Source organism: Cervus elaphus, chromosome 9 (genome assembly GCF_910594005.1).
Source record: "Cervus elaphus chromosome 9, mCerEla1.1, whole genome shotgun sequence".
NCBI classification, from domain to species: Eukaryota; Metazoa; Chordata; class Mammalia; order Artiodactyla; family Cervidae; genus Cervus; species Cervus elaphus.
In genome coordinates, this window is record NC_057823.1 from 29497251 (window position 1) to 29785608 (window position 288358).

Sequence of the window (288358 nt, forward strand, 5' to 3'; positions counted from 1 at the left end):
TAACTAATCTCCCATCTTTCTGAGGACACCTCCCTCACCTGCTTCTGGTTTTGAGGGTGCTGGTCTCATCTCCCATGTGGATGTCCTTCTCAGCCAACTCAGGCATCTTATACATAGCTGTCCCCAGATGGGGACAATCTTCTCCCTGCCTAATGGTGTTAGGACTGAACTGCTCTGGAAGAAATAAAGTAGACAGAGTAGATTTTAGCTCCTGTAACAGAGACTACAAAGAATGAAGGCTCAACAAGGTAGCGTCTCTGACTTTTCCTTAAATGTTGAATCCTGAGTCAGTGAAAATGATGCTGTCCCTAACCCTGCCTGCTTGTCTGGGAGCTGAGATGCTTGGGGCTTCAGCTAGATGTATAGGTGGTGCAGGTCTGGGAGGTGGAGCACCTGTGTCCTCAGCGCAGCTCTGCTTCTAAGAGGCTGAATGTTCTTAGAGGAGTAATCTGAACTTTCTGTGCCCTAGCTCTCTCATCTGTAAAATGAATAGGCTGGGCCATGTGTGACCATGGGCCAAAATTGGCTAAGTGCTTGATTTATACTTAGGTGTTAGCCTTCAGAAAAAAATTCGAGTTTAAATTTTTTTGGAAGGAGGCTGTGCATGCCAGTTAACCACAGGTGAGCCACAGCTCAGATGATCTTTCCAAGTTTCACACATTTCCTTCCAGGCCAAAGGTTCTGAGGCTTTATTCTTTGGGCTCTGGTGAATCATGCTTGCCCCAGTCTGACCCTTCTCAGCTAAAGGCAGTGTTTATACCGAGAAGAATGAAAACAGCTTCTAGACTTCTAGTCAAGGCCCATATTTAGGACGTGATTTTAGCTTCTCTTTCAGAGACTGCAGAGAATGAAAGCTTGACAAGATAATAATCTCTTTCCTACTTAGCAGTCCAGATGTAGGTAGTCCACGGTGGACTGTTGACCCCCTGGTGTCTGGGCCTGAAGCTTCTGATCATTCTGCTTGATGAAAGATGACTCATCACTACCACATACTTGGGTAAGGGAGGGCACTCTTCCACTTAAGGGTGTGACCAGGAAGTTGCACTTGTCAATTGCAACAAGTCACATCACATGGCAAAACTTAGTCACAAAGCATATACAGCTGAGTGGGAGGTTGAGAAACAAACCTTTGTTTTGGGGAGCTGTGTACTCCGACACAACTTGGGTGTTCTGTTGAGAGAGGACAAAATGATTAATGGGGGAAAATTAGCAACTTCTACCAGAGTATTTGTTAAAAATACTCCCTTCTGCCCACTCTGCAGAATGTCTTCTGTCACATGTCATTTTACTTCCTTAGGCTCTGATGATCAGCCAATGAAGAAATTCATTTAGATTCTGCTATCATTACTTAGGGCTATTCGTCATGACCCTTCATAAAAAATAGAAGTCATCAGCTTCCAAAAGCAGCCAGTCAGGGAAATTTCAGAGTTGGTTAGAACAGAATGGGAGGTGGAAGAGATGAGTTTCGACAAATGGGATAGTTGGAGGTAGAGTTGACAAAGACAGGAGATCCTGTAGAGAGCCAACAGCCAAGTGGAAAGTGGGTACCCGGAGAAGTCATTGCTGGTTAAAGAGAAGTGGGAAAAGGAAGAGAGGCTGAGAACCAGATGTGAACTGCATTTTCTGATGTGGCTCAGTGGATTTCTAATCTTTTGAATCAGGGCTGTCAGAAGGGCAGGATTCCACTTTCAACTCTGTGCCTCGTAACACCACATCTCTTCTGAGGAGAAGAGATGGAAAACCACATCTCTTCTGAGGCCTATGTCTTCCTCTGTAAAATGGGCATAATCTTCCTCCAATACTTTTCCCAGCACTATTGTAAAATACGAGTGTGATGTCAGATGTTAGAACTTTCTGGGTAAAGTGTAATAGACACATAGTGATACTGGAAGAAGCGGTGGAGCTCCCTGTATTCTGTGTGGAGCTGGTCTGGGCCAGCCCAGGGGCACTGATTTAGTTAAGAGAAGCTCAGAGATCTGGACTGATGGGGGTCACCTCTGACTCAAAGGTCATTCCTTTGACAAACAGGGTCTGAGAGAGACCGCACAGTGTGGCGGTTAGCCCCTGTTTGGCAGGTCTAGACCTAGGCTGTCAGCATAGCCCCGTATCTGGAAAGGAGTGGGGAGGATGGGCATAGTCTCGTGTGTGGTCAGAAAGATGCTCCTTAGACTGGGCTACTCCTGTTGTGGGATTGCCAGTGCTCTGATGAGCTCAGAGTCCCTTTAAGGAAGTCTTAACCTAGGACTCTTGAGAGGAACCCAAGAACCATGACTGGAGCTGGTTTGATCTTGGATTGCAGTGAGCCACATGCCAGACCACTGAATCTCTCCTTTTGAGCTGGTGAACTCATTCCAATTGGCTTTCAGCTGTGAAAAAGTCTTCTGAGTGAAAAGAGACATTTTCTCCAGTTTAGGGATTGAGTTTGCAATTAAAATGAGGACATTCAGCTGTGAGCCAGGAAATGCTCTTTGCTCATAATCTCAAACAGTCTGTGAGAGGAGTCCTCACGAGAGGACTATGAGACCGTCTTTTCCTGTGTTCTTTTTGGGGGAGGAGATGACACATGGCCTTGTCTTTTATGGGGATAACAGGAGGGGACAGTGTCTCAGGGATGCATCTTGTTTTCTTTTGAATTGCAACTTGTCAGTTTTATATTACTTCCCTCAGTTATTCATTTAAAAAATGTAACAAACTGTGGTAAGAATAACAAAGATGATTCACTGAAGGTTTTTCTTTCTTTTCTTGACTTAATGACCTGGCCTAACTTAAAAGAATTCTGCATAATCATTGCAGTGTTTCCTGGTGTTTTAAATCCAGATTCTAGCTATGCCAAAACAGAGTGATCAAATGATTTTAACCTCTTGAAATGGAAAAGAACCTCTGAGGAAAAAGTACCAGGAAATTTTGTACAGCTTCAGGCTGTAGACTCTGTAGGAATGACCCAGTGAATTTTTTATTCTCGTAGTTTGCCCTGCACAAGGAGCCTACCTCGGCAGTCTGCCTTAGCTGCCTAGTAAGTGGCAGATCATTCCAGCCTCTCGTATGAACACAGGTAAGCTGAGTCTGCGCTCCCCACTGTATTTTCTGACTTCTGCACATGTAACAAGGACTTTCTCATGACTACACTCCCTCCTTTCCTCCTTGAGGGATTTCATTTTATTCTTTCTCATGAAAGCAGAGAGCTGGCTGCTGCTGGTATCTCCCAGACTGCTCAGAGCCTCCGCACCACCAAGGGCCCCCTCCCTCCCAGGTCAAGATGCCGCAGTCTGCGTGCTGCTCTGGCTAAGTGGCTGAAGTCACGCCATCCCCCCAGTCCCGGATCTTTATAAAGAACCAAGTCAGTGGGCTGCCCTTGTTCTCCCCCAGTAGGATTCGTCTCCATAAAGTGCATCCTCTGAAAAAGGGGAAAGCCCAATTGTTCCCTCTGTGTTGCCCAAATGATTTGCAGGGCTTGGGTTTTTAGTAGCTTCCAGAAACAAAAGAGGCTTTTTTTTTTTAACTGGACAGCCGATTTCCTCCAGCGAAGTCTCCCTGGCTGACCTTTGTTTACCATTAAGCAGATTAGTGCTGGCTGTTCTATGGCTCCAAGTCAGTCACTACAGGAAATCACTTCAGGGCTGTGATTGAACTTACAAGATCTACTTCTGGTTTGTTATTTCTTTTTTTTTTTTTTTTTTAGTCTATTCCTTAAAAATAATAAGGAAGGTTAGGTTACAGAAAGTTTCATATGATCTTTCTCACCCCAGTGTTAGATCTCCTTGTTGCATCCCCACGGTTCTGATGCATTGGTAATTTTTTTTAAATTAATTAATTTATTTTTGGCTGTGCTGTGTCGTCATTGCTCTGAGGGCTCTTCTCTAGTTGTGGTGAGCAGGGGCTACTTTTTTTGTTGCAATGCATGGGCTTCTCATTGTGGTGGCTTCTCTTGTTAAGGAGCAGTGGCTCTAGGCTTACAGGCTTCAGTAGTTGAGGCTCGCAGGCTTAGTTGCTCCGGGGCATGTGGGATTTTCCCGGATCAGGGACTGAATCTGTGTCTCCGGCATGGGCAGAATTCTTTACCACTGAGCCACCAGGAAGCGCTGCACCAGTAATTGTTTAATGTCTGCTTCTCTCACTAAAGGAAAGCTCTGTGAGGGCAGGACCTTGCAGAGCTTAACCAAGTTTGTCTCTCCTCCCACATAGTATGGAATCAGTAAATGTTTGTTGAATAAAGAAATAAATGGATGCTCTGTGGAGGGTTTGACTTCTATTTGTATGTGTGGGGAAGGAAAAAAAATTCTTCCTCACTCTTATGTTCTTTCACTGAGCCCTGTGAATTAAACTGAGGAAAAGATTAACAGAAAAAAGAAATGCAAATTTTAATATTATTTTATGTACAGAGAGGGGACTTCCCCTGGTGGCTCAGAAGGATCTGCCTACAATGCAGGAGACCTGGGTTCAATCTCTGGGTTGGAAAGATCCCTTGGAGAAGGAAATGGCAACCCACTCCAGTATTCTTGCTTGGAGAATCACCATGGGCAGAGGAGCCTGGCAGGCTACAGTCCATACAGTCCGTGGGGTCCCAAAGAATTGGACATGACTGAGCAACTAAAATGCATGTACATAGAGGCCTTCTTACAAATGAAGTGGAAACCCAAGAAGTAGTTACTGTTGGGGACTTACGTTCCATTTTAACAAAGGGCAGTGAATGGTGGCGAATTGAAAAGATGAAGTTAAGGGGGCTTTAGTTGCTAGGGGTAGTAAATTTTGGGATGTTGAGTATATGGGGAAACATAATGGAAGAAAGGGTTATCTGTCAACAGTAAGGTTTAGTTTCTGCGGACTCGTCTGGGTGCTGTCTTAAGCTCTGGTGATAAAGGTGGTTCTTTCCTTCTGGGTGTGAGAGAGGAGGACATCTTCACAAGGCAAGTTAAGCTTTCAGGCTGATGGGAGATGAGCAGAGAGCTTTTCCTGTGTCTGCTTTTTGTCAATTGCCTTCCGCTCAAGGAGAATTCTTCTGCCAAAGTGGCATATTTGGGGGCGGCATGTTGTGATCCCTTTTATGTGTTTGGTAAGATTTGGATCTGGTAGAGACAGCTCATTTCCTACTCCAGCATCGATCCTCTCCCTTTTGTGGAGGGTGCGTGAGTGCCTGGATGAAGACAGACAGCACCTGCTAGTCTGTTACAGCAAAGGTGTGGCCATGTATTAGAATAGCTGGGGCTCCTGAGGACTTCTATGTGCAGACGAATCACCTCTGGACTGCAAACTCCTCGGCTCTTTTGAGATAGAGAGATGACCATCTATCTTGTTTATGCTGTTGCAGTCACAGTGTTTTGTTTATGACTTGCAACCAAACCTAAGTGTAACAGGTGTCTTGGCTTTTCTTTGCTTTTCTGAGAAGAGATTTGGATTAGAAATCTAAATCTAGTTGGGATGATCATAGAAAACCATGCCAGTTAGAGATGTTCTGAATCTTAGGACAGCCTCAGCTGAGGGTATTTTCTTTGGTGGTGGTGATTTAGTCGCCAAGTCGTGTCCGACTCAAGACTCCATGGGCTGTAGCCTGCCAGGCTTCTCTGTCCATGGGATTCTCCAGGCAAGAATATTGGAGTGGGTTGCCATGCTCTCCTCCATGGGATCTTCCTGACCCAGGGATTGAACCCGGGTCTCCTGCATTGCAGGCAGATTCTTTACTGACTGAGCTATGAGGGAAGCCCATTTTCTTTGGTAATTTATTTCATAAATATGCTCAGCAAAATGGAGCGTGTCCTCTCTTACCCTTTGGATTAGAAATGTAAATAACAAATCAGTACATTAAGTGTTGATCTATTGATTTGCTCTATGAGGCTGAAAGTAGCTACATATCTACACTGGCAGCAAAGCAAAAAGTCTGGTATACCCACCTTGGTATTATTTTGCTCTTAAGTATAAGGAGAGTGCAACCAGTCACTTGCTTGTTTTTTTTTTTCTTTTTTAAATTTTTTTCCCCTATTATGTTTATGTCATTGGAAGCAGTTTCAGTTTCCTGGTGTCCTTTGTAAGATTTGAATTTCTTTATTGCCTAGTCTAATTTAGCTCATATGAGTAAGAACTTCTTGACAATCACATGTTTCCTTATCTTTTAAACTAGTTCTTTCCTACATACACCTAGTTGTCTAAGCTGTGTTTCACTTACCTTAACCATAAAGGAAGAAGGAAATTCTGTCTCTTTTCAAGGAATGGTGACTGTGGTGACATGCAGGTGGGAGGGAGCAGTCTGTGACCTGTGCCTCTAATAACAGGTTTGTGAGACATGGCTGAATGAGAAAAGGCTATCCCTTCAGTGTTCAGTTTATAATACGTTTTTTCCCCTCTAGGAATTCCCATTAAGCTTAGATAGTCATGAAATTGAGAATTTTATCAATCTGATTGGAGTCATGGGACGTTAAAATAAGCACTTTTAGCTCTGCATGCCCCATGCCCTGAAAGCAGATTGGGTCCTCAGGTTGGCCTGGTGGAAATTTTTGTTCCTAATCTCTCTTTTGTCCGTTCAGTCCACAGGCTCCAGAGCCACAGAAGCTGAGAGGGTGGAGGAACAGCTTCTTCTCCAACAGGAAAGAAGTTGGCACATAGGGCAGACTTTCTAGGAGGAGCAGGGTGAGACTGGTGTGACCGGCCTGGAGTGGAGCAGGGGGTGTGTGCTGGGAACGTGGTGCACACTTTCATGAGACTAGGAAGACAGCTAGAATTCTGACCCACAGGGATATTAGTTATGTGTGTCGTTTTAAAAGCAAAAATGGAATAAGTCTATGTCCCTCATCGTTTGTAACGTACTCTTTTAAATTATCAATACCTATTGTTTGGGTCCAGAGTCTTCTTGCCACGCTAGGGTCCTTACCCAGGTAATCCTGCCGGTTTCTTGCTCTGTCACTGCCTTTGTAACCTAGGGAACTAGACTAGCTCTTCCTACCAATGTAACAGGAAAACTGCCCCTTTCCTGTATAAGGAGCTATGAAGGTAGTTCCCCTGGAACTGAGTAAAAATTCACAAGTGGGCATTTTCCTGAGAGGAAGAGATCCTTTTTTGTTATTGGTCTGTCTCCTGCCTTCTCTGAAGCCCAGAGGATAAAATTGAATTTGTACACAATGTTACTACTATTAGTTAAGTTGTCACACTTTGTATTGTCTATTGTCTACTTTTGTTTTCTTCAGAATGTCACGTAACATAACTTGATATTTAACCAGAGGAATACTCTGATTTCTCTGAGAAATTAATATGCCCCTCTGCCTTTCAGGTGGTGGATCAGTGGGGCATTTGGGGAGATAACTGTGTTTGCTTTGCATCACTATCCTCTTTGGGGTCATCATCACTGTTTTCAGTTGATAATCACCAAAAAGGATATAGGGACTGTGGCGTGTGCCCGTCTGACATGAGTTACTTTCAGAGTTTCAATGCTGAAAATCTTAGTATTGAGTCCTGACTAGTCAAGCTTCATAGTGAAAAACACAGTTTTTTAAGAGTCACATACAGCAAAAATGATTGGTGTATTCTGGGCGGTACTTGAAGGCAGGCTTACCCAAGACAAAAACAAACAAAAAGCCAAGGACATTTTTTTTTTTTACAGGTGGGCGATTTCCCAGGGTTTAACAGGGTATTAGAAAAGGGAGATTGTTTTCACGTTTGTCTGTGCATTGGAAAGCTTAGCTTGGTGGATGGTGAGGAAAGGACACCTCCACATTCTCACACACCCAGTCTGAGGGAAAAACCACCCACAGTCCCCACCCAGCTGAAATTTCCCACTTGATCCACTTTTTGGTGAAACCTAAGATCTGAGATGTGCCAGCTGCCTCCAGCTGTAGTCTCAGGAGCCCAGTGCATTCTGGGATTGGTGTGTTCGTGGGGGTGGATGGGGGGGTGGCCTCATACATTGCACATTCAGACCAGACTCAGATTTAGAGGATTTGGGACCATTATTCTTGGCAGTTATTTTCCTGAACTATCATAAGGAAAACAAATTAATACAAATAGGTTTTTGCTTTTAGTGGATTTTCTCTATATAAAAGCTAAAGTTCCTGCTTGTCTGTCACATGCAGAGGGAGTAAGACACTTGAAATGTATTTTATTAAGCAATCTGAGGCCCAGAAAGAGGACAAAAGACCTGCCATATGTATGATTCTGAGTCCAGGGACACTGTGATTCCCAAATGAGTGCCCCTGGGTGCAAAATTTGAATGGATAGTTGGATGGAAGCCAGAGCGTGGATGTTCTCCACTGAATGGCTTCCAGGAGACTTTACTTAGTTTCGGATAACTTTTCTCTGGCCCTCGAAATCTTGAACAATTTAATAGGTTTACTCTCAGGTGACTCTAAAGAAATGGGAAGTTTGGGCCCCTGGAGCCCCTGGGTGTGAGGCATGAATGAGGAGTGGCTTTGGTTCCTTATGTCTTTGCTTCCAGGGCACTGGGTGCTGGCTGCAGTCCTGGCCACAGAGGGGATTAGACGAGGGTCCCGGGCTGCTGTGGGGGCCAAGGGTGTCTGCACTGACCTCCAGAGCTGGAGCCAGACAGCAAGTGACAGATGGACTGGGTTCAGCCTGAGATGTAATGAAAGGCCCTGGAGAATCCCTTATGCAGCTTTTGTTTCCAGGGCTTTCAGTTCTGTAGTCCCTTTTCTGTAAAGATTTTTCTAGAAATGTTTACTTGTAGGAAAGAAACTTAGGATACTGAGACATGTTTCCAAGTCTACTAAGAAAATCTTCACCCAGTGATACAGGACTATTTACCTGGTTTCTCATTCAGAATTTGGCCTTGCTCGGTCCTAGAGAATGGAAACATACATCAGGTATTCTAAGATTTGAAGGACCTAATGAAATAGAGTTGACTGATATTGTGCTATTAAAAAGCATAGTGACCAGACAGAGAATGATTTGCGCTGTCAAGGGCAGGGGGGTGGGATGGAAATAAAACAAGAAATAGTGATCATTTCAATTATTCCACATCATGGGCTCAGGAGTCATTCTGGATGTGTGATTTTTATTTTATTTTTTTAGATTGCTCTGTAGTTATCTAGGCTTAGGAAATACTCTCCTAATTTTGGTAGTTTATGAATGTAGTAACTGTGCTTTGATGGGCATCTACTGAAACTATTGTAGATTGCCTTTTCTTGAATGCTGTATTCCCAGTGAAGCACATGAAGTTGTCTGTTACAGACAATGTTGTGAATTTTAAACAGTTTCTGAAGGTGTGAAAAATGTAGGCTTAGATAGGAGACAGCCTACAGCATAGTGCTCAGCAGCATGGCTTCTGAAACCAGAACATCAAAGCCTTGGTTCCTCTAACTAGCTCTGACTTTTCAGAAGTTACTTAACTTCTCTCTGACTCAGTTACACTACTTATCCAATGAGGTGGGGGACATGGTGGTCACTCAGATGTGCTTCGAAGACCTCTGGCTGCAGGAAGCATGACTGACCAAGGGCGCCAGCCGCTGTACTCTGACATCCATCACCGAGGTGCACTGAGGCCAGGCCCCCACAGCTGCTCGTAGCCCACTGTGCGTGGTAGAATGTGAAGACAGACCCAATGCTGGACCGCTTGGAGCGCCTTTGTTTGCCCCTTTGGTCTAAGGACTTCTTGACAGCTCCGCCTAACCCACCTTTCATGATGTTTTCAGCCAATCTTCTGTCTGTCTCCTCCCTGGACTTAGACTTACAGTAAGGTCTGAGGGCTCTCCTGGCCTGGTCTGGCTCCCAGCCTTCCCCCCAAGGTGACAGTGGGAACTGGTTGGCCTCAGGCTGTATTCTGGGTGCAGGGCACACCCTGCTCTGGTGTTGGCACTCACAGGGCTGAGTGACCCATTTAGAGAGGGGGACCCTCTTAGATGGGTGCCTCTGCTCTCTTTTTCACTAAGTGGATGCTGCCTGGCTCTCTGACCCATCCTCTTTTCTCCTTATCAACAGCTGTTTCTGTTTTCCTTTGCTCTTTTTCTCCAATCATCTTTTATTTCCCCATTGCTTTATGACCTTTATACAAAGGGCCAGGCCTGGTCATTAGAAAACCAGAATTTTGCCTTCTAACAACCTCCAGAAGTTGTATGTTCAGTTATTCTTTGGGCTGTTTCTCTTTTTAATCGTTTGGTTAACTTTTGCCTTTTTATTACTATTTCTTGCTTTCTTTTATTTTGAACTATCAGAGTATGAGATGCTTTGGTTGCTTGAGAATTCTGGAGGGTTGAAATCTGGATAAATGAGGTGATATAAGTTAATTCTGTAGGAGTAGAAACTAATGGAGCAAATGAGAAATTGCATGTTATCTGGGAGATGTAGAAATGTTTTTAAGCTCAAAAATTCCCTGGATGCTTGGAATAGAATCTGGGTGTTTAAATCTTATTGTGTTAGGACTAGATTCATATGAGATATTTGATACCAGTAATACATGAATTGATTTACATTTCTGTCAAGGCTGTATATTGTCACCCTGCTTGTTTAACTTATATGCAGAGTACTTCATGAGAAACACTGGGCTGGGTGAAGCACAAGCTGGAATCAAGATTGCCAGGAGAAATATCAATAACCTCAGATATGCAGATGACATCACCCTTATGGCAGAAAGTGAGGAAGAGCTAAAGAGCCTCTTGATGAAAGTGAAAGAGGAGAGTGAAAAGTTGGCTTAAAACTCAACATTCAGGAAATGAAGATCATGGCATCTGGTTCCATCATTTCATGGCAAATAGATGGGGAAACAATGGAAACAGTGAGAGACTTTATTTTGGGGGGCTACAAAATCACTGCAGATGGTGACTGCAGCCATGAAATGAAAAGATGCTTGCTCCTTGGAAGAAAAGCTATGACCAACCTAGATAACATATTAAAAAGCAGAGACAAGGTTGGTCTAGTCAAAGCTATGGTTTTTCCAGTAGTCATGTGTGGATGTCAGAATTGGACTATAAAGAAGGCTGAGCACTGAAGAATTGATGCTTTTGAACTGTGGTGTTGGAGAAGACTCTTGAGAGTCCCTTGGACTGCAAGGAGATCCAACCAGTCCATCCTAAAGGAAATCAGTCCTGAATATTCATTGGAAGGAGTGATGCTGAAGCTGAAACTCCAAAATTTTGGCCACCTGATATGAAGAGCTGACTCATTGGAAAAGACCCTAATGCTGGGAAAGATCGAAGTCAGGAGGAGAAGGGGATGACAGAGGATGAGATGGTTGGATAGCACCACTGACTTGATGGACATGAGTTTGAGTAAACTCTAGGAGTTGGTGATGGACAGGGAGGCCTGGTGTGTTGCAGTCCATGGGGTTGCAAAGAGTCAGACACGACTGAGCAACTGAACTGGAAGTCCAGAGAATAATAATTTCACATTTTATGTGGACTTCAATTAGTTCTTATCAAAGATACTTTTGTAATGAATTTGTTCCCCCCTTATTAGCAGCCTTGTATGGGCATTAAATTTCTTTATAATGATGTAAGTTACCATGGCAACACCATAGTCACAAATACTAGTCATACAATTGAACTTAAATTTCAGGTCTCAGTAAAATCATAGGATCATTGCACTAAATGGATTTTGAAAGGCTAATGGGCCCAACACTTTGCCCTTAAGCAAAGGAGAGTTGTTCCCACAAGATCCAAATCAAACTTATTTCAGAATTTCTGGGGAAAGTTTGCGTAACTTGAGGCAAAATGTAAATTCTTAAGCTACTGTTATATTTAACAAAAAATGCAAACTTAAATAATGCAAACTGAGTTATTTAAAGAATGGCTGTATTAATCTTGTCCATATAATAGCTGGTTTGTGACATGTGACAACTCATTATGGTTAATGAAATGTGATATAACATGAAGTCTACAATAATTTTAATTTCGAGAGTCTTTTGGGATTAGCTTTCTTTTTCCGCCCTACTGGTTAGGAGATTTTTCAAAGCACTGCAGTGTGGATTTAGGACAAGCTAATGAGGCAGAGTGTGTGGTAGGAAGAGGCTGGGAGTTTTGAATCAGAGCATCTGGGTTCAAGTGTGTTCCCCTGCCATTTAGTCCCTTAGTAAAGTCATTTAGTTTCTCAGAATTTAGCTTCCTCATCTGTAAAATTTTAATATGGGAATAAATTCTTTTTTGGCCAGATTTTTCTGTGGCTTGAAGGCGCATTTTATATAAGAAAAGAGCTTTGTAACAATTCCTGTTAGTACTTGTGTGAGAAAGACAATGTTCGTATAATTTGTGACTTATAAGGAGAAACCTCAGATATGTTCTTAATTGCATTCTATGATGAGATGCTCAATTCCAACACAAGTGACCCTTAATCAGGTAAAAATAATCATAAAGGGGGAATTTTGCATTTAATATCCCTGGAAGGTGCGGCTCAGATTCTCTTCCCATCCTGCCATCAACAACAGCAGTGTCGAGCACTAGGTGACCCTGTTACTGAATCATTGTGCCCTTTATTTCATTGAATGCTCCCAGTAAACATGCAGAATTGTGAGTCACTATCTCCACTGTAGGCAACGTGATGAATGCCACAAAGACAGGGAACTCTGCCAAACCTCAGGGTTAGTAAGTCACTGGAAAAAAAATTGAATGTAGCGATTTGGGTTCCAGAATCTATGCTCTCGACACTTGCTAACTACTTTTGAGCTCACAAGCCACTAGATTTAGAAATTGGTTTATCACTTCTTCCAGAACTCCTGGGAATATCAAGAATATCTATGTCCTTTGGCTGGGCCAGTTCTAATCTAAAAATACAAAATTCTTCTTTTTGTTGTTCTACTGGATGAATGTCACAAATTTCCATGGACTTTATTTGGCATTGTAGGGGAGGAAATGCTTTTCCTCTATCCTCTTATGTTCAGTCTGTGAGACCTACAATTTAAATTGATAAATGGCAGCTTCACAGAAGAAAATCTATACAGATTTTACTGATATAAATAATTTTACATGTATGAAGGACTTCACAGAAAAGAAGTGAAAATCCCAAAGAAGCAGTTACATAGTTGCAGTCTTATATATTAGCTGAATAGGAGAAAGGGAGGGAGAGAAAAGGCACTTGGGGAAAACAAATGAAGTTTTGGAAAGGTTAAATGGGCTCACTTAAGAGACTAAGTAGAAAAATGCTAGCCTTCCAACAATGTCTGTTTGGGTGTGATTAAATTAGAGTTCTTCTCAGGGAGTGGACTTATGACAATTGAGTTCTGTTGGGAGGCTCTGCTTTTTGGTAGATAAGAGATCTCATGGACTCAAAAGCCTTCAGCACAAAGTAATTCTTTGTCTAAATGGGATAGCATATTGTGATCCTTTTTAGTACGTTTGACTGAGAATGAAGTTCTCAAGTTACCTAATAAATGTGATATTTAGACTTACTGTCATCTGTTGCAAATGTAAAGGATCTCATGGTTCACAGCTCGCATGCATTTGGATTTAACCATTTTACTTTATTTTAAGTGAGAAGACTAGATTCTCAAACCCATCACCAGAAATTTCAATTCAGAAGATCTGACGGGGTTTCAGGATCTGCCTCCCTGGGATGCTGAGGTAGGCGTTGACCATGTAGTTTTGGTGGGAGGGCCAATGCCTTTAATTCCATTATGAGTTTATCCCTGAGAAATGCAGAGTTGCTAAATAGAATGGCCCAATAATCAAAGAATTCCTCCTCAGACTGGGCCTGTTGTCACAGAATCAGATTGAGAAAGAGAGGCAGTAAGAACACTTCTGTTGCAGCAGGCCTGCGCTTTTCCCAGTGCCAGAGTAAGTTAGGAGAGCTTGAAGGTAGATGAAACCTAAATACCTGGGAAAATGAGCTGCTTGAGTTGAGTGTTTCAAACTCAGGCAGCATTTGTGTCCCAGCTGTTCAAACTAGTCTCACCAGGGAATTGCAGTGTCTCTTTGTACTGTCTAGTATCAAGTTTCAATAAATAAGTAATACCATTAAACAGGAAATATAATGTTCATGGGATCCTAAATGCTTAATGAAAATCAAATTCATGAAAGAAAAAAACTAACTTCTATGCTTGCTTACTTCCTAAAACCAAGGTCTAGATAGTATTGTACAGTAGCTAAGTTGTGTCCAACTCTTTGCGACCCCATGGATGACAGGCTACTCTGTCCTTCATCATCTCCCAGAGTTTGCTCAAACTCGTGTCCACTGAGTTGTTGATGCCATTCAACCATCTCATCCTCTGTTGCCTCCTTCTCCTCTTGCCCTCAATCTTTCCCAGCATCAGGGTCTTTTCCAATGAGTCGGCTCTTTATATCAGGTGCCCAAAGTATTGGAGCTTCAGCTTCTGCATCAGTCCTTCCAGTGAATATTCAGAGTTGGTTTCTTTTAGGATTGATTGGTTTGAGCTCCTTGCTGTCCAAGGGATTCTCAAGAGTCTTCTCCAGCACCACAATTGAAAAGCATCAGTTCTTCGGCACTCAGCCTTCTTTATGGTCCAACTTTCACATCCGTACATGACTACTGGAAAAACTATGTGTGTGTGTGTGCCTGTTCGCTCAATCGTGTCCGACTCTTTGCGACCCCCTGGACTATACAGTCCATGGAATTCTCCAGGCCAGAATACAGGAGTGGAGAAAAAGGAATATCCTTTTCCTTCTCCAGGGGATCTTCCCAACCCAAGGATTGAGCCCAGGTCTCCTGCATTGCAGGTGGATTCTTTACCAGCTGAGCCACAAGGGAAGCTCTAGCTTTGAACCTTTGTTGGCAAAGTAATGTCTCTGTTTTTTTTTTTTCAGAACTGATTTTGTTTGGGTATCTGACTGAAGGAGTGTCGTTTGTAACCAAGATGAAATTCACAGTATGTTGTTACATTCACACTTAAAAAAATAAATCTCTATATATAGGAATTTGCAAATTGATATAAACATACATTACTTCCAAGTACAGTTTTCCCTTTCTCCCTGGAGGAAAAATATTAGCACCATCCAAGCAAGGCAGCCCCTTCAAAGTAACTTGAACACAAACGATGTAGGTTATCTCTGCTTTTTAATATGCTGTCTAGGTTTGTCATAGTTTTTCTTTCAAGCAGCAAGTATCTTTTAATTTCATGGCTTCAGTCACTGTCCACAGTGATTTTGGAGTCCAAGAAAATAAAAATCTGCTGTTGTTTCCACTTTTTCCCCATCATATAGGTGTGTTTTATTAAAAACGTCCACATGGCTAGCTCCCAGATTTGAAAGGAAACTGAATGGTCTAAAGCAAATCCCCTGGGTCAGTTCTAGGTGCTTGGCATCCAGAAAATTATTTAACCTCACTGGCTCAGGTAGTGTTTGTGAAATTGGAAGCAAAGAATGTGAGTGATTTATTTTGTTCTTTATAAACACCTGGGTTGATTTATTAACAATTTATCCAAAGGCCAGGAAGTCTTTCGTATGTAAAAACCTGATGGTACTGGAATGAAAGACTATAAAACTGTTGATTTAGAAATAGATACAGTCTCCTTTTTTTCCAGGAAGACCACGTTCTTATTTCTATACGTTGGGGCTTCCCTGGTGGCTCAGATGGTAAAGAGTCCGCCTGCAATGCAGGAGACCTGTATCAAACCAGGATTTGATCCCTGGGTTGAGAAAATCCCCTGGAGGAGGGCATGGCAACCCACTCCAGTATTCTTGCCTGGAGAATCCCCATAGACAGAGGAGCCTGGTGACCTACAGTCCATGGATTCCCAAAGAGTTGGACTCAACTGTGTGACTAAGCACACAGCACACCTCACTAGCAGGTGTGGTCATGGGGAATATTTACTTGGAGCAGAACCAGACAGAAAACTGGCGACCTTTCACACAGATCTATTCAGGCCATTGAGGTTACTCACCTCAGACAAGGCAGCCCTGTAAGTGCCATCATCTTACTACAGTTTTATGTCATTTTATAGCTTCAGGGGCTTTTCAGGTGTCCTTATTTCATATTCATCACCACTTCCCCAGATGACATTTAGCAAACTTTAAAAAAAAAAATTGAAGGATAATTGACCTACAATACTATGTTAGTTCCAGGTGCACAACACAGTGATTCAGTATTTCTATGCATTACAAAATGGTCACTGTGATAAGTCTAGTTACCACCTGTCACCCCACAAAGTTATTACAAAATGACTGTATACCTGTGCTGGGTGTTACATCTCCACGACTCATTTATTTTATAACTGGAAATTTATGCTTCACCTATTTCATTTTTCCCCATCTGCCTCCCCTCTGGAAACCACTCGTTTGTTCTTGTATCTATGTCTGTTACTGTTTTGCTGTGCTGCTCATTTATTTTGTTTTTAGATTCCACATATAAGTGAAATCATATGGTATTTCGCTTTCTCTGCCTGGCTTATTTCACTTAGCATAATACCCTCTAGGTCCATACATGTTGTTGCAAATGGCAAGGTTTCATTCTTTTTTTTTTTTTTTTAATGACAATATTCCAGTGTATCTGTGTGTATACCATCTTTTTTATCCATTTATCTATCAGTGGGCACTCAGGCTGCTTCCATATCTTGGCTAGTAAATAAAGCTGCAGTGGGGCGCATATTTCTTTTTTAGAGTTTTTGTTTTCTCTGGAAAAATACCTAGGAGTGGAATTGCTGGGTTGTGTGGTAGTTCTAATTTTTTCCCAGAAACTCCATATTGTTTTCTGTAGTGGCTACCCCAATTTACATTCCCACTAACAGGGTCACTATGGTGTCCCATGGCATGTGGAATCTTCCTGGACCGAGGATCGAACTTGTGTCCTCTGCACTGGCAGCTGGATTTTTCACAGCTATACCACCAGGGAAGTCCAAGTTACAGGGTTTTTTTTTTTTTCACTTTTTAAAAATCCTTTTTTAATTGAATTCTAGTTGATTTACAATATTGTATTAGTTTCAGATGTACAGCAAAGTGATTCAGTTATATACATACACATTTTTTTCAGGTTATTTTCCATTATAGGTTATTACAAGATATTGAATATTAAGCAAACTATGTTTACCCAAGGGGAGAGGCAGAGGGGATAAATTAGGAATATGGGATTAACAGACACAAACTACTATACATGTAATAGATACGTTACAATATTCTTAAACTCTATTTGGCTTTTCATTTTAGTTTCAAACTCTGTTAAACTTCTCACTGTATTCATTCTTTCTTCTCCCGAGTTTGTTGAGCATCTTTACGATCATTACCTTGATCTTTTCATTGTAATTGCTTTCCTTAGTTCTTTTTCTGGGACTTTTTCTTATTCCTTTGTTTGGAATATTCCTTTGTCATCTCATTTCGCCTAATCCTCTGTTTTTATTTCTCTGTGTTAGGTGGATCAGTTATGTTTCCTAACCCTAGAGAAGTGGCCTTACATAGATGATATCCTATGGGACCCAGGAGTGCACTCCCTTCTGCTTACCAGATTTATATGCTCTAGGGTTGCCCCATTCTAAATCCAGCTTGAACATCCGAAGTTCATGGTTCACATACTATTGAAGCCTGGCTTGGAGAATTTTCAGCATTACTTTGCTAGTGTGTGAGATGAGTGCAATTGTGTGGTAGTTTGAACATTCTTTGGCTTTGCTTTTCTTTGGGATTGGCCTTTTCCAAAAACTCAAAATTCAGAAAACTAAGATCATGGCATCTGACCCCATCACTTCATGGCAAATAAATGGGGAAACAATGGAAACAGTGAGAGACTTTATTTTGGGGGGCTCCAAAATCACTGCAGATGGTGACTGCAGCCATGAAATGAAAAGACGCTTGCTCCTTGGAAGAAAAGCTATGACCAACCTAGATAGCATATTCAAAAGCAGAGACATTACTTTGCCAACCAAGGTCCGTCTAGTCAAAGCTAAGGTTTTTCCAGTAGTCATGTGTGGATGTGAGAGTTGGACTATAAAGAAGGCTGAGCATTGAAGAATTGATGCTTTTGAACTGTGGTGTTGGAGAAGACTCTTGAGAGTCCCTTAGACTGCAAGGAGATCCAACCAGTCCATCCTAAAGGAAATCAGTCCTGAATATTCATTGAAAGGACCGATGCTGAAGCTGAAACTGCAGCATTTGGCCACCTGATGTGAAGAACTGACTCACTTAAAAAGACCCTGATTCTGGGAAAGATTGAAGGTGGGAGGTGAAGGGGACGACAGAGGATGAGATGATTGGATGGCATCACTGACTCAATGAACATGAATTAGAGCAAGCTCCAGCAGTTGGTGATAGACAGGGAAGCCTGGTGTGCTGCAGTCCGTGGGGTTACAAAGCGTTGGACACGACTGAGGAACTGAACTGAACTGAACTGAGGGCTGCCCGTGTGCAGGCTGTACGGGCCCATCTGCTGTGCTGTGGCTGACTGCTGTTGGCCCACAGGTAGATAGGGCTAGGCCCTGGTCAGGTTGGCTGCCAGGCCCTGTCTCACGCATAAGCTGCTGGCCTGCTGTTGGGCAGGGTAGGGTCATGGCATTGCTGGCTGCACATCCCAGGGAATCCTGGGGCTGGGGCTGGCCTATTGGTGGACAGGGCTGGGTTCAGAGGTAAGGGGGCTATGTAGTCTAGGGTTTCCAGGACTGGTTCTGACCCAGCTGGTGGGCAGGTAAGCCCTGGTGCTAACAGACTGGAGAGAGGACTCCAAAATGGCACTTTGCAGGACCAGTGTCCTTGTGGTAGAACAAGCTTCTCAAATGGCTGCTGTTAGTATTTATGTCCCCAAGGGGAATCCCATTTGCCTCCTCCCACTCTGGGAGGTTCTCCCAGTGGGTCTCATCAGGCTACTTTCAGATTACTGCCTCTGTGTTAGGTCTCTGAGTATATGAGATTTTCATGTGAGCCCTTAAGAGTGGAGCTTCTTTCCTACAACCCTCTTACTCTTCCCAAAACATCTGGCCTTCAAAGCCAGATGTTCTGGGGACTGGTCTTCCTATTGCAGGACTCTGAGCTGGAGGACCCAATGTGGGGCTCAAAACCCTCTTTTGAGAAAACCTCTGCCATTGGGATTACCCTCCTGTTTGTGGATTGCCTGGCTAGGGATGTGGACCTTGACTACACCTCGTCTCTACCTCTCCTGCCCATCTCATTGTGGTTCCTCCCTTATGTCTTTGGTTGCAGAGAATCTTTTCTGCTGGTCTTCAGGTTGTTTTCATCAGTAGTTGCTCTGTAAATAGTTGTAATTTTGCTGTGCGCAAGGGAGGAGGTGAGCCCAGGGTCTTCCCACTCTGCCATCTTCATCTGAAGCTAGCAAACTTTTAACCTTCATTTAGGCTCCATGCAGAAATGGAAGAGTCTAGTTCTGCTTGGAGCCAGGCGTGTCCTTTCCTTCCCTGACTATGTCCTTCTAGAGACTACAACTTGACACAGGTGGGTTCCCACCCAATTCAACTATCTGCCCCTCAAATGGAGAAATGAATCAATTGCTCAGAAAGGTTTACAGTTGCTTCTTAGGCCAAATTTTTGGATACCTGTTTTCATATTATTTGTTCTTTGAAACTAATATTGAAAGTACAAAGAAAAAGATCAGGAGTCTTGAGGAAGCTCAGTGCCCTCAAAAAGTCCATAGACTGTGTTATTTTTTATATATATAAAACTTTACTTAAAAATCCATTTGGGCAGTAGGACCATACAGTCACAAGCCTGCAAGACAGACTTGCCTGAAGTTGAATTTCATGTTCGCATTAAAGAAAACAGTGTTGTTGATGGGAATGCAAACTAGTACAGCCACTATGGAGAACAGTGTGGAGATTCCTTAAAAAACTGGAGATAGAACTGCCATATGACCCAGCAATCCCACTGCTGGGCATATACACCGAGGAAACCAGATCTGAAAGAGACACGTGCACCCCAATGTTCATCGCAGCACTGTTTATAATAGCCAGGACATGGAAGCAACCTAGATGCCCATCAGCAGATGAATGGATAAGGAAGCTGTGGTACATATACACAATGGAATATTACTCAGCCATTAAGAAGAATTCATTTGAATCAGTTCTAACGAGATGGATGAAACTGGAGCCCATTATACAGAGTGAAGTAAGCCAGAAAGATAAACAGCAATATAGTATACTAATGCATATATATGGAATTTTAAAAGATGGTAATGATAACCCTATATGCAAAACAGAAAAAGAGACACAGATGTACAGAACAGACTTTTGGACTCTGTGAGAGAAGGCGAGGGTGGGATGTTCTGAGAGAATAGCATTGAAACAAGTATACTATCAAGGGTGAAATAGACCATCAGCCCAGGTTGGATGCATGAGACAAGTGCACTGGGAAGACCCAGAGGGATGGGATGGGGAGGGAGGCGGGAGGGGGGATTGGAATGGGGAACACATGTAAATCCATGGCTGATTCATGTCAATGTATGGCAAAAATCACTACAATATTGTAAAGTAATTAGCCTCCAACTAATAAAAATAAAAGGGAAAAAAAAAACAGTGTTGGAGGAAAGCATAAATATCATATACCACTCATTGTTCATACAGAAGGATGTAAAATCCCCTTGAAAACCTCTCTTAAGGATTCCTAAGAGTTAAACAACAATAACAACAAAGGATGTGTTTGGTGACCCAGAGCTTATTTGCTTCTTTTATCAAGATTGCTAGTCAGATTCTGCTCATGGGGAAGAATTTGAGCCCAGATGGAGACCGATTGACTGTGTTTATTCCCCCTGTTTCTTATCAACAAAATTAGTCACTTTTATTTAAAAGAAACATTACAAATAAGTATGCAAAATTAAATTTCATGATTAAATACACAAAAAGTAACATGAAATCCACACACAAACTTACTTGGTTACATGACAGTAAAAGAACTGGCAAAACTGAGAACTTACTGATGCAGATTTTAAATGTTTGCAACCTAAAATCAAAACCATAGAATTAAGTTTTTAAAGGGAATTTAAGAAAATAAAATATATACCTTAAGTAGTACTAACAAAATAGAGCCCGTGCCTATTTTAGTTACCAAAGTTTAAAAAAATGTATGGAGAGATGCAAGTAGAAATCACCCAGTATTTCATTTCTAGTGAATATTTCTTTCTGCTTGTTATTTAGTTTTCTTTACTCCGGGGTGGCTTCAGGATTTACACAGCATTGTATTCTGTTCAGCAGCCACTCGGCTTTGATTGTACAATCAGTACTCTGCCTTCATTTTTCTTCTGTCAGTAAACTACCTCTCTGGAATAACGGTGTGGCAAACAAATTGGGTCACATATGCTTGTCTGTAAAGCCAACGGCATATCACATCCTCCATGCAACGTTATACAGATCAAGCATGTCAGAGCCCCAGCATTATCATGTAGCTGTTCTTATTTATTTGGTGAGCAAGAAATGGTTTAATTTCCCCACAATCAGCTTTAACCCTTGGATGGAAATTTGCCACAGCCTTGAAAATGAGGAGGTGTGCCATGGAAGAGATGCAGCTGGCCCACTCACCGCTCTTCTCTCCTGAAGTAGCCAGCAGAACCATGCAAAGCCAAGCAATCTGGAAAATTTTTTCATACCTCCCTGACAGCTGACCATCTCGGATTGACTGCCCAAGTAGGCATCCACTTAATAAATAGCGTTTTAACAAGTCCAGTGCTGATGGGGAGGCGGAAACTGTGATAATCTCTGTTTTTTGAAAGGGTGACCCTAAGGGCTAGAGTCCTTGTTTAATCTTAATCTTTAAATAGAGAGTGAATATTTTTTATCATGAAGTTTCATTCTAGATTCAACCACACAAACTTCTCTTCACCAGGGATGTTCCATCTGAGTGCCTAACCTGGCAACAACCTTTGATATGACGTAATTTCCCTGTGGAGCAGCCATCCACTTGGCGAGACTGTTGCTGGGACCTCTTCCAGCATGGAGGGGAAAGACTTCTCTTTGGAATAGGTACGTGTTCTCGACATGGATCTGCCTTCCTTGTCCATGTTTCTGCCTTACTCACCGTCATGGTAACTTCTCTCCATGCCACATTGCTTCTGATCAAGAACTCATTTCATGATACAGAATTTCAGCAGAGGGCTAGTGCCCACAGAATCCACTGTTGTTTTTTTTTTTTTTTTTCTTTTTTCTTTTGCCACCACTCAGAAGCTGCTTGTTTAATAAGATAGGGCATGACCTCGTAAAGGCCCTGTTAGACTACCAGTTAGGAGAGACACCCTGAAAGCGTAGGGTTCTATCTGACAGGATGAAGAAAGAAACCAACATATGCGTGCCTCTCCTATAGGCACAGGCCAAGAGTCAAGGTTGGAGTGAAGTGTATCTCCTTTCAATATTTTTCAAAACTGATTTTTTGTTTTTGGCTGCACTGAGCCTTCATTGTTGTGGACATTCCCTAGTTGTCGTGAGCTGTGGCCACTCTTTGTTGCAGTGCTCAGGCTCCTCACTGCAGTGGCTTCTCTTCTTGAGGAGAACAGGCTCTAGGGTGCATGGGCTCAGTAGTTGCCTGGCTTAGTTGCCATGCAGCATGTGGTTCCCGGACCAGGGATCGAACCTGTGTCCCCTGCACTGGCTGGTGGATTCCTAATCACTGGACCTCCAGGGAAGTCTTCCTTTCACTATTACTATTTAATAATAATCTACTTGTGGGATTCTTGCCCCCCAACCCTGCAATTTTGAACTCTGCTAGTTTGGAGCAGACAAATGTTTGCCCTAATGGACAAATGTTTCTATTGAATTGGAAGTGAAGATTGCCAAATATCTATTTTGGTTTGTTCATGCCATTGAGCTAATACACAACCACTGCCGCTACCAAAAAAAGGTGGTGGGGAGAAGAAGAAAGAGAGAGAAAGGCTCTGGGAATTCAGACCCTTCAGGAATAAAGATTTGAGTCACCTCGCCAGGTGAAGAATTCTGATCAGCTGAGGTTCTTTCTGAGGTCAAAAAAAAGATGTAAAGGATAGTGGAAGATGGAAGGAGATTATAAATTTATTTTTGTGATTAGTTAACAACAATGACAGCTATTGCAGTTACGCATATTTTCTTGTTTCCTGTGTGTATATGTGTGTATTTGTATGATTTGTATTAATACTTGTTTATAGTAACCATTTTTTTCTTTTTCCTATCCCTTTAACATTCTACACCGTTTTGTTGGAGGCTAACTTTACAATTTAGTCACTAGAGAGCAGAATATTCAGATGGCACTATGACCAAATTTGAGGGATAATGAAAAATAATTTTATTTGTTTTTAATTATTATTTTAAATTAAAACTCTTTGGGGAGCTTTGAATTCTTTATTTTTCTCATCCTTGGTCCAGTGACATACAGAAATGTCTCCTGGAGTTACAAGACTTGGGGACAGGGCCAGATACCAGGGAGAGAGAAGGAGGTGGCTGGTGGTGCTAGAGCCCTGGGGAAGGAGCCACTCCTTCCTGGGGTGGAGTTGGGAGGCAGGTGTGGGATTGCCTCCGCTGCTTCAGGTAGCCGACTGCCTTCTCCACACCCTCCCTGAGACCAGAGGCTGGGGCGCTGGGATCTCCCTGAAACAGCGTGTGCATGCCGTCCTGGTCACCCTGCAGAGCTTCAGGCTTGCCTTCTCCTCCCGCAGCCCTGGGTGAGAAGCTCTGACGCTCAGATCAGCAAGGGTGGGCCTTTCTTCCTTTTCCTCTCCCTGCCCTCCTGTTTCTCAAGACCCTGATTCAGCCTGTATGACTGTCCACATTGATGCCAACTCACTGATGCGGGTTGACATGATGCCTGCATCTTCTTCCTTGGAAAAGCGGTCCAAGAGGGCAAGTTCAGCCTCAGTGAGGGGGCCTTGGCAGGGGCACTGGATGCCCCCTCGGTGCTCCCATAGTTAAAGGTGGGCAGACCTAGATGGTGAGGGCATGGGGCGGGCGATGGTCCCTTGGCACTTCCAACACCTCAAGGCCCCTCCTTCTGCAGCCCTCTTCTCTGCGGGTTGCTTGTGCAACCAGGACTCAACAAGGACCGGAGCCCAGGCTCATCAACGGGATGGTGTGGGGATCAGAGAAGGTGGCAGGATGCACAGGTCCCTGGACACTTCAGAGGACTGTCACCTCCCCGCCCCAGAAGAACTCATTGAGTTGGGAGCTGCCATTGAGCACAGACACGTGTGAAGCATATCGAGTTCTTAGCCCCTTTCTGAGGCATCTCAACCACCGAGGCTTTGAACCCCCAAACACCTGTGCGTGGGGAGGGTCAGGGCTGGGAGTGGGGAAGTAAGGAACTCATGGAGGAGGTGGAGGAGGTTGGGCGGAGGAGGTAGTCTGGATCTCCAAGTAGCTTGTGGAAGTTGCTGTATCACAGAAGTGGATACAACCAGTGTTGGGATTTTGCATCTCATCATTTTCCGGTAAGGATGAGACTGCCTTACTTTGCATGAAGTAGAGTTGCGTCGTGTTAGAAGCAAAGTTGTGTTTCTTATGTGAGAGTTCAAGTGTCTGTAGAAGGGATGTGTATGGATGCTGTGTAGCCCAAGGGGTGCCTCATATTCTTATTAAGGGATTCTTTCTTAGCTTAAAGCCCTTCCTTCTCACTCTGCTTTGTGCTGCTAAAGTTGCAACTTTTCAAACCATATTTCTGTTTTGCCAGCTGCTCCCTGTTAGAGTCTGCTAACATAGGGCTCTAGGGAGAGCCTGTGAGGCTGGACAGGAAGAAGGGATTGCGCCTCGTTCCGGTTTCTTAACTTCTTCCTGTTGCAGTGAGTGTTTTCTTATTCTCATGGCTTCAGCTTGGCACTGACAATTTGTTCTGGAGCAGCAGGTGGATCTGGTTTGCAGTTTATCCAGCTTTTGCAGAACCAGCCTCACTACGCCCCCTCTGACACATTACTGCCCCCTGACGTGCCCCTTCTGCAGAAGGCTGAATTTCAGCTCCACCCAGCCTGTCCCCAGCTTCTAAGCTCGGATAGTTTCAGCCACCTGACTCTGTTCCCTCCAAACCTGGGTTTGCTATTTCCATGCTGTCTTTGTGTTCTGATTCCCTTTACTGCCACTGTTACTGAACCAAACCTGGGTCCACTTGCCTGCTGCAGTAAAGTCAGTCTACTGACGCAGCAGGTTGTGGCGAAGGAAAGTGCAGCTTTTATTGCAGGGCACCAGGCAAGGAGTCCAGGCAACTAATACTTAAAAGGCCCAAAGTCCCTAAAGGCTTTCAGGGCAAGGTTTTTAAAGACAGGGTGAAGGAGGGGGTCGTGAGGTGTGTAATCAGCTCACGGACATTCTTTTGATTGGCTGGTGGTGAGGTAATTGAGAGTCAACATCATCAACCTTCTGGTTCCAACGGGTTGAGATTCTACTGTGCTTGTGGGCAGCATACAGTTAACTTCTACTTGGTGGCGGTTTCAGGATCTGCAAAACAGCTTAAAGGCCATGACTCAGAATTTTATCCATAGCCCATGAGGAGGAACAAAAGGTCCTTGACTTTGTTTAATGGCTAAACTTTTATTTCGTCTTGCTTGACTGTTTTCCCTCCCTTCTGCATTTTCTCAGTTCTCTGATTAAATTTACTCTTTGGAACTCAGGGAACGCCTACCAGATTAAGGTTTTTCTACAGACAAGAGACAGGTGAGGACATGGGGAGGTTGGAGTTTGTCCTGAGAAGGCTTCATAGGACCCTGCTCGGTTACATCATCAAGCTAACAATTCTTTTGAAGTATAATGGGTGTATAATGTGTTAATTTCTGTTGTACAGCAAAGTGATTGTTATACATGTATATAATTCTTTTTTAAAATATTCTCTTCCATTATGGTTTATCACAGGATACTGAATATAACTCTCTGTGCTATACGGTAGCATCTTGTTTTTTATCCATCCCATACATAACAGCTTGCATCCATTAACCCCAACCTCCCACTCCATCCCTCCCCCTAACCTCCTCCCTCTTGGCAACCACTAGGCTCTTCTCAATATCTGTAATTCTGTTTTTGTTTCACAGATAAGTTCATCTTGTATCCTATTTTGTGATACTGTGATACCATGTGGTATTTGTCTTTCTTTTTGTGACTTCACTTAATATGATAATCTTTAGTTGCATCCTTGTTGCTGCAGATGGCATTATTTCATTCTTTTTTATGGCTCACTAGTAGTCCATTGTGTGTATGTACCCCATCTTCTTTATACATTCATCTGTTGATGGACATTTAACTTGTTTCCATGTTTTGACCATGAACATAGGAGTGCATGTATCATTTTGAATTACAGTCTTGTCTGGATATATGCCTAGGAGTGGGACTGCTGGATTGTATGGTAACTCTGTTTTACAGGAACCTCCATGCTGTTTTCCACAGTGGTTGTACCAACTTACATTCCCACCAACAGTGTTGAAGGGTTCCTTTTTCTCTACATCCTTTCCAGCATTTATTTGTAGAATTCTTAATGATGGCCATTCTGACTGGTATGAGGTGGTACCTCACTGTAGTTTTCATTTGCATTTCTCTAATAATCAGCAATATTGAGCATCTTTTCATGTACCTTATGACTGTTTTTATTTCTTTTTGGAGAAACGTCTGTTTAGATCTTCTGCCCATTTTTGGGTTGGGATTTTTGTTGTTGTTGTTGAGTTGTATAAGCTGTTTGTATATTTTGAAAATTAAGCCCTTGTCAGTCACATCATTTTCAAATATTTTCTCCTGTTCTGTAAGTTGTCTTTTCATTTTGTTTATAGTTTCCCTTGCTGTGCAAAAGCTTGAAAGTTTGATTAGGTCCCATTTGCTTATTGTTGTTTTTATTTCTATTGCCTTGGAGGCAACCTAAGAAAACATTGCTACGATTTATGTCACAGAACGTTTTGCTTATGATCTTTTCTAGGAGTTTTATGGTATTATATCTTATGTTCAAATCTTTAAGCCATTTTGAGTTTATTTTTGTATATGGTGTAGGGGTGTGTTCAAGTTAACAGTTCTTTCTACCTATTTCACAGTACTTGAGATCAAATTTCTCTGGTGTGGGAATTCCATTTCCACTCAAGATGGAGCACCATGGACTAGATTTGATGTCTCTGTGTGTCAAAAGTTCGGCAACAACGGAAGTAAAACCAGTGACTCACTGAAGTGGTAATTAGCAGAAGTTGACTGGGCACACACCAAAAAGACAGTCCATGAACTGGGAGAACTCAAAGCAAACATGGAATGAGGCTCATGCCATGAGGCTCAGGGGTATATTGTTATGGAGCAGCTTACATAGTGGAAAGGCAGTGACTGTTTAATTTTCACAGTTATTGGTTATCATATTAGGATTTTCCTCACCGATAGGGAGAATTGGTCAGGATATACCTCATATCAACCTTGGGAAACACTTTAAGTTTTGCTTATGATTTCCAGAAGCATGAAGAAGAAATGACCCAGGTCAACTGAGTCTTGTAAGATAAATACATTGAATTTCTCTTTTATGTCTAAACTGGTTTTGTCTGCTCAGGGAATTTTCAAAGAATCTCCATTTGACTTTGATTTTAACATCCAAAAGAAAAAAAATCCAGAAAAAAAATATAAACAATGGTTTTCAAGATGCTGGAGATTATGTACTGAAGGACAGTTATCCTGAGAGAAAAGAAACAGTGGAGTTGAGTTCTCTGATTGCTCCAGCTGACTTCCTGGAGAGAACGTTCAGGCTGCAGGAAGGGAAACCAGGCAGAATGAGGGTTGCAGAAATGGAGGTAGGAGAAAACCCAGGGGACTAGAGTTGGCAGAGCAGAGCACTGGAGAGGAGAGAACCTTTCTTTGAGAGACACAGAGAAAATGAAAAGACAAGCCACAGTCTGGGAGAAAATATTTGCAAATCACATGTGTGATGAAGGACTTTTATCTAGAATATATAATGAACCCTCAAAACTTAATAGTAAGTAAACATCCCAATTTAAAAAATGGATAAGAGACTTATCAAAGAAGGTATACAAATAATGTCAAATGGCACATGAAAAAATGCTCAGCATCAGTAATCATTAAAGAAATGCAAATTAGAGCTACAATGAAATGCCACAGCAGAGTAGAAAGTCTAAAATTTCTATAGTAGAAAGTCTAAAATTGAAGACTGATCATACCAAATGCTGTGGAAGATGTGGAGGAGCTGGTACTCTCATACCTTGCTGGTGCTGACGGTCAGTGGTACATTTGGGAAAAAGTTCGACACTTTCTCAACAAGTTAAACATATACCTGCCAAGTGAATGGGTATATCCACACAGAGGCTTTATAGAAATGTTCTTAGCAGCTTTGTTGTAATAAATAAAAATTAGAAACAACCTGCATGTTTATCCACAGACTGATGAGTAAACAATTTATGTTATATATATATTTCATTATATGTATATTATATATATATCTCAAAAATACATGTATATTATATATATATATCTCAAAGAGAGGTATATATATATATATATGTATTTCATTATATGCATAAATATATATATTCACACATACAGTGGAATACTATTAAGTAATAAGATATATATAGTATTTTACTGTATGTATATTTACTTATACATACAGTGAAATACTATTAAATAATAAAAGGAAATGAGTTATTGAAACATGCAAAAAGTAGATAAATCTCACAAGGATTACTTTGAATAAAAGAATCCAGACAAAAAAGTACAGACTCTATGGTTCCACTTATATAAAATTCTAGAAAATACAGTAATATATAGAGACAGAAAGCAGATGTGTGGTCGCCTGGCGAGGAGGCTGTGGAGAGGGGCATAGAGAGTGCTCCCAGAGAAATTACTTGTGGGGGTGATAGATACGTTTCTTGATTCTGTGATGGTTTCACAGGTATATACTTAAAACATGTACTTTAAACATGTATAGTTTACTGTATACATACATTATACCTCAATAAAGATGTTAAAAACTGGAAACACTATTTACAATAGCTAGGACATGGAAGCAATCTAGACGTCCATCGACAGATGAATGGATAAAGAAGCTGTGGTACATATACACAATGGAATGCTGTTCAGCCATAAAAAGGAACACATTTGAGTCAGTTCTAATGAGGTGGATGGACCTAGAGCCTTTTATACAGAGTGAAGTAAGTCAGAGGAAAACAAATATTGTGTATTAATGCATATCTATGAAATCTAGAAGGATGGTACTGATGAACCTGTTCGCAAAGCAGCAGCAGAGATGCAGACATAGAGAACAGATTTATGGACAAGGGTGGGGAAGAAGGGGGAGAGAGTGAGATGAACGGAGAGTAGCATGGAAGCATATACGCTAACATATGCAAATAGACAGCCAGTGAGAATTTGCCGTATGACTAATGGAACCCAAACTGGGGCTCTGTAAGAACCTAGAGTGGTGGGAATGGGCGGGAGGTGGGAGGAAGGTTCAAGAGGGAGGGGACATATGGACACCTATGGTTAATTCATGTTGCTGTATGACAGAAATCAAGCCAATATTATCAATCAATCACCAATCAATTAAAAATAAATATTAAAAACTGAAGTACTGTCAGGATGCTGCTGGTTAGACAAAACTGCACAAACATTCATTCGGCAGCCAGCAAAACTGTTGCTCTCTTACTTCTATTGCCTTGAAGGCATTCTGACTAAGGTCACTTTCATCCAGGGGCAAGCAAGCAAGCCCTAGTGCTAGGTCCTGGGGAAGATTTCTGTTAGTTCCTACTGTGGCCCATGGATGTGCAGACAAGAAGGAACAGAGTTCACAGTTATAATCTTTGAATGGAGAAAGGGTGAAGGGGCAATGGGATCATTGCCTGGACAGGACAAGAATGAGGGAGGGCAAGAGCCTATACTGCTTGGGTCCAGAGATTACTGGCTATTCACAGTTCCACCATTGTAATAAGGATTCTCATTGCTTTGTATTTCCTTCCAGGGATTTGTCCACAAAGCTGAATGTTTTTATGTAGAAATTGCCATATAATTTTGCACTCAGCTTTTCCCACTGAACGTTATAACATCAAATATATCTTGGAGGCTTTAAAAAATATTCTTTGAGGAAGAATTCTTCTCTATTCTTCTCTACAGGAGACAGAATTAAGACCTAGAACAGCCATTTAGGAGATTAAAAACAGACACTGAAAAAGAATTTTGCCTTAGCAAGAGTAGCTAAAACCAAAAATTTTTTCTTTTTTAAAAATTGAGGTATAATTGACATATCCCATATATTAGTTGAGGTATACGACATAGTGATTCAATACTTGTATATTTTGCTAAATGATCACCACAATAAGTCTAATTAACATCAGTCACCATACACAGTTGATGATTTTTTTCTTGTGATGAGAATTTAAGATCTACTCTAGCAACTTATAAATATGCAATACAGTATTATTAACTATAGTCACCATATTGTATGTACATTACACCCCCATGACTTATATCATAACTGAAAGTTTGTACCTTTTGATCTCCTTCACCCATTTCAACCACCACTTCCACCCCACCTGACTCTGGCAACCAGGAAACTGTTCTCTGTATCTATGAGCTTGGTTTTTATGTTTATTATTTTTTAGATTCTGCATATATATGAGATCATAGATATTTGTTTTTCTTTGATTTATGTAACTTAGCATAAGGCCCTCAAGATCCATCCATAATGTCATAAATGGCAAGATTTCATTCTTTCTGTGGGTGTGTGTGTGTACACATACCACATACACTACATTTTATCCATTTACCATATATGGACACTTAGGTTGGTTCCATATTTGGGCTATTGTAAATTATGCTGCAGTGAATATGGGGGTGTATACATCTTTTTGAGCTAGTGTTTTCATCTTCTTAATATAAATACCAAGAAGTGGTATTGTTGGATTCTATGGTAGTCCTATTTTTAAGTTTTTGAGGAACCTCCATACTGGTTGCATCAACTTACATTCCCAGCATCAGTACACAAGGGTTGGTTCCCTTTTCTCCAAACTCACCAGCATTTATTATTTCTCATCTTTTTGATACTAGACATTCTAACAGATATGAGGTGATATCTTATTATAGTTTTGATTTGCGTTTTCCTGTTTAGTGACATTCAACATCTTTTCATGTGCCTATTGGCCATCTGTATGTCTTCCTTAGAAAAATGTCAGTTTAGACAATAACTGTTTTGAATCCATTTTTGAGTGAATTTTTGTGTATAAGATAGAGGTGTAAAAAAAAAAAAAGATAGAGGTGTAATTTCACTCTTTTGCATATGGCTGTCTAGTTTTCCACTCACAATTTATTGAAGCTACTGTCCTTTTCCCGCTGAATATTCTTGACTCCTTTGTCATAATTGGCCATATATGTGTGAATTTATTTCTGGGCTCTCTATTCTGTTCCATTGATCTGTGTGTCTGTTTTTATGCCAGTATCATACTATTTTGATTATTATAACTTTGTAATTTAATCTGAAATCAGGGGGTGTGGTGCCTCCATTTTTGTTCCTCTCTCTTGGTTGCTTTGTTTGGCTATTTGGAGTCTTTTAGTTCCATACAAATTTTAGGATTGTTATTTTTGTGAAAAATGCTATTGGAATTTTGATAGGGATTGCATTGAATCTGTACATTGCTTTGAGTAAGGCTTAGCATCTGGAAAAAACAAAAGCGCTAGAAATATTAGTGGTCAAAGATGCTCCATTTAATGTCTTTGATTTTGTTTTGTAAAGTCAAGAACTGGTAATATCATTATTAGCAAGGACAGGCTTAAAAGAAGTGCATGAGAAGTATTATATCACTGAGCTCCTTTGTAAGAAGATCAGGTTATGGATCCCAAATGACAGTATTAACTGTTACAGATGAGTAGAATTCTGACTTTAAAACAATGCTTGAGAGCAAAATCTACTGGGCTGTCTATAACATGTTAGTGTCCATGTTATAGGTATCCATCCATCCTTTAGATCATCAGAAACAGATAAACAAGGAAAGTATCACCCGAATTGAAATTTTAGGATACATAAAACAGCATATAACACAATTAACAAATAGGTTGGAAAATTTTCAGTCTGACTCTATGAATTTGTGAATTAGGGTGAGTTGTGGAAGGCAAGGAAAAAGCATTAAATAATGTGTCTGGTAGGGAATTCTCTGGCAGTCCAGTGATTAGGACTCTGTGCTTCCACTGCAGGGGGCCTGGGTTCAATCCCTGGTTGGGGAACTAAGATCCCTTAAGCCTCATAGCACAGCCCCACCCCCCAAAAAAATGTGTCTGGTAGAAAACACATTTATGGTTACAAAGGGAAAAGGGAGTGGTGAGGAATAAATCAGGAGTTTGGGATTAGCATATATAAACTACTGTATATGAAACATAAACAACAGGGTCCTACTATATAGTACAGCGAACTATACTCAAGATCTTGTAATAACCTAGATTGGAAAAGAATATGAAATGGGTGTGTATATGTACACATATATATTTATATATATATCTGAATCACTTTGCTGTATACCAGAAATAAACACATTGTGAATCAGTTATACTTCAATTAAAAAAAGAGGACAGGAATGCATTTATTGTTTGAAAAGATTGCTCTTTCTGCATCTGTACATATGTGTATGAATAATTTTTATTTTCTAAATAAATTAGGCTTAATACATAAAAAATGTGTCAGGGATGGTTTTAAAGAACTACATAAATGAATACCTGGGAAATGCCTTGGAGTGTTGTGTATATTTATGAAAATATCTTCAATATTCACACAGCTTGAGAGATCAATAATCATGTCTACTTTCCATATGTAAGACTGGTAATTTCTCTCCACCTAAATAGTATATTTTAATCACAGATTCTCTATGTAAGTCTGTTTGAAGATAGGTTCATTTGTGTCATAGTTTAGATTCCACATGTAAGTGATATCATATGGTATTTTTCTTCTTCTGAGTTACTTCATTTAGTATGATAATCTTTAGTTGCATCCATGTTGCTGCAAATAGCATCATTTTTTTCATGGCTGAGTAGTATTCCATCGTATATATGGACCACACCTTTATCTATTCATCTGTAGATGGGTGTTTAGATTGTTTCCATGTCTTGGCTATTGTGAGTAGTGCTGCTACGAACATAGGGGTGCATGTATCTTTTTGGATTAGAGTTTTGTCTGGATATATGCCCAGGAGTCAGATTTCTGGATCATACGGTAGCTCTAGTGTTTTGAGGAATCTCCATACTGTTTTCCATAGTGACTGCACCAATCTTCATTCCCACCAACAGTGTAGGAGAGTTCTCTTATCTCCACATTATCTCCATAACGCTTACCTTTTTTAATGCTATTTTCTATGCCAATTTTTGACAATACCATTCTAAATAGTGACATAATTTAAGTGCTCTGCTACTGAATAGTCACTAATGTTCTGCCCTCAAGGCTTCAAAGAATATTCTTGTATGTAAATCTTTGAGGAAATCACTTATTGCTTTGGGATAAATTCCTGGATAGCCTTATTAATTCAGTGAAATAACTTTTAAAAGACTCCTCACACAGTTGCAAAATTTCTCTCCAGAGGTGGCTGACACTCTTGAATCTTTAATGGTTTTAACTATAAAGCATTGATGTAGAACTTTGATACACTGGACTGTCAGACATGCAAACATTTTAAGAAAAAATGAATACAGTTCCTATTAAAAGAGTATACTTCTTGCCCCACAAGGCCATCAGCTTTAGAAAGATTATCACATTTAATTCTCACAATGACACTTTCCCTTGGTACTTTTATCCTCATCAACAAAATGGGGGAAAATAACCAAATACCTTGCTTATAATCATAATAATTCAAAATGAGGACCCAGGAATCATGCATTGATGTTCTGACATCAAAGTTCATTTTTTTTCTCCTATATTGTTGTAACACAAGAACTTAAATTAGTTTTTTTGCAAGTGAATACTAGGGAGGAAAGAAGTATGGGTGAGTTGGAAGTAGTAGAGAGGGATGAGCAGCAGTTAAAAAGCAGTTAAAAAGTCTTAGTTACAAGAATTTACAGACTGACAAAAGACAGTGTTAGCAAGGTATTTAAACCAATGAGTATTTATTAAAAGCCAGGGGTGCACCAGGCACAGTTTCTGTCCAGTAGCTAACAAATACAAATGATGTAACCAATTCACTTATTAGCTTATCTGATTAAACAAAATACATTTCATAGAAATGATTATAAAATGCATTATAGATAAACAGAATATCTTTTATATTAACAAATCTTAGGGTATCTAAATAATTATTAATAAAAACCAGCCAACCCATATGGTAAATAGAAGTTAGCAAACCACCAGTTATATATTTTAGTCAGCAAAAGAGAAAAGCATGCTATCATCATGCTGATGGGTTTCAGCATGAATTATAGACATCCTGTTTCAAAACAAACACAGTCCACCTACAATCTTAAAAATGCAGTATCTTCCATCCAGTATCAAATCACTATTATACTTTTTGGTTTAAAGATTAGTTTTGGTTTCAAAGTCAGTTTAAACTTAGTACTTTAGTCTCATGTCTCACAGATTCTTGACCTGGGGTGGGTGAGACTCAATCCTATTAAGTATTAATGAGAATAACAAAACAAAACATAAAATGGGATAGTTTAATCAGCTTTGCCAAATTTTCTTGCCAATACTCGGCTGAGAAGTTAAGATACACACGTCACTTAAACCAGAAAATAACATCAGAAAGGGAAAAAAACCCCAAAATTCAAATGTCACTTGTTTGAAGTAAGTTTGTCCATCAGAGTTTTTTTTTTTTTTTTCCTTTTGGAAAGTCATGGCAAATTCTTTAAGGGACTGTATCGAGTTTGTTGGCACATGATATATCCCTTCCATTGAAGGCTGGTTAAGGCCGGGGTGGATACAGGAGAGAAAAGGCAGATGGGTAGGACTGAAAAGGCTGGAGTGGAATATGTTTGCTGACACAGTCACAATAACCTGCTGAACCACAATCATCCACGTGTCCGCCGGGCCCTTCCCGAGACCTCCAGAGATGGTTTGCTTCAGGCAGCAGAACTGAAAACTTCCTCAGAGAGTCAAGGTCAACTTTTATTGCACAGGAACCAGAACTATTCCCCATTCCCCCCTTTCCTGAGCCTGAGACCTCCAAGGGCAAGCGAGGCTGCCCGTCCGCTAGCTCCTCTGGCCAGCAGGGAGCGCTCCACCAGAACACCCCGGGAGCACCTTCTTCAAGGGAAGTGCGAGGTATTGCATGGCTTGAGCTTCAGTCACCATTCTCAAGCAGCTTTTGTAAGTTGCTTTGTATCTTGAAATAATAGAGAGAAAAGCTCCTGTTATTACATAGAGTGGAGTATACAGTAATGGCGTATTTGCTATGGTTCATATAATGCTTGAAATTAATCTCTTCTACCTTGAATAAAAAGCTACACATGGGTTAAATTTAGATCAGGCAAATAAATGCATTATCAATGGCACAAAACTGTTCTGACAGTCCACCTTAAAATGAAAAAAGGGCAAAAAATGAAAGAATGGCACAAAGATGACAGTGTCAGTAGAGACTAAGAGAAGAAGAACAAAAACCTTAGCAACGCCAGGTGTGACCCAAATGCATTCAGAGACAATGGGAAACTGTACTTGACAAAGCCCATGTGATGGTCTGAATCGGACAAACACCACAATACAACATGTCCCAGAAGACAGAATTTCACAGGACACTGCCTATCTGTGGATATCAAGACCACAGGATAGTGTTGGATGATGAAAATGGGTTTGGTAAATGTTTGGGTAAATGAATTTGAAAGAATCCAGAGCAGGGTGTTTTTAAGGACCAATACTGTGAAGGGAATAGGGAACCCTGTGGAACAAGAGAAAGAGAACATAGTCTTCTTTTGCAAGAATATCTGGTGATGTCCTACTGGTATCCACAGGGTAAATGGAGAGGAAGAGGTCTAATAAGTATGTCCCAGGAACTTCATGTATGCTCACCTTAACCACACACACGTTCACACAGAGGCAGGTTTTCTACGCGAAGGTAAGGACTAGAGACACTATGTAACAAGACTGGTCACACAGCAGGAGGCACAGTAGGGAAAAGAACGGATGTCTGACTCCATAAAAAAGTTTATGCTTTTTCTTCTGCACTGATAAGTCGCTTCAGTCGTGTCCGACTCTGTGCGACCCCACAGACGGCAGCCCACTAGGCTCCCCCGTCCCTGGGATTCTCCAGGCAAGAACACTGGAGTGGGTTGCCATTTCCTTCTCCAATGCATGCATGCATGCTAAGTCAGTTCAGTCACGTCTGACTCTGTGCGACCCCATGGACAGCAGCCCACCAGGCTCCTCTGTCCACGGGACTCTCCAGGCAAGAACACTGGAGTGGGTGCTGCTCCGACATTAATGCCACTTCCAGTACTAAGAAAATAAGTATTTACTTCTTTACCTGTAGAGGGCACTGGCTTCATTCCCCATATTCTTACTTCACATCTTCCCTACCTATCCCATAGGACCAAAGATAAATGGAAAAGCAGGAGTGGGAAGGGAGAAAAATAAATGATAAAAAAAAAAAAAATTGATATCCAAAATATTTAAAATGCCTACAAAGACAAAACTCCCAAAAGTAAAACAAAGGAGATAAATGGGCAGTTTACAAAAGGAAATCCATAAGGAGAATATATGTATACGAAATGATGTTCAACCACAGTATGAATCAGGAAAAGGTAAATATAAACCATGAGATCTGACTTCACACTCAGTCTAGGAGGTGGGAGGGGGCCAGAATGGCCTAAGATGGTGTCTACACTAGAGAATCTGAGGAGACATTTGAAGATAGACTAATTAGTGAACAAAGTCTTGTGCAGTGTATCAGTGGCAAGTAAAAAAAGAGGAAGGGGTTAAAAGTATTCTTCAATTTCCCACAAGAATGACTGAAAGGGCAGTGATGCCATGAACAGATATGGGTAAGATATAAGCGGGCAGATCAGGAGGCTGAGACGTGACCAGTCCCTGCAGGAGCATAAGAGAGCTGCTGGTATTGAGTAGCAACAGCTGAGACCTGGCTCCTACCTCCTCATAGCTGCTGCACCTCCGCCGTGCGCGGCTGGGTCATCACCAGCCTGCCTCTGGGGAGGGCGGGGCTGGGGCTACAGCCTTAGCAACAGCATATGGGTGTGCCCTGGTGACTGTTTTTATGCTAAGATTCCTATGAGCAATGTGTGCAACTTATGATTATTTACAACGTCAACACATGCATTTTGACCCTAAATCCCCTCTTTCCTGCTTCTGCTTTGGGACACAGGTTTAGGTTGGCACCCTAGCCGAGTGGCTGGGTTCTGCGCAGGACATGGCCAGCTGTCTCCTGTTTTCCTGTCCCTCATTACAGAAAGTGTTGTCCCTGCCCTGATCCACAGGAGAATGGTAAGAAATGCACAAGAGGGCGGCTGGGTTCTGCATGCTTCCCAGTCCAAAGAACATCACCATGTGCCAGCGTGAACAAAAGAGAAAATTATCACTCCATTTTCCAGGTCAGCATGGAAGCCAAACATGTCTAAAGTGAAAGTCACTCAGTTATGTCCAACTCTTTGCGGTATAGTCCATGGAATTCTCCAGGCCAGAATATTGGAGTGGGTAGCTTTTCCCTTGTCCAAGGGATCTTCCCAACCCAGGGATCGAATCCAGGTCTCCTGAACTGCAGGCAGATTCTTAACCAGCTGAGCCACAAGGGAAGCCCAAGAATACTGGAGTGGGTAGCCTATTCCTTCTCCAGCAGATCTTCCCGACCCAGGAATCGAACTGGGGTCTCTTGCATTGCAGGCAGATTCTTTACCAACTGAGCTATCAGGGAAGCTCTAAACATGTCTAAGCATTTCCCCAAAGAAATTTTATCTTCAATTCTAGCAACTAATGTTTTAGTTGTTACTCTATACCTTCCCTAGCTTGATTATGGATCGAAAAGAGAAAATGTCTGAGTCTGCCCACTGATACAGTAATTCAGTGGGGATTATCTATCATGCCTTGGTTTAGAAGAGAAACCTGTGGACTCCTTTGCTCTCCAAAGCAAAGTGGAGTTAAGTGCTAGATACCGTTTGGTATCACAGGACAAACTTAATTTGACTCATTTGTGTTTTATGTTTCTTCCCAAGTAAGCATAACTGTACTATTATGGAAATCCACCAAATACTAAGCATTTGTGGCAGCAATTACAATTGAATAATTCACTAAACCTTTCCTGAGATAAGGATCAATACAAAGCATCTGACGGGAAGGGATAGACATGCTGAAAGGAGAGATAAGAAATGTTAACAAGGTTTAACTTCAGGATATTTCTGGGTGCCTACCATCTTCTCCTGTTTGCCTCACTCTTCAATGACCTTATCCCCAAGCATAAGGTTGGATTTTTGAGAGCAGTAAAGCAGAGGGCTTCTCAGGATAAATGTGGGAGTCAGACCTGGCTCCAATTCTAGCTCTGTCAAATTTCTGGCTCTGCCTCCTTGAGTAAGTTAACTTGAAACTTTGATCATTTTGTCAGATGGAAACAATGACATCTACAGAGACTGAATGCAAATATTTTATGTATGGGGACAACCAGTCTGGGTGGAGCTGGGGCTGCCCTCTCTGGTCAGGACACTCCCTACAGTGTCCCTCCCTGGAGCTCCATGTCAGATATCACTTATCCTTGGGCCTAGGACAGGAGAATAATTTCTAACCAAGGAGGAAAACCACAAAATCTACTATTAATAACAAGGAAAATGAGCTGAAACCTATTTCTTTGTGGAAAATCCCCTGGCGAGGTTTAGTCATTTCAATGGCCTGTCACACACCCATGTGTGTGTAACCCCTGCCCTATGGTGGTAGGGGGCCTATAATACCAACATAAACCCGTGTCCCAAAGCAGAAGCAGGAAAGAGGATTTAGGGTCAAAATGCATGTGTAATAACGTCCCTAAATGCATGACGTTATAAATAGTCATAAGCTGCACACATTGCTCATAGGAATCTTAGCATAAAAACTGTCAACAGGCAGTACCAACCTAGACAGCATATTAAAAAGCAAAGACATTACTTTGCCAACTCAGGTCTGTCTAGTCAAGGCTATGGTTTTTCCAGTAGTCATGTATGGATGTGAGAGTTGGACTATAAAGAAAGCTGAACACCAAAGGATTGATGCTTTTGAACTGTGGTGTTGGAGAAGACTCTTGAGAGTCCCTTGGACTGCAAGGAGATCCAACCAGTCCATCCTAAAGGAGATCAGTCCTGGGTGTTCATTGGAAGGACTGATGTTGAAGCTGAAACTCCAATACTTTGTCCACCTGATGTGAAGAGCTGACTCATTGGAAAAGACCCTGATACTGGGAAAGATTGAGGGCAGGAGGAGAAGGGGATGACAGAGGATGAGATGGTTGGATGGCATCACCAACTCGGTGGACATGAGCTTGAGTAAGCTCTGGGAGTTGGCGATGGACAGGGAGGCCTGGCGTGCTGCAGCCCACGGGGTCGCAAAGCATCGGACACAACTGAGTGATTGAACTGACTGACTGACTGAGGCAGTAGGTACAGTGACTGACCCAACACAGGAAAGAAAGCACTCACCTTTTCTAATCTGATTATGTTAGCTGTAAGCTCTTGGCACAAGGCCTCCACATTTAACTGTACTTGTGACCCCAGGCCAGATGGTGCTGTCTGTCTGTAAGAACCAAGAGAAAAATTACTGTGGGCAGGAATGGCAAAGAAACAAGTGGAATGAACATATTTTAAATTTATTGGAACAGAAAACTAGGTTATAATAGAAGACAGTGTGCATTTAACCTACTAACATCAAAAAGGCCCTACAGTAATCCACAACTCCAGACTAGATGTTTAGGGGACTAATTCTACAAAGATCAGCTGGAAATCTCTTATTTTTGTCTAAGTGGTTGTGTTGTACCTCGGCTTCCAAACAAGAATCAATTATTCTCAAGCATGTGGTTTCTTAGACTCCTTTTATTAACCGCTGATACCTTCTCTCTGTCCATGATGGCATGCAATTTTAAGGAGTATTGCTTTTCTCAGTCATATTCGTACTGTTTATGGGAGAAGCAATCATTTACACTAGAACTTTCATAATGTTTGGGCTTCCCTAGTGGTTCAAATGGTAGAGAATCTGCCTGCAGTGGAAGAGACCCAGGTTCGATCCCTGGGTCGGGAAGATCCCCTGGAGAAGGGAATGGCAACCCACTCCAGTGTTTTTGCCTGAAGCATTCCATGGACAGAGAAGCCTGTCTTTCATCAAATTTCTGCTGATGTGTGTGACTTCTGTATTTCCTTCCTTGAGACCTGCCATATAAATGTAACTGCCCTTGTCTAGTAATATAATTGATATATTCACTATTAACCACTCGAGTGTTAAAGGCATGGGCTCTTACTCTGGGGTCCTCTGGGGTCCTATACCAGCCAAAACTGTAGGACATTTAGAGATATGCATACATTTTCCTGAAGAGCTGCTCAAAAACCATTGATCAGATTTTCATGTTAAGGTCAAGCACCATGGTTTGCATCTCCTCTGTTTCTTGATTGCAATTTAATTTAAGCTGTATTTTTTTTTTAAAGTATGGTTGCTTTACAGAATTTTGTTTTTTGTCAAACCTCAACATGAATCAGCCATAGGTATACATATATCCCCCTCCCTCCCCATCCCACCCCTCGAGGTTGATACAGAGCTCCTGTTTGAGTTTCCTGAGCGATAGAGCAAATTCCCGTTGGCTATCTATTTACATACGGGAATGTAAAAGTTTCCATGTTACTCTTTCCATACGTCTCACCCTCTCCTCCCTCACTCCCCATGTCCATAAGTCTATTCTCTATGTCTGTTTCTCTACTGCTGCCCTGTAAATAAATTCTTCAGTACCATTTTTCTAAATTCCGTATATATGTGTAGAATACGATATTTGTCTTTGTCTGACTTACTTCTTTGTATAATAGGATCTAGATTCATCCACCTCATTAGAACTGACTCAAATGTGTTCCTTTTTATGGCTGAATAACATTCCATTGTGTATATGTACCACAATTCTTTATCCATTCATCTGTCGATGGACATCTAGGTTGCTTCCATGTTCTAGCTATTGTAAATAGTGCTGCAATGAACAATGGGATACATGTGTCTTTTTCAATTTTGGTTTCCTCAGGGTATATGCCTAGGAGTGGGATTGCTGGGTCACATGGTGGTTTTATTCCTAGTTTTTTAAGGAATCTCCATACTGTCTTCCACAGTGGCTATATCAATTTACATTCGCACCAACAGTGAAACAGTGTTCCCTCTTCTCCACACCCTCTCCACCATTTATTGTTTGTAGACTTTTTGATGATGGCCATTCTGACTGGTGCGAGGTGATAGCTCATTGTAGTTCTGATTTGCATTTCTCTAACAATGTGTGATATTGAGCATCTTTTCATGTGCTTGTTATAAGCTGTGAAGTTTTTAGATGGCATTAACTGGTCTAATTTATTTTACATAGAGTCCATTTTTGAGCCATAGATACTTGGTAACTTATTGATGATTATCTAAATGTTAAGAAAGCAAACATGTTTTTCATTGAGCAGAGGTGAAACAGTTTTTTCTTTAACTTTGATCCATAGTATCAAAGTCTTATATCTCAGAAAGGAAACTGAGTTTAAATCTTAAAAAAAAAATGTCATTTATTTATTTGGCTGCACTGGTTCTTAGCTGCAGCATGTGGGATCTAGTTCCTTGACTAGGGACCAAATCCCGTCCCCTGCATTGGGAGTGTGGGATGTTAGCCACTGGACCACCAAGGAAGTACCTGGTGAAATCTTTCGGTTTCTAAACGAGGGATCTGAGACTCAAGGTACTGATTTATCCACATGAAATTCTGACAGTCCACAGGCTGTGAACCCACTAACAAAGCTAGTACAATGTATATATTAAAAAAATGGTTCTGTACCCACGAAAGCAGATTACAAGTGTGGATTTAGCTACCTGGGCAGCATGGATGGATGATCCTGGATGAAGTAAGATACAGAGGAAATTCAGGTTCTATTAAATTACTCTATTAACAGACTTTCCCATCATAGATGTTCCCTGACCTCATGTCATATGCGACTTCTGTGATTTTCCTTTTAAATGATTGTTTTTCAGATTGTTACCTCCTCTTGGGTTGACTACCTAAATAGTAGAGTAAACATTCCATTTGACTTTCATTAACAGAATTTCCCCCTCATTGTCACCAAGTTAATTAAATGATAACAGGACAGGAGGTACATTTCCCTAATAAAATCACTTATATCACTTATATGATAGTGAACTAATATTAACAGTTTACAGTAATGTAGAGCCACCTCCTAGCTCTAGGTGTATTATTAACATTCTGAACAACATGGGAGAGAGTAAGGGCAGGGTATAAATCTATCCCAAACCATTCATTAGACTTCTTATTATTGGTTCAAATGTATGTTCACGGTAAAAAAATAATCTGTGTAACAGCATACACATAAGCCATAGAACAAAACTTTTAGGTAACTATCAAGAAAGGCCCCAGAATGGTATAGCATAATAGTTCTTAAAGTGGGGTACTCTTTTGCCCCCTTCTGATGCCTATGTCAGAAGCTTTCTCTATCTCCTCTATACTTTAATAAAACTTTATAAAAAAAAAAAAATAGTTCTTAAAGTGTAGACCCCAGACCAGCACCAGAAGCTTGGAGAATGGGCCCTGCGGTCTATGTTGATAAGCTGTCCAGATGGTTCTGATACCCAATGAAAATACACTGACTCACTTCTCGGCTATTCCTTACATGCAAGGAACCACTGGTAGACTAAGTTTCTATGGTCATGTAGACCTGAATCCTGATTCTGTTATTTTTTTTTACAAACTATTTCTCTGAGTCTCAGTTTTCTCATCTGGAAAGGAGGGAATAACACCTATCTTATAGGGTTATGGTGAAGATAGAACGAGAGAACATTGTTGGTGTGTGAACCTATGTATTATAACAGTGTCTCTAGCACATGGTACATACGCTATAAAGAAATATCTCTACTTTTAAAACTGCAGCTAGCAGTATGCTTTATTTTACTTTTTAGGGAATGTGTCAAAATCCTCATGTAAATGGGTTTATAGGAAAGACCGCTGTGTCAACAGATTTAATTAGTTGGGGCCTATTAAAAATACCATGGTAGAAAATCTTTACAGACACATTCAGCTAATTATTGGTCACGTAGATCTTATAGTGGTCAAGAGTTTTGTAAATAAGTGAGTTCCTATAAAGAGCTATAAATGATGAAATGTGCTGAGCTTCTTGAATTGCTTCTTTTTTATGAATGACTTGACTCACTGCCATTTTATGAAGATAAACTTGAATATTTTAATAAATGGGCTAAGGTCACAACGGAACTTAGGATAAGAGAACAAGATAATGTAAAATTAGGCTTGTGTCTTGCCTTCTCACTGGCAACAGTATAGCAACTCGAAAACATGCAGCGTCAGGTCATTCATTTTTTTCTCCAGGGCCCACCTACCTCTTTATTTTCTACATGCATACTTAGCAAAACGTCTCATACAGAATGTATCCTCAATTAATGCTTGCCAGAAGGATGCCATGCTCAGGTCAAACATTATACTAATGTGAAAAGCAAGCAGAAGACAGCACTGGAGGGACTGTCTTACTCAGTCTGATGGGTGTCCACACTGGAGGTTAGTGACCCCAGCTGCTCCTCCAGAGTATTAATTCTGTATCTCATGTAGAAGGTCGAGATGATCAGTGCACAGACACTGGAAAGGCATAAAAGAGAAATTATCAATAGGTTGATGGCCAGGACCTGATTGATGTTCCTAAAGCAATAAATGTAAACCCTGTACATTTGAGGCAAGGTATTTACCAAAATAACTTGGCTACAGAGACTTTAAAAAGGTCATTCTTTTTTTCAACAGACTGATTCTTGCACCAAACTTTAGAACTAGGATATTAAACTTCTCTAGGTCCTCAATTTATAAATAATGGCCATTCAGGAGTCTTACTCAAAGCCAGCCAATGTAGATTGTCAAGCTGGGGCTCCTCCTCCCACCAGGTATTATCGGAAGTCCTGGCCAGTGAGTGTCTGGTCTTGTGACTCACAAATTCCCTGCTTTATCTAAAAACCAAACCAGGCACATCCTCCTCGGTTGTGAGGAACAGCCTAGAACTGGATCAGGCTATTTTCAGAAGAACAACTGGTTACAGAGTGGAAGCTGAGGGGGAAGTTAAAAAAGTCAACGCCTAAGTTTTTATTGAAGGGGATTACTTTTCTAAAAATTGAAATACAGTTGATTTACAGTGTTGTGCTAATTACTGCTATGCAGCAAAGTGACTGTTATACATATATTTATATTTTTAGAAACATTCTTCAATACTATTTTTTAAGATTCTTTTAAAATATTTTCCATTTTTTAAACATTCTTTTCTATTATCCTGTGGTTTATCATAGGATACTGAATATAGTTCTCTGTCCTATACAGTAGGACTTGGTTGTTTCTCCTATACATTATATTTTATAACTGTATATAATTTGCATCTGCTAACCCCAACCTCCCACTTCATCCCCCCACCCTCTCTCTCTTGGAAACTACCAGTCTCTTCTCTGTGTCCAGGAGTCTGTTTCTGTTTCACAGATAGGTTCATTTGTGTCATATTTTAGATTCTGCATATAAATGGTATCAGTATATTTGTCTTTCTCTGACTTACTTAGTATGATAATCTCTAGTTGCATCCATGTTGCTGCAAATGGCATTATTTCATTCTTTCTCATGGCTGAACAGTATTCCATTGTGTATATAAATATAACACCATATCTTTATCCATTCATCTGTTGATGGACATTTAGGTTGCTTCCATGTCCTGGCTACTTGGCACTGCATAGGAGTGCATGTGTCTTTTTGAATTATAGTTTTGTCTGGAGATATGCCCATGAATGGGATTGCTGGATCACACGGTAGCTCTATTTTCAGTTTTCTGAGGAGACTCCATACTGTTTTCCACAGTGGTTGCACCAGTTTACATTCCTGCCAACAGTGTAGCAGGGTTCCCTGTCTCCACACCCTCCGGCATTTCTGGGCTTTTTAACAATGGCCATCCTGACTGCTGTGAGGTGGTACCTCATTGTGGTTTTGATTTGCATTTTTCTAATAATTAACAATGTTGAACACCTTTTCAAGTGCCTTTTAGCCATCTGTATCTGTCCTTTGGAGAACTGTCTATTTAGGTCTTCTGCCTGTTTACCAACTGGGTTGTGTTTTTTTGTTGTTGGGTTGGATGAACTGTTTGTATATTTTGGAAATTAAGCCCTCATTGGTCACATCATTTGCAAATACTTTTGCCCAATCTGTGGGTTTTAATTTTGTTTACAGTTTCCTTTGTTATGCAAAAGTTTGTAAAACTTTGACTAGGTCCCATTTGTTTATTTTTGTTTTTATTTCTATTGCCTTGGGAGACTGACCTAAGAAAACATTGCCAAGGATGTTTTGCCCACGTTTTATTCTAGGAGTTTTATGGTGTCATGTCTTCTGTTTAAGTCTTTAAGCTATTTTGAGTTTAGTTTTGTGTATGGTGAGATGGTGTGTTCTAATTTCATTGATTTACTTGTAGCTGTCCAATTTTAAGGGGATGACATTTTAACGTTGTTTTGGTTTCTAACCGGAGGACATTGGATAGATGAAAAAATAAACAAGAACAAAGATGCGTCATATTTCAGGCAACAATTTCTCTACTAAGAGTAGCTACTCAGAACTTAGTCCTCTGCTGGATCTGGTCTGTTTTGCTCGTCTTTCTTCCCTTCTCCGCTATTTATTTATTTATTTTTCATTTTAACAGCTTTTAATGAAAGCTGTAGACAAGATGACTTTATTCCTGCATCTTCTCAATTGTTTCTTCCTTATATTTGCCCTTTTCCTTTCCTACTTGGCGAGATTTGGCTTTACGTTTGAGGATCTTTTTGCGATCTTTGTCCAGTTTTAGTCTGGTGATAACCATCTTGCTAGGGTGAATGCCCACATGGACAGTTGTGCCATTAGCCTTCTCCCGCTGCACTCGTTCAATGTAGATGACGTATTTCTTCCTTTAAACCTGGGCTACTTTGCCAATTTGCTGCCCTTTGTGGTGCCCTCGTACAACCTGAACTTCATCATCCTTTCGGATGGATCAAATGTTGTACTTCTGTCTTAGCTCTTTAGAAAGAGGAGAAGACATAATTTTCCTGCGAATGTGGGAAGGCGCATTGAAATGCCTTTTTCGATTCTTGCTTCAGTCAGAAGTCACAAAGGGATTGAACTTCATTTTGGCCGCTGGCCCTGCAGCGATGGCCACAGAAGGGAAGAGATCTGCAGGCTGTTTCTGGTTCTGTAAGTTTTCCTCCACTATTTATTTAAATAAAAAGGGATGAACATGAAAATGTGACCTAAGTTTAAGGAAAAAAAATGTTGAAGTAGGAGATGAAAATTGCCCCCCTCCCCAAAGATCTGGGTCACATTAGAGACATTAGAGATTCATGGCTCTTGACAACATGAAGAAATTTTTCCTTTAGTGAAATGAATCATTTTCTTTTTTTTTTTTTTTTCATTTTCTTAAGTCATTAACAGTAAAATACAAGTCTTAAGTCCATTCACAGTAAATACATTTACTTACACAATTGCATAGAATATAAGAATATGGTGGAGAGTTGGCCATTTCTCAGACTTTACTCTGGGTATGAGTCCAATGGTTTCTGACTGACCTGCTGAATGGAAAACAAAATATATGTTTTAAAGTGATAACATATCTCCTTCATGCAGCAGTATCCCTATAGGGAAGAAGTACTTGAGAGGCAGAATTATTTCCAGGCAATAGGAATCAGAGAATATACTATCTGAAGCCTTCCAGTTTTCATTTCAACCAGTGGTTACAATTCCTTCCCACATGTTTCATTCAATACATAATTGTTGAGAGCCTTCTCTATGCCAAGGCTTGGGATAGAGTGAGTGATTGGTGAACAATACAGACCCCAGCCTTGATCTCCTACCAGGACAACCGGTGACCAGTTATGATAATAATCAGTAAATAATAATTAAATAATTTAGTTTTATGGGTAATTTTCGAATCATAGTCTCAATGTATTCAGAATGATGAAAGGTCCTCTACAGAAGCTATTCATCTTTGTATCCCTTACAGTAAAGCACAGAACTGGGTACTGTCTGTTGAGTGAATAAATGAACTAATATGCAAAGACCTACAGCAGGAAGGGAGGACAGGGAACAGGAAAGGCAGTCATAAAGTGGAACATGAGGACCTTTTCAAGTTACAAGCAGATGCCCCACTACCCGCCTGCCATCATAATCCATTCCTTACCATGCCCAGGGAGACTCTTGGCTTTTCCCTCAGGTACTCTGTTCACGAGGGGATCTGCCCGAGTTGGTTTCGTTTCTCCCTTGGAGACATTCAGAACTGTCTGGGATTCTGTCACATGGAAATCTACCAAGATGAAACAGGGCTGGGTAAGTTTTCCCTCCAGTGTGTTTACACACATAGGATCAACCACAAAGCAAATCAATCCCTGAATATATACATAATGGTTGGGAACATAAATGGATCTTCTCACAAGCTGGTTGAGTGGCTTGGAGATGAAATTCAGTGTTTAAGCAAATAAGAAATAAAACAATACAAAGGCAGTTTGTCCTTATCCCACTGACTCATGGGGATCATTCGGCCATAATAATTAATAATATTATAAAGAAGAGGTAAGAAAATATTGCATGTTTCTGTCTTTCAACCACTCCAATATTATGTCTATTTAAGAGATTTTTTTCTTTCCCCCCTCACACCACGCAGCTTGTGGGATTTTAGTTCCCCAACCAGGGATTGAACCGGGGCCCTCTGCAGTGAAACTGTGGAGCCTTAACCACTGGACCATCAGGGCATTCTCAAAGAGACATTTGTTACATGCATATAAAGGGAAATGGGTTTTTACCACATAGGCAATTCGTTTCCCTTGAACTTTCAAACTACCCTTTGTTTAGAGTCCCGTTTTAACTGTAAGCTCAGAAGATGTGTTGTTTATTGGTTGGTTTTGTCTTCTTATTTTCGTTAAGGTAAGGATGTTTTGTGAAGAATTAAGTTTCAGTAAAGATACAAAAATCTTCCAGACCTCGAGAGTTCTCAGATTCAGGGGTCTGAGATCCAGAACTACTGTATCCTTCCATGTCTTGCCTTCTTTGCTGTACCACTCCATCCAGATCTGAGAATTCATCATTGAAATCCTGAAGGGAAATAATGAAATGCAAAGAGGCCCATTATCCTTTATTCAACATGCAGGCCTTTCACTTAGGCCTGACCTATAAAATACAAATAAGGAGGGATTACCCCACACTACTGGGTTTCCGCAACAGATCAGAGTATCTGGTTACTGATTTTCTGGGCAATCAGAATTCTGTTAACACACAGTGGCCAACTTGTTTGAAACAACAAATGTCTAGGGAAAAAAGTGGAATGCTGATGACAGAAGAGCTTCCAGGTAAAGCCGGAGAAGTCTCATTTGCATTTTGTAATGAGAAAAAGTGACTGAAATACATATACATAACAAAAAAGTAGCTAGAAAGTTCTAAATGTGTATTCTAAATGCAGAGTCCTTTGGACAGCAAGGAGATCAAACCAGCCAATCCTTAAGGAAATCAACCCTGAATATTCATTGGAAGGACTGGATGCTGAAGCTTCAATATTCTGGTCACCTGATATGAAGAGCTGACTCAACGGGAAAGACCCTGATGCTGGGAAAGATTGAGGGCAGGAGGAGAAGCGAGTGACAGAGGATGAGATGGCTGAATGGCATCATTGACATAATGGACATGAGTTTGAGCAAATTCCTGGAGATAGTGAAGGACAGGGAAGCCTGGTGTGCTGCAGTGGAATCACAAAAGAGTCAGACATGACTTAGTGACCGAACAACAACAAATGCAGAGAAAGGTTTCTTTCAAATTACAGTTTTAAAAGAGGTATTGGAAACAGAAAAGGGAAAATGGCCTAAGCTAACTGGACACTGAAGGGAAAGTTTTAGCTTTTTTCTTCCCTCAAACAAATCAAAACAGGGTCAATAACATACTTCCAAATGACAGAAGGGTTATACAGGAGTATGAAGTTGGGAAAAAGCGGGATGTTTTTGCTGTGTACCCTACTTGTTCCCCAAAGTGCTTAAGAAATGAAGAGACAAGAGGTATCACTAAAATGTGCCGGTGAAAGTACAATTAAGCGATTAGGCAAAGGTACAATTAGGCGAGCTTTTCACAATTTATTTAGCGACCAAGCGAAGAAAAGGAAACATGACCTATAAGCAAATTACCAACATTTCACCTTCAACTAGCTATCTCTTGATCATTTCAACAGCCACTGCAACTTCATGCAAGAATGTATAGGGGAAAGAAAATTAAACAATTCAAATCTCCTCAATTTAATAAGTATTAATGGAATGCCTACCATAGATCAGGCAGTATACAAAGCTCCATACATATGATTTCATGACTGCACTTAAATCTTCACAGCCATGTAAGGAGCTTGGCATTTTACCAGATAAAGAAACTGAGTCAGAGTAAATAAAGAGCTTGCCTGATAGCAGAGCTCAGCTGGCTGGAACCGAGATTTGAAACCAGGTTTGATGGATTCCAAATCATAAGTGTTTTATCCTATTTCTCACTGTTTTTTTTTTTTTTTTTTTTTTTCATTTATTTTTATTAGTTGGAGGCTCATTACTTTACAATATTGTAGTGGTTTTTGCCATACATTGACATGAATCAGCCATGGATTTACATGTGTTCCCCTTCTCGATCCCCCCTTCCGCCTCCCTCCTCATCCGATCCCTCTGGGTCTTCCCAGTGCACCAGACCTAAGCACTTGTCTCATGCATCCAGCCTGGGCTGGTGATCTGTTTCACCCTTGATAGTATACTTGTTTCAATGCTATTCTCTCAGAACATCCCACCCTCGCCTTCTCCCACAGAGTCCAAAAGTCTGTTCTGTACATCTGTGTCTCTTTTTCTGTTTTGCATATAGGGTTATCATTACCATCTTTTAAAATTCCATATATATGCATTAGTATACTGTATTGGTCTTTATCTTTCTGGTTTACTTCACTCTGTATAATGGGCTCCAGTTTCATCCATCTCGTTAGAACTGATTCAAATGAATTCTTTTTAATGGCTGAGTAATATTCCATTGTGTATATGTACCATAGCTTCCTTATCCATTAGTCTGCTGATGGGCGAGATTTGAAACCAGGTTTGATGGCTCCAAATCATAAGTGTTTTATCCTATTTATCACTGTTTTTTTTAAGGTAGTTTTTTTTTTTAATTGAGATAAAATTCACTGGTTTAAGTATGCAATGTAGTGGTTTTCAGAATAATTACATTATTGTACAACCATCACCCCTGTCTTATTTCATGATATGCCCATCTCCCCACCAAAAGAAACTCTTTATCCATTATCAGTCACTACAATTTGTCCCTCCTTTCATCCCCTGGCGACCACTAATGCATTTTCTGTCCCTATGGACTCGTCTATTCTGAAAATTTCATATAAATGAATCATACAACATGTGGCCTTTTGTGTCTGCCTTCTTCCCCTTAGCATAATGTGTTCAAGATTTATCCATGCTGTATTATGTATTGATAGGTCTTCCTTTTTATGGTCAAATAATATTTCACTATATAGATATATTATATTTTATTTGTCCATTTATCAGCTGATGGGTACTGGGGTTGCTTGTACTTTGGGGCTGTGATGTATAATGCAGCTATGAACATTCTGGTTTAAGTTTTTGTGGGAACATGTTTTCAATCCCAGTACTTTTTAACAGCTCTGAAAAAAAAATAAAGATTTGTAGATGCTGAAACTCTGGACTCATCCCACTTCACCAAAGGTATTAAAACATTTAACAATCATCAATTCAGGAACAACCATTTGAACAACATGGCTGGGACTTCTTGGGCTTATATTATACTATCTCAGGTATAAATCTTGTACAAATGGGGGAGCTATTTCCCATTAGAGATTTACTCTCTAGTCAAAAAGTCTACAGGAACCAAAGAATCTCTCTGCCTTTCACTTGGGCATTATAGCTTTCTTCTTCCACAGTTATTTCTAGTTATCCCTCTTCCACAGTTATTCCTGGGTATCCCTCATCATCTGCTAAGCTGCAAAATCTTTGAAGGTAAGAACTAGTTTTGATTTTTCCTGGTGTCTTTATGGGTATGCTATGCTAACATGGTGCCTTGAACACAGAAGACGTTCAATGACTTGTGGGACTGAATCATGCCCTCCCCAAATACATTGGTGAATCCTTCTAAACAACACTGATAAATACATCAAGATTTGATGAATACCTTTGTGGACCTGTAACTGGCCAAGTCAGCCCACTAACATGTTTCTTTTCTTTTGCAGGATGGCTCTTCAATTTCCTGAATAAGTTTGTGACTTCCTATGGTCCTCTCTTCTTCAGAATAGAAATGCCCTCTTCAACTCTGCCTCAGATACCATGGTCCTAGGTTCCTCCCACACCCTGGTCATGGTGTAAGGAGCAGTGCCACTGTGTGACCTTCTCACTTTCTTTTGCCTTTTCATCATTATGTAGGCAACTCACCAGAGGCAGAGATGAAGGGCGGTCTGCCCGGAAACTGTTTTCAAGAGAAGATGGACTGGGACCATTGCCAATACCTGTATTCTGAAATTTTTGAAACAAAATTATTTTTATAAAATGGAAAAACCAGATCAACTCCAAAACTAAGAAATACAGAAGAGAGACAGCAATTGAGGCTCAGAGATGTCATACTCACTTCTAAGTGTCCACACACAGATTTCAGTAGTTTGTAAGTTGAATCTCTGGAGAGTAAGGAGACAAATATGTACTGAAAAACAAAATAATAATTATTAACAGATACTGCTTGACTAGAAGTAAAAGTTAAACATTTTATCTATCTATATTTTTTCAAACAATGTAGCCTATATTCTATATAGAGTCTATACTCTCATTCATCTCACCCACACATTGAGTTTTTATTCCATTCCTGGAATAAAGTGAATATGTTCTCCCACAATAGCAACAAAACTCTCAAACCCAACTTAAATAGAGAAATGTATAGCAAAAGGAAAGCTCTGATACCCTAACCTCAGTGCCCCAGACAAGCTTGGACAGAAAGAGACCTGAATAGTAAAGAAAGGCCCGTGGTGCTTTTGCCAGGTCCCCTTTTAAGTCCCTCTCCCTCCCCTCCCCACCTCCTTTTGAGAAGGTATTTAAGAGTTCCCAAGGGGCTGCTGTCTCTGCTCTGACCTAGATTTCCATTGAAAATTTCCCAGCCGCTCTAACAGGCTCATTTGTTTTTTTCAAGCCACTTCCAGATTCTTTCTTGTACAAATATGGAGATTTCCTAGTGGACGCTTATAAGTAAGTTATGAGAAAGAAGTCAAGTCAGAGATAGACAAGTCATTTGGAGACAAATGACATAAGGAAAAATGATTTTACCATCCACCATATGTTAACAATAAAAAAGCTCACTCTTTTTCCATCTGTTCGAGTCCCACAGTCTTTTCACACTCGCTTTCCAAAGTTTGTGACTACCCTCTCTTGCTCACCCATGAGAGAACTTGATATACTTTCCAAGCAAATACTGTATTCCAAAGTAGTTAACATTATGGGTTCTGGCAGTAGATGGACTGAGTTGCAGATTTTGGCTCCTTTACTTACCAAGTGGGTGACACTGGGCAAATTGCTTATTTAATGCCTCTTAAGTTTCTGTTTTAACAGTCCCTACCCCTCATAGTATGGCAGTGTGGAATAAATGTGTACATACAAGGAAAATGTCTTGTGTACGTCTAGCAAGAAGTACCTGCTGTTTGCTAGCCATTAGTACTTTTTAAAAAAAATCTCACAATAGGTATCAGCATATTTCCTAGCTCATCAGAATAGCTTCTTTTAATCTTCCCTTCTCTTTCCTTCCTTCTTTAAGTTATTCAGCAGGGTTAGAAATTACTTTTATGCTTTCTTAACAACAGTAAGGAAAAGATATTAAAAAAAAAAAATTTCAAGTGAAAAATGAGTAAGCAAACCATTCCACTGCCTCTCTCTTGCCAAGATGGAAGAAACACTGCTCTCCATGAAAATATTTCAGGCTGTCCACGCCTGGGGTAGCCCAAGGCCAATGACAACTCCAGAACTTCTGTATTGAAGAGGGGTAGATAAGGCAACTTGGAATCAGAGAGGCCCTAGATTGGGCCTGAAGCTGCACCTGAATAGCAGACCCCACTTTTATGTTTTCAGGTTGGCTCTGGAGAGGCACCAATGGAGGTTATGGGGAGACTGGCCACCCCCATCCCAGGGACTCCTCCTATCACCGTGCCTCACCCTGTAAACAAGGCCGCGGTAGTGTTTTAAATAATAATAAAGAAATGAAATATATTCCCCTGGCCTGACCTGACCTGATAGATGTTAGGGAAAGGGAAGTTGGTAAAGAATTTTAATTTTTTGGACCTTGGTCAAGCAAGTATAATGAAGTCAGCAGGAAATTCAAAATAAGCAATGATTGGAATAAATCACCTTGTCAGGGGAAAACCACACTATACAAATGTCTGAAGGCTGTGATTTTAAAAAGTAATCTTCTAGAGTAACTCCCAATTCATGGTATTTATGGTTCAGGGTCTTGGTAACTTGGCAAGAGGCCCCTAAGGCAATGAAACCCAGAGCAGGACAAAGCAGGGTGCCCATGGCCGCTGCGTACTCACCCTGTCTGTGACTGTCGCTATAATCAGGGCATTTGGCACCAGGAGGGCAGTTTTGGTTTTCTTTATCAAGGTTACTGAGAAAGCTGGAATCGAGATCTGAAACAGAATCACTGAGTTAACATGGGTTCAGGCTTCACAGAGCAGCATTCCAAATCGTCATGTTAAAGGAAAAAGAAAAGATGAAACCAACAGCCGGCTCTTCAGTCTCCATGAAGAAAAGGGAATCTTAAAGAGTGGTATGGGTGTGTCAACGAGGTCTCAACGTGGTGTTTACAAAGCAAGAGGATAAGTGTGGATCACTGAGTCTGTTGAAGGGTTTGGTGGGAAACCTTTATCTTTAGACATGGGAACAGAATGCAAAATGTACAGTCATTTTAAAGGTGATCCTAAGACCCTAAAGAAGTTAGGTGCTTGTGGTTATCCACTCTGAGCTCATCTCCAACCACCTTGCTCTCCTCTGTTCTTAGGGGAAGAGGCTGAAAGCACTGGTGTAGCAGACCCATTTGGGGACAAGAATCCTGGGACCTGAACTCTCAGTTCTGTTACTATCTACATGACCTGTCCAACCTCGTAAGCTGTCCTTTCTTGGCCTCAGTTCCCTGACTTACAGAGACAGTTTCACCTACTTCCCAGGGTTTTCTGTGGATTACATGAGATAACAGATGGAAAATAGCTAGCAGTCAATAAAAATGTCATTCATTTCCTCATCTGTCTCTTAAAAAAGAGGATGGGTGAAATAAAAGAACTCTTAAGTTCTTTTCTGATTCAAACAATAAGAAATAACGACAATTATAGCAGCTACCATTATCAATACCTATTCACTAGATGACAATTTCATTTAATTATGACATTCCTATAATATAGATATTCTAAGAGATAAGGATGTTTGTTTAGAGAGGTATATGACTTTCACCAGGGCTTTCCTGGTGGCTCAGATTGTAAAGAATCTGCCTGCAATGCAGGAGACCTGGGTTCTATCCCTGGGTCAGGAAGATCTCCTGGAGAAGGGAATGGCTACCCACTCCAGCATTCTTGTCTGGAGATTTCCATGGACAGAGGAGTCTGGTGGGCTACAGTCCATGGGGTCTCAAAGAGTAGGATATGACTTTCTCAGGGTCATAAATAAGTTACAAAGATAGAATCTGAACCAATCTGATCCAAAATAGGGGTTCTTTTTTATACAATGTACTACAAGAATGTACCAGATGCCACAAATAGTAGATGTTTCTCATATTTTAATCAAAACCCGGTTGATTTTTATGAGATCAACCAGGCTTGATCTCAAAGGAAAATGGATCACATCACTTTGATCCCCGAAAACAGAGGCACCCACACTCCTGGTAACAAGGGCCTGAATTCGCCCACAGGTGCATACACCCACGTGAACATACATTTTGTAAAAATGCTTTATATATTCTGAAAGAAATCAACAAGGTCAGTTGGTGGGGAGGAGGGCCTTATGCTAGTACTTTCAGCTTGAATGACCAAAACTGAACTTGTCATTTTCTTAAGCTTAAATTTAGGATATTTGTGTTCATACGGAGGTTTACAGCATGGAGTTGTTCTACTGCTCCAGATGGGAAGACTATGAAGAAGCAGGGGCTGATCTAAATTAGACACTAGAGGAAAGAAAGCTATTTCACCAAAGAACTCTACCCACAAAACCTTTGAAGTTGGGGAAATAATTCAGAAGTGATAAACTGGGATTACTTTGGAAAAAAGAACTTTGTATCTTCCAAGAAAGATGAGGATATAACAATGAGTCTAATTTCTATTCTCAGCAGCAACACAAATACACAGTGACAAGAGCTATAAATTTGGATTTTTGCAGAATCTGAGGCATGGAACATCCTTAGGATGGAGTTTTCAATCAACTGCTTCATAAGTATAAAATGACAACTAGATAACACTGGAGAAATAACGCATGAATCATTTCTCTGTTTGAGCTTAGATGGAATGCGATACATGCCTTTAATTTTACTAGCATCTGAAAATACACACAGGCTGAAAACGTCTTGATTAAATTAAGGTTACACTTTATTATTAACATTTCTCCAGGGTAGGGTGCTTAGAAAACTCCCCTTCCTGGTGCAGATTGTTTGACTCCTTTTAGTTCATGCTAGATCGCGTTGGGCCAAGGTCTGTTGGCAGGGAGCAAATTCTGCCAGAGGACTGAAGCCCAAGTTTCCATGACACCATCCTCAGTGGGGAAGGAATGTGCAAGTCACTATTGTGGTTCTTATCTTCCCACCCCTCTTAGATTAGATATAGCACAGGCAAAAGCAATCCGGATCCCATGTGTCCTTGTCTTAAAAAAACTAGGTCAATCCTTTTTTTTTTTGGTCAGTTCTTTCTTAGCTAGAGGAGGGACTTTGAAACCATTACTAAAGTAATATTAGCTTGAAACCACTTACTGGCTTTGTGAATTCCTCATCCCTTAACAAAGGCTAATTCTTTGTTCTCTAATGTTTTCAATCCCTGCTGCTTTGGTCAGAGGTGTTGGCTTTCGTTATTCCTGAGAATTATCTTCATCCCACAGAACTGGAAATCAGTCCCCTTATCCACTCTATGCACAAGAGTTTATAATCCAGAAATCTAGAAACATGGTATGATATTACTCAATATGGCTTTCCATTATACTGATTCAAATAATACTGTGAATCTAAACTATGTTTATCTCAACACAACTCTATACAATAAAAATTACATGTTTGATGCTAGTCTGCTGACTCAATACCAACATAAAGAATTTCCACTATATTTGTTAAGTGGCCTTTATAAGACTGCCAGTAGAAAATTACTAGAACTAATCAATGAATATAGTAAAGTTGCAGGATATAAAATTAACACACAGAAATCCCTTGCATTCCTATATACTAACAATGAAAAAACAGAAAGAGAAATTAAGGAAACAATACCATTCACCATTGCAACAAAAAGAATAAAATACTTAGGAGTATATCTACCTAAAGAAACAAAAGACCTATACATAGAAAACTATAAAACACTGATGAAAGAAATCAAAGAGGACACAAACAGATGGAGAAACATACCATGTTCATGGATTGGAAGAATCAATATTGTCAAAATGGCTATTCTACCCAAAGCAATCTATAGATTCAATGCAATCCCTATCAAGCTACCAACGGTATTTTTCACAGAACTAGACCAAAGAATTTCACAATTTGTATGGAAATACAAAAAACCTCGAATAGCCAAAGTAATCTTGAAAAAGAAGAATGGAACTGGAGGAATCAACCTGCCTGACTTCAGACTCTACTACAAAGCCACAGTCATCAAGACAGTGTGGTACTGGCACAAAGACAGAAATATAGACCAATGGAACAGAATAGAAAGCCCAGAGATAAATCCACGAACCTATGGACACTTTATCTTTGACAAAGGAGGCAAGGATATACAATGGAAAAAAGACAACCTCTTTAACAAGTGGTGCTGGGAAAACTGGTCAACCACTTGCAAAAGAATGAAACTAGAACACTTTCTAACACCATACACAAAAATAAACTCAAAATGGATTAAAGATCTAAATGTAAGACCAGAAACTATAAAACTCCTAGAGGAGAACATAGGCAAAACACTCTCCGACATAAATCACAGCAAGATCCTCTATGACCCACCTCCCAGAATATTGGAAATAAAAGCAAAACTAAACAAATGGGATCTAATGAAACTTAAAAGCTTTTGCACTACAAAAGAAACTATAAGTAAGGTGAAAAGACAGCCGTCAGATTGGGAGAAAATAATAGCAAATGAAGCAACAGACAAAGGATTAATCTCAAAAATATACAAGCAACTCCTGCAGCTCAATTCCAGAAAAATAAATGACCCAATCAAAAAATGGGCCAGAGAACTAAACAGACATTTCTCCAAAGAAGACATACAGATGGCTAACAAACACATGAAAAGGTGCTCAACATCACTCATTATTAGAGAAATGCAAATCAAAACCACAATGAGGTACCATTACACACCAGTCAGGATGGCTGCTATCCAAAAGTCTACAAGCAATAAATGCTGGAGAGGCTGTGGAGAAAAGGGAACCCTCTTACACTGTTGGTGGGAATGCAAACTAGTACAGCCACTATGGAAAACAGTGTGGAGATTCCTTAAAAAACTGGAAATAGAACTGCCATATGACCCAGCAATCCCACTTCTGGGCATACACACTGAGGAAACCAGATCTGAAAGAGACACATGCACCCCAATGTTCATCGCAGCACTGTTTATAATAGCCAGGACATGGAAGCAACCTAGATGCCCATCAGCAGATGAATGGATAAGGAAGCTGTGGTACATATACACCATGGAATTTTACTCAGCCGTCAAAAAGAATTCATTTGAACCAGTCCTAATGAGATGGATGAAACTGGAACCCCTTATACAGAGTGAAGTAAGCCAGAAAGATAAAGAACATTACAGCATACTAACACATATATATGGAATTTAGAAAGATGGTAACGATAACCCTATATGCAAAACAGAAAAAGAGACACAGAAATACAGAACAGACTTTTGAACTCTGTGGGAGAAGGTGAGGGTGGGATGTTTCAAAAGAACAGCATGTATACTATCTATGGTGAAACAGATCACCAGCCCAGGTGGGATGCATGAGACAAGTGCTCCGGCCTGGTGCACTGGGAAGACCCAGAGGAATCGGGTGGAGAGGGAGATGGGAGGGGGGATCGGGATGGGGAATACGTGTAAATCTATGGCTGATTCATATCAATGTATGACAAAACCCACTGAAATGTTGTGAAGCAATTAGCCTCCAACTAATAAAAAAATTAAAAAAAAAAAAAAAAAAGACTGCCAGTAGCTTTAGGGTGAGTATTTTTTTTTTAATCTTTTTTTTTTTTCTTTCGTAGGGAGAGTATTTAAATAAAACATATCTACCAGTCAAAATAAAAGGGGTTTTTATTTTTTTTATTTTTTTCAAAAGGAGTTTTTAATCAGCTACTTCATGAATATAAAAGTTGCTTATTCATGAGCATGAATCAGAATAATTAAAAACTCAGCAAGGTCACGCAAACCCCAGGTATTTCTTTGCCTCCTTGTTCTGGTGGCCTGACTGAACTGTGTGATGTGACATCATAGCTCAAAGGGAAAGAATGTCAGTGGGAAGTAATGAGCTTTTTCCTTTCTTACACCAAACTCCCAAGGGCCTTGTTTTAAAAGGCGGTGCCCTGGGAAAACTACCAGCTCCTTCAGGCTATTCTCCTTAATGGCTCAGGTATCATGGGACTCTGCTCCCCCAAATCTGTATTTAGTGAGAAGGAAAAGATGTCAGTCAGTGTCTACTGGAGATGGTATGTGACTCCCAGATCAGGACCAAAATGCTCCAAAGCCTGAACATTTTGTACTAGTGACATAGGGAGCTGTAATAAGTAGCTTATTTATAGGCCTGTTTGCCTAGATTTCTCATGGTAACTGTGTGAATATGGTGTACAATTTTTTTTTTTTTCAAGAATGGTTTTGGGTTTAATGTATGTCCTTGAAACAAATTACAGCACACCCTCCACATGAAGAACTTTGAGTGTGCTGGTGACATCTTGGTAAAAAGGATTTAAGGCAGGATTTTAGGAGGGCTATATGTATGTAAGGAAATGAATGAAAAGAGCGCAGTTTAGGGACAAAGAGAAGTTTGTGTCATCTAGAGGCATTTAGGGGGCTTCCCAGGTGGCGCTAGTAGTAAAGAACCCGCCTGCCAATGCAGGAGATGAAAGAGACACGGGTTCTATTCCTGGATTGGGAAGATCCCTTAGAGAAGGGCATGGCAACCTACTCCATTATTCTTGCCTGGAGAATCCCATGGACAGAAGAGCCTGGCAGGCTATAGTCCACAGAATCACAAGGAGTTAGACACAACTGAAGATACTTAGCACTCATGCAGAGGCATTTAGAACCTGTAGTATTTGGGACTACAGTCAAGGAAACTTGGTATAAAGGTATAATAATGACACAAATATTTATAAACATTGCTACACTTAACAATTAATGTTAACAATATGTAAGAAAATGCAGGGTTAGTTTTCTTTTTAAAAAAATACTAACCTTAGTGTCTTTTCCAAAGACCTTGGAATGAAAACAAATCCAGTTTTCCGATACAAAGAGCTTCCCTTGGTATAATATTTCTTTCTGTAGAGCACACGTAAAACCTGGGAAGATATACACAGGTATAACATCATTTAGAATTTCCATTTAAAACGAAATCTATCTGTTGATGACTCAGGGATGGGCAGAGATAACACACTCATATGCTCAAAAGATCTCTCCCCTGTTTTTCAGTCATCTTTAGTGGAATAAAGCTATGGAGATGAGAGTCTGTTTTTTAATTCTATGTCTTACAAACTTCAGTAAAAACATCAAAATAGAAAGGCAAGTCTGTCATTGCAGATGAGGGTTCAGAATGATGTTTCCAAAATCTCTGTTTGGGAAGGTGTGTCAGCCTTGTGCTAATTTGACACTGCTGCCTGCCCCTCCTTCCCTGGGAGGGTCATAATGACTCTTTTGAAATAGATGCTCTCCTTGTGGGAAGAGCACGTGACCCACGCCTTCCTGTGTGGAGAGAATGGCAGGAACCCAGCATGCTGCCTGAGCATTTGTGTACTGAGGGAGGCTGGAATGGAACCCTGGGTCCCTCTGCTCCCAGGTGGAGCCAAGCAGGTGCTGAATGGCGTGCTGGGCCAGGTGTTTAGGTGTGACCGCTGAGCCCTGCACAACGCAGGGGTCGACATGTCTGTCGACCTAGGTCTGTGTTGCCTTCTTCCAGTCTGGTCTTGCTTGGTCTTGTTATCCTAAAACTCAGCAGAGTCCAATCACCATGCATGTGAGCACAAATATGGAAGGCGAGGACATTCTGGAAACCTCTGGGATAACTCTGTATCACATGGAGGGAGTCATTCTAGTCTCTCATCTCTCAAGGTGCTGGGTGAGAGCTGAGTGAGGTCAGCATCATGGTCACATCATGACTTTCAGAAACTTATTCCCCTTGGTGATTCAGTCCCCAGACTCTTTCACCCCCCCCCCCCCAAACCAATTAGCATCTTTTCAAAGTCAACCAGGTCAGAACTTACTTTGCCTAAGGGGTTCCTCCGTGGGGACGTCTAGAAAGAGTTTGTGGAAATGCATGTTTGCTTTGTCCTACAAGGAAGACAGAAGTCATTGCTATCAGTGTTCTTATCAAACAAACAAATTGTAACTTCAATTGAAATTATGTAACAAGCCTCCCCACTCTTAAAGAAAGAATCTTTAGGAATTCCTTCTCCCTGATCTGATAGTCTCCAACACAGTCCTTCAGTGAAAAACAGTGGAGGTCACAAAGGTTTCATTTTCCAACAAGATTAGTGACCTGATGACTAGACATGTATCTATAATCATGAAGGAGCTGGTGGGCAGCCTTCTGCAGAAGTGGCTGGATGAGGGTATCCCTAGTAAGAAATGAGGCAGAACTGTCAGAAATCTCACCAGGTAGTGAATCCCAGGGCACTCAAGATCCCAGTGAGTCCTCTCAGAAGAGGGTAGTGGTTAAAAGCTCTGTATCAGATAACCCTGAGTTTAAGTCTTGGCTGCACCTCTTCTGTGGTATGTGATCCTGGCCTAGTAACTTAACCTCTCTGGGCCTCAGTTTTCTTACCCGTGTCAGAAGGATGTCCTAAGGCTTAAATGGGGTGATACATCTCCAGGACCTGCTACTGGGTTTGCCCCTATCCCTATTACTATGGGGAAGGTATTTCCTTAACCAGTGTTGGGGGAGATGACAAATAGGATTTCTCATGAAAGATTTAGCTCTCCAGGGCAGTGGAAGGCCCAAGAGTCTGAAATGCTACAAATCACTTCATCTTCAAGGCACCTGTTTCCAGTTGTGACAACAATGTACAGACAGCAATTTACAGCCTGTAAGGGGCATTCACAAAACACCACTCCCAGCTCCACAGTAACCTGGGAACCAATGTCCGTACTGCACAGTTCAGGGACCTGTGCCTCAGGGATACTTGGGGACTTAACTGGCTCCACACATCTACTAAGAGGTAGAGCTGGGCCCTCCATCCACAGGATCACTCTTCTTCAAAAGCATCCAGCAGGCAGAATCTTATGAGCAGAAAAGAGATACCACAAATTGGCCCTTGATGATTTTATTATCTACTAAAAGTGGTCTCAATGGCATAAGTGGTCCTAGTATTGTCACAAAGGTCATTCATAGGACAGACAGTCCCCTCAAGACAACTAATTCATAGATGAACACTTCACATAAAGTAGGTTAGCTCATGCTGCTTCTTGGAGTGCATCTTGCATCCAGAAAGTTCCCTTTGATTAAAGCTAGATGTTGTTCTAAAACTTACGGTTACCAGTGGGGAAAGTGGGGGGTGGGAGGGAGGCATAAATTGGGAGATTAGGATTGATAATATACACACTATTATAAAGAAACAGATAACTAGTAAGAATCTACTGTATAGCATAGGGAACTCCAGTCAATACTTTGTAATGGGCTCTATGGGAATAGCATCTAAAAAAGTGGATATATGTATAACTGATTCACACTGCTGTTCAGCAGAAGCTAACACAACACTGTAAATCAACTATACTCCAGTAAAAATTTAAAAAGCTAGGTGTTCTATCAGAGCTTTGCTGAGATTTTCTTCTTAATGGCTATAGTGAGTATTGGCTGCATGCTTGATTTAAAAATATCCTGGGCCATGAAATCTTCAAAAATGTGGATAAAAATCAAATTAAAAAAAGGCAGGGACTGATCTAAATTAAACATGACATGACAAACAAATGCAATGCATGGCTCAACAGGATTCTAGAGAGCAGGGGGAAAAAAAACCCTCTGTAAAAGACATTGACTACTGGGACAACTGTGGACATTGAAAATGGATTTTACATTAGTAATATTTTCATAAATTTACTATTTAGTTAAATTTCATGGGTGAGTCAACAGTTTCTTGTTCCAGTTGTTAGGAGACATATATTCAAGTATTTTAGGAGTAAAGTGTCAAAAAACCCCAAACTGTTGACCCCAGTATGTCATACGCTATGACACAGATCTGTCTGGGTAGATTTCAGAGCAGATTCTTCTAGAGAAGAATCATAACCCCGTTCCAGGTTTTCCTCCTCTGCGTGCACTTGGGAGGCCTTCTATTCACACAGATGCCTTATCAGACTATAACTGCAGTGCAAGGATGTCATAGTTCTCCTGGTCTTGGCTAATTATTAGACAAGCACATGAATCTGGGCTGGCCCCTGCTCTCTGGGCACTTGTCAGAGCTCGGGGCCACAGTGCAAGACTCAATACCATTCAGCACATGCTGCAAGGTCAGCTGTGAAATCCAGCGTTCTCTAAATCTGTACCTGCGTTAGTCCTGGCCCTTGCCTGCCTTCCTCCAGCTGGCTTCAAATCAATGCCCCTTTCACCCTCTGAGACGATACACATCTCATTCCCAAATCACCTGGCTTGAAGATGAGGACTTTTTCCTTTCAACCTTAGAGTCATTCTTGCTTTCCGTTTTACAGTCGCTTTTCTCATTTGCTAAAGGGGCACCATCGAAACTGGATTTTGACCTGAGGAAAGAAAATCCAGGGAGTCTATAAAATGAAATTTTTTATGCTGCTCACTAACTTTATTACTACATCTTAATTATCACGCCAGCTCACAACAAAGCCTTTCACTGGCTTTTCTCTTCTAGATATCAGTGATCACTCAGTACTCTAAGGGCATTTACCCAGCATGTGATGTGGGTGATGGGGTGATTTCAGCAGCTGGTCATCCCAAACTGCAGAAATCATACCTTATGGAAGAAAGAAGTATTGGTCGAGCTGTGAAAGTAATTATATCATCTCAAAAGTACTTCAAGCAGTATACAGAGAAGTACTGGAGGAAAATAATAGAAGCTGCAGCTAAAGTTCAATCCAGGAATATTTGGTTTCAAAATTCTGTCAATACTTCACAAGTGTTGATTGAATGAGGTGCTGCGTTAAATGCGTCAGAACAGACAAGACAGTCTTTATCCTTAAGGAGCCTGTGTACACATCAAATATCTCTTTTAAAAGGCAATATGTGATACAGCATCAAAACAATGCATATCACAGGAGTTAGGAGCAGATACAGAGACAATAAGCCCAACAGGAGGTAAGAGAAGAGACCAACAGGACAACATGGGTTTAACACACTGGGCCTAACAGGATGAGCAGGAACCAGGTATGAGGAAAAGAGAGACAGATCATCACAGAGTGGGAATATAGAAGTGAAATCATGATTTAAAAAAAGACCATGTTTGGAAGTCCTTCCTTTGTTCTCATAAAGGCAGAGGTCAGAGCTCCCCGGCTTCTTTCCAAAATGATTCCAGTCCTGCTTCTCCATTTGGGTAGCATTTGCATCTTCAACCATACAGCAAAACACAGCCATTTCAGTGTGGATTGAGTGCATGGCTTTCAGAGGTATATGAATGAACAAGGTTCGTGATACAATTATGTAGATTTTTTCTGTTTCTTGGGGGGAACATGGCACATGAAATTCATGATTCCACAACAGGATTCTTTAGATCAAGGTGCAGTTAAAAACAATGTTTGGTTCAAAGTGAATTTAAGAAGACTCTTAAGCAATTGGGGTGGCATATGGGTGTGACACAGAAACAGAAATGAAGTTAGAGAGACTTTAGGCTCTGGTTTTCTCAGCTATGAGGACCATGCAACATCCCAGGCCTCTGTCAGCCCCAACAATTTGAGTCCAAGATACCTATCATTCAATTCAAGGCACAGAGATTTGGATTCAACTACTGGCCATTGAACCAATTTATGGATATAAATATCTTTAGAATTCTAAGAATTATTAAAAAAAAAAAAACAAACTGTGAGTAAACATTTGTACTCTACTTGAAAATAAAATTGTTTTTACAAAGGTCAAACTACCTATTATTTATATTAGCCACTAATTTGAATTTATCACTTCTATTGATTCAAATTAATAAATGTTAATGGTACTGTCAAGGCAATGATCAGACCTTTCAAAGAACTACGGGCTGTAAGCAAATGTGACAGAAGGGCCGCTATGCCCTTGGTTTCAAGTGGCGCAAGCAGAAGGGTTTGTCTGCACAGCACTGGCCTGAAGTAAGGGTGGGAGGGATGTTCATCTACATACATGATTTCTTTGTGCCTTTTCAACTTCTCACTTCTTACAAAGGACTATGAGCAGGACCTGAAGCCTAGTGCAAGGAATTCAAAAATTCAGAATTTCCAGACAGTGGGAGCAGTGCCCTCAACCAAGCGTAGAGCTCTCTGCACTACACAGATCACACGTTGGAGAAGTTTCACAAGCCCTGGTGCCTGGTGTAAGATGATGAGTGTATTAGTCTCGTGTGAAGCCTGGGGAAGGTGGAGTTACATGTGTAGTGCATTTCAGAGCACCTGTGGTAGCCAGTCAGTGGTGATGAAAGTCACAAGAAACAACAGGCTTCATGCCTTTGTTGAGTAAGGCGGGATGCTGAGACAGGAAAACAGCTGTAGAAAGAATGGTTGAAAGCGAGATGCATCAAAACAGACTTGCAGAAAAGATGAAGAGAGAATTGGGAGTTATAGAAAAGAAAAATCAGGGGGCAGGGTAAAGACTTATGCTTGGTGCTGAGTGAGGAACAGATTAGCAGAGAAGACATGGGCTGGGGTAGCCAGGAAGGAAGGGAAAAGCAGGAGTTACTGAATCATCCTTTAGCAGAGGCCCAAAGACGTAGAAGGCAGCAGTTCTGACAGTTCTAATGAGGGGAAGCGAGCTATCAGTCCACTCAACGTAGATGAACGGCCAGAGTTACTTGTGATTGATTGTTGGCTTAACCATTCTCCTTTAAGGGCAGAAAAGCAACTTGAAACTCCTACTTCTTCCTTCCATGTGGAAAAAAGCACATAATTGGTGCCCCTGGGGGTGATGGGGAGCAGAGGTCCATGTCTCAAACCTCCTCTCTCCTCACAGCCCCACGACCAGACTAGGCCTGGTTTCCATCACTGGCCCCCAGACACAGGCAGTGTCTGTCCAGGGATCCCAGGCAAGGTTTTTTTCCCCTCCTCTCTCTTCTGCGGCTGCCAGGAAAGTGAGGCGGCAGGTGTGCACGCCCATAGGCTGAGCACACGATCCAGCCGGGCGGCCTCATCAGTGACCCTGCCAGTCTTCCCAGGCGCCCTCTAACTCTATGCCAGAGAAGGGGCCACCCAGGCTTTATCACGTAGCAAAATCAGTGCTCAAGGAAGGGGCAGAAAGTTTGCAGAAGACTGGGGCGGGAAAGAGAAGAGACACTGCTAGAAAGAGCCCAGAGAGAAAGCAGGTGCTAGTGCCTGGATGTGAAGGAAAAACACCTCACTTCTTTCTCAAGGGTGTCCCCTGCCTGCAGGAGAGCTTCCGTCTTAGCCACCACCATGAAACTAGAAACACCAGCTCTTTCCAACAACCCCCTCCCCCTGAAAAGCCTAAAAAAGGAGGGAGTCGTGAGGACTCACCGCATGGAAATGGTTCTCTTCTGGTCCTGGGACTCGGCCTCGCTGGACAGGGTGGGAGACAGCGCTGCTGGCGACCTGCATACCTTCTTCTTCTCCTCCACACCATTCTCAGCCTCTGAGCTGGGGAAGAGAAAACGCTTCACCTTAGACATCCAGGGTGGGGAGGAGGGAAAGACGATGACGTGACCTCACTTTTCTGAGAGTGGAATGACCTTCAATCCTGCGACAGGCTGAAGTCAACAGGGGCAGCTGTGCCCTTCCCATCCCTCCATTCCGGCCCCTCTGCTGGTGCCGGAGGAGGAGGAGCTCCGGGTCATGCCGGCTTCAGATACACCTGTAGGTTTATGTGCAGGTAAATGTCTGACTTTGCAGGGACTTGCTGGCTCCCGGGTCTGTGGCCCACGAGCCCTGCACTGCCCAGATCGGCCCTGCCCAGCACGGAGGTGGCAGATCACCTGGAGGCTGGGAGGGCCTCCAGAGCCTGCTCACGTGTGGCCTCCAGCCAGGTGTGAGCCGTCCCCCGGGGAGCCCCCACCCATTTTGTTTGCACTTACGTCACTTATCACCTTTTGTTGTAGTCCTATAGGACTTGACTTGGGTAGCTGCTAATTTCACCAACTGCCTCTCTCAGCAATTACAATCTCTGATCGGCACCACCACCTAGGCCAGGTGGGAATTACTACCCCCATTTCACAGGGGAAGAAACTGAGGCTCTTACATGGTGAATTACTCGCCCCAGTTCATAGAACTTGGCACCTGTCTGAGTTGGGATTCAAACTCAGGTCTGTCCATCTGAGAGGCCTTTGTATAGAAGGCCATTCTCAAATTTTCTCTCTTCGCATCTGTCCATCCTCTTAACCACCTATCTATCCTCTGAACCCTCTTACTAGTTCTGTGATGTGGGACCCCCAGGCTGGGGGGAAAATCTCATTGATCTTTATACTGACCTCAGGGTCTAGGACAATGCTGGTATGTAATCGTGCTTAATGGGCTTTTGGAAAACTAGATCTGACCTCAGTGAAAGAGCAAGAAGAGGGGACAATAAGCCAGAGGGCTGCATGCTGAACCATTAATGGGTGCAGGAGGGCCAGTGCGGTAGACACAGGAAAAAAGTTCCCACAACCTAGTGAAGTAAGTTGAATAAACCAAAAAAAAGAAAAAGAAATCCAGTCGAGAGTCCCTCTTTAAGTAGGGAGACAAAGTGTGTGTGGAACTTCAATAATCCACTTCAGCATTCCTTCAAATATTTACCAAGTTCTCTGAAGGGTCAGATTGAGGCCCATCCTGCATAGCACCTTTGAGGACTCAGAAAGAGCCATGCCCAGTCAAAGGCACCCATGAAAAGGTGCTGTCTGTCTGACTGTAGCCCTGTGGACACATGGCCAGCCAGAGAAACGGTGCCCCTCGCTCTGGGCAGAAAGAGCCCAGGGCCAAGATGTGGAGGAAGCAAAGTGGCCGGATGTCAGCCCCTCCTGGCCTCACCTGTCCTGACCAGGCACTTGAGTGCAGTGCGGGGCCCTCAGCTTTCACCAAGTGGGTGCCTCTGATGCAGGGCCCCTAGCTTAGCCCTGACAGAATTAGAGACCCTGCCTCCAGGCCAGCCCACTCAAGCCTTGCCTGTCAATGACAGAACATCCAGGTATGCACAGGTTAAAACGGCTTCTATAGAGAGTCTCCACCCTTCTCGTCCCTAACCTGCCGCCTGGTCTCCAGCACTGGTCCTCCCAGGAAGGCCCTCCTCAGCCACACAAACTCCCCAGAACCTCCCAGCCCAGTCACCCCAGCTTTGCTGTTGCTGTCTCTATAACTCACCGGACCCTCCTTGATTCATGCCGTGGACTGTTAACTTTTTTCTCCCAACTGGCTTATCAATCCAACTTTGAGACTGAGTTCCTTAAAAGCAGGGAACTTCTGTTTTTTTTCCACTACACTCAATTCAGCACTTTGCTTACTGTGGTCACTTGCCGGTGTTGATCGATATGGGATTGACAATGATTGATTCTGTAATGCCTAAAGCGAAAGTGCAATTCATCTACGGGCCAATTCAATTTGGGGTTTTTGTTTCCTCAAAGACGCTAAGGAAACTCAAGCAAGCTAATTCCTAACACTGGTGAGATGATTCTTGGAAGCACCCCTTATCCCAGAGGTCGTCTTGTCAGTAGCAGACTCTAGCTGCTAAAATCCGAAAAGCAGAGACTTGCCTGTGCTTGAGTGAGGAGGGTACAGGGAAAGAAAGAAACCACTTCCTCAGGGCCTCTCAGTCACTGTAAAGTCAGTCAGTGAGGCCGAACTCTCACTGACAAGGGAGATGAAATAACACGTCTCACTGAAGTCATGAAAACAAGGAAATCAGTTTAAAAAACAAAACAAAACAAACAAACCAGAAACAAGAAGGTTTTTTCAAGGACAGTGACTTAACTAAAAAAAATTAGTTAGAATTAACTAAAAAAAAAAAAAAAAAAGCCAAGTCAACGATCCTTTTCTCTCAACAAAAGCTTGTTTATGGTGTTTATGGGTCCCTGCTGGCCCAGCAGGATATTCAGAGCCTAGCGGTGTGAGACGGATAAATGAGTTTCAGTTTTAAAGAAGCACAGAAGCGGGAGAAGATGCTGGGAACAGGGGATCCATCTTCACCTGATATTAGCAGGTTATTTCTTCTCCAGTCTCGAACCCAATTTAAGCTTCAGTTATGGGCCCTGAAAGCTTCTCAGTAGGGAGTTTCTGAGCAATTGCCATCAATAGACAAGGGTGGCAATGCTTGGGAGACAAGGCAGACACACTCATACTAACCAAGCCTGACTTTACCTGCTAGGCAGCAGCATATGTATTACCAGCTAGATGGTTTCAATAAGACACTGCCAGACACTGTTACACAATCTATAAATTAAAAAAACAGGCTGACAATCCCTATCAGCAGTCTGATATTCCTTACTTCCTAGACCTCATTAGTTTGGTGATGAGTTGATTCAGACTTCACAATGTTTCAGAATTAGAATTTTTTTTTTCATTTATTTTTATTAGTTGGAGGCTAGTTACTTTACAATATTGTAGTGGTTTTTGCCATACATTGACATGAATCAGTCATGGATTCACATGTGTTCCCCATCTCGAGCCCCCCTCCCACCTGTTTCAGAATTAGAATTTTTATGTGGAGTCCACTATTACTCCTCCTGGAAAGTCTCTCTCTTCGTTTAGAGTAAACTCAACACCTCTCTCCCGTCGCGTCTATATCTCCCAGGCCCTTTGCTTCTCCTGCTGAGGCTGTGTTGTACTCAGGCACCATCATATCTCACTGATGATTAGGTTCTGTCTCAGGTGAATGATTATGCTGTTATCTCAGATAAATGCAAACAAGTGCCTCACTCTGGTTCAGTCCAGGAAGCTGTGTTCCTTCCTAATTACAGTGATAAACCCGTGTTTGTCTCCCTTCCAGTTAAATTAGTCTAAGCTTGGGCATCAAAAAGGTCACTAAATTCCTCTATGGTAGTACCAGGGAGATAGTTTTACATCCACTATCATTTAAAAAACTCCCTGATTATCATTTCTCGAAACCACAGTCTTGCCCAACAAAGGTGAAGAAGTGACTTGAAGATAGCATATGTTTCACCAGAAAATAAAATCCTGGAAACCGGATGGTCATGATTAAGCTCAGGTCTGTGAAAGCAGAGTGACACCGAAAACCCTGTGCTGAAAACGGGGCTGCCCCGGACTTGCCAAGATCTGTAGCCTCAGACGTGTTTTCAGTATGCTGCCTGCTTGGTGACCCTGCGGCCGGCGGGCAAGAGGGGCAGGACTTGGAAAGCAGAGCGATGGGCTGTAGGGACAGAGGAGGACTCTGGGGACCACTGGGCAGCAGCCACACAGCAAACAGAGATGATCAGAGTAGCCGAAAGCAGGAAGCAGCATGGGGTGCACACGGTGAGGAGCTGGTGATGGAAATCAGTACCTCTCCAAGACCTCTCAGCCTCGCCCTAGCAAAGTAAACTCAATCTAGTTTGGGAGCAAGCTGGATTTTTGTAAGTCAGGAAGAATGGTCTTTCATTTACAATTCGGATGGAAGTATATCTCCATCTGGAAACTTTACATTGTGTTTATCTATTGACATATTTATTCCTGAATAGGTATGAGAAGCACAAGACAAATGGAAAAACAAATCTCCCTTGTGCCCACCCCTGTTTCATGGTCACCCTGTCTCTCTCCAGAGGCACCTACTGTTCCCAGCGCCTGTGTATCCTTCCAGGGAACCTGAGTGCATACCGGTGTGTGTGTGTTTTACGCACAAGTGATAGCATGCTATTCTATGCCCCTGACCCCCCTTTTTTTTTTCAACTTATGGCATCTTGGTACTCTTTTCCTATTAGTACCCATAGAGCTTCCTCATTCTTTTTAATGACAGCACAGAGTTCCACTGTAATGGCTGACTTATAATTTAACCAGTTCCTTATTTAGGTGATTTCAGTCTTATCATAAATACAGACAACATTACTAAGAATGTCCTCATATGTTATTATGTCTGAATATATCCATAGGATAATTTCCTGGAAATGAAACTGCTGTGCTAAAATGTACACAAATAAAAAAAATTTTATAGTTATTGCCAAATTGCCTTTAGTAAAGGCGTTGTGACTCACACCCATAATATGTATCAGAGTTTACACATTTCTACCAAAGTGTTAAACTTAAAAAATAATTCAGAGTGCCTAGCACAGAGATTAACAATTTTACCAATGACTAGTTTTTTTTTAATGTTAAAATTTTTGATCTCTACAAATGTGAGAGGTAAAAAAAAAAAAAAACAACCCATTATAGTTTTGATTTGATTTACATTTCTCTTCTGATGAGTAAGGCTGAGAATATTTTCATATATGTGTTCTTTATTTCCTGTTTTGCAAATTAGCAGTTTGTATGTACATTTTGCCAATTTTTCTAATGGGCTGCTGTTAGAAACATTTAGGGAAAACAGTTCTGATCATAACTGCATCACCAAATTCTTGGCAATATCCTAGAATTGACTTTTTAAATAAACAAACATTTAGAAAAGTTAAATGGATATTAGAGGTCAGCATAACGTTAAAACATTAATGACACATTAAATTTTCCTTTTTTCTTGATAAGCTTACTGGCAGATTTTAAAAAGGAAAGCCAGAAACATAGTTGGTTTTGGCAAAACCTGTGATGAAACCTGACAGGCTTCCAGTTCAGGATGGCGAACAGGAGCACAGATGTTTGCCTCTTCTTTCTGAGGCCTGTTAAAATGAGAAATAATAATCCTGCTTACAATAATGGCGGAAAACCATCCACAGAAGAGTGATTTCTCCACATTCTGGAAAATGAAAGCGAAGTACAACATGAACTCATGTGGCAAAGCAGAGGAAGTTGTATTTTAAAATTTGGGCATCAATGGAAGATAAGAGAATAGTAACCTATTTCTCAGAATCCAATAAGGTGCTATAACAGGAGGATGTAAGAAGTGTGGAAAACATTAAACAAAATTAAAGGTGTGTGTGTGGGTGCTCAAAAGCTCTGCCCATCCTCCACCTCGTGCTTCCCCCTGACCACCCCGCAACATCAAAATGTCAGATAGTCAGCTACTTAGCCTGTGAGAAAAAAAAAATATTAGAAGGGTTGTCAACTTAAAAAAATGACTAACTTAGCAGCAGAAAATCAGGGTACCTAATATGGAGGCTGAAACCCCAGAATAAATCCCGTCTCTTCTTTCCATTTTGAACAAAGTGGTCCCAAGCTAGGTACCAACTCCCTATCCATGTTCTATTGAACTACTCTAATTCCTCATCTGACCCCTCACTGCCCACCAGTCCCTCATTCTTATATATGAAATGACAGCAAAGGATTGCCAGACACTTGAAGAAAATCTGAAGTCTTAAGGAAAAGACCAGGATAAACCAACAAGAAGGTAAAAACACTAGAAAACTGACTTCAGAGAACAGAAGAAAATAAACAAGCAAACAAAAAACAGAAACCCCAAACCCTCTAATTAATATCTTCAGAGAGAAGACAGAACTCATAAAACAGACCACAATATTATGCAAGAGGATTGAGTTCAAATCCTTACTAGCCTACAAAGCACTTCCAGATCTGCCCTTGCTGCCCCTCCGGATCCCTCTAACACCCTTTTCTCAGTTCATGCTCCCACAAGAAAATCTGTGCACTGGCTGTTCCCTCTGTCTGGAATGCTGTTGTCCCCATAAAGGGCAACACATGATTTTCTCTCTCCTTTCCCTCAAGTCATTACTCAAATATTATGTCCTCAAGAAACACCTGGAGTAACAGACAAATTTGGCCTTGGAGTACAGAACGAAGCAGGGCAAAGGCAAATAGAGTTTTGCCAAGAGAACGCACTGGTCACAGCAAACACCCTCTTCCAACAACACAAGAGAAGACTCTACACATGGACATCACCAGATGGTCAACACCGAAATCAGATTGATTATATTCTTTGCAGCCAAAGATGGAGAAGCTCTGTACAGTCAGCAAAAACAAGACCAGGAGCTGACTGTGGCTCAGATCATGAACTCCTTGTTGCCAAATTCAGACTTACATTGAAGAAAGTAGGGAAAACCACTAGGCCATTCATGTATGATCTAAATCAAATCCCTTATGATTATACAGTGGAAGTGAGAAATAGATTTAAGGGACTAGATCTGATAGAGTGCCTGATGAATTATGGACGGAGGTTCGTGACACTGTATAGCAGACAGGGATCAAGACCATCGCCAAGAAAAAGAAATGCAAAAAAGCAAAATGGCTGTCTGAGGAGGCCTTACAAATAGCTGTGAAAAGAAGAGAAGCGAAAAGCAAAGGAGAAAAGGAAAGATATACCCGTTTGAATGCAGAGTTTCAAAGAATAGCAAGGAGAGGTAAGAAAGCCTTCCTCGGCGATCAAAGCAAAGAAATAGAGGAAAACAACAGAATGGGAAAGACTAGAGATCTCTTCAAGAAAATAAGAGATACCAAGGGAACATTTCATGCAAAGATGCACACAATAAAGGACAGAAATGGTTTGAACCTAACAGAAGCAGAAGATATTAAGAAGAGGTGGTAAGAATACACAGAAGAATTGTACAAAAAAGATCTTCATGACCCAGATAATCACGACTGTGTGATCACTCACCTAGAGCCAGACAGCCCAGAATGTGAAGTCAAGTGGGCCTTAGGAAGCATCACTATGAACAAAGCTAGTGGAGGTGATGGAATTCCAGTGGAGCTCTTTCAAATCCTAAAAGATGATGCTGTGAAAGTGCTGCACTCGATATGTCAGAAAATTTGGAAAACTCAGCAGTGGCCACAGGATTGGAAAAGCTCCGTTTTCATTCCAGTCCCAAAGAAAGGGAATGCCAAAGAATGCTCAAACTACAGCACAATTGCACTCATCTCACATGCTAGTAAAGTAATGCTCAAAATTCTCCAAGCCAGGTTTCAACAGTACGTGAACCGTGAACTTCTTGATGTTCAAGCTAGTTTTAGAAAAGGCAGAAGAACCAGAGATCAAATTGCCAATATCCGCTGGATCATCAAAAAAGCAAGAGAGTTCCAGAAAAACATCTACTTCTGCTTTCTTGACTATGCCAAAGCCTTTGACTGTGTGGATCATAACAAACTGTGGAAAATTCTTAAAGAGATGGGAATACCAGACCACCTGACCTGCCTCTTGAGAAATCTGTATGCAGGTCAGGAAGCAACAGTTAGAACTGGACATGGAGCAACAGACTGGTTCCAAATAGGAAAAGGAGTACGCCAAGGCTGTATATTGTCACCCTGCTTATTTAACTTATATGCAGAGTACATTATGAGAAATGCTGGGCTGGATGAAGTACAAGCTGGAATCAAGATTGCTGGGAGAAATCTCAATAATCTTAGATATGCAGATGACACCACCCTTATGGCAGAAAGTGAAGGAGAACTAAAGAGCCTCTTGATGAAAGTGAAGGAGGACAGTGAAAAAGATGGCCTACAGCTCAATATTCAGAAAACAAAGATCATGGCATCTGGTCCCATCACTTCATGGCAAATAAAAGGAGCAACAGTGGGAACAGTGGCAAACTTCATTTTTTGGGGCTCCAAAATCACTGCAGATGGTGACTGCAGCTATGAAATTAAAAGATCCTTGTTGGAAGGAAAGTTATGACCAATCTAGACAGCTTATTTAAAAACAGAGACATTACTTTGCCAACAAAGGTCCGTCCAGTCAAGGCTATGGTTTTTCCAGTGGTCATGTATGGATGTGAGAGTTGGAGTATAAAGAAAGATGAGCACCAAAGAATTGATGCTTTTGAACTGTGGTGTTGGAGAAGACTCTTGAGAGTTCCTTGGACTGCAAAGAGATCCAACCAGTCTATCCTAAAGAAAATCAGTTCTGAATGTTCACTGGAAGGACTGATGTTGAAGCTGAAACTCCAATACTTTGTCCACCTGATATGAAGAGCTGACTCCCTGGAAAAGACCCTGATGCTGGGAAGGATTGAGGGTGAGAGGAGAAGGGGACGACAGAGGATAAGATGGTTGGATGGCATCACTGATTGAAAGGGCATGAGTTTGAGTAAACTCCAGGAGCTGGTGATGGACAGGGAGGCCTGGAGTGCTGCAGTCCATGGAGTCGCAAAGAGCTGGACACAACTGAACGACTGAATTGCACTGAACTGAATGAGACCTATTTATGTAATCAAAGGGTTGGAAAATAGCATCAAGATACAGAAATTTGAAAAAAGAAAAATTAAGAGGGAAAAACAAGACATGTTTAAGCCAGGTACTTCTATATCAAATGAACAGGCATTCTAATCAGAAAAAAAAAAAAGGAGAAAGGATTATTAAACAAAAAATATGAGTGGTAAAGAGGTCAAAGAAGGGCAGAGGTTCCTAACTTCTTATTCTAGAAAGTTGGGAGTCAAATTAATTTCACAAGATATTTTGATCAAGGTGTTTTTTTAAGAGGCAAATGAATGAAAATAGGAAGAGAGGCAAGCAGGGAAGTTAGTATAAATGAGTTGATACTTTTGTTCCATCAAAACAGGAAGCTGAGAGAGAAAGTAGAGAATTAGAACAGGATGCATATATTTTTACAGATAATGAAGTAACACTACCATTAAAATCAAGCACAGTTAAAACTTATTGGGGAGGCAGATGAAAAACTTAGCAGTTTTTTTTTTTTCTGGAGTAAGGCAGCAGAAAGAAGCAAATTAAATTGTTGTTAAGTTTGGTTCGTAATGAGAGAGGGCTGTGTTTAGACTTTATTTGGTTGGTGGATTGGGAATTAATAGATTTTTAGACAGAAGGAATGAAACGATGAAGATGAGATATTACTCAGTGCTTACCTCTCTGGCACATACATCACAAGCAGCCTGATGATATATGTGCTCATGGAGGGTTGCACTCGCATCAATGTACAAGAACAGGGAAGGGGCGCAGGTGGGGGCTGGAGACAGTGAGAAAACATTAAGGCAGATGGGGGAGGAGTTTGACCTCGAGAGGGGCAGACACTGGGGAGATAATCGAGAGATAACACCAGATCAAGTGGGAGAATAGGCAACGGAGAGGAACATCCAAGATAACCCAAAGGTTATCTGGGGAGTGGAGAAGATCAGCACCACCAGGGATAGTTACAGGGAACACAAGAAGAACTGTAGTTTTGTGGGAGTGATTTTGCAAATCTAGTTTGCCATATAATAGACATATATTGGTAGCAGGTAAAAAACTATATATGAAAACTAGCAGAGCCCAGAGAACAACAACAAAAAGATACTGTCTTCGCAGAGGAAGGTTTCTGTCAGTTGGAAATGAGTTCTGTTGAGTCCCAAGCACACTGTCATAGGGAGTGAACGTGAAAGATGCTCAGTCAGGTCTGACTCTTTGAGACCCCATGGACTATACAGTTCATGGAATTCTCCAGGCAAGAATACTGGAGTGGGTAGCCTTTCCCTTCTCCAGGGGATCTTCCCAACCCAGGGATCAAACGTAGGTCTCCTGCATTGCAGGCAGATTCTTTACCAGCTGAGCTATCAGGGAAGCTCTAAATCTTAGCTGCAATATCAGAGCTGGAGGAATGGCTGAGCACAGACCACCAACTGGCCCCAACACGGCCCTTGAACCTGGTTCCATGAACAACCACATGATTCATTCCTACCTTTATATCTACTCCCAACTCTATTTTCAGCATTACTGGTTGGGGCACAGACTTGGATTACTGTGCTACTGAATGGTTTGCCATGGAAACGAACAGAGATCATTTTGTCATTTTTGAGATTGCATCCAAGTACTGCATTTCGGACTCTTTTGTTGACTTATGATGGCTACTCCATTTCTTCTAAGGGATTCTTGCCCACAGTAGTAGATATAATGGTCATCTAAGTTAAATTCACCCGTTCCAGTCCATTTTAGTTCGCTGATTCCTAAAATGCCAGTGTTCACTCTTGTCATCTCCTGTTTGACCACTCCGAATTTGCCCTGATTCATGGACCTAAGACTTCAGGTTCCTATGCAACACTGTTCTTTACAGCATCAGACTTTACTTCTATCACCAGTCACATCCACAACTGGGTGTTGTTTTTGCTTTGGCTCCGTCTCTTCATTCTTTCTGGAGTTATTTCCCCACTGTTCTCCAGTAGCATATTGGGCACCTACCAACCTGGGGAGTTCATCTTTCAGTGTCCTATCTTTTTTCCTTTTCACACTGTTCACAGGGTTCTCAACACAAGAATACTGAAGCAGTTTGCCATTCCCCTTTCCAGTGGACCACATTTTGACAGAACTCTCCACCAGGACCCGTCTGTCTTGGGTGGCCCTACATGGCATGGCTCATAGTTACACCAAGTTAGACAAGGCTGTGGTCCATGTCATCAGTTTGATTAGTTTTCTGTGATTGTGGCTTCCCAGGTGGCTCAGACGGTCTGCCAGCAATACGGGAGACCCAGGTTTGATCCCTGGGTTGGGAAGATCTCCTGGAAAAGGAAATGGCAACCCACTCCAGTACTCTTGCCTGGAAAATTCCACGGATGGAGGAGCCTGGTAGGCTACAGTTCATGGACTGAGAAACTTCACTTTCACTTTCTCTCTGTGATTGTGGTTTTCATTCTGTCTACCCTCTGATAAGAGGCTTATGGAAGCTTCCTGGTGGGAGAGACTGACTGAGGGGGAAACTGGGTCTTGTGCTGATGGGTGGGGCCATGCTCAGTAAATCTAATCCAGTTTTCTGTTGATGGGCGGGGCTGGGTTCCCTCCCTGTTGTTTGACCTGAGGCTACACTATGGTGGAGGTGATGAAGATAATGGAATGCATGCACTGCTGCACTCAGCGCCCCCATCCTGCTCAGGGGGCCACCGCTGACCCACGCTGCCACTGGAGACTCTTGGACACTCATGGGCAAGTCTGGGTCAGTCTCTTGTGGGGTCACAGCTCCTTTCTCCTGGGCCCTGGTGTGCACAAGGATTTGTCTGTGCTGTTCAAGAGGCACAAGATTTAGAAAAGGCAGAGGAACCAGAGATCAAATTGTCAGCATCCGCTGGATCCTCAAAAAAGCAAGAGAGTTCCAGAAAAACATCTACTTCTGCTTTCTTGACTATGCCAAAGCCTTTGACTGTGTGGATCACAACAAACTGTGGAAAATTCTTAAAGAGGTGGGAATATCAGACCACCTGACCTGCCTCCTGAGAAATCTGTATGCAGGTCAAGTAGCAACTGTTAGAACTGGACATGGAACAACAGACTAGTTCCAAATAGGAAAAGGAGTACGTCAAGGCTGTATATTGTCACCGTGCTTGTTTAACTTATATGTAGAGTACATCATGCGAAATGCTGGGCTGGATGAAGCACAAGCTGGGATCAACCGGGAGAAATCTCAATAACCTTAGAAATGCAGATGACACCAGCCTTATGGCAGAAAGGGAAGAAGAACTAAAGAGCCTCTTGATGAAAGTGAAAGAGGAGAGTGAAAAAGCTGGCTTAAAACTCAACATTTAGAAAACGAAGATCATGGCATCTGGTACCATCACTTAATGGCAAATAGATGGGGAAACAATGGAAACAGTGACAGACTATTTTTTTGGGGCTCCAAAATCACTGCAGATGGTGACTGCAGCTATGAACTTAAAAGATGCTTGCTCCCTGGGAGAAAAGCTATGACCAACCTAGACAGCATATTAAAAAGCAAAGACATTACTTTGCCAACAAAGGTCTGTCTAGTCAAAGCTATGGTTTTTCCAGTAGTCATGTATGGATGTGAGAGTTGGACTATAAAGAAAGCTGAGCACTGAAGAACTGATGCTTTTGAACTGTGGTGTTGGAGAAGACTCTTGACAGTCCCTTGAACAGCAAGGAGATCCCACCAGTCCATCCTAAAGGAAATCAGTCCTGAATATACATTGGAAGGACTGGTGCTGAAGCTGAAACTCCAATACTTTGGCCACCTGATGCGAAGAACTGACTCATTTGAAAAGACCCTGATGCTGGGAAAGATTGAAGGTGGGAGGCGAAGGGGATGACAGGGGATGAGATGGTTGGATAGGATCACCGATTCGACGGACATGAGTTTGAGCAAGCTGTGGGAGTTGGTGATAGACAAGGAAGCCTGGCGTGCCGCAGTCCCTGGGTTGCAAAGAGTTGGACATGACTGAGTGACTGAGCTGAACTGAATTCTGTTTTCCTTGATTTTCTTTCAAAGCCTAAGGCAACTCACATAACTTCAAAGTGTGTTCAAATATCAAGATTTTGATTCTGAAGGAAGAGAAGCCCAACTCAAACTGGCTTATGTTTTTATTTTTAAAAAGCCACCCACAAGGGCTTCCGTCACTGCTGTAAGATGAAGTTAACAGTAGAGAAGAGCTGCAGCTGCAGCCATGTCCCTTCAACCTGGGAGACACACAGCGGCGATCTCCAGGGTCTCCCTCTCCAAGTCTTCTCGGACATCAATGCCCCATTCATCCCCCTGAGACACTGCCTCCATTATGTCATGCCCCTGTTCCAGAACTAACAACGCTTCCCATTGAGCATCAGAATGAGGCATCTGGATGTGAGTCAAGACTCTCCAGAGTTTTGCAGTCTCTCTCTACTTTCTGAAATGACTCCTCCATTCCGGCCCTGTTGGTCCTCTCACCGTGGTGGTTTAGTTGCTAAGTTGTGTCTGACTCTTGCAACCCCATGGACTGTAGCCTGCCAGGTTCCTCTGTCCATGGGATTCTCCAGGCAAGAATACTGAAGTGGGTTGCCATTCATTTCTCCAGGGGATCTTCCCAACCCAGAGATAGAACCAGGGTCTCCTGCATTGCAGGCAGATTCTTTACTGATTGAGTCACCAGGGAAGCCCATAGCCTTGCTTATGTGTTTCATCCTTCCTCTGTGTATGGCTCTTGGCTCGTCTAGCCTAGACTGTCCTTTCTGCTCCTTCCTAACGACCCACAACTATTCATGGTTCCATGCCCAGGACATGTCCCTCTTGATATTAGCCCCTATCTCTTTACCTCTAATGTCTGGACATAAAAAAATTATATAATTAATATTCACTGACTGGACAATTTTGAGTATGTATAAAGTTCAGAACAATAATCAGTATTGGAAAAGGGGCTTGAGCTTAAATTTAATCTCAAGAACTATGTAGAAAACTCCTTCCCAAGTGTGATTTTAAATCCTGTTGGAAGAGGACCAGGTGGAAGGTGGAAGAGGGGAGAAAAAGTCGTCTTTTCCTTTCATTGATTCAGCATTGTGTGCAAACTTATCTTTCAAACTGATCATTAGTTAGGTGAGTAATAATTTGAAATATATGAAAACTGACTGTCTTCATTGTCAGAAGAAACAACAATTGTAAGCAAAATAATAATCAAACTAAATAACTTCTCGACAGTAGTATTTTGAGGCCAAGCACAACTGGAAAACAACAAAAGAAAGTGACGAGAAAATGCATCAAGGAGACAGCAATTGACTTTTCCAATTTCCAGGAAAAAAGTAGATTGATGTTGCTGATAGCTCTGTTTTGTTATTTATACCCTCAGCATGTAAACAGGATTTTGTATAGTACATTGCTCATGCTAACAAAGTTTCTAAAATATATATATCTCCTTCAAACTAATAATCTTCCCAGGGCAAGGACTTTAAATATTTTTTTGTATTTCTATCTCTACTCTTGTTTTGAAAGTGTTCTTCCACCAACTGACACTTTTAATTTACCTAAGATATGTTAAAGGAAATCTATTTAACTAAGGCTTTGGCCAGAAGGGAAGTGTTTGGGAAAGACCTAGATTTTTAAAAGTGTAATGAGAAACTTACCAAAACAGAAAGATAAGAGTGAAAATTTCAGGTAGGGCATGAAATTCAGGAAATTGCAACCCACTCCAATATTCTTGCCTGGAGAATCCCATGGACAGAGGAGCCTGGCGGCCGACAGTCAGCGGGGTCACAAAGAGTCACACACGACTCAGCAACTAAACAACACAGGATTAACAAATCTTCAGCTATATGACAAATATTCAAAAAATCATAAATATCAAATAAGACTGGAAATTACTCAGGTACTGTAGATTAAGCACACACAGAAGAAAACAAAACCCACTGTCAAAACCACCCCATTAAAATTCAGAATAAAAAAAATGTTAAGACCTCTATTTTGGGTTTTCAGAAGTAAGTGGAATCCTTCTCTCAGCAGATCAGTTTGGAACCCCATTTTAAAAGAACAGAGGATCAAGAACTGGGAGGATGAGGATTTCAGGCAAAGTCATAAAAACTTTACAGTATGCAAAGGAGAAAAAAAAAGAACAAGTGCCTTGTATATCAAGAATGCCAATGAGAAGGTATTTGTAGTGTTAGAATCTGGGAGGTGAGTAGGATTACAAAGAACTGGGTGTCTGAGGTGCTGGTCTTAAGCCTGGAGGGATGAGGGTACAGTTGAGCAGAGGAGCTCTGAGATTGTGAGAGATTAACAGAGCTCTGCCACGGTCTCCTGAAATGAGGCTCAGCTTTATGAAAATGCTCCTCCTAAGAAGACTGATGTGTATTTTCTGATACGTGGGTACTGGAAGAGAATCATGTTAGGGAGTTCCATTTTAGAGGCACTCTTCCAGGAAAGAGAAGGAATGAGGACCAGGTGGTAAATGGGAAAAGGAAGAAGAGGGAGAGACACCCCAAAGGGATAGAGTCTTAGTAAACTGCATTGGTAGAACAGTGTTTTATGTTCACAGAAATTCCTTTTGAGTTAGACTTCCTTTCTCTTGTTACCATACCTACAGTAATAACTTTTATCTGGAGAGCAAGAGAGACAGAATGTACCATGCCAGAAACGCATGTATTTAGCCAGAAGGGAATATTTTACCTATGAATAGCACAGTAATATTTTAAGGTTAAAGAAAACTGTAAAACTACAAGGCCATTTAGAAGCCGACTTGGGAAGAGAGAAACATTTGCTTTGTTTTCAGGAATCCTGGTCCCTGTGGAGACCAGCTGTGCTCCTCCGGCCTTAGCTATTGCAGGAGGTGCTTGGACTGGAAGCATTGGCCATGTGAGCTGTCTCCTACTACCCTGGTGGCCATCTGTGATGACTTAAGTGCTTTCTTTCCTCTTATACCCTTCATTTCCTGGAATGCTATCTTCCTGTTTCATGTAGGGGAGGAGGAGAAAAGATCAAACACCAGAGAGCTGAAAGACCAAGGTACGCAGGCATTGCAACAGAGTTAAAAGTTGCCACAAGAGTCCAAAATAGTACCAGAGAGCCATCTAGAAACGTATTTCTCCTTTGATTCCCCCACTTAAAACTGGCAGAACCACTGTCTCACTGTCCTGTATTCTGATCTCAGGGTGCAGAACTACATGTGTACGAGGACAGCTCAGGATGGAGCGCACGGGAATTTCCCAGAGGTCACTGGGAAACGCCACATCATCCCAGTGATGAAACCGGACATGGGACCTTATGGATGCCACTACCGCAGGTGAAGATTCTCTCTGCTTGAATGCTAGACAGTATTACTGAAACTCAGGATTGCTTCTTAATGAAAAACTAATGGGACTCAATTTCTAAAGAAGAGAGATGCTATCACTTTTTAAAAAATGGGAAAACTTTACATTAGAGAAAACAGTTTTGTGTAAAAGGCTTTGGTTTAACCAAAACACTTCCAAACTAGATATACTTAAGGGAAGAACAGTTCATGCTACCCCATGGTGAAAATAAAAGAGTACATTTTTAGTTATTTCAATATGGAATTCCATAATTATATAATATATATGATATAAATAGTATATCATATATCAGAATATTATTGATATCATAAAAATACATATTACATGCTATATAATATCATGTGTTACCTAATATGTAATTGATATATGTATCAAAATATGGAATAATTGTAGAACTAGGAACTCTGTTGAAAAATGCTTATAATTATAATTAATGTAATTTATACATAATAATGAGTACCTCTTTCAAGGAAATAAACAGTAAAAGTCTAATAAATCTTACATCTGGCTCTCTAATCGCGCAGCAAGCCTTCAAGATGGCGCTGAAGAAAGACAAGAAGCCTAAGAAGTCAACCTGGAAGTTTAATTTGGATATTACTCATCCAGTAGAAGATGGAATTTTTGATTCTGGAAATTTTGAACAGTTTCTGCGGGAGAAGGTTAAAGTGAATGGAAAAACTGGAAATCTTGGGAACGTCGTTCACATTGAACGCTTCAAGAATAAAATCATAGTCGTTTCTGAGAAACAGTTCTCTAAAAGGTATTTGAAGTACCTTACCAAGAAATACCTTAAAAAGAACAATCTTTGTGATTGGCTTCGTGTGGTTGCATCTGACAAGGAGACTTATGAGCTTCGTTACTTCCAGATTAGTCAAGATGAAGATGAATCTGAGTCTGAGGACTAGATGATGCCATCCTTTATAGGGCTTTGCTTGCTAACAAAACACATTAAGCATACAAAAAAAAGAAACATCTTGAAATGGACCTTTAGCTTATCAGTGAATAAAAAACATTACTCTGTAAAACATTCATCTTTTATTTAAGTGTATGCTGTTTATATGGTGCTGGCTTTCCTTTAATACTTTTTTATATTTTTATTGGAGTGTAGTTGATTTACAGTGTTGTGTTAGTTTCAGGTATATAGCAAAGTGAATGTGTAAATAAGCTTTTGTTCCCCACCCCCCCCAAATACTTTGTATAAGTAGTATTTAAATAGCTTATAGCTAGTGGAATTTCAGGATTTCTGTAATGTACTGATTTTACAGATATCCTCAAGTTAAAAGTATATAGCAAAAATACAATTTGGGGTGTAAGTATATAATAAAATATTTAGATTTGAAAAAAAAAAATCTTACATCTGATATCCTATTTCCTATCCTTTCTCTCTCCCACTACAAATATGCATTTTCTCTACCTGTGCTAAAATATATATTGTTTTGGAAAACATCTATGCTTGGCCCCTCCACTCTTCCTTCCCACACCCTCCTCCTGGATTTTCCAGATGACTTTACACTTGCATTGTTCTTCTCAAACAGCATTCACACCCTTACCACCACACCATATGCGTCCTCATGCCAACCTGATGAGGCAGGTATGTAAGACAGATGTTATCCATATTTCACAAATAAGGAAACTAAGAGGAGAGCCTTGAGTGACCAAAGAACAACCTGAGTGATTGGAACCTCCATTGTTCTAATATTTGACTATCCCTCTCCTACCAAAGCTAGTCAGAAACCAAGACCTGTGGATTGTACGTCCTTAACATACTCCAGTTATGACCCCTTCTGCTCTTCCCCAGTTCTATTGGGTTAGCTAGGGTCCTCAGTGTCTCCTGTTCAGACTCCTAAACTTCCCCACCTCATCTGAATGATATCCAACACTTTCTCCTTCCATCTGTGTGGAAGATCACAGTCCTGTGACCTTTGAAAAGCCCAAATATACTGTAATATTCATATCATCTCCCCAGCCTCACCTCATTTAAAAGCCTTTTTGTTCTCCACTGCCTACAGGACCAAACTGAAGCTGAGCACCGGAGGCATTCTGCAATCTGGAGCCTCCTCATGGCATTCAGCCTGTTGCCATGTTCTGTCCAGCCCGGTGCTCGGGCTGCACAAGCCTTCTTTCATGGTCCTGGCAAGCACTGGTCATCTTCCAGGATTTAGCTCTGGCTGGGCCACCTCCCACAGGAAGCCTTCCCCAATCCTCTCTGTGCCCTGAGGACCAACCCTCCTGTACTTAATGATTCTCCCCAGTACCCTAAAAGGTGACTGCCATGGAAACTGTATGCTTTACTATGGGCTTTAAGAATTGTGACTGGGCTACTATTTGTTCACCTTTACTCCTAGACCATAAGCCATGGAGGGCAGGGCCTGGGTCTTATCTACCTCTGTATGGGATGTGGGGGTGGGGGTCGGGGAGGGGGGACTCTATTCATTTCATGCTCCTTACATCACAACTCAGACCAGGTATTCTTATTTCTAGCCCAGAACCCTTTTAAACTACACAGACCTTATATATAGCAATACCAAGCGATATACTCCACTGTGAATTTCCTGGACTCAGGAAAACTGGCATGGGAAAGACCAGGGAACTTTTCTGCTGGGGGCTGGCTCATGTTTGGCAAACTTAGACTTAAACTAGTCAAGGGCAGTTTCAGTGAGGCCATGGCCTGCCTGTTTCAAGCAGATCTTTGCCAGACAAAGATCTGACAAACTGAACCTGCAAATGTTGGGGGCAGAGAAGAAACATTTCCATTGCGAAGCTTCACCATTCCCTCCTCCCAAACTGGGTGAAAGGTAATGGATTCTGCCTTAGGAAGGGCAAATGAGCTGTCATACAGCGGGGAGGGGCAGTTACACCTTAAGAGGCTTTACTTTAAGAGTTTAAAGGGCAATGCTTGGTTATTGCAGATTCTAAGAAACAGGAAGAGAACAGGATTGTTTTTCTTCATTGTACACCTCTGAACTGGATTAAGGCTCAAGGAGAGGAATCAATGCTGTGCCTTTCTAAGAGTGACCCAATGCATGGTTTCTGGGAGTGGCATCTTCATAAGGGATGCTTATCATATTTCAGTGTCTTAATAAGAGCCTGACTTTCTCATCTCCACACCAGATCCTCCCTTCCACAGCATGTGTTACAAGCGGCCCTGCACAGAGCTGCTCTGTCACATCAAACCTGATTTTAGAAAACACAATCTGTTTTCATTAAAAAAGGGGGGGGGCATAAAGGAGTTTAGAAAAATGTATGCATCTTTCTATTTGACCAATGAAGCTAGGTGGCACTGACAAGAGGAATAGTGGCAATTTTTGAAGATCGGGCATAGATTTCACCAGAAAAACTCGGACTCTCTACTTCTTGGGGTTAATAATTTACATCATGTGTTGTGCTGTGCTTAGCCGCTCGGGCGTGTCCAACTTTTTGCGACACCATGGACTGAGGCCCACCAGGCTCCTCTCTCCATTGGGATTCTCCAGGCAAGAAAACTGGAGTGGATTGCCATGCCCTGCTCCAGGGGATCTTCCCAACCCTGGGATTGAACCCAGGTCTCCCGAATTGCAGGTAAATTCTTCACCAACGGAGCCACCAGTGAAGCCCAAGAATATTGAAGTGGGTAGCCTATCCCTTCTCAGGGGATCTTCCCAACCCAGGAATCGAACCAGGGTCTCCTGCATGGCAGGCAGATTCTTTACCAGCTGAGCTACCAGGAAAGCCCAATTTACATCACAGCTGAGTAATTAAAGCTACCCTTTCACTTACTTTCATAAATGATTGCGAAAATTTCCAACCACCTACTATAAAGATTTTATGAAATAGAGTAGGCAGAAGAATGATTATCTACTCATAGCTCAGATGAGTATCTTGTTTCACCTGTATCTCTGTCCATTCCTCCCACTTCATATTTTTGTGCAACGAACATCTGTAGTTAATACATAGCTGTAAAAGATAAGCACTTTTTCCAAAAAGATAAACACAATACCAGTAGCACTTAAAAAAGGATTAATTTCGTTAACTAATTGTAATTAACAAAAAACACGTGAAATCTAGCTGTTCTTCAGGGAAGGTTTTGGCATTACAAATTATTATTTTTTAGAATAAACATTTTATTATTTCAGGGTGGAAGACAATTTCTTTCTTTCTTTTCTCTTTTTTTGCCACTCTGTTCGGCGTGTAGGATCTTAGCTCCAACAAGGTACTGAACCTGTCCCCCCTGCAGTGTGCTTCCACAGAGTCTCAACCACTGGGCCGCCAGGGAAGTCTCTAGCATTATGAATTATTATTGAAGAGTAGCAGAGCATGCTACCCTAAAAGATGTCAATTTGGTATTATATAATGATTTTGAGCTACTTGTAGGTACCTGAAGAACAGCAAATGCCGGGAGGGGCTTTCTCTGAATGTCTCATGTCTGCCTAAAGACAGATTCTCCCAGAGGAACTCAATTGTCATAAATCCCCTCCCCAAGTTTCATCAACCAGGGAGGACTGATTTCATCAGAGAGGAGACTAGGAGCTTACACCACACCTAAACAAATTCTGTCAGAACTATAATACCTCCCCTTTATTCTATGGGCCCTTCATCTTTCCTAAAAATCATTTACTCTCCTCTGGGAGGACTATATCCTCTCTCCTCTTTCTTTATTAAGATGGTATTTAATCCTGAATTCTACAACCACCTGGAGTTACTCATTTTCCCCTGAAGAATCTCCTAGATACACATGAATTCTACCTGTTAATAAACTTCTCTTTGCTTTTCTCGTGTTAATCTGTCTTGTATTATAGGTGTCTCAGAATCTATCTATCTATCTACCTACCTACCTATATATATATAGCTAAGAACTCAGAAGGGTAGAGAGAAAATTATTTTTCCTGCTGTCCAGTATTTAGGACTGTAGGAACTGAATCATCTCTAAACAGAACTGGATATTTGAGCATCCATTATGGGATCTGGGAGAGTTCACGTTTCCTGTATGAGTCCACGTGGCTGTTGCCAGCTTGTCAGTAGAAGGTACCTACTTGGAATCTTTACTTGATAGGGGTAATTTTTCTCTTGGGAGCCTAGCTACCCTGGCTACTCTGGGGAGAGTAAGGAACAGACATGAATTTCCCTAATCTCAATATGTGGGCCAGATTACGTTTTCTTGGGGGTGAAGGAAAAGAGGTTCAAAATTACATGGGTCAACATGAAACAAGCTGTAATTATAAGCAAAGCGCATCCAACTGAACAGCTACCGTAACTCCAGGTGGGGCCGTGGAGTCACGCCTGTAGCCTGCCTGCGCCTCATGCAGCAGCTGCTCCTCTCCAACCTCCCCCAGCTCACATCCAAAGGATAGCCTCGAGAGAAACCTGAGCAGAGCAGACACAGGTGGTGATGTGATAGTGCGACTGCCCTTTCCTCCAGCCCATCAACACTAGGTGCCAGCGAAGCCTCGGGCTGTCCTGGCACCAAGACTGTCTGGGCTTTCCCACACACCTGCTCCTCTGCCTTTGAGAATTTACAGGGTCAGGTCATACCTCCTGAGCACAGAAGAGTGTCAATTCTGCACCATATAAAAAGCAAGCAGGGTGTAGGTTTGAAACACAATCTGGAGTTCTAGATGCAAAGAGCAGCGCTCTCAAAAGCATTAGATTCTACCTCACACCAGTCAGAATGGCCATTATCAAAAAAGCTACAAACAATAAATGTTGGAGAGGGTGTGGAGAAAAAGGAACCCTTTTGTACAGTTGGTGGGAATGATACAGACTGATACAGTCCCTGTGGAGAACAGTATGTAGGTTCCATAAAAAACTAGGACTAAAACTACTCTATGACCCAGCAATCTCACTACTTGGCACATACCCTGAGGAAACCATAACTGAAAAACACACACGCACCCCAATGTTCATTGCAGCATCAGTTGCAATAGTCAGGACATGGAAGCAACCTAGATGTCTATAGATAGATGAACGGATAAAGAAGTTGCGGTACATATATACAATGCAAAAAACTCAGCCATAAAAAGGAACGAATTTGAGTTGAACTGAGGTGGATGAGCCTAGAGCTTGTTGTACAGAGTAAAGTAAGTCAGGAAGAGAAAAACAAATATCGTATATTAATATATATATGGAATCTAGATTAATCTATATATTAATATATATATGGAATTCCATATATATATATGTGGAATCTAGAAAAATGGTACTGATGAGCCTACTGATATGTGAGGTAACCGTGGGTGTCTCTCCACCACAGCAAGCTCAAAGTCATCACTGTCAACATCTCCACGGGGACAGCAGTAGGTGACTGGGTAGAGGGTGTCTTTGGAAACACAAGAGAACAGAGATGTGAAAGAGGATGTGAGAGGACTCTGTGTCCTCGAGGTTTTGCCTGGATCCTATTTTCTTTTTTTTTTTTTTTTAATTTTTCTTTTAACTAACTAATGGAACCCTGGGCTCAGGACACAAATATACAGACTAAAAACAACACGTACCAAAACCAAGACTGAGAAGACAAATTAGGCTAAAAAATGTTTCTCTCCTCCAGGGTGTGTATTTAAGGTGTGCCTGAGCCATATAGTTTCTGGTAAGATCAGTCTGTGAATTTTACAATTTAGTGGTTCTCAAAGTGGGACCTAAGGACCTTCTATCTCAGACCCATCTGTGGTTAGGGGAGGATCTTGTAAAAATGCACGTTCTTAGCCCACCCTTGAAGTCTTATAATCATTAAAATCTTGAAACTACTGAGCTGAGTATCAACCAAGCCAAGATTGCTGAGCCGAGTGGAAAACAGTTGACTTGTTTTTTTTAAACCAGCAATTTTATGATGAGGACTGGAAGAGAACGGTTAATTTATCAACACAAACAAGTACTTCTGGAAAAATAATCCCCCTGACTGATGAACGTGTAATGATAGTTTAGGAATGAAGTTTCTATATTAGTTAAATGAACTATCTAAAATTCTTTGATAGACACAATTACTGGCTGTTTTTCTTTTACTTTGTTTTTTTTTTGCTTTGATTTATGGTTTTAAAAAAACAGAGCAAAAGTAAGATGGAGAAGCTCCATACAGTCAACAAACACAAGACCAGGAGCTGACTGTGGCTTAGATCACGAACTCCTTATTGCCAAATTCAGAATTAAACTGAAGAAAGAAGGGAAAACCACTAGACCATTCAGGTATGACCTAGATCAAATCCCTTACGATTACACAGTGGTAGTGACAAATAGACTGAAAGGATTAGATCTTACAGAGACTGCCTGAAGATCTATGAATAGAGGTTTGTGACACTGTACAGGAGGTGATGATCAAAACCATCCTCCCCCCAAAATGCAAACAGGCAAATGGTTGTCTGAGGAGGTTTTACAAATAGCTGAGAAAAAAAGAGACGTGAAAAGCAAAGGAGAAAAGGAAAGATAAACCCATTTGAATGCAGAGTTCCAAAGAATAGCAAAGAGAGATAAGAAAGCCTTCCTAATTAAACAATGCAAAGAAATAGAGGAAAACAACAGAATGGGAAAGACTCGAGATCTCGTCAAGGAAGTTAGTGATATCAAGGGACCATTTCATGAAAAGACAGGCACAATAAAGGAGAGAAACAGTGTAGAGATTAAGAAAAGGTGGCAAGAATACACAGAACTATACAAAAAAGATCTTCATGATGCAGATAACCATGATAGTGTGATCACTCACCTAGAGCCAGACATTTTGGAGTGTGAAGTCAAGTGGGCCTTAGGAAACATCACTAGGAACATAGCTAGTGGAGGTGATGGAATTCCAGTGGAGCTATTTCAAATTCTAAAAGATGCTGCACTCAACATGCCAGCAAATTTGGAAAACTCAGCAGTGGCCACGGGACTGGAAAAGGTCAGGTTTCATTCAAATCCCAAAGCAAGGCAATGCCAAAGAATGTTCAAATTACTGCACAATTGCACTCATCTCACATGCTAGCAAAGTAGTGCTCAAAATTCTCCAAGCTAAGCTTCAACAGTATGTGAACCGAGAACTTCCAGATATTCAAGATGGATTTAGAAAAGGCAGAGGAACCAGAGATCAAATTGCCAACATCTGTTGGATGATAGAAAAAGCAAGAGAATTCCAGAAAAACATCTACTTCTGCTTCATTGACTATGTTAAAAAGCCTTTAACTGTGTGGATCGCAACAAACTGTGGAAAATTCTTAAAGAGATGGGAATACCAGGCCACCTTACCTGCCTCCTGAGAAATCTGTATGCATGTCAAGAAGCAACAGTTAGAACCAGACATGGAACAATGGACTGGTTCCAAACTGGGAAAGGAGTTTATTATACTATCAAACCTGTATATTGTCATCCTGCTTATTTAACTTATATGCAGAGTACATCATGTGAAATGCCAGCTGGATGAAGCACAAGCTGGAATTAAGACTGCCAGGAGAAATATCAATAACCTCAGATATGCAGATGACCCAACCCTTATAGCAGAAAATGAAGAGGAACTTACTATAATCATAGATGTTGTTTAGGCTTCCCTTGTGGCTCAGCTGGTAAAGAATCCACCTGTTATGAGGGAGACCTGGGTTTGACCCCTGGGTTGAGAAGATCCCCTGGACAAGGGAAAGGCTACCCATTCCCCTGGCCTGGTGAATTTCATGGACTGTTAAGAGTCCACAGGGTCACAAAGAGTTGGACACGACTGAGTGACTTTCGCTAAGATATTGTTTAAAAGTTCTTTACATCTTAAATAGGGTTTTGAAGGAGCTTATTTCAAAATGATGACTGATGCAAATACTGAGGTAAAAAAGGCAGCTGAATATGAGATTAGGAGTTAATGAGTCAATATGCTAAATTTAAATCCAATAGCTTGACAATACATCAGGGAGACAAGTTATGAGCCCTTCTTCTGTCGTGCAGATTTAGGCTGGATATTCTTACAGGCTTATCCTTTCAGAAGAATTTTAGACTCATTCTGTAATTAAAAAAAGAACACATTTATTTATTTGGCTGTGCTGGGTCTTAGTTGCGGCACAGGGGATCCTTCAGTCATAGCATGAAAATTCTTAGTTGCTGTGTGTGGGATCTAGTTCCCTAATCAGGGATGGAATCCTTTTCCCTGCATTGTCTAGCCATTGGACCACCCTTAAGGTTTCTTAAGAGAGTCACTGAGATTCTGTTTGGTTGTACTGAACTTAAACATTTAAGGAATGAAGCTATCTTTATAATGTGAAGGTTTCCTTTTAAAAGGAGGTAAACCTCTCCATTTAAGTTGTCTCATTTAGTAGGTGTAATTCCATGGACTGTATAGTCCCTGGGGTTGCAAACAGTCAGACATGACTGAGTGACTTTCACTTTCACTTTAGTAGGTATATCGCTTTACTTTAAGTCCTAACATCTATTTCTGGGAGTTTTCATTTCCTGCTGCTCTCATGGTCTTTACTTCCTCCAGTTTACTTTTTAAATTAGCATTGTTAGAAAGTAGTTGATTCTTCAAAAACATTTTATTGGCTTATAGTTGACTGAAAGGGCTTCCCTGACAGCTCAGCTGGTAAAGAATCCACCTGCAATGCAGGAGACTGTGGCTCAATTCCTGGGTCAGGAAGATCGCTGGAGAAGGGATAGGCTACCCACTCCAGTATTATTGGGCTTCCCTGGTGGTTCAGTCGGTGAAGATTTGCCTACAATGTGGAAGACCTGCGTTCGATCCCTGGGTTGGGAAGATCCCCTGGACAAGGGAAAGACAACCCACTCCAGTAATCTTGCCTGGAGAATTTCAAGGACTGTAGAGTCCTTGAGGTCACAAAGAGACACAACTGAGTGACTTTCACTTTCACTATAGTTGACTTAAAATGGTGTGTTAGTTTCTGCTGTTAATTTTTAAAATATTTCAGATAATTAACTTATGGAATACTCCTGTTTCTAACCCACACACAGAACAGAATAGAATAAACTTTGTTAGCTTACTTGATTTTAAAAACTAAAATTAATTTTTACCTACGCTTAGCATACAAAAGGTCCAACTTTCTGTGAGTTACACTGACCTAGTTCCTTATTGCTTTCATCTTCTAACATACTGGCCATGTTCCGTTTCTTGAGAATGTTGACAGTTGACACCTTGATCCTTCAAAGTCCAATGTTCGCGTTGGTCGCATAGTGGTAAGCATAGCTGCCTTCCAAAGTCCAATGTTCAAGAGGGATGGCATCCAACAACTTGGCATTAAGTCCAGTGACCTTTATTTTCACTTCACAATTTCCCGGTGGCTCAGTAGTAAAGAATCTGTCTGCAATGCAGGAGACGTAGGCTAGATCCCTGGGTCAGGAAGATCCCCTGGAGGAGGACACAGCAACCCACTCAAGTATTCTGGCCTGAAAAATCCCATGGACAGAGGAGCCTGGTCGGCTACAGTCTAAAAGGTTACAAAGAGTCAGACACGACTGAGCACCCACACACAGAACAGAATAGAATAAACCACCACCAGTGTCTTGCTTTCATCATTATTCAGATTGCTCCATCCAGAAAAGGGATCATCCAGAAATTAGGCTATCTCTAACCTTCCACTCTCAGCCTATAATCTCTCCAGTTCCCACCTCATTTACTTTTTGGCCTCAGACACAGACTACAGTCCTTGATATTTCCATGTTCTCCTAGTTGAATCAATCCCTTCTGGATTTATTTCTTGAAGCAGCTCTGACCACATATATATATATATACACACAACTGATCACCTTTAGTTTCCACTTATGCCCATTCTTTTGCACAGCCATTCAGCACAAATACCCCAAGACCAGCTCTGCACACTGTTAAAGGGGGAGAAATTAGCCCTTATGGTGGACTGGTACATTTGCTGTCAGCTGGGCGCTCGGCAGTTCTGTCCTATTCCCTTAACTTGCGTGCCAAATATTCTCCAGGCTCTCAAGTCCCTAACCAAACACAGTTCATACCTTTGAATGAAATGGGTTACACCTTATCACTGTGCTGAGTCAATTGAGAACTGAAGTATTCAGACAAGGGCATGTCTTCCCCCGACTACAATCACCTAAACCTGCATCTACTGCATCATACATTTCTCCAGTTTCAGAAGACAGTTTCTCTCTTGATGTTCAAGCCCACTTTCTGATTCCTCTGGGCTTGTTCTATCAGTTATTCTATCTTTGGGCCACATCTTCATCTTTTCCTCTTTGCTGGTTCTTTCTCCTAACTTATATACAGGCTCACAAAGCTCTGCATCAAAAAAGCCAAAATCTTGCTTAGTTCTCACTTCCTAAGGTTACCTTCCTGTCTTTCCTTCACTTCTCAGCCAAGGCTGCCAAAGCCTTAGTCTACCTATGTTGGGTCTGTTTCCACATTTCCCATAACCCACTCCACTATAGTTTGGCCTTCATTTCCATTGCTTCACTAATGTTTCTCCGGCAGAGTTCACCAACAATCTTTACATTGCTAAATGCCAAGGGCATATAAGGAGTTCTCTCAATGCTGCTATTGGTGGCACCCCCAACTGTTGACTAAATGTTGAGATTTCCCTTCTCTTGTTTTTTTTTTCCCCCTTCTGTTTCTATACCATTCTGTTTGCTTTTGCTTTATTTTCTGCTATACTATTTATTTTCCATTACCTTTGCAGCCTCTTCTTTGACCTTTATCTCAATGTAGCATCACTCCTAGGTTCTCTCTTTGGTCCTCTTCACTCCACTGGGAAATTCCACCCATTCCATCCACTGGGAAATTCGATCCACTGGATTTTAACTGTCACTTCTATGCTGGCATTTCCCAGCTCTGTGTCCCAGCTCTGACCTTCTGGGATATTTTTCTGACGCCAACAACCAACTCTCTGATTCTCCAGATACCAAGTGGATATCCAACAATCCAGTTCAATTCTGGCACTAACGACCCACAGTTGGATCCAATCTCATAGGTTAAGGGCTTAGTTCTACTTTAGACTGCCTCTACTTCAGATGCCAGCTGCAAGTCCCAGGCCAAATGGCTACAAGTTAGAGGTTTCCAAGACACCTTTCTCCTCCCCCATTAGGTTCGATACTTTGCTAGAATGGCTCATAGAACTCAGGGGAATGCTTAGCTTACATTTACTACTTTATTATACAAGACGACTCAGGAAAGCCAGATGGGAGAGTTGCATGGGGCAGGGTATAGGGGTGTGTGGCGCTTCCTGTTCTCTCTGGGTGCACTGCCCTCCTAGTATCTTGATCTGTTCACCAATCCAGAAGTGCATCAAATCTTATTAAGAGTTTTTATAGTGCTTACATCTCTTGGTGCCCTCTTCTCCCAGGAGGCCAGGGATGGGGCCAAAAGCTCCCAACCTCTAATCACCTGGCCTTGCTGGTGGCCAGCCCCATCCTGAGGCTATCTAGGCGTACTGCCCTAAACCATCTCATTAGCATAAACTCAGGTGTGATCAAAAGGCATCATTATGAATAACAAGGGACACGCCTTCCTATCAAGAAATTCCAATTCTGGGACTCTGCCAGAAACTGGGGACAAAGACCAAATATATTTATCACAGCACAGACCTCCATCCCAATCTCGCTTTTCCTATGTTCCATTGCTTAATTAACAGCATCACAATTCATGCAGCCTTCCTGGAGATAGAAACTAAGAGTCCCTCTACCTTCCTTCTTCTGTCAATCTAATCCATCACCTGGTTCTTCCGATTTTATCCCCTTGACATTTCTCAAATCTGTTCTCCCTTTTTCCTACTAAATCAATCTCATTTGGATTGTTTCACAGACAGCTAATCCTTGCTTCCTATTTTGTTCTCCATCAAGTCTACCTTAGACCTTGCTACTGGACCTGAAAAACTAAAACTTGACTTTATCACATACCTGTGTAAACCTTTCAGTGACTCCTATGTCTTATAGGGAAGTCCACGCTCCTCATGGCATACAAGGTCATCCTCTGTGACCTTCCTTCAATCCATTGTGTCTGCCCAGGTACTGCCCCTGAGTATATATTTTATATTCTAGTAATATTAGTTCCCCATAATCACCAGACTGTTTCACATTACTCTGCATTCATCTAGGCTATTCTGTTTGGATAAAATGACCTCTCTAATTTTTTTTTTTAGCTAACTCCTATTCCTCCTTCAAAATTTGGGTATCATTTCTTCTAAGAAGGCTTTTACACAAACCCTGCACTGGGCTGGTTGGTTCTCCACTATTCTCTTAAAATGCGCATACAATATTCTTATTTATCACAACAGGCTGAAGTTGGTATTTATTGTCATGGTAAGATACTGCTGAAGTTATAGTAAAATCTGTTGTGATGTTCTTGAGGGCAAGGTCCACATCTACTATATTCTAATATTCCTGTAACACACTATAGTGCTTGACAATAGTGTCAAGCGCTTAACACAAAAACTGCTAAATTCCAACTACTGCTACAAATAAAAGTACTTTCAAGGATATAAAGTGTGTTAAAATGCGGTGTGTGTGTATGTGTGTGTGTTAGTCATGTAGTCGTCTCTGACTCTGCGACCCCATGGGCTGTAGCCCGCCAAACTCCTCTTGTCCATGGAATTCTCAGGCAGGAATACAGGAGTGGGTTGCCATTCCCTTCTCCAAGGGATCTTCCTGACCCAGTCAAGGACACCAGCTTACCCTTTCCAATTAAAACGCTGTAACACTTATTAATTGGAAAGGGTAAGCGAGTATCCTTGACTTCATATCTGAGGAAAGGGCTTTTTCCCTTTAAATTGTCTTGTATTCAAGTGCAATATACGATTATTTTCAGATCTGAAGTAGACCCAAGAAACCTGCCGTTCCATTGATAACGAATTTGCTCCCCATTTGTGTTACAGGCTTCACATTGTTACTTGCTTAGCCCTTTCTACTACAAGTTGTTCAGAGGCACCTGGTCCTGTCACCTGTAGCCAAAGGGCAGGCCAGGGTTGTCCAAAAGCAACAACGATGCTGATGTCTGTCTATAAACATGTAAGAGGGGACTTGAGGTATGTTCCAGCGGCAGTCTGCCTTAACCAAGTATAAGTTAAGCAAAAAGAAGCAAAAAAAAAAGAGGCCAAACCAAGTAAGAAAGCAAGGATTCTATTCTTATTCAAAACACTTTCCTCAGCGTGTTCAGTCTGATAGAACTCTTCACACAAAGGCTACAGAAGAGCGCAGAAGTAGGGCAGTTTCTTCAAAGAACTCACACTCTTCAGGTTGGAAGGGCATGAACAAACCAGGTCACTCAGCCCTCTCTCTTTATAGAGGGGTTAACTGAAGACCAAAGAAAACAACCTCCCCGAAGTTCCAAAGAATCAACAGCATGGCCAAAGCCAGAAGCGAAGCGCAGAGAGCCAAGCAAGGGGAATTCTATTGGTAAATGGGGGCTCCAGGTCCTCCCCTGACCAGTCAACAGTCCAGCCTCAGCAGACCCCTAAGGATTCATCACAAACACACATTTGAACTTCCAAGCCTGTCCTTATTCATCCCTTGCCTGGAATAACTTTTCCCTTAGCTGAGGCCAAATTCTTTCTTACCCATCAGTGCACTTTAGACACCAACACTTAGCTCAGCTCGCCTCAAAAATAAATACATAAATAAATGAAACAAAAACAAAACCCACAGACTCTTCAGGAGCCAGGCATAGAAGTGAGATGGAGGTCTCTGTACTGTGGTGCCCCCAATTCAGTGACGAATCTATGTCTGGCGCGTGACACTCAAAGTCTCCCAGGGAGCTGTTTGGAGGTAATGAGCTGTACCATTTCTATTAGCATTTGATAATTATTGGGGAATTTTTATCACATAGTATTGCTTGTGTGTGTGGGGTGTGTGTATGTGTGTATGTTCCACCCTCCTCTCCCCAGCCTGAGAGCTCCTAAAACTCTCACTCAGATGCACTGTCTACATCTCAGTCATGCATTCCCAGCAGAGAGTACATGATTAAGAATGAGGCACCATCTCACACCAGTCAGAATGGCTGCTATCAAAAAGTCTACAAACAATAAATGCTGGAAAGGGTGTGGAGAAAAAGGAACCCTCTTACACTGTTGGTGGAAATGCAAACTAGTACAGCCACTATGGAGAACAGTGTGGAGATTCCTTAAAAAACTGGAAATAGAACTGCCACACGACCCAGCAATCCCACTCCTGGGCATACACACCGAGGAAACCAGAATTGAAAGAGACATGTGTACCCCAATGTTCATCACAGCACTGTTTACAATAGCCAGGACATGGAAGCAACCTAGATGTCCATCGGCAGACAAATGGATAAGGAAGCTATGGTACATATACACAATGGAATATTACTCAGCCATTAAAAAGAATGGATTTGAATCAGTTCTAATGAGGTGGATGAAACTGAAGCCTATTATACAGAGCGAAGTGTCAGAAAGAAAAACACCAATACAGTATATTAACACATATATATATGGAATTTAGGAAGATAGTGACGATGACCCTATATGTGAGACAGCAAAAGAAACACAGATGTAAAGAACAGACTGTTGGACTCTGGGAGAAGGTGAGGGTGGGATATTTGAGAGAATAGCATTGAAACATGTATATTATCATATGTGAAATAGATCGCCAGTCCAGGTTCGATGCATGAGGCAGGGTGCTCAGGACCGGTGCACTGGGATGACCCAGAGGGATGGGATGGGGAGGGAGGTGGGAGGGGGGTTCAGGATGGGGAACACATGTACACCCATGGTTGATTCATGTGAATGTAATGTAATGTAATGTGAATGTAATGTGGCAAAACCCACCACAATATTGTGAAGTAATTAGCCTCCAATTAAGATAAAAAAAAAAAGAAATGCTTGCTTAATTACACTGAATTAGAGAAGAGTGGAGATATGTTACATAGAAGTTACCAAACAACACAAGATTCAAATCAAATCTTAGATATGCTATGATAAGGAATCTATTCCAATTCAAAAGCAAGAAAAGGGAATAACAAAATATGCTTGTTTTTAAGTAGGCTCCAGGACTGGGAGGTAGTAGACAAGTCAGCTCACAGATATTAACTAGCAGGTAACAATTAGAATAGAAAAAAAAAAAGAACAGAAAAATGGAAAGCCTCATGAGCTTCATAGCTAATTGATTGCTATCATATGGGAAAGGCATGAGTCATGCCTTGAATATACCAGTGGAAAAGTTCATCTGGTATAAAATGAGGATATGGGGAGTGGACCTGAAAAAATATAATGTGTATACAAATTCCCATAGTGTGTAATGAAGCAGAAGAGAGAACAAGATGATTGTGATAGCTGAACCTTTCACTTCCTTCACTGTCTAAACTCATGGAAATGTTTTTCAAAAGCTGTTTTCCATTATTCGTAGGGCATACTCCTCAAGAAAAAAGTCATCGCCTGTTACATTTGTATCCTCAAAGTATTTTTAAATGCCTATCACATGCCCAAGACCTACATAAGTAGATTATATACACTGAAAAATGATTTTAGAACAGAATAATAAGCAGAACATTTTACTGTTTTCATAATGAGGTTACAAAGTAATAAGCCTAAACTGGGTGTAGAAATTGGTTTGTAAGTCTCATCAGAAATTCTGACTTATAGTCACATCTTTTTGGATCAAAAAATGATCTTATCCCTAGAATGGTTTAAAGGTGTTTAAACTATTCTTATTCACCAAATTTGGTTTCAGGCTGTTTCCCAAAATTGAATTCATTCTCAAACAAAGAGGATTTGCCAACCTTATGACTATTCAAAGGATGAGCTCCAGGCTCTGAAAGTAACTTCGCAAGAATTTCAAAAAGATTCGTGCAACTGCAGAATTTTTGCAAAAGTTCTTGGTCCCTTTGGCTACTTAAAAAAAATTCGCATGTTTTTAAAACCAAAATCAGTCACATTACTTTATAGAAACACTATGTACTTTTGCAAAGAAGAACCTAACCATGGTTTTTCAAAATCGGAATCTGAATGACTGCTATGCAAGTCACCATGTGAAGCTGGAACTGAAACAATCAAGTTTCAGGTCTATATAGTCAGGTCTGAGCTCGATGGAGACAAATCCAGAAAGACACCTGTGTCTGACACAGCTCCCAACTGGCAGCTACAGGTGCGCCCTCTGTCCTCTCTAAGACCGTTAGAAATCCGTTCAGTGTTAGAAGTGTGCAAAGAAAGGAAATGAGTCTTGGTTTCATAGTTGAGAAAGCAGACCTATAAAAGTTAAGAAATCTAAACTGGGCAGATACCTAATGGGAGCCACTTTGCCTTCTGCATTTTTGCTCTTCCCAACTCTACTGAGTCTGTAGAATTAATGATTTTAGGAGCCTGGCTCAGATTAGACTGCCTATATTTGAATTCTGGCTCCAACATTTCAACAGCTATTATAAACTTGGGCAAGTCACTGTGTCTCTGTTATGCATAAAAATGTGGTGGTAACTGTCCCTTCCTTTGTACATGTCTATATATACAAGTACTTTGAAAAGGGTCTAGCATGTAACAATGATATTATCTCTTCTCATCTAAATATATCAACTGCTATATTTGATATACATTTTCTGGAGCTACCTAGTTTCTTCTTTGAAAGAAATCTCAAAAAAAAAAAATATTCCTTTTCTCTACTCTTTTTTGTATGGGCAAAGGCCCCATCTTCATCTTGGTGACTGCCATGACACTCAGCACAGTGCCCAATACACGGAACTCCTTAATAAATGTCAGCTGACAACATGAGCAAATCTCTCTTGTCCTTTAGTTCAATTCAGTTCAGTCGCTCAGTCGTGTCTGACTCTTTGCGACCCCATGAATCGCAGCACGCCAGGACTCCCTGTCCATTACCAACTCCTGGAGTCCACTCAAACTCATGCCCATAGAGTTGGTGATGCCATCCAGCCATCTCATCCTCTGTCGTCCCCTTCTCCTCCTGCCCCCAATCCCTCCCAGCATCAGGGTCTTTTCCAATGAGTCAACTCTTCACATGAGGTGGCCAAAGTACTGGAGCTTCAGCTTCAGCATCAATCCTTCCAATGAACACCCAGGGCTGATCTCCTTTAGGATGGACTGGTTGGATCTCCTTGCAGTCCAAGGGACTCTCAAGAGTCTTCTCCAACACCATAGTTCAAAAGCATCAATTTTTCGGCGCTCTGGTCCTTATCAACTGTTAAAATATTACCTTTCTCCTAGCTCATATACCATTTATTACTCTCTCATCTCAGGTTCTGTTGAAAAGTATGACATTTGGTGATTTAAGAATTTGAATTTAGAAAATGTGTTGTGATTCTTTGTATATAAAAATTTCAGAAAAGATTCTGGTCAAATCAGGAAAAAGTATAAGCTATCTACCAGGTTCATGTCAAAACTAGTTCAACTTCAGAAGAGAGGAAGGGAAAGAGGGAGGGAAAAAACATTCTTGACAATTTATATAGGCTCTCAGAGGACCACCTTACATGTTCTACAAACATTTAAGTTGTTAGGATCAAGTGAGGAACTACTTTCCTATGAATTACAGAAACAGTACAGTGATAATAAAAGCTGTCATGATGAATACTTTTTCTTCACTATTGACATACGGCAACTCAACTCACAATGCAGCTTTTATAGCTCTACACCTTAGATGTTTCAAAATAATCTGTAGGATCACAAGATAACTGTTTTCAGATAATAATCCTTAACACTAAAAGACACAAAAATTAGAGTAATCTGAGTTCTTCCCATTTTTTAATGGGAACAGGTTGGAACTGAACAGGACGGAAGACACAATTTGAAAAATCTAGAAGGTAATAAACATGGATATAATCATAAACCTGATATATACAAACTTTAAGAAAACAGCAAAACTTGTATAGAGATTAGCATCTCCATTAGGGAAGGAGAGGCATGTCAGCCACCCAGCTCAGTGCCTAGGATTTCAGCGACAGGAATAGTACAGGTAGAGACAAGGAGAAGGGGGAGATTAGCTAGGTCAGAGGTGAAGTACCATTTGTTTTTTCATCTTTTCAATATGACTCAATGTTCCTCTTGTCTTTCTAAAGCTCTTCTATTCTCTCCCCAGCTGCTTCCAATTGCCTCCAATGTCACATTTCCATTTCTCCACTCTGGTCTCTGCTCTGCTCACGTCTCGTCACTACTGTGACTTCTATCTAGCTGTTCACGAGGTAGTCCGGATTTCTTGCTGCTTCATTTGACTAGAAGCCTTTCTAGGCTCATCCAGGTAGGACAGAGGCACAGAAAAGATTAGAAGATGAACCGGTAACTTGAGGATGGGTCAGTAGGACATCAATTCTTCCATCTAACACTCCCAGTCTACCCAGCTAAGGCAAACCTCTGTTCTCATGGATTTATTTATTCATCAGTATTTAAACTCTGTATGTCATCTTGCTTGTGCTCAGTCGCTAAGCTGTGTCTGACTATTTTCGACCTCATGGATTGTAGCCTGCCAGGTTCCTCTGTCCATGGGATGTCCCAGGCAAGAACACTGGAGTGGGATGCCATTTACTTCTCCAGGGGATCTTCCCAACCCAGGGATGGAACCTGTGTCTCCTGCATTGGCAGGCAGGTTCTTTACCTCTGAGCCACCAGAGAAGCCCAGGTCACCTAGATAATTAATTATTCTGCCAAGAAGTTTGGGAAAAGTTGTTCATGAGAATAATAGCTGCTGTTTATTGAGCTCTCTTAGGGTGTACAGACCAGATACCGTAGGATCACATTTAATCCTCCTGACAACCTCACGAGGTGCTTCATTGTGCCAAGTACAGCACACTTAGAGTCATATTGGAAGGTGGATATTCTAAAGAAAAATAAAAATCAACAAAAAAACTTGACTCTGGCTTTAAATGACAACAGCATAAGAACAAAATCCAAAGGGACTTCCCTGGTGGTCCAGTGGGTAAGACTCCGTGTTTCCAATGCAAGGGGCACAGGTTTGATCCCTGGTCAAGGAATTAGATCCCACATGCTGAAACCAAAGATTCTGATGCCCCAACTAAAAAAGAGAGCCTGCACGTTGCAACTAAAAGATCTCGCATGCCAGAACGATCAATGGTCTCGAGTGCTGCAACTAAGAGCCAGCAGCACAGCCAAATAAATAAATAAAATACATTATATAAAAAAAGAACAAAACCTGAACCCTTGGCAAGTGGTTACCTTTGAGACAAGGAACTGTCAGGTAGAAGAGAGGAGGAATACCTTCACTTAAAGTGATGACCAACCTAGACAGCATATTAAAAAGCAGAGACATTACTTTGCCAACAAAGGTCCATCTAGTCAAGGCTATGGTTTTTCCAGTGGTCATGTATGGATATGAGAGTTGGACTGTGAAGAAAGCTGAGCGCAGAAGAAATGATGCTTTTGAACTGTGGTGTTGGAGAAGAATCTTGAGAGTCCCTCGGACTGCAAGGAGATCTAACCAGTCCATCCTAAAGGAGAGCAGTCCTGGGTGTTCATTGAAAGGATTGATGCTGAAGCTGAAATTCCAGTACTTTGGCCACCTCATGTGAAGAGTTGACTCATTGGAAAAGACCCTGATGCTGGGAGGGATTGGGGGCAGGAGGAGAAGGGGATGACAGAGGATGAGATGGCTGGATGGCATCACCGACTGGATGGACATGAGTTTGAGTAAACTCTGGGAGGTGGTGATGGACAGGGAGAGGCCTGGTGTGCTGCGATTCATGGGGTCGCAAAGAGTCGGACACGACTGAGCGACTGAACTGAATTGAACTTATACTGTTTTAATTTTCTAGTATGTTAGCACGTATGGGGGAACATTATAGTCTCATTTAAAAATTTCTTCTTTATCAACTTCATCATTAAAAATAACCCAGTAATAAATGTTACATGAAAAATTTTAAGAGATTGTAAAAACAGGACCCAAGTATGATAGCCTGAGTTATCTTTTTAACATTGCAGTTTGGGGGAGTTTTCAAAATTATAAGTATTAATGTCACTCAGTTAACAATGCAACAGATATCTGTTATGTTATTAGGTGTAAGGTACTGACGTATCTTAAGGGGCTTACAGTCTTGTTTCCCTGCTATGTGAAAGCACTTTCTCTTAAATCTATACCACGGGCCCTCATACACTGCTAGTGGGCATGTAAAATGGTGTAGCTGCTTCAGAAACCAGTTTGCCAGTTCCTCAAAAAGTTAGAATATAGAATTACAATATGATCCAGTAATCACATTTCTAGGTATATGCTTGAGAGAAATGAAAACATATATCCACAAAAAGACTTTCACACAAGTGTTCAAGGCAGCATTACACATTAGGTTCATGAACAGGTGGACATACAGAGAAATGGTCTATCCACATAGTGGAATACTATTCGGCAATGGAAAGGGCCACTGACATACGCTACTTCATGGATGAACCTCAAAAACATGATAGTAAGTGAAAGAAGACAGATACAAGAGATCACATGTTATAGATGACTCCATTTGTATGAAAAGCTCAGAAACAGGAAATTTAGAGAGACAGAAAATAGTGGGGCTGGGGATGAATTTTGACTATTTTTTAAATTATAATTTATGTCATACTAATGGGAGTTAGTATAAATGGGGCCCATAGATCTTAAAGGGGAAGTGTGTAAAAATGTTCTAAAACCTGTATAGTGATGGTGCACCACTCAGTAAAGTTATTAAAAGTCATTGAATTGTCTATTTAAAACAGGTAAATTTTATGATGTGTAAAATATGCCTCAATAAAGCTGTTAAGAATCACCAGCATCTTTGGTCATCATGTCCCATCGTGAATGTGGGAACCTTTGGTATGTGTGGAGTGACCAATGAGAACATATTAACTAGTTTATCAATAAATTAGGGACTGGAGTTTAAGTTGGTTCTGCTTCTCTTCTAAGGGTAAATAATCAAATTTAGGCATAGATAAAAATACCCTCTTTTCTTTAAGGAGGAAGAAGTCACTTTAAGTCATTGAAGTGGCTGTGGAGAAGTTTTTCTCGAGGACCTGTGCTTTATGGCACTTGAAAATGTGTAAAATGCCCAAAGCTGGGCACTTAAAGAATTAGGAAGATGCTGAAGGACAAGTCTACTGAAGTTTAGCAAATGGAAACAATTTAGCAGTTTAAAGATGAAGAGCCATGAGGCAGAGCTTCCTCACCTGAATTTCTTACAAGTGTCCTATATTAATAAATCTATTAATATTGCTTGCCCAGCAAAGGAAAAAGAAATGAGGAGCCATGAAAGAAAAGCTCAGAACCAGGACGCAGGATGTATAAGTCAACGGGTCAGAAAGAAATGCACTAACAGATGCATGCGTGTGTGTGTGTGCTCAGTCTTGTCCGATTCTGTGACGCCATGGCAAGAATATTGGAGTGGGTTTCCATTTCCTTCTCCAGGGGATCTTCTTAATCCAGGGATCGAATCCACATCTCTTGTGTATCCTGCATTGGCAGGCAGATTCTTTACCCCTGGGCCACCTGCGAAGCTCTGATAGTAGATGGGAGAACACCAAATCAGTAAGCAACACGGAAATGAGCTGGCAGGCCACTGAAGAGTTATGGCGTGGGATCCTTTTAGCATAAAGTAAAAGCCAAAATGCCATGTTGGATTCACGGAAATGTTGAGTGGCTATCGTGAGTGCCAGATAAGTCTAGTTGATGGAACAGAGGCTTATTTAATAGGACACTGGTACCTGCAACTGTTAGTGCTAGGCCTTTTGAATTTTGACTATTTTGTTTAAGTACATTTTATGTCACCCTTCCTTCCCACCCCACAGCATGTTCCAGATCTTCATCAGCAAGCATTACCACATGGCTTATGGAACCCTAACCATTTCAGGAACTAGGTGAAATGAGTTTCTGACGTTTCCCAGTTAAACCTCAAAGTAAACCTGACTTTATCTTATTTATTTTTTGCCATGCCATGGGGTTTGTCAGATGTTTCCCGACCAGGGACTGAACCTGTGCTCTGGGGCAGTGGAAGCTTGGAGTTCCAACCACTGGACTTCCAGGGAATTCCCACAGCTGACTTTATTATTCTTTATATAACAAAGCTTGGAGGTGCTAAGTAACTCTCCAGGGTCACACTCCTAGGAGACAAGAAAGTCATATTTCAAATCCTCGTCTTCGAGAGCCTGCGTTCTTAATCTTTTTCTGTACTTCCTTGACAAATCGGCAATTTCTAATGACATTTAGCCATGGAGCTGATTTGGGTCATTAAATTTCTTTTCAAAACAGTTCAAACTCGGGACTTCCTTGGTGGCCCAGTGGTTAAGAATCTGCCTGCCAAGGCAGGGGACACAGGTTCGATCCCTGGTTCTGGAAGATCCCACATGCTGTGGAGCAACTAAGCCTGTTCACCGCAGCTACTGAGCCCGAGTGCCCCAGAACCTGTGCTCCACAGCCAGAGAAGTCACCACACCCTGAGACTGCAGAGTGGCCCCCGCTTGCCTAACTCGAGAAAGCCCGTGCATAACGAGCAAGACCCAGTGCAGTTAGAAGTAAATAAACAAATAAATAAAATTTAAAAAAAAAAAAAAAAAACAGTTCAAACTAGAGCACTGTTTATTTTTCTCCATTTTTTCAAACTCTTCAACTAAGCACTGCACCTCAGTATAATTTAAATATTTTCTAATATGTTATAATTTTTTCTTCTTATCCAGAAGTTTATATTAAAAAGTACCCTAGATAACCTGTCATAGTTACCTGAAAATTAGAATTAAAAAAGAAAAAAAATATACACACCTATGGGAAGATATATAATATATAGATAATTATAGAGATTTTCTTACCAAATAGTCACTTTAAAAGTTTGGAGTTAAGAAAGCACTAAGAAATCAAGCTATACTCAATAAGTATTCATCTTTACTCCTATTGCTTCCAATGCAAGATCAAGCCCTGACTGCAACCCTTATTCTCTTTGTCAAGTACCCACAAAGACAGTGTAATTGGAAGATACATGCCTTCACTACAGGTAATTTATTTTTACTTGAATTCACTATTTAAAGTAAATCTCGCAAATAATTATTATTTCTTGACAATCCCAGAGAACTTCCTTTTAAGGTAAAAATGCTTATATTGCATGCTTCCCTGGTAGCTCAGAGGTTAAAGAGTCTGCCTGCAATGAGGGCAGGTTCGATCCCTGGGTCGGTAAGATCCCTTGGAGAAGGAAAGTGGCAACCCACTCCAGTATTCTCGCCTGGAGAATCCCAAGGACAGAGGAGCCTGGTAGGCTACAGTCCACAGGGTTGCAAAGAGTCAGACACGACTGAGCGACTTCTTTCACTTTTTCACCTTCTCTTTCTCCACATATAAGAAACTGAATAAATTTCTAGAATTGTAATGTCCTAGGGTATTAAAGCTTAAATGTTTAAAATTCAAACTGCAGGGACTTCCCTGGTGGTCCAGTATTTAAGAATTCACCAGTCAATGCAGGGGACACAGGTTAGATTCCTGCTCGGGGAAAATCCCACATGCCAAGGAGCAGCTAAGCCCACTGCTTTAGAGCCTGTGCTCCGCAACAAGAGAAACCATTACTGCAATGAGAAGCCTGCACATTGCAAGTAGGGAGTAGCCCCTGCACACCATAAGTAGAGAAAGACCTCACGCAGCATCAAAGACCCAGTGCAGCCAAAAATAAATCAATAGCTGTGTACTAAAAAAATCAGTATTAAAAAAAACAAATTTATTACAAGCATATGTTATATGTGATGTAATTCATTATTTGAAATATGAATCAACTGCCCAAAATTATGTATTAGTTTTAGATACTTTCTGAAATTCATTAAAAGTAACTAGGCCATTACTAAATTAGATCCATCAGAGACTTTAAGAAAGAAAAGTGTATCTAAAAAAGTTAGTCTATGTTAGAAATATCTATGTATTGTGAACATGAAAGAAATCAAGGATGAAAAAGATAAAGCAGAGAAAAACTAGGCTCTCAAAAAGAAATATGCAGCGAAAACTACCAATTTTTGGTTAAAAAAAAGGGGGGGGTGTTATTTTTTAAGTCAAATATGTACTTTGGTGGTAAGTAAATGTGCAGCCTCACTTCTAGCACAAAGATGAATAAATAAGCCACAGCTCTCAGGCAAGTAAAGGTATCTAAAAATTCTCCTGCTACTGAAAGAAAATTTGATTAAAAGTATAATTTCCCCTGAGAGAGTCAAACTGAAAGTCAGCTATAAGCATATTACATACCTTAAGTAGGTGGGATGGGTCTTAGCATTTCATAGCTCATCAACAGATAGTTACTGAAAGTGATTATTTGCCAAGTTCTTTGAGAAATTCAATACCAAAAAAATGTGACTGGAGTTTTCAATTTATTTGGGGACAGTTAACTAAGGTACACTGGACTAGTGTCTGAATTAATATATGTTAACAAAACAGTACTCTGTACATACTAAATGTTATGCAAACATTACCTATTAATAAAAAGTAATAACAGTAGCAGCTCACGTCTCTGGGCTGGCCACATACATACAAAATGAGCACTGGTAAGAAAGAGGAGAGTGTGACCAGTGATGAGATGGCTGGATGGCATCACCGACTCGATGGACATGAGTTTGAGTAAACTCCGGGAGTTGGTGATGGACAGGGAGGCCTGGCGTGCTGCGATTCAAGGGGTCGCAAAGAGTTGGACATGACTGAGAGACTGAACTGAACTGAACTGAACTGCCTGCCTAGTTACTTCTCAGAGTTTCAATGTTACTACTTAAAAATGGCCATAATCATAGTGTCAATCTGAATTTGTATGAAAATGAATGCGAAGTTTTGAGCACATGGCCTGTAACATAGCAGGCATTCTCCATAATTGGCATCTATTATTAATTAAGAGGCTAAGGTCTTAGGTGATGAGCCCCATGTGGGTGAAGTTACAGATGTAGAGTCTGGGGAGGGAGCAAGCCATTCTAACACGCTTGAAGAAAATGTCCCTTGGGACACCAAATTTCAACAACTTGGAGTTTAGTGATAATTAATCTAAAATAGGAAATTCAAAACAGAGAAGTTAGACTGAGTTTCCAAGCATAAAAATGTCACTATGATTTCAAATATGGAATTATCACACCAATATATCACTGTGATAATATATCTACCTATGTCTTTAAACGACATTTATTCTGTTACCCAAGCAAGAAGTTAAGAGATCAGAATAAAATGGTGTCTAAAATGTTAGACTGAATCAGAAGCGACTTCAGTGGGTCTAGGAATTACCACTCTGTTGGGAAAAGCAAACCAAAAGCCCAATAAACCAAGGACTGCCAAATGGATAAACATCCTAACTGTGGAGAAGATTCAGTTGTAGGCCAAACTTTTTATAGATTCTTTTGTGTTTAATGGTAATATACATATGTGCCTCCCCTCAATGCTACTCTTGGTGTTACAGTAGGATGGATACTAAATCACATTCATTCTTGTATTCCCCACCATTATTGAAGAAATAGTAAGTATTCCAATATTTATAGAACTGAAATGAACTTGTAAAATGGAATGTTCCAAATGAAGGGGCTGGCCATTTGGGGCCTTGAGCTTCAGTGCTGCTGTGCTTATATTCCACATAATTATTTTCTCAATATCTAAAGAGTTTTAATTTAACTAAATTAGTCTAAATAGCAGACATTTAGTCTATAATAAACGTTTTCAGTCAATCAAAATGAACTCCTTGACTGAGTACCTACAGGACTGGGAATATGACAACTTAAAACTTAAGATCTGTGGGGTGGACTTGACTCATTCTCCTTGTGTAGCTGGAAATAAATACTGCCTTTGGATGAGTTCTGAACTAGGAGCTTAGAGTTCCAATCTTCCCTGTGCCAATTACCACCACAGACATCTATGAAATGATGACACCTCTTATTCAGGGAAGTAAAGTTTATAAAGAATGATTAAGTACAAAGGAAATATACGTCATTTGCTAGTTCATCTTTTTCTTGGGTTTGAATTATTAGTATAAAATAAGGATTTTATTTTGGGGCGAGGAAACAAGAATATGTTGTGAGAGTTATACCTACAGGAATTTTTCCTCAATCATCTTTCTTCAATTAGTAGAGAGGAAAGACAATCAGCTTAAGTTGATGAAGATGAGGGAAAAATATAAGAGAAGCCAAAGAAAGCAGACATTGGAAGAGAATGTGACCAAAGCTTTTGAAACCACAAATCAAAGCAGTGAATAAAAGCTATTCTTTTTTCTAAAAGGTCAGCTCAAACTTCAATAAATGGGTGGAATATGCTTTTGCAAATGCACATGTTTATGTTGAACCAGGCTGTGTTTTTAAAAAACCAGTAAGTGCTGAAATAATGAATGACGGGGATTGAATTTTTTAAAGTTTTTCTCTTCTGTTTTTGGATTGAATCTTTACTATTAAAAAGTGTGTCATCTTTTTATACTAGTATCAATAAAGCATTTTAGATACCCAATAGCTTGGTACCATAAAAAGTAAAACTGGGCTTATTTAGATATTTACTTTACTCTCACTTAATGTTATAGTGATGTAGAAAATAAGCAAATGAAGATTCTTCTCCTTTTTAAAAGAAGAGTTTGGGAATAACAATCATACAACAACCATATTTCTGCATTTTTTTTTAAGTACACGAGATAAACGTTGTTACAGGAAGCCAATCCTTGTGATCAAATATTTGCATTTTCAGTTTCTTAAACCAGAAGAGTTTATAGGTCAAACAATGTGCAAATCCTATTCCCCACACGAGTCCTTTAAGAGGACAGTCACCGTCCAATATTTGTTGTGTTTTATTTTGTTATACTTTCATTGTGCGTCCCCATCCCACCCCCACATCCTCCCTTTTTATACAATTTTAAAAAGTGTGTAACAAGTTTGTGTTACGTATCCAACAAAGGCAGGCAGTCTTTGAGGGGGGAAAATAAAATGTGTTTCATGTTTTCCACTACTTTTGGGGTCTCTAGAGGGTAAACAGGGAAGGGGATGAGGGAAAAACACCCTCACGTCCGAATCAGAATGACAATACGCATCGTTGTGAAGCTATTGACGAGATGCCATCTACGGGACAGCCGCATCTCCACACGCGTCATTAAGAAGTAAGACAATTAGAATAAATGTGAAGCGCTGTTTCTCGACTTGGCTTGGAGATCTGCAAGTTCGCCGCAAACCCCCCCCCCCCCCTCGGGATTTATAAAACACCAACGGTGCTTTCTGCTCAAATAATTCCCAGCCCCGCGGGAATGCATGCTGCAGTGCATTCCAGAAAAGTCTGCCGTGCCTATATTCGCTACTATAGAATCGGGGGCAAAAAAAAGATCGGGCGCCACACAAAGAATTCAAGCACAAGTCTGTCCACGTTTAAAGCTCCAGAAAGCCGTGTCCACTTCCAACTCGCCCCTGGCGGAGAAGTTTGGGCAGCGCGCGTTCTCCCGCCCCGGCTGGGTCCAGCGGAGGATACTTACTGGGCTGAGCCAACTTTGCTCTCCCTCTTCCCGAGCACTTTGGCAGACTTGGTGTCGTCCACATCTTGCTGTAGTTCTGTCATCAGGACCACGTCTGGAGGGCACCTTCACACAGCCTCCTCCTCCCCGCTTCCCCGGCTCCCGCCGTCCGGGTTGCAGGCCCCGCGAGCCCGCCGCGCCCTCCCCTGCGCCCCGGGCCGCTGGGTGCATCCGGGCCGCCCGCGCCGGGGGCCGCCGACCTGGACACGTTCGGGCCGGCGCGATTGGTCCGGGCGAGAGGGGCCGAGCCGGGAGGGAGGGAAGGGGAGGGTCGAAGCGAAGTGACAGCCTCTTCTCCCAACCCAGGAGGCCGGGGAAGAGAAAAAGGAAACCTGTAGAACTTGTCTTTCTGGGAGAGGAAGCTAATTGGCCAAACAGGTGAAACATTTGCCTAACCCGGCGCCCTATAAGTGGCCTCCTAGTAAACTGGGCTTTTTTTGTTGTTGTTGTTAATTCTTTCCTATCTAGACTGTAACTACGGAGGTTCAACCGTGGGCAACACGCTATAGATACAGGAAACCATAGTGCATTTCGCGCACGGATGCGCTGGGTGGGCTGGCCTGTTCTCCAGCCCAGATTATTCAAGCAGGGTGTAGCCTCTTTGAGGACTGCCTGACAAAGCTTAAGCAATAGGTCGGTCGTGTAACAGAGGTGATATGAGCTGGTTGCCTGGTTAACCCTTGCGAGATGATGAGGGCAGAGGGGAGCAGGGAGAAGCAGCCATCACAATCTCACCAGCAACTTGCCTACTATGCGCCCAGCCAATGAAACGAAGGCCTATTCTTCCCCCATCTTGCTGATTCTGTCTGAAGTTTTGTGTTTGGAGCACCCACTTACTCGTTTAAGGAACTCTGAGATCTACCGTGTTCCAGGCATTATTCTAAACATCCACTTAGTAGCGACGGGGAAGAAGTTTCCTCTGCTCTTCTAGGTTCTTCTGGCTAGTTGAAGAATTACACTGAAGTGAGACAGATTAACAGGATAAGGTCAAATTTAACTACCTGCGTTCAGGGGATTGCCCGAGCATATGAGACCTAAGGACAAGTTAGGCAATTGAGGCTTATGAGCCACCTGAGAAAAGAGAATGGGGCAGGCAGGGATTTGCACAACCTAAAAGTTGAGAACCATGTTCTATTTGGCAGATTTAAGCCCAACAGACAGCCTTTCAGATAGTACTAAAGGACTGACCTGAAGTAAGGGAAGAGCCGGGATATATAGGAGTTTTGGCAACAAAAACCTTAAAAGATGACTGTTAATCAAAGAATAATCAAGCTTCCCAGGTGGCACTAGTGGTAAAGAACCCACCTGCCAATGCAGGAAACATAAGAAAGGTGGATTCCATCTCTGGGTGGGGAAGATCCCCTGGAGGAGGACATGGCAATGCACTTCAGTATTCTTGCCTGGAGAATGCCAAGGACAGAGGAGCCTGTCAGGCTACAGTTGATAGAGTGGCAAAGAGTTGGACACAACTGAAGTGCCTTAGCATGCAAAGGAAAAACAGACATCTCAGTTAATGAATTTAGCACTTTTCTATGTATAGGGAGATGCAAGATTCTGTATTTATTGAGATTGTTCCTTGATATCCACCTTAACTGTCTAGGGCCAGTGTCCTATTTTTCCATCCTAAATCCATCAGGGTGCAGAGTTGTGGGTGCCATGTGGGATGATGACTTGATGGGGCTGTAATATCTGATGTTTACTGATACGGCGGGCAACATTCTTATCCACAAAAGGGAAGGAAGGCCATTCACAGAATGATGAAAATGAGCAAATGTTTGAGAAAATGTTTGCTGGGCCATACAGAAACAATGGAACACAGAGAGGAATTTTAACAGACTCTGCTTAGGTTCCTCCCTGTGTACACACCTCGTTTGTATTATACTGTAGTAATCTACAGTGACAAGTCCCTTCCTGCATCAGGGCTTCTAGCTAAATTTTTTTTGGCAGTTAAGAGGAGAGGTCAAAGATTATTCTCCAATCTTTTGAGCCTCGATTATTTTTAGCTTGAAATAATCTGCATGCCAAATGGATACATTTCAAGATGACAAATTTTGCTCCACTACAATAGCAAATAAGGTATGTGTTGGTAGATTTCTGATTTACTACAGAGTAGTTAGGAATAAGAAAAACTAATATAAAACCTTATTGTTGGAGGTTTAACTTTATGGCTGGGAAAAAAAAAATGACTGACTCTATGCTCTGGGGCTGCTTTCAATTTTTCTTTTAAAAATGATTTTAGATTTAAGAATAATTACAAAGAATAGGCAACCATACCATTTATTTGTGGAGGAAAAAATGTCGCCTGCCAACAAGCCACTGGAGCTACCCACAACTGTGCACCCTGAGGGGATTCATGGTGGAGAAAAACAAGATACTGGCCCTAGACATCAAAGGTATTATTTCAATAAACCCAGATTCTTGCATCTTCCCTTACATAGAAAAATGCTAAATTTATTAATTTGAAGTTTCTGGCTTTCTTTAACGGTAATCTTTTGGTTCAACTACCTGTGTTGTTAAGGCTTTGCTTTTGTTTTTTGCAAAAACTGTATAACCTGGCTCCCCCCTTACCTCTTCGGAACAGTCCCTCAGAGCAATCTGAGAAACTGTCTCCCAGTCCGTGGAATACAATATAATTCTCAACTTTTAGGTTGTGCATTTTTTTCAGTCAACAGTGTGTGTGTGTGTGTGTATAAAAAAACCAAAACCTACCCTTCTAAATAACCCCAAACATTTTGAAAGTGAAAGTTCTTTCAGAAGTTTTCCTATTCCCTCTATGTTTAGTAGCTGAGAGGACAAAAGCATCTTTTTGTGACCTTCTTGCTCCAAAAATGACTCTCATGACACTTGAAAAGTAAGTAAAGAAAAAAGTTTACAGAAGTTCCATTTGAGTTGGCTTGGTCAGATCTGTCTCTCTGTTTTTTTCCTACCTGACCACCACTGACCCCCTGGCTGCACGAGCCTGGCTGGGCAGGGTGGGGAAGGCTCTGGGTGACCCAGAGGCTTGGAGATATTACTGATGCCTTCAGGCTCCTGGTCCCTTCTCTAATTCACCATAGTACTTGCGATGGGAGTGGACTTAGAATATAGAGGAATTTGTCACCATCCCAAACTCTGGGTAGTGGCTCTCTCATTAAAACTCAGGTGTACTTCAAGCCACCCTCACTGCAGGATTCAGCCCAGAAGTGACTTTTTGGCCCCCTAAGTAATTGTTTTTATTGCTGTCAAAGCTATGTAACATAATATTTTGAGCATTGGTAAGTGTACAATTTAGGGACATTACATTCATGATATATGTAACCATCACCACTATCTAGACCCAAAACTTAAAAAAATGACCCCAACAAAACTATATCCATTCAACAATAATCCCTCCATCCCACCTTCTCCCAGGCCTTGGTAACCTCTATTCTATTTTCTGTCGCTATGAATTTCTCTATTCTGGGGCCTTCATGAAAGTGGAATCAGACAACATTTTTCCTTCTGTGTCTCCTTTATTTCATGAAGCATAATGTTTCCGGGTCCATCCAAGTTGTCGCATTTATTTGTACTTTATTCTCTTTTTTGTTGTTAAATAATGTTTGATTGTGTATGTATATTCCACACTTGTTTACTCATTCATCCCTGGAACACTTGGATTGTTTCTACCTTTTGGCTATTGTAAATAATTCTGGAATGAACACTGATGTACAAATATTTGTTTGAGTCCCTACTTTCAATTATTTTGGGTATATACCTAGGAGTGAAATGTTGGGTCTTTTGGTAGTTCTAGGTTCAACCTTTTCAGAAACCATGGTCAGATCTCTTCTGATACATGAGTAAGGGCAAATGTTCATAACTTCCCCACACAGGCTTACAGTTGAACTAAGGAACACTCAGTTGCCCTGAAATGTGTTCCTCAGTGCCTGAGATAAGGAATTCTAGAAGTGTGATCTTAAGTGAGAAAGGGAGAGAAAGGTGGGGGTGGGGGAGGGATTTGAGGAGGAGCAGGTGGGTGTTCATTGGAAGGACTGATGCTGAAGCAGAAACTCCAGTACTTTGGCCATGTCATGCGAAGAGTTGACTCATTGGAAAAGACCCTGATGCTGGGAGGGACTGGGGGCAGGAGAAGGGGACAACAGAGGACGAGATGGCTGGATGGCATCACCGACTTGATGGGCATGAGTCTGAGTAAACTCCGGGAATTGGTGACAGACAGGGAGGCCTGGCGTGCTGCGATTCATGGAGTCACAAAGAGCTGGACATGACTGAGCGACTGAGGTGAGCTGGGCTGAGGTGGGGAAAAATAGTTAATAGCACTTTCCTAGAGTGGGGAGGAATTAGAAAGGAGCTAGGGGGACTTCCCTGGTGGTCCAGTGGCTAAGACTCTCTGCTCTCAGTGCAAGGGGCCTGGGTTTGATCTCTGATCAGGCAACTAGATCCTGGATCCCACAACAAAGATCCTGTGTGCTGCAACTAAGACCTGGTGAAGCCAAATGAATTTTTAAAAAAGAAAGAAAGGAACTAGTAAATGACATTATTATACTTAGTGGCATTTGATTAAGTATAAGAGATGCTGTCAAACAGTTTCATAATTTATTCTGGGAGCTGTTCTACAATAGGGCTTCCCTGGTGGCGCAGTGGTAAAAAAATCCTCCTGCCAATGCAGGAGACCCAGGTTTGATTCCTAGATCAGGAAGACGCCCTGGAGAAGGAAATGACAGCTCATTCCTGTATTCTTGCCTGGGGAATACCATGGACAAAGGAGCCTGGTGGGCTACAGTCCAGGGGGTCACAAAGAGTCAGACACGACTGAGCAACTGAACATGCACAGCAGTGAAACAATAGGGGAAACTTAATTTTAGCGTGATAAAATAGACATAAGATTATGTCTAAAATACATTTTGGGGTACTCTTTCATTTCACACCAGTAAAAAAAAAACCTCTACCCTCTATTTTCCTTCCTACAAGCCTCTGGGAACAAAATTTCTTGTTTCTGATATCAAAGAAAAATTCTAGCTGATACTTTTTCCAGGTGTTGAAGCAGTTCTAGCAGAAAATGCCTAACCCATCACCTTTCAGGATATAGGGGTTTCCATTCAACAGCTTAGAATATTGTGAACAGAGAATATTGCCTGACATTTCCTAAACAAAGTATGTTGCCCATCATCCCTTTTCTACAAGGATCAAGCCATTAGCCACTCCAGGTACCCATAGATGGTGCACCCTGAGGGGAATTCAGGATAAAGAAAACTAGGAAGGTTTTTTGTACTTTAGATACTGGTCCTAGATACTAGATAGTTAAGATGCATACATATCTAAGGAATAATTTTAATGAACTGAGTCTTATATCCTCTCACACATAGAAAAACATTAAAAACATTGAGATGTCTATTCTTTGTGAATAGCAGTGATTTTTTGACATTTGACTGCATTTTTTTCCCCCCAGCAAAAAACTCTTATATATCCTGGCTCCTCTGTTACCTCCTCTGTCTCTCTTTGCTATGAGAGACTGTCTCCTGGGACATAGTCCTCAGTAAGATCCTCAAATAAAACTCAACTCAAAACTCTCAAGTTGTGCAGTTCTTCTGTCAAATATTGATCAGATTGTGGTGTGCTTTTTACATGATCAGATACACTGGACATCTGTCCATAGTCTTGGGGCAGAGTTCAAATGTGAGTTTGGAGATTTGAGTGGCTATTTGGTTGCAATGTATGGTCAAGTAGTTGTTTTATTTACACACAGGGCAGGGTATGTAATTATTAGCCAATATAAGCACATGTAAAGTGTCATCACATGCCTATAATTTTATGCATATTGTCTGATGACGTGTGTCTTAGAGGATGTTGATGCTCTTATCAATATGCAACCTGGAAGTGCTGTAATAATTTAACTATGCATAGTATTTGATATACATCACAAGTCAAATAATTTTAGGAACTTTCTTCAGACCATTCCTGTTTTCAATTTAAAGTCACTATGCAGAGGAGAAAATGGGAAAAAAATTGACAGAGTTCAGAGGAGCGCTAGTACAGTGACACTGAAAAACGTAATTATATGACTTTTTAAAAAAGTTATATGAAAGTTGAGAAGCATTATGTGAAGGGGAACTTTACTGAGTGATTTTTGTCAAAAATGAAGGAAAGTTTCCTAATGAATACCCTCATTAAACGTTGGAGTGGGAATATATAAGTAGGCTATGAAATCTCCTACTGTAGAGGCCTTTGAAAATATTAAAAAAATCAAACAGAATGGGACTTCCCTGGTGGTACAGTGAATAGAAATCCACCTGCCCATGAAGGGGACACACATTTGATCCCTGGCCTGGGAAGAGCCCACATGCCAAAGAGCAACTAAAGTCTTTGTGCCACAACTACTGAGTCTGAGCTCTGCAGTCTGAGAGCTGCAACTACTGAGCCTGAATGCTGAAACTACTGAAGCCTGTGTGCCTGGAGCCTGTGCTCCATGATAAAAGCCACAGCAATGAGAAGTCTGTGAACCACAGCAAGGAATAGCCCCTTTTTCACTGCAACTAGAGAAAGCCTGCACACAGAAATGAAGACCCAGTGGAACCAAAAACAAATGAGTTAATTAATTTAAAAAATCAAATAGAATGATTTTAAGCCAGTATTTCCCAAGCCAAGTTATACTGCAGATGGGGAAATTTGAAATACTCTATTTCTTTCTCTAAGGATGAGGCAAGAGCTAAGTTTAGCACCTGTATTGAAATGAATAGGCAAGATCATAAGGGCTTACTGCTCTAGGGGCAGATAGTGGTTGGGAAAAACTAGTATAAATCTGTTTCTATGAGAAAGCAGAAGCAATAACAAAATTCTTCTAGCTCAGTACTCTGTTTTTAAATTGAAAAAAAAAAAGGAGAGGTCTTCCCCAGTGGTCTAGTGACTAAGACTGCACTCTTCTTATGCAGGAGGTCAAGGTCTGATAGTGTTCAGGGAACTAGATCCCACATGCCACAATAAAAGATTCCGAAAGCTGCAACTGAAAGGTTCCATATGCTGCAACTAAGACCCAGTGCAGCCAAATAAACAAGTAATAATAAATAAATACTTATATAAATAAAAAATAACAGTATGAAAAGCACTATACAGCTTTCATACTGGGTTCTGGCTGACTGGTGAGGGGAGGAGCTGGCATTTGAGCTTGGGTCTTCTGACTCCAGTCTCTACTTCTGACCACTACTCCAATATATAGCCTGTCCTGCTTCCAAAAGAACTGTTCCACTTGTATTTCTTTCACTGATTTCTGTTTTGTGATAGTTTCAGTTGGAGGGAGAGGGGAAAGGGTTGTCTATCACACACTATCCAGAGTTAAAAAATCAAACCCCCCACTATGATTTTTCATATAAGAGGAGAGTGAAAAAGTTAGCTTAAAACACAACATTCAGAAAACGAAGATCACGGCATCTGGTCCCATCACTTCATGGCAAAAAGATGGGGAAACAATAGAAACAGTGACAGAATTTATTTTCTTGGGCTCCAAAATCACTGCAGATGGTGACTGCCGCCATGAAATTAAAAGGTGCTTGCTCCCTGGAAGAAAAGCTATGACCAACCTAGACAGCATATTAAAAAGCAAAGACATTACTTTGCCAACAAAGGCCCATCTAGTCAAGGCTATAGTTTTTCCAGTAGTCATGTATGGATGTGAAAGTTGGACTATAAAGAAAGCTGAGCACTGAAGAACTGATGCTTTTGAACTATGGTGTTGGAGAAGACTCTTGAGAGTCCCTTGAACAGCAAGGAGATCCAACCAGTCCATCCTAAAGGAAATCAGTCCTGAATATACATTGGAAGGACTGATGCTGAAGCTGAAACTCCAATACTTTGGTCACCTGATGTGAAGAACTGACTTATTTGAAAAGACCCTGATGCTGGGAAAGATTGAAGGTAGGAGGAGAAGGGGACGACAGAGGATGAGACAGTTGAATGGTATCACCGACTCAATGGACATGAGTTTGAGTAAGCTCTGGGAGTTGGTGAAGGACAGGGAGGCCTGGCGTGCTGCAGTCCATGGGGTCGCAAAGAGTCGGACACGGCTGAGCAACTGAACTGAACTGAACTGATGATTTTTTTCAGAGCTTGAGCTTTGGAGAGTTTAGTGACTTACCCAGAATTACAGTGGTCCCATGAGGATGAAGAACCATCTTTTCTGACTTCCAGTGGGTTCTTATAAAGGAGAGTAAGACAGTGAACAGTGCAAACAAAGCTTGTTAATGGCAGAGACACTTGCCTTATTAAAGAGTAGGGGGTGGGCAAAGCCCAAGGACCCTTAGACATATGTTATGCTTACAGGGAGCATAATGTATGATTCTAGAGCTATCTTTTTTTAATATAACTCAAAAATTTTCTTTATGGATTAATTTTGGCTGTGTTGGGTCTTCGTTGCTGCACAGGTTTTCTCTAGTTGTGGTGAGAGGGGGCTACTCTCTAGTTACCGTGCGCAGGCTTCTCACCGTGGAGGTTTCCCTCATTGTGGAGCACGGGCTCCATGGCGCAAGGGCCTCAGTAGTTGTGGCGCACAGGCTCAATAGTTGAAGCACATGGGCTTAGCTGCTCCGCGGCTTGTGGGATTGTCCCGGATCAGGGCTTGAACCCTTGTCTCCTGCACTGACAGGTGGGTTCTTTACCACTGAGCCACCAGGGAAGCCCTGAAGCTAGCGTTGGTGGCTGCATTTCACAGTTATCTGCAATTACTGCTGCATAACTAACCACCTCAAAGCTTGGTGGCTTAAAACAATATGCATTATTTTCTCTTATGGTTCAGTATACTGATGGAGCTCAGCCGGCTGGTTCCCATTTGGGGGCTCTCATGCAGCTGCAGTTGGATGGCCCCAGGGTTGGAGTCATTTGAAGGCTCAGCTGATGGACGTGCGCTCTCATATCCATGCTTCAACTGAGATAGGTGAAACGGCTGGGGACTAGCTGAATATTTGAGTCTCTCTGCATGGCCCTCCACGTGGCTAGATTGGGCTTCCTTACACATGGAAGTCCCAATATAGTTGGACTTCTAAACTTGGGGGTTGGCTTCCTCCAGAATATGTGTTCCATGATACCAAGATGGAATCTGCAAGGCTTCCTATGCGATAGCCTGGGACATCAGATATCTTCACCTCTGCTGCATTCTGTTGGTCACAGATGAGGCACAGTACCAGCTCAGGTTCAAGGCAAAAGAACTACCCAAGGTGTGAATACCAGGAGTGCAGTTCACTGTGGGCCAACTTTGGAGACCAGCTACCACAGTGCAGATAATAGATTAGGTCCTCTGAGGCTAGATACATTGTCACTGGGCATGTGGGTAAACGGGCATTTCTAACAGCTCTGTAAACTTGGGAGATATGGACATGGACAACACAAGAAAAACCCAGGCTGCTGGGACTCTTAACATTCTAGTGGAAGAGATCAAAGACTGTTTTACATAGGACGATCAAGGAAGCCTCTGTGACAGGTGACGTCTCTGCTTAGACTTGAAGGAGGGGAAGACAGAAGCTATATGATGTCTGGGGGCAAAGCTTACCAGCCAGAGGGAAGGGCGTGGGGAAAGGCCTCCAGGTGGTACTAAGCTTGGCATATTCCAGGAAGGGCAAGAAGGTCACTGTTCTACACCTCACCTGGAGCATAAAGAGGGAAGAGAAGGGTGGAGGGAGATGGTCTCACAGAGATATTATCTTCTCTGTCCCTTTGTTTATTATCTGTCCTCTTCTACCTGAATGGAATCTTCTCAAAAATAAAGGACTTGTCTGTTGTGTTAGCCACTGTATTCACAGTACCTGGTTCACGTTAGATGCTCAATAAATACGTGCCGAATGAATGAATGAATCATTGAATGATTGTTTCCAGCCAGTGGTTCTCAACCACACTCCAGCTCACCTGAGATGTTGATGTTGAATAATACCAGTCATTTTTTTTTTTTTCAATTTTCAGGGGGTAAAAAAAGAGTGCATGAAAAGAATTATAACTTAAATCCTTTCTAAATCCTCCCTCCCAATTGAGGAAGGAAAACCTTAGGCCTGTGCTGCTTCTCACTTGTCTGCTAGCTGAGTACAAGTGTTTCCAACAGGTCAGAGAGGTCACATGACTCCCAGATGGTCTAGCTCCAGAGGAAGTCCAAGAATCACTGTTTATAACCCACAGGCAGCAATTTAAAGTGATGGAATCACTCCTATTTTCTTAGCGAAACATTCATACAGCTACTTCCTTTCCTTGTTTTGGGAACTAATGATCATGCCATCAGTATGCGGACTGGCCTTTCTCTTTCCTTGCACCCTGGTTTGGCATGTTCTGTTTCCTTCCCTGTGAAATGTTTGACAAGGCAGTTTATGTAGCACAATCAGCACATCGTTTCAAAGCCACGTAACATTTAATTATTATTAAAGTAGTTTCTTCAAGTTGCATTTTTTCTTAATGTCACCAATATCATAGACTTTTAATTGCTTTTCATTCTTTTTTTTTTTTTACATACCTTCATTTTTTTGACAATTCCTGTTAGCATTTTGCTATCTTTTCTTCCAATCTGTTCTCCATGTAGCACTATTTATTTAAAAAATTTATCTAACAAATAACCTGACAAAGAAGGAACATGGGAGAGGGGAACAAAAAACCCCTCAGGCAAATAGAGTTTATCTATCTCTCAAATTTACCTTGCTTTTACTTTTTGGTTGACTCATAAACAGAACCTACATTTGAGGCCAATTGTGCCATCTATCTGTCCTTCCTTCTCCCCTTCCTTCCTTCCTCCTTTCCTTTTTCCTTCCCTCCAATCAACACTTTTTTTGATGCCTTTTATGTGCAAGGCTATATTCTGGGTGTGGTTTCCCTGATGGCTCAGCAGTATCCTCCTGCCAATGCAGGAGACACAAGAGATGTGGGTTCGATCCCTGGGTCAGGAAGTTCCCCTGGAGAAGGAAATGGCAACTCACTCTGGTATTCTTGCCTGGAGAATCCCATGGACAGAGGAGCCTGGTGGGCTACAGTCCATGGGGTTCCAAAGAGTCAGACATAACTGAGCACGCGTGCAGTCACACAGTCTGCTTGCTGTGAGTTTGCAGTGCAATGGGAAAGTTCATTATACGGATATTTACAAAACATACACACATAAAACCTTAGTCAAAAACTCACCTTCATGTATCACAACAAGACACTTGGATCAAGTAACATCATGATGTAAAGTCATGGGATGGGCAGGAGATGGACATTTGATTCTTCAGGTTCTTGCTTTTTGGATCATACACAAGCCACCCCCTCCTCTACCCCCAGACATCTGCACAACTTGTTGAAAAGGCTCTAGACTGGAAGTCAGGAGGACTGGGCTCTAGTCCAAGCACTGTGCTTGGAGCTGGAATGTGGATCTATTCATGGAACATGGCATTGAAGTAACAACTCTGGCCTCAAGGGAAGGACCCTAAACCTCACAGTTATAGCTACATCACTTTCTGCCTTATATAGATTGACTGTAAGAATGAGGAAAAAACAAAACACCTTTTACACAGAAATGTTGCGTTTACCCATTGCAAAATGCCAATTTTAAATAAATTAATTGCTTACTCTCTCATGAGGAGAGAGTAATTATGGAAACCTATTTCCTGTGGGAAGCTAGGGCCTTGACCTCCTTCCTGTAGGACTTTGTGCTTCTTTGCATTCGTTTCTACTTTTAAAAGCAAGCCAGATGAAAAGAGAATGTTTTCCTGTGTGTTAAGATCACAGACTGATGAAAATCAGAATTTAATTTTTAGTTTGAGTAGTAGTCAACAAAATGAAAAGTTCATCCTTCTTCCATATCAAAAAATGTGTTTTTTAAAAAATGACATATAGTAGAGGGAGATTTAGACATTGGAAATGTTTGGTGGTATAAAATCCCAAGTCCCCAGGTTTCAAAAATATATTGTAAAAAATTGTAGTAGACACTGCAGAGAAACAGTAGATGAGAGCTGTTGGGGACGGTTTTGGTTCCTAGCTTCTCAGTTGCCTGTCCCAGGTGGTCCTACAGTATTTGCTTTTCTGCCCTTGATATCCAAGGGTTTTCCCATGCTATCCTGTCGGTAAACATATCCCTTGTTTGAGCTAGTTGAATGAGTTTATCCCCAGTTAAAGAGCCCTGGGGCGGGGTGGAGAAGGGGATGGCTACCCACACCAGTATTCTTGCCTGGAGAATTCCAAGGACAGAGGACCCTGACTGGCTATAGTCTATGGGGTTGCAAATAGTTGGACATGTCTCAATGACTATCACTTTCACTGTCAGGAGTGGGTGGATGTAGTGTAAAACCAGATAGTAGCTAAGAGTCAGACAGATCTTAGAGTCCTAATACGCATTGTACATCCTGGACCAATGCCTTAACCTCTAAGCCTCAATTTCCTTATCTGTGGGGAAAGAATGGGAACAGAAGTTAAATTATCTTGAAGGATCATTGGTGAATTTAAAGAACAAATATATATAAAGGAATTAGCACACATTGCCAGGTACATAGTAAGCACTCAAGTTATATAAACTACTGATGATCCTTATTACATTATTAGTGAGCAAGATAATATCTTAACAAATGAGGATATTGCCCTCCCTTAGTTCATCAGCTCTCAGTATTTAAAGACAGTGTGTGGAGTATTATATCACATGCTAGACGGATTTACAAAAGCTATAGATGTAACTTCTCTCCCTCTGAGTCCTCAACCCTCTTCAGGTTGTTTTCCTCATGTCAGAAGCTAAGGCTGCATCCTTATATCAGTGGCATCGACATGTTTAACTTGCTGGAACTCAGCTATAATCTCTAGGTCATCCTTCTCTCTCTCTCTCTCTCTCTCTCTCAGATGTCTTTGCCACTGTAAAAGCTTTAGCTTAAGTAGTAAAGGAGTCGTCGGAATTGAGAGTTAATCAGTATGAACTTTTATGGATTGGAGGCTTGTGATAGCTAAGGTGACTGTATATCCTGGTTTGCTTGGGTTAGTCTGATTTAGTTCTACTGTTCTGGAATAATGATAGTGGCCCCTTTTACACTCAAGAGGTGTGCCTATTTGGATAATTTGTTGATAGCCAACGTATAGTACTGGCCAAAGGGAAATATCATGTCAGTTCAGTAGTTAGGCTAGGCATCTGATGGACCAGATTCTTGGATCTTATTGTCTTGCCGCTCAGTAGGGTACCCTCTGTCACTCACTGTACCCCAAAATTTATTTAATAACCTGAAAGTATAGAATGCTGGGGTGAAAATCGGAGTATGCAAGAACATCAAATTACCACAGTTACTTGAAAAACAACTCAAAGTTCATGCTCCATTAGTGTCAAATTGTCCACAGAGTTGATAGCTTCATGAGCCAACCAAGAGTTTGGGTCTAAGTGTCTCATTGTTATTACTTATCTTGACTTTGCTAAACACAAGGCAGACTTTTTGCTTAGACCTAATTGAGTTGTACTTCTGTTGATACTGAGGTTGTAAACAATCCAATTTAATTCTCCAGATGCTTTCTTTTATCATGTGTCTCGAGAAGAAAGAACTGGGCCACCTGACTTTTCTTTCTACAGAAAGAATTTGAAGCCTGTTTCTTCTGTTAAGCCCTAGGCTATGGATTTTAGTTTACCACCTAGGGAGATAATTCCTTAGAGCCTTGGGTATCTAATGGTTACTAAACCACCAATATAAATTTTGTAAAGAAAAACTCTTAGAACAGAAACAAAATATCAGGTTTAGGATTCCTTTACTTTTTCATTTATCATTTTCTATTTTTGTTACCTGCTTTATTTAAAATGTGAATAGTAGTTACCTTGTGGGTATGGACTAAGAAGCAGGTAGAGGACTTTCAAGGGCACTAGAAATATTCTATATATAGATCTGAGTGTGGTTACGCGGGCATCAGTTCAGTTCAGTCACTCAGTCCTGTCTGACTCCTTGAGACCCCATGAACCACAGCATGCCAGACCTCCCTGCCCATCACCAACTCCCGAAGTCCACCCAAACCCATGTCCATTGTGTTGGTGATGCCATCCAACCATCTCATCCTCTGTTGTCCCCTTCTCCTCCTGCCCTCAATCTTTCCCAGCATCAGGGTCTTTTCAAATGAGTCAGCTCTCCGCATCAGGTGGCCAAAGTATTGCAGTTTCAGCTTCAACATCAGTCCTTCCAATGAACACCCAGGACTGATCTACTTTAGGATGGATTGGTTGGATTTCCTTGCAGTCCAAGGGACTCTCAAGAGTCTTCTCCAACACCACAGTTCAAAAGCATCAGTTCTTTGGTGCACGTCTTTCTTTATAGTCCAACTCTCACATGCATACATGACCACTGGAAAAACCATAGCCTTGACTAGATGGACCTTTGTCGGCAAAGTAATGTCTCTGCTTTTAAATATGCTGTCTAGGTTGGTCATAACTTTCCTTCCAAGAAGCAAGCATCTTTTAATTTCATGGCTGCAATCACCATCCACAGTGATTTTGGAGCCCAGAAAAATAAAGTCAGCCACTGTTTCCACTGTTTCCCCATCTAGTTGCCATGAAGTGATGGGACCAGATGCCATGATCTTAGTTTTCTGAATGTTGAGCTTTAAGCCAACTTTTTCACATCCTCTTTCACTTTCATCAAGAGGCTCTTTAGTTCTTCTTCACTTTCTGGACATATGCCTATGTAAAAGTTTTTGAATATACCACCAAAATTTGTGTATAATGTGTATAATGAAATGAGGAAAGTCACTCAGGTCCTGTCTGACTCTTTGTGACCGCCCCCCTGCCCAGGTAGCCCACCAGGCTCCTCTGACCATGGAATTCTCCAGGCAAGAATACTGGAGTTGGTAGCTGTTCCCTTCTCCAGGGAATCTTCCTGACCCAGGGATCGAACCTGGATCTCCTGCATTGCAGGCAGATTCTCTACTGTCTGAGTCACCAGGGAAGCACAAATGTATATAAGGTAAACCTCAATTAAAAGAAGTAAAATGAAAAGCCTCAAATCTCTTTAGTCAGAGCTAGTTAAAAAAATATATTCTGGTTAATAAAGTAACAGAAAGAAGAAACAAAATACCTACTTAAATAAAGTTCTTTATATCTATTTTCTTCTCTTGCGTATCAATATGATCTTTCTTACTCTTTGCTATGGATGTATATCTTATTATCTCCATCTTTGATAATAAAAGTTCAAATTGTGACAAAAGAGTTTTTGGATAGGACTTTTTCTTCTTACTTCCATTCACATGTTTACATCAGTATGTGACATTACAAAATTTAAAGCTCTTATCTATGAACCTTTTGCACAACCCATGCAGTATCTACTGAAAGCCTCCTGAGTCATATCAGTCACAGCTTATAAATAGTAAGTAGCTTCACCCCTTGATTTCCAGTTTATCATATGATGGTTTAATAAGTCAGTTGAGTTATAAAAACAAAAAGATCAAAAGAAGCAAACAGCATTTGAAAAAAGTGAAAGTGAAAGTCTCTCAACTGACTCTGAGTTTCTGAAATCTCATGGACTATAGCCCACCAGGATCCTCTGTCCATGGAATTCTCTAGGCAAGAATACTGGAGTGGGTAGCCATTCCCCTCCCCCCAAAAATGCACTGCAAATTAGATCTAACATATATTTTAGAAAATACTTGAGGCCCTCAAATATCCTTTTTTACTTTACTATCTGCCTCCAAATGGTGCCCTACTATCGTGTAGCCACACAGTGATCTAAGATTTAGGTCAGTTCAAGAACTGAAATTATATACAGTTAAAGAAAAAGTAAGGGGAAGGGGTTTCTCAGGTGGCGCAGTGGTAAAGAACCCACCTGCCAGTGAAGGAGACCCAAGAGATGAGGGTTTGATCCTTGGGTTGAAAAAATCTCCTGGAGGAGGGCATGGGAACCCACTCCAGTATTCTTGCCTGGAAAATTCTATCGACAGAGGAGCCTGGCGGGCTACAGTCCATGGGGCCGCAAAGAGTTGCACATGACTGAGTGACTGAGAATATTACACACAGCTAAGGGAAAAGAGAGACAAAAATTACTTGAGTGCATTCTATGTGCCAGGCACTGTGCCTAGATAGCTAATCTTCACAACAACCCTATGAGGATTTCTTATTGCATCAATGAAAAAACACTAAGGTTCAGAAAAATAAGCAACTCTCCAAAGATCACACAGCTAATAACTAGGTTGTGTTGATTTCTGAAGCTTACTCCTTTTGTGTTATCTCCAGTAGCCATCACAAGAGGTGGATTCTGAAGTGATTAAAAGATTCAAAGGGGTTTTAGAGGTAATCTCATCAGTCCTACTTGTTTGGAGGTAAGAAACTGGGTCTAAGGAGGTTATATTTTGTCTATCTGGACAGCACACGGCTCAACTGTTATTTCTTTTTGGAAGCTCCCTCTACTTCTCTCCTCATCTGCCTACCTCATCCAGCCTCACTAACCTACCTAATCATGATTAAAATCATTTGCATATATTTTATGGTATGAAAGAATGACTTTTGGAGCCTGAGTTTAAATCCCCCATCTACCATGTATGAGCTGTGTGATCATGATTAAGTTACTTAACCTCTCTGAGCTTCAGTGTCTTCACTGTGAAAAAGAAGAAAATAATAGTACCTGTCTCATAGAGTGGCTGTGATAATTAAATGTATTAAAACATGGATAGCCTTTCCCCCAATAAACCTATGTTGGACATGTGTAGTGAGCAAGAAACTTTGTTAGAGACATTGAAATTTTGTTCGTATTCATTGCCACAGTATAAGCTCACTTCGTATGTTTCAGGGTATTTCTGGTCAGTCTCTATATACAGGACCTTTCTTCTAGACCATGCATACATTCACTAACAGTGGAAAAAAACAAGTAGATTGATGTTCGTGATATGCCTCATTGGCTTGATTTACAAGTGGAACAATTTATTGTCATGTGATTAAAATGTTCATTGCATCAGATCATACTTTCCCTTTCTCTTTCCCTTTGGAAGCCTACTAGCAGCAGACACTATAGAAATTTAAGGGCCCTGGGGACACAGAATTTGCCTCTGTCAGAAAAATAAACAAACAAAAAACCATGGATAACCCTTTAAAATGGGGTATGGTATGTAATAAGTGTCTCACGAATATCAGTGAATCATTTTTGTTTTTATGTAGCATAATATTTCTCTCTTGATTTATAGTTACATGTGTGTAGGCTCGCCTTTCTGGTGGGATTGAGATGGGTCTGGCATATCTTGGTAATTCTCCCTTCAGTGCTAAGATAGGTGTTTAACAATTCTAGACACGGGAGTTCCTCAGCAGTCTGGCGGTTAAGACTTTGCCTTCCAATACAAGGGGTGCAGCTTTGATCCCTGGTCAAGGAACTCTGGTTAAGATCCCACATGTCGGAAGTGGAGGGGTGCAACAAAAAATTAAAAAAGGAAACAAAAAACGAGTTCTAGACACAGAACAAAGACCTATTGAATTGATTTCATTTACCTAACTAACGAGTCTTCAAGTCTTCCAAATATCACCAGTTAACAACTCCATCAAGTGCAGAATCCAAACATTATCCTGCTATTCTTGACAACCCTGATTATAAGATTTCCCAGCTAGGATGTATCCCAAGAATTCCTCATTGCTTTTAGAAATCTAAAAGTACAGGGGTAGTTGCATTTGCTCATGATTCAATTCAGGAATTAGTTATTTCTCTGTTGTTCCTTTAGGGGATTAACATCAAGCATGTGTTGCCTTTCTATCCTTGGTGTTATGTGGTTGATGCAAACTGGACCAGTGTAACAAGCGAGGAATCCCAACATGTGCTGTCTACCGACAGCTTCCCATTTCCATCAGCATCGTTTCTTTAACCCCAACTTCAAGCTGCCAGGAGAAAAAGTAAGGTCTTTATCTCTTCTCGCCTCCCTTCACATTGCACTCTCTCTCAAGTATTCCCATCACAGAGAAGTCCAAGGCTTCATTTCCTGGGGTTGTGTCGAGACTGTGGAATCCTGAGATTTCCTGATTTCTGGGAGGTCGCTATTGTTTTTTGATTTCCACTCAGAAAATTTAACCTCGGCATTTCAGTAGCATGAAACTATTGTTTTCCGAAGTATGATATACGGAATGTTTCTAAAAATGTGGACTACCACAATCAAACATTAGCATTCCATCCTTTTTTGGCAAAGTTGTGGGGTTTGTTTTAATGGCAAATTCAGCACTATTGTCTTAAGATTCAAATATTGTTCAACGTCTCTGAGTTTTGGAAAAATGACCCTATTATTCCACTGTGTAAGTTGTTTCTTCCAGATAACCTCTTCCTTAATAGCAGAACCCGGAGGATGAATAACATGTATTTAGAGAGCCTCCCTGGCCTTTGTGAAGGTTTGGAGACTTTTGAGTTATTCAGTGGGAATCTTTGAATGTGTCAAACTCAGTATCAGGAAATCTGAAATTGCTTTTAAATAAGATAAAACTCATCATGCAAGTGTTTTGATGTATAAATTATGGGAGAAATGTAACTTTATGAATACTTAATTTTACATTAAGATGAGTTTACTTCAAGAAGAGGGCATAAGCAAAACATTCTCTGACATAAATCTTACTGAGATTTTCTTAGGTCAGTCTCCCAAGGCAATAGAAAAAAAAAGCTAGTGAGAACTAATCAAACTTACAAGATTTTGCACAGCAAAGGAAACCATTTAAAAAAAAAAAGGAAAACCTACAGAATGGGGAAAAATATTTGCGAGTGATGTGACTGACAGGGGCTTAATCTCTAAAATATACAAATCGTACAACTCAATAACAAAAAAACAAACAACTCAGTTGAAAAATGGACAGAAGGACTTAATAGGTATTTCTCCAAAGAAGAAATACACATGGCCAGTAAGCACTTGAAAAGATGCTCAACATTGCTGATTATTAGAGAAATGCAAATCAAAACTACACTGAGTTACTACCTCACACCAGTCAGAATAGCCATCATTAAAAAGCCTAAATAACAAATGCTGGAGAAGATGTGGAGAAAAAGAATCCCCCCACAATGTTGGTGGGAATGTAAGTTGGTATAGCCACTATGGAAAACAGTATGAGAGGTTACTCAGAAAACTAAAAAGAGTTACCATAAGAACCAGCAATCCCACTCCTGGGCATATACATGGACAAAACTGTGATTCAAAAAGATACGTGCACCCCTCTGTTCATAGCAGCACTATTCACAATAGCCAAAACATGGAAACAACCTAAACTAAATGTCCACCAATAGGCTAATGAGTAAAGCAAATGTGGTACATATATACAATGGAATACTACTCAGCCACAAAAAGAACAAAATAATGCCATTTTCAGCAACATGGATGCAACTAGAGACTATCACACTAAGTGAAGTAAATCAGAAAGAGAAAGACAAATACTATATAATATCACTTACATGTGGAATCTAAAGTATGGCACCAATGAAACTTTCTGCAAAATAGAAACAGACTCAAAGACATAGAGATCTGACCTGTGATTGACAAGGGAGAGAGGGGAGAGTCAGAGGGATGGACTTGGAGTTTGGGGTTAGTAGATGCAAATTATTATGTTAAGAATGGATAAACAACAAGGTCCTATTGAATACTATACAGTACAGGGAACTGTATCCATCTCCTAGGATAAACCATAATGGAAAAGAATATTAAAAAAGAAGAATGTTTGTGTGTATAACTGAGTCACCTCACTGTATCGCAGAGATTGGCACAGCACTGTAAATCAACTTTACTTCAATCAGAAAAAGAAAAAAAAGATGAGCTTACTTTCACGTTTTTTCCTCCTGTCTCTCCCCCTGGAATCTAAACTGTATGAGGGCTGGTTCATTGTCTCTTGTTGAACTCTATTTCCAGTACCTACGAATAGTGCTCAGTAAATATTTCTTGAACAATGAAAGATGACAATTAGAGAAACACTGCATATTACAGGCAACATCCAATGTAGAAATGCATTCTGTTCTAAATGACATTTTGCATATTATTATTTTTGGGATGCAGAATATATATATTTTTCATATTAAACAGTAATGTGAAAAGAACTCAGATCCATAGATTCATTCTTAAAAGTGAGCTTATCCCATATTATAAATTCTACTGCTTTTGCTATGCTAGGAGCAAACTTTTGGGGGTTTAGCTCAGGAATCATATCATCATTTTAAAATTTGTATGGTGATGAGATATTTTATCCCGCAGGGAATTCTACACTGAATTCAAGAACAGGTTTCTCTCTATGTAGTTTCCTGCCTGGGTGAATATTTGTCAAAGGAATCTAGAGAGATGGGGCTTCCCTGGTGGCTCAGAGGTAAAGAATCTGCCTGCAACATAGGAACTGCAGGAGATGCAGATTCAGTCCCTAGGCCAGGAAGATCCCTTGGAGAAGGGCTGGGCAACCCACTCCAGTATTCTTGCCTAGAAAACCCTGTGGACAGAGGAGCCTGGTGGGCTACAGTCCATAGGGTGGCAAAGCGTCAGACATGGCTGGTGACTGAGGATGCACGCAGGCATCCAGAAAGACAAGAACTGGCTATTAAGGGGTAAACACTGTCTTCTCCAGGGCTTTGGGACACACTCTACCCTAATTCCTGGCTCTATAGAGGTACTCACTTTCCATTAAATTATGAGGACTTTCCACTCAATTATGAGGACTTCTAATTTTCTACACATGGCCTCTCCCTATTAGCCACAATCCTGAATAATTACTTCAGTCTGCTGCAGAGAATATTGAAAAACACCTCTGGAACTAATTTTGATGCTATTACCAATCTAACAAACCTATATCCAAAACTCCTGGGGACGCGTGTGTGTTGGAATTCAGATTTTTGGATTTTAGGAAGGTAATATGACGTATGTTGCATGTTACATAATATCACCGGCTTGTAATTCAACACAATAATATTTCTTTAGCTAAATGTGTGAATATCCCCATGAAGTGAGATAAATAGACATTGTTCATAGCCTTAAATCTCTTCAATTCAGTTCTGCAATGTGTGCGTGTGGGCTGAGTTGTGTCCAACTCTTTGAGACCCCATGGATTGTAGCCCGCCAGACTCCTCTGTCCATGGCATTTCCCAGGCAAGAATACTGGAGTGGGTTGCTGTTTCCTTCTCCAGGGGATCTTCCTGACCCAGGCATCGAACCCGTGGCTCTTGCATCTCCTGTATTGGCAGACAGATTCTTTACTGCCAAGCCACCAGGGAAGCCTGTTCTCCTGTTTAAGTAGAAATAAAGTAGATCTAAATCCAGAAGTTCCCATAAAGCACTCCTTCTCATTCTAGAAACTGAGTAGCAAGTTCTCTCCTGCTGCTTCTGACTTTTCAGTCCCTGACATTGTTTTGTTTTTTTCTCCTCTTCTGAACTTCTGCATTCTAGCTTTGATTAATACATAGCTTGCTTTTTAGAAATTTTGGGGATTAGTCTTAGCAATAAAAATAAAGTGGGTTTTTTTTTTAAAGAAATGAGCTGAGCTTTTGTTTGTGCCAGAATATTTTCCATGAAGGCATATTTGTGAGTTCTCTGTTGCCTGGAGCCATGCTGGGAAGTTCAGTGAGTCTAACCTCCTGGAATTTCCCTAAAGTTTCTCTCTTTTGCCTCCTGACAATCTATGCAAAGTCTAACGTGCATTTTAGCTACAACGGGTCATTTTTCCAAGTTGTCATGTGATCCAAGTCTAAGATCATAGTTGTTAAATTCAGATTAAGCTAAACTAATCATGTCCTGGAATGTGCTGATTAGGTAAATAATTAGAAATGAACTTCAATAATTAACATTAATAGGCAAGGATAGATTATAAATACTTAACCAGCTTTGTTCATTAAGGGATTTAATTCTGAGACTAATGTTTTTAATGCTAACCATTAAAAAAAAAAACCTTTTTCAATATATACCAGCCTTGTGTTTCTTTCCTAATTATGAAATACTGTTATTCCATTTTTCCAAAGGAAAACTACTGGGTTGGCCAAAAAGTTATTCAGAAAACCTGAACAAACTTTTTGGCCAACTCAATATCTTCTAACCATGAAACTTGTTGCAAGAGCAACAGGATGATTCTAAATAGCTCACTTTAGGAAGATAGACTTGAGGTTCCTTTATTAATGCAATTTGGAGACTGACAGTTATAACTTCAATGGCTTGATCCCAATAGTATCCCAAATATTCTTTATGCTAGCCTTCAGTTGTTTCATAACTAAGGGTTATTAATCTGATTGGCTTATTCTCGGTAAGAATAAAAACCAATCTGGGGCTTTTCAAATGTAGGAAAAAAATATGGATTTTACTTCATAGTATCTTGAGGTTAGGGAAATTTTCACAGGTCCTGTCTTAGATGTATGTTTGAGTCTCCTCTGTTGGATGAGAGCAGGAACCATGGTTATTTCATTTACCTGTGTGTAGCCTATGTTGAGTCTTCAGAGTAATTATTTGATGAAAGGAATGTAGAATATTGAATGAAACTATCAAAGACTTGAAACCTCTGGCTACAGGAACTCATTACCATTCAAAGCAGCCCAGTTCATGCTTGGGCATTTCTGGTTGTTCAGAGTTCCCCTTTATAATGATTGGGTTGTCATCTCTTCCCACACATCACATTTGTTCCATTTTACCCCATCAGGTTGCGCAGACTTGCTCTACAATGTGACAAACCTTTAAATATCTGAACTCACCCTCATGCCCCACTCTCACTGCCTGGCTTCTGGGCTTTGCTTCTACAGACTAATACCCCTAGTTCACCCACAAGTGGTGTTAGATGTTAGTGTCTCTGCATGCTTTCAGATTCCCCTCTGAGCATGGCCCAGATTATCATCTATAAGTAGGCAGGATGGTCAGATAAGGCCTGACCTGCCTGGGATGGTTACCTTCTGCATTCTAGAGTCTATTGGTGCTTTTTAATATCAAATTAACTTTCTAATTTTTTTGAGAAATCAATTTTTTCAGCTTTTCAGAGAGAACTTCTAATTTAGTCTTGACAGAGCCTAACTAAAAGAAAGGCAAATTAAATGAGAGATAATTATTGTCTTGGAGGCAGGTTTGATCTGCTAATGGTTCATCTGTTGTGTCTTGTTTCCAAGAGGGCTTATCTGGATTCAAGATAATTTGAATCTTTGTGAAGATTAAATCTAGAGAGTTAGATAGAGCATTTCTCCCTGGGTGATGTCTGTCAGGAATGTTTCTTTCGTGGCATCCAAGCCAATCATTAGGACTGCCAAGTCTGATTCTGGGAAACTAAGGTCTCCCCATGTGGATGCCTGACAGTTATGATAGAATTCGAAGGCAGTTGCTGAAAAAGAATTTATTATATTTTTTCCCCATAGGTCTAAAGGCACAATTTAACAAAAAGAATTTATTGATTTTTCATGAACTTTAATATTGTCTAAAGATAATTTTTAAATCAAACTATTAATTGAGGGCAGGAGAAGAAGGGGCAACAGAGGATGAGATGGTTGATGGCATCACCGACTCAATGAACATGAGTCTGAGCAAACTCTGGGACATAGTGAAGGACAAGGAAGCCTGGTACGCTGTAGTCCATGGGGTTGCAAAGCATCTGATACAAGTTGACAACTGAACAGTAACAAGGACATTAATGTAGAAGGTGCAGGTACATGTAAATATGTAGGTATTTTTACTGGAAATAATCTATGAGTGAGATAATACATTCACATTTGGGTGGAGTAATAAAATTGTAAAAGAAAACAAAATTCTTTGCAGCTATTTGAATCCTCTGAAATTACAGTTTATAATTGTTTGGGGAGGTGAGATGATGGAAAACAGGAGAAGCAAGAGGAGGAAGCTGATCGGTGAAGGTAGGGAGTGGAAAGGAGGAGAGGGGTGGAGTGTGAAATGGGACAGTGAAGGTAGAATGTCTAAGTATTTCCAAGTGGCCAGAGAGTCCTTCCCTGTTTTCTTGCATGTACTTTGAGTTCTGCATTATGATATATTTAGTAACTCAATGGTCAAAGTTAAACAATTCTTATGTAATAGAAATTCATTGCCCTGGGAAAAAAGACTTCCTTTCACTTCCCTTCACTTCCTTTTTCAGATGTATTCTAGTTGATTTATGGTGTTAGTTGGTTCCAAAAAGAGCGGGAACAGTGAACAGATTCTTCTACACTTCTATGAGATAGAAGATTACTCTTATTCAGTATTTGCAGGAAAGAAAAGGACTAAATTGGAGCCCTCCTGCATAGGGCTTATTCCTCAAGGTTACATCTTTGATCATCACGTCTGGGCTAATAACAACAGTTGGGCTGATAAGTATTTAGAGGGTGTGTTGTGAACTCTGCTCTTATTGATAACTTTTTCAGCATCTGTTCATCTGCGAGGATTCTTTCTGGAATGCCAGGGCATTCCATTTTTACCTTTTGGTAAGAATCAAGGAATGTTTGTAATTCAGACATCCTCCTTTCCATTGCAATATGCTGATGCCCAGAAAGGAACAGGGGTTTACTTTCACTTGGAAGGCTAGAGAGTAGAAGGCCGGAGAGTGGAAGGCCATCATGGTGGTAATAGAGAGGACTTTGGGCTAGAAACTCCTGGGACTACTTCAAAGTGATCAGGCCTAAGTGGTCCTAAGACTAGTGAATCAATCTTGCCAAGGTAGTGGGGTCAGTGGACTTCTGACTTGAAAACCAAACCTTGCAGTGTCCCCCTGGCCCGGAAACCCTGCTGAGTCTATTTCAAAATCTCTTAAAAAAAAAAACCAAAAAACCAAAATCTCTTAATCCTCTTCCTCTTTCCCTCAAGAATCTATTTTTCATTGGATGCTGGTTTTGAGATCTTCATTTTCCACTTCTGTGTAGAGAAGAGGTAACATAGCATGTCTGAGACTTCTAAGAAAGACCTATTTGCAAGGTTGACGCTTAGTTGGCATTTGGGCATTTGCGGTGTTTCCACTGTTCTCCAACTCACTGAGCCTAGAACATGAAGATAATATAATTTATGCCTATCATCTGCTCTTTTTTTGGGGGGGGGTGCTGCATCACACAGCTTGTGGAATCCTAGTTCCCCAACCAGGGATTGAATCAAAGCCCTCAGCTGTGAAAGTGTCGAGTCCTAACCAATGGACCACCATAGAATGCCCTGATCATCTGCCTTATTTTCTGAGAGTTTGTATTTGGAGTATGGACTAGGCAGAGGGTGCCTAAGTGACTAGCTGCCAATAAAAGCCTTCGGTCCTGAGTCTCTAATGGGCTTCTCTGGGCAGAAATATCATAAGCATGTTGCTACATTTTTGTTGGTGGGGGAGGAATGCATTCCCTGTAACCCTCCATGGGAGGGAGAGAGCATTAGGAATCCTGTACATAGACTCCTGACTCTACAAGTATCTTTCCCCCTTATGACCCAACTTACTGTGTCACTATAATAAATCCTAGCCACGTGTACAACCATATGCTGAGTTTTGTGAGTCTTTCTGGGGCTTCCCTGGTGGCTCAGATGGTAAAGAATCTCCCTGCAATATGAATCTCTGAGTGTGGGCTATTCTGGGGGACCTCTGACACAACCCCTTTCTTATAGTACTCTAGTATTCCTATCCTAATGCTACACAATTCTGGTGAAAGGGTAAAAGGGAAGCATTTTTTAAAAGTTAAGTGGCAAATAAAGAAAATATTGATCTAGAAGTTCTGGTTCAGTAAAAACATGTAATTCCTTTTAAAAGTCAGGAAGTCAATTTATCGAGCTTGCCAGGTGGTTCAGTGTTAAAGAATCCGCCTACCAATGCAGGAGATGCAGGTTTGATCCCTGAGTTGGGAAGATTCCTTGGAGTAGGAAATGGCAACCCACTCCAGTTTTCTTGCTTGGGAAATCCCGTGGGCAGAGGAGCCTGGCAGGCTACAGTCCATGGGGTCACGAAGAGTCAGATATGAGCACGCATGCGTAAGCCAATTCATCAGTCCCGGAAAACTAATTTACATACTTTATACTTACAGAATATGAAGTTTCAAAAAAATAAGTGATTTCTTATCATCTTTCACTAGCATTTAAAAAAATAACAGCTTAGTTGAGATATATGTCATATGCCATAAAGTTCACTCTTTTGAAGGCTATATAATTCAGGGGTCTTAGTATCACTAAATGGAGTTGTGCAACTGTCACCACCAATTCTAGAACATTTTATCACTACAAAATGAAACCCTGTCACCATTAGTAGTCAATCCCCATTGTCCCTTTTCCCTAGCCCTTTTCCTTAACCACTAATCTACTTTCTATCTCCATAGATTTGCCTCTTCTGGACATTTCATATGAATAGAATGATGAAGTCTTTTGTCACTAGCTTCTTTCATCCATGTTGTGACATGTAACAGTACTTCATTCCTTTTTTACACCAAATAATATTCCATCCTATGGATATACCACATTTTATTGATCAATAGATAGACATTTGTGTTATTTCCACTTTTTAGCTATTATGAATATTCATGTTCAAGTTTTGGCCTAGACATGTGTTTTCAATTATCTTGGGTATATACTTGGGAGGGGAATTGCTGGGTCAAACAGCTAATTTTAGATTTTAGAGGAACTGCCAAACTTTTTTCCAAAGTGGTTGTACCATTTTACACTCCTAACAATGTATGAGGGTTCCAGTTTCTCAAACATGCTGACTTAACACTTTTTTTTACTCTTTTCTGAGTATAGTCATTCCACTAGATGGGAAGTGGTATCTCGTTGTGGCTTTAATTTGTATTTTCCTAGTGAATGATAATGTTGATCATCATATTACCTCTTATTGGCCATTTATACATCTTCTTTGAAGAAAAGCTATTCAAATCTTTTACCTATTTTAAAATGAACTGTCCTTTCATTATTGAGTTGTAAGAAATTCTTTATATATTCCAGATTCTATACGTTTATCAGATACATGATTTATGAATATTTTCTTTCATTCTGTGGGTTGTTTTCATTTTTTTGATAGTCTTTGGTATTTATCGTTGATGAGGTCCAATTTATTATTTCTTTTGTAACTTAGGCTTTTGGCGTCACATTTAATTCTCCAGTTTTGGTGGGGATTTAAATCACCCCACTTACTTTACAATGTCTGCACCCACTAGCCAGTACTGTTACTCCATGATGGAAGGAGATTAAAAGTGGAAGGGGTTGGAGTATAGTGAGATAGAAAGAGCATGCATCTAAAATCTGAAGATTGAGTCCAACTCATCTGTCATGGAATATAAGTACTTAATTTTCCAAACTTCAGTTTTCTATTTGCAAAATTGGGTAGTTACTATTTCATAAGGCTATTGTGAAATTTGAATTAGCTAAACTGCAAAAAGAGTTTGCCATGGTACCTGGCACATAGGAGGTATCTAATATACACTGCTGCTGCTGCTGCTAAGTCACTTGAGTCATGTCCGACTCTGTGCGACCCCATAGATGGCAGCCCACTAGGCTCCCCCGTCCCTGGGTTTCTCCAGGCAAGAACACTGGAGTGGGTTGCCATTTCCTTCTCCAATGCATAAAAGTGAAAAGTGAAAGTGAAGTCGCTCAGTCGTGTCCGACTCTTCGCGACCCCATGGACTGCAGCCCACCAGGCTTCTCCGTCCTTGGGATTTTCCAGGCAAGAGTACTGGAGTGGGGTGCCATTGCCTTCTCCCTAATATACACCAGGCTATTGTCATTTTTATTAAGAGAGGTGGAACTGAGCCTGGACCTAATCAAGAATTACTCAATAGAAGTAGAGCTATCACTCTGTTTCTAACTGTGCATTTTGGATAGGCTGCTAAAATTACATAGAACTGCAGATTTGCTTATTATTGTATAATAATAAGCACTATGGAAAAATCTGATAGGCATACAGTAGGATAATTTTATTTCTTTTGAATTCAGGGATAAACAAAGCTATTTTTCTTTGGGATCCAATGAAGAGACCTAGACCAAAAAAACTGTGGTGTCAGCATGACCATGTGTTTCTTATTATTTATCATTAATTAAGGGCCATTTATATAACTATAAAATGAACAAAACTCCCTGTCACTTAGGTAAAGGACTTTAAGAATGGTCACTCAATATTTCCATTAAATATTTACCATACTTTACAACATTACTTTAGAACTAACCCAGTCATTTAGTATTCACATAAACAGAGTGATTTAGGGCATAAAAACATACTCTGTTTTATTACGATAAACCCAGATATTGGGGAAAGTTCAAAGTAAAATCATCTTGATAGGCTTTTCCTCTGTGGCAGATAGACTAAAAAATGAGGCGGCTTCCAGTAGAAATATCTTATTGATACTTAAGAGAAAGAAGCTTTTTAATATCTTCTGTTTAACCAACTCAACCTAAAATTCTGCTACTTTATTCATCATCAAAAGTTCAACTCTTGCTCAGTAATTGGCATATTTATACTTCTTAATTTGGAAAATTTAGCAAAGATTAAAAACACATTTGAAAAAATCCATTATAATCCTATGCTGTGAAACATTTAAGCTATGCCACATGATTTTCTATTTCACTTGTTCTTAAGTTGCAATTAAGAAATATTTAGTGATTACTTCTGTCCTTAATAAGGCCAAAAGACTAGCTAATAAACTTAAGGGGATACAAAGATGAATAACACAGTCTTTCTGACTAAGCAATTCAGTAGGTGATCTAGAGGCAACATGCTATCATTAATGGGAAAACAACAGTAGGATAAAATGAAAAATTTCATAAAGTTGATAAAGCAATTTGTGAGGTGATAGCCGAGGTTAGAAATCAGCCAAAGGTGTGTTAAGTAACATTTACTGCCTAGGAAATTCCATGGGCAGCTGAGCCTGATGGTCTACAGTCCATGGGGTTGCAAAGAGTTGGACACGACTGAGCATACAAGTTCACATGTAGCACTTATATATGGTAGGCAGATTTCTAAGCACTTAAATCTAGTTACTCATTTTATCCTTACAGCAGCTCTTTGAGGTAGGATCTATCACCCCTCCCCGACTTTAATAGGTGAGGTAAATGAAGTACAGACATGACAAGCTACTCAAATGAGGTGGTGTCCCAGCAATCTGGCTGAGGAATTGGTCTTCTTAACTACTCTCCTATGCTACTTCTTAACTCAAAGAGGAACTATTATTAGTAGAGTAGCTTTTGGATTTCTGGAACCTCTACTTCTTCAAAACTCCCTGATGTGGGATATAATAATGCATATAAATAAAAAATCTGATAACTCCTTTCTCTAGATGTTACCATCTTTATGTTTTACTCTAAAATTAAATTCTACATTAAGTATATGTCACATACTCTAGTATATATGGATTACATAATGTGGTCATCTTGTATGACAGTATGAATGGTCTCCTTCAAAGTATGTCTATGTAGGGAATAAGGTTTATTTCCATATTTTCCAATTTTGGAAATACCCTTTCATACCATCACAATAGCTTCCTGCATAGATTTGTTAAATTGTTAGATTATTTCCCATTTTACTTTTATGAAATATTGATGATAATGTCTATTAGTCTTGATTGAAAAATGCAGCAACTAGAGTAGACTCAGTTTTGTAGGGTCTAAAGCCTAAACAATATGGAGGACTTCTTTCAGAAGAAGCACTACAAAATTAGGTGCAAAGAATGAATATTGAATTAGAAGTGCTTCATTCTGATAGGCCCTAAAAGTTTCAGCTTTATTAGCCTGAATGATAAACCATCACTTCAGATAGTAACTAAAATAAAATTTGAAAAAATTCCACAAGAATAAAATACACAAAAAGAATGCTTCACATTTTTTTCCCTCAGAAGGATCTTGTAATTTTAAACTTTATATGTATCACCTCATTGGATTTTTTTCTCTCCTTTTAATTTTTCAGTCATCTGGAAAAACTATTCACAACAGATCTCTCCATTTTGTGAGATGAGGAAAAAGAAAGGGTCAGTGATTTGCTCCACGTCACAGAAGCCTGTTAGGGGTCTTTCCACTATTCTTTTCAGCAGATGAATCTGAAGAAAGAATATTTTATATCAGAAGCAAAGAAGCCGCTTTTCTTAGGATCTTTAGTGTTATTTTACTGGAGAAGAAGCTAAGCTTGGACAAATTTACAACAAAGTAAAAGCCCAAAGTGTGGAATTCCAGAGTACAGAACATTGTTGGATAAATTTACAACAAAGCTCAAAGCCCAAAGTGTGGAATTCCTGAGTACAGAACATTGTTTCACCTTGTAACTGGTAGCACTGTTGGGAAAACCTTTCATTTTGATGTGACACAGACCTTTTGAACCTTTCTTTTTTTCCCCTAGAGATACTCACATCCCTCCCTGCCCCCTGCCTCCCCACAAAGTAGTGTAATTTTGAAGAAACTACTTAGCCCAGCATCGGTTGTTGTTGTTGTTATTGTTGTTTTTAAACCCTTATTTTTGTATTTTTCTAAGACCATCATAACATGGACTTCAGTCACAATGAAGAAATGAAATACTTTGACAGCTTCTTGGCTCTTCAAGTTTGAATCTTAAAGTTATCAAGTGTTTCCATGTTTCAAATAAATAAAAAAGTATTTTTTTTTTTTGCTTCCTCTACTTTATCCCCCTGTTTTTAGCTCTCATTGAGTTGTTTTATTGTTTAGTTGACTTTGGGAAGATCTCCTGGAGAAGAAAATGGCATCTCACTCCAGTATTCCTGCTTGAGAAATCCCATGGACAGAGGAGCCGGGCGGCCTACAGGCCATGGGGTCACAAACAGTCAGACGCGACCGAGCAACAAACATCCACAGGCTGTGCAGCATTAGCCCCTACCCTGTTACCAGGCAATGGTGGTGAAAGTCAAAGTGAGAGGGATCTAAGCGGGTCTCCTGCACTGCAGGCAGAGTCTTGAACGCTGAGCCAGCGGACCGTTAGTGGTCCTACTCAGTCATTGGTCAGCGCCGCGGCTGGACCCGCCCACAAGCGACCGTCAAAGAGCCGCCAGTTAGCGAGCGCGTTGAGTCCATGGTGGGCCTGCGCAAAGTGGCGGTCTTCGTACAGAGAGCAAGGTAAGAGGCCATTCATGGCCTTCTACCCCAGACCGTCCAGTTCACAGGCTCTGGGCCAGCAGGTGAGCGGTGGGTGGGGAGCTGGGGGCGGCGGGCCCAGGGAACAGGCTGGGGGCTGTGTTTTGCAGGGCTCTAGAGCCCTCAGCCGGAGAAGGCAATGGCACCCCACTCCAGTACTCTTGCCTGGAAAATCCCATGGACGGAGGAGCCTGGTGGGTTGCAGTCCATGGGGTCGCGAAGAGTCGGACACGACTGAGCGACTTCACTTTCACTTTTCACTTTTATGCACTGGAGAAGGAAATGGCAACCCACTCCAGTGTTCTTGCCTGGAGAAACCCAGGGACGGGGGAGCCTGGTGGGCTGCCGTCTATGGGGTCGCACAGAGTCAGACACGACTAAAGCGACTTAGCAGCAGCAGCAGAGCCCTCAGCAAGGCCGTTCGGGCCACGGTGGAGCCTCTCCCCGATCCCTTCCTCTGCGACCTAATGGCAGAAGCTGTTTGCTTAGGATGCAGTCTTTGGGACCTGGCTCCCATCGTTTGGGTGGCCTGAGGAACCTGAGGGCCAGTTGGCTCCTGGGTGCCTGGCTCCCTCAGGGATGACAGCTGGACAGGGTCTGGGAACCTGGCCCTGATAGAGCTGTCAACTGATATCTGCCTCCTTAGCCAGGACTGGGACCTTGGAGGGTGAAAACTATGCCTTGGGATCTTGCCCTTTCTTGTCAGAACAGAGTAAAACATTCCTTTGGTAGAGATTTACGGGAACATCCTTACCTGACCATGACCTGAACTCAAGAACAAAGGATGTGATGCCAAGAAGTTTGCAAAACTTTCCTAGAAAAGGGCTTCGCTGAAAGCTTTCAGAGAGCTTGGGGGATTTTAAGGCATGAGTGACCTGTCTCTTTGCATGGTCCTGCAGTAAACCTTTCTCTGTTCCAAACTCTGACATTTTGGTATTGTTTGGCCTCTGTGTATTGGGCACATGGACTTTTGGTATTATTTATTGTTTTTTAAGTCATCATATCTGACTCTTTTTGGGACCCTGTGGACTGGTGGCCTGCCAGGCTCCTCTGTCCATAGGATTTCCCAGGCAAGAATACTGGAGTGGGTTGCCATTTCTTTCTGTAGGGGGTCTTCCCGACCCAGAAATTGAACTCTGGTCTCCTCATTGCAGGTGGATCCTTTACCATTGAGTTATCTGGGAAGTCCCATGGGGATAATAAAACAAATGCGGGGGTGGGGTGGGGGGACCCTTAAGATTTGATACAGTGTCTGGATTATGACTTCCTGTTGTATTTCTATGGTAACACTTCACCAACCTTGTCACTATAACAGCAGTTCTTGAGTGTCCTACTTGCCACCACATACTGTGCATGCCTAATCCTCAAAACAGTCCTAAGAGGCGCTACTTGCCCCGTCTTACAGATGAGAAAACTGAGGTTTGGAAAAATTAGGTAACTAGACTAAGGTAATGCAGTAAGTGCTGGAATTGTGATTCAAATGCAGGTCTGAGTAACTCCAAGGCTCCTGCCCTTCCCTCATATATTACTGTTCAGATTAGAAATATGTAGTAGTTTTGGTGTCATCTACAAACTGCTGTGGTGCCCCGCCTCCATTATGGTCTCATGTGATCCCCCACTTTCTTGGGTTTCTCCCCCTTAATGGTCCCCATGCCCACTGAATACACTGGGCCAACCTGTGTAAGCAACAGGATATTGCAAAAATGCAAAATACTTGTTGGTTTAGTATTGCTTGAGGGAACTTCTATCCCAGGCAGAGAGAAAACAGACACAGAGGTATGAAGCTATGAAAATGTGAGGCATCTCTGAGGGATTATTTATTAAACTAAAAACCAATGTTTATTAAATTATTTATATTTATTAATTTAGTTTTAGAGTAATTAAGCTTATTAAGCTTAAATTAATTCAGTGTAGAATTAAGTTAAAATTAAGCTTATATTTATGGAAACAGGAATTTCAGCCTATGTTGCTCCTCGTAGCCTTTCAGTTGTGACTTTTCTCCTCTCTCTTCCCAATGGCAAGGGTAAAGCAGTTGGGACCATAGTGAAGCAAGTAGCAGTTGAGATCTAATAATGAATTAGAAGAAGAGTGAAATTAGTGGGAGAGTGAAAAGATTCTAGACTTGGAGTCAGAAGATCTGAGAGGTCATCTGACTTTGCCATTAGCTGCTCTTCCTGCACTGAGCATATTACCAACTTGTCTGCTGCTCCTCAGCCTTCCTGGGGCGTAGTCAGCAGCACCCCAGCAAGGGTCAGCTATTCTGGTCAACTCAGGGGAGCTCTTTAAGTGTCCATCATCCACCCCCATTCATTCATCCAACATTTATCATTGTTTAGCTTAGGCCAGGAACTGTGCCAAGTGATTGGTTAGGAATAAAAGGCAGAGTGTAAGGAAGAGAGATATTGACAACAAGTAAGATTGAGTGTGTGATAAATGCAGTAATGGAAATAAACAAAAGGTACAATGTAAGTCCAGAGAAAGGAGGATAAGGTCAGGGTAGACTTTCTGACGGCAGTGGTACCTGGTCCAGCTTTGAAAGACAGCTCAAACTTTACTCTGCCTGTGTGTTGTAGGCAGCTTTGACAGCTCAAACTTTACTCTGCCTGTGTGTTGTAGGCAGTGTGTGTGTGTTAGTCAGTCAGTTGTGTCCAACTCTTGTAGGCAGAGAAGAAGTTCAAAGGCCCCGAACTAGCGTGTGTGGCTGGAGTGTAATCTCTCTGGGGTACAAACAGGGCAAGAGATGTGACAGAGAAGCCGACCAGGTCACAGAGTGCCCTCCTCACAGTCCAAAGGACAATGCTCAGAGATAAATCAACACACTTGTGTGATCTGACTATTCCTGCTTCCAAGTTTCTTTTTCCTTTTGCAGGAGCATGGTTGGAGTGAGAAAGGCTTCCCAGGTGGTGCAGTGGTAAAGAACCCACCTGCCAAAGCAAGAGATTCAATAGATGTGGGTTTGATCTCTGAGTTGGGAAGATCTTTTGGAGTAGGTAATGGCAACCTGCTCCTTTATTCTTGCCTGGAAAATTTTGTGGACAGAGGAGCCTGACAGGCTACATGGGGTTGCAAAGAGTCCGACATGACTGAACACATACGCTTGGAGTGAGGCTTGTTCATGGCACCCTGTTCTGCCCCTTTTGGTTTATTGGAGGGAATAAAGTAGAAGTTTCTTTTTCTTCAGGATCATCCTGGCAGCTGTGAACCTTCCACATTAGGAAAAGTTTATTTTTTCCCACTAAACATTTGAAATGTGTAGTTTATTTCTAGATCTAAGTATTGCAACATTGGGATTAACAGGAAATATGCTGTGGGAAATTATAGCTTGGAGAGTTCAGTCAATAATTTAATCTTCAAGGTACATGCACCTTCCCTACCCTTTATGGTTGTCTGAGTGTGTCTGTCTCCAGCAGAAACTGAAGTCCCTTGGAAATAGGAGCTGACTCTTTAAAAATTTTTTTCTTTTTCTTTTAATTGGAGGCTAATTATTTTACAATATTGTGGTGGTTTTTGCCATACATTGACATGAATCAGCCATGGGTGTACATGTGTTCCCCATCCTGAACCCCCCTCCCACCTCCCTCCCCATCCCATCCCTTCTTTAGCCATTTCTTTACTCCACAGGAGTCTCTCCTTATCTTAGAGTTTCTTCTTTGTGCTAGGTGCTAGGGATACAGAGACAAGGATGTATTCCTAGCCTCTAAGAGCTCTAGGTGACAAGTGAATATTACCATTATTATTCTCCCACTGCCTTATAATAATCACAGCTAGTGTCAGAACATTTGCTGTGTGCCAAGCACTTTCTGTATTATCTCACTTAATACTCTCCACAATCCTATGGTTATCTCCATTTTACAGTTGAGGAAAGTGAGGCACAGAGGAATTACACAGTTTAGAAAGTGATGAAACCAGATGTACACCAGGCAGTCCTCCCTAGACAGAGCATCCCTAACACAGAGATCTTAGAAAGTATTCCATAACTTTCTAATAAATGAAATTACCCACCATACTTGTTCTTTTGTCATTGCTCAAAAGTACATAGAGCAAATACCATTGTGTTTTAACATAAATTTAACTGAAACTGACAGGATCATAAAATGACTAAATGTAAAAATCAGAATCCCAGAAAAGTCTTCTTAAACTTCACTTTTTCAGAGAATTATGCCTGTCTCTGAAACCAGTGTCCCCTCTGGGGTTGTAAAAATCACCATGAAGAAACTGAATGAAATGACCCTTGAAGGTTGGATTTGATATCTGGAAGTAGTCCAAATAATTGGAGCCAAGCCAGGTGAATAAATTGGTTAATGAAGTTGGATAACTATTTTGGTTTTGTAACTGGCTGTGTATTCGCTGCATGAACTCATTTCATTGGTTCAGTTTTGCCATATGGTAACAACAGAAAACTTCTCTTCCTTTTCTGTTACTTGCTTTCTTCACCTAAGCAACATAGAGAGTAACCATAATCCATCTATCACAGGAAAAAGCCACCAAAGTTTATAAGGTCATATCTGTAAAAAGTTCCCATGAGTATGCCACAGTGCACATAGAGGAGACTATTATTGTTACTGCTGGTTTATGTAGAAACAGTTATTCATCACTTATGTACTTCTTGGCAGGGCTTTCAATTTCCCTCATCCAGCCCCACATAGATACACATGGAGGAAACTCCTAGAATTTCCACATCAGTTACCCTTGGCTGGTTTTATTTTGTTAAACCTGGAGGAGAGGTAGGAGGGAGGAAAGGAGGGAAAGAGAGAAAGAGAGGGAAGGAAAGAGATGAAGGCATGGAAATGAATCTGACTTTTAAAAATCTGTTACAACAAAAAAAACTCTTAATGAAAATGGGACTTTAAGCTAAACTTATCCATAATAGATTTCCATGAGGTTTTAAGACCAAAAGGCTCAGATCTCCTGGAGAACACAGACACAGAAGCAGTTAGAATTAGGAGCATATCAAGAGTTTGTGGATTGAAGGCTTATACTGCTTTAGGGTCTTCTTTTAGAGAAATTATGAACAAAAAATTAGGCATGAAAGGGAGTATATATTTAGAAAGAGGAAAGAAGTCAGGTTATTAGTTTGGAAATAGCTGACAAACTCCATCAATATCTCCAAATCCAAAAAACTAATGTAACACTCTTATAAATTAACTGCCTGACATATTCTATGCTGTTTTCTTATTTTTTAACTGATACTTGTTGATCCTTTCATATTGACACAAGTTTTATAATTTTCAATTAGAGATAATACAGTCTTTTCTCTAGAAAAAGTTTGAGAGTGAAAGTCACTCAGTCATGTCCAACTCTTTGCAACCCCGTGGACTGTAGCCTGCCAGGCTCCTCCATCCGTAGGATTTTTTTCAAGCAAGAATTCTGAAGTGGGTTGCCATTTCCTTCTCCAGGGTATCTTCCTGACCCAGGGATTGAACCTGAGACTCCTGCATTGCCAGCAGACTCTTTACCATCTGAGCCACTGGGGAAGCCACGAGTTTTATCAATAGGTTAGACATTTTCAGACAGTTTCAAACCTGTTCTTGATAATGTCATGCTAAAATGTACTATGTGACACACACAGACACAATGGCTGCTTTTAGTATTACCTTGGGTTTGTGCCCCATAAACAAAGAATTCTGATAAATTGTGTAATAAGCATGAATAAAGTTTGGTATACTTATATCAGCTGCATTATCAAGTATCAAGTCTTTTTTTTTTTTTTTTTAAGTATCAAGTCTTAGCAGGAGAGAGAATTTCTGGTTTGACTTGGTGTTAGTGAGAACAGAACCCAGAAGTTACTATTTACACATGTGATGATGGGAAGACCTTGCTGGAGATAACCTTTGGCTCTGTACATTTCCAACTTAATTTCTCTTCCATTACCTACGTGCTTCTCTTCCATTACCTACGTGATGCATGGCACTTGTAGGACATGTTTATATGATGGTATCATCTTTGGTCCTACACCTTTCTTCCCCCCTAATGTTTATTTATTTATTTGGCCATCACAGGTTTTAGTTTCAGCATGCAGGATCTTCACTGTGGCATGTGAACTCTTAGTTGTGGTATGTGGGATCTAGTTCCCTGACAAGAACTCAAACCTGGGCTCCCTGCATTGGGAGCGCAGAGTCTTAGCCACTGGACCACCAGGGTAGTCCCTGGTCCTGCACTTCTGTGTCATCAAGCAAGGTGAATTTGCTTAGTGGAGTATTCCTGGAAGCCAGGAGGACTAGTGATAACTTAGCACATAGAAATGATGGCAAATCACATAAATATATTCCACTTATCTCTAATTAAATATATCTCCAAACAACTTCCCCTTAGTCCACAGTGCCAAAAATGCCCTTGGCTACCTGACTGGAGGGGACATGTAACAGAGAGAAAATTGGAATGAAGAGAAGGCAATTATAATTGTAGTTAAAATATTATCTGAAAAGTTTATGAAAATGTATGACTACATGAATATCTTGGTAGGGACATTCCCAGGGCCTTGGAAAGGCCCAAATAAGTGAAGGTGGAAGATTAAGCTTCTTTGGTTTTATAATAAATACTTCCCTTTGACAATACATTCTGATACATAGTTAATATGGGATAATAAGAAAAGGCTTCTAGTTTTGAGGGCAGAAGTAAGGGGGCAAGGGAAGAGCTCTGATGTTATACTAAACCTTTCAGGAGGTGCATCTGGAAAGATGAATAGGAATTTTCAGACTTACTGCATTTACAAAAGCCTGGTAATAGGCTTGAGCATGTGTATTGAGAGAATCCTGGGTGCTTTGTATCATTAGACAGTAGACAAGTGTCTGGCACAGTTTGGGAAGAAGACTGTAGGTCCCTCTTCTTCTGGCAATGTTAGTTCTGGGGAGTTCTCTTTTCTTCTTGGAAAATTCTAACTCTTCCATCAAAGAGGCCTCTTCCTCTGTATGTCACCTCCTTGTTCTAACTTCCACTACATCATTGTACCCCAAGGCCCAGCAGAGTTCACTGATCCTACCATCTTGACTTTACCTGCTCACCTGACCCCACCTCACCTCACTCCATTCACTGAAGTCCTTGCCTCATACTCAGGACACTATTATCTTTCCCCTTAACACAGTCCTGCTTTCTTTGTTTGCTAGCCTTCACCCCTGTTCCTAGAGAAGGAAGCCCATTTCCTGAAACTCAACCTCCCTTTAGCTTCTAAATATCACTCTTAACTCTACAGCTCCTGTGAACAGGAGCTGAGGCCATGGGGCTTACCTAGTATAAATGGATCAAGGTATAGTATCTACCATGTTCCTGCTCTTCAGGTACCAAACAGTCTTCTATCCTTTCCCTAATTGCAGAAATGGGACTGGCTAAGAAAAAGCAAGGCTCTTGGGAGGGGAGAGTGGAAAGGAAGAAGGGTCAACATCTCCTTTACCACTCATTGATGACAACTGATGAGCAGGGGAGTAGAAGCAGAGTTGTTGGAGCCACTAAGAGGAGGCGCAGTGAAAGTGACTCAAGGCTCTTTTGAACCTACCAAGTTCATCGTCTACTGCAGCCTGGAGTAGTTCCCCAAACCATAGCCCAGCACTGGTTCCATCCTAGTTTCACATTCCAGCTTGGTCCTGCCACATATTTGCCCTCTTTTGTTGTCGTCTTGGCCCTTGTTTATGCCCCCAAAGCCCATGGTGCCCCATTTAAAACATTAGCTTCACTGGGCAACTTTCATCTTTGCCTAAAATGGAAATAGACTGACAATCTAAAAAGAAATATTTTGGAGAAACAAATTTTTTAAAAGCAATAGATCTAATGGCTAATTTGTATAGTAAATCTCCAAAAACTAATTTAAAAATACCTGATTTTTATTTGCTGAATGACTAATTTATGGAAATATTAATTCATCGGAGCCTTTTCCAGTCTATTTATGAAGCTTAAAGCAATTCGTGTTTTTCAAGGTCTTCCAGTGTTCTGTATTTTGGGAAATGATGACTTCTCATGAACTTCAAATGAAGTGCTGTGTGCTTTATGAGTGCCAGAGATTTTCAAATGAGGATCATCTTAGTGGAGGCTAGGAAAGCACTCAATAGTTTCAACAACCTTTTAAAAAACCTCAACAAGAAGGAAACATCTTTAACCTCAGAAAAGTTGATAAAATCTGAAATAAAAGCATTCCCTTTTAAATTAGAAACAAAGTGAGAAATTCTGGATTTACTATTTATACTCCACATTATATGGAATTCCTTGCTTGTATAATTAAATTAAAAAGTTTTAGAAGGACTAAAGTTCAGAAAGATAAAAATTTTTTTTTTAAATTTCAAATAATATTATTCTCTACAAAAAACACAGCCTACAGATTATTAACATTAATAAGATTTAGCAAGAATGTAGAATATAAGATCAATTTAGAAATTCAATTATATTTCTGTACAACATCAACAAAATAAAATGCAATTAGCTTTTCCAAAAACATCGAAGGTGTAAAGTACCTAGGAATAAGTCTAACAAATGATGTGCAAGATTTCTGTGTAGAATTCTCTAAAACTTTATCAAAGGATATTAAAGATGTAAATAAATGGAGGCCACATCATGTATTTGAGTAGGTATATTGAGCACCATAAAATGTCACATTTTCTCAAATTGAGCAATAGATTTTCTGCAATTTCAACTTTTAAAATAAATCTTTACTTGACAAGCCACATTCTAAAATTTAAATGGAAGAGCAAAGGGTCAAAAGTAGCAAATCACTTCTGAAGTAGGTAAGAAGTCTTGTCTTATCAGATAAAAAGCTTTCCTTATAAGTGACAGTAATAAAGACAGCAATGTGTGATAGAGCTGCATTGCAGATTAATGGGGAAGGAAAGTCTATTCGATGAATAAGGTGGGAGAACTCATTATCCATATAAATGATTAGACGATTCCCTAATTCACACTGGAAATAAAAATAGTTCCAAATATGTGTGCTGTACTGCGCTTAGTCGCTTAGTCATGTCCGACTCTTTGCCACCCCATGGACTGTAGCCTGTCAGTCTCCTCTGTCCATAGAATTCTCCAGGCAAGAATACTGGAGTAGGTTGCCGTGCTCTGCTCCAGGGGATCTTCCTAACCCAGGGATCAACCCAGGTCTCCTGCCTTGCAGACGGATTCTTTATGATTTAAGCCACCAGGGAAGAATTCATTATCTGTAGAAATGATTAGATGATGCCTTAATTCACACCAGAAACATAAATTCCAAATACATAAAGGATCCTAGTTTGAAAAGAAGACATTTTTAGAAGAAAATACACAAGCACATTCTTATAACCTCAGAGTGGAAGGCGTTCTTAAGTTACAGATAGTGCAAATTATTAAGAAAATAAGATATCACCTCACACCGGTCAGAACAGCTATTATCAAAAAGACAACAAATAACTAGCATTGGTGAGGCTATGGAAAAAAGGGAAACTTCATGCACTGTTGGTGGGAATGTAAATTGGTATAGCCACTATGAAAAACTGTATGGAGGTACTTCAGAAACTTAAAAATAGAACTACCATACAATTCACTATTTTTACTTCTGGGTATTTATACAAAGAAAACAAAAACACTAATTCAAATAGGTGTATGCACTTCAGTGTTCAAAGCAGCATTATTTATAAAAGTCAAGATATGGAAGCAACCTAAGTGTCCATCAACAGAAGAATGGATAAATGTTTGGTATATATATACAACAGAATATTTCTCATATACTATAAAAATATTGAAATTTTGTCATCAACAATGTGAGTGGACCTGCAAGACATTACGTTTAGTGAAATAAGTCAAATAAGTCAGAGAAAGACAAATGTATGATTTCATTTATATGTGAAATCTAAGAAATAAAACAAAGGAAAAAATATAACAAAACAGTAATGGACTCATAAATACAGAGAACCAAACTAGTGATTATCAGAGAGGAGAATGATAGGGTCAGGGACAAAATAGGTCAAGGTGATTAAAAGGTACAAACTACTAGGTATAAAATAAGCAAGTTACAAGGATGTAATGTTTAGCACAGGGAATATAGTCAATATTTTATAATAACTTTGTATGGAGTGCAGTCTATAAAAGTATTGAATTACCATGTTGTACACCTGAAATGTTGTAAGTCAACTATACTTCAATAAAAAATATAATAAGCAAACTAATAAGTTAAAAATAAGAGCTCAGACATAATAGACAACATGAACAGACAAGTCATATGCTGGAATAAAACATTTACAACACACATAGCTCACAAAAGATCAGTATTGGGAGTATTTCAAAACCTATCTAAAAATAAGGAAAAAATAGTAATCTCTCCATTTCTGCTTCTGCAAAGGGTCATAAATTCATAAGCAGTAATTTAAAAGAGGAGGAAATGAAAATGACCAACAAACATACTGAAAAGATGCTTCTCTTGTCTTAATAAGAGACATGCACATTAAAACCATTTATTTTGAAATGCCATTTCACACCCTCCAGATTAGAAAGCAATGAAAATTTAGATAATGGCAATGTTGATGAAGCAGAATAACTGCTGGTGGTAGCATCAATGACACAGAACTTTGAAATGGAATTTGACATAATGAGTAAAGTTAATCATGTTCATAATATGGCCCCACTGTTCCTCTCCTAGGTAGGTACCTTGGAGACACTCTGGCACAAGCTCATCGGACACCTGGGCAAGATGGAGTGTTGCTTGAATGAGCAACAAACAGGAAATACCCAGAGAGGACCAAAAGGGAACATCACATTATGACACTCCCCTAAATCTTCTAGTGGTTTCCCACCTCAATTAGAATAGGATTTTAAACTCCTCATCCTCTGCTTTTCTCTCTGATTTCATCAGGTGCCCATTGTGGTTCCTCAGGACACATGTCTTCTCCACTTCAGAGCAACATGCTCCTTCCCAGTCATTTTGCGCTTGGCTCTTTTTCATCCTTAAAGTCAGCCTAAATATCACTTGGAGAGTCCTTGACTTGCCACTTCATCTAAAGTAGTTTTTCCCATCTTAATTTCCATCTCTGCCCTGAAATTATTTCCTATAATAGCATACATTAATATTTAAATTATGCATGTATATATACATTAATTAATAGTATATATATATTTTTTGCCTATGTTCAATGTTAAATTCATAACTTTCATAAGGACAGGGACTAGGTCTATCTTGCTTTTTTTTTTTTTTCCTATCTTGCTTTTGATTGTACTTGCTGTGTCTTCCACATAGCCTGGTGTATAATACTTAGTCAATAAATCTTTGTTGAACTGAATGATTGAATGAAAAAACTGCATAAATTGTATGTATCTGTTTGAGCAGTTTGTTGATCTGAGGGTACATTTGATTAGCTTTAGTTCATGGGAAAGATAATGGGATAATACAACAGCCACGTAAATCCCCAACATTTATTTAGAAGGTAAAGGGAAGGATTTATCTTTTTTGATTCTTTTTTAAATTGAAGTATAGTTAATCTTCAAGGTTGTGTCAGTTTCGGGTGTACAGAGAGTGACTCAGTTATATGTCTGTGTATGTTTTTTTCCGATTCTTTTTCCTTACAGGTCACTACAAGACTTTGAGCATAGTCCCCTGTGCTCTACAGTAGGTCCTTGTGGGTTTCTATCTGATTTTTGACCTCAAATAATTAACCAACACATGACTGAGTGCTTCAAAAAATTATTTTAAATGATTTTATACACAATATGTAAAGTAGATCTTTCAACTAGACTAAAACTCCTCTAGTGCCAAAATATTTGGAGGTATGAATAATGTTTTAAGATAGGTTCCAATACACATAAAAAAACCTTACATATACTAATGTATAGATTTGATGTTGAATATTCAAAGATGCAGGTAAAATAGGCCTGGGTTCTTTTTAAAAAGTCTTAAATATGGATTGATGCAGGTTTTTATTTTATTAGTATTCCATTTATCTATATTTATTTAAATCATGTGTATTATATGTACTTAAATTATATTTTGCATATTTTATACATTTTAATAGTTTTATACATTTAATTTAATTTTTCCTGTTTAGATCTTGAGCTACAAGAAGAGTTTGCACTACAGTCAATGTAAGAGAAGGATTAGGTAGACAGAGTAATTAAAGAAACAAATTTCAGGAAAATATGGAAATAATCCAAGAGTTTTACATTTTCAATCAGAATTGTACTCTTACTCAAATAACTATAATGCAAGTAAGGTAGCTTTATTTTATTGATGAGTGGAAAAATTAAACTCACTTTAAATAGATGTATTGAGAAATATTTTACGTAAATTCAGGCTCTTGATCTCAAAAACTTAAAAAAAGTGATTGAATTTGTCTTCCTAAACTGACAGTCTAATATGTGAATGCTATTAGTGGAATTTCTTTATTTTCTATTTAAATTTTAAAAGCTATAATTTTGAGTACTTTTTTTGTGTAAATGATTTAAAATGATTAAAAAATAAATCAGATGATTGACTTTCTGGATATGGTGCTATGCAAAAGTGAAGTTCAGATATGGAGATTCCTCTTCTACTTTGACTTGATTACTTTACATGGAAGTTACATTAATGTTTATGCCAGATGGAAAGTAAATTTTAGGTGGTTAGCATGCTGTAATGTATATAGAAGTAGAAACATAATATTATAGACCAATGTCACCTCCATTAAAAACATTTACACCGAAGTTGGATGAGTTATAATCTATAAAAATTTGATTGTGTTGTATATCTGAAACTCATATAGTTTTGTAAGTCAGCTAAATCTCAATTTTATAAAAGTTGGATGAGAAACTTTTTCTTGTAATGGATTTCCACCTGCACTTGGTTTCCCCATTTTATAAGCTGCTAGAAAATTATTATGAATCAAAGTGAATAAAGAGTAGAAAAATGAATTTTCTATTAAAAATATAAATTATCAGAGTGATGTTCATGTAGGTATTAATAATTATAGCTAAAAAAGATATGTTCTGAATCTAGTCAAAGCTGCTATAAATCATTTTACAGTAAGTAGCAGGACCAGACTACAGCCAGTATTATTTTAACATTTAATTTAGAAAACTCCAAAGAAGGAAACTATTTTGATATTTTAATAATTACTGTTTTGATACTTGGGTTTCCTGGTGGCTCAGACAGTAAAGAATCTGCCTACTGTGCGGGAGACCTAGGTTTGATCCCTGGGTTGGGAAGATCTCCTGGAGAAGGGTATAGCAACCCACTCCAGTACTCTTGCCTGGAGAATCCCCATGGACAGAGGAGCCTGGCAGGTTACAGTCTAGGGGGTCACACAGAGTTGGAAATGACTGAACGATTAAGCACACAGCATATTCTGATACTTATACCATAATTTTGACAGCAAAAGGAGGTTTTTGGTTTAACTGTTTGATTCAATGGATATGAACTTGGGCAACCTCTGGGAGATGGTGAGGGACAGGGAAGGCTGGAATGCTACAGTCTATGGGGTCTCAAAGAGTTGGACATGACTTGGCAATCAAACAACAGCAACCACACCACCACCACCAGCAATTTGGTTTCACTTACTGTGAACCTGAGAGTGGGTCAGGAACCGAGTGATTGCATAGCTGGCCAGCTTTCCAGTACGTATTAAATAGTACTACAATTATCATTAAACAACAATTATTGTCCCTGCATGGTGATGAGTTCTATTTGCTCAGCAAATCACATCTTTGCTATGTACTCCCTTAAAATCCACCAGCCCGGGGGCCTGGGCTGTGCCCTCTCTTTCTCCTTGGCAGAATCCTCCCTTTGGGGATGAGGCAGGAGCTCTCCAAGCAACATCTGTCCGGTGGCTGAGGCCATGGGGTTGGGGCGGGCAGAGAGGATGCACCCACCTGAGAAACACTGCGCCGGGGCTGTCAGGAACGCTGCTCTGGGCCTCTGCACCCGACTTGCTTGGGCTGCCTGGAGTCTCAGACCGGAACATCGTGTCATTGCCTGATGAGAGCCTTTTCTTCATCATTGTACACTTGTCAGCCACCAACTCAAGAAGTAAACTCAAGGGCTCATTTTTCAAGCTCCCCAATAATGTGAAAATCTCTGAGTTTCAGCCTTGTTCGGTTTCTGCATTGCAGGAAGCTCTTTCTTCACATGACTCCTAATCTAGCTGAGGTGATTTTTTCTTTTTTTTTTTTTTGAAGCCAGTTAATGAGTAACATGTAAGTATAACACGGAGTGGTTTTCATCCTACCCACATTTGCTCTGAAGGAGAAATAAACATGTTTGGCAGACTCAGCTTTCAGTTTACTAATAGGAACACCATATGACTCTGGATTTAGGCCAAAACGTCAATGGAAACTCAAAGACTTAAAAGAATGAGATGCAGAGACTGGCAGTAACTAAACATTAAGAGCAGAAATGTTTCCTTTAACCTCTTGAGCCTGATCAAAAGGGCAGGGAATGTGCTTGACGTATAGGAAATAACTAGCCCATGTTTGGTAAGACACACAGGAGGCTGTGTGCTGTGGTGCTGAGTCTCTGGGACCTGAAGAGTTCTAGAGTTCTTATGGAAGTGATACGTACAAAGTTAGGGGAGCTTCAACATTCAGGCTATGTATTTTGCTGGCTATACGAAACTGTACTCGATACCAAAATGGTGATGACAATAAAGACAAACAAAACAACACTAGGAGTTAAGGGCTCAGACTCCATCCATTGCATGCTGGCTGTCTAACCACAGGTGATCCCAACCCTGCCAAGCATATCAACCATGCTTCTCTCACAAGATTAGAAGGAAATCATATTGGAGAATATTCTACATATTATAATTTTTGTTATTTAGAACCCTACTAAGAGTGTGAAAGTGAAAGTGTTAGTTGCTCAGTCCTGTCCAACTCTTTGTAACCCAGTGGACTGTAACCTGCCAGGCTTCTCTGTCCATGGGATTCACTAGGCAAGAATACTGGAGTGGGTTGCCAATCTCTTCTCCAGGGGAATCTTCCTGACCCAGGGATCAAATCCAGTTTTCCTGAATTGCAGGCAGATTCTTTACCATCTGAGCTAGCAGGGAAGCCCACTAAAAGCAGGAGGGAAAATGAATTTACTGTGTGATGATCTTCAGATCGTCAATCACTTAATGTTTCTGCACAAGAAAAACATCAGTTTTTCACCAGTGTTACTAGTGGCAGGGAAGGATTTAGTTCAAAGGAGCTATATTCTCTCTCTTCTGTTTCCCTTGTGATGAGTCAGTGACATTGGAGAATGACTGCCTTAAGTGAAGTACACAGATTCTGATAGTGGAAGAGAGCAAAGTTTCCTGGGAAATCAAACCTTTAGCCTTGCTTTTGTTAGCACTTTGCTCTAACCAGCTGATAACCAGTCAGGGGTAGGTTTTTGTTTCTCTGTGTGCAGTGCCGACTCTAAGAATACTTTTGAAATTATTAGATAAAGTGTATATTTCAGTAGGATTTTACTGGTGCCTACCAAAATGACCAGTTTATCCCAGTTTTTCCAGAATATCGGTAGTTTTCAGCATTGAATGCCCCACATCCTAGGAACCTCTTAGAGTTGGGCAAACCAAGGCAGGTGGTCATCCTGGTTCCAGGTGTTGTCTGTTGGTGTAATGCACCAACTGTGTAATGCAGAACTGTGTAGTGCACAGTTCTGATGGTGTAATGCACCCAGCTTCCCTCATTTTTTTTTTTTTTGATAGTGCAGTATACATATTTCTCTTTTTCCCTTTATGTTTCCCCTTATGTACCCTTTTTGTGTTGCAATTATTTTAGAAAGATATTAGGTAAGGTAATTTATACTAAAGTGGATTAATCAAACCCATCATGACCTAGTGGTTATCATATGAAGTAAGTCAGACAGAGGAAGACAAATATGATATCACTTATATGTGGAATCTAAAAAATGATACAAATGAATTTATTTGCAAAACAGAAATAGACTCACAGACATAGAAAACAAACTGACGGTTAACAAAGGGGAAATGTCGGGGAGGGATAAATTTAGAGTTTGGGATTAACAGATACACACTACTATATATAAAATAGATAAACAGCCAGGACCTACTATCTAGTACAGGGAACTATATTCAGTAGTTCACAATAACCTGTAATGGAAGAATCGATCTGTTGATAAAACCTGAATCACTTTGCTGTACAGCTGAAACTTAGGCAACATTGTAAACCAGCTATACTTCAAAAAAAAAAAAAAAATCCATTACCAAACCTCTATAATAGCAGCAACCTATACGGTAGTTTCTGCTCCTTATGAACAAAAAAGTCTCATCCACACGGATACTACAATCAATGAAACATAAATGTTACTCTTTCCTAGGCTGGTTTGGATTTTAACTGGGGGCAATGCTTAACTCAGGACAAAATGTCTCCAAAGGAAGAAATCCTAGGGTCATCAGTGTCTTTGGACGTATTTTCAATAGAGAAGATTCTCAAATCAACAATATTTTATCAGCAAGTCTCCATGCTAGCTGCAGTGAGTGATATAAAAATATTTTAAGAAATGGGTCCTTGCTCCATTGTGTAGCTAGGAAGAGAAAATATACGTAATTGAAAAGTTAACTAACTAATGAAAGAGGGAGGAAAGCAGTAAATTAGGCTAATATTTCTTGAATCTCTGTACTAATATCTTTTGTGTCTATGTAGCATCTCTGCTAGATAATTTCATAATCACATTTAATCATTGCCAAAGCCATATCTTTACAGATGATGAAAATATATCTTTAAAAAAGTTAAGCAATTTGGCCATCATTAAGTGGCCATAAGAATGTGATCTTGCCAGATTTGATTCACTCATTCAAGAAATGTTTATTAAGTGTTAATTTTTAAAAGGAGGCAACATCATCTGAGACTGGGATAATTTAGAAAGGCCTAGAGGAAAAGGTGGAGTTTGAGTTGAGCTCTGAAGATTGAGGAGATACTAGAAAGGCAGAACAGGAAGGGAGCAGGGCTTGTGAGCAAATAAACAGGCGCGGACCATGCACGTATATGAGAGTGGAGTGTTTGTGTCAGGGATGTAGGGGAAGAACTTTGAACATCTAGATGTTGGCTGAATTGTGAAGGACCCTGAATGCTGGTGGGTAGTTCAAGCTTTATCTTGTAGGCACTGGAAATAAAGTGAGGAAAGATTAGTCTGATGGTCATGTGCATAATGCTTTAGAAGCAGAAGGGAATGAGTGGATTCACTACTGCAATCATCTGGTGATATGGTTGTTTCATAGAGGCAGCAACTACTTAGCCTATGAGAGGCAGCCCTGAAGTAGTGGAAACACTGTTGACTGAACTCTTATGTAAGATACCGAGTTCATTCCTTATCGTAAGAAACTGTGTCAGAGATGAGATTTGCTGAAATTCTAGAGCATGGGTCACAAACTCAAATGCCTTCAAGACCCAGAAGAGTAGTAAAACCATGACAGGGGAGAGGGGGCATAGAAGTCTGTAGAAAGGGGGAGAGAAGTGGAGCGCTCATGCCCTCCCTAGAACCTGTCAGTGTGAAACTACAGATGCTGGTGGGAGAGGGCAATCCACACTTGGCTGAAGGCAGGATTCAGTCCTGGCTTTTCTACTGAATTCCACTTCTTGATATGAGCTACCTATGATCAGTCTTAAAAATTTTGCTAGTAGTCATGTCTGCACTTTATGTTCAAACAGGAGTAAGGTTCTGATAGCACATGACCACTGAAAGAAATGTGACTGATTAGTTTTTAAATGGATGACAGTTGACAGCCCTGCATCAGTCTACACCTGCAGACACTCAGCTGCCACTGTTTGACCCCTTTGCCTGTGTTTAGATGTGGCCTGTACTCAATGCACTTTTAGCCTTTGCCACAACTTTCATTTTTACGTGGTAAAATGGAAATGAAGACCAGGTGACAGAGACATTGGCAAAAACAGAAAAAAAAAGTATGATCTATGATAACAACCAGAATACAATGAAAATAAAAATAGCAGAGACCTTTCATATCTTTCCATGGAAAGGGAGATTAATAAATAAAACTAAACAAGATAAAAGCTGACAACTAGGAGGCAGTTTTAAGTAAGACCACCAATGATGGAAATATCTCATTTTTCTGATGCTTTCCAGTAAGTCACAGTGCTGTATCTTTATCAACAGAGATTATAAAAGGCAAAGTGGTTGACTGAGGAGGCTTTACAAATAGCTGAGGAAAGGCGAGAAGTGAAAAGCAAGAGAGAAAGGGAAAGATATACCCAACTGAATGCAGAGTTCAGAGAATAGGAAAGAGAGATAAGTCCTTCTTCAATGAAGAATGCAATGAAGTAGAGGGAAATAATAGAATGGGAAAGACTGGAGATCTCTTCAAGAAAATTGGAAATGTCAAGGGAACATTTCATGCAAAGATGGGTGCGATAAAGGACAGAAATGGTAAGGACATAACCAGAGGCAGAAAAGATTAAGAAGAGGTGGCAAGAATACACAGAATTGTACAAAAAAGGTCTTAATGACCCAGATAACCATAATGGTGTGGTCACTCAACTAAAGTCAGACATCCTGGAGTGTTAAGTCAAGTGGGCCTTAGGAAGCATTACTACGAACAAAGCTAGTGGAGATGATTGAATTCCAGCTGAGCTATTTCAAATCCTAAAAGATGATGCTGCTCTCAATATGTCAGCAAATTTGGAAAACTCAGCAGTAGCCACAGAACTGGAAAAAGTCAGTTTTTATTCCAATCCCAAAGAATGTTCAAACTATCAGACAATTGTGCTCATTTAGCACGCTAGTAAGGTTATGCTAAAAATCCTTAAATCTAGGCTTCGGCAGTATGTGAGCCAAGAACTTCCACATGTAGAAGCTGGGTTTAGAAAAGGCAGAGGAATCAGAGATCAAATTACCAACATTCATTGGATCATTGAGAAAGCAAGGGACTTCCAGAAAAACATCTACTTCTCCTTCATGGACTACATGAAAGTCTTTGACTGTGCGGATCAAAACAAACTGAGGAAAATTCTTAAAGGGATGCAAGTACCAGACCACCTTACCTGTCTCCTGAGAAACCTGAATGTGGGTTAGAACAATGCAACTGAATGCAACAGTTAGAACCTTACATGGAACAACAGACTGGCTCAAAATTGGGAAAGGAGTATGTCAAGACTGTATATTGTCACCCTGTTTATTTAACTTATATGCAGAGTACATCATGTGAAATGCTGGACTGGTTGGATCACAAGTTGGAATCAAGATTACTGGGAGAAATATCAACAACCTCTATATGCAGATGACACCACTCTAGTGGCAGAAAGTAGAGGAACTAAAGAACTCTAGACGAGGGTGTAAGAGGAGAGTGAAAAAGCTGGCTTAAATCTCAGCATTCAGAAAACTAAGATTAAAAAAAAAAAAGAAAAAAAAAAAAAGAAAACTAAGATTATGGCATCCAAAAGGCAATGGCACCCCACTCCAGTACTCTTGCTTGGAAAATCCTATGGATGGAGGAGCCTGGTATGCTGCAGTCCATGGGGTCACTAAGAGTCAGATGCGACTGAGCGACTTCACTTTAATGCATTGGAGAAGGAAATGGCAACCCACTCCAGTATTCTAGCCTGGAGAATCCCAGAGATGGGGGAGCCTGGTGGGCTGCCGTCTATGCGGTCGCACAGAGTCGGACACAACTGAAGCGACTTAGCAGTAGCAGTAGCAGTACCATCAAATTCATGGCAAATAGAAGGGAAAAGGTAGATGCAGTGACAGATTTTATTTTCTTGGGTTCCAAAATCACTGCAGATGGTGACTCCAGCCATGAAATTAAAAGACGCTTGCTCCTTGTGAGGAAAGCTATGACAAATGTAGACAGCATGTTAAAAAGCAAAGATCACTTTGCTGATAAAAGTTAATATAGTCAAAGCTATGGTTTTTCCAGTTCAGTTCAATTCAGTCACTCAGTTGTGTCTGACTCTTTGTGACCCCATGGACTGTAGCACGCCAAGCTTCCCTGTCCATCACTAACTCCCAGAGCTTACTGAAACTCATGTCCATTGAGTCGGTCATGCCATCCAACCGTCTCAGCCTCTGTCATCCCCTTCTCCTCCTGCCTTTTTTCCAGTAGTCATGTACAGATGTGAGAGCTGGACCATGAGGCTGAATGCTGAAGAATTGATGCTTTCTAATTGTGGTGCTGGAAAAGACTCTTGAGGATTCCTTAGACAGCAAGGAGATTAAACCAGTCAATCTTAAAGGAAATTAACCCTGAGTATTCCCTGGAAGGTCTGATGCTGAAACTGAAGCTCCAATATTTTGATCACCTGATGTGAAGAGCCAACTCACTGGAAAAGCTCTTGTTTGCTAGGAAAGATTAAAGTACAAGGAGAAGAGGGTGGGAGAGGATGAGATGGTTACATTGCATCACTGGCTCAATGGACATGAGTTTGAGCAAACTCTGGGAGATAGTGAAGGACAGGGAAGCCTGGTGTGCTGCAGTCCATGGGGTTGCGAAGAGTTGGACATGACTTAGTGACTGAACAACAATAACAACAATCATCTGATAAATTGTGTAGGAGTTATGGTATATTCAGTTTTGTTTGATTTTATACAAATTGGTAATATTAATAACTTCCAGAGAAATATTTATGAAGTATATGATTTTTTAATGTCCCCATAATGGATTTTTTGGTATTATTTTTATTGTGGTTAAATAATGTGGTTAATGTGGTTCATAATGTTTTACCATAAGGTTTATAAGACAAAATACACAAAATATAAAGAAAATTTAAAAATCATCTATAATCCTCAGTTCCCAGAAATAATCACAGTGAATATTTTTAAATATTAAAGCATCATTAAAATTATGTTTTACTCTAGTTCAGTTCAGTCACTCAGTTGTGTCTGATTCTTTGCGACCCCATAGACTGCAGCATGCTAGGCCTCCCTGTCCATCACCAACTCCTGGAGTTTACCCAAACCCATGTCCGTGGAGTCAGTGACATGACCCAACCATCTCATTCTCTGTCGTCCCCTTCTCCTCCCACCCTCAGTCTTTCCCAGCATCAGGGTCTTCTCAAATGAGTCAGCTCTTTCCAACAGGTGGCCAAAGTATTGGAGTTTCAGCTTCGGCATCAGTCCTTCCAATGAACACCAGGACTGGTCTCCTTTAGGCTGGACTGCTTGGATCTCCTTGCAGTCCAAGGAACTCTCAAGAGTCTTCTCCAACACCATAGTTCAAAAGCATCAATTCTTTGGTGCTCATCTTTCTTTATAGTCCACCTCTCACATCCATGCATGACTACTGGAAAAACCATAGCCTTGACTAGATAGACCTTTGTTGACAAAGTAATGTTTCTGCTTTTTAATATGCTGTCTAGGTTGGTCATAACTTTCCTTCCAAGGAGTAAGTGTCTTTTAATTTCATGGCTGCAATCACCATCGCAGTGATTTTGGAGCCCAGAAAAATAAAGTCGGCCACTGTTTCCCCGTCTGTTTGCTATGTTTTACTCTAAAGGACTATCAAATTGTTAATCCTGGAAAAATATTCAACATTTACTAAACAGATTTTTATTATTTCTAAGGGGCCTTGCATTCAAAGTGAGGGATAAACAGATACATTCTCAGTTGCCTCCCCACAGCTGGAGCATCTGGGGCCAGAGAAGTTGATGTAGAGCCAGAAAAGACATGTTTGGAGAATTTCATGAAACAGATTTGAGCAAGATTTGTTTGGGAGTAAACACAACACTGGCCAAGATGTTTCTAGTCTAGGCACTAGATGGTAGATAATGAGATTTTTAAAACGAAAAGGGATCTAAAGATATTTCACATTATAGATGTATCCAGAGAGTTAGATGACCTACCCAAGGTCATGTGAATAATTATATAGTGGCAGAGGTGGGGCTGCCTCCTGGACTCTCTCTTCACTCCTGGCCTGGTAACCTGGCTCCTGTTCACATCATGAGGGTCTGCAGGATTCCTCCTCTTCTCACTCACAGGAGAATGAGAACATGTCAGGGAGCAGCAGCAGTCCATCTGTGTTTGCTGTTGTCTTTATACATTTCTTTTCTCACTGCTATTGTGTGAAGCAGAAGTTTTTCTTTTCGATATTAATTTTTTAAGACTTTGTCATTAATCATAATATTTAAAATTTTCTCCAGCTCTCTGAATTTCAGGGATTTTTCTTCCCATATTTTGCTATTGGATTCTAGGGCCAGTACACATTTTATTTAAAAACACCAACTCTCTGTGCTTGAATTCTTATGATGCAACTTAATGGCTTTAGTTTTCTAATCTGTGCAGTGGGACAAGTAATAGAACTTACCTAATAGGTTTGTTGGGAAAGCAAGCTAGTTAATACTTGCAAAGACTTTGAATATTGTCTGGCACATAGGGAGCACTCAGTAAGTTGCTATAATTACTACCAACTTTTATAATTATTTTTATCAACATTTATAAAAGTGGGGAAAGGCAACCCACTCCAATATTCTTGCCTGGAAAATTTATAATAAAATCATAGGGCCTTATATACAGTAACTAATTATCTGTTTTCCAAGGTTTTCAAAACAGCCTAACACATTATTTACATAACATAAACTCCACCTGTTTAAAGTGTATAACTTAGTGGTTTTTAGTTTATTTACAGAGTTACACAACCTCCACCGTTGTCTAATTTTAGAACATTTTCGTCACTCCAAAAAGAAGCCTTGTACCCCATGAGCAGTTACTCTCCATCCCCTCACAGCCTCCTTTCTCTGCCCTCAGCAACTGCTAATCTACTAATGTAACTGTTCTATATGACAGAAAGTACCTTATCTGAGTATTTTATATAAATGAGATCATGTGTAAACAAAATCATACTATATGTGATCTTTTTTTTGGCTTCTTTTACTGGCTTCTTTTACTTAGCATGTTCCACTGGCTTCTTTCACTTAACGTGTGATTTCATCCACATTGTACCATGTATCAGTAATTTATTCCATTTTGTGACCAAATAATATTCAACTCTGTGGATACTGGAGAGGGAAATGGCAACCCACTCCAGTATTCTTGCCTGGAAAATTCCATAGACAGAGGAGATTGGTGGGCTACATACAGTCCATGGGATTGCAAAGAGTTGGACACGACTTAGCGACTAAACAACAACTATAGATATACCAGATTTTATTTATCCATTCTTCAGGTGAATGTATTTGAATTGTTTCCACGTTTTGGCTTTATGAATAATGCTGCTATGGAAATTTGAGTACAGGTTTTGTGTGGTCATATATTTTCAGTTATCTTAGTTGTATACCTTGGAGTAAAATTGCTATGTTTAACTTTTTAAGGAACTATCAAATTGCTTTCCAAAGTGGCTGCACCATTTTATATTCCAACCAGTCATGGATGAAGGTTCCAATACCTCCATATGCCTGCCAATACTTATTATTTTTTCTTTTTGATTGTAGACGTTCTAGTGGATGTGAAATTGTATCTCATTATGGTTTTGATTTACATGTTCCTAATGACAAATGATGCTGAGCATTTTTCTGTGCTTATTGGCCATTATAGCTCTTATTTGGAGAAAAATCTGTTTAATCCTTTGCCCATTTTCAAGTTGGGTTTTTTTTTTTTATTATTGAGTGGTATCCTTCATATATTCTGGAAATAAGAACCTTTTCCAATATATGATTTGCAATACTTTCTCCCATTCTATAGGTTCCTCTTCACTTTCTTGATGGTGACCTTTGAAGCACAAAAGTTTTATTTTTGGTAACATCCAATTTATCAATTCTCTCTTTTATCACTTGTGCTTTGGAGGAAATAATTGCCTAACCCAAGATCATGAAGATTTACTCCTATGTTTCTTCTAAGAGTTTTATAATTTTAGCATTTACATTAGTGTAAGGTCTTTGATCCACTTTGAGTTAATTCCTAAATGTATTGTTTGTTAGGGGTACAACTTCATTCTTTTGCATGTTGTCCCAGCACTTAACTCTTTGGCCAGTTTTCCTGACACTATTGTTGAAAATGAATTGACCGTAAATGTTAGGTTTTATTTCTGGCTAGCTATTTTAACAATAGAATTAGAAACTTATTCACAATTAATTAATCTGATCAACACTGTTTCTTTTGAAGACGTGTGTTTTTATCTTTTTCATATGGTCTACAGAAGTCCAGGACCAGTATTTTTGGTATTTTTCCCTTTATCCTTCTTGGTAATCCTAAAATCATGTTTTTTAGGTGGTTGTTTATTTCACCTATTGGTAACAGTGATATAACAAAGAACATTAATAGTAATGATTCTCTACAAAATCTTCAAGCATTTAGAAGGGAATGAACTAAAAGACTAATCTTAAAGACTGGCAAAGAGAAAGAGATTCACTTACTAATATGTTTCTATTTACTATTGATTACTTTTCTTCAATTTAGCATTCATCTTGTAACATTAAAAAAAAACCAGTAATGAATGGTGAGGCTGGGCTGAATTTACAACAATTGACTGTGATGGTACTGTCTGTGACAGTTTAGTCTTAAAAAGTTATTTTATGGTATCTTTAAGATGTGAGTCAGTATAGAAGTGTGAAATTTATGGAAGAAGAAATGTACATGGATAATAAATAAGTGAAAAATATTCTCTACTAGTTATAAAAAATGCAGATGATGACCTAATTGGGTAACAAATTAGCAGAGTATTTTTTAAAGATCACCAAATTTGTGGTGATGATAGAAGGCTTTTTTTTTTTTCTGGTATTTTAAATGACCAAAACAAGACAAACCTAAAACTGCAGCTTCTGGAAGAGCCATTTGTCCTTGTGGGTCTTATATCTCTCCTTGAATTTGACCTTGGTGTCTTGTTGAGAGTTGGATCTCTGAAGAAATCCTTATTGACAATGATTTTGTCCAAGGGAGTATCCACAGAGTACCTTGTGGGGCATGAGGTGATTATAATTGTAAACTTTCATAAAAGACTTGATCTTTGACCTCTTAACAATTTTCATCTTGTTAATGGTGGTTGTCAGTTTGTGGTCAATTCTAGCCCCCAGAGCTTGGTTGTAGGGTTGGCCTGAGGTGCTGTCATCAATGTTCTTCATGATGACTACTTTGTGTCTAGAGTAGCATCTGGCCAAGATCAGATCCATAATATTGGATTTCATGAACTTGCCCATTTCAGCAGCACCACTGGAGACTACACCTGGTGGTAGGCTTCTTAACATGTATGTGTTTAATGCTGGAAATATTCCATAAAGGAGTTCTCATCCTCATTTTGCGGAGGAGGAAGCTGAGGAAACTCCTTTGTGAGTTTCATGAACTGATCCCACATCTCACAGCTTGTGTGTGACCAAGCTGAGACTCAAACCTAGGTATAAATGCTGATCTACCCTTCTATAGCCACAGGGAGAGGTTAGCCCAGACTGGTCAGAGGTCATCGTGAGATTTCTGGTAAACCAGAGTTTGAATTCTGCCCTATGCTTCTATGCAAACTCTGTAGAGTAAGGTGGGGTTTGGTGGTTGCCTGGACCATCATGGGGCTGAGGAGATAGACTATTTCTCTGAGAAACTGTGTTCCATGTTAGGTTTTCAGGGAGGAAGGATAAAGAGTGGAAGTGAATTTATTTGTTGTGTAATTTCTGTATTCCTGGCACTTTATATATAGAAACTTATTTAACCCTCCTCTAATGCTAGGAAACTGGTATATTTCTCATCATTTCAGAGATAAGGGAACCAAACTCAAGAAAAACAGCTTTTTTTTGCTAGTTCACACATTCAGTTAAACAGCAGCAGAGCTGAAATTTAAATGCAGGCCTATGGAATCCAAAGTCTTTCTGCTATTATACAGTTTTCCTGAAAGGAAAATAAAACACATGGTTCCTGTTTCTGATTTCTTCAACTTACTTACATATTATATTACATTTTATGTTCCCGTCATGCCTCATGCAGTGTATGTATGCCTTCACAGTGTTTGTGTGTACCCATTGTGATGCCTTCAAATGTCATTCTGAGGCCTTCTATTAATTGCCCGGGTCTAGGCTGAGACTGGTCACCTTACCAGAAGAGAATCTTTTGCAGATAGGATTCTTTGAGGGATATTTAAGCAGTTGCATTCATAGTTGGAACTGTAGAGGAATTAAAAAAAATTCAACACCTTGCCACATACATGGTGCTCTGCTAGTAGGTTTACAAACTTTAAACTAATAAACACGGTAAAAGTCAAAAAACTGAAGGCCTAATCTACAGTGTCTGCTTGTAAGGAAGTCAAAGAAACTAACCGAAAACCGAATCTATCTTTCTAGATGAAAAGGAACTTAAAACCAAAACTTGCAGAGTTGCACTGCAAGTTGCACAAGTAACAGTGCAAGTGTGCAATCACCCTCTCTCCCCTGTATATAACATAACGAGTTCTTCTGGACAAACTGTGTCCCAGGTTGCAGCCATACTTCCAAGCCCTTCCTAGAATTGTTCGTGGTCTCCCTCCGCTTGAATTCTACCTCTTCAGCTTGAATGACACGAAGAACTTTAAACTCTACCAGTTCTCCTTTGCAATCAACCTATAAGCAAAAGGCATTTGTATCAGAGATTCCTGAGCACTGGGGACCACTCTTGTTTGTGCTCAAATCCTTGATGATTAAATATAGAAACTTCCCCTGATAGGATCTCCTTCCTGTGGAGACTTTCTGTCCTTGAGATACCCAAAAGACCTTTAATGCAGCAAAGAGGCAACATTCTACACTTAACTACATTTTCCAGGTCTTTGACCTGTCACAGTTCCAGGTCAGGATCCTTTGGCTTCATTGCTTTCTCCTGGAGCCTACTCTTCCAGGGCATGAGCCGTGCTTGGAATGTCTGCTGGATGCTGCTCTTTGCTGCCAGGGACTGTTGTCTTTTCCACATCTTATAGAGGCTAACTAATCTTCAAGAAACTCTGAAGAGTGTCAGGAAGGAACTTTGAGTTTACTCTGACGTGGCCAATAACAGGCCTTTCAGCCAAGTGGCCTGTTCTTCCCTCACAAATAGTATATAAGAAAGTTTCTCTTTCAGGGTCTGGTTAGAGGGACAGATCAGTCACATCTGAAACCCACATGAGAGAGTCAGGAACTGACCACAGAGACTTTCTATGTGACTTCTAGGATAATGATATCCTCTCACCTGAGGAGCTTCATCTTGTCTTGAGGCTGGTGTGGGGTTACTTTCATTGACCCCTTATTCATGATGACCCCTCATTCATGATTCATGACACCAAATCTGATATCTTTCCTCACTTTAGAAAACAGTAAGTACCTGCTACCTCAGAGATTCCACCCTAATTCTTCCTAAATGGTCTTCAGTTTACTCCCTGAAGTTCATGACTGTACGTTATTTAAATTAAACATGCCCAGCATAATAACTTTCATATTCATTTGAATTAAACATAACAAATTTGATATTATCAAAATATTGATAAAACATCAACATTTTATCACCTATGTCTCATCTGTGCTTTCTATAATCAGAATATACTTTTTTTTCTTTTTCTTAAAAGAACATGTTTTATACTGTATTCATCATGGTTCTTTCCTCACTATGGAGGCTCAATAAATACTTATTGGTGATAAACCTGCTATACTTAAAGCCAGATTTACTGGGAAATTGATCTTTTTTTATTCTTCCTTCTTTTTAGCTGTTCTACCATGACACTAATGCAGACACTTAAGTTGCTCATTAACTAGAAAAATAATAAAATGACATTAAAGTTCTTTTTTTTGCTCTGTTTCAAACAAAAGTCTAATTGACTGAACTCAAATGTAAATATTTTAGAATATCTAATTCATTTTAATCTAAGACCATTGCACAACAAAATGTATATGGGGAGATGATTTATTTGTATTGGAAAGATTAAGATGAAGGTTTACATAGAGCAGAAAGTGCAATTTGCTTGAGTTCAAAACTAGATAATAGAACTAGAGACTTCCATGCATAATATTATTAAATATACACATAATTTTATTCTCTATCATTTCTTTCCTACTCTTTCATGCAAAATTTGCCCTTCCATCCTGTGTTAGACTGAAGGCATTAATGATCTCAATTAAATTAATGGCTTCTCTCTGTCCATACTATCTGTCTGATAACCTTGGAGTCCCTGATCCTCTAACTTGGGCTTCCTTTTTAACTTGCTTTGGCCATATAATGTAGTAGGAATGATGTGGTGACAGGTTTGAGTCAAGAAGCCATGTGTATTTCTGCTTCCTTTCTGGCTCTTCTGTGGTCACCATGGCAACATGCGTGAATTAGGGGCATGTTCCAGGTGAGACCTGGTGGAGCACAGATGAGTCATTCCAGCTTTCATAGACCATTTAGCTCCCAGTTGACCTGCTATTTGACATGTGACTGAGTCCAGCCAAAATCTAATTGGTCTAGATCAGTAGAACTGCCTGCTACCATGTGAATTCATAAACAGTAAGTAGCTGTTTTAAACCCATATGTTTTGAGATGGTTTGTTATAGAGCAATAGCCAACTTCTTCAGATTCTACATTCTTATCACTAATGGAGTAAGATGATAATAGCTCCTTTTAGGGGCACTTATATTTTACCTGTTGTCAACTGCTTGAGTTACATGAAAGTAACTTTGAGAGTGTCTTCAGTTTCAGTAAGTGAACAGAGGGAACTTGGAGACTGTAGTGGAATCTTCCTGGGGGAATAGCTGAATGTGCTTCAGAAGGCTTTTCTCATCAGAAATAAGGAAAGGTAGCTTTAAGGTAAGGTAGGGTAGAGGACATCTTTTAAAGATATAGACACTGTTGGGCTTCCCTGCTGGCTCAGATGGTAAAGAATCCACCTGCAATGTAGAAGGCCTGGGTTTAATCCCTGGGTTGGGAAGATTCCCTGGAGAAGGGAATGGGTACCCACTCCATTATTCTGGCCTGGAGAATTCCATGGACTGTATAGTTCATGGGGTCGCAAAGAGTCAAACAAGACTGAGCGACTTTAGCTTTCAGCACACAGTTGCTACCACATCCCCCCCCGCCCCCCTACCCCGGCCTCCCCTTCAGCCCTCCTACTCTCCTTGAAAATCCTACAGCAGCACCTTCCACTTACTCTTGTCAGGTCTGTTCTGGAAGTCCTTCTTCTTACCCCTGTCTTGACCATGTTCTATGTCTTTGCATTGAAGCTCTTGTGACTTCTTTGGTGTAAGACGAAGCAAGCTTCCAGTCCAGCTCATGCCTGACATGTGATGGGCCCCCAGGCATGCTAAAGGTTTTTTTTTTTTAAATATATAATCATTTATTTATTTTTGGCTGCGCTGGGTCTTCATTCCCTTTGCATGGGCTTTCTCTAATTGTGGCAAGTGCGGGCTACTCTGTTGCAGAGCACAGGCTCTAGGCACCTGTGGACTTCAGTAGTTAAGGACACAGGCTCAGTAGTTGCGGCTGGAGGACCTTAGAGTGCGGGCTCAATAGTTATGGCCCACAGGCTAAGTTGCTTTGAGGCATGTGTGGTCTTCCCGGACCTGGGATGGAAACCGTGTTCTCTGCATTGGCAGGTGGGTTCTTAACCATGGTGTCACCAGGGAAGTCCATGCCAAGGGTTGATGTCTTTGTGCTCCCATCTTCTCTGCAAAATGTTGGTGAGAAAGTGCCCTCTGTGATGCACTATTCTTTTTCTCCATGGTGTAATCTTACAGTTAGGGAAAAAAATTAGCTGTTGCTTTTTAAAAAGTTAGTTGAATGTTCTTTTGATCACTGGTAAAGGATACTTTCTACTGATTTAGAAACTTTGAGTTATGGGTCAAAGCTTTAGCAAATATTAACTCAAATATTAATATATATCTTTTCTGGATTCTTCTTTACTATAGGTTATGAGATATTGACTATAGTGCCCTGTGCTATACAGTAGGCCCTTATTGTAAAAAATCTGTTGAACTTTAATAACTCAGGCTTAACAGAGATCCTGGAAACTTGTGAACACCTTAGAAAAACTTCGTTTTGAAGATGTCGAGACAGATGATTCTTAAGATTTCCTTCAGTTGTAAAGACATCTGAGGTAATGTAAATATTTTAATTCTATCGGAATGTACTGCAGAATCCACTTTTACCAAGGAATGAAATAGGGAAAAAAAGTAATATCTTGTTGATAGTCTACTCTGTCATTGAGATACTTGGCATTTATATATTTTATGTATTCATTTATTCCTTGCAATAACCATATGGAGTATTATTATTCTCACCTTGACTATATCATAAATAACCACTACAGTCTTATTGAGAGAGTATCAAGCATCAGTGTAATCAGTGGGCTCAGGCCTCAACACTCTTCTCTATCTACACATGTTCTCTAAGTGATATTATCTAGCCTTATGGCTCTAAATTCTATTTATGTGCTGATGACCATCAAATCTTACAATCTCCCCCTAACTTTTCCCATATTAAATAAACATCTCAAACTTACTCTTACCACACCAAAATGTTGCAGTCACAGCTCTCCTCCAAACATTTCCAGTCAGAAAGGAAGATGCTAAGGGAAAAACAAGCCCTAAAACAGCCTTCCTCAAGCCCCGCTCAGAGAAAGACTAAGACAACTGAAACAAGTTCAAGGAGAAAGATGCTGAGTTATTTTGGTGCGTTATACTCCTTTTCTAAAAGGTGGAGAGATGTGGAGGAGAGAGATAAAAGGGAAAATGAATATACTGTTTACTCAAAGGGAAATGTTCATGAAAATTCCATCTTCAGTATCCTGGCACCATCTAGTGGTTAACATATCCTGTTTCAGAGACCAGTCATTTTTGTGGATGGTATTAATAGTTCTCAGGCTTTCCTGGTATGTCTCAGAATCCTGTGTGCTCAGTCCCTTCAATTGTGTCCGACTCTTTGGGACCTCATGGACTATAGCCTGCCAGCCTTCTCTGTTCATGGAATTTTCCAGGCAAGAATACTGGAGTGGGTTGCCATGCCCTCCTCCAGAGGATCTTCCCCACCCAGGAATTGAACCCAGATCTCCTTTATTGCAGGCAGATTCTTTATGGCTGAGCTACCAGGGAAGGGTTTGACATAGGGTTTAGGCATGAGAGTTTTGAAAAACAAGTTACACAGGTGACTCTGCTTCAGTTGATGGTTTTAAAACTCAGAACCATCTCTTTGGAAATAGTCTCTCATTTGTATGACTTTCCCTCTCCTTTGCTTCACCCCTTGTAAGAAGTATTTATACAGGATATTTTATACAATAGGATCAAATTGAATTTTGAGAAATGCTATTTTGAAATTCTGAGGATTTTGTGATGCATTAAAATCGAAACAGAGCTGAGAAGTTGTATGTGTATGGGGAGTGGTGTAGGGTGGCCCCAAACCAATGTGGCCAATCATTGCTCTGGTCAGCCAATAACCAATTAAATAGGACAGAAAACATTTGTAATCTTTTTTCAAGGTTCCTCTTAAATTTTCCATCATCTTCTATCCTATTGATTTTAATAGTTAAAACTTTTCACCCTTTTATTTTGAAGGTTTAAGTCATCTCAGATTTACAAAATATTTCAAACATACCAAGAATTTTCATAACTTTTCATCCAGTTTCCTCAAGTGATAATACATTGCGAAACCACACCACAATTATCAAAATCAGCAAATTAGCATTGATACAATATTATTACCTTACACATAGACTGTATGTGAATTTTCTAATTGTTCCGCTAGTGCTCTTTTCTTGGTCTGCAATTCAATCCAGATTCTCATGTTGTGTTTAATTAATGTCTCCTTAGCCTCCAGCCAGTGACACCCCTTAGTTTTTGCCTTTCAGTAAACTTGATTTGACTCTTTAAAAAGTACTGAGCAATTAGTTTTAGAATATAATTCAATTTGTGTTTTTAAAAATTTTATCTTATTGAAGAATAGTTGATTCACGTTATAGTATTAGTTCCAGGTGTACAGCATAGTGATTCAAAATTTTTATAGATTATACTCCATGTTTAGTTATTATAAAATATTGGCTACATTCCCTGTGCTGTACAATATATCTTTATAGCTTATTTTATATATAGTTTGTGCCTCTTAATCTCCTGTCCATATATCTTGAAGATATACCACATCTTCTTTATCCATTTGTCTGCTGATGGACATTTAGGATGCATCTGTATTGTGGCAAATGTAAATAATGCTGCTATGAACACTGGAGTGCAGCTTTTTGAGTAAGTGTTTTTGTTTTCTTCTGAGATACACCCAGGAGTGAAATTGCTTGATCACATGGTAGTTCTATTTTTAGTTTTCTGAGGAAACTCCCTATTGTTTTCCACAGTGGCTGCACCAATTTACATTCCCACCAGCAGTGTAGGAAGATGTCCCTTTTCTACACATCTTCTCTAACATTTGTTATTTATAATCTCTTTGATGACATTCATTCTGATAAGTATGAGGCAGTTTTTCTTACTGGTTTTGATTTTCATTTCTCTGATGATGAACAATGTTGAGCTTATTTTCATGTACCTGTTGGTCATCTGTATGCCTTTTTTGGAAAAACGTCTATTCAGATATTCTACCTATTTTTAAGTTGGGTTGTTTATTAATATTGAATTGTATCAGCTGCTTATGTATTTTGAATATTAACTCCTTATTGATCATATTACTTGCAAGTATTTTCTCCATTCAGAAGGTTGTCCTTTCATTTTGTCAGTAGTTTCCTTTGCTATGCAAAACTTTTTAAGGTTAATTAGGTCCCATTTATTTTTGCTTTTGCTGTCTCTTGGCTAAGTTCAGCATATCCATTTTTGCAAGAAGTGATGTTTGAGTTCTTCTCTGCACTGGATCAAGAAATGCATGATATCAGTTATCCCATTACTGACTCATGGGAACCCATGGTTTGCACAACCACCTTGGGAGCTCCTGGACTTTTCCAGGAGAACTTTGATATAAGGATTCCGGAGACTGCCCAAGGAAATGGATCTTTTTTTTTTTTTTTGGAAATGGATCTTCAGATATGACCTCAGTCATGGAACAGCAGTGACAATGGCTAGTTGATTCACATTTTGTTGGCTGCTCTATGATTTCACTTGTGGTTATACTGGGAAGTTCCATGCAGGTTTCCACTAACTTTAAGGTGACACAGTCTCCTGTTAAGTGCTTCACCTAATTCCCCAGTGTTTCCTTTGGCATTACAGATGTTGTGAGGAACTTTCTAGGCCGTGGTATGTGCCCACCTTTGGGAGCAACCCTAGTTGGTGGAATAAGAGCCTCATTATAAAGTGTTTTGAAAGGGCGGCTCAGAATTTTATCCCACAGACAGAAATGTTTAAATGGAAGAATAATAGCAGGGAGAATGTTAATTAGGATCCTAGATAATTTGGTGGTGACATGGAGATTAGACTGGTATAGGAAGTAAATGGGGGCAGACACAGATGTCAGGAGTCAACTAGAATTGTCCTGATTAGAAATACATTGGGCCTAAATATGGCAGCAAAGTGCTGTAGAGATTTAAAGTTGGAGATATGATAGTAAAATTCCAAATACATCAGCCAGTTTTCCTTACTTAGTTGTTATGTTACATAATAAAATGGGTTCTGGGTGCCTGTCTCAGGTATCTCTTGCTGTGAAATGAAACTTTGTCAAATTTGGTGGCTTACATCAATCAGAGAAGAAAAAGAAACAGAAGGAATCCAGATTGGAAAAGAAGAAGTAAAACTCTCACTGTTTGCAGATGACATGATCCTCTACATAGAAAACCCTAAAGACACCACCAGAAAATTACTAGAGCTAATCAATGAATATAGTAAATTTGCATCATATAAAATTAATACATGGAAATCCCTTGCATTCCTATACACTAACAATAAGAAAACAGAAAGAGAAATTAAGGAAACAATCCCATTCACCATTGCAATGAAAAGAATAAAATACTTAGGAATAAATTTACCTAATGTAGACCTATATGTAGAAAACTATAAAACACTGATGAAAGAAATCAAAGGTGACACAAATAGATGAAAAAATATACCATGTTCATGGATCAGAAGAATCAATTTAGGGAAAATGAGCATACTATCCAAAGTAATCTATAGATTCAATGCAATCCCTATCAAGCTACCAACGGTATTTTTCACAGAACTAGAACAAATAATTTCACAATTTGTACGGGAACACAAAAATAGCCAAAGAAATCTTGAGAAAGAAGAATGGAACTGGAGGAATCAACTTGCCTGACTCCAGACTATACTACAAAGCTGCAGTCATCGAGACAGTATGGTACTGGCACGAAGACAGAAACATAGATCAATGGAACAAAACAGAAAGCCCAGAGATGAATCCATGCATCTATGGACACCTTATTTTTGACAAAGGAGGCAAAAATATACAATGGAGAAAAGACAATCTCTTTAACAAGTGGTGTTGGGAAAACTTGTTAATCGCCTGTAAAAGAATGAAACTAGAACACTTTCTAACACCATGCACAAAAATAAACTCAAAATGGATTAAAGATCTAAATGTAAGACCAGAAACTATAAGACTCCCAGAGGAAAACATAAGCAGAACACTCTCTGACATAAATCACAACAAGATCCTCTATGACCCACTTCCCAGAGTAATGGAAATAAAAGCAAAAATAAACAAGTGGGACCTAATTAAACTTAAAATCTTTTGCACAACGAAGGAAACTATAAGCAAGGTGAAAAGACAGCCTTCAGAATGGGAGAAAATAATAGCAAACAAAGCAACTGATAAAGAATTAATCTCAAAAATATACAAGCACCTCATGCAGCTCAATTCCAGAAAAATAAACAACCCAATAAAAAAATGGACCAAAGAATTAAACAGACATTTCTCCAAAGAAGACACAGAGATGGGTAACAAACACATGAAAAGATGCTCAGCATCACTCATTATCAGAGAAATGTGGAGAACAGTGTGGAAGTAGAACTGCCATATGACCCAATAATCCCATTGCTGGGCATACACAGCAAGGAAACCAGAATTGAAAGAGACATGTGTACCCCAGTGTTCATCACAGCACTGTTTACAATAGCCAGGACATGGAAGCAACTTAGATGTCCATCGGCTGATGAATGGATAAGAAAGCTGTGGTACATATACACAAGGAAATATTACTCTGCTATTAAATTTGAGTCAGTACTAATGAGGTGGATGAAACTGGAGCCTATTACACAGAGTGAAGTAAGCCAGAAAGAAAAACACCAATACAGTATATTAACACATATATATGGCATTTAGAAAGATGGTAATGACGAGACTATATGCGAGACAGGAAAAGAGACACAGATGTAAAGAACAGACTTTTGGACTCTGGGAGAAGGTGAGGGTGGGTTGATTTGAGAGAATAGCATTGAATGTGTTTATTACCATATGTGAAATAGATCACCTGTCCCAAGTTTGATGCATGAAACAGGGCACTCAAAGCCAGTACACTGGGACAACCCAGAGGGATGGGATGGGGAGGGAGGTGGAAGGGGAGCTCAGGATGGCAGACACATGTACACCTGTGACTGATTCATGACAATCTATGGTAAAAACCACCACAATATTGTAAAATAATTAGCCTCCAATTAAAATAAATAAATTAATTAAAAAAATTTGGTGGCTCAAATCAAACTTATTTGTTCAAAAAGTTGGGCTGGAGACTTCCTTGGCAGTCCAGTGGTTAAGACACTGTGCTTCCACTATAGGGTACATGAGTTCAATCACTGGTCAGGCAATTAAGATCCCACATGCCATAGGGTGAGGCCAAAAAATAGAAGAAAAAAAAAAGTTGGGCTGGATTCAGGTAGGCAGTTCTTTTGCTGTTCTTTTGGAGTGTATTTAAGAAGTTGTCTTCTGAGGTTTGATTGATGGTTAGTACAGTTGACTTGAGGGCTTCCCAGGTGGCTCAGTGGTAAAGAATCCACCTGCTAATGCAGGAAACACAGATGTAGGTTCGATCCCTGGGTTGAGAAGATCTCTTGGAGGAGGAACTGGCAATCCTCTCTAGTATTATTGCCTGGAAAATCCCACAGACAGGGGAACCTGGTGGGCTATAGTCCATGGGGTCACAAAGAGTTGGACATGACTGAGTGACTGAGCACACACACACACACACACACACACACACACACAGTTGACTTGAACAACACAGAATTGAAGTATGTGAGTCCACTAATACATGGATTTTTTTCAGTAGTAAATTATGTGATACTATGTGTCCATGGTTGGTTAAATCCAGGATGTGAAGAAACCTCAGCTGCAGAACAGCAGATGTAGAGATGGAAAGCTGACTTTAAATTATTACGTGGATTTTAAAGTGGGAGAAGGCGAGGGTGGGATGTTTCGAGAGAACAGCATGTATATTATCTATAGGGAAACAGATCACCGGCCCAGGTGGGATGCATGAGACAAGTGCTCGGGCCTGATGCACTGGGAAGACCCAGAGGAATCGGGTGGAGAGGAGGTGGGAGGAGGGATTGGGATGGGGAACACATGTAACTCCATGGCTGATTCATGTCAATGTATGACAAAACCCACTGCAATGTTGTGAAGTAATTAGCCTCCAACTAATAAAAATAAATGAAAAAAAAAATAAAGTACATGGAACATTGTTATCCTGGCATCATTCAAAGAAACAGATCCAATAGGAAATAGGATATTTGTATATATATATACATGTATATACACATGTATATATACACATGTATATACACATGTGTATATATATACATGTATATACACATGTATATATATACACATGTATATATATATATATAGTGTGTGTGTGTGTGTGTGTGTTTGTTCAGTTGCTCAGTCATCTCTGACTCTTTGCGACCCCATGGACTGTAACCCATCAGGCTCCTGTGTCCATGGAATTTTCCAGGCAAGTATACTGGAATGGGTTGCCATTTCCTACTCCTGGGATCTTCCCAACCCAGGGATTGAATCTGTGTCTCTTGCATCTCCTGCATTGGCAGGGGATTCTTTACCATTGCGCTGGATGGGAAGCCCACATATAAACATAGTAGAGGAGATTTATTATAGGAATTGTCTTAAACAGTTACAGAGGCTGAGAAGTCCCACAGTCTGCCATCTGCAGGCTGAAGAACCAGGCAAGCCTAAAGGGTGAGAATCTGGATCTGTGATGACTGAGGACAGGAGAAGATGGATGTCCCAGTTTAAGAACAGAAAGAATTTACCCTTTCTTTGCCTTTATGTTCCAATGGGTTGGATGATGCCCACCCACATTGGTTAGCTCAGATTCTCTTAACTCAGTCTATTGAATCAAATGCTAATTTCTTCTAGAACTGCCCTCACAGACACACTCAAAATAATGTTTTACCAGCTTTCTGCGCATCTCTTAGGCCAGGTGGGTTGACAGGTATATTAATTATTGTTACCAAACCAAGTTTTGTTTTGCCTGACACACAGTACACCAAAATGCTAAGACAGTGAGGTTTGCAGCAAAGAGTGGGTTTATTCAAAGGCAGCCAACTAAGGAGACCAAACAAATCTTAAATATGCCTCCCCGGGGTAAGGGGCTGGGATATTCATGGGATAAAGAAGCGGTATATTGATGGGCTGGATCTGAGGCATGGAGAGCATGGGACTCTGGGGAAAGGTGATTGGAAAAGGTGTGATCATGTTCTGCACAAGCATAACTCAGCTCCAGGCCTCTGCATGTGCAAATGGCACTGAGATGACTCTGAGCATGCTCAGTTGGAGGGTTGGAGGTCCTGTCCGGTCTTAACCAACTCAGCTGAAATGGACACAGCTGAGTCCACTTTCTTGGACAATAACTTGAGCAAACATCTTTTTGCTTAGGTTATGTGTTACTTGAAGGTCATGCAAATATTTTTTTTTCCATTTATTTTTATTAGTTGGAGGCTAAGTACTTTACAATATTGTAGTGGTTTTTGCCATACATTGACATGCATCAGCCATGGATTTACATGTATTCCCCATCCTGATCCCCCCTCCCACCTCCCTCCCCACCTGATCCCTCTGGGTCTTCCCAGTGCACCAGTCCCGAGCACTTGACTCATGCATCCAACCTGGGCTGGTGATCTGTTTCACCCTTGATAATATACATGTTTCGATACTGTTCTGTCAAAACATCCCACCCTTACCTTCTCCCAGAGTCCAAAAGTCTGTTCTGTACATCTGTGTCTCTTTCTCTGTTTCATGCAAATATTTTTTTAAATTTATTTTTTAGCTGGAGGAAAATTGCTTTACAATGTATTCTTTTCTGCTGTACAACACCATGAGTCAGTCATAATTATACCTATATTCCCTCCCTCTTGAGTCTCTCCCCTCCCCTCATCCCACCCCTCTAGGTTATTACAGAGCACTAGGCTGGGCTCCCAGTATTATATAGCAATTTCCCACTGGCTATCTATTTTATGCATGATAGTGTATAAATGTCAATGCTACTTTCTCCATTCATCCCAACTTCTCCTTCCCTTGCTGAAGGACATCTTAAAATGACCTTGATTAGTGAAGGCAGGAGAAATGGATTTCACTCGTCACCCATGGTTTCCCCATCACAGTCAAGGACTTCAGCTGAGAGGACTTATCTTTGCTCCACACAACATCCTCCTTCACAAGTTTTCTCTTGTGAAAGCAGCAAGTGCAGGAGGTGAGAGCAAAGTTTCAAGGCCTCTTTAAGGTTTGAGCTCAGAGTCACATGGTGTCACTTCTGCCTGTGGGTCAGAGCAGTCACAAGTTGACTCAGTCTGTCATTGTGACGAAAGGGACTCCATCCTTTGATGGAAGGAGCTAGATTAATTTATGACCATTTTTAATTTACTGTAGTATATTTTAGTAGCCAATGAATGAATTTTGGGTGCCGTGTCCTCTTGTGGATTTTGTTTTAAAGCAAGAATTCATATTACTCATGTGCTGACAATAATTTCTACTCTCTTATACTAATACCCAGGTAAATATTTCAATGTGTCTATTCTCATTCCTGATAACTATTTTAAGCCAGAACCCTTGAAATATGTGACAGGTTTAGGTAAACTTGTGTAAGGAGAAAGATGCAGGGGAAAGCTTAGATTCTCAGAATAAATATTTTCTGGGTCACTGGAATCAATTACTATCTTTTTAAAATGATAGCAAATGTAATACTTCAAATGAATTGTTTTTTAAACTAGCAAAAGTTTTTTCATGTGTGAATTTTTTTAAGGAAGAAGAAAGGGATATTTTGTTTACAGAATATGGCATCAATATTTATGGGAACATTTTGACAATCACTCTAATAGACATCTTCATAATAGAATAAAAATGTTTTAAATGAAGATAGTTTAAAGAAGCACTAGTAAAAATTTCATCTTAAATATCAGAATTAGCTGGCAATAATGGTTTAGTGATTTATAAGCTTTTATAAAGTAATAGTTCGCCATAATGGTAGTATCTAAGACTTACAAAGAAGTTTTTGATAACTTGTGTTTAAACGAGGCAGAAATAGAATGCAGATGTCTTTTTATGCAAGGAATTGTTTGGTCAAATATTATACAATGTGTGGAAAAGATATGGTAATCTGATCCTTCATGGAGACCCTGCCTTCACAACCACTGGGCTTTGGAGGCAGAACTCCACAGGCGGAGGAAGATTTTGCTGAAGACAGGAGGTGGGGACAACCTAAATCAAACCTTTTCAGAAGGCCACATTTTATTATATTTTGAACCAAGATCCCTGGCTCAGTTCTGGGCATTTCTTCCCAAACTTGCTCTTCTGACTTATCTCACAGACGGCTTTTTACTATTCCACTTCTTTCTTCAGACAGCTGCTTCTTGACAATTGACTTCAAGCTGTTTCTAAAGGTCATCTTAGTCGCTATTTCCTCTTTTGACTAAAGCTTTTATATTTTAACACTGGGATCCATGTTATTTCCTCAGAACACTTGTTTGTTTAGATGCTTCTGAACCAATAATGAAAAAGGGGTTATTCTATATAGCAGTAACAATGAACACACTGTATCCACAAGCAAACACAAAGATGAATCTCACCAGTGTAACCTGGAGTGAAAGAAACCAGACACAAAAGAATGGGCACTGTATGAATCCTTTTATGTAAAGTTTGAAAACAGGCTAAGTTCATCTATAATTCGACCAGGATAGACGTTACATAGTGGGGTTTTTGTGGTGCTCCGCTAGGTACTGGTTACATTGATGGGCTTGGCTTGTGGAAATTTATTGAGTTGTGCACTTATGATTTTTGCACTTTGCTATTTCTTTGTTACAGTTTTTTTTAAAAAAATAGAACAATAAAGGAAAAAAAAAATAGAACAATAAAGGAAAAATGGTTCTCACTGACTCTCAAGGGAAACCTGAGATTGAGTATCATTAAGTTAGAACCACTTATTTATTTTTTCAGACCCACTTTATTGCAGTGTTGATTTTGATTTTATTGGGTTTTGGTTTCCATGTAAACCACGCTTAAGAGGGCAAACATCCAATAAATCAGTGGCAATCAGAAGCAATGAAAACAATACAAAGCAAACCAAAATACAACATGTTTAGTATTGCAGTGCTGTAGGACTCTATTTTACCGAAAAGAAGAATCACCATGCTCCACTAAACCTAGGAACCCTAAGAAGATACTGAAAACTGAACACTGATATCACTGAAACCAATGTTATCTAGACAGCTTCTCTCCCTGCCGCCACCCACCCCAAAAACACAATCTAAGACTAAGACTATGGCATTTGATATTTCTTGGTTGATTCTGTTCTGAGAGCTATATATTCTTTCTTGGAAAGGAAAGGAAAAAGGAAGTCATGTATAATGATAAAACTAATAAAATACCTCATATTTGTCAAAATTCACATCTAAATGTTATTTAGATGCTGTTGTCAGGCTTGTATTGTATCCTAGAACAGTACTGACTTCTCCCACAGTTGGTGCCTCTTCCAGGATGTTTGTGGATAGTAATAGAATGTTGGACATAATGCCTGAACTCACCATTCCCTCCTACCAGTTGAAAGAGTTGAAATAATATCAATGACACTATACTTAAGACTATTCCCTGCATATCTGAGGTGTCACCTTTGAGTTGTAACTGGAGGATGAAAAATAGGTTAGCAGTTTCAATTGCTGTTGTTTTATCAGGGATACAACTGTGGTGGGTGGAAATACAGTTCTCTCTTGGGATTCAGAAGTTAAGCTGGATTGAGTGCTTTATCCTATATTGTTGTAAGCCCAGTCCATAGGTTGAGGGATTGAATTTACTTCAGCACATTTTTATTGAGTGGGCAGTTACTGTATAAAACATTAAGGATAAAGTCAGGATTGTGGGAGAGATAAACATATACATAAAAATTATAACACAATATCATAAGTGCCATTGCTCAGAAGTTTAGAAATGGCTTCATGTACACGGAAGAGAAATTGACGAACTCTCTTGGTGATGTGGAGGCTATAAAGGAGGATCTTAAGAGGAGTGGGAATTTCCCAGGTAGAAAAGGTGGGGAAGGACATTCTAGGTAGCAGGAAAAGCACAGAAGCTTGGATTTCCACGCAGTGATCAGGAAATGATAAGTTTGTTATGTTAGGGGCTGTGAGAAATGGGAGGCTGGGAATGGAGCAGGAAACCTAGGCTAGAGTCAGGTTTGAGGATAGCTCATGTGCCCTGGAAAGAGTTTCGAGCAGTAGAGCAAAGAGCAGTAGAAGGATTATAAAAAGGAGAGAAGCATGATCCTTCCTGTATTTTAGGAAGATGAGATCAGCAATTATAAAGATAGTGAGTTAAAGAGGAGAAAGCAACTTCTTGGAAGGCAGAATTCATCCTTGATTTAAATGTTATTGCATACGGATGATGAAATACTAGAAAAGCTTGGAAACAACAATGTTGATCTAGCTTAATGATATAGAAAGATGTCCAAAAGATACTGTTGAATAAAAAAGTTTAAAAAAATGTGGTCAGTAAGATTCTGAACCTATCTTTCCTTCTACATAGAAAAATTAGTGAGGGACTTCCCTAGTGGCCTAGTGGTTAAGAGCCTGCACTTCCACTGCAGGGGGTGGGTGTTCAAGCCCAGATTGAGAAAGTTCCACATGCCAAAAGGCACAGTCAAAAAAGAAAAAAAAAAGAAAAGAAAAAAGAGTGAAAGAGTATTCTGAGATATTAACAATACTGTTTACTTGCTAGTAGGCTTCAACTACTTTGGGAAAAAGCAACTCAGAGGCCCAGTTAAGAATTTAGTATGTAGAAGCTTAGAAAAATGTTGTTTTTTGTTGAAATCTAGTAGATGGTTTGACATTTCAAGATGAGAGGGGGATATGCAAAACCAAGAAGAGTATAAAGAAGGGTCAAAACATAACAAATAGAAATAAAAAATAAAAAACATGAGGACAGAATATAGAAATGGGAACTGAGAAGAGAAGGCAGGGGAACAATTTTATTTAAAATGTGCGTTAAAGTTTATCTCTGGATGCATTTTAAATTGTTTCTTATTGTAGGATGTTGCTTTATGAAGATGGTGGTGGTTTAGAATGGTTTCTTAAGGACCCTCTAGCTATATAATCCTTATATCATCTGATTCCACTGTATCAGTGTATGGAGGGAACACACAGTTTAAAATTATCTCTTGTATTATTGTAAGTATTCTTTCCAGACATTTTCCATGAGACAGAATTGGCCACAGATGCAGGACTGAATTGATGCTTTTGGATAATATAATGTACATGAAATTGTGTGGGACCAAACTGGTTTTACTAGTTCAGAGTAAAACCTCATAGAAGAGTTGGGGTTTGAAGAGGTAGCCCAGGAAAGGAGAATTTTAGAACTGAAAGAGAAGAAAGGGAAAAGAATCTCTTAGGTTAATTTGTAGGAGGGTAAATGTATTTATGATGAAGGAGGTCAACAGTCATGGTGCTGTTTGCCATTTCACCTGTCTTAAGAAAATGAGGTTCGAAGGAAGCGGGACCAATATTAAGCCAATCAGCTAAGTCTCTCTTGGGTTTGTGCTATGCCCTTATGAGGATCACCTCTTGAAAGTGCTCATCTTTTTGGGTCCTAGGACCATCCAAGCTCACCTTCTTTTCTTCTTTAAACCCCAAACATTGATTGCTTGCTTTACATACTGATTTCTACCACTCATTCTTTCACCCATGCTTCTCTCTAGTTATTTAGCTTCTTTTCCTTCATTTTTCTTTTACTGTGCCACTTGGCATGTGGGATCTCCCCCTGAACAGGACCAGGACTCAAACCTTTACCCCCTACAGTGGGAGCTTAGAGTCTTAACCATTGGAATGCCAGGGAAGTCCTCCATTTTTAAAGGAATATAATTATCTTAGATTGTTGAAAATATTTAAAAACTATGAGTGCCTTTGAGCAGACGCGCTTGGAGCTTTTCTGGCTGAAGTTGGGGTTGAAAGGCAGGGTCCCATCTCGCTTTTCTTACTCCCCCAGAGCTCTCTAAAGAGGGGTCACAGAGTCAGGTTTGAAAACTACTCGACCTGAATCTGTACTTCCCATGGTCAGGAGAGATTACTCAGGCCTGGAGTGTGCTAAAGACAATAAAGATTCTTGTTGAGATGGTAATTTACTTTTCCATGTAGCATTTTCAACTGGGTTTCTTAAAAAGAGCAATTTGTATTACTGTGGTAATCTAATGGTTAGGCCTCCGGGATCAATATTTGTGTTAGGAGAAAATGAAATGTAGTTATCAGAATCGGGAAGATGCTTCCTTATCTGCCACTGTCTTGCTGAATGGCCTTTTGAAAATTGCTTGGGATCACCCTTCATGTCCCCCTCACTTTTCCATAAAGGTGCTGTGAAGACCTCTAACTGAGATGTACATCACTAAAGTTCAGGGAGAAAAGAGGGAGCTGGTATAAGTCTTTCAAAGTGCTGCCTTTGTACCTGATTGAGTGGAGGAGATTTGAACTCTTCTGGACCTTGATGTCTCAGACTATTTCCTTGTCTGGTAGAAAGCTCTTAGCCACTTCTCTTCTAAGGGCTTGAGTAAAGAGAATTGTTATTGCATCTTTTGTGGAAAGCATTTTCTGCTGCCATTTTGGTCTTCTCCTCTGAACATATTGAATGAAAGGAGTGTAGAAGCATCCTCCTTTGCAGGAAAAAAAAATCATCTCATTGTTCGGTTGCTGTCTCAGAGGTGAAAGTCATTTCCAACAGATGGCCCTTCCTTGACCCCCCAAGGCTGCTGGTTAGCACAGACTGCAGAGAGCTTGGAGGAACACTTTGAGGGATTGATTCAAGGCAGCAGAAACCTCTTATGTCTACAACCTGGCTGACCTTTCTTGGGATTCATGCTGTATCTGGGACTTCTATTTTATAGCTTTTGAAGTCATATATCTTCATTAGAACTTAGAAGTAAATATATTTTTTTAAAGTTCTAAGAAGGAAGCAATTTGTCTTGAACACAGTGGGTTTGATCTTTAGAGAGAGGTGAACAGCTAAATTTTTTTCAACAGAAACTAAAGATGATGAATGAATTGTGCAGTGCTAAGAAGGCCTCTTCACAGCAGAGAGGGTTATCTTTGGAAGGATTTTAAATCAACACACATGTAGTTACCTGACTAAAGAGTCCTTGCTTGTCTCTGAGCAGTGACTTTTTCATAGGAGGTTTCAGAAGACAAAAACCTCAATATTGTATCTTGCAAACCAGAAAGAGTCAGCATCCAGATTTTCAAAGGAATATACCTTGCAAATGATAATTCCTTAGAGTTTTTGTCAAAAGAGTAAGCCTTCCTTAACTGTCTGGTACACTCTATATAAAATACATGAGTATTTTTTCCCCCTCTGGAGTGTACTGGTAATGAAGGCATGTACAACTATAGTCTTTTCCTTCATATGGGTCTTTTTATATTTTATATCCTGGTATATATGGGCATTGCCATCTAGTGAAAGTGAGTGTTGGTGGCAAGATTTCTTAAGATGAAGTTTTACTTATCTCCAGAACTAGAGGTTTGGTTGGTGTATTTATATGGAACTTCAGTCACTTTACTATTTTGATTAATTACAAAGGTTTACATCTTTGTAATTAATTTTTGTTTCAGTGGAATTTTTCTGGCCTAGCCATTAGTCGTTTGATGCCAATCTTTGTACAAATGAACAAACAAACACAATCCCTTACACCACCCCAACCCCAACCCAAGAAAGCTATACAGGTGTGTAGCACTTCTGTAGAATAGTGTGAGAAAACATGATTCCCTTTAGAATGGCCTGATTTATAACTTGATTTCATGGAAATGTTAAAAGTGGTCTGTATTTGTGTCTGCATATTTTTCTGTGTGTGATTAAATCCTCTAAACAACTCTGTGTGACAGATATTATTATTACTTTATTCTTCAGAAGAGGACTCTAAGGCAGGGAGAACACTAAGCTTGTCTGTTAATCACAGCAGAGGTGCTGTTGAAGCTCGGTCCTCAGAGGTCACAGCCCACAATCTGGACAGGGCACGCAGCTGCTGCCTTGTTGTTCAGTCGCTAAGTCGTGTCCCGCTCTTTGTGACCCCATGGACTGCAGCATGCCAGACTTCCCTGTGCTTCACTATCTCCTGGAGTTTGCTCAGACTCATGTCCATCGAGTCAGTGATGCCATCCAATCATTTCATCCTTTTTTACCCTCTTCTCCTGCCCTCAATCTTTCCCAGCATCAGTATCTTTTGCAATGAGATGGCTCTTTGCATCAAGTGGCCAAGGTATTGGAGCTTCAGCTTCAGCATCAGTCCTTCCAATGAGTATTCAGGGTTTGCTTGCTTTAGGATGGGTTGGTTTGAATTCTTTGCAGTCCAAGGGACTCTCAAGAGTCTTTTCCAGCACCACAATTTGAAAGTATCAATTCTTCGGCACTCAGCCTTCTTTATGGTATAACTCTCACATCCGTATGTGACTACTGGAAAAACCATAACTTTGACTAGACAGATCTTCAGTTGCAAGTGAATCATAGCAAGGCCCACAGTTATTGGACACCTACTGCAGTGTAGATTGACAGGGGAACAGAGGCATAAAAATGTCCTGCAAAGATCCTAGTGTTAGCCTTGAGATAATATATCATTTGGGAAGATGGCATACATACCAATGTGACTTAAAGCCAGATAAAGTACATGCTAAGTCTAAATTAATTTTACTCCAGAGTGTATAATTGAGAACCATTCAAGCATAAAAAATATTGGAAGATTTCAGAGAGTTGAATAAAGATGAGTTAAAACTAACTTTTTGGTACAAAAAGATCTAGGAAAAATACTTGGGTAAAGAAAACAATAGAAATGGGAATTCCCTGGTTGGTCCAGTGGGTAGGACTCTGCACCAAGGCCCAAGGGCCCAAGTTCAGTCTCCGGAAGGGGAAGTGAGTTCCCACAAATGGTGTGGCTAAAGAGCAAAACAAAACATGATAGATACTAGCTGTGGAATCTATGGAATGATTTTTTTTTTTTTCTGTCTAGGGTAGAGATTCCCTCCCTCATGGAATTCATCAGACGTAGATAGACCATTTGATGTTTAGTTTGAGGGAACAACCACTGGCATAAGGGCAGTGAACATCTGCAAACTTTGACTCACTTTCTTTGCATTTAGGGGGTGTGTATCCTCTCAGCCCTTGGGGCAGCTGGGTGCAACTTGGCGGATACCTTCATGATTGATGATACAAGAGCCTCTCAAGGCCTGGCTTTCTATTTTTTAAAGAGAGGATTTAAAAAAAAAAATTATTTTTTTAAATTTTTGGCTGCAGTGGGTCTTAGGGCTTCCCTGATAGCTCAGTTGGTAAAGAATCCATTTGCAATGCAGGAGACCCTGATTCGATTCCTGGCTCAGAAAGATTAGCTGGAGAAGGGATAGGCTACCCACTCCAGTATTCTTGGGCTTCCCTGGTGGCTCAGCTGGTAAAGAATCTGCTCGCAGTGTGCGAGACCTGGGTTCGATCCCTGGGTTGGGAAGATCCCCTGGAAAAGGGAAACGCTACCCACTCCAGTGTTCTGGCCTGGAGAATTACATGGACTGAATAGTCCGTGGAGTCACGAAGAGTCGGAAACGACTGAGCGATGGGTCTTCGTTGCTTTTGCATAGGCTTTCTCTGGTTGTGGCTGGCCGGGGCTACTCTTCCTTGCAGTGTGCAGGCCTCTCACTTTGGTGGCTTCTCTTGCTGTGGAGCTCGGGCTCTGGGTGCCTGGGCTTCAGTAGTTGTGGCACACAGGCTCAGTTGCTCTGCAGCATGTGGTGTTTTCCCAGCCCAGGGATCAAACCCATTTCTCCTGCATTGGCAGGTAGATTCTTACCCATTGTGCCACCAGGGAAGTCCAGAGGCCTTGGCTTTATATAAACTCCCCCAAACTTAGATACAACCAATTAAAAGGAAAGAATTCCAAATGAATAAGAACTGAATTTTTACCATCTTCACAAAATGGGAGCTCAAAATATAAATCAAATTACTATACCTATGACACTAAGTTTTTGGTTCTAGCTAATGTTGTCACAAGGGGTAGTCTCTAAGTCAAGGAAATGAGGAATTTGTGATTTTTTTTTAAAAGAGTATCATTGATGGGCTTGTGGATGGCCTCTGCAGAGATCCGTGCTTTGGAGATGGAGTCTTAGAGCATTTGAGCCCATTGTGAAAGGCAGGCAAGACTAGAGACATGGATTATAGGAGAAAAATCAATTGAGATTCACATATCTAAAGGACCTATTCTGGGAATTTAATAAGTGTCTGAGTTAAAAGTGCTCAGACTTACAGAGGAACAGGTTCAAATGTTCTTATATGAAACAAAGCCCTTTTTAAAAAATATCTTTGCCAGAGAAACTGGAACTTGATATTTATCTTATTTATCAGAGAAAGTGCTGCATTCTCCTCTACATATGGCAGTTTTCTCTGGACTTGGGCAGAGATTTGCGTACAAAAATAAAAATTTTCTTTTCCCCAGGCTAAGACTTTGGGAGCCACTTTAAAGAAATTATTAATTTTTAATTGGAGGATAATTGCTTTATGATATTGTGTTGGTTTTTGCAATATATCAACGTGAATCAACCATAAATTTTCATATGTCCCCTCCCTCTTGACCCTCCTCCCCGCCTCCCACCCCATCCCACCCCTAGGTTGTCACAGAGCCCCAGTTTGAGTTCCCTCAGTCATACAGAAACTTCCCACTGGCTATCTATCTTCCATATGGTAATGTATGTATTTCCATGCTATTCTCTCAATTCGTCCCACCCTCTCCTTTGGGAGCCACTTATTATGAACTTGGATTTATTTCCTTATTAGCTTTATATAAAGAGAGTTTATGTATCAAGAATCACTTCAGGAGAAGGGAAAAAATAAGGGTGGGGTAGGTGTCAGTACCACTGCACCTCTTTACCTGCAGCATCTCTGGTTTTTGACATGACCCATGCCTCTTGGAATTTCTCCTTCTGGGTCTGTACCTTGAAATCTTGCTGTGTTGGAATAGAGTTTGCCTTGGTTTCAATCTACATATTGATGCTTATGCTTGACAGGGGCCTACCTCTCTTGCTTTCCAAATTTCTGTCTGTTTGGGCCTCTGACTTTAATAAGCAAGGATCCTCAGACTGTATGTCTGGAACATACTTGTTAACTTTTTTTTTAATTATGAAAACAATATCTTTAGAAAAATACAGGTAAGAAGAAATAAAACTCAAAGGAATAAAGGGACAAAATATAAAACCAACCATAATTCTATCATTTGGAGGTATCAATCATTTATTAGCCATTTTGTATATATCATTTCAGGATATGTTATCAAAATAGAATCATATAGCATAGACTATTTTAGAATCTGCTTTTCCTACTTATTAATATAGCAAACCTATTTCAATATTATCACTAACCTTAATCAAGTCAGTACAAAAGGCTGAATATTATTTTGTGTAGTGGATGTACTATAGTTGGTTTAACATTTTCAACATTGTCAGTTTATTTCTAATGACTGCCCTTTGGGTGCCATCACCTGCACAGTCACAATTATTTCCTTAGGATAAATTTCTAGATGTAGCATGTGCAGAATTTGAAGTCTCTTTGTAGGTTTTCAAACTGCCCAATTTATTCACCCACCAAGAAAATCTGAGAGTTTAGACCTTTGCCCTGGCTTTCTGACTTGCTTTCCTGAATGTGGTTTTCTGTATGGCTCTCAGTTACACTGCAGCTCTCCCATAGGCCTTGTGTGGAAGAAAATAGAACAATACAAAATAAAATGACAAGCAGACAACAAACAGACCTGCTAGAAACTGGTATTTAGGTTAAGGAGACAGATTGTCAGTCTGCTTGGCTTAATGTGTATGTGTATTGTCCTGGGTGTACAGTACAACTCTCACAGGCCACAGAGGTTGAAAGTGCCATAGGTTCTTACACTGGGGCCAAGGGTAGGGCCTCTAACCCTCAATCCTCAGAAAATATGTACTCTTTGCATTAGGGCATGTCAACTATTTTTTGGTGCAGAGAGAGTTCATAACTTCTTAAGGTTTTCTAAGGGGCTTGTGGGACTAGCATGAAATGAATGAGTCAATGTATTAGTTTCTTGCCTTGTTAAATGAAAAGAGTAAAAGAAGAAGAGAGATATGGTTTTCCCTTTCTAGTTAAAATATTTCTCATTTGTATCAGGGTCCTTTTAGAGTTGACTATTATTTTTTAACTATAATTTCTGGAATCGGGGATAAAAACGGCTGTTCTATAATTGCCAGGAATTTGCTTCTGTACCTCCTCTAAGAATGGAGATGGGGCAGATTTGTCTTTTGTTTTGGGAGGGATCACTTTGGGAGTGAGCCCTCAGGGTCAAAGAGCCTAAGGCAACACCTGCTTCTGGCATTGGCCCTGCTCCTCCCAGCAAAGGATTCCCAAGTCCAGATGTGAGAATTCAGCCAGATGTGATTGTATATGGAGAGGGACAGGAAGCATAAAAGGTATGCAAAAAAAAATTTTTTTTTTTAAAGAATTGAGGACATTTCAATTGAGGGAAACAATGGAAAATTAGAGCACTTTCTGGATATTCGATGATATTAAGGGATTATTATTACTTGTCAAGTAGAAAATGGCAAAACGTATATATCTGTCTTTCTATTTACATGTGTGTGCGTGTGTGTGTGCGCAGTCGCTGCAGCCGTGTCTGACTCTGACACACTGTGGACGGTAGCCCACCAGGCTCCTCTGTCCATGGGACTCTCCAGGCAAGAATACTGGTGTGGGATGCCATGCCCTCCTCCAGGGGGTCTTTCGGACCCAGAGATAGAACCTGCATCTCTTGTATCTCCTGCATTGGCAGGCAGATTCTTTACCACTGAGTCATTTAGGAAACCCTTTAATTTACAAACCCATACACAATTTTTTTTTTTATTGTGGTAAGAATAAACAATTTGTTTGAAGTTTGAGAAGGCAAATTCCAGTGGCAGACTGAAAACAAAGTGGAGCATGTGTGGATGAAGGCAGGGAGGATGGGAGAGTCTCTGATTATCAGTCGTTGGGGGGCAGGTTTTAAGCATTATAGTTGATATCTGACTAAGGCTTCATTTCCAGAATACATGGAAGTGCAATTCTTGGATTTTAAAAGAGGTTCTTTGCTTATTATCTAGGCTATCTCCTAGACTATATAGTACTGGGATTCAAGAACACGAGTCTTAAATCATCCAGACTTTCCCTTCCAAAATGCAAAATTTATCACTCCCAGGCATCTATAAAACAAATAGATTAATAATAAGCATTGCTTAAAACAAATTTATTAAAAAATTATCCTTATGTGATTTTATACCATTTAACACCAAAGATGTTGGTAACTGAACCTTCCAAAAATTGAAGGCCTATTTCAGGTTAATGGCTAAATCACCATAATAATAAATTTCAAATAACAGTAATAACTGATGAAAAAATAAATTCTAAATAAATTATCAACTAATAAGAGATCTAGAAGGCTGGAGGACTGACTTAACTGTGCCAAGACAAATTTTATCAATGTACCTCAATTTCAAGGTCTGAGTGTCTTTAATGATATAATGCTGCCACCTAGTGTTTCTGCTCCTTTACTGCAGTAAGATTTGTGCAGTTGACACGTGAAGTACTGCTTCAGGGAAATGTTAAATTTTTGAAAATTTGAGCTTTGGTCTGAGAATGAGTTGAATGTATTTCCCGTAAAACACAAATTTAATGAGTCAAAGGAGACTTGAATTCCCTTAATAGCATCACAAATGATAAATGAGAGATGGGGCATCTGCTGGTTATCATTGACATATTACAACTTTATTCTCTATTCTGGTTATTAGAAACAGTCACCTTCACAATCAGAGCAGTGTCATGGCTTGATCTAACAATTGGTATTTTAACTTAAATTCTGTTTGGAACCTAGAAGAGAGGAATTTGGAAATTAACATTTAAACAGAGAACAATATGGGATTGTGGAGAAGGTCATGAAATTCTGAAGTATGTGTGTGTATGGGGGGCAGGGGGTCGTGTGCTGGGACAGAGTTTGAGAGTTCCAGGTTTTTAGCTATTATCTATCTGAAGCAATCTATGTTGCATCTTTCCCATGGATGAGATTTGTTTAGCTCACAGGAATTTTTCTTAAAAACAGTTTTAGATTCCAACAATAAAGGATTTCTGGGGTCTTTTTGGAAACCAGAATCACCAGATGATGGGCTAACATACCCTGTTGCATGACTTGCTGGGACATATGTTGTTCGATTTGCTCCAGATCTCATCAGGCAAGTTTTACTCACTTACCAGCCTGAACCATGTCTTATAGCTTCTAGATTTTAGTGAAAGGAAAAAGAAATTAAGGCTTTTAGTGTTGGAAAAGGAACCTGAATCAATCTAGTCTATACCCTTTCCTTTCAAGAAAGAGAAAGCTGGCTTGCGCAGGGTCACATGCCTAGGGAAACCCAGAGAGAGAAAGAGAACTCAGGACTTCCTGCAGCTTTGTGTATTTATCTGGGATGGTTTCGGTTTTGGGTGACCTGATGCAAGTTGTTTAGCCCCAAGGTGACTTTCTTGTCATATATATACAATAGGTTCAGAGTTCCTTTAAACTTTCCCAGAAAAATATTTAATTTGGCTTTTAATATTCCACATTCATGGTACACATGAATGTGACAGAACATAAAGGCCACATAGATTCAAAATAAATAGAACAAGGAATTTCTTGAAGATTATGTATCTATTCTGTACTGTCTAGTATGGTAGCTACTACCCACATTTGGTTATTTAGATTTATATTTAAATTAATTGAAATTAAATACAATTAATTTTCTCAGTCTTACTAGTTATAAGTTAAGTAAGTGGTCAATAGCCATATATGGCCAGCGGCTTGCATATTGGACAATCCGGATATACATTTCCATCATCGCAGAAAGTTCTCTTGGACAGCATTGATGTGGTTGACATGCCTTTTTTTTTTTTTTTTTTGAGACCTTTCCTGTAGCTTTATCTTGCTTTTCTTCATGATAAACAGAATTAATCAGAATTACTTCATGAGCAAGAGTGGACAATGAAAGCTAGGCAATGTTCATTATGAAAGTTAGATACTGAAGTGAGAAATTTCTATAAGGAGTAAAATTCACCAAATGTGGGTGTTGGAGCAGAATATGTTTTGCCATGAAATGAAAGGCAGTTTGACGGACTTGTGCTTTTAAGGGCTGACCCTGATAACGTTGTTTCTTTGAGTTTCATGCCATTGCTGTGTGTTAAAGTGTGTCATGAACAAGTGCGTCCGTTTACGGCTGTGGTGGACGGCCACTTGTGACGCCTGCCTGGCCTCCAGCACTGGGAACCTTCCTGTCCCACACTCCATGCAGTCTGCATGGGAATCTCAACCTGAGCAGAAGGGCTTAAGATAAAAAATATGATTCATCCTTCTGACAGTTCTGAAGAGACTGTACGTTGTTTCCCTGCGTTACTCTGGGTTTTATCCATCTTGAGATCTGGTTGCTCATTTTACCCTTCCATTTGATGTACTACCTACCTCATTTCCTTCCAAAAAGTTAAATTTTTTTTTTCTTTGTTAAAGTTAGCCAGAACCTTTTTTGTTACATTCAGCCAGATAATCCAAGCCAATATGATGCTGTTACTTGATTGTCATGGTGTATAGAAATGAGTCTGGCCCCTCTGTAAGTTTATGTATGTGTACGTTAGTTAATCAGTTGTGTCCAACTCTTTGTAATCCCATGGGCTGTAGCCTGCCAGGTTCCTCTGTCCATGGAATTCTCCTGGCAAGAACACTGGAGTGGGTAGCCATTCCTTTCTCCGGGGGATTTTCCCAACCTAGGGGTTGAACCCAGGTCTCCTGCCTTGCAGGCAGACTGTTTACCATCTGAGCCACCAGGGAAGCCCCAAGTTTACCGATATACATGGTCAACCTATCAATCTCCCAGCATGTGGTTATAATTTTGAACCAAGTCCTCTTCTGTGTACTCTGGAAAGCTCAGTGTTTATACTTTACTTTGGAGCATTAGCCTCTGTCCATGGGATTTCCCAGGCAAGAATATTGGAGTGGGTTACCATTTTCTCCTCCAGGAGATCTTCCTGACGCAGAGATTGAACCTGTGTCTCTTGTGAGTCCTGCATTGGCAGGAGGATTCTTAATCATTGTGCAACCTGGGAGGCCCCATTAAGTGAAGCAGACAGTAAGAAAGTAGACCATGGCCTTTAGAATTGAGGTAGACGAAAAGGGTAGCATCTGGGCCTGCAGATATAGAACTTAGGAAGCTCTGAATGAAGGCTCTGGATCTACTCATGGCCACTCCCACTTCTCAACTGGGAGTGTTTCATTTATCCTTCTGAAAGTCTTCACTGTCTTTTCCTGATTCCTTTAGCTCCCCGAGTTTTGCTGTCCTGCTGTTTACTGCCAGCATATTTTCTAATGAGGACAGAGGAGGTCTGCAGCAGCCTTGGCTGTACATTTCCAGTAAGCAGTTGGTGGATAGAGCAGATGTTTCTGCATTTACACCAAGTGCAATTGAGTTTTGTATTAGGAGTACATAGAGAGGGGAAATCTTCCAATTCATATCACACCAGGGCCAGAGAAAGACATTTATAGCATTTACTTGAAATGCTATACACTCAAACTGCAGTGAGTTTTAGGTAGTGCTGAAAAGTATGAATGCATTCATAAGTAATTTTTGTTGGTTAAAAATGTTGGGTTGTGTATTGGAATCTCATGTTTAGTGACCCTCCAATTTTTAATTAGTAGCCTTTTTTCCTCCATCAATTACTAGAAAAAAAAAAAATTGGGACAGCATAAACCAAACAAAATTCCTGCAGATAAAGAGCTTCACCATTTGAACACCAATTTAAACAAACCATATTGCTATGCTTTTGTTGCCATGTTCCTATTTGAGGTCTAAATCAGTTCAGTTCAGTTCAGTCACTCAGTCATGTCTGACTCTGCGACCCCATGAACCACATCATGCCAGGCCTCCCTGTCCATCACCAACTCCCAGAGTTTAACCAAATTCATGTCCATTGAGTCTGTGATGCCATCTAACGATCTCATCCTCTGTCGTCCCCTTCTCCTCCCGCCCTCAATCTTTCCCAGCATCAGGGTCTTTTCAAATGAGTCAGCTCTTCTCATCAGGTGGCCAAAGTATTGGAGTTTCAGCTTCAGCATTAGTCCTTCCAATGGATGCCCAAGACTGATCTCCTTTAGAATGGACTGGTTGGATCTCCTTGTAGTCCAAGGGATTCTCAAGAGTCTTCTCCAACACCATAGTTCAAAAGCATCATTTCTTTGGTGCTCATCTTTCTTTATAGTCCACCTCTCACATCCATACATGACCACTGGAAAAACCATAGCCTTGACTAGATGGACCTTTGTTGACAAAGTAATGTTTCTGCTTTTTAATATGCTGTCTAGGTTGGTCATAACTTTCCTTCCAAGGAGTAAGGGTCTGTTCATTTCATGGCTGCAATCACCATCTGCAGTGATTTTGGAGCCCAGAAAATTAAAGTCTGACACTGTTTTCACTGTTTCCCCATCTATTTGCCATGAAGTGGTGGGACCAGATGCCATGATCTTAGTTTTCTGAATGTTGAGCTTTAAGCCAACTTTTTCACTCTCCTCTTTCACTTTCATCAAGAGGCTCTTTAGTTCTTCGCTATCTGCCATAGCGGTGGTGTCATCTGCATATCTGAGGTTATTGATATTTCTCCCGGCAATTTTGATTCCAGCTTGTGCTTCTTCCAGCTCAGCGTTTCTCATGATGTACTCCACATAGAAGTTAAATAAGCAGGGTGACAATATACAGCCTTGATGTACCCCTTTTCCTATTTGGAAGCAGTCTGTTGATCCACGTCCAGTTCTAACTGTTGCTTCCTGACCTGCATACAGGTTTCTCAAGAGGCAGGTCAGGTGGTCTGGTATGCCCATCTCTTTAAGATTTTTCCACAGTTTCTTGTGATCCACACAGTCAAAGGTCTAAATCAGTCAAGTGTATTTTAAATTATGCCTTATAAATTAACATCCAAACTCAAATCAAGGTCATGAACGTCAGTAAATACATAAACCAATAGAAATAGAAGGATTTATTTATGCAGGACCACTTTACAAGGAGGAAGAGTACTCATCATTATTTGAAATTTCCAAAATGAGAGAGTGCCCCCAAATAATCAACATGGTAATGTATTATTTTGAGAGCTCAATATCAATATGCATGATTAAGTTCTAATCACTACTTGAATAAAAGAGAAAAGAAAAGTGATAATCGTAATTTAGGGCAAAAGCCCTGATTCCATGATAGAGACCTACCCCTTAGGACAGTGTTGTTCATGACATCAGATGGTGGCTGTGGGCTTCCAATGCCCAAACCTTCACTTCTGGTAGGCAGTATTTCTTAGATGTCAAATCTGTGCCTGGAAGATAGCTGATCGCAGACTGTAGTTATATGAATTCTTGGTGCTGAGAACATCTAATGGCATTGCACAAGGACAGCTGCAATATAATGTGATGTTGCTGTCCTCCATTTCATGCTGTACCTAATTTTTTTTTTCTCTCCCTGTAACATTGATTGATTCGGTAACGGAGAATGTTTGCTTTCCAGCTGGCAGATCTAATTGTAAATAAACAGCTGCTAGCTGCATTTAGACAGTGGATGATGTTGGCAGGTACAAGAGCAGGGTGTGCAGGATGATTTAAGGCCTGTGCAGTGGAGTGTGTGGAAGGCTGCGGAACCAGATGCAGGCAGGAGGCTTTCAGGTACAAAGTCCTCTGTGGCTCAGAATAACCTCAAGGCAAAGTTTTTACATTTTAATGTAAAATAAGGACTGGTGCATGGATGTGAGGGTCTGTGAAGGCCAAGGTTATGGACTAAATATGAGTAAAATATAGATACTCTGTTTGCTAGGAGTCCTTTTTGTTTTTGAAGAGCGAAGTCATATATTAGATTAATTATCGAGAATTATTTCCCTGGACAAGGTAGATTTAAAAATTCAGAATGAAAACAGCAAGAAGATGAATATGTGGAGGAGAATTCTTCCTGGTTTATGAGATGATGTGAATGATAACTGCAGCAATAACAAAAATGCCAGGAACTCAGTGGATGTCATCACTCTAGTTAAAGCCATGTCTTTGCCTAGATCAACCCCAGCATCTTCATGTATGGGACACTTAGCACAGGAAAGTTGAAAATTTCCCAAGAAACTGAGTGCTTTAGACTATAAACAGCAATGCTTGTAAAGCTTAGGAAGGAACTTTGTGGGTGTTAGTCATTGTCCTAGGTGTCAGCCAAAATTGTGCATCACTGGTCACCTGAGCCTAAAATCTATAGTGACTATCCTCTTGTTTTCTCCAATGTGAGGACCTCACTTGGCCAGTGCCTTCCTCTCACTATTGTCATAAATCTGTGTTCCTTCCTTCTAGACTGGAGATGGCTCAGAAGATCTTAAGCAGGCCTTGTTTTACCTACCCTTATACCTGAAGCGAGCATAGGGTCCTGGACAGGTAAAAGATGGATGTTGGTGTGAAGGAAAATTCTCCAGAGCTAGCCTAGGAGGGACTAAGGAGAGACTGAATGGAGCCAGATCAGAGTATCCCTCTGACCCAGAACAGTGATGGGCTACTCCACTCTTCCACATTACAGAACTAAGGATAGAAATGTGCTTAAAACAAAGAGAACCTCAGCTGTGTGACTGGACCAGCAGCGAGAAAGAGTGGAGAGGTGGGTAGGCGCAAATTACCTGGTGGCATCTAAAAGGTTATAGCATCTCCCAGTACTGACCCTCTGCTGCTCCCTAGCCCTGTGGAGTGAAGACAGGCTCTGGGCAGAACAGCGGCACAATTGTGGTTAATGTGGAACTGTGACCTGGAGACTGGGAGATGACCTAGTAGTGTTCCTATTTTCTTTCTGGTTTCTCCTTGGTTTTTGTCATAAACTCTCCTTCTTTCTTGCACTTTGCATCAGAATGTTCTGGATGTTTCATGTTCTTTTTTCTTTCCCCCTTCCCTCTACTGCATTTTCTGTCTTTTTTTTGTTACAAGCAATGGTTAGGTCTTCAAAACCTTTCCTCTAGTCTTTTTGTTTTTAAGCCTCTCAGCAGAGGTTGTTTCCTCCCTCAAGTCCGATTTCCTGTTCATTATCTGCTCTCAGGCATTCACAAAGCATTTTGGCATGTTAAAAATCAGTTGACATTTCTCCCTGGAGGGAAATGGTTTTCCTTCCTGAAACGCTTTATATGGGGGAAGGAAGGGTGAGGTAGTCCACTGGTGATCTCTTTCCCAGTCTCCAGGTCACATTTCCACATTCATCAGAACCCCTAGTGGGGGCATTTACCTTCACCTGCATTTAATAGCAGGACTGTCTAGGCTGGGAGAGACTTAGTAACTTGCCAATGGCTACAGAGCAAATCATGGAACAGTCTGGACTGATTTTCATCTGTTGGGATCCAAAGGCCACATTCACTCCACTATGCATGGGGCTGAGGTTTGGACACTCCAGGTGCAGAATGTCTTGTGACTTCCAGCCCTCTCGGGGTCCAGAGAAGTAGTATGCATAGGCATGGAGGAGGAGGACTTTAAGCTATAAACTGTGCTTCATAATCTAGTTTATAAAAGCCTGTTGGCCTGGCCTCAATTTATTCTCCTTCTGAAACAGCCTGATGATCTGTAATGATGAGAATTTGAATCCATAATCTGAATTTACTTAACAAGATAATTAAATATTTAAAGTCAGTTCATTTGGAGGCTAGAAGGGATTATAGATAGCATACACATAGATTTCCGTCCCTGTGTTAGTATGCACAGCAGCACGTTCTTAATTTTGGTTATAGCTGTTTTGCAGTTCTCATATCTCTGCATTTTCCATGGCAATTAGGACTGGAGGGAGCTTGTGGTGTCCTTGGAACTGAGAGAGAAGTGAAGTTATGACACCAAATAATACAAAATGGGCCTAGTCCTCATTGCAATAGAAACCACTCAGAAAAGTTAATTAAACTCAGGAAATAAGCTGCAAGATAATTAAGTTTTGGCCTAATTTTACACTGCAGGCATTCTATATTGTTTTTGCAAGGGTCCAAAGGAACATGAGATAGAAAATCTCCAGGTTGTGGGTTTGATTCATAAAGGATCATTATCTGTAGTTAAATGGCAAGATAAAATGGTAATGTGTGGGCAGCAAATTGTATTTTGTAAGGTTAAAGTGATCATTGTGCTATACATAGAAGATGTTTATAATTTCTTTTAATTATTAGTAGAAGTGAGAGTTGTCAGTATGTCTAGTGTAGGAAATGATAAATGTGTAAACCACAAATCTAAGATACGTGACATTGTGTTTTCTAAAATAATGGTAAATAATCAACTTATTGTATTTTGTGAACTTGAGTATATTTTAAACCCAAGGGCTGGAGGCAGCCTTGATCACTATCTTATTACCTCATGTATAACAGAATAAAAAAAAAAGCCTGTCCCAAGTCAAGAACCAGTTCATCATCTCTCCTTAGCCTGGTCCCTGTGGGAGGAATGGAAGAGGGAAGGAGGGGACGTTTGCTTCCTGACTGGACTTGCTTTTCACAATGTTCTGCTGGGGGTTACTTAGTACCCTGTGGCTTTCGAGGGCATTGCCAATTGATTATATTTTCAATTGTCTAGTATTTATCCTAGCTTTTTTGTTTTTTTCCTTTTTAATGCCTGTTGTGAGCTCAGTGCTCCTTTTGGACAAAGTAGAACATTTATTTAAAAATTGACCTGGGATTTACCTTATTCCTTCCCTATATATTTTTTTCTTTGCCTTAAAAAAAATTACCATGTAGAACAGGAAGAAAATAAACCAAAATCTATCTGTTGGCTGCCAAAATGAATCAAGTCAACTATATTTCTTATTTACTCTTTCTGGGAAGTTCTGAGTCAAGACAACTAGCCTTTGGTTAAATTTGATCAGTGGCCATTCTTAATGCTCAATGCTATGCTATTTCCCTTGCTGACTGCTTCCAAAAAGGATTCTCCAGGGTTCTTTCTTTCATTGTACATAGTTTTACTGACATTTTGCAAGTGACTTGGAATTTCCAAATACATTGGAAGGTAAAGAAGTAAGCAGTCTAGACGTACCATGGTGATCACTTTGTAATGTATAGAAATATCAAATCACTATGTTGTGTGCCTGGAACTAACATAGTGTTGTAGGTCAAGTATACTTCAATTAAAAAATATGCAGACATTGGGAGGAAGTGTATAAAAATAATGATGGTTATCTCTAGAGGGTAAGGATTATGGGTGTCTGCTATTTTCTACTTTATGCTTTTATGTATTTCTAGTTTCTATATTGAAGATATATTGCTTGTAAAATTATAAAGAAAATAAGAAATGTCATTAAAAAAAAAGAAATCACCAGGGCAAAACAGGTATAAATGTAACAGGATGTCAAATGAGATCTTTCCTACTATTTCATAGTTTTGATCTAAGAGCCCAAAGCTGAGGGCAGTTGGCCCTGAGGTAGTCCAATATTCTGCAGAGGTGAAGGAATGGCCAGAGTTCCACCACTTTAATATTTAAGAAAGGGCTTTGACTTTGTTACCAGCCAAGCCCTGGAAGTGAAGATCAGAGTTTCATCTATTTGCATCGTTTACACCATGAGCTATCCTGTCCATCCAAACTGCTGATCTAGATGGGGCAAAGAGAGAGTCAGAGCAGTGGTCAGGTTTCTCCATTCTTAGAAAACCATCTCAAATGGAATTAGAGAAGTCATTAAGGAGGAGATCCATGGCTCTTGTAGCATACCTGGTTTATTGGGGTATATTTACTTTCCCTAAACCTACATACCTGCTGTCTATTTAAATGGGATCCACAAGATGTGGACCATATAATCTAATGCAAGAGACTTCATGGCCTTGGCTCCTTAGAATGTCGGTGTGATTTGGAAAGCTGGTCCCATGGAATGGCTGCTGGACTTTTAAGAACCAAAATTAATATAATGGTAGCTCATTGTACTTAATGCATTTATTAGGTAGTTACTTTGTGCCAGGTACTGTTCCAAGCACTTTACATGTACAAACTTATTTAGTGCTCAAAAAGAATTAATGATTTAAATATTAAACCCACTTTAACTGAGAAAATGATGACTCCATCAAGATTACACAACTGGCAGGCAGTTGAGTTTCTAACCTGGATGCCATTCTACCTCTTGTTATGTGAGAAGCATTCTGATTGCCTCAACTGTACACTCTGCATCAGAGAGATGACCCAATCCCTGGATATTGGACCCCATCTGACAAAAGGCCTACTGCCTCCTGTCATTGATGAAGCAGTGACTTCAAGGTAACAGCTATCTTTCCAGGGCCCCTGAGGTCGGGGAAGGAAATGAGAGTGCCTTAACTTCATAATTGAGACCAGGAGACCTGGTACTTGCCCATCTTTGCTAGGATACTGGACTTCATAACCTTGCTTGTATCCACTGTTCATGGGACAATATAGCATGCCCTCCTTTGGAAAATTACTAAACATAGGATTAGCAGCACCTGGAAATGCCAGGAAGGCCTGACAAAGCCTGAAGCAAATAAAAAATATTTTTATTTGCAGGTTCTAGGGTAAGGTGACAAGCCTAGGAAAATAGGTACTTTTAATTCCCCAAGTGGGAAAAACAGAGCCAGTTTTCTTGACATAATTATCTTTTCATCTGTTCAAGGTATGGAGAATGCCAACTACTGTCCCAGAATGGACCCAAGTGATTTAAACCAGTTGTGAGTGGAAATTCTAGAAGGGCAACACTAGACCTTACACTGCTTACTATTATTTAGGTGGTTGTCTGAAGAGTTCATGCAAAATAATATAGAGCGCTGGATGTAATTGGAGAGAACCCTAGTATCATTAAAGGTCTGAAAGATGCCAGGTAGGCAACTATTTTGCTTTTCAACTTTTCCCTGTAGTTATTTTAAGTGATTCTGAGAGACTAACTACAAATTGCTGCTGATGTATTGAAATTGTTGCTACTATTGTTAATACAGGACTTGAGATTGTTTCAATTCTGGAAAAGCTATCTAAGATGCCCTGTGATATTAGCAACAGATTTGGCCAGTGCATTTATTTCTACATCTGTACATAAAGAAATCACCACTAGCAATCACCACCTGCACAGGACAGTAATATATTTTCACTGTCTTGTCTCAAGGGTGTGTAAATTTTCTTGCTCTCTGTCACACTTTTGAAAGAAGGGATTTTAAATCACATGGAAACTTGAAAGCTTTTCTTTCACCTATTACAGAGATGATGTTTTAATTAGGGGAAATAGGAGAGCTGTTTTCTGTATGTTCTCCTCCTTTATTGAGTTTATGACCTTCAGGGGATGGGTGAGTAAATACAAGAAAGCTCATGAACCCTTGCCCATAGTCACCTCTTTGGACATTCTACTATTTCTAGCCTAGAGAGAAGCACCCATTTAGACTACAACCAGACTCTGCTGGCTTAAACCTCCCTCTTATGATTATAGATTATTTTACAAGACTTTTATTGTTAGAGCTGGGCTTGGAAAGGGGGACACAGTAGGATTTTCCTGTTTGGTTATTAGGAATAGGTTTTATCCCCAACCATTTCTGCAGCAAAGTGATTTGAATACTGTATAGCATTACCTCTTTATTGATCTGTAGCTGTTTCTGCTTGTTTTATATTCTGTTGATAGTGCCTGAAAAAGTCTATTATTGTGTTAGGGGTGCTGGAGTGGGATCAAGAAAGAGGTGTCAGTTCCCGGGCTCCCAGCAATGACCGTCAGCAAGGGACAGAAGGTGAATACAGTTTGTTAGGTGTATGGCAACAGCAAAGAAGCAGGCTTCCATGTAACCTGTTAGGGATGGGTAAGAAACGAATCTTGTGATCTTAAATACATTAGAAATACGATTTTTGGAAAAGGAAAGAGTTGAGGCTAGACCATGTTATGACTTGGGTTAGGCACATAAACTATCTGACTTGGTTTTACATAAAGAGCTGATCCCCAAATGCTGGAGGACTTGTGATCAAACAGTTGACTTGGGTCACATAAAGGGTTTAAAGTTTGAAAGGAAACTTAGATATTTTCTTGTTCATTTTCTATACATTGAAATGAAGGCCAAGAGAATTTAAAGCGATGGCTGAGTCAGGCTGGAATCGACAACTCTTGATGGCTGGTCCAGTGCATTTCTGTTGACTCCTTTTGAATATCATCTGTAAAGTCTCTTAAGAAATGTCACTGAAAAAATCAATTTTATGTTGATAATTATTGACTGTTGTAAAGAGTGAAAAGTCACAACTGTGTCTTCTACCAAAATGTTGCTATAATCACCCTTTCGTGGTGAGAGGCAGCATAATATCTGACCCAGACCTTCTGGGATAATATTCCAGCCCTGCCTCTGATTACAGAGAAGTCTCAGCCTTCATGGGTCTCAATGTCCTCCTCTGAAAGTGAACTTTTCCCCTGCCCAGACAGTGTGTTTTCAAACTCTAGGATATTTGCTGATCTGATAAGTGAAAAGAGTTATCTCAATGTAGCTTCAACATACATTTATTTATCATGAGTGAGATTGAACATTTTAAAAAATGTGTGAATCAAATAAAATAATATGTAAAACAGTAGAGTGTCAAGCAAAAGTGACTATTGTTAGCCAATACCATTCTTTACTATTTTATTTTAATGAACAATACATTAACATAGATCAAAGATCCAAAGGTGTGAAAGTATAGAGTGCAAAGTCAGCTTCCTCACTCTATCTGTCAGCAATCCATTCTGCTCCCCAGTAGCAGTTATTCTCATATAGCTCCTAGTATTTTATGTGTACATAAGCAAATGTGTAAAGAGGTTCTTACTCACTTCAATAAGCTGTATCATACTATGTAGAATGAATTTACCACAATTCATTTTACTTGACACTTGGTAACATAAGTTTAGGTTAATACCAATCTTTTGCTATTATTAATTATACTGTGACAGATTACCTTGGATATATTAAAAATGGGCAGGAGAACTGAATAGATATTTTTCTAAAAAGGAAATGAAGATGGCCAACAGGCATATGAAAAGATGCTCAACTTCACTAGTCATGAGAGAAATGCCAATCAAAACCGCAGTAGGTGTCATCTCACATCTCCCAGCAGGAGGCTTTTATCAAAAAGAACACAAATAATAAATTTTGGTAAGAGTGTGGAGAAAAGAGTACCTTCCTACACTGTTGATGAAACTGTAAATTGGTGTAGCCATTGTGGAAAACAGCATGGAGTTTCCTCAAAAAACTAAAAATAGAACTAGTGTATGATCCAGCAATTCCACTCTTGTTTATATATCTGAAGAAAACAAAAACATTAGTTTGAAAAGATACACCCCAATGTTCATAGCAGTATTATTTACAATATCCTAGATATGGAAGCAACCTAAGTATCCATCAACACGAAAGGTGATAAAGAAGATGTGGTGTATATATAGAGAATGGACTACTACACAGTCATAAAAGAGAATGAAAATTTTCCATTTGCATGACATGGATGGGCCCAGAGAGTATTATATTTAATGAAATAAGTCAGAGAAATGAAAATGCTATACAATACCACTTATATGTGGAATCTAAAAAATGCAACAAACTAGTGAATTTAACAAAAAGAAGCAGACTCATAGAGAAAAAATTAGTGGTTCCCAGGGGAAAGGAGAGGCTTCTCTAGTAGTTCAGCTGGTAAAGAATCTGCCTGCAGTGCAGGAGATCCCGGTTCAATTCCTGGGTCAGGAAGATCTCTTGGAGATGGGATAGGCTACCCACTCCAGTATTCATGGGCTTCCCTGGTGGCTCAGATGGTAAAGAACCTGGTAAAGAGCAGACTTTTGGAGTATGTGGGAGAAGGCGAGGGTTGGACGATATGAGAGAATAGCATTGAAACATATATACTACCATATGTAAAATAGATGACCAGTGCAAATTTGATGCATGAAGCAGGGCACCCAAAGCTGGTTCTCTGGGACAACCCAGAGGGATGGGGTGGGGAGGGAGGTGGGAGGAGGGTTCAGGATGGTGGGACACATGTACACCCAAGGCTGATTCATGTTGATGTATGGCAAAAACCACCACAATATTGTAAAGTAACTAGCTTCCAATTGAAAGAAAGAAATAACCTACCTGCAATGTGGGAGACCTGGGTTCGATCCCTGGGTTGGGAGGATCCTCTGGAAGATGGCATGGCAACCCATTTCAGTATTCTTGCCTGGAGAATCCCCATTGACAGAGGAGCCTGGCGGGCTACGGTCCATGGGGTTGCAAAGAGTCGGGCACGACTGAGCAACTAAGCCCAGCACAGCGCAGGGGGAAGGAGAGGAGAGCAATACAGTGGTGGGGGAGCAGGAGGTACAGATACTGTGTGTAAGATAAGCTCACGATGTACCACATGGGGAATATAGCCAGTATTTTGTAATAACTGTAAATGGAATGTAACCTTTAAAAATTGCGTAAAAATATATATGGAAGAAAAACAAGTAAATAAAAAGTACAGTTTTTTGGTGTGTAGTTTGTAACGTACACAATACATTAGTCAAGTGTTCAGTTCAGTCGCTCAGTGGTGTCTGACTCTTTGTGACCACATGAACCACAGCACGCCAGGCCTACCTGTCCATCACCAGCTCCCAGAGTCCACCCAAACCCATGTCCATCGAGTCGGTGATGCTATCCAACCATCTCATCCTCTGTCATCCCCTTATCCTCCTGTTCTCAATCTTTCCCAGCATCAGGGTCTTTTCCAATGAGTCAGCTCTTCTCATCAGGTGGCCAAAGTATTGGAGTTTCAGCTTCAACATCAGTCCCTCCAATGAATACCCAGGACTGATCTCCTTTAGGACGGACTGGTTGGATCTCCTTGCAGTCCAAGGGACTCTCAAGAATCTTCTCCAACACCACAGTTCAAAAGCATCAATTCTTCGGTGCTTAACCTTCTTTATAGTCCAACTCTCACATCCATACATGACTACTGGAAAAACCATAGCTTTGACCGACCTTTGTTGACAAAGTAATGTCTCTGCTTTTTAATATGCTGTCTAGGTTGGTCGTAACTTTCCTTCCAAGGAGTAAGTGTCTTTTCATTTCATGGCTGCAATCACCATCTGCATTGATTTTGGAGCCTAGAAAAATAAAGTCAGTCACTGTACAGGTCCACTGTTTCCCCATCTATTTGCCATGAAGTGATGGGACCAGATGCCATGATCTTAGTTTTCTGAATGTTGAGCTTTAAGCCAAGTTTTTCACTCTCCTCTTTCACTTTCATCAAGAGGCTCTTTAGTTCTTCTTCACTTTCTGCCACAAGGGTGGTGTCATCTGCATATCTGAGGTTATTGATATTTCTCCTGGCAGTCTTGATTCCAGCTTGTGCTTCTTCCAGCCCAGCATTTCGCATGATGTACTCTGCATATAAGTTAAATAAGTAGGGTGACAATATACAGCCTTGACGTACTCCTTTTCCTATTTGGAACCAGTCTGTTGTTCCATGTCCAGTTCTAACTGTTGCTTCCTGACCTGCATACAGGTTTCTCAAGAGGCAGGTCAGGTGGTCTGGTATTCTCATCTCTTTCAGAATTTTCCACAGTTTGTTGTGATCTACACAGCCAAAGGCTTTGGCATAGTCAATAAAGCAGAAATAGATGCTTTTCTGGAACTCTCTTGCTTTTTCAGTGATCCAGTGGATGTTGCCAATTTGATCTCTGGTTCCTCTGCCTTTTCTAAAACCAGCTTGAACATCTGGAATTTCACGGTTCACGTACTGCTGAAGCCTGGCTTGGAGAATTTTGAGCGTTACTTTACTAGCCATGTGAGATGAGTGCAATTGTGTGGTAGTTTGAGCATTCTTTGGCATTGCCTTTCTTAGGGATTGGAATGAACACTGACCTTTTCCAGTCCTGTGGCCACTGCTGAGCTTTCCAAATTTGCTGGCATATTGAGTGCAGCACTTTCACAGCATCATCTTTTAGGATTTGAAAGAGCTCAGCTGGAATTCCATCACTTCCACTCACTTTGTTTGTAATGATGCTTCCTAAGGCCCACTTGACTTCACATTCCAGGATGCCTGGATCTAGGTGCGTGATCACACCATCGTGATCATCTGGGTCATGAAGATCCTTTTTGTACAGTTCTTCTGTGTATTCTTGCCACCTCTTCTTAATATCTTCTGCTTCGGTTAGGTCCATACCATTTCTGTCCTTTATTGTGCCCATCTTTGCATGAAATGTTCCCTTGGTATCTCCAATTTTCTTGAAGAGATCTCTAGTCTTTCCCATTCTATTGTTTTCCTCTATTTCTTTGCATTAATCGCTGAGGAAGGCTTTCTTATCTCCCCTTGCTATTCTTTGGAACTGTGCATTCAAATGGGTTTATCTTTCCTTTTCCCCTTTGCTTTTCACTTCCCTTGTTTTCACAGCTGTTTGTAAGGCCTCCTCAGGCAGCCATTTTGCTTTTTTGCATTTCTTTTTCTCAGGGATGGTCTTGATTCCTGTCTCCTGTACAATACCGTGAACCTCCGTCCGTAGTTCATCATGTATACACGTATATGTGTATACATATATACATATATAATCCATGTATGACTAAAAAAAATGGCTTATTTTTGGCCGTGCTGGGTTTTCGTTGCTGCACGGGCTTTTCCTCTGGTTGCCGAGGGCAGGAGCTCCTCTCCACTTGCACTGTGTGGGCTTGTCATTGTGGTGGCTTTTCTTGTTGCGGAGCACGGGCTCTATGGTACTCTGGCTCGGTAGTTGCCACTTGTGAGCTCAGTAGTTGTTGCTCACGGGCTCTAGAGCACAGGCTCAATAACTGTGGTGCATGGGCTTAGTTGCTCCGTGGAATGTTGGATCAGGGATTGAACCTCTGTCCTCTGCTTTGGCCGGCAGGTTCTTTACTACAGAACGACCAAGGAAGCCCCCATGTATAACTTTTGATTTCCTTCAAACTTAACTACTAATAGCCTACTGGTGACCACAATCCTTACTGATAATATACAAAATTATATATTATATATACTATGTACTGTATTCTTACAATAAATGAGCTAGAGAAAACAAAATGTTATTAAGAAAATTGTAAGGAAGAGAAAATATGTTTACAATACTCTACTGCATTTATCAATACCATAAGTTTACCTCATCTGTTTATAAGATGGATCATCTGTCAGCACCTATATCAATATTGTCTTATATGAATCAAAACACTGTAGATGTTATGTGTATTACTAATACTAGGTATCAAAAATGAAAAAGTAATGTGAAAAAGAGATTCATATTTATATATAAGTAAAATGATTTGTACATTGATAATGAAGAAGCTGCAATATGATTGCTTTATGATAACTCAGTGTAATCAACAGGATTGCTTCATGAGAGCCTAGCCTATTAATTTTCTGTATTCATTTACTTTTTACCAAATAGGTTACCAAACTTATTTGTTTATTTAATTTATGGCTTCTGTAATAGTGACATGTTTGGAAAGGCCTTCTCCATTCCAGTACTATAATAAACCCCTGGATTTGTCTGGTACTTCTATTTTTTGTAAAGTATGTAAATATGTAATCCATTTGGAATTAACTTGGAGTAAATAGTGAGGTCCATGTCTAACTTATAATCTTCTTTTCTCTTTTAAATGTTTATTATGTTGTCCTAATACTTTTTCTGATCTAGAATTTTTTAATGGAAATGTCTCCTTCATTAGATGGTAAATGAATAATAATATTTCCATTGACTGAAAATTAAACACCATGAATAAAGTAGAATATTTGCTGAGCTTCTGAAAATGTAGAACAATATTTGAGCTAATAAAAGAAAAAGGGCCTTTTCCCCTTCCTTTCTCCCTTCTTCCTTCCCTCTCTTCCCCCTTCCTTTCCCAGGTGAAGTAGGATTTGGAATTAGGTAAATCATGAAAAAGTACACTACTTTAAAAATGAAGGATTGCAGAATTATATTTAAGTTATGAATGTAATTATTTTCCTTTCAGTATTTCTTTAAGGTGTGTTATTTCATTACAGGAGTTGTACGTTATAGTGTACAGCAAACTCTCTTTAAGTCCCTACTTGAACATTTGAGATTGCTTCCATCTCTTTCCTCTAATATGGATAAAATGCTAAAATGAAGAGGGTGCATTTACTGTTTTCTTTGGGAGAAATTTTCATTTCTATACTTAATCAGTATGCGTTAACAATCTCAAATGGGTCAGTATTCTGACACATGGTCAGTGAAAACAATGAAAGAATGTGGTTTGATCTTTATAAGTGGTTTCTATTACACTTGGGGAGTCCCTCAAATGATATATGTGCATATGTACACAAACCAAGACTTTTTCTCCTGTTTTCTTTATTTTCTTAAAAACATATAACTTTTTATGGGGGGAATAGACTAGATTCTAAGATGTTTTTATAGTCCTCATAATATCTATTCAGAAAACTAATATTGAATCCTGTTTATTTATTATGAATGACAGGAGAACTAATAAAAATAAAACACTACCTTTTTTTCTTTGTTCTGTTATTTTGTTCTATGATTTTAGGTAGCTATAGTCACCCTAAGAAATCTTTTTGATACTTTTACAATCTGAGATATAATAATAAACCATTTGTATCTTTCTGTGTTTCAGAACCCTGAAACCTATATGAAATTTGAAGTAAGCAATTTCTGCAACAGCAATGTTTCGTTTTTTTTTTTTCTTTTTTTCTGGACTAGTTATATTGAAAGCTAGCTTTTCTCTTTCCTCAGAAGTATTGCTACTAAACTTTATGAATTAAATTTAATACTACAAGCCAAAATATCTGTGTTTTTCCATTTTCTGCAACCATAAAAATATTACTGGTAGAATTACTTTGTAAGTCAAGCCTTAGGCTCTGAATGTCACTGGATTTCTCCTATCTGGAGATTTTTCATTTTCAATTAGACTGAAGCACAGATGCAATACAGGTGGAAGAATTTTTTCAAAAGTAAGAAATGTAAGTACAACTTTCTCTTCAAGGTAGAAAACTGCTGAGCTCTTCTGTTAACAATGCTTTATATGAGAATTTGGGAAAAGGTCTTCATTTTTTTGTTTTTCTTTGAAAAAAATTAGTTTACATTAAACTATGTCCTGTGTATTCAATGGGGCATTGATATCTCTGTATACTGTTATCAGTGTCCAACATATGAAGACACTTAGCATGCAAAAGCCTTGAGCTCCCTTTTGCTGTTTGTCTTATTGCCACTGGACATGCGATGTAGGAAATGGAAATTCATTTTACTTCTCCTACAGTCTAATCTTTTTTAAAACGAGAAGATTCATCCCAGGAAGAGTTTCTAACAAAGAATGAACTTTGAATTCTTCTTACATATGATGCATATGTAGGAATAGTAATTATCATTTCCTACATTTCATCATCAGGTAATCTAGCCTTGAAATTAAGAATTTTAGTAAGTGTGTGTGCATGTGTGTGTGCACGCGCGCTCAGTTGTGTACTCTTTGTGACCCCACAGACTGTAGCCGGCCAGGCTCCTCTCTCCAAATTCCTGGGCAGGGATATTGGAGTGGGTTCCCATCCCTTCTCCAGGGTATCTTCCCGACCCAAGGATTGAACCCACATCTTCTGTACTGGTAGGTGGATTCTTTACCACTAGCACCTCTTGGGAAGCTTCTTAAGTTTAATAAGAAAGTAAGTTTAGTAAGAAGGCTAGGATGTGAGGACAGTGGTCAAGGGAGACTAAACAGTGGTTTTACATTTTAAGTCAGAGGACAGTAATGCTAATTGAGCCTTGGTATAGTTAATTGAGAAAGTTTAGACTGTATCAGGTTAAGTTTTTTTTCTTCTCTGGGGTTGTAACCTGATATCCACTGTCAATCTGATTGTCATGCTTGGGTCGATAATGCCTTTTCTTTTTGGAAGTTTTTAAGAATCTCTTTATTTCTGTTTTATGAACAATATATCTTAGCATGGATTTTTAAATAAATTTGTCCTGTCTGTCACTCAGTGAGCTTTTCAACCTGAGGTTTCATGTCTTTCTTTAGTTTTGTGTAATTCTCTGCAATTATCTCATTGAACATAGCTTTTCCATTAGTCTCTTCTTAAAACATTTTTGCATGCGTGTTGGGACTTCTATATTTATCTTCTATATGTCCATATCTTACTTCTTTATGTTGTGCTTTGGGAGATTTCCTCAGTTTCATTTTCCATTTGGCAGTTTTCTCTTTGGCAGTGCCCAATATACTGTATGCTTCCCAGGTGACACAGTGGTAAAGAATCTCCCTGCCAATGCAGGAGATGCAAGAGATGCGGGTTCAATTCCTGGGTCGGGAAGATCCTCTGGAGAAGGAAATGGCAACCCACTTCAGTATTCTTGCCTGGAAAATTCCATAGACAGGGGAGCCTGGGAGGCTACAGTTCATGGGATGGCAAAGAGTTGAACATGACTGAGCAACTGAATGTATACTCACACACACACAATATGCTATATAGTCTACTTGTTGAATGTTTCAATTTCAATGATTGCAGTGTTCTTTTCTAGGTTTCCCTTGCTTCATGACTCTTGCTTTTATTTTATAAACCATAATACTGATTTCATATCTTTAAAGTTCTTAAACACTTATCTTAAAGTTCTTAGCACATCACTAACTTTTATTGGGAGATCTTTGGTCAATTTTTTTTTTCAAGGTATTGAAGTCTACTAACCCTTCCTATTCAAATACAGAAGATGTAACAATTTTGTTGGTGTTAATTGCACTGATTTATGTATACTTTTATCAGAAATAAAAATTTAAAAATTGCAACAGAATGAATGTGTAGTGACTTCAGAATTTCCAGTCAGAAATCTCTCTCTTAAAAGACAGCCCCAGCTTGTTATGTAATTTTGATGCTAGAAGACAGAGAGTCATACACTGAATTGTCACCTTTAATCGGAGAACCTGGTTTGAGTCACCCACATTGTGTGGAGTACACTTAAAAAAATATTTGTTTATTTGTCTATTTAGGGCTGCATTGAGTCTCTTGCTCTAGAGCATAGGCTGTATATTTGTACTCCTCAAGCCTAGTTACCCCATGGCACACGGAATCTTCCCAGACCTGGGGATTGAGCCCATGTCCTCTGCATCAGCAGGAAGACTCCCAACCACTGGATCACCAGGGAAGTCCCTGGGGTACATTTAAAAGCAATTACATGAGACCGTAGAGGCCTTAGTCTCAGTATTCCAAACTAGATGCAAGTTCCTTTGAGCCATGAGGCTTAAGCATCTGTTACTGAGTTCCCTTTTCTAACCCACAGAGATTTTATTTTCTTGTCTTCAACTACAGATATATATGTTTAAAGATCTATATCTATATTTGTTGTATTCAATCTATTATTTTAAGTCTTAGCTGCTGGACTGGGGAGATTTTAACGTGCTCTCAGCAAGCCATTTTCGTCTGGATACTCGCTTTTAATATTGACAAAATGAGTTCCATCTTCCTATAGTGCAGTTTACTTGTTAGATTTTTTAAAAGATGTCTCCTGATACAGGAGTATGTTTTAGGAGGAATAGAATTTAAAATTTAGATAATAAAGTAAATCCATTTTTCTCTGGAGAGAGTCCTGTAACATGTATTCTTTCAGTGTTGAAATTTTATTAGCTGTAACAGCTGATTTTCAGTAAATATTAGTGGCTGTTTTGGGATTTGGAGAAGTGAATAGCTACTCACTCCAGTGTTCTTGCTTGGAGAATTCCATGGAGAGAGCAGCCATGGGGTCACAGAGAGTCAGACACGACTGGGCAGCTAACACTTTTGAGAAACTGTAGTGGTCCCCAAGCTTTCTGATGTGCGTGCGTATCACACAATAATCGAAGGAGATGAGCACTAGGACAGAATATATTTTTCATTACAGGGAATTAATTCACTGGAAGTGGGACCAATTTACATTTTACCCAGTATGTAAAGAGTTTCATGTGGAAACAAGTTAATTGGCACCATATTTCTGATGTCTTCAGCAGCGTTTGAGCGTCCTTTATAGGTTGGATCCCAAGCAGCTGCCCAGTGACTTATCTTTTAAATCTGCCTCAAGTTTCTTTTGGTTTTAAGTCATTTTGCAATGAAGCCTACAGTTTAATGAAAGGAAAATAACATCAGTAACTTTTGCCAAAATGGATGTGAAGCGTCTTTGAACTGCTGGACTGTCCTTGTAGTTTCTTTTCCTGGGTAGCAGTTGGTGTGGTGCGATCTTTTCATTCTATTAATAATATGTTATGCATGGTCACATCCCTGGTTAATTAGATTTACAGTTTTCAATTAACAGCATTTTTGATGATACATTATTATCCTTATTAGTGAGGTCATAGACTATATTATAATAAAGACCGAAGACTCTATTGTCAGCATAATCTTGAAAGAACCATTTAACTTTATGAAATGTATCTGGTGAAGAAACTTCATACTTTATTTGATGTCTAATTTGACCCCCATAAAGAACCAAGTGATTCCCTTTTCCCTCCTCTTCTTCGAATAAAATGTCCAGTACTTCAGATGGTATGAATATTTCTCTCAGTTAAAATGAATAACATTGTCAGAAAATGAAATCTAAATTTTAAAAAATTGAGTAGATGAGCAGTAAGATATTTTTTAAAGCAATTTATCATGTCTTTGGATGAAATTTATAGTTCTATGTGAAACTGATTAACTCCATTAGATTTTAATTATTGTTCCAAAATCAATACTGTTACGAGCCTCCAGCAATTTCATGCACTCATCCAAATGAGGAGGGTGGATTTGGGGTGGACATATTCTTTTAGTTGACATTGAAACACTGTATTTGGTTTAGATTGTTGTAGTTCACTTTTTTCCTACTGTTCAAATACAAAGGGATCAGAGGAGATTTGTAATAGGTTTTTATCTAAACTTCCCAGCAGCTGTGGAATGATTGATTTTGTCTCCTTTTGTCTTTTCAACTCAGGAACCTATAGTGTAATCTGATGAGAGACTTGACAGTGGCCTCTGTGATGTGCCTTGGAGGGCTGAGTTCTCTTCAGCCCTGCTTGCTTCATCCTCACTTTTAAATGAGACTATCAAGTTTAGAGAGAGGGATCATTTGCACCATTGCTTTTCCAGGTTACTGTGCTGTGCTATACTTAGTCATTCAGTTATTTCCGACTCTTTGTGACCCCATGGACTATAGCCTGCCAGGCTCCTCTGCCCATGGGGATTCTCTAGGCAAGAATATGGGAGTGGGTTGCCATGCCCTCTTTCAGGGGATCTTCCCAACCCAGGGATCAAACACAGGTCTCCCTCATTGCAAGTGGATTCTTTACCATCTGAGCTAGCTGGTAAGCCCAAGAATACTGGAGTAGGTAGCGTATCCCTTCTCCAGGGGAACTTCCTGACCCAGAAATCAAACTGAGGTCTACTGCATTGCAGGCAGATTCTTTAACAGCTGAGCTACTAGGGAAGCCCTTCCAAGTTATTTTGTTTTTGTTTCCCCAAATGTAAACAATATTCTGGCATCTGTCACCATTTCTATCTGACTTACGTTAATTTTGTTTGTGGTTGAACTTTATATAAAGTTACATAGATTGAATCATAACACGCATTGTTTTGTGTCTGGCTTTTACCCACCAGCATGATGTGTGTCAAGTTTGTCTTGCTATAATGATAAAGTAGTAGTAATATTTCATTCTTTTTCATTGCTCTCATACACTGCAGAGATTGACAAATTTCTTCTGTATAGATCCAGACCTAGTAAGCCTTTTTGGCCTCATAGGCCATATGGTCTATGTTGCAACTCCTGAACTTGGTGGGTGTGGTGCAAATACAGTTGTATATCTGTAAATGGGCATAGCTGGATTTGACCACAGGCTATAGTTTGCTGACCCCTGCTGTATTATTGAAACACCATGCCACAATTTATTCATTCTATAGGTGTTTAGGTTATTTTTGTTTTGGGGAAATTATGCCTAAGGCTGTTGTGAATATCCTTATGTATGTCTTTTGTGCTTATCTTAATGCTTTTCATGTGGTGGAATTGTTGGATTAAAAAGGATACATATGTTCAGCTATGGCAGATATTGACAGCATGTTTTCTGAAGTGGTTTTACTGGCTTGTATTCCTACTGATAATCTTCAGATGATTTAAATTTTTACTAACACTAGATATTGTCATTAAAATTAGCCAATTTGGATTTTTAAAATATATTCAGGGTTTTTTGTCCAATTTTTGAAAATTGGTTTTCTGCTTTTTTCTTATGGATTTGTTATATTTCTTTATATATTCTGGAAATGATCTATTTGTTGGAAATATATATCACAAATATTTTTTTCCTATTTGCGGACTTTCACTTTAAAAATTTTTTTTTATTTTACTTTTATTCTTTCACTCTTATAGTGATATATTTTCACATATAGACTTTCTTAAGTGTAATGAAATATGATTTGTCAACATTTTTCTTTATGGTTAGCTCTTTCTGTGCCCTGTATAAGAAATCTTTATTTAAACTAAAGTCACAAATATAGTTTCTTCTATTAACTTTTAGAGGCATTATTATTTGTCTTTCATATTCAGGTCTATCATCTAACTGAAATTGATTTTTGTGTGTGTATGTATGGTATAAGGTAGGGGTCAACAGGACCTTTTTTCCATATGGCTACTCAAATGATCCAACATCAGTTATCAATGATTTCTTTTGCTCATTTAATTTTAGAATTTTACTAAATTCATCTGTGGAATTCTTAAATTCAGTTATCAATCAATAAATCAATTAATTAATCATCTTCAGTGAGACTGGCAGTTCCATTACTTTCAGTTTGGCTCTTTTTGTGTGTGTGTGCCGTGAGTCAGAAAATGGTATGAGGAGAAAAGTGGAGGCTGATGTCCAGACTACTTCCAATGCACATGTGCATTTTGTTTTCTTTCTGGGATTTACTCCTTCAAGTGCTGCTAACTTATTTGATCTTTTCTGACTCCAAATACCTGTTTCAAGTGTTTTATCCATCTTTTATAGTTGTTTTCCATTGAAGGTTAGTCTGATACAAATTACTCTAACATAAACCATACAGCTTTAAAGACAAAGTTTTTATTTCAACTTGTTATTGGATTTGGCCAATTCAACTGGTGGAATATAAACCAAATCCAATTTACTATATCTAAAAGAAATTTTCTTCTTTTTTCCTTTCTGTTGTAGACATATACCAGGGGAAGACCTTCAGGTGGATAACATATTTTCCAGGTTTTGGCCTTGGCTTTCCTGACTGAGTAGATGCCTGTTTACAGGTGTGCCACTTTCTCTTTTTGCTTTCTGCCCATTTTATGAGTTCAAGTTCATACTTGGGGGTGACAATAACCACTATCATGCAGTGCTTATCATTTACAAACCCATTATATCATTAGTCCTCACAACAAGACTATCCTGTGAAGTGTTGTTATTACCTACCCCTCTGTAGCCATTGAGCAAACTCAGACTCAGATAGGTTATGTGATTTCCTCTCAATCATATTGCCAGTAGGTGGCATATTAGGGGTGAAATTCCTGCCTTCCATAGCACCCTTTTCCTATTCTGTTTTTACCCTAAAAATGACCTGGCAATTGGCTGGAAAATCTACAAATATAATTAAAACAGTGTTTACTCTCAAGGACTTCCTAGTTTAATGCATTATATTACACTGTTTCTTAGGAAGTTATGTTATTTTTCAAAAATGCCAAAGCTAAAATGTCCTCAAGCTTTAGCACAATCTGGAAAATAAAGATATGAGTAGACTAGAAAAGAATATTATTCAAATTTGGAAGGTTTGGGGAAGGTAGAGCCAGGGCTTTTCTTTACTTACGTTTTTATAGAATAATGATGCCTAGTTTGGGTTCAGGGGAAATAGGACTAGTATTTTACATGAGGATCTTCTTCTGCGCAACTCTTAGAAATTTTGGGAAACCTCTGTCACCTTAACATTTTTCAAATTCTTTAACGCTTACATGTCTTTTCCTTTAATTTGTGTGCCTTGGGAAAAAAATATATTTAAGTGAGAATGAGTGTCTCAGTGCTTTCATCAGATGACGTGCATCCTAGAAGCAGACAAGGTTAGAAACAGACCCAGTCTTTGACCACGAGAAACTTCCTCATGTGCATCTGCAGACTGACACAGGCTTGTCTGTGTCTCCTTGGGGAGACACTGTCTTCCAGGGTATGCTTGGAAGCACGTGTACCTGCTTTCAGTTGTTGCAGTGACTGGATGGAGCTACTACCGACATTTAGTTCCTTGGGGCCTTGAAGCAGAGGGACTTAAATGCCATATTAAAGTGAAGTGAAGGTCACTCAGTCATGTCCGACTCTTTGTGACCCCATGGACTGTACAGTCCATGAATTCTCCAGGCCAGAATACTGGCGTGGGTAGCCTCTCCCTTCTCCGGGGGCATCTTCCCGACCCAGGGATCAAACCCAGGTCTCCCGCATTGTGGGTGGATTCTTTACCAGCTGAGCCACAAGGGAAGCCCATTAAAGAAGCTGTATTAAAGAGTTTTGTATTTTACTGTGCAATCCACAGTGAGTAATTGGAGGCTGAAATTATTGTTGGGAGAGATTAACCAGGTGGTGATTTAGGGTGATTTTCTGAGATAGAGGCTGGAGGCCAGGCACCAGGTTAAGATTTTGTAAAAACTGACACAAGCAGAAACTAGGAGTTACATTAGAATATGAGAATGAGGAGGGAGGGCTTGTTAGATCTTCAAATCCATCTTACAATATTCATGAGGGAAATAAAAGTGATGTACTCCATATTTTGGAGGTATGAAAGGGGAAAGGAGTGGGGCATGGAGACAGAAGAGAGCTTAGGTTGACAGCAGCGTAGTGAAAAGGGAGGAAGGCTATACTCCAACCCGCACCTGGTCTGTCTGATGCTCGTTAGACTCTTGCTTTGTGCATGAAAAATATTCAATTCTTAAATCAGTGCCTAAAATTGATCCAAATATTATTTATATGCCTCCCTCCCTCAGGCCAAAGTAAGTCAAAAGTTGATCCTCAATGAAAGAGTGAAACTTATTAGTCACTTCTCTGTAGGCATAAGTGTAACAGAGCTACTCAGAGAAAACAAAAGCATGGTTCAGAATGCCTTGGGAACTAATTTGGAGTTCAGATATTTCAGGTTGAAATATAGAAACATTACTTTTTTTGGGGGGTACACATATGACTTCTGTGTGAATTCTGGCAATTCAGTGAACAGTAGATGAGATGAAATAATTTGGAAGCCTTATTTCTTCTCTCAGAGATTTAGATTGATTAGAGAATAATTATGCTTAGTTGTAAGAACAAGTCTAACAATATTTTCTAGATAGGCTGGTCTCTAGGTAGCAATTTCCTTTGGTCTGCTCTAGAAAAAAAAACGGATAGACTTTGCATATGAAACTTTAATACTCTAATCAACCAGAAGAAAAAGTCCAAAATGTACAAATGAAAAATTCAAACAATTGGCACAGGTTTAATATTAGCTACTTGTATATGTAACTGTGTAAATTCAAAAGAGCTAACCTATGTGTATATATAACAATTGTTTATACATGTGCCTGTCCATAAGGATCAATTCATGCATTTCTTTGAAATCCTAGGTGCTGCCTCTTTTTGAAGACACCAGTACTCCATTCACATATCTTACCAGAAAAGGTAATCCTGTTTCCAGGATTGAGGACACTGTGCATCCTGTATTTAGACAATGTAGTTTTCACCTTATTGGTTAAAATCCTTCATGATGATGATACAGGTTAGGCCATACCTGTACCTGGGTGTCCCCTGACTAACAGCTTCACGCAGAGCGCTCCAAAAATAAGAGTCTGTAAACCACCCTGAGATGAGAAAGCAGACTCCTTGCCAGGGTGCTAGCACAGGTCTAGGCTTAGGAGAGCCTGTGGGGTCTGCTCATTGTCAGTATTCCAACTCATTGATACTGATGGTTTCAGTGGGCATAGAGTGCAGGGGCTTTGTAGCACACGTGTTAATCATTCTGTATTCTCTAGTGTCTATCCTTGTGCCTTGCTCATAGTAGGTACTCTATAAACATTTATTGATTGAATTGATGAGACTTGGCAAAAATATCCAGAAGCAGTTATGGCATATAATATTTGCTATTTATGAGCTCATATATTTCTCATTCAGCCACACAAATATCTCTTAGTCACATAAAATAATCTTTTATTTTAACCTGGATTTTTTTGTTGTTTTAACAGTGCTTTTAAAAAATCTGTTGCTTTAATAGGTGTATTTTAGCAGGGCACTATTTCTAGCAATTTATATCACTATCATGTTCAGTATTTGTATTAGTGGAAATCTCAACATTCTGACAAAGGCTGGGACTCATAGTATTTGAGTTTTAAAATCTTTCTTAGAGAAGTAGAATATACACAAATGCCTTGCATATGTTCCAATAGAGTGTGGGCAGAACTAGGATCATAGTCATGTGCAACAGAAGCCCTCTATTTGCATATTAATTAATTTTTAATAGTGAAGCTCTCTATTAGCTTAGTGTTAGTATACATGGGTGTATCTGGGTATACGGTAAGTAAGACATGTTTGTGTTTGTACAGGTAGTCAACATGGCTTAACAATAATTTGGGGGAATTTTTTAGTTCTATTACTATTACTAGCTTACAATATTTTCATCAATTCCTAATTGTGTTTTCAGTGACTACAGTAGAAATTTTAAACACAAACTGAGTTTCAGTGCATTACAAAAAGCACAATTTTGGCTTTCTGTCAGTTTTCCTTCCTTGTGGTTTGCAGTTAAGATATGGAGCAGAAAGTGCCTAGGATGTAGAGAATCAGGATGCAGTGGTGAGGGTTGAGGATGGGAACTCAGGTCCATTCTGGGCTTAGTGTCATTGAGAGGTCAATGCACTTTGATGACACCTCTGAATGATTTTTGTTTTACAGAGGTGGACTTGCTTCTTAAGTCTCAACAGTGCTAATAGAAGCAGAGTTCTGCTTTAGCTTTGCGTGGGTCTGCATAATTTTAGAGCACTGATTATTCAGCTCATGGAACATGCATATCTAAGAGCATAGACTTTTAGAATTTAAGTCTTGACTCCACCAGTGAGGAGTCTGTGATACTGAGCTAGGTAAATAACCTCTTTAAGCCTTGATTTTTCTTACCTGTAAACATGGGGTTAACAATAGTAGATGCCAGAAGGTCTGATGATAGATTAAATGCTTAGGCAAGTCTTACCTTAGCATCTGGCAGTTAGTAATTGCTCAATAAATGCTAGCTATTATTATTTCTAGTGAGTCTACTATCTCTTCGATCATTTATCTCCATTGGCATAGATGTCAGATACTTTCATAGATAGTATTTTCAAGAGATAAATTACACAGGGTTTGCTCAACTTTAGAAATGTTATATGAGACTTGAGTGATCTCCTTTATAAGCCAAGAACTAGTGCAAACAAAGCAGGTGACAGAGGAACACATGGGGTGTGTGAAGCTGCATTTCAAAATTAAAATTTGAGGCCATTCTAAAGTGAGCAGAAAAGATAACCTGTGTGTGGATAAAGTGACATTGATTCAGCACAGGTACGTGAACAGCTACTAAATGTAATCAGATATTATGCAAATTGAACCTCTGTTGTTGCATTCTAATGACAACTCTCCTGTAAGTAACACTTATTTCAGGATTTTACTTATTCTCATTAAATAAGCTCAAGGTGGTTTGCATTCCTCAAAAAGGAAAACTGTCAGTAAAAACTCTGAGTCATGCTTCATACAACAGCTACACCTGTGTCTTTGATTTGATTGAATATATATATTTAATGAACCTAAGAGATTTTGACTTTCAAATACTTGAGTTAGTGGCTCAGAAAACTCAAACAGGGGCTCTGTATCAACCTAGAGGGGTGGGATGGGGAGGGAGATGGGTGGGAACTTCAGAAGGGAGGGGATATATGCATACCTATGGCTGATTCATATTGAGGTTTGACAGAAAACAGCAAAATTCTGTAAAGCAATTATCCTTCAATAAAAAATAAATTAATTAAAAAAATCACACTGGAATCATAGTTCAAATGCATATGTAGAGAGAGCTTTAGAAAAGGTCAAGGTGTTAGTGCTGATTTCTGTGGAGAACTTAGATTTTCATTTGTGAATTTCTGTTTACAATCTAAAGGAAAACTATGCAACAGAATTGAAATCAAAAGTCTTTTGGCTTTGCTTTGGATATGTGGTGATGTAATAGTTTTCTTATGATTCTTGGAGAACTTTTAAAAAAGAAACCAACACAACATTGTAAAGCAATTATCCTCTAATTAAAATAAATAAGTTCTTTTTTCCTTTTTTTAAAAAAATTATTTTTAATTAGGGGAAATTGCTTTACAATGTTGTGTTGATTTCTGTGTACAACAGTGCAAATCAGCCATAATTAGACTCATATCCCCTCCCTCTTGGGCCTCCCTCCCCTTTTCCCAGCCTACTCCTCTAGGTCATCACAGAGCACTAGGCTGGACTCCCTATGTGATACAGCAACTTCTCACCCGCTGTCTGTTTTACACATCGTAGTGGATATATGTCGATTCTGCTTTTTCCATTTGTCCCAGTCTCTCCTTCCACCACTGTTCCACAAGTTCGTTCTCTGTATCTGACTCTTCATTCCTTCCCTGCAAGTAGGTTCATCAGTACCATTTTTTCTAGATTTCATATATATGCATTAAAATATATTTGTAAAACATGTTTGTTTTTTTAAAAAAATTATTTATTGAAGTATAGTTGATTTACAAGACCATGTAAGCTTCAGGTGTACAGCACAGCCGTTCAGTTATGCATATATATAGATTATATATATTCTTTTTTGGATTCTTTTCCTTCATTATATAATATTGAGTATAGTTCCCTGTGCTATACAGTAGGTCCTTGTTGGTTATCTATTTTATACATAGTAGTGTGTATATGTTAATCCCAGACTTCTAATTTATCCTTCCTCTCATAAAACATACAAGTTCTGATCTTTGTCTTATTTAGTGACCAGAGATTAGAATATATAGATGTAAATGTCTACATTTGAGGCAGAAAGTTTGAGAAGCTATTTACATTGTTTCTGTTTTACTCTTAACTCAAGAAGTTTCAGTTCAGTTCAGTTCAGTCCCTCAGTCGTGTCCAACTCTTTGCGACCCCATGAATTGCAGCACGCCAGGCCTCCCTGTCCATCACAAACTGCTGGAGTTTACTCAAACTCATGCCCATCGAGTCGGTGATGCCATCCAGCCATCTCATCCTCTGTCTTACCCTTCTTCTCCTGCCCCCAATCCCTCCCAGCATCAGGGTCTTTTCCAGTGAGTCAACTCTTCGCATGAGGTGGCCAAAGTACTGGAGTTTCAGCTTCAGCATCAGTCCTTCCAATGAACACCCAGGACTGATCTCCTTTAGGATGGACTGGTTGGATCTCCTTGCAGTCCAAGGGACTCTCAAGAGTCTTCTCCAACACCACACTTCAAAGGCATCAATTTTTTGGTGCTCAGCTTTCTTCACAGTCCAACTCTCACATCCATACATGACCACTGGAAAAACCATAGCCTTGACCAGACAGACCTTTGTTGGCAAAGTAATGTCTCTGCTTTTTAATATGCTGTCTAGGTCGGTCATAACTTTCCTTCCAAGGAGTAAGCATCTTTTAATTTCATGGCTGCAGTCACCATCTGCAGTGATTTTGGAGCCCAAAAAAATAAAGTCTGACACTGTTTCCACTGTCTCCCCATCTATTTCCCATGAGGTGATGGGACCAGATGCCATGATCTTAGTTTTCTGAATGTTGAGCTTTAAGTCAACTTTTTCACTCTCCTCTTTCACTTTCATCAAGAGGATTTTGAGTTCTTCTTCACTTTCTGCCATAAGGGTGGTGTCATCTGCATATCTGAGGTTATTGATATTTCTCCTGGCAATCTTAATTCCAGCTTGTGCTTCTTCCAGCCCAACATTTCTCATGATGTACTACCACTTGCTAAAAATGGAAATTTGAGTTGAACTTTACCTGAAGAGACATCAGGTACTGACTGCCTGGAGAGTCTCCTTGTGTAAACATACTCTTCCCCAGCTTGGAAAATCTGTATTATCGTCGACCACTTGAAATAAAGCTAGTTATTTTGATCCAGAATGCTGAGATCTAAAGATTTATGCCTTGAGCACCCTTTCTGATATTCTCTTTAATGAACTTAAAAAAACTTTGTAAAATGTGGATTTTTCAGTGGGAGTAGTTGACTATTCTGATTCAGAAACCATCATGCCCACTGCAAAAATAATGTATTTTAGTGAGAGAAAAATGAATGACACTTTCCATTTCTTGTGTGAGATTAACCAAGGGTATGTGAACAATTGTTCTGAGGAGTATTTTCATGGGAGGCAGAACAACTTAGTTTCTGAATATTCAAGGTGATATGCTCCAAAGGAAAAAAAAATCTATCGTTTCAGAGAAAGTATGTGTGAGGTCATTCTTTTACCCTTGGTGAACTCCAGCATATCAGGAGCAATGTAATAATTAAAAACTCATTTCACAGCAGCTGATTAAGCTTTGATTCACAATTACACTGTCTTTCAAAAGTCTTCTCTATCTGAGCATTTTGAAAATATGATGGCTTCATTATTTGTTATATTTCCAAAGTTAGAGCTTCAAAGGAGCTGCAAAAACTTTCTCAATCATCTAGAAAGACATGAATAAAACATGCATACCCAGAATTTTAAATTAAAGTAATTATGCCACATTAGAATCTTAAAAAAAAGATTTAACATCCATGTCAATGTAGAGGAAGATGCCCTTTATTAAATTATATCTTCCTGTCCAACAATTTGAGCTCCTACTTTTAGTGTAACATTAGAAAAAATCATTACTGTGATTAAGATAATTTTAAAAAGTAAATGTTAGAAAATTCAGACCACAAGTGCAGTAAGATTAGATCTCAATTACAGGAAAAAAATTGTTAAAAATTCAAACACATGGAGGCTAAATAACACACTTCTGAATAACCAACAAATCATAGAAGAAATCAAAAAAGAAATCAAAATATGTATAGAAATGAATGAAAATGAAAACACAACAACCCAAAACCTATGGGACACTGTAAAAGCAGTGCTAAGGGGAAAGTTCATAGCATTACAGGCTTACATCAAGAAACAAGAAAAAAGCCAAATAAATAACCTAACTCTACACCTAAAGCAATTAGAGAAGGAAGAAATGAAGAACCCCAGGGTTAGCAGAAGGAAAGAAATCTTAAAAATCAGGGCAGAAATAAATGCAAAAGAAACTAAAGAGACCATAGCAAAAATCAACAAAGCTAAAAGCTGGTTTTTTGAAAAAATAAACAAAATTGACAAACCATTAGCAAGACTCATTAAGAAGCAAAGAGAGAAGAACCAAATTAACAAAATTAGAAATGAAAATGGAGAGATCACAACAGACAACACTGAAATACAAAGGATCATAAGAGACTACTACCAGCAGCTCTATGCCAATAAAATGGACAACTTGGATGAAATGGACAAATTCTTAGAAAAGTATAACTTTCCAAAACTGAACCAGGAAGAAATAGAAGATCTTAACAGACCCATCACAGGCAAGGAAATCGAAAGTGTAATCAAAAATCTTCCAGCAAACAAAAGCCCAGGACCAGATGGCTTCACAGCTGAATTCTACCAAAAATTTAGAGAAGAGCTAACACCTACTTTACTCAAACTCTTCCAGAAAATTGCAGAAGAAGGTAAACTTCCAAACTCATTCTATGAGGCCACCATCACCCTAATTCCAAAACCAGACAAAGATGCCACAAAAAAAGAAAACTACAGGCCAATATCACTGATGAACATAGATGCAAAAATCCTTAACAAAATTCTAGCAAACAGAATCCAACAACATATTAAAAAAATCATACACCACGACCAAGTGGGCTTTATCCCAGGAATGCAAGGATTCTTCAATATCCGCAAATCAATCAACGTAATACACCACATTAACAAATTGAAAGATAAAAACCATATGATTATCTCAATAGATGCAGAGAAAGCCTTTGACAAAATTCAACACTCATTTATGATTAAAACTCTCCAAAAAGCAGGAATAGAAGGAACATACCTCAACATTATAAAAGCCATATATGACAAACCCACAGCAAGCATCACCCTCAATGGTGAAAAATTGAAAGCATTTCCCCTGAAATCAGGAACAAGACAAGGGTGCCCACTGTCACCACTACTGTTCAACATAGTGTTGGAAGTTTTGGCCACAGCAATCAGAGCAGAAAAAGAAGTAAAAGGAATCCAGATAGGAAAAGAAGAAGTGAAACTCTCACTGTTTGCAGATGACATGATCCTCTACATAGAAAACCCTAAAGACTCTACCAGAAAATTACTAGAACTAATCAATGAATATAGTAAAGTTGCAGGATATAAAATTAACACACAGAAATCCCTTGCATTCCTATATACTAACAATGAAAAAACAGAAAGAGAAATTAAGGAAACAATACCATTCACCATTGCAACAAAAAGAATAAAATACTTAGGAGTATATCTACCTAAAGAAACAAAAGACCTATACATAGAAAACTATAAAACACTGATGAAAGAAATCAAAGAGGACACAAACAGATGGAGAAACATACCGTGTTCATGGATTGGAAGAATCAATATTGTCAAAATGGCTATTCTACCCAAAGCAATCTATAGATTCAATGCAATCCCTATCAAGCTACCAACGGTATTTTTCACAGAACTAGACCAAAGAATTTCACAATTTGTATGGAAATACAAAAAACCTCGAATAGCCAAAGTAATCTTGAGAAAGAAGAATGGAACTGGAGGAATCAACCTGCCTGACTTCAGACTCTACTACAAAGCCACAGTCATCAAGACAGTATGGTACTGGCACAAAGACAGAAATATAGATCAATGGAACAGAATAGAAAGCCCAGAGATAAATCCACGAACCTATGGACACCTTATCTTTGACAAAGGAGGCAAGGATATACAATGGAAAAAAGACAACCTCTTTAACAAGTGGTGCTGGGAAAACTGGTCAACCACTTGTAAAAGAATGAAACTAGAACACTTTCTAACACCATACACAAAAATAAACTCAAAATGGATTAAAGATCTAAATGTAAGACCAGAAACTATAAAACTCCTAGAGGAGAACATAGGCAAAACACTCTCTGACATAAATCACAGCAAGATCCTCTATGACCCACCTCCCAGAATATTGGAAATAAAAGCAAAACTAAACAAATGGGATCTAATGAAACTTAAAAGCTTTTGCACTACAAAGGAAACTATAAGTAAGGTGAAAAGAAAGCCGTCAGATTGGGAGAAAATAATAGCAAATGAAGAAACAGACAAAGGATTAATCTCAAAAATATACAAGCAACTCCTGAAGCTCAATTCCAGAAAAATAAATGACCCAATCAAAAAATGGGCCAAAGAACTAAACAGACATTTCTCCAAAGAAGACATACAGATGGCTAACAAACACATGAAAAGGTGCTCAACATCACTCATTATTAGAGAAATGCAAATCAAAACCACAATGAGGTACCATTACACGCCAGTCAGGATGGCTGCTATCCAAAAGACTACAAGCAATAAATGCTGGAGAGGGTGTGGAGAAAAGGGAACCCTCTTACACTGTTGGTGGGAATGCAAACTAGTACAGCCACTATGGAAAACAGTGTGGAGATTCCTTAAAAAACTGGAAATAGAACTGCCATATGACCCAGCAATCCCACTTTTGGGCATACACACTGAGGAAACCAGATCTGAAAGAGACACGTGCACCCCAATGTTCATTGCAGCACTGTTTATAATAGCCAGGACATGGAAGCAACCTAGATGCCCATCAGCAGATGAATGGATAAGGAAGCTGTGGTACATATACACCATGGAATATTACTCAGCTGTCAAAAAGAATTCATTTGAATCAGTCCTAATGAGATGGATGAAACTGGAGCCCATTATACAGAGTGAAGTAAGCCAGAAAGATAAAGAACATTACAGCATACTAACACATATATATGGAATTTAGAAAGATGGTAATGATAACCCTATATGCAAAACAGAAAAAGAGACACAGAAATACAGAACAGACTTTTGAACTCTGTGGGAGAATGTGAGGGTGGGATGTTTCAAAAGAACAGCATGTATACTATCTATGGTGAAACAGATCACCAGCCCAGGTGGGATGCATGAGACAAGTGCTCGGGCCTGGTGCACTGGGAAGACCCAGAGGAGTCGGGTGAAGAGGGAGGTGGGAGGGGGGATCGGGATGGGGAATAAGTGTAAATCTATGGCTGATTCATATCAATGTATGACAAAACCCACTGAAATGTTGTGAAGTAATTAGCCTCCAACTAATAAAAAAATTAAAAAAAAAAACAAAAAAAAAACATAATTTAGAGGAAAAAAAAAAAAAAAAAAAAAAAAAAAAAAATTCAGACCACAACATTTTCAGAGAATCATTCCAGTAGAAGTTTTTTTCTATAGATTATTTTAAATTAATAAAGCAATATTCTAAAATGTATACCAACTTTCTGGACCCAAAATAATGAATGTAAGCAAGAGTCTGATACTTAACTGAAGACTGAGTGGTTTTCCCACAGGCAGCAAGTAAGTATGGACTTCAAACTAGCACTTGTTTGATTGTGAGATAAAAATGTCTAAGGATAGAGTGTTGAAACAGTATAGTTCTAGATAAGGTGGGAAGCTAAATTTGAGACCTCACAGTGCTCCTTCAAGAGACCTACAAATTTAGGGAAAATGCTAGCAAACCAAGAAAGATCAAGTTGGGTTCAGTGAAGGAAAATGGATGTAGGTAGAGAGGAAATTGTGCCTTAAGTATCACAGTCATGTTTCTATTTTAATCAAGCATCTTCCAGATAACATAGTCACTATATTAAATATTTTTTGCCCAAACTCTGCTTCTTGGGTCATTTTCCCATGGACAAGGGCCTAAATATGAGTCAACACCCAGGGCTTAGCACTTCATGTGTAAAATGGAGATAGTAACATGGGTTGCTCTGATGATCAAATGACAACATACAGAGAACTAACAGTTCCTGGAACAGTTCCCACTTAATGAAGGGCATTTTTTTAGTTCCGTATAACAGACAGCTGAAGCAATTTAAAGCAAATCTCATCATTTTATATAATAGAATCAAATAGGAGACCTAGGAAACCTTACTCATATGGGAGGTTTAAGGGTAGAAGAGCTGATATCCCTTTGAGAAGGCTCTGGATGATGTATTATTTGGGAGGTATCTTCAAAGATGAGTAGAATCATTACAGGCAAAGAATGGAGGAAAGTGTTTCAGGTATAGAGAACAGCAAGACACGATAGAGGCTGGGGACTGTGTCCAGGACTGTAGAAATCAGGTGATTTGGCTGGAACACATGATCAAAGTAGGAAGTTTAATATCAAGCTGAAGGATTTCTTAATTTAGTACACAACTGAGAATTGTTTGTTGTTGTTGTTGTTGTTTTGGTTTTCATTTTTAGCAGTAAAAGAATACAGTAAGGAAAAAAAAAAACACACAGAAGGAATAACTCTGAAAGAATTTATAGGCATTTTCCTTCAACTTAATACTGATTCCAAGAATAGGTGCCAAATATTTTCCAAGTGATTTTCAAAGTAGAAAGAAATGCCCTTGAGAAGCTGTGCTATTAAATATGTGCTTACAAATATGGGAATCAAGGACACTCTATTCTTCTCTCTTTAGTAATCACTGGAAGGTCTTATGCTCCTAAAATAGCTATCAACTTGTGAGATGTCAGTCAATCATTTGAATGGTATTCATGCAATTTCAGCTATGTGCCCAGGAGCACATCATTCAGTGAAGACAGAAAACAATGTATAAAAGGCACATTTCTTGCCCACAAATAATCTAGTCCAGTTGGGGAGGAAAAATTGACCCACATGTACAAATTATCACGTGGATCCCAGTAGAACAGTGTGTGACCAATCAAGTGATTCACTTTCAGATCTTACAAAACCAGGTAAATTCTAGTACGAAGGCCTACAATTACTCTGCTTTCTTCATTCTTCTGCCTCAGTTGTATACCTAGCATTTGACTAAGCACATATAATGGAATGCAAATTACTCCCAGAGTAAATACATCAGGCTGCCTTTATTTTTGATTACAAATACATAAATCACAAGATACCTCTTAAAGTTCATCCTGAGGAACAATATAACACAGTCTGTGAGTAATTCAGAGTAATTCACAATCATCCTCTCATTTAAAGGCAGATCTACTCTAAGAGAAGTAAAAAATAGCTTTTTGGGGGCAGGGGAATTGAAATAAGCTATTTGCTTTTTAAAAAATAACTAACTCAGGTGGTTAATTTGTACAGTGTTGAAAGCTCGCTTCTTGCCAATCAACTTAAAAATGTTAAACAGGGATATAAAATTCAGTTTACTTAAAACTAATCTAAGAAAAGAGGAAATACACTTTTCATTCTACTTTTTGAAATAATTTAATTCAGAGAAATTTTTTAGAGCTTTTAAAAGCATTTAAAACAAAAACCTTTAAGAAAACATTTCTAACAGTTTCTGATAATTAAGAAAGTGAAGTCTCTGTAAAGTGCTTCCAGTTAATTACTGATAAATTTCATAGAGTCAGCCAAAGTATATGAGTCTGTATCTGCCCTCAAGAAGTTTTCAATAAAGTTGTGATGAATTATATGCATACAAATTGAATATCAGGTAGCCTCTAGATAGTGTTCAATAATTGGGAAAGAAGTTAAATGTATTAAGAAAGCTTGTTAGTGTGTGTCTTAATATTGAATTCAAATGGTACCTTAGATCTAACATACATGAGTCATAAGTTATCAGATTTCCATTTTTGGTAGAGTTAATGAAGACTAGCAGAGGGAGATATCCTTTCATGGGTATGATGAATGTTAGGCATTTTTATTGAAAGAACTTGGATACATTTCGATTAGGACAGTGTTTCACTCCAAACTGAACTAAACTCTACTAAAGCCACATGAACAAAGAAAGATTTTTAGTGTGTGTGTGTGTGTGTGTGTGCACGCGCGTGCATAAAAAGAGATCCGAAGACCAGTCCATGGTATCTACAATATCACCAATTACTCAAGCATCTTTATTGCCATCTTTTCTCATTTCTCATGGTTAAAAGATGGCTACTGGATTCCCAGAAAGCTGAAGGGCCAAGTGATGAAAAGGCCTGCCAGTTTGCCTCTTTTAAGAAGCTTTCTCCAAAGCCCCATCCAGTAGCATTTGCTTACATATCATTGGCAAGAACCGGGTCACAAAGTCACCCCTAGGTGCAGGGAGCAAGAGACGGTGTTCTCACTTTCCAACTGTTAAGCTGAGAAAGGAGCTGTGAATGGCTTTTGTGTAGGCAGTATTCAATGTTAGCCCTGTAACTTTTTAATGTTAAGTCTGAGAGAACGTATTCTTGTTGGCCTGAAACACACTTGGTTTATCCCTAACATCCTGGTACTCCATCTAATTTAGTGTTTATACTGTTTTTCTTTCTTCATTTAAAAGAGGAAATATTATATTATTGTTAGTCAGTCAGTTCAGTCGCTCAGTCATGTGTGACTCTTTGTGACCCCATGGACTGCAGCACGCCAGGCTTCCCTGTCCATTACCAACTATTGGAACCTACTCAAACTCATGTCCATTGAGTCGGTGAAGCCATCCAACCATCTCATCCTCTGTTGTCCCCCTCTCCTCCCGCCTTCAATCTCTCCCAGCATCAGGGTCTTTTCAAATGAGTCAGTTCTTCGCATCAGGTGGCCAAAGTATTGGAGTTTCAGCTGCAGAATCAGTCCTTCCAATGAACACTCAGGACTGATCTCCTTTAGGATGGACTGGTTGGATCTCCTTGCAGTCCAAGGGACTCTCAAGAGTCTTCTCCAACACCACAGTTCAAAAGCATCAATTCTTTGGCACTCAGCTTTCTTTATAGTCCAACTTTCACATCCGTACGTGACTACTGGAAAAACCATAGCTTTGACTAAACGGACCTTTGTTGGCAAAGTAATGTCTCTGTCTTTAATATGCTGTCTAGGTTGGTCATAACTTTTCTTCCAAAGAGCAAGTGTCTTTTAATTTCATGGCTGCAGTCAACATTTGCAGTGATTTTGGAGCCCCCCAAGTAAACTGTGTCATTGTTTCTATTGTTCCCCCACCTATTTGCCATGAAGTGATGGGACCAGATGCCATGATCTTTGTTTTCTGAATGTTGAGTTTTAAGCCAACTTTCACTCTCCTCTTTCACTTTCATCAAGAGGCTCTTTGTTTCTTTGCTTTCTGCCATAAGGGTGGTGTCATCTGCATATCTGAGGTTATTGATATTTCTTCCCTTAAAGTAAGCTGGCAAGTGTTAAGCAGACCTCCATTTTGTGTTTCTAGATTCTTCTGTGGTCTTGTCTGGAAGTGTATGAGACCTATGATCAGTGTGCCAGTGTGCTGGCAACATAACCAACATCTCCCTTTTAAGGCCAATATGCACGGTTCTCAGTGATAAAATAGTGTCCTTGGTCGCTAGTGATTAGGCACAGCTAGCTCCTTTCAGTTTTGAATAGTGACAGGAGAAATACTTTGGTGCTGTTGCCCCTTCAGGTCTCTTGGTATACTAGCCAGTTATGCTGTGGCCATTGCTTCCACCTGAAACACATGAAGCTGCTAGTCTGCTCTCAGTGGAATCAGTGGGATATTACAGGTTAGATCTTCCTGAAAATGGGTACCAGAAATAGATGTGTACAGAGACAATAGTCTGAATGTTCTTGAATAGTAATTTTATCATTCATTTTCTGGTATAAATCTACAGATGTCTTAGTTTTGGTTTCTCTCAGAGGCGGAGTAGTTGTCCAGCAAAGATTAGAGTAAATGTACTTCATTTGTGAGATGCAAGTAATATCTATAGGGTAGTGGGGAAGGAAATCAGAGCAGTAAGGAGGCCAATAAAAAGTGCAAAAATCTGTAAAGCAATTATCCTTCAATTAAAAAATAAATTAAAAAAAAAAGAAAGGACAGCAAGATTGAAACAAATAAACAAACCAAAAAGTGAAAAATTAAGCCATTTACTGCCACACATGACAGGAGCTTAATCCTGTGGAGAACCTCTGGGAAATGGTACAAAACAAACAGTTCAGAATTATTTCATTGAAGGAGCACAGGGTTAGGGTGTATTTCTGCATCTACTTTGGGGGGTTGTCAGTTGGACTTTCTCTTGGGAGGTTATTGATTACTCAGAGTTTCTGGATTTCTGTATAAAAAAGTAGCACAGCAGTCCCCAATTCTGAGGATGGGCTAGGAGAAAGGAGCCCTTTGTCACAGAGATGAAGATACTCATGGGAATTTGGCTAGAAGACATGGAGAGGTTGGAGGGATATTCACAGGGTATTGACAATGTCTGCTGTAATAGCTTATATTAATTTGATAATTTTAAGAAAATTTTAAGAAATTAAATTAAATTTTAAGAAAAATTTCAGCAAACTTTAGTTAATAATGAGTCCAGAGTATTGGAAGCACTTGCATAATAAAAATTAAGTACTAAAATTTTTCCTAAGAAGTTTGATAATAGATGAGTAGCATCTACCATCCATCATGGTGGCTCTGATAGTACCACTGATCACATGAAAATGAAGAGGGAGAAACACTAACTAAAACAACCATGAGATACCTCTAGAGCTTCGCAGGTGGCGCTAGTGGCAAAGAACCTGCCTGCCAGTATAGGAGACTTAAAATAGGCAGGTTTGATCCCTGGATCGGGAAGATTCCCTCGAGGAGGGTATGGCAATCCACTCCACTATTCTCACCTGGAAAATCCCATGGACCCAGAAGGCTGGAGGGCTCCAGTCTATAGGGTCATAAAGAGTCAGACATGATTGAAGTAAGTTAGCACTCATGCACATGTAAGATACCACTATATACTTTTATTTTTTTTATTTTTTTTTTTTTAGTAATAGACAATATAAACTTTATTTTTTTTATTTTTTATTAGTTGGAGGCTAATTACTTCACAACATTTCAGTGGGTTTTGTCATACATTGATATGAATCAGCCATAGATTTACACGTATTCCCCATCCCGATCCCCCCTCCCACCTCCCTCTCCACCCGATTCCTCTGGGTCTTCCCAGTGCACCAGGCCCGAGCACTTGTCTCATGCATCCCACCTGGGCTGGGGATCTGTTTCACCATAGATAGTATACATGCTGTTCTTTTGAAATATCCCACCCTCACATTCTCCCACATAGTTCAATAGTCTGTTCTGTATTTCTGTGTCTCTTTTTCTGTTTTGCATATAGGGTTATCGTTACCATCTTTCTAAATTCCATATATATGCGTTAGTATGCTGTAATGTTCTTTATCTTTCTGGCTTACTTCACTCTGTATAAGGGGCTCCAGTTTCATCCATCTCATTAGGACTGGTTCAAATGAATTCTTTTTAATGGCTGAGTAATATTCCATGGTGTATATGTACCACAGCTTCCTTATCCATTCATCTGCTGATGGGCATCTAGGTTGCTTCCATGTCCTGGCTATTATAAACAGTGCTGCAATGAACATTGGGGTGCATGTGTCTCTTTCAGATCTGGTTTCCTCAGTGTGTATGCCCAGAAGTGGGATTGCTGGGTCATATGGCAGTTCTAATTCCAGTTTTTTAAGAAATCTTCACACTGTTTTCCATAGCGCCACTATACACTTTTAGAATGGCCAAAAGCTGGAACATTGACAATACCAAATTCTGGAGTGAATTTGGAGCAACAGGAACTCTCATCCACTGCTGATAGGAATGCAGAATGGGACAGCTACTTTGGAAGACAGTTTTTCAGTTTCTCATAAAACTAACCTAGTCTTACTATATGATCCAATAATCATACTCCTTAGTAATTACCCAAAGGAGATGAAAGTGTATGTCCACACAAAAACCTGCACATGGATAATTGCAACAACTTTATTCACAATTTCCCAAACTTAGAAGCAACCAAGATATCTTTCAGTAAGTGAATGGGTAAATAAATTGAGGTACATATAGACATGAAATATTATTCAGCACAAAAAAGAAATGACTATCAAATCATGAGAAGACATGGAGAAAACTTGAATGCATATTACTGAGTGAAAGAAGCCAATCTGAAAAGGCTACATACTATATGATTCCAACTATGTGACATTCTGGAAAATGTGTAACTATGAACACAGTAAAAGGATCAGTGGTTGTCAGGGATGAATGCATGTGATACAGAGAATTTGGGGGGCACAGAGGATTTTTAAGGCAGTGAAACTACTCTGCATGAAACTGTAAGAGTGGATATATCATAACACATTTTTCCAAATCCATAGAATGTGTAACACCAAGAGTGAGCCCTAATGTCAACTATGGTCTTTGAATGATAATGTTGTGTCAGTGGAGGTTCATTGTAACAAATACAGTGTTAAGAAAAAAAAGTTAATGTGACATAAATAGATATGGCCTAAAAATTGAACAAAATGAATACTAAATGCTTAAATGTACCAACCCATAATTCGCTTTCACAAATTTGTTAACTTTTCTCCCTTTTTTCTTACCCCTATCTATTGTACATTTCTTCTCTTCTTGCTTTCCGACTAGAGATGAAATATTTAGTGGTTCTTTTCTCTCCTTGGAGAAGTTTGCTATTCTTTGTGTTTTGGTTTATTAGTTTTATCCAAAAATCCTAGCTCTTTGATGGACTAAAAACTTATTATTTGTATATTATTGTACTTATTATTTGTTCTGTTTGTGTGACAGTAACTTTCACTTGTGACATTAGGTGTTGACAAACTTAGATTCATGGGCCAAACCCTGCCCATTACCTGTTTCTGTGAATACAGTTTTACTGAAACATAGCCATGCCTATGTTGCTTATATATTTTCTGTGGCTACATGCTGAGTTGTGACAGAGACCGTATGTCCCATAAATCATATGTCCCATATTTACTGTCTTAGCCTTTTACAGAAAAAGTTTGTTAACCCTCATTCAACATATTAAAAAGAAGCAGAAGTACCTTTGATGCTATTAAAGTTTGGTTGTATCCTGGAATGAAACTCCAAACTTTGAAGGAAACTTACTGTGTTTCTTAGTTAGAAGTGAGAATGACTATTCTTTGTATTCTACATTGCTAATTCTTTACCAGTTTACATGTTTTATGTTGGATTAACCATACTTTCAGATATCGATACTTGTTTGGCAAATGGTATGTTTTGTTTTTTAAAAATGGTATGTTTGTTTATGAAGATGATACTCTGAACTGAATTTTGAGTTGTTTTTCTAATGATGTTTCATGGTTTGCATTAATCCTTTTATCCTTGTCTTCCTAGATCCCAAGGCCTTTCTTTCATGCCCTCTGGTAGAGGTTATTGGATTATTGACAAAGGTATGAAAAGGAAAAAAATTTACATGCAGTTAATAGACTACATGACCCTGCTATTTCTGTGGCTTTTTAAAACTGTATTAGTCTGGTCTCTTAATAAATGTGAATTTGTAACTGTTTAGGTATCATTGCCAGGGAGATAAGAAATATAGGAGTCAATATATTCTCGAGTTTTAGTTTTTCTAATTATAAGCTTATTTGGAAATTAATCTGTAGGGGGAAGGACAAAAATAAGTTAATCTTGGCCATGTTTAACACACTCATTTTATTTTCATCTAACCCTTTAAAAATATAATTAATTGAATTTTGTCAAAAATGTTTTTGTATGCATTGAGATGATCATATGTTTTTCATCTTTTGTTTTGTTAATGTGGTATATCACATTGACTGATTTGTAGATGTTGAACCATCCCTGCATCCATGGAATAAATCCCACTCAATCATGGTGGTGTTGCTGTTGTGTTCAGTAGCTCAGTCATGTCCAACTCTTTGCGACCCTGTGGACTGCAGGCCCCCAGGCTCCTCTGTCCATGGGATTTTCCAGGCAAGAATATGGGAGCAGGTTGCCATTTCCTGCTTCAGGGAATCTTCCCAACCCAGGGATGGAAACTGCGTCTCTTGCATCTTCTGCCTTGGCAGGTGGCTTCTTTACCACTGAGCCACCTGGGAAGCCCCGTTAGCAGGGATACTGACCTGTTCTTTTCTTTTCTTGTGGTATCCTTGTCAGGTTTTGGTATCAGTGTAATGCTGGCCTCGACAAATGAATTTGAAAATGTTCCCTCCTCTTTGATTTTTTCTAAGAGTTGAGAAGACTGACGGTAATTCTGTTTTGAGTGTTTGGTGGGCTTCACCAGAGAAGCTTTGTCGTCCTGGACTTCGTTGAGAGGCTTTTGGTTGCTGATTCAGTCTCCTTGCTAGTAATCAGTCTGTTCAGATTTTCCATGTCTTCATGATTCATTCTTGATAGGTTGTACATTTCTAGAAATGTATTCATTTTCCTCAGGTTGTTCAGTCTATTGATGTATAATTATTCATAGTGTCCTCTTATGATCCTTCATATTTTAGTGGTATCAGTTGTAATTTTTCCTCTTTCATTTCTGGTTTTATTTATTTGACTCCTCTCTCCTTTTTTCTTGGTTTGTCCATTTTGTTTATTTTTTCAAAGACTCAGCCTTTAGTGTCATTGATCTTTTCCAGTGTCTTTTTAGTCTCTATTTCATTTATTTCTCCTCTGATCTTTGTTGTTTCCTTCCTTCTACTAATTTTGGGCTTTGTTTTTTCTTTTTTTTTCTAGTTCTAGGTGCAAAGTAATGCGGTTTATTTGAAATCTTTCTTGTTTCTTGATGTAGGCACCTGTCACTATGAACTTCTGACACTTATTCTTAAATTCAGTGAATATGTGAACATACAGGCTTTATGAAAATGTGGGTGTGCCTTATGGTTTGTATGTGGGATCCCCTAGGCTGAGGGAATTTCCAGGAGCTAAGTTTTTGCTTGGCTACCTTGGGGTCATAAGCAACTTCTGTTCCTATCTCAGCATTAGCTGGAGAGCCTAACATTTTTTGCTAGCATCCCCACTCTCACCCCCACCCCCAACTCAGTCAGAGGGCTCGTGGCTGCCTTATGGGAAATTAGATGTTCGTTTGATGTCCTTGATGACAAAGAAACCATGATTTTGTTCTGTGGACTGTCCCTCCTTCCTTTCAAGTGTAAGATCATATTTTCAAGCAATTGGTTTTACATTCAACCTAGAAACTTGCCCAATTCTCTGTGAAGTTCCACTGCCAGCAGCTTGCATGAGGCAGAATGCTGATTTAGCTCATAGGATGCATTGAGCCACATTTCCATGGTAACCAGCAGACAAACCTGAGAGAAGCAAGACTGCAGAGGAACTGTAGCCATTGCCAAACAACAAATCAAAGGGAATTGTCTCAGGAGAGATTTCTAATTATCACACATTTGTCCTTGCAGCCAAACCAGAGTAAGAAAATGGCTCCATTGGCACTGGCATCTTTAGGTCACAAAATCACAGAAACTTTCCTGTGCTCCTTTAGGAATTCTTTAGAGCCTCCTGCTGCCTTAAGGTATATTGAAATAGATTCTTAGACTGACCTTTTCCTTAGTGTTATCACTAAGTCCTTAGTAGTGATAACTATAATGCTCTATAGCTTAAGATATTTTAGAGGCAGCAAGGTAATTTAAAAAGTCTGAGCCTGATAGCGAATAACATCTGAGATTGTTCTCTGACATCTTGAAAAGATTGCCTCATTTCTTTCTTCTTTTTTTTTCCCCCTGCATCCTCTTTAATGTAAGCAAACTTAATTTCAATAAGCCTTAATGCAAATAGAGTACAAACCTATATGTTTATAAGAAAATATATGCAAATCATGTTGCAGTAAGACAGTCAGTGTTCCTAGAGTAACAACTGGTTTCATCTATGTTTGCTAATGTAAAACTTTCTCAAGGTTACAAAGCTATCACTAAAGATTTATAATTTGTTGGTGAAATAGTTGCAGAGATACTTTTCCTACTTTTAAATATGCTAAGATTGAGGCTGTCCAATCCTTGAGACAGAGGAGAGGTGATAAATGAAGACACAGTGTCACATGAATAAAATCGAGTTGCCCTTGTTAAAAGAGCGACTTCAATGTTCATGCATTTTGCCAATCCGCAGAGGTGTCTGTGTTAGTAGCAGTCTTTAATGTCTCTGTTCTGCATTAATTCACATTTCTGACTGGCGTATGCTGGAGGCTGGCCTGAATCACCTTTGTTTTATTAAAGGTGCATTTAAGGTCAACTACCACTAACTGCATTGTTAAATATTGATTTAGCCATTGGAATTAATGTAATTTTCAGTCCTTTCCCTGCTTAATGTACGCCAGCACCCCTGTGACCCAGTCAGACAGAAGATCAATATGTGGGCATTCAGCTCGTAGTGAATCTGGACTGACTGCTTTCTGTGCTCACTTGTTTTCCTCTGGAAGCCAGAGTGTTCTGGGTAATGGGCTATTTGCTTATCTGCCAATCACCTGCAAAACTTCTGAACGCTTTCATTTCTTGCAAAATGTCTCTGACCTACTTAAATAGTCCATTTCTCAGGGTTCAGAGGGATAAGTTTTCCTTGTCCAGGAAAAAACAGTATCCAGAAAGCAAAAAATCAAATCTGCAAGATTGTAACAGCAAGGTCAGCACTGCATGGACTCATAACATTTCAGAACCCAAGACAAGCCTTAGAATTACTTTACTCAACACTTTTCATTTTATTTATTCAATTGGTGAGTTTAAAGGACTTTTTAAACCACTGGGGTCACAGAATCCTAGACTTTCAAACATTCTTCTTCATCAAATGGGCTGTGTGTATGTGTGCTCAGTTGTGTCTGACTCTTTGTGATACCATGGACTATAACCCGCCAGGCTCCTCTGTCCATGGAATTTTCCAGGCAAGAATACTGGAGTTGGTTGCCATTTCCTATTCCTGGGGATCTTTCTGACCCAGGGATCAAACCCACATCTCTTTCATCTCCTGCACTGGCAGACAGATTCTTTTACTACTGTTCTACCTGGGAAGCCCTAAAGCCCTCTAGACCATGTAATTTGTCTTTATGCAAAATGAGGAAAAGTAAATGAATTTTGTGATCATATTCATTACAAATATCATTGAGTCAGGTCAAAGAAATCTTGGTATTCAAATAAAATATCTTGGCACAGACCAAATGAAGACACTGTCCCTAAAGAGGCGTGTAGTGATATTGCCTCCTTTGGAAATTTTCAGCTTGGCTCTTGAACAACTAGACAGTACCAACTGTCTTCCCTTATTTTAGTTTAACATAAAACTAGAAGAAAAACTTTGATATTGATATCAAAATATGTAGTTGATATATGTTCTTTTCCTCCCTAGACTCCACTTAAGTTTTGAGGTTCTAAGGGGCCATGTTTGCCTCCATATGTATATTCATTGCCTAAGAATATAGCAAACATTTGAGGAAGCAGAGCCACGAGATAGAAAGAGAGAGACCAAGCCCTGGTGATGTGGTGTCTGGATCCAGCCAAGCCTGAAGATAGTGATACCTCTGAAAATGTATATAAATCACTAACTTTGCTTAAATTGGTTTTTTTTTTTTTGTTTTTTTTTTGAAGACCACAACCAAGTGTCTCAACTTACTGACAAATATCTAAGCTGAGTTGGGTGTTTGAGAAATACCTGAACCTTGATAAGTGAAGTGGCCAAACTTCTAAGTCATTAAGATAGTTTCAAAGTAATTTCTTATAGCATTTCTATATGTGTTTTAAAATAAAAGGCCAGGGGACAAGTGTCTAGTAAACATTTATATCCAAGATCTCTCTCTCTCTCTTCAGTTTGGATCTAGACAAACACATTATCTGTAGTGTAAACATTGTAAATTGACATTTTATTTTCAAAGTTCTTATATAATGTCACTGCTTTCTAGTGTTTAATAACATCTTAATGGCTGCAGAGTATGTCTTTCATGTAAAAGCCATAGTTAAAAAAGTTGTGTTTTTTGGCTCAAACTTTCAGAAAGGCTAAAACTGAAATCGATTCTCCGTTAAGAAAGGAAAGCACTGAGATTGAAATTATAGACTTTTAGATCTAGAAAAATAACCTTGGAGATGGGTGCAGGACTCACAATTTCCAGGTAGCACTGTGAGACAGAGGGTTTAGGTGATGTGGCCTCAGCTGTACGCTCATTTAGCTGTGGAGCTGACGCTGGAGCTTATGTCTCCAGCCATGCACTTTACCCGGCTCTGACTTTCACAGCCCAGTGGATTTACTAGCTGTCCCTTCTGTTACTTGACAGCATTCTGGGAGGTACTTTCTATTGCAGGGCTGTCTGGGGTCAAAAGCTTCCAATGATTAGATGCTGTAGGACAGAGGCACTATTTAAAGACAGCCATGGATGGATGTAATTTTGTAGTTTATGTCCACGTTCTCTAAGTGCAAAGGTGTAGTAGTGCTCCAGTCTCTGTGGAGATGAGGAATGTAATTAGAAAATAGAAGTTTAAAGGCAAGAAGGATTAAATTAACTGGAACAAACACAGTAAAGAGAATCAAATCTTTGTCTCAGCACTTGGTTACACAGTGAAGCACAGGGATTAATGATAAAGCCCACACAGATTTTTGGGGGCATCTCTACCTGGCTCAGTGGTTAAGAATCCATCTGCCAACGCAGGAGACACAAGAGACAAGGGTTCCACCCCTGGGTTGAGAAGATCCCCTGGAGAAGGAAATGGCAAACCACTCCAGTATTCTTTCTGGGATAATCCCATGGACAGTAGAGCCTGGTGGGCTATGGTCCATGAGGTCGCAAAGAGTCAGACATGACTGAGCCACTGCGCATCTATGCACTACCTGCTGAAGGTGGCATTGGTAGCAGATTTGATCATTCCATTTCTTTGGGTGATTTTTATTCTCATCACATAGACCTCCTTGCAAACACTCTGCAGTTATGTACAATTAAATGAACTCACTCATTGACATAAAGGAGGTTTGAAATATAAAAAAATATTAGATATTGATGACTTTGCCTCTTTTTATGTGTTGGCTGTAGAGTACACAGTGCGAAAGTCTATAAGCACTAAAGCATCAAAATTATAAAACGTCTGGATATGAAGTTCATAAAGCTGAAACTACTTTTTTCTTAAACAAAGGCAGATGCTTTGTGTAGATAGATATCTCTTTTCTGTGTTCTAGGCATTTACTTTCATTTTTGAAAGCCTTTTAAGTGCTACATGAGGCACCTGGCCCTGGAGTGAAAAGAGATTAAAAACACCTTGGGGAATCTTAATTCCCTCTAAATCACTTTTTTGCCCCTTAAAAAAAAGAGTTGGTCTCAAATGAAAGAAATATGGAACCTTACCTACCTTATGAATAATCTCTCTTTTCTCCTCTCCTGTTGCCTCCGAGTTCCAGGGCTTGCTGATAGATACGTGGTGATTAAAAATTCTCATTGTGCCCATGTGCCTTGTGCCCTCTCTTTGTTGCTCTGCAGTTGGGTATCAAAGCTGTGCTATCTGTGTTCTTTGAAGACTAAGCAGGTTGGACGTGAGATTTAGATGAAAAACAATTACTCTGTGTTAGCTTGCTTTTGGCAAGAGTGTATTAAACCTCATCTCACTGATGGGAAACAAAAGCTGCACTTCATCTTCATGAATTTCAAATGAGAGGGAGACAAAAAGAAGGAAGCAGTGAGTTTTCTGGCAGGAGCTTTTCTGCATAACCTTTCCCTGATGAGTTGGTTCCTTTCTTGAGAGAATACCCTTAGCATTGGCTTGGATAATAATAATACATTTCTCTCCCATGCACAGATGGTGCAAATGATCATGCAGTTCTACTGGTGGGGAGGTTTTGAAACACAAAAAGAGAACTAAACAGCTGAAGTACATGCTGTGGCATTTTTTTGGAACTTATGAAAGGAAGAGAATTAATGGACACAATGCACTGATACCTTTTATTATAAATGTGTTTGGTTTTGAGAAAAGGCATACAAAGGACATACTTGTGAACCAGCTACGTTTTGAGTTAGATTGGGCCTTAAGAACACTGTATTGTCTTGAAGGGCTCAGTTTAAAACCCCTAGTTCAGAGAATTTCATTGGATCATCAACTTCTGAGTAATGTGTCATTGCTTGGGATGTCAGAATAAAGTCTTGGCCTTGGTCGTTGAAGGAGAGCCTATGGACCCAAATGGCCTGTTGCTGAGTGAGGAACAAACTAGTTCTTAGGGAGCCCATAAGATATTTGCTACTTTTCACAGTATCACGCAGTTAAAAAACACTAAAGAAACATCAAAGGCAGTATTGAAAGGGAATGAAATTACCTAAGCCTAGCAGACATCATGTGTGCTTAGATAGCTCCATGCTTGACTTCATTCTCTGCCGTCACTCTCAAAATTTTTAGTCACTTTTGAATAAAGACCCTTGCATTTTCACTTTGCGCTGGATCCTGCATATTTTAAAGCTGGTCTTGAGGAAATTTTATCAAGGAGGATTGAGAATGGAGGTCTGTTTCTGGCTCCCTGCTGTCTGAATTTTCTAGCTGCGGTACAACTTTCCTACTGTAACTAGTGGAGCCAATTGCTCCTGACAGTCAGGAACAGGGAATAGTCTTCTTTTGGAGAAGTCTCTGAATGAAAGGTAGTTGGCTTCAGGTAACTTATATGTCTTTTCATATACTCACCTCAGCTTGTCACATTCCTAAGAGTCAAAAACTGTACTCTATCTGAGCACTAATATTGCTTGAATGACTTCAAAGTAATATGTGTTTTGTTGACTCATGGCTAACATGTGGAAAAAAAATTTTTTTCTAGAAAAGCAAAATTTAGGTTTCAGTTTTGGCTATGAACACATTCTTTATATTTGTATGGAGTTTATGTTTAAAATTAAATTGCAGTTTTTCCTTTTAGGCTACTGTCAACCTCTAGCCCCTAACCTGACTAATGTTGGAGGTTTGGTAAAATTCTGCTGATCTCTCAAGTTTAAACCTATCGTATAGGTGAGAAAGTGGCTAGGGACTTGATGAAACATACCTTAGGGCAGCAGTCCCTAATCTTTTTGGCACCAGGGATTGGTTTTGTGGAAGACAGTTTTTCCACAGACTGGGGTGGATGGAGGGAAATGGTTTCCAGATGATTACATTTACTATATACTTTATTTCTGTTATTATTATATCAGCTCCATCTCATATTACCAGGCATTAAATCTTGGAGTTGGGGACCCCTGCCTTAAGGCATTTTGAGACATGGTAGAGCCTAGAGCAAAGGCTTCGTACAGAGAGAATTGGGTCTGAGTTCTGGTTCTGCCATTAAGCTCTTACGGAGCTGCTTTGCTTCTATGAAAGTCGTTTCATTGCACTAAGACTCAATGTCTTCAACAGTGAAATGGGGATAAGAATGTTACCTTGCAGGAATATGTCAGTATTAAATGAAATAATAAGTATAAAGTGATTAAAACAGTCCATAATACTTGGAGTGTTTTTTAAAATTAATAACTTTATACATTTAATTATTTAGAGTAACTGGATGTAATTCTCTCTTCCTAATCTTAACTCTTTTATATGGATTAAGCTCACTATTTAAAACCCATGTTCAAATAAGATTTTCTGCATGCATTTAGGAAAGAAAAGAAAATAATCAAGAAAATATGAACCAACTTTACTTAATTATATAGGATGTTTCTTAATAAAATATTTATAATTTTCCTGTAGGATTTAGGTGACTTCCTACCCAAAAGGCTTAGAGTTAGATCTATATAGAGTGAAGATGTTAAGTGTTTCTTACTCTGAATCTGAATGTTTCCATTTACATTATAAAATTTCCCAAATGTCCACACAGGTAGTATCAGTCCCTCACACAAATTATAAGAATCTGTTATTACTTTAAAAGTTAATCTTAAAAAAAGGTAATCTAAAACCCTTGACTACATAATACTATAAAATAGTTTCTTCTTATTAAGCACTTTGTTGCTGTGTTGTGTCCCTCAGTCGTGTCCGACTCTTTGTGACCCCATGGACTGGGGCCCGTCAGGCTTCTCCGGCCATGGGATTTTCCAGGCAAGAATACAGGGGTGGGGTGCCGTTTCTTTCTCCATGTTAAGTACTATGTTCACTCCTAAAAAGTAAACTTGTCAGTCGTACTTCACTGTCGCGGGTCTCCCTTGAAAAAGGCCCCACTACATGGTCAAAATCACAGTTGTGAAACTGAAGCCTCTGGTTTCCATCCTATGAGCGAGATCCTCTGAGGTGTTTAGACACATACAGGATGTTTATAAATTCCTTATGGTATTTTAAAGTTTGATACCTTGTCCATCATAGAAACAGACTGTAAACATCTCATGTAAACAGAACCCCATTCAAATATCTAGACTTCAGCATAAGCATCATCTTTAGGAATGAATTGTTCTTTAAAAAAAATATTTATTTGGCTATATTGGGTCTCAGTTGTGGCAAGTGGAATCTTTTAGTTGTGGTGGGCAGGATCTTTAGTTACAGGGTGCTCACCCTTCGGTATGCGAACTCTTAGTTGTGCCACGTGGGATCTAGTTCCCCAACCAAGGGTCGAACCTGGCCCCCCCTGCATTGGGAGCACGGAGTCACAGTCACTGGACTACCAGGGAAGACTTTGCATTGTCCTTTTGATTTGCCGAGCTGTTGAAAACATTCTCCATTTGGTGAGTGATTTCATGGATTACCTCTATGAGTACAATCCTTAAGATGAGGAGGCAGCTTATATAAATCCTGAGAAAAATACTCTGAAAGGAACAGGTAATAGAAGGTAACTTTGAAATTCATCCAGTTCAGCTGATACGTTTTCTTAAAAGGACATTGTGGAACCATTGACTGTTTGAAATAAAATCATGCAGGAAGAAAGACAATGAAAAATAATGAGATTACCATAATTAGGTGAAAATTTTGTAACATCTCTAAGTAATACCACATAAACCATGTATATATTTTACAAAATAAGGTCAATAACTCACACTTTACTGAAAGCAGAATAGTAAAAACTTTACATTATTAAAATTTTAAATCATATATTTTATAATGATTTATTTTATTACCTTATGAATACATCTACATACCCTCATCTCTCTAAACATATACACATGATTCACATTGCTGCATATATCTACTAAATGCAGTTTTTTTGTCTTCCAAGGCATTGTTGTTGTTTAGTCACTGAGTCATGTCCGACTCTTTGTGACCCCAAGGACTATATAGCATGTCAGGCTTCCCTGTCCTTTACTGTCTCCCGGAGTTTGCTCAAAATCATGTCCATTGAGTTGGTATGCCATCCAACCACCTCATCCTCTGTCACCTGCTTCTCCTCTTCCCTCAATCTTTCCCAGCATCAGGGTCTTTTCCAATGAGTCAGTTCTTCACATTGGGTGGCCAAAGTACTGGAGCTTCAGCTTCAGCATTAGTCCTTCCAATGAATATTCAGGGTTGATTTCCAGGCATATTCATTTTTGAATGAATAAATCATTTGTGATTGGTTATCGGTATGCTGACTGTATTAATAGAGGAGAACTTTCATCACTTTTAGAAAACATATAACCTCTCTTTCATACAGTTTACCTCTTTGTGGAAATTCCTGATTATGCTAAGAGAAAGCAATCCAAAATAAATGAAAATTTTACTAGAATAGTTGTATTTTTAATATGATACTCGATGGGAACGTAATTAGGATAATAGTTTGCTTCTTGTTCCATAATTCTTTGAAGTTGTTTGTTTTAATGACCATATTACTTTTGCCAGGAATTTTAAGTTATCTGTAATATAATTTCATCACACCCTTTTGTGGCTTTTGAAAGTGAAGATGTAAGCTATATTGCTGCTGCTGCCGCTAAGTCGCTTTAGTCATGTCCGACTCTGTACAACCCCATAGATGGCAGCCCACCAGGCTCCCCCATCCCTGGGATTCTCCAGGCAAGAACACTGGAGTGGGTTGCCATTTCCTTCTCCAAAGCATGAAAGTGAAAAGTTAAAGTGAAGTTGCTCAGTCATGTCCGACTCTTAGTGACCATGGCCATGGACTACAGCCTACCAGGCTCCTCCGTCCATGGGATTTTCCAGGCAAGAGTACTGGAGTGGGGTGCCATTGCCTTCTCCAAGCTATATTGAGTGACTTGCATTAGGATGGCTGCTGTTGATGAACTTTTGGGAGTAATATGATTTAGAAGGGAGAGGTCAGATTCTTGCCCAGAAAGATCTGGTTTTGGGGACTGTGAACATTCCTCAGCATCATGTGGTTCTGGGGCAAGTGTTTAAAATTCTTTGCCATAGTTTTATAATCTGAAAATTTGTTAAGATTAGAATCAATATACAGAGTACCCAGTATTCTAGGTGGAATGACTCAATAGATGGTAGCTAATAATACTAATTACAGATAGATTAATGTTGAACTGACCAGACTTTATGAACACAGTTTGCATAAAGCCAGAGTACCCAAAAACTTACCAATTGCACCTAACTCCTTTCTACAAAGTCTACAATGTCTAAAAGTCTCTTGGCCTTTCTTTGGTTTTTCTTATAACACAAAATAATGTATTTTTTCCAGCTTTGGATTATAGCTTGAATGTAAAATTAGTAGTCTTCTTTACCAATATTTACTGATGTGGTTAGTCTTTTAAAAAGAAGACTATTGTCCTCTGAATTTCTTATGTTATATGTATGTAAAATGAGGTTATTTTTTATTACTTGAAAGTCAGACTTTGTTTAGCTTAAGGGACTTAACAGAACATGCAACACTGCTGTTCTTAAATATCAGGGTTCCTTTTTTCTTTTCTGTTTTTTGACTGTGCTGCCCAGCCTGCAGGATCTTGGTTCCCTGATCAGGGGTTGAACCCTGGTCCCTGGCAGTGAGAGTGCTGCCCAGTCCTAACCACTGGGCCTCTAGGGAAATCCCTATGGTTTCTTTTTGGTAGAGAATTCACAGAATTTTAAAAATATGTATAAATTAGAATTTAATATGGCACTTTTCCCCTTAAAAGCCGTTCAGATATCTATTTTTGTTTTAGATTATTCCAAATTTCTACTTAACAACTATGAATTGTAATAGAGATAAGACTTTTCCATGTGTATCATTTTGTTGGCTATAATTGAACAAAACCCCTGAGTAAAACAAAATGCCTAGAGTTTTCCAGCTGAATATATATCACAATAGATTGGTGAATAAAAGATTGCTGCTCAGTGAAACAACACCAGTGAGCGACATGTGCATTTGCTCAGAGCTTCGTGTGGTTCTGGCATGTATCATACATACTTCTCTATAAATTTTGAGCATCAAAGAGGCCAAAATTTTTTTTGTATTGATTTTTTCCTGGTTGATTTTGTTTAATAAGACTAATGTGCATTGTTGAGAATGAACATAAAAAGGGGCATTGGAAACATGTGGCATTTGTCTAATTTCCAGGACAATAGACTAATACCTCTGAAAAGAAAATTGATACCGAATATGACATGGAACATATGCTAGGGTAAATCTTGGAGACTGAATTCATCTTAAGCATGAAATGTTAGAACTTCTGAGAGTATTCACTGGAAATCCAGAAACAGTGTCTGGTCCTGACACATTTCTTCTTTCAATAAAAACCAGATCCAGGCTGGTGCTAGTGTTAAGCCCCAGGGTAGCAACAATGAAGCTGACATCAGGTGAAATTCCACTATTTATCATAGCAGCTACGTGGGTAACTTAAATACTCCACCCCCAGCATTCTGACACAATGCAATTATTTTGCTTTTGACAGACAGACGGCATTTGTTTGAAAAGGTTATTGCTTAAAGTACCATCTTCAGATAAATGTGCTCAGATTTGTATTTTAGATCTATTTCACAGCTGCACTTTTATAAATAGGTTGGAAAATAGCTAGACACCGATTTATGCTTGACAGCTAGTTTTACTGGTGTTCAGAATTTCTGCAAGGATACTTTGACTTGTTCCCTTGAGTCTTCACAGCTCATGAAAACTCCAAACAGCGTTAAAGACAAGAGGAAAAAAATTCTTTAATACAGTATGTTCAAACCTCAGTGGATTAGCTTGCTCCAGATTTTCCAAACAATTTCAGTTTGGAACAATTTTTTTCAATTGTTTATTTGAACAATTAAGTGCAGTTGTTTCAATTTTTCAGTGTATAATAAAAGGCTTGCTCAGTGGTTAATTTAGACAAGAAAGTGCTCAGGCTGAAGCAGGTAAACCTGTTTTATAAATGTGAATTTGTATGTATCTGTTTTTACTGTTGGGTAAGGATTCTGGAGTCAAACTGCTTGTCTTCCAAATAGGTTCTGCAGGAGATGTTGCACAATAACTACATTTCTTTTGTTTCAATTTCCTTGTCTGTGTAAACATGGATGCTAATGTGAACTAAAGTTATGAGGACTAAATTAGTTAATGCATTTAAAGAATTTAGAAATGCTTGGCTTGTAGGGGATGGCTGATAAATACTAGCTTCTGTTATAGGTGTATGTATGTGTATATGTATGTTTATAGACTATGTACAAGAAATGGCAATCTGCTCCAATAGTCTTGGCTGGGAAATCCCATGGACAGAGGAGCCTGGTGGGTTACCATCCATGGGGTTGTCAAAGAGTCAGACCTGACTTAGTGACTAAACAATTAACAGCATATGTACACATACATGTGCATGCATGTATATATGTATGCATTTGTGAATAAATAATACATTGTAGAAATAATATTGATAAACCTAAATTATATTCAGTGTTCCTTCTTATGTCGTATCCCTGTTCCATCATTGGTTATATGAATGTTGTTGTATTACCAAATATGTTTTGAGTATTTTATAAAACACTGTCAAAGATAATGAAAATTATACTGAAAATGTATAATATAAAATATAATGACTATACATGTATCCAAATTCTTTAAAAATTGATTGCCTTTTTTGTCTCATTTTCCCTCAAATATCTTCAAATATGTTGTAAATGTAGAGAGAATTTAAGTTGCTGGAATGACCCATCTAGAACCTTCCAGATATGTTGATATAATTGATGTGTGTGTGAACATTCTCATGTGCCAATAACATATGGACATCAGGGTGAGAAAAATACATAATAAATGACAGAGTTGTTTCTTTCATTTATGGGGAAAGTGTTTTTTTTTTAATACCCTATAACTTAAAAAAAAAATTATTTATTTATTTTGTCTGCCCTGAGTGAAAATCATGCTTTCCCAAAATATGATGGTGAAGGAAAAGAAGTGAATGTAGTGGTAGCTGCAGAGGACAATTTGCTTGAGAACAGACTATGATTGTTGTTGTTGCTATTAGAATAAAGGCATGTTTTCTATTAGTGGGGAGGAACTGGAGGGAAGGGGCAGCTAATTAAACAGCTAGGAGAATAATCAGTGAAACAAGTCATTTAAGAACTGATAGTTTAGCAAGATGGTTCTGGCAATGGAATGCAGACTGGACTGAACTTTGAAAGTGACCAGAGGGCAGGAGACCATATGGGGAGTTGTTGCAGCAGCAGGAAGATTGTCAGGGAACTGCAGATTGCACAGAAATGAGATAAAGGGGTAATAATAGGTATCAATGAGGCCTCAGGAAAAGAAAAAACAAGAGGTAGTACTGAATTAAATACTAAGAAGTAAATAACATCCAAAGTATCCTCAAGTTTAGCTTGGGTGATCTATTGCATTTAACATACTGGGGCCGTTTCTGCCTCACTCCACAAAGCAGTTGAGGCTCACTATAACTTTGCTTGTCCAGGGTCTCTGACAGTGACCCTAAAGAAACATCAGACTTTCAGTTTTTTTTAAATTTTCTTAATTGTGTTCTTTTGTTATTAGGATCAGTATTACGTGATCTTCCAAAACTAATTGCTCTGATTACTGTGCATGTCCTATGTCATCTTTCATCTCGTGAATCTGCAGTTACTGAAAATAAGCTGAATCAATAGAAGGGACACAAAGGCCATATCCACAGGGGCTAAATGATCTGTCAGGATAAGAGCCTTGAGCCACTGCACAATGTACCTGTTCATATCATCATTTTGTTGTTAAAACTGCTTTTTTTTTGCTTTCTTTTTCTTGCTCCTGCTTCAAGCATATTTTTGGAGCATTTTAGTGACCTTGAACATGAAATGAAATGGTGATGCCACTTCTAAAGGGAAATGTGTTTAAGATGTGCTGGTTCATGAAAGAGAATCATCAGTCAGAGTTCCCCAAGGGCTTAACCTTCATCTGCTTTTCAAAGAGAAAATCTGCTTCCTTCCCCTCATGCAGAGAGCTTTGCCCGCTTCCTCTCCCTGTCTTCTTCCATAGCTGTCCTGCATCAGTAGATTTTTAATCTTTGGAGTGTTTTGGTGAGGATGCACCATCTGTAGTTCAAAACTGTGACAACTTTCTTTTGTTTCAATTTTCTCTCTGTATCTTCCTGCCACTTCATTAATTTCTATCACTTGTATTGCTATAATGCAGGGCGAAAGTATTGACATTGTGGACTCAAAATGTGAATCCAATTGTTGCTTGTGAGTTTGCTGCATGTTTGGGAAACCTTCAGTTTGGTTTAGTCGCTCATTCATGTCTGACTTTTTGCAACCCCATGGACTGCAGCTCGCCTGGCTTACCTGTCCATCACCAAATCCCAGAGCCTACTCAAACTCGTGTCCATCACGTTGGTGATGCTATCCAACCATCTCATCCTCTGTCGTCCCCTTCTCCTCCCTCCCTCAATCTTTCCCAGCATCAGGGTCTTTTCAAATGAGTCAGTTCTTCACATCAGGTGGCCAAAGTATTGGAGTTTCAGCTGCAGAATCAGTCCTTCCAATGACTATTCAGGACTGATTTCACTTAGGATTGACTGGCTGGATCTCCTTGCAACCCAAGGGACTCTGAAGAGTCTTCTCCAACACCACAGTTCAAAAGCATCAATTCTTCAGCGTTCAGCTTTCTTTATAGTCCAACTCTTACATCCATACATGACTGCTGGAAAAACCGAAGCTTTGACTAGATGGACCTTTGTTGGTAAAGTAATGTCTGTGCTTTTTAATATGCTGTCTAGGTTGGTCATAGCTTTTCTTCCAAGGAGCAGGTGTCTTTTAATTTCATGGCTAAGTCACCATCTGCAGTCATTTTGGAGCCCAAGAAAATAAAGTCTGTCACTGTTTTCACCGTTTCCCCATCTATTTACCATGAAGTGATGGGATCAGATGCCGTGATCTTGGTTTTCTGAATGTTGAGCTTTAAGCCAACTTTTTCACTCTCCTCTTTCACTTTCATCAAGAGGCTCTTTAGTTCTTCTTCATTTTCTGCCGTAAGGGTGGTGTTATCTGCATATCTGAGGTTATTGATATTTCTCCTGTCAATCTTAATTCCAGCTTGTGCTTCATCAAGCCCAGAATTTCGCAGGATGTACTCTGCATATAAGTTAAATAAACAGGGCGACAATATGCAGCCTTGATGTACTCCTTTCCCTATTTGGAACCAGTCTGTTGTTCCATGTCCACTTCTAACTGTTGCTTTGACCTGTGTACAGATTTCTCATGAGGCAAGTCAGGAGGCCCTCTCTTTCAGAATTTTCCACAGTTTGTTGTGATCCACACAGTCAAAGGCTTAGGCTTGTGTAGTCAATAAAGCAAAAGTAGATGTTTCTCTGGAACTCTCTTGCTTTTTCAGTGATCCAGCAGATGTTGGCAATTTGATCTCTGGTTCCTCTGCCTTTTCTAAAACCAGTTTGAACAACTGGAAGTTCACGGTTCACGTACTGTTGAAGCCTGGCTTAGAGAATTTTGAGCGTTACTTTGCTAGTGTGTGAGATGAATGCAATTGTCCAGTAGTTTGAGCATTCTTTGGGATTGCCTTTCTCTGGGATTGGAATGAAAACTGACCTTTTCCAGTCCTGTGGCCACTGCTGAGTTTTTCAGATTTGCTGGCAAATGGAGTGCAGCACTTTCACAGCATCATCTTTTAGGATTTGAAATAGCTCAACTGGAATTCCATCACCTCCACCAGTTTTGTTTGTAGTGATGCTTCCTAAGGCCCACTTCACTTCACATTCCAGGATGTTTGGCTCTAGGTGAGTGATCACACCATTGTGGTTATCTGGGTTATGAAGATCTTTTTTTGTATAGGTCTTCTGTGTATTTTTGCCACCTCTTCTTAATATCTTCTGCTTTTGTTAGATCCATACTGTTTCTGTCCTAGTGCCCATCTTTGCATGAAATGTTCCCTTGGTATCTCTAATTTTTTTGAAGCGATCTCTAGTCTTTCCCATTCTATTGCTTTCCTCTATTTCTTTGCGTTGATCACTGAGGAAGGCTTTCTTATCTCTCCTTGCTATTCTTTGGAACTCTGCATTCAAATGGGTATGTCTTTCCTTTTCTCCTTTGCCTTTCACTTCTCTTCTATTCTCAGCTATTTGCAGGCCTCCTTGGACAACCTTTTTGCCTTTTTGCATTTCTTTTTCTTTGGGGATGTTCTTGATCACTGCCTCCTGTCATGAACCTCCATCCATCTTCAGGCACTCTGTCTATCAGATCTAATCCCTTGAATCTATTTGTCACTTCTATCGTATAATCGTAAAGGATTTGATTTAGGTCATACCTGAAAGGTCTAGTGGTTTTCCCTACTTTCTTCAATTTAAGTCTGAATTTTGGCAATAAGGATTTCATGATCTGAACCACACTCAGCTCCTGGTCTTATTTTCACTGACTGTATAGAGCTTCTCCATCTTTGGCTGCAAAGAATATAATCAATCTGATTTCGGTATTGGCCATCTGCTGATGTCCATGTGTAGAGTTTTCTCTTGTGTTGTTGCATTCCAGTTCCCTATAATGAAGAGGACATCTTTTTTGGGTTGTTAGTTCTAGAAGATCTTGTAGGTTTTCATAGAACTGCTCAACCTCAACTTCTTCAGCATTACTGGTCTGGGCATAGACTTGAATTACTGTGATATTGAATGGTTTGCCTTGGAAATGAACAGAGATCATTCTGAGATTGTTTTTGAGATTGCATCCAATTATTGCATTTCTGACTCTTTTGTTGACTATGAGGGCTACTCCATTTCTTCTAAGTGATTCCTGCCCATAGTAGTAGATATAATGGTCATCTGAGTTAAATTCACCCATTCCAGGCCATTTTAGTTCACTGATTCCTAAAATGTTGATGTTCACTCTTACCATCTCCTGTTTGACCATTTCCAGTTTGCCTTGATTCATGAACCTAACATTCCAAGTTCCTATGCAATATTGTTCTTTACAGCCTCAGACTTTACTTCCATCACCCATCATATCCACAACTGGGTGTTATTTTTGCTTTGGCTCCGTCTCTTCATTCTTTCTGGAGTTATGTCTCCACTCTTCTCCAGTAGCATATTGGGCACCTACCGACCCAATTGGGAGTTCATCTTTCAGGGTCCTATCTTTTTGCCTTTTCATACTGTTCATGGGGTTCTCAAGGCAAGAATACTGAAGTGGTTTGCCATTTTCTTTTCCAGTGGACTAGGTTTTGTCAGAACTCTCTACCATGACCTGTCCATCTTGGGTGGCCCTACATGTCATGGCTCATAATTTCATTGAGCTATACAAGACTGTAGTCTATGTGATCAATCCGGTTAGTTTTCTGTGATTGTGGTTTTCATTCTGTCTGCCCTCTGATGGTTAGGGATAAGAGGCTTATGGAAGCTTCCTGATGGGTGAGACTGACTGAGGGGGAAACTGGGTCTTGTTCTGATGGGCGGGGCCATGCTCAGTGAATCTTTAATCCAATTTTCTGTTGATGGGTGGGGCTGTGTTCCCTCCCTGTTATTTACCTGGGGCCAAACTATGGTGGGGGTAATGAAGGTAATGGCAACCTCCTTCAAAAGGTCCCATGCAGGCAATGCTGCACTCAATGCCTCCAACCCATTTATATATATATCCCATATATATATATATATATCATAAGAATAATTATGATAAAAATAACGAACTATTCAAACAACACAACCTAAAGGAACACTAGCAAATGTGTTAATTTATGTTGCCAGCATAATGGTAATGGAGCTGCTATGATTGTCAGTTATTGTATGATATCTGTGAATTTATCTGTGGGATGTTTCCTGTTGTTCAGTCACTAAGTCATGTCTGGACTCTTTGCGACCCCAGGGACTGCAGCACACCAGCCTTCTTTGTCCTTTTCTATCTCCCAGAGCTTGCTCAAACTCATGTCCATTGAGTTGGTGATACCATCCAACCATCTCATTCTCTGTCACCACCTTCTCCTCCTGCCTTCAATCTTTCCCAGCATCAGGGTCTTTTCAAATGACTCAGCTCTTTGCATCGTGGCTGAATTATTGGAGCTTCAGCTTTAGCATCAGTCCTTCCAGTGAATATCAGTGTTGTTTTCCTTTAGGAGTGACTGGCTTGATCTCCTTGCAATCCAAGGGACTGTCAAGAGTCTTCTCCAGCACCACCGTTGGAAAGCATCAATTTTTTGGCACTCAGTCTTCTTTATGGTCCAACTCTCACATCCATACATGACTACTGGAAAAATCATAGCTTTGACTGTATGGACCTTTTAGCTAGATTTAGTATGAACTGTCCTGTATAGTCAGATTATCAAGGCCATAATCAAAGCCGTTGGAGGGCTTAATCAATGACCTCAACATGTCCTCTGCTGCAGTGATTTAAATGGAAGGGATGATGTTACACTCATAGTTCCTTGAATAAAGTAAGTTCAAATTCCACAACTGCATGGAAAAGCAATTCAAGACCAAATGTCTAGGGTAGAAGTGCAGGAAGTATTCAGAGGCTTGAAGAATTAGGGACTGTGCAGGGAGGCAGATAGTCATTATGGAAACATTTGCTTCTATCTGCTATGGGTCTCATAGTTCTTGTGTATTTCTCTGGGATGTTGAAGTTTTTTTTTTTTTTTTTTTTTTTGATGTTGAAGTTTTATTGCAATATTTCTAATCAACTTGAAATCTTAGAGTCTTAAAGTATTAAAAGTGTTGCATTCACTACACAAATCTAATAGTGTGTTGGTGTGTATGTTAGTCACTCAGTCATGTCCTACTGTCCATGGAATTCTCCAGGCAAAAATACTGGAGTGGGTAGCCATTTTCTTCTCCAGGGATCTTCCTGACACTGGGCTTGAATCCAGCAGGTCTCCTACATTGCAGGCAGATTCTTTACCATCTGAACCACCCGGGAAGCTCAATAGTGTATTGTTAGTCCTATATGTATTACAAATTAAAATTCAGATCCTGAAAACCATAACTTCAAGGGGAAATTGTATGTGCCAGTGATTTAGAAGAACCAGGTAAGGGGAAGAAGTGGGTTGTTAGAGCACTTGGTGACCTGTAATGCAATGAGGGAGATACCCTCAGCCCAACTTGGCTGATAAAAATCCTGTGAAATATTTAGAAATGGGCACAAAGATTTCTGGATGATGTGGAAGTCCGATGTTTGTGGTAAAGTGAACGGTCTCTGTTCAGTAAGATGCGAATAAATTTTGTTAGATGAGTGGCAATGTAATTGATACCCCTCAAAGAAGACTCCAAAAACTGTATTTTGTTGCCCTTGAATATTGACCATTTTTGCATCTATTAGCAAATTCATATCAGCAATGCTCATGTATCATGAGTCCTCTGAATACTCATTTGAATTTTGTTGATATCTTACTGATTCTCTCATTAATGAATGAGTTATAAAGTCTTGACATGTATTCAGTTTGTTTTTGTATGAGAAGCATAAATTTACTTTTTAAAAAAGTTTTTTTGACACACATTGCTGCACACTGATCCTTCAAGTGACTAAATTATTGACCTTTTCTTTTTTTTTAGTACCTCATTTCTCTGCCTGTAGGAGACATTGAATGATTTCTACCTGTAACCCTCAACTTGTGAATTAATGCTCACTGAATATATCCTCACTCTCTTGACCTCAGACGGAAAAGCCAAAGGAATAAAAATTAGCCTCCCACCACTCTGCTCTGAGAGGTGGTGTGCTGAGCAAAACATTAGTGCAACCAAGTGTGGGACTAAACACAGATTTCCACTCACTTATTCTATTTTAGAAAGTTATTGTATGTGATCCATGATATAGGCTGAATTATTAAAATTATAAATGAATTATACTATACAGTAGCTATTATGATCATAACTGATACAAATTTCAATCAGCAATACATTTAAGTGGTTAAAAGAATAGAGGTTTCAGGAAGATAGCATGAAATTGACAAGTTTGTGGAACCATAGAGATTTTCTCTTGGATTCACAAAGAATTTCCTATGAGAAATATTAAGTCTTTACCTACTTTCAACTGTTTGATTTAATGCTAAGTTATCCAGAGTCAGAGGAATTTGGAACATGTAATTTCCTTCCAGAGGGAGGCGAGAGGTCAGATTCTGTGATTGTTGTTGCACAGGAATGTTAATTTCTTGTTAAGATGAATGGACTCTTGTCTTTGCATGGCTAGTATAATAATACTTTCTGTCTTCCATTTGTGAATTATAAAGAAATTGATTTATAAAATTCTCCTCAGAAAATGCTGGATTCCGCAGTACATATGTTTAACAATTTCAAGTATAACCATAAGACTTTTCTAGTATGACGTTTATGAATCCATACCTATTTCCCAGTCTCTTAATTTTCATCCAGGCCTTTTCAATTTTTCTTTCCATTAATTTCATCATTAAGATATGTCTGTTCCATGATTTCCATCTCTGTTAATATAGACTCTGGTTTGTTATTTTATAACTAAAGTAACTTTGTTTTTTTAAATCATCAAAACAATATGTCAAAAGCAATATAATTCCTGTGACAAAGTAACAAAGAATTAATTCTCCCTCCTGACTCCATCTGTCAAAAATAAAATTATTAATGCCTCTAAAATACCTTTCAGATATTTTTCTATAGATAAATGTGGGTATACTATATTTTATGCACATATACATCTTAAAAAATATATAACCTTGCTGTTTAAAAATCTTTTTTTCACCAAAAGTAATGAAATGAAATTCTCGTATGTTCATAATACATGTTCTAGAACCTATGTTCTAAATCATGAACTCTGGAGTTAGACTGGTTCAGATCCTGTTTGTGTGACTTTGATAAGTTACTTAACCTTACTAAGCCTCAGTTATTTTATCTGTAAAATAAATTTAATATTAACTACCTCCCTGGTGGCTCAGATGGTTAAGCATCTGTGGAAATGCAGGAGACCTGGGTTCAATCCCTGGGTCAGGAAGATCCTCTGGAGAAGAGAATAGCAACACACTTCAGTATTCTTGCATGGAGAATTCCAAGGATAGAGGAGTCTGGTGGGCTACAGTCCATGGGTTCATAAAGAGTTGAACATGACTGAGTGACTAATACTTTCACTTTTTACCTACATTGTAGCTATGCTGTGATGATTAAACAAAATAATACTTGTAAAGTATCTAACACATAAAAGCATTACATGTGTGTTAGATATTATAATTTCCCTGACAATAAATATGACTGTTTTAAATTCAGTCTGTAATCTTAAAAACTGAACTGAGGTTGAGGTAGTGGGGGTTGGGGAGAGATTTATTGTTTTTCTTTCATTGCCTTTAGAGATAATCAATGCATTTGATAATCTGATGTTATAACAAAAAAATTGTGAGGAGTTTTCTTGATGCTGTTTCCTTCCTCAGTGAGCTCTGTAGGGTTAAGAGTTGCCCTCTCTCAGTAATTGTTTATAGCTGAAGGTGAACTTCATTGTTCATTATTGAATCAGACTTGGCTCTAGCATTCCGGAGACAACTGAGCTTTTGTGGTTGGCAGCTGTGGAAATTTAATTTTGGTGGAATGGGGCCATTAATAACTAACAAAAGAACTAGATGCTTGAGTTCATCTTAACAAGTAAGCTCCTGTTGGGTTTCTGGAGATGCAAAGTGAAAGTAAAAATTGCTCAGTCATTTCCAACTCTTTGCGACCGCATAGACCATACAGTCCAAGGAATTCTCCGGCCAGAATACTGGAGGGGGTGACCTTTCCCTTCTCCAGGTGATCTTCCCAGCCGATGGATTGAACCCAGGTCTCCCGCAATGCAGGTGGATTCATCAGCTGAGTCACTAGGGAAGCCCAAGAATATTGGAGTGGGTAGCCTACCCCTTCTCCAGCAGATCTTCCTGCCTCAGGAATTGAACTGGGGTCTCCTGAATTGCAGGCAGATTCTTTACTAACTAAGCTATCAGGGAAGCCTGGAGATGCAAAAGTCATGACAAATTGCATCACCCCATAGTTCTTTAGGCACTCTATCAGATCTAATCCCTTGAATCTATTTGTCACTTCCACTGTATAATCATAAGGGATTTGATTTAGGTCATACCTGAATGGTCTAATGGTTTTCCCTACTTTCCTCAATTTAAGTCTGAATTTGGCAATAAGGAGTTCATGATCTGAGCCACAGTCAGCTCCTGGTTTTGTTTTTGCTGACAGTATAGAGCTTCTCCATCTTTGATTGCAAAGAATATAATCAATCTGACTTCAGTATTGACCATCTGGTGATGTCCATGTGTAGAGTCTTCTGTTGTGTTGTTGGAAGAGGGCATTTGCTATGACCAGTGTGTTCTCTTGGCAAAACTCTGTTAGCCTTTGCCCTGCTTCATTCCATACTCCAAGGCCAAATTTGCATGTGTGTTACTCCAGGTGTTTCTTGACTTCCTACTTTTGCATTCCAGTCCCCTATAATGAAGAGGACATCTTTTTTGGGTGTTAGTTCTAGAAGGTCTTGTAGATCTTCATCAAACCATTCAACTTCAGCTTCTTCAGCATTATGGGTCAGGGCATAGACTTGGATTACTGTGATATTGAATGGTTTGCCCTGGAAACAAGCAGAGATTTTATCCTTTTTGAGATTGCATTCAAGCACTGAATTTTGGACTCTTGCTGACTATGATGGAATAGTCCATTTCTTCTAAGGGATTCTTGCCCACAGTAGTAGATATAATGGTCATCTGAGTTAAATTCACCCATTCCAGTCCATTTTAGTTCACTGATTCCTAAAATGTCAGCATTCACTCTTGCCATCTCATGTTTGACCACTTCCAATTTGCCTTGATTCATGGACCTAACATTCCAAGTTCCTATGCAATATTGCTCTTTATAGCATCGGACTTTGCTTCCATCATCAGTCACATCCACAACTGGGTGTTGTTTTTGCTTTGGCTCCGTCTCTTCATTCTTTCTGGAGTTATTTCTCCACTGATCTCTAGTAGCATACTGGGCATCTCCTGACCTGGGGAGTTCATCTTTCAGTGTCCTATCTTTTTTCTTTTTCATACTGTTCATGGGGTTCTCAAGGCAAGAATCACTTCATGGCAGATAGATGGGGAAACAATGGAAACAGTGACAGACTTTTTTTTTTAGGGCTCCAAATCTTTGCAGATGGTGACTGCAGTCATGAAATTAAAAGACACTTCCTCTTCGGAAGAAAATCTATGATAAACCCAGAGAGCATATTAAAAAGCAAGACATTACTTTACCGACAAAGGTCCATCTAGTTAAAGCTATGGTTTTTCCAGTAGTCATGTATGGATGTGAGAGTTGGACTATAAAGAAAGTTGAGCGCTGAAGAATTGATGCTTTTGAACTGTGGTGTTAGAGAAGACTCTTGAGAGTCCCTTGGACTGAAAGGAGATCCAACCAGTCCATCCTAAAGGAAATCAGTCCTGAATATTCATTGGAAGGACTGATGCTAAGCTGAAACTCCAATACTTTGGCCAACTAATGGGAAGAACTGACTCCTTGGAAAAGATCCTGATGCTGGGAAAGATTGAAGGCAGGAGGAGAAGGGGATACAGTGGATGAGATGTTTGGATGGCATCTCCAACTCGATGGACATGAGTTTGAGCCAGCTTCGGGAACTGGTGAAGGACAAGGAGGCCTGGCATGCTGCATTCCATGGGGTCACAAGAGTCGGACATGACAGAGTGACTCAACTGATAATGAAACAGACACTGAGTGAGTGATGTAGTCAAATTCACATTCAACACAATAATGGTTTTTACAAGTTGGTAGATGGAGATATCATGTTGAGACTTTTATATAGAAAACAGGAATTTTTAAACTGTTAACTCATTTACATATTACCTCACAGCATTGTGGGAAGTGAGTAGGAGCTAATGATAGTTACAGCTAGTATTTGTTATGTTCTGGGTACTGTGATGGATACTCCAAGGCCATTATCTCTAAGTGCTTGCCTGCCTTGGGAGTTGGAGGTGGCAGGTGGGACATTTAGCCCTGTTCTCACTCTCATTCATGGGACCTCAGATTCAGGCTTTTGATATCACCTCTGAGTTAGGTAATACAAGCACGGTGACACACTGAGAAATGCTGAGAATGTACTCACTGTACAATTTTAAATGTTTGGCCCGTTAATAGTCCATGCTGCCTGTAGTGGTGTTTGAAGGGATTTAAAAAATACGTACTAAAATTTCACATGAATAGTACAATTATAGAAATGTATTATGCATGTTCATATGTATCCAAATTTATACATATGACAATATATACAAATACATATACATGCATATACATATTTTGTAGGTGTTTATGAAATAAACACATCATTATTGAAATTGCTTTTTCACATTTCTCTCTTTTTAGTGTCCTTAGAGCTTCAGAAACTAGCAGTGATCTGGGCTTTTCTTGATCTTAGAGGGACTCTCCAAACCACAAGTCTTTAAGGTGCCCTGTTCCAGAAACAAATGAGGGGAAATTTCTCACCCGATCAGCTCAGAGTCTGCTTCAGTGGGCCTGGGCAGACTGATTTTTAATAGCCTGTCAGATGATCATGATGCATGTGAAAGTTTAGGAACTATTGGCCAAGGAGAAGTAACAGAGGGCTTGAGGACCCCACAGTAAAGGGTTTTGGGTGTCCCCCATTGTCTAATTTCACAGTCATTACCTCGGAGAAATAGTGATGCATGCAGCTGTGTCCTCCCTACAAAGGTTTCACATATGGAAAATATCAGAACAGTGAAAGTCTGTTGACTGAGTTAGCAAGGCAGAAAGCTAGTGATGTTTAGATAGCAACTTTATTTGTTTATTTATTTTTTAGTGAGAAGGTATTTTTATTTTTTTTAATTTATTTTTTTAGTGAACTTTTTTTTTTCCCATTTATTTTTATTAGTTGGAGGCTAATTACTTTACAACATTGTAGTGGTTTTTGCCATACATTGACATGAATCAGCCATGGATTTACATGTGTTCCCCATCCTGAACCCCCCTCCCACCTCCCTCTCCATCCCATCCTTCTGGGTCTTCCCAGTGCACCAGCCCCTAGCACGTGTCTTATGCATCCATCCTGGGCTGGTGATCTGTTTCACTCTTGATAATATGCATGTTTTGATGCTGTTCTCTCAAAATATCCCACCCTCACCTTCTCCCACAGAGTCCAAAAGTCTGTTCTGTACATCTGTGTCTCTTTTTCTGTTTTGCATGTAGGGTTATCGTTACCATCTTTCTAAATTCCATATATATGCATTAGTATACTGTAATGGTCTTTATCTTTCTGGCATACTTTATTCTGTATAATGGGCTCCAGTTTCATCCATCTCATTAGAACTGATTCAAATGAATTCTTTTTAATGGCTGAATAATATTCCATTGTGTATATGTACCACAGCTTCCTTATCCATTCGTCTGCTGATGGGCATCTAGGTTGCTTCCCTATTACTCCTCTATTACTCCTTAACTTTCATTTTTATTTTCATCTATTTTTACTATTTTTTTAATTAAAAAAATTTTTTTTCTTTTTTTCTTTTTTTTTCTCTTACTTTCTTTTAAAGTCCTCTATTAGTCCTCTCTTACCCCTAAATTTTCATTTTCATTTCACTATAACCTTGCAAAAAAAAAAAAGAGGCCCCATTTTTAAACAGACAGCAACTGTAAAATGTAGCTTCCAGTGCTGTGTCTCCTGCCTGAACAAGTAACTGTGTGGGTCATGCTCATTTAGCAGCAAAGAGGGACTGTTCTTTCATTTTTCTAAAAGAAGAAATGTATGCAAAATGATCAAAGGAACTGAAGATACTAGACAGCATCTGAATTAAAGCAACAATAATGCCCCTCATGGTAGGGCAGTTGAAGCCAGAAAGAGAATGAAAGGTCCTTGCTCAGGGAACCCAGGTCATCTCAGCAAGGCAAGTGACATGAGATGCTGGGCTGCCAGTTATTGTCATTGTTTCAATATGGTGACCCTTCCACGGTAATTGTGGAATCTTGATTGTCCTGGAGATCAGGCAGACTCAGGAAAATGCTTAGAGCAATGTCAGTGCCCCTAATAACAGTCAGTATAACGAGAAAGTTGGGCACAACAGAAGCTGCGCTGCACTTAATGGCTCAGTCGTGTCCAACTCTTTGTGATCCCATAGACTGTAGCCCACCAGGCCCCTCTGTCCATGGGGTTCTCCAGGCAAGAATATTAGAGTAGGTTTCCTTCTCCGTTTCCTTCTCCAGGGCATGTTCCCACCCCAGGGATTGAACCTGGGTCTCCTGCATTGTAGGTGAATTCTTTACCACTGAGCCTTCACGAAAGCTACAGAAGCTAATCTTTTTTAAGTCTGACATCTTTAAGTACACAGGAAAAATAGGCTAATAGAAATGAAAATTTTCTTTCCTTTAAAATAAGTTTTGTTATGTGTTTTTAGGAATGTTCTAGGTTTATGTCAGACATAGTTAACATTTGCTATGGTTTTCACAGAGCAGTCATAATGAAGACTGAGTTTTTTAGCAAATGTTTACTTGGGGATTGTAGTAATTTGTTAACTGTGGGCTGTTCTTTGTTCTCCTTTCCTTGCTTCCCACCTTTACCCATTCATCATTATTCAACTCTTTGCACTTTTCTTTCCCCTTGAGATGTTTTACTCAAAATTCTGGTGTGTGGGAGTTTAAAAAATTATTTATGTAATGATAAGGATAATCTTTCCTTTGAAATACTTTTGCATTTTTTACCCCACGGAGTCTTGTAGCTGTAATTTTAGTCTTTGTTTTACATTTATCCATTTCCCTTTTCTTGCTTTCCATCTTTAAAGAGTACTGATCCCATTTTTTCCTTTTAATACAGGTAACATTAAAAAATTACATGTTCACTGTAGAAACATTAAATTTATGGAAAATTTATATAAGCTAAAAGAAGCTAAAAATGTATAATTTATATCACCTGGTGAGTGTATTACATTTTTTTGGTGTATCTTATAGAATATTAATAAATAAGTGTATATGCCACATATGCAAAATGGATTATATTAAACTCCTCTACCCCTGTTTTTATACAACTTTTCATGTTAAGAAATACACCTCCAATATCAGTTTTAGTGCCTGAAGCACATTTCATTGTATGGGTAGGCTGTAATTTACTCAATCAGTCCCTTACTTTTTTTTTTTTTTAGTTGTTTTTTTTTTTTTCAAATTAATTAATTAATTATTTATTTATTTTTTCAGTGGGTTTTGTCATACATTGACATGAATCAGCAATAGATTTAAGACGTCTAGTTTGTTTCCAGATTTTTAAAAAAATAATACTAAAACACCCCTACAGCTAACTTTTGCCATAAACCAGCCTCAGTTTTTGGATCCTTCATAAACTTCTACTGCTTTTATAGCACTCATTTTAATTTGTTGATATTTTCAAGTAGTTCATAAATTTTGAGATTCAACGTATATTTGTACCATAAGCAAGTGTTTTAGCTTTCCTTGCAAAGAGAACTCTCAGGGCATACTTAGTCTTGATTAAACCCCGTGGTCTTGCTCCTGGGTATCCTGGACCTGAGTAGTAATGCTTTATATATAAAAGAAGATATTCAGACACCTGTGTTCTTTATTGCTTGAACCCACCAGGTCTAACTAATGGCCCTCTATAATGGTATAGGAGGTTTCAGCACAACGCATGACACATTTTTACCTGTATCTGCTGCAGGTGAAGGAAAAGGAGAGAGAAAGAGGGACTAGTTAGTAGTGGGCTCCCCTGCTTCCAGCTTGAGAGATCTGAGCCTCTCATGGGTGGTCAGTTCAGTTCAGTTGCTCAGTTGTGTCCGACTCTCTGTGACCCCGTGGACTGCTGCACGCCAGGCTTCCTTGTCCATCACCAATTCCCGAAGCTGGCTTGAACTCATGTCCATTGAGTCAGTGACACCATCCAACCATCCAACCATCTCATCCTCTGTCATCCCCATCTCTTCCTGCCTTCAATCTTTCCGAGCATCGGGGTCTTTTCCAAGGAGTCATTTCTTCACAGCAGGTGGCCAAAGTATTGGAGTTTGAGCTTAGCATCAGCCCTCCCAATGAATATTCAGGACTGATTTCCTTTAAGATGGACTGGTTTGATCTCCTTGCAGTCCAAGGGACTCTCAAGAGTCTTCTCCAACAGCACAGTTCAAAAGCATCAATTCTTCGGTGCTCAGCTTTCCTTATAATCCAACTCTCACATCCATACATGACTATTGGAAAGACCATATCTTCGACTAGATGGATCTTTTTAATAATGCTGTCTAGGTTGGTCCTATCTTTTCTTCCAAGGAGCAAGCATCTTTTAATTTCATGGCTGCAGTCACCATCTTCGGTGATTTTGGAGCCCAAAAAATAATGTCTGTCACTGTCTCCATTGTTTCCCCACGTATTTGCCATGAAGTGAAGGGACCAGTGCCATGATCTTAGTTTTTGAATGTTGAGTTTTAAGCCAACTTTTTCACTCTCCTCTTCACTTTTATCTGTGGATGGTAGCTCTCCAGTAACAGTGAAGGCTGCTGTGACTCTCTCTAAGTGTCTGCCCTTATCTGTTATGATAAAGAGGCTTCTTTTATGACAGCATGGGGCTTTGGCTGATAATTAGGAAAGATGTTCTTGTTTTTGTTTTTTTTTTTAGTTTAATGAATGTATATGGAAATGGCAGCCCACTCCAGTATTCTTGCCTGGGAAATCCCAGCAATCCCATGGACAGAGGAACCTGGTGGGCTACAGTCAAAAGGGTTGCAAAGAGTTGGACACGACTGAGCAGCTAAGCACACAAGCACATATTCAATGTATACAATACCAAGCCCTCAAAACTTTAAATTTTCCTAGCCTGTGTCAGGGAGGAAAAACTTTGTTCTATCCTTTTAGGTGCTGTGTATAAGCCTGAGAATTAAACTCACAGAAGACAGACTAATGGGAGAAAAGCAGACATAAATGCAGAAGTCCTCCTAAGGAGATTGAAGACCTGAAGAAACAAGTAGGACCAGGAGCTTACATATTTGGTTTCTGAAATAAAGAACTGACAAATGTGTGAGAAAATGACAAGGCAGAGGGATGGGGCAGTGAGCTGTGTAAGCTAATTAAGCTAAGGGGAGATAAGGTTAGTAGGTTGTTTGGATGGATTCATTTTGGCATCAACTCTCAGTTTCAGGATATAGGAATGTTCTCCTCCTCCTGGTACAGGGAAGGCCCCTTCTCCTTGGAAATTTAATGAGATGCTTTTAATAAGAAAAGGGGGAGGCTAGAAAGCCCTTCCTGAAGCTGCTGTTTCTTAAGTGCTTTTAGCTCAAAATAGTCAGAACTATGGCTAGAGGTTTGTGACATCGTACATGAGGCAGGGATCAAGACCACCCCCAGAAAAAGAAATGCAAAAAGGCAAAATGGTTGTCTGAGGAGGCCTTACAAATAGCTGTGAATACAATGCAATCCCTTTCAAGCTACCAATGGTATTTTTCGAATAACTAAAACAAATAATTTCACAATTTGTATGGAAATACAAAAAACCTCGAATAGCCAAAGCAATCTTGAGAAAGAAGAATGGAACTTGGAGGAATCAACGTGCCTGGCTTCAGACTATACTACAAACCTACAGTCATCAAGACAGTATGGTACTGGCACAAAGACAGAAATATAGATCAATGGAACAAAACAGAAAGCCCAGAGTTAAATCCACGAACCTATGGACACCTTATTTTTGACAAAGGAGGCAAGAATATACAATGGAGAAAAGACAATCTCTTTAACAAGCAGTGCTGGGAAAACTGGTCAACCATTTGTAAAAGAATGAAACTAGAACACTTTCTAACACCATGCACAAAAATAAACTCAAAATGGATTAAAGATCTAAAAGTAAGACCAGGAACTGTAAGACTCCTAGAGGAAAACATAGGCAGAACATTCTCTGACATAAATCACAGCAGGATCCTCTATGACCCACCTCCCAGAGTAATGGAAATAAAGGCCTAATTAAACTTAAAATCTTTTGCACAATGGAGGGAACTATAAGCAAGATGAGAAGACAGCCTTCAGAATGGGAAAAAATAATAGCAAATGAAGCAACTAACAAAGAATTAATCCCCAAAATATACAAGCAGCTCCTGCAGCTCAATTCCAGAAAAATAAACAACCCAATAAAAAAATGGGTCAAAGAACTAAACAGACATTACTCCAAAGAAGACATACAGGCGGGTAACAAACACATGAAAAGATGCTCAACATCACTCATTATCAGAGAAATGCAAATCAAAACCACAATGAGGTATCATCTCATGCCAGTCAGAATGCTGATATCAAAAAGTCTACAAACAATAAATGCTAGCAAGGGTGCAGAGAAAAGGAAAGCCTCTTACACTGTTGGTGGGAATGCAAACTAGTATAGCCCACTATGGAGAACACTGTGGAGATTCCTTAAAAAACTAGAAATAGAACTGCCATACGACCCAGCAATCCCACTGCTTGGCATACACACTGAGGAAATCAGAATTGAAAGAGACACATGTACCCCAGTGTCCATTGCAGTACTGTTTACAATAGCTAGGACATGGAAGCAACCTAGATGTCCATTGGCAGATGAATGGAAAAGAAAGCTGTGGTATATATACACAATGAAATATTACTCACCTGTTAAAAAGAATGCATTTGAATTAGTTCTAATGAAGTAGATGAAACTGGAGCCTATTGTATAGAGTGAAGTAACTCAGAAGGAAAAACACCAATACAGCATATTAATGCATATATATGGATTTTAGAAAGATGGCAATGATGACCGTATATGCAAGACAGCAAGAGAGACACAAATGTAAAGAACAGACTTTTGGACTCTGCAGGGGGAGGCGGTGGGGGGATGATTTGAGAGAATAGCATTGAAACATGTATATTATCATATGTGAAATAAATCGCCAGTCCAGGTTCAATGCATGAGGCAGGGTGCTCAGGGCCAGTGCACTGGGATGACCCTGAGGGATGGGATGGGGAGGGTTGTGGGAGGGGTATTCAGGATGGGGAACACATGTACACCCATGGCTGATTCATGTCAATGTATGACAAAAGCCACTACAATATTGTAAAGTAATTAGCCTCCAATTAAAATAAATTAATTTAAAACAAAATAAAACAAATAGCTGTGAATAGAAGAGAAGCATAAGGCAAAGGAGAAAAGATATATCCACTTGAATTCAGAGTTTCAAAGAATAGCAGGGAGAGATAAGAAAACCTTCTTTGCGGTCAATGCAAAGAAATAGAGGAAAACAATAGAATGTGAAAGTCCGGAGATGTCTTCAAGAAAATTAGAGATATCAAGGGAACATTTCATGAAAAGATGGGCACAATAAAGGACAGAAATGGTATGGACCTAACAGAAGCAGAAGATATTAAGGAGAGTTGGCAGGAATACACAGAAGAACTATACAAAATTGACCCAGATAATCACTATGGTGTGATCACCAACCTAGAGCCAGACATTCTGGAATGTGAAGTTAAGTGGGCTTAGGAAGCATCACTACAAACCAAAACTGGTGGAGGTGATGGAATTCCAGTTGAGCTCTTTCAAATCCTAAAAGATGATGCTGTGAAAATGTTGCATTCAATATGCCAGCAAATTTGGAAAACTCAGCACTGGTAACAGGACTGAAAAAGGTCAGTTTTCATTCCAATCCCAAAGAAAGGCAACGCCAAAGAATGCTCAAACCAGTGCACAATTGCACTCATCTCAAATGCTAGTTAAGTAATGCTCAAAATTCTCCAAGCCAGGCTTCAACTGTACGTGAACTGTGAACGTCCAGATGTTCAAGCTGGTGTTAGAAAAGGCAGAGGAACCAGAGATCAAATTGCCAACATCTGCTGGATCATCGAAAAAGCAAGAGAGTTCCAGAAAAACATCTATTTCTGCTCTATTGACTATGCCAAAGCCTTTGACTGTGTGGATGACAACAAACTGTGGAAAATTCTTTAAGAGATGGGAATACCAGGCCACCTGACTTGCCTGTTGAGAAATTTGTATGCAGGTCAGGAAGCAACAGTTAGAACTGGACATGGAAGAACAGACTGGTTCCAAATTGTGAAAGGAGTATGTCAAGGCTGCATATTGTCACTCTGCTTATTTAACTTATATGCAGAGTACATCCTGCGAAATTCCAGGCTGGATGAAGCACAAGCTGCTTGGGAGATTGCTGGGAGAAATATCAATAACCTCAGATATGCAGATGACACCACCCTTACGGCAGAAAGTGAAGAAGAACTAAAGAGACTCTTGATGAAAGTGAAAGAGGAGAGTGAAAAAGTTGGCCTAAAACTCAACATTCAGAAAACTAAGATCATGGCATCCGGTCCCATCACTTCATGGTAAATAGATGGGGAAACGGTGGAAACAGTGACAGACTATATTTTCTTGGGCTCCAAAATGACTGCAGATAGTGACTGCAGCCATGAAATTAAGAGATGCTTGCTCCTTGGAAGAAAAGCTATGACCGACCTAGACAGCATATTAAAAAGCAGAGACATTACTTTGCCAATAAAGATCTGTCTAGTCAAAGCTATGGTTTTTCCAGTAGTCATGTATGGATGTGAGAGTTGGACTGTAAAGAAAGCTGAGCGCTGAAGAATTTATGCTTTTGAACTGTAATATGGGAGAAAACTCTTGAGAGTCCCTTGGACTGCAAGGAGATCCAGCCAGTCAATCCTAAGTGAAATCAGTCCTGAATATTCATTGGAAGGACTGATGCTAAGCTGAAACTCTAATACTTTGGCCACCTGATGCAAAGAACTGACTCATTTGAAAAGACCCTGATGCTGGGAAAGATTGAGGGCAGGAGGAGAAGGGGACGACAGAGGATGAGATGGTTGGATGGCATCACTGACTCAATGAACATGGGTTTGAGCCACCTTTGGGAGTTGGTGATGGACAGGGAGGCCTGGTGTGCTGCAGTCCATGGGGTCACAGAGAGCCAGACATGACTGAGCGACTGAACTGAACTGAATCAATAGGCCAAAATGGCACATTTTGGGGTGGCATGTTCTGAATCCCATTTTCTTGTTTGCACTATGAACTTTTTCCTTGCCTTCAAAAACATCATATGCTATTAGAAGCCACTGAAATGAATGACCTAAAAATTCAGTTTTGGTCAACTGACAGTTTAATTCCCCCACCCAAAATTTGTTTATAATTTAGAATCCTAAAAAACACTTCTTAAAACTAATCACTTAGAAAATTCTTTTGGTCAGTAAAATATGGTCCTTTTAGGAGGGTTTCCAGTATAAGCTGGGGTTTCAAAGCAGTGTACTTGTTTTCCAAATGGGTAAGTCACTTATTCTTAAAGATCTCATGATAAGAGGAAGGTTTTCTTTGGAGCATAAATAATTATACTACCAAGCAAATACAACAGCTTAAGAGAGGTCAAGAGAGAGAAAGTTTAGTTCATTTTGGAAATCAGAAAAACTTCCTTGGGGAGACATTTGTAATGTACTTGGCAACAGGGATAAAATTTCACTAGACTGGAGTGAATAAGAAGAATGTAGATGTGTGACCAAAGGCGCAGAAATAGGGTACTACCAGATGTGTTTAAAATCACTCAGTTTTTCAGAGGGCAATGGCATGATGTCATTGAGAGTGAAGCTGAAGCTTATGTATTTGGTATTTGAGGCAATGGGTAGGAGGATTGATGTTGTTGGGCTATGTTTGAAGAAGACAGCGGTACCTAGAATGGACTAGAGTGAGGAGGCAGGTCACAGTGGCCCAGGAGTTAGTCTTAAGGAGAACCTGGATGCAAACTTTGGCAGTAGGACTCTTTCCTGAAGAGAACCAATGGCATTGATTAAATGAATGTCTGGGAGTGACAGCTTTCAAACCTGGGGACCAGGAGAACGACAGGGATAGTGAGATCAGGAGAGGCTGGAATGGGAAGGAAGGTAATCATGTTGGAGAAAAGCAAAAAAGGGAGATGGGAGGGAGAGGGGGAGAGCAAAAGTTGAGGAAGTGAGAGTTGGAAGAAAACAAGGGAAAATGGATATTTATCAAATAGTCCCAGTTATTTAAATATAAACCCTGGACAAGTGCTGTGAAGGAGAAGTACAAGCGGCTGTGATAGAGTGTGACAAGAGAACTCATCTGGTCTCAGTCATGATGTCAAAGGCCTCAGTGAAGAAATGACCGAGAGCTGAAAAGAAAATAAGTGAGGGCTGCTGGGAGAAGGCGGGAGGGAACCACAGAACAGTGTGAAGGGCCCTGAGGAGGGGCTGGCAGGAGGTGGGGCGTGGCTCAACACGCACCAGCTGTTGCAGGAGCCAAAAAGATTCGACAGTAGAGGGCAGGTGTTCCTTTTTTGTATCCTGGGGTAGGTTAAAAAGACAGGTTGTGGGTGTCAATGGTAGGGAGCAGCTGGTGCATGCAAAATAAAATTGAAGATTTCAGGAACTGTCTTGCTTTATGCCAGGTTAATAGTATAAGCCAGTTATTATTAACTCTAAAGACTGTTTTTTCTTTTCTATTTTTTTTTAAACTGAAGATTCTGAAATATATATCTCCTGGGGACTAATATTCAGACCTGAAGTTTTCAGTAGGTGTGCCTTGTTTTAGGGAGCAAATATATTTCTGAGGAATTGTGGCTAATTCACATTTTGGTAAATTGACTAATTTTAAACACAGCAGGGAGTATGCTTTTTAAAGGAAACCTATAGTGCATCCTTTCATAAAGTATAGAATCTTTTTGGAAAACAAATGTATTTTGTAAATCTCTCCTTTAGTAGATGGGGTGAGTGTACAACAATGCTAAGAAACACTTATGTTTATATATACTTAGGATTTGACAATAAGCAAATAAGGTCTTTTGAAAACAAGGGCAACTCTTCAAATTTTTTGGCCTGTAAATATTTTAGTAGGAAGGCCCGCTCTCTCTGTCATTGTTTTTATTTCTTGAAAATCTGTTGCTATAAACAATCTCTGGTTTACTAAAATATTTTGTATTGAAGTATAGTTGAATTACAAAGTTGTATTGATTACTGCTGTACAGAAAAGTGACTCAGTTACACATATACACACACATACACACACACACACACAGACACATACACACACACACACACACATACACAGACACACACATATACACACACATACACACAGATACACACACACATACACACAGATACACACAGATACACACAGATACACACACAGATAACACACACAGACACACATACACACATACATACACATACACACATACACACATACACACACATACACACACATACACACACACACATATTCCTTTTTGGGTTCATTTTAATTGGGCATCACAACTTCTTTAGAATTCTCGGGAAGTATTTTCAGAAGAATGGTGCAGGTGTCTATATTTTTCAAGATATGTACTTTCCTTTCTTCATGTTCTTGAGTCACTGCTCAGAGAAAGAAATGATGTGTCTGTGGAAAGAGCCAGCATTGATCTCCTTGATTACTTATTCTCAGAACGTTGATGTAATGGTGTTACCACAATGTGTTTCTGATGTTGTGGGATTGTGTTGTTGGGGATTCCAGGGTGACACTTTGTAGACATTACCCTGGGGATTGATTATGCTGTTATTTTCTTCCTTTAGTGTTGGCCTCTAAGTTTACTTGATATAGAATGAATCTAAAGAAGAGAAAATGTTTCCAATTGCTTGCCATCCTCTTGAGAATCACAGATTTCTAAGATCGTATGTCTAGTCTAGGGTTTGGTATGACAGATATTTATGTTTGATACAGAATAAAATGCAAAATATACTTAACCTTTATTCAGTCTGCATTATAAATATATTTTACACACTTTCAGCCACAGTAAATTATACTAACAACCTGTTATTGTAAAAATGTTGAGTATTTTCTGTCTCTTGGAATGATTATTTATTTGCTAAAAGTGTAGGATTTATTTTAACACTCTTGACAGAAGGAAAAAAGTACCTTTCAGTGAAGTGTTACTTTTCAAGCAGCTTTTTTTTATATCTGTCCAAAAAATAGCTGTAGAGATGACACAGGAAAAATGTCTAAATAGTATAAATGATCTGGAATTGCCCCTACCCCTGTTTGAATGTAGAAAGAAAATATATATATATATATATATATATATATATATATATATAAAATATTTATTTATAGTTGCACTAATACATTGATTTCACTGTCTGTAAGCAGGTTTTTCGTTACAGAAGAACAAATGAAATGTTCTGTGCATTTCTGGAAAGAAAAATACCCCTCTAATTTCTTCTCCATCCATACCCATATTAGAATACATTTTTCCTGGGAACATTATAGTAAAACACTAACTTAGAGCTTCTGGGACATTCTAATTGATTCTTGACCTGGATGTGAAAGCTCTGAAGAATTAACATGAAAAGTTGCATTTATACTTCAGTTTAACATGCTGGCAAAGTTGTACGAGCCTCTGCTCATCATCCAGTGTTCTAGATATAAGTATTTAGAATAATCTTTGATTTCTTTTTCTTATAGGAAGTTGAATATTGTACAGTTATTTATTTTTAATATTAAAAAAATCACACCATTTATTCCTATTATTAGGAAGCTAGGATCTGGATTACTACATCTCTATGAATCTACCTTTTATTTTTAAAAAACTATTTTTAATTGGAGGATAATTGCTTTACAATGTTGTGTTGGTTGCTGCCATACATCAACATGAATCAGCCATAGATACACACATGTCCCTGATGTTGAAGCTGAAGCTCCAGTCCAGATGGTTAGATAGCGTCACTGACTCAATGGACATGAATTTGAGCAAACTCCAGGAGACAGTGTAGGACAGGGAAGCCCAAGGTGCTACAGTCCATGGGGTTGCAAAATGTCAGACCGGACTTAGTGACTGAACAACAACATACACGTCACCTCCCTCAGTAACCGCCTTCTCACCTCCCGCACTATCCCACCCCACGAGGTTGGCACAGAGCACTAGGCTGAGCTCCCTGCGCTATACTGGAACTTCCCATTAGCTATATGTTTTACACATGGTAGTGTATATATTTCTGGAGAAGGCAATGGCACCCCACTCCAGTACTCTTGTCTGGAAAATCCCATGGATGGAGGAGCCTGGTAGGCTGCAGTCCATGGGGTCTCTAAGAGTCAGACACGACTGACCGACTTCACTTTCACTTTTCACTTTCCACTTTCATGCGTTGGAGTAGGAAATGGCAACCCACTCCAGTGTTCTTGCCTGGAGAATCCCAGGGATGGGGGAGCCTGGTGGGCTGCCGTCTATGGGGTCGCACAGAGTCGGACACGACTGAAGTGACTTAGCAGCAGCAGCAGCAGTGTATATATTTCAGTGCTGCTCTCTGAGTCTACTTTGTAATTTAAACCCATTCCTTTCCAGCCTTCCCTGTTAACTGTTACCCGATTCCTATTTCTAAACAGCAATTTGTTGATTCTTTTCTCAAGAACTCACATTTGGTGTCCATTGGCTATGGACTGGGGAGTAGTCATTTCAATCCAGCTTTCATAGTTACTGTGACCTCATTTTTTAAAAAAGCTTGTTTATTTAGATATTTGGTTTCACTGGGCCTTTTAGTTGTGGCATGCAGGGTCTAGTTCCCTGACCGGGGAATGAACCCTGGCCCCCTGCATTGGGAGCATGGTAACCATTGAACTTCCAGAGAACTCCTGATCTCGCTTTGTTTGGGTATTCCAAATGATCTCCATTTATTCAAGAAAGAATCCCTTGACCAGATGGGAAGTCTTGTTGTTCCACTAGTGCCCTCTGCCCATATAACTTTCATGCATTTTTAAGTTCTTGTCTTTGCTTGTTCTGTCCTTTTACTTTTCCCATAATGCTGACAGCACCTGTGTCCATCTAGCTTCTCCTCCCAGTGATCACACACCTCCCACTGGGTGTGCTTGAATGACTCCCCATGATGAGATCATGGTGTTGGTTTCTTAGCTATCTTACATCAAATGCTGTTGGATTGTATCAGAGTATATTTATATCTAAAAAACAGAGCAGTTATCTTCAAATCCAAATAGAAAAATGAATGAAGGGAAAACTGAGTATGAGAGCTTAAGTAAAACTGAAGAAAGACAAGTAGTGTTTAGAGAGGTGGTTTCTTTAGAAAGAAGGGGATGGAAGCCAGGTGTACACCTTTTCCCATGTATTAGGACTGATTAAGGTCTATGGTTCCCTGTTACGAAGGAGTCCCAGGAAAAGCTCACCTGAGGGTGGCAACAGAGAGGTGTAAGACATCTGTGAGTATTCGTATTGGTCTTCAGTGATTCACTTTCCATAGTATGTCCCTCCTCCCAATGTCAGGGGCCCAGTCTACCTGCTGCAGTTAGAGAGAACTGAAATATGCAGATGTATCTAGAGCTGCTGGCTGGATTATATAAGGGGAAGTAGAGGGAGGCAGCGTGTTGGGGCGGGAGGTGGGGTCATTGCATCTAAGCTTTGATTCCAACTTTTTGCATCCAGAAGCTTCATCCAACAAAATATCTAGAGCAGACAGTTTTCCATCTACCAACTCACCATATCCAAACTTACAAGAGACAGGTGTGTAAATCACAGTGTCAGCTTGTTCATTGACAGTGATGCATATTCCTTTCCAGGGAATCTGAAGGAGGGACTGGGGATTGCCTCATGAGCATGCACTCAGGACAAAGGGCAGTAGGTCATTTAAGGAGTACTCCCCTTTGTCTAGGGATTCCCTGGTGGCTCAGAGGATAAAGTGTCTACCTGCAATACCAGAGACCCGGGTTTGATCCCTGGGTTGGGAAGATCCCCTGGAGAAGAAAATGGCAACCCACTCCAGTACTCTTGTCTAGAAAATTCCATGGATGGAGGAGCTACAGTCCATGGGGTCACCAAGAGTCAGACATGACTGAATGACTTCACTTCACTTCCCCTTTGTCTAGAGAAAAGTCTGTGAACTCTTCCTACTCTATGAAAGAGAAGTGAATAATATTGATAATGAAGAGATTAACTGAAACATGTGTTCCCTCCCCTACAAGAATCAGTGAAAAGCAGTCTGGCTTAAAGAAGGCTGGATGATGAAATTTACTGAAGTGGTCAATTTCAGTTCAGTTCAGTTCAGCGGCTCAGTCGTGTCCGACTCTTTGCCACCCTATGGACTGCAGCACACCAGGCTACCCTGTCCATCACCAACTCCCCTAGGTTGCTCGAACTCATGTCCATCGAGATGTTGATGCCCTCCAACCATCTCATCCTCTGTTATCCCCTTCTCCTCCTGCCTTCAATCTTTCCCAACATCAGGGTCCCAGAGTATTGGAGTTTCAGCTTCAGCATCAGTTCTTCCAATGAATATTCAGGACTGATTTCCTTTAGGATTGACTGGTTGGATCTCCTTATAGTCCAAGGGACTCTCAAGAGTCTTTTCCAACACCACAGTTCAAAAGCATCAATTCTTTGGTGCTCAGCTTTCTTTTTGGTTCAACTCTCAGGTCCATGTATGACTACTGGAAAAACCATAGCTTTGACTGGACAGGCTTTTGTTGGTAACATAATGTCTGTGCTTTTCAATATGCTGTCTAGGTTGGTCATAGCTTTTCTTCCAAGGAGCAAGCATCTTTTAATTTCATGGCTGCAATCACCATCTGCAGTGATTTTGGAGCTCTAAAAAATAAAATCTCTTTATTTCCATTGTTTCCTATCTATTTGCCATGAAGTGATGGTACTGGATGCCATGATCTTCATTTTTTGAATGTTGAGTTTAAAGTCAACTTTTGCACTCTCCTCTTTCACTTTCATCAAGAAGCTGTTTAGTTCTTCTTTGCTTTCTGCCATAAGGGTGGTGTCATCCGTGTATCTGAGGTTATTGATATTTCTCCTGGCAATCTTGATTCCAGCTTATGCTTCATCCAGCCCAGAATTTCACACAATGTACTCTGCATATAAGTTAAATAAGCAGGGTGACAATATACAGCCTTGAAGTACTCCTTTCCCAATTTCCCAAAGTGGTCAAGGGGAGGTAATAATAAAGCCCTAACATATTACTTTTCAAAGAATGCACTACAGCTTATGATGTAGAAGTAATTGGAATTTCCACTGGCAACGTGTTTTTTTTCCCCCCAGTGGAAATTATTTTTAACATAATTGTTTTGTGATGTTAAAAAGGTTTTTGATTTTAGGTCCTCTGGGAGAAGCAACTGCAGTTTCCCCTTTCAGAGGAGACCAAGCTAGATATTCCCTACTTTCTGTTGAGTTTAGCTAACTCAACAGGGCAACAAAAGCTGCTGACATTCAAAACCTGAGGAAGGCAGAGGAGGACACTCACCCAGAGAGCAGTGGTGGGTCCTGAGGGAAGGAGGGGTGGGGTGAACACTCCTGGTGATAGCATTGGGAGAGAAGGGTGAGAGGCTGTGGGATGTAAAGAAGTAAGAGGAGGGGTAGAGGGTGAGGATGGCACAAACACAGTGTCTTTGAATGATTCAGAGAGCATCTGTGTGGTATGGAGAAGCTGAGTCCTGGAGGTCTGCCCTGATTGGTAATAAGAGGAGAGAGTTGCTAATGCTTCCCTGGTGGCTCAGATGCTAAGGAGTCTGCCTGCAATGCGGGAGACCCGGGTTTATTCCCTGGGTTGGGAAAGATCCCCTGGAGAAGAAAATGGCAACCCACTCCAGTATTCCTGCCTGGAAAATCCCACTGACAAAGAGTCTGGCAGGCTACAGTCCATGGCATTGCAGAGTTGGACATGACCGAGCGACTTCACTTTTTCACTTTCCCCCTTTCCCCCTATAACTGTAGCCATCCCTCCCTCAACCCAGGGACCTTCATATGACTTTAGAGTGGCCACTGAAATTCTTTCCTATAGGAACCTTTTAATCTTTCATCCAAGTCTAGACCATGTTTGCTATAGGGAAAATTTGATAAGACTGTATCTAAACAGAAGATTTTTCTCAGCTAGAAGAAGCTCCTATTCAAACTGACTTAAATAAAAAGGGAGTGTATTGACTTGTATAATACAAATATCCACTGGCATCAAGTGTGACCTGAGGGGAACCAAATCTCTCACCAGGACCCAGGATCCTGCCCTTTTTTGGCTCTTCTTCCCTCCGTATTGCCTGAGCAAGTGGCATCTCAGGGGTCCAAGTTCACACTCGCCATGTTTCAAGGCCAGTGGAAAATATGCACTACTTCCTGATAGCCACAGGCAGAGTCTGCGGCTCTGTCGGTGGGACCGTGCCTGGTCACCGTGTGTGTGCGTGCTCAGTTCCTTCAGTCACGTACAGCTCTTTGCGACCCTACGGTCTGTCCGTGGGGTTCTCCAGGCAAGAACACTGGAGTGGGTTGCCATGCCCTTCTTCAGAGGATCTTCCCAACCCAGGGATCAAGCGCACATCTGCCTCCATTTCCTGCACTGCAGCAGATTCTTTACCCACTGAGCCACCTCGGAAGCCCCACCTGGTCACCATGCTTACCCCTAAATAATCACACAGGAGATTAGGCTTTTGAATTGGACTTGCTTCACTGGTAACAAGTGGGCTGAGTGTGGGCTTCCCCAAGGGAAGGTCAGATGAGGAGTAGATGTAGGACAGGAAGAAAAATCAGGTCCACTGCACTGCTCACCAGAGACATGGTGGATTACGTGGCACAAGGCTCTTGTAGCTGCAGAATAGAAAGAATTGGAGAGTCAGTGAAGTCTAGCTCCACAACTTCTTCCACCCCACAGGATTTATGGAAACAAGTTCTTTGGGGCAGGAAAAAGTTTATGTAGTGACTCTAATTATTAGTTGAGCAACTACTTTGTGCCAGGTACTATATTAGTGTTTTATATTATCTAACTTAATTCTTCTAATAACATTATGTTTTAGGGACTATTATAGTACTCAGGTTAGACATAAGAAAATTAAAGATGAAACTAAGATGATAAAAAGTAATCAGATTGATTATATTCTTTGTAGCCAAAGATGGAGAAGCTCTATACAGTCAGCAAAAACAAGACCAGGAGCTGACTGTGGCTCAGATCATGAACTCCTTATTGCCAAAATCAGACTTAAATTGAAGGGAAATTCACTAGACCATTCAGGTATGACCTAAATCAAATCCCTTACGATTATACAGTGGAAGTGACAAATAGATTCAAGGGATTAGATCTGATAGACAGAGTGCCTGAAGAACTATGGACAGAGGTTTGTGACATTGTACAGGAGGCAGTGGTCAAGACCTTCCCCAAGAAAAAGAAATACAAAAAGGCAAAATGGTTTTCTGAGGAGGCCTTACAAATAGCTGAGAAAAGAAAAGATGAGAAAGGCAAAGGAAAAAAGGAAAGATATACTCATTTGAATGCAGAGTTCCAAAGAATAGCAAGGAGAGAGAAGAAAGCTTTCCTCAGTGATCAATGCAAAGAAATAGAGGAAAACAATAGAATGGGAAAGACTAGAGATCTCTTCAGGAAAATTAGAGATACCAAGGGAACATTTCATGCAAAGATGGGCTAAATAAAGGACAGAAATGGTATGGACTTAACAGAAGCAGAAGATATTAAGAAGAGGTGGCAAGAATACACAGAAGAACTGTACAAAAAAGACCTTCATGACCCAGATAACCACAATGGTGTGATCACTCACCTAGAGCCAGACATTCTGGAATGTGAAGTCAAGTGGGCCTTAGGAAGGATCACTACGAACAAAGCTAGTGGAGGTGATGGAATTCCAGTTGAGCTCTTTCAAATCCTAAAAGATGATGCTATGCAAGTGCTGTAGTCAATATGCCAGCAAATTTGGAAAACTCAGCAGTGGCCACAGGATTGGAAAAGGTCAGTTTTCATTCCATCCCAAAGAAAGGCAATGCCAAAGAATGTTCAAACTACTGCACAATTACACTTACCTCACACGATAGCGAAGTAATGCTCAAAATTCTCCAAGACAGACTTCAATAGTATGTGAACCATGAACTTCCAGATGTTCAAGCTGGTTTTAGAAAAGGCAGAGGAACCAGAGATCAAATGGCCAGCCAGCATCCGTTGGATCATCAAAAAGCAAGATAGTTCCAGAAAAACATCTACTTCTGCTTTACTGACTATGCCAAAGCTTTTGTGTGGAACACAATGAACTGTGGAAAATTCTTAAAGAGATGGGAATACCAGACCACCTGACCTGCTTCCTGAGAAATCTTTATGGAGGTCAAGAAGTAACAGTTAGAACTGGACATGGAACAAGAGACTGGTTCCAAATCAGGAAAAGAGTACATCAAGGCTGTATATTGTCACACTACTTATGTAACTTATATGCAGAGTACATCATGAGATATGCTGAGCTGGTTGAAGCACAAGCTGGAATCAAGATTGCCGAGAGAAATATCAATAACCTCAGATATGCAGATGACGCCACCCTTATGGCAGAAAGCAAAGAAGAACTAAAGAGTCTCTTGATGAAAGTGAAAGAGGAGAGTGAAAAAGTTGGCTTAAAACTCAACATTCAGAAAACTAAGATCATGACATCTGGTCCCATCACTTCATGGTAATTAGATGGCAAAACATTGGAAACAGTGACAGACTTTATATTTTATGGCTCCAAAATGATGCAGATGGTGACTGCAGCCATGAAATTAAAAGACACTTGCTTCTTGGAAGAAAAATTATGACCAACCTAGAAAGCATGTTAAAAAGCAGAGACACTACTTTACTGACAAATGTTCTTATAGTCAAAGCTATGGTTTTTCCAGTTGTCACGTATGGATGTGAAAGTTGAACTGGAAAAGCTGAGTGCTGAAGAACTGATGCTTTTGAACCGTGGTGTTGGAGATGACTCTTGAGAGTCCCTTGGACTGCAAGGAGATCCAACCAGTCCATCCTAAAGGAGATAAGTCCTGGGTGTTCATTGGAAGGACTGATGTTGAAGCTGAAACTACAATACTTTGGCCACCTGATGTGAAGAGCTGCCTCATTAGAAAAGACCCTGATGCTGGGAAAGATTGAAGGCAGGAAGGGAAGGGGATGACAGAGGATGAGATGGTTGAATGGCATCACCAATTCAATGAACATTAGTTTGAATGAGCCCTGGGAGTTGCTGATGGACAGGGAAGCCTGGCGTGCTGCAGTCCATGGGTTGGCAAAGAGTTGGACACGACTGAGCAACTGAACTGAACTGAACTGAATACAACTGGGAAATGACTTTATTTTTCTCGGGCACACTATACAGTAATCTGTATTTATTTACTTGTCCATGACGCACCTGGAAACGTCTACCCTCAATGATCTGACTGTACCCTGATAAAGAAGCACACTTTGATAAATCTCTTAATATTGAAGTAAGATTCTATTTCTTTAAAAACATCTGTGAGGCTGTCCAAGATGGCTGCTTTTTGAAATGCTCAGAAAAGTTTTCTCTATGTTGGTAACAGCAAAACTTTGAAGTATTCTTAACCAGTCTTTTTAAAGTTTTGATGGAGCAGATAACTGCAATTAGATATTTAAAGAGCTGAAATGAAGGCAAGGGATTAGATGCTTGTGTGACTTCAAAATGAAGAACCAACAAATATTGAGAAACAATATTCAAAACAACTTTCAAACAATTAGAACTTTGTAAATGGAACAGATTATGAGTAGAGTGAATTCATCATCAGTGGAGGTATTTGAGCATGATGCAGAGAGGATTCAATCCTGCAGTGAAGGATTGAATCAAATGATCACATACTCATAATCTATGAGTTTATAGTTCCTCTCTGTGGTCATTCCTGGATTGTGGAGACTTTGGAAAGGGTTAAAACTTGCTATTGTATGTGATGTTTATTTTATGTAATATTAAAGTTGGAAAACTATAGTTAAGAGCAAACATGTGCATGAGAAAGCTTATAAAAGCCAGAGTGAGACAAGGAGCATGGTGGGGGGAGCTGAAGGAGGGTGGTGAGAGATGGAGATGCAGGCTATCTGTGAGAAACAGAAGAACATGCACTTCAGGAACCAGCTTTTGATTCTCATTCATAAAAGATGTACACTCTTTGTATCCACTTTGGCACCATTATCACAGCTATTGTGGGAAGATACTATTTTCCCTAAGTATGGGAAATAAAACCTAATTTCTAGAGTTTTTCTTTTGCAGTCAGTAACACCTGGGAGAGTGACATGATTTGTGACAACAGCAGTTCAGAGCCCATGTCAGCGATGTAGGCCAGATTCTAGCTTGTGTTGGATCTTGTAATATTTAATACTCAGCTCCAGAGCACTTTGTAATCATTACCGGATCTTTGTGGCATCCCTGACAGGTAAGTGGTGCCATTCCTAATTTGAAGATGAAACAATGGAAATGATTTAAAACCCTAGGAGTGAGTTTCAGGGTTACCAACAGAAGCTTAAATGCTTTGACTGTCAGTTTTATGCTTAAGTTCCTGTGATTAATACTTTTCAGCCAGCGATTCTTGAACTGGCATTGATACACAGATGTGCTTTCTGCCAGCCTCAGTGGGTCTGGCATTGCATTGAAAACTGCTGATACCATCCCGGCAGCTGGAGCACTCCCCAGCATCTTTGAAGGTCACAAGAGCTGCCATCTCTTGTTTTGTTCAAATGTCAGTTGCTCATTAAGAATGTTTAATCTTGTGGTTTCTGGTCCTTGATTCTTTTCCTTAGAAATCTTCTCTAAGCCTGAGTATGTCTGTGGGTGTATGTGTGTGTATATGTATATGTATGTCAGTGTATGTGAGTATGTGTGTATAGACGTGCCTGTATCTGTATGTGTGTTCATGTCTGTATATGTTTGACTGTGTGTATGTGTGTGTGCATATGTGCTTTGTGTGTGTGTATGTGTCTTTGTGTGTGTTTGTGTGTGTGTGTATGTGCTTCTATACGTATATGTGTGTATTATACTATCCTTACTTTACCTCTATTTGTGCTTCATTGCTTTACTACTTTCAAAGACAGACTGAACTTTTTTCATTATATCATTCTGCTATCAACCTTCTGAATACTAATAAGAGAAATTATTTTTCCTGGGAAAAATATTGCTGTGCGTCCTGACATTTTTGGCAAGTCGTTTTCTCCTCATAATGGGAAGTTTTGATAAAGTGAATTATCTTTTGTGCAGAGTTGTTTTCCTTTGTCTTTCTCTGTGCCTACCATTCTCTCAGTTTTCTATTAAATTATTATTTTCTCTGTATTACTCTACAAGTTGTAATTGCTTTGTTATCAGAAAGAGAGAGGTAGGTTGATTTTTATCCTTTTATCACCTAGTGTCTTGGTGAATGAATTGTAGCACTCCTCATTACCATAGCTTTGTTCTGCTCAGTTTTTAACAATAATTGCCCTTGTCATTTCTTGTAATGTAAGCTATAGAAATCTTCTAGTTAAAGAAGAGAGAGATTAACAAGTCAGGATATATTTTTGAAATGATAAATTTTGTGTTTCATTTAAAAGCATTAATTAAATGACAAGGAGCTTATGAAGTGAAATAAACAAAAGATGGACAAATTGCACTGTTATAGAAAGCCCAGGAAAAAAGCATATGAGCCTGTGGTTAATTGAGATGGAACACTATCTTTGTGGATCTGGTTGTTCATTATACCACCCTCAATTTATAATCCTTTTGAATGTTTTTTTTTTTTTTAATTTTTTATTAGTTGGAGGCTAATTACTTCACAACATTTCGGTGGGTTTTGTCATACATTGATATGAATCAGCCATAGATTTACACGTATTCCCCATCCCGATCCCCCCTCCCACCTCCCTCTCCACCCGATTCCTCTGGGTCTTCCCAGTGCACCAGGCCGAGCACTTGTCTCATGTATCCCACCTGGGCTGGGGATCTGTTTCACCATAGATAGTATACATGCTGTTCTTTTGAAATATCCCACCCTCACATTCTCCCACATAGTTCAATAGTCTGTTCTGTATTTCTGTGTCTCTTTTTCTGTTTTGCATATAGGGTTATCGTTACCATCTTTCTAAATTCCATATATATGCGTTAGTATGCTGTAATGTTCTTTATCTTTCTGGCTTACTTCACTCTGTATAAGGGGCTCCATTTTCTTCCATCTCATTAGGACTGGTTCAAATGAATTCTTTTTATTGGCTGAGTAATATTCCATGGTGTATATGTACCACAGCTTCCTTATCCATTCATCTGCTGATGGGCATCTAGGTTGCTTCCATGTCCTGGCTATTATAAACAGTGCTGCAATGAACATTGGGGTGCATGTGTCTCTTTCAGATCTGGTTTCCTCAGTGTGTATGCCCAGAAGTGGGATTGCTGGGTCATATGGCAGTTCTAATTCCAGTTTTTTAAGAAATCTCCACACTGTTCTCCATAGCGGCTGTACTAGTTTGCATTCCCACCAACAGTGTAAGAGGGTTCCCTTTTCTCCACACCCTCTCCAGCATTTATTGCTTGTAGACTTTTGGATAGCAGCCATCCTGACTGGCGTGTAATGGTACCTCATTGTGGTTTTGATTTGCATTTCTCTGAAAATGAGTGATGTTGAGCATCTTTTCATGTGTTTGTTAGCCATCTGTATGTCTTCTTTGGAGAAATGTCTGTTTAGTTCTTTGGCCCATTTTTGAATTGGGTCATTTATTTTTCTGGAATTGAGCTTCAGGAGTTGCTTGTATATTTTTGAGATTAATCCTTTGTCTGTTTCTTCATTTGCTATTATTTTCTCCCAATCTGAGGGCTGTCTTTTCACCTTACTTATAGTTTCCTTTGTAGTGCAAAAGCTTTTAAGTTTAATTAGGTCCCATTTGTTTATTTTTGCTTTTATTTCCAATATTCTGGGAGGTGGGTCATAGAGGATCCTGCTGTGATTTATGTCGGAGAGTGTTTTGCCTATGTTCTCCTCTAGGAGTTTTATAGTTTCTGGTCTTACATTTAGATCTTTAATCCATTCTGAGTTTATCCTTTTGAATGTTTTTTTCAACTTTATTTTTTTATTCAGGTGCCCCCCAGATTTCTCTCCTTTAAGTGCCAAATTTCTTACTGATTTTTATACTTTTTGATGAGAAAACACAAATTTTTTTTTTTTTTTTGCAGATGAAAGCTAATGTAGCAAGACTTTTTATTTATTCAAAACAATTTTAAACAAAAAATATGGCATCACTATTTTTTAATGAGAGAGCACTTTGGTTTTAACCCTTTGTAATCCAAAAATATTCCTGATAATGTCCTACATTTTACAGCACTGTATTTTCAATTGGGAGAAAACACAAATTTTTATGTTTACATTCCGAGTGGTTACTCAGCCTTAGCAAGGGGTGAACTTCTACTGGCCAAAAGCTCCACACTGCCCTCTTCTGTCGAGTAGGGATATTGCCTGCCAAAAAAAAAAAAAGATTGCTCAGTCCATCTCTTTGCAACCTTATACACTGTAGCCCGCTAGGCTCCTTAGTCTGCTAATTCTCCAGGCAAGATTACTGGAGTGGGTAGCCATTGGCAGCCATTCCCTTCTCCAGTGGATTTTCTCGACCCAGGTATTGGATCCAGTGGTCAAACCTAGGTCTCCTGCATTACAGGCAGATGCTTTACCATCTGAGCCACTAGGGAAGTGCCATTTCCTGCCAAAGTGAAAGGGAAAGTCCCTCAATGCTGTCCTGCTCTTTGCGATCCCATGGACTATACAGTCCATGGAATTCTCCAGGCCAGAATACTAGAGTGGGTAGCCATTCGCTTCTCCAGGGGATCTTCCCAACCCAGGGACTGAACCCAGGTCTCCTGCATTGCAGGCAGATTCTTTACCAGCTGAACCACTAGGGAAGCCCAAGAATACTGAAGTGGGTAGTCCCTTCTCCAGTGGATCTTCCCGACCCAAGAATCGAACTGGGGTCTCCTCATTGCTGGTTGGACTCTTTACCTGTGGAGCTACCAGGGAATCCCTTGTCTGCCAAACCAATAATCAAATAAGGTGAAATCTACAGAAGTACTTGGTGAAGTATGTGATAGTTATGTATTAATAGCTGTGTGGTAGAATTGCCCAGTAGAATGGATAAAGAGATCAATGAGCAGTAGAGAAAGGATTTTCTTGCTGAAGATAATCATAGGGTGAATTTCAAAGAAAACCGTGTACTTTGAGAGCAGTTCTACTTTATTCCTCTTTGATTTAAATTGTCTGTCTACTTAAGCTTTGCCACTCTTGCCGGATTCTGAGCTAATCCAATTCCAGGAAAGAGGTGGAAACCTTCATTCCATGTTCTGCCTACTTGCAGACGAGACCTGGCAATCCTGCTTCTAGCCGGAATAGATCTGGATTTTAATTACTTCCATATTCTAAATCCTATCTAGGGTCTCTTGCCAGGACCCTAGATTTTTTCATAATGGAAAGTTGTGTTAAAGTTAATTCTCTTTTGCACATTTGTTTTCCTTTGTGTTTCTCTGTGTGCACCACTCTTGTGCATGCTCAGTCACTCAGTTGTGTCTAACTCTTGGCGACTCTATGGACTGTAGCCTACCAGGATCCTCTGTCCATGGGATTGGCAAGAATGTTGGCAAGAATGTTGGAGTGGGTTGCCATTTCCTTCTCCAGGGGTTCCTCCCGACCCAGGGATTGAACTTGTGTCTCCTGTGGTTCCTGCATAGGCAGGTGGATTCTTTTACCACTGAACCACCTGGGAAGCCCACCACTCTCTCAGTTTTGTATTATTATTTTCTGTGTATTACTTTACACTTTGCAGTTGCTTTGTTCGTAATTGCTTTCTACTAGAAATTGCTTCTTTCTTTTCTCCCAAGGAGTGGTTAAATAGATCAGCTGCTTCTGGGTCAGAAAGATATTTTCATGTTGGCTTGTAAATATTCTTCTCCTGAGCCCTAGCTCCTTACATATAAAGAGCTCTTGCTAAGTAACTCAGTATTTTGCAAATAACTTACGGGGTAAGTTACTTCAACAGTCTGAAGGCATTTATTTTCTACTTCTCCTTTCTTTGGGGAGTGGGTATGGGAGCTGAATTCATTTGCAAAATACTGAGTTACTTAGACTACTTAATTTGTAGAACATCACTTTCATTGGGCTGTGCAAGGCTCATTTAATTACTTTTATTTCAGAAACCCACCCTCAGTTCCTGCCTGTCCAGTCAGCTCTGACTTGAATGTGTTTGCTAGATGTTTTCACATATGCATCCTTGTAAATGATACACAGTTGTTTTGTGTGACTTTGGGTTTGGTCATGTGGCTCTTTTTAACCAATAAAATGGAGGAGTGACAGTGTACCAGATTCAAGACTAGGATTTGGAAGAGGATGTGAATGTTTCTATTTGCTTTCTTGTGCTGTTCCTGTCACCAAGAGAGAAGTATCCTGGTGGTCTCAGTAAGAGGTGATTACTGTTTTCAGATTGTTGAATATAAAACTCTTCTCTTATTTCTGAGGATATTTTGCTTGTTGCCATGATGTTAGATATCAATAAACAAAAAATGATCTGGAAGCAGGGATTCTGTGGAAATACCATCATGAGAATCATTTAGGGAATCTACTAAAAGTGCAGATCCTTTGACTTGTCAGAAATTCTGTGATGGGGCACAGGAATATGTATTTTAAAATACATAGCTAGTGATTGAGATGTGGGTGCTTCTTGGATAATGTTTTGAAAAATGTTCTGTTCTCTGTAATATAATGTGATAAATACATAGGCATGTGAAGTTTATCATCTTCATTTATCATTAACAATCTATATATCATGCATATATGTCTCAAGCATATTAACTTTTAAACATTTAATAAATATGTTTTAGACAGCAGGAATATATAGCCTCATGGAGACTTAAAAATGAGACTTGAACTGACACTTTACAAGAGATGGCTTGCTTAAAGATATCAGTTCACCAATGATCTCAAGCATTCTCTCTACATATTGGGATTTTGTCTGCTTCAGATTTTTCTCTATCAAGGAGATGGCTCTTCCCTGACCTTTCATTATGAACTCTTAAGTCACTAAACAATGTCCACGTTTTCTGATTAGCCCACTCAAGTGGATGTTGCTGGTCTATGTTTAGGTAAAATAGAAAGATAACTAAATGATGTGATTCCACAGATGCTTAAGACCCTTTTGCCCTGAACTACTTGTCTTAGCTCCTCAGTCATGGGACCCAGAATTCCCACTAGCTCACAGCATTGAAGGCTTCTGATAAAATGCATTTATTATTTGGGAAGAGCTAACACAACTCTCTCTCTTTTGGAAGTGTATTTATCAAACTCTTCACAGCTGTGGGCAGAATGGAGCGATCATTGGAGAATGATGGGGAAGGGATTTTCCTACCTTACATACTTCCTTATTATTTTAACATTTTGCTCCAGTACTTTTTGGGCTTCTCTGGTGGCTCAGACAGTAAAGAATCTGCCTGCAATGCAGGAGAGCTGGATTTGATCTCTGGGTCAGGAAGATTCCCTGGAAAAGGGAATGGCTACCCACTCCAGTATTCTTGCCTGGAGAATTCCATGGACAGAAGAGCCTGGAGGGCTACAGTCCATGGGTTCCTAAGGAGTCAGACATGACTGAGTGACTAACACAGACATAGACACACACACACACACACACAGTACTTATGTGGAAACATTTTATTTTTGTTGTTTTAATTTAATTTTATATTGGAGTGTAGTTGATTCACAGCATTGTAACACACTCTCTAGTGGTCTTTGATACCTTTGGTTGAAATAGTTTTGCAGATTTTTAGCCAGTCACCTAATTAGGACTTAGATAACGAGCCGTTTCAATCACAAAATGGGGGAAAAGAAATAGCAGGAATATGGATCATTTTGTAGGACAGACCTAGCAGTATGTGTATTTGGACAAACTGGGCAAAGGCACAATTGATGGAAAAGGGACAGGATGATCCTTTAGAAATACTTCTACTTTGCATTTTTTCCCTAGGAAAATAAGTTTTTGTTTATAATGATTTTCTTATTTCTTGTAATGAATGCTTGTGTTCAGCTTAATAGTGCTTTACAGTTTTTAAATGCTGGCAACTTTTGGTTTAAGGAACAGTTTTTAGATGACTATTATTTTAATGCTAAAACTAAATAACCAATAATTTTGCAGGGAAGCATGCTTCCTTTGCATGTTGATTAATAAGTGTCTGTGAAGATTGAAGCAAGGGTTGATCAAATAAACTTTGCATATGGATTGTATATATATTTTCTGGTTAGAATTGGGAAGTATTCTTTGCCTGGGAAGGATTTGGAGTGGCTAAGGGAAGAATGGCTCTCATAAAGATCTTAGTGAATATCAAAAAGCCTTCTTTAGCTGTGCTTGTGTGCATGCTGGTGTGTAACCCAGCTGTGAATTTACTGGG

The 288358-nt window shown here is 39.8% G+C and overlaps 2 protein-coding genes and 2 pseudogenes across 7 annotated transcripts; 1 reads left to right on the plus strand and 3 right to left on the minus strand.

Annotated features, from left to right (window-relative positions):
• Nucleotides 1–33756: 33756 nt before the first annotated feature.
• GRAMD2B (GRAM domain containing 2B) lies at nucleotides 33757–155038 on the minus strand. Of its 6 annotated transcripts, none has more exons than XM_043912221.1 (14): nucleotides 154803–155038; nucleotides 65939–66058; nucleotides 62908–63019; nucleotides 60535–60601; nucleotides 59513–59616; nucleotides 53441–53536; nucleotides 51499–51570; nucleotides 51306–51386; nucleotides 47826–47937; nucleotides 47030–47152; nucleotides 46331–46418; nucleotides 43342–43446; nucleotides 39275–39368; nucleotides 33757–34995 (listed from the first exon to the last, which is right to left on the minus strand). In XM_043912221.1, exons 1-14 carry the CDS (start codon nucleotides 154928–154930, stop codon nucleotides 34954–34956), a joined length of 1344 nt encoding a protein of 447 aa, XP_043768156.1. In that variant the 5' UTR covers nucleotides 154931–155038; the 3' UTR covers nucleotides 33757–34953. The 6 variants fall into 6 exon arrangements, with proteins under 6 accessions (XP_043768156.1, XP_043768155.1, XP_043768159.1 ...); XM_043912220.1 differs by having other exon boundaries at nucleotides 46331–46421; nucleotides 154803–155036; XM_043912224.1 differs by lacking the exon at nucleotides 154803–155038 and adding an exon at nucleotides 110121–110386.
• On the minus strand, nucleotides 45049–46322 carry LOC122699828 (annotated as a pseudogene).
• LOC122699830 (60S ribosomal protein L22-like 1) lies at nucleotides 82399–83235 on the plus strand. The gene has a single exon (XM_043912227.1). The coding sequence runs from the start codon at nucleotides 82423–82425 to the stop codon at nucleotides 82789–82791; it is 369 nt and encodes a 122-aa protein (XP_043768162.1). The 5' UTR covers nucleotides 82399–82422; the 3' UTR covers nucleotides 82792–83235.
• Nucleotides 155039–165620: 10582 nt separating the features above from the next.
• On the minus strand, nucleotides 165621–166010 carry LOC122699829 (annotated as a pseudogene).
• Between the last annotated feature and the right edge of the window lie 122348 nt (nucleotides 166011–288358).

Bases quoted from the DNA above. Each gene is read 5' to 3' on its own strand.
- LOC122699830 (XM_043912227.1), top strand. From the start codon at position 82,423: ATGGCGCTGAAGAAAGACAAGAAGCCTAAGAAGTCAACCTGGAAGTTT.
- GRAMD2B (XM_043912220.1), bottom strand. From the start codon at position 154,930: ATGATGAAGAAAAGGCTCTCATCAGGCAATGACACGATGTTCCGGTCT. The intron at 53,537-59,512 runs GTTAGTATTTTT...ATTCTGTTTCAG, and splicing joins TCTTTGGAAAAGACACTAAG to ATCTCGATTCCAGCTTTCTC. The intron at 43,447-46,330 runs GTAAGTAAATGT...ATGCCTTTCCAG, and splicing joins CTTATATTCTATGCAATTGT to TGTCTGTGCACTGATCATCT.